This window comes from Ranitomeya variabilis, chromosome 4 (genome assembly GCF_051348905.1).
Source record: "Ranitomeya variabilis isolate aRanVar5 chromosome 4, aRanVar5.hap1, whole genome shotgun sequence".
Taxonomy (NCBI): Eukaryota; Metazoa; Chordata; class Amphibia; order Anura; family Dendrobatidae; genus Ranitomeya; species Ranitomeya variabilis.
In genome coordinates this window covers 770,751,576-770,976,334 of record NC_135235.1, presented here as the reverse complement: position 1 = coordinate 770,976,334, position 224,759 = coordinate 770,751,576, and the positions used below count along the sequence as shown (strand labels likewise).

Genomic DNA, 224,759 nt, shown 5'->3' with positions numbered 1-224,759 from the left:
TGAGGGGATTATCACCGGTTACCGGACGTCTAGTATATGGCGGCATATGATTGTGCTATCGCCTCCACACCGGGAGCTAAAAGGCCGAAATCTCGCTTATTTACCCCCTTCCAGCTCTTTTCCACTTGAGAAAAAACGGTCCGATTTACAGACAGAAAAAACGGAGGTAAATCATGCGAGTGTCATGCGATTTTTTTTATCGCAACATCCGTATGACATCCGTATTGCTGTCCGATTTTTACGCACCGGTGTCCTTTGAAAAGCCGGCAAATCAGTGCTGTGTACAGTAACATCACACTGACAGATTAGAAAAGATAGAATAGATATATACACATAGAATAGGTATATATATATATATATGTCACTGAGACACCTATATATATATTTATATTTAATGCAGCGATAGCATAAATGCCGGTAATTCAATTGTCGGCTTTTGCTATCTCCTTCCCAAACCTGACAGGATATGAGACATGGTTACATACAGTAAACCATCTCATATCCCTCATTTTATTACATATTCCTCACTACCAATGTAAGAAGTGCCTGTGTGTAAAATTTGGGGACTCTAGCTGTTAAAATAAAGGGTTAAATCATGGAAAAATTTGGATCATCTTGGAAATGGCTAACATAGCATCTTACATATTGTTCCAACGTCTGGTTGGTACGCTCAGTCTGACCATTTGTCTGGGGATGGTAAGCAGAAGAGAGACAGATATTAATATTGAGTGCAGAGCAAAACCCCTTCCAGAATCTTGAAGTGAACTGTACTCCACGGTCAGAGATGATCTCATCCGGGACCCCGTGCAGCCGGAAGACATTCTGAATAACCAAGTTTACTGTATCCTTAGCTGAGGGGAGGCCAGTGCATGGAATAAAATGAGCGGCTTTAGTCAGACGATCAACTACTACCATGATCGTTTTCATGCCCCCCGATGTAGGTAGCTCCACAATAAAGTCCATTGATATAGACCCCCAAGGTCGGGACGGAACAGGTAACGGTTGCAGGAGACCCGTAGGTGCCACACGAGGAGTCTTGTAACGAGCACATACCTCGCAAGAGAGAACATAGTCCTTGGTATCCTTCAGGCAAGTTGGCCACCAGAAGAATCGGCTCAGGAACTCTTGTGTCTTCTGTACCCCCCTGTGACCAACCAACTTGGAGTCATGTACCAACTTGAGGATCTGCAGACGGACGGCCTCAGGGACGTAGATACGTCGATCTCTGAACCACATGCCACCCTTAAAGACAAGATTAATTTCCACAGGTGGGTTGGCCAGAAATACATCACTGTCATAAGCCTCCCTGCACTTCTTCCACAAGTCCTGATCGTGGATAACTCCCATGAAATTAGCATCAGATAGAATGGTCTTGGACGGGGCTCCAGGTACGGAATCTGCAGCATGGATTCAGGATAAAGCATCAGCCTTCCCATTACGAGAACCTGGACGGTACGAAATAACAAAATTAAATTGATTTAAAAATAAATTCCTACGAGCCTGACGAGAAAGACATCTAGCGGGTCTGAGGAACTCTAAATTGCGATGGTCAGTAAGCACTACGATCTGTTGTGCAGCTCCTTGCAGATGATGCCTCCATTCTTTGAAAGCCGCAATAATAGCCAGCAATTCCTTGTCTCCCACGTCATAATTCTTCTCTGCTGAGGTTAGTCTACGGGAAAAGAAAGCACAAGGATGTAGCAGACCCTTCTCTCCAGTTATTTGGGAGAGAATAGCCCCCAAGGCATTATCAGAAGCATCCACCTCCACAATGAAAGAAAGTGTTGGATCTGGGTGTATCAACAGCGGTGCTGATGTGAAACAGATCTTAAGCTGATCAAAAGCTTCTTGAGCCTGTGATGACCACTTAAAGGGCTTTTCCTTCTTTATCAAGGAAGTAATGGGACGGACAATATCAGAAAAATTTCGAATGAAGCGTCTGTAGAAATTTGCAAAACCAATAAAACGTTGGACCTCCTTAACGTTCTTGGGTACCGGCCAGTCAAGGATAGCCTGTATCTTACCAGATTCCATGTTCAGCCCCTGGGGAGAGATGATATAACCTAAGAACTGTATCTCAGAACGATGGAACTCGCATTTCTCCGGCTTGATATACAGATGGTTCTCTTTCAGACGTCTTAAAACAGCTTTGACATGTTCTTCATGTTCCTGTAGAGAGTCAGAAAAGATTAGAATATCGTTCAAATAGATCAACACAAACTGGTCCAACAAATCTCTGAAAATGTAATTAGCAAGGTGTTGAAACGTTGCAGAGGCATTACAAAGCCCAAAGGGCATCACAAGATATTCAAAGTGTCCATACCGGCATCGGAATGCTGTCTTCCACTCATCCCCTGGACGAATACACACCAAATTATAAGCCCCACGAAGATCCAGTTTAGAGAACACCTTAGCATGGTGGACTCTTTCCAGTAATTCGGGAATCATAGGCAAAGGGTAACGATTCCGTATGGTTACCTTATTGAGCTCTCGATAGTCCACATAGAGTCTCAGGGACCCATCCTTCTTCTTTACAAAAAATATAGGTGTCCCTGCTGGTGAGGAAGAAGGACGTATGAAGCCTTTGGCCAGATTTTCATCAATATACTCCTTTGGGGTTTGAAGCTCAGGTGCCGCCAAAGGATATACGTTACCAAAAGGAATAGCTGCCCCAGGAAGCAACTCAATGGGACAGTCATAATACCTGTGTGGAGAAAGCTGATCTGCATTCTTCTTGTCACAGATGTCAGAGAACTCTTTATATGCTGAAGGTAAAGTAAATACCTGTACCGGTGGTTCCGTAGCTGTGGACTCGGGGACAGCTTCAGTTAATGCTGAGTTGCTCCTTGTTGGAAAGATAATCTCCTTGGTCTCCCAGTTGATAGTTGGATTCTGAAAACGCAACCAAGGAATGCCTAAAATCACAGGAAAATGAGAAGAAATTAATATGAAAGAGAGTTGCTCTTGATGATGTTGCTCCAACAAAATCTCAAGGGGTGCGGTCTCCTGATCCACAGTCCCGGAGATTAAAGGTGACCCATCCACTGTTTCCATGGTAATTGGAGAGGCTCTTTGCTGAATTTCAATACCATGTTCCTTGGCAAATGCGATATCCATGAAATTGCCACCTGCACCAGAGTCAATCATAGCTGAACTGGAAATTCACTGTCCTGTACACAGGATCTTAATAGGGAGACAACAGTGAGAGTTCTTTTCCTTCAGCTCCTTGGGGGGTGAAATCATAGAAAGTGAATGGAATACAGCGTTTAAAGGCAGGCTACATTCAGCGATGTCAAATTCATCATCACAGTTGTTATACTCCCCTACTGCTACTAGCACCTTGTTAGGCCGTCTAGGACACTTAGGACAATTGATCAAGAAGTGGTCAGACTGGCCGCAGTAGAAACAAAGACTTTCACGAAGGCGATGCTCCCGGCGCTCATTGATCTCGCTCCTCTGAACGGAATCAATTTTCATGGGCACCTCCTCCACCTCCCGAGATGTTTTACCTGCAGGCTCTTTGGAAGGAAGGGAAAAGTTAGAAATACGGTTATATGCAGCAAATTTCTCCTGCCTACGCTCAGTAAGGCGAATGTCAATGCGCACACAATGCTGTATAAATGTCTCTAGCTCTTGTGGTGACTCAGAGCGAGCTAGTTCATCTTTTACAATACTAGACAGACCCCTTTTAAAAATAGGCAATTGTGCATAACTGTCCCAATTGGTATCTACCGCTAATCTCCTGAATTCAGTAGCATACTCAATAACAGAACGTTTAGCCTGGAGTAAAGACAATAAAGCAGATTCAGCGGTTGCACGGCGATTAGGATCATCAAACTTTAATGCCATAGCGGCCAAGAAATCATCCAAGTTATTTAACTGTGGGTCACGACACTCAATCATCGGATTCGCCCAGGCGAGCGCTCGTGCGGTCAGCAGCATTATTACACACAATACTTTGGATCTATCATTAGGAAAACGGTAAGCATGCACATCTAAATATAGCATACATTGATTCACAAAGCCACGAAATTTGTCGCGATCACCATTAAATCTGAATGGGGGCAACTTAGGTGGGCTAGCTGGTGGCGGTTGCCCAGAGTGAAAAGTCGCTTGTGTAGCTATTTGCGTGCTTATGTCCTGAAAAGCCCATCCATACTGGGACTCTATGCCAGCAAGTTTGTTTTCCTGGGCTGCCATGCGGGTGCTTAAGTCCCGCAAAGTCTGTCCAAACACTTGTTGATTGAGTTCAAAGCTTTTAAACTTCTTTTGCAGACCTTCCACATCTTTCTGCAGTGACCTAATTATGGAAAACACCTGCTCTAGTCGTCTGCTTTCTGCAGTCATTGTTCCAGCAGTCTCCTTTTTTTTTTTTTTTAGGCTAGAGTATCCAGTAATAATTATAGGGGATAACTCAGGAGACTCTTTGCGTGGAACAAGACAACTACAGGACACAGTTTTATAAGTGGTAAAGTCTATATTATCACACAGTTATTCAAACAGATGCAGAGAGAAACTCAAGTCCACAACACTTGGTGTAAATATCAAATGCAGCTCAGCAGTCTATAGGAAACTTCAGAGGAAAATGCAATCACGCAGAAAGTCTATGAAGCACAATTATTCTTGAGGATACTTGACACGAATAATTCCTTGCTTAGTCCACAACACAGATAGATATGCTTATAAGGCAGTTCAAATAATATCTTAGCTCAACCAGGGAGGTCTGGCTAATAGTCTCAGGTTCTTTCAGAGCAGAAACAGCTTACATGTCCAGCAAATGCAGATGGAAGCAAACATGAGCAGCAGATGAAGGAGGATTACTGGAACTGGTGTATGCAGCAGGAACTCAGAGCAGAGTAGCAGGATAACCCCACAGGTTCACAGGAGCAGGTATATAGCCAGGGAGTCACCAGAAGTCAGGAGCTGGATGCAAGGCAGAATACTCTAGCACAGACTGAAGGCTGGGGTGGAGTTTTATAGCAGGAAGATACAGTGCACATGAGACCAAAACGCCATCTTGGAAAAGGGCAGGAATGCACAAAAAGGTAATAAAAAATGTTCAGAGTCCTGACAATCACCATTGTTTAGCTTATCTTGATGTTGGACTGACGGACACTGGGCAATTCTAAAAATAGCTTACATGCCTTGGGTATAAAAAGACTCAGAGATCACATCATTAGTTCTGAAGTAACACAGAGCTACCAACTGGGTTCTCTCCTTTTGAATTGCTGTATGGCCGAAAAGTACGAGAGCCGTTAGAGCTAGTAAGAGAGAGTTGGGAGGGCACTTTTCCCACAGATGAGGTTCCATTCTGGTGTATGTCCAAAAGTTTAGGGAGAAGATGAGATACCTCATGGCCTTAGCCCATGGGAATTTAGAAATTGCTCAGGAAAGGCAACGCTGGTGTTACAACCTTACTGTCAAAGTGCGAGAATTTACATGTGGACAGAAAGTTCTAGTACTAGTTCCAGTACGCAAAAACATGCTGCAAGCCATGTGGGCAAGTCCGTTCACCATCACCAGGAAATGTGGGGAGTCTGACTACACTGTAGCTTTGGTACGAGCGGGCGTTCAGTGGTATGAGCCCTCGTCCATGCAGTCTTGCTAAAGACAGCTGGGCCAGTGGACAAGAGCACCCTGTTTCTCTACAGCAACATTTCAAGTGCAAGCAGATGAGGAATGTGTGAATTTATTACTGTGGCCTGTGGGGCATTGGCTACGTATTTCCTCTTGCGTTCCTATGACTGAGGTATGGACAACTGAAAGCTTTGCTGGGACAAGGACGTGGATGTGTTTGATGATGGTGCTAGTTGAGTGTGGGCAATGACAGATTCAGCAGGAGGCATCTTCGCATGCACCGTGGACAGGGGATTGGCTTGCATGCACAATAGTGGAAGAAGCAATGGTGTCACACATAGAAACTGTTCCTGGAGCCTGTGGTTCGGCCCATAAAGATGGGTGCTTTGCTCCCATGTGCCTGATCATGCAGGCAGTGGCCAGGCTGGTAGGTTTTCTACCCCTCCTGATGCGGGCATGGCAGGTGGTGCAAATGGCCTGTTTGGGGTTATCGGCTCGGGAAGACCTAACAGTTGGACTGGCAACTTCCGTCATATTGGTGTTACGGGGAACGGTTGCCCGCTTTCTGTCTGCAACCACCACACTGCTTCTTCCTGCCTGCTATACCTCCCTCCCCGTGTGTGCTGCTGTCCTCGCTCTGCATGTCTTCCTGCCAGGTTGGGTCAGTTACTATATCATCCACCACCTCGTCTTCCACTTACGCACCCTGGTCCTCCTCCTGACTTTCTGGCAATTGTGTCTCATCATCGTCCACCTCTTGTGACACGTTCTTACTGTCGCCTTCATGTGACCGTGGCTGCTCAAATATTTGGTAATCGTTACATGGAATCTCATCTTGCCCCGCTTCAAGTGGAAAGGGTGAGAGGCCTGAATCTATAAATGGAAACGTGAACAGCTCTTCGGAGTGTCCAAGTTGTCTCTGGGCACTCAGCATGGTGGGAAGAAGGAGGATCAGGGTGAGAAATATGCGGTCCAGACTCACGGCTACTCAGACTTGACCATGTGAAGGACAGGGTGCTGGTGGTGGTGGAAAACTGACTGGAAGTATTATCCACTAGCCAACCAACAGCCTTTTCACACTGCTCTGGCTTCAATACTGCTGTCCTGCTGCGGTCCCCTGTCCAGTAATTGGGACAGGAAGGTTGAGCCAGCAAATTTGGGGGTTTGTTGTGGCCCACTCTCAGCTTGCCCATGGCCTCGACCTCTGCATGCAACATCACCATAATGTCCACTTCCCCATCCCTTGCCACGCGCCTTACCCATTTTAAATGGACTACAATATTTTCCACGTTCACTACAAATGGCTGAATTTGGAGCAAACTTATATGTGATCGGTGTATGGGAAAACCACAGTTTAAAATATCTGCCCTGTAGGTAACAAATTTTTTTAAGCAAACTGGTGTCAATAACAAGGGTAACACACAGCAAAAACAGTTCAATGGAGGCCTCAAATGCCACAATTTGTAGCCCACAGATAGATGAGGCATGTCACAGAGATAGCCCATTTTCAAATATCAGGCCTGTATTTTTTGTTGGCCAGGAAAATTGTGGCAATAAGTAGGCAATGGCACAACAACAAAAAGATTCTATAGAGCCCTGAAATGGCACAATTTTGAGCGCAATGATATACTATCCGTGTGGTGTACAAAACTCAGTTTAAAATATCTGCCCTGTTGCTAAATATTTTTTGACAGCTAAATATTTTTTGAGCAGTAAAATGGTGTCAAGAAATTGGATAAGACACTCCAAAAAATGCTACAGTACCACAAAAAATGGCAGAATTTTCTGTGCACTCAGATTCGATCGCTGGGACGGGCAAACCCGTGTAAAATAGCCGGATTTTTACGCAGAACTATGAAAAAGATCTGGCTGTAGTCTGCAGTGTCAACAAGCAAATGGAGAAAAAAAGGAGCCTATGGATTGCTTTGGAATAAAATAATCAGAATTAAGATGCAAAAAATCTATTCCTGGCCACTGATACCTGGGACTATGTATACAGTGGGGCAAAAAAGTATTTAGTCAGTCAGCAATAGTGCAAGTTCCACCACTTAAAAAGATGAGAGGCGTCTGTAATTTACATCATAGGTAGACCTCAACTACGGGAGACAAACTGAGAAAAAAAAATCCAGAAAATCACATTGTCTGTTTTTTATCATTTTATTTGCATATTATGGTGGAAAATAAGTATTTGGTCAGAAACAAACAATCAAGATTTCTGGCTCTCACAGACCTGTAACTTCTTCTTTAAGAGTCTCCTCTTTCCTCCACTCATTACCTGTAGTAATGGCACCTGTTTAAACTTGTTATCAGTATAAAAAGACACCTGTGCACACCCTCAAACAGTCTGATTCCAAACTCCACTATGGTGAAGACCAAAGAGCTGTCAAAGGACACCAGAAACAAAATCGTAGCCCTCCACCAGGCTGGGAAGACTGAATCTGCAATAGCCAACCAGCTTGGAGTGAAGAAATCAACAGTGGGAGCAATAATTAGAAAATGGAAGACATTCAAGACCACTGATAATCTCCCTCGATCTGGGGCTCCACGCAAAATCCCACCCCGTGGGGTCAGAATGATCACAAGAACGGAGAGCAAAAATCCCAGAACCACGCGGGGGGACCTAGTGAATGAACTGCAAAGAGCTGGGACCAATGTAACAAGGCCTACCATAAGTAACACACTACGCCACCATGGACTCAGATCCTGCAGTGCCAGACGTGTCCCACTGCTTAAGCCAGTACATGTCCGGGCCCGTCTGAAGTTTGCTAGAGAGCATTTGGATGATCCAGAGGAATTTTGGGAGAATGTCCTATGGTCTGATGAAACCAAACTGGAACTGTTTGGTAGAAACACAACTTGTCGTGTTTGATGGATGCAACTCAGTATTCTTTTTCCTCCAAACACCATACCTACTGTAAAGCATGGTGGTGGAAACATCATGCTTTGGGGCTGTTTCTCTGCAAAGGGGCCAGGACGACTGATCCGGGTACATGAAAGAATGAATGGGGCCATGTATCGTGAGATTTTGAGTGCAAACCTCCTTCCATCAGCAAGGGCATTGAAGATGAAACGTGGCTGGGTCTTTCAACATGACAATGATCCAAAGCACACCGCCAGGGCAACGAAGGAGTGGCTTCGTAAGAAGCATTTCAAGGTCCTGGAGTGGCCTAGCCAGTCTCCAGATCTCAACCCTATAGAAAACCTTTGGAGGGAGTTGAAAGTCCGTGTTGCCAAGCGAAAAGCCAAAAACATCACGGCTCTAGAGGAGATCTGCATGGAGGAATGGGCCAACATACCAACAACAGTGTGTGGCAACCTTGTGAAGACTTACAGAAAACGTTTGACCTCTGTCATTGCCAACAAAGGATATATTACAAAGTATTGAGATGAAATTTTGTTTCTGACCAAATACTTATTTTCCACCAGAATATGCAAATAAAATGATAAAAAAACAGACAATGTGATTTTCTGGATTTTTTTGTCTCAGTTTGTCTCCCATAGTTGAGGTCTACCTATGATGTAAATTACAGACGCCTCGCATCTTTTTAAGTGGTGGAACTTGCACTATTGCTGACTGACTAAATACTTTTTTGCCCCACTGTATATGTAATAGGCAGCAGCAGAACAGTAATGGAATGGACCCTCTTGAATCTATATACTCCATAATTAGTCCTTAGAAGGGCTGTTGGTTTAGCTGGATTTGTGGATTCTATGATGGTAGACCCACACTAACTGAAAACCCCCCACATCTGACCCTATCTCGGCAGCAGCTCTCCCTACACTGTCTGAATCCGGAGCTGAATGCGATGATCAGGGCAAGGCCAGGTCTCTTATAGACCTGATGATGCTGTGTGGCCAGCCAATCACTGTAATGCCACAACCAACATGGCTATGTGAAGCGATGGCCAGGGGACCACCACGGTGCAGGAAGACTACTGTACACAAGATGAGGTGCAAACAACAAAGGGTAGATTTATTGGAAGGCAAGGAATGAAGTGGATGAGGAAGATGCAAACGGGTATGCAAAGATAATTTACTAGAGTTATATTCTTTAGCTTGTCCATAAAATAGCATGGTGCTCCAACTGTTACAGACTCAATATATGTTACACAAGTAAATGCAAACAATAAACAAAGAATTATGCTACTCTACGTATAACCTCCCTGGCCTTTACTAAGCAGGCCACACGGCTGCCGTGTTTTGACTATGGAAGCCTACACTAGGCCCTGACATGTGCAGAAAACAAGAACAAACTCACGGTGATGTTGGGGACTCAGATCCATTCCCGGGGGGGGGGGCCCCCAGCAGTCTAGTACTGTGGTGCGCACGGCTCTCTGCCAGCTCCGTGAAACGTGGTCTTCTCCTTGCTTCTGGGTCCTGGAGGTGCTCCTGGAAACTGTAAATCCCTTTCTCGGTATCTTCGTGGCTCCTCGAACTAACACAGGACAGCCACCCTCGCTGCACCTAGAAAAGTCTGTCAAATCTCACAAGTCCACTCCGATACAGGCTGGGGGTCCTCTCTTGCAGCTATATCAGGACAAAGTTCTCTCTGCAGCAGCCTCAGCTCACACACACAGTTCAGGCTCCACCCCTGCCATCTGCACAGTCCAGTCCATTCATAATCTATTGCAGGGGAGAAGCAGAGCATTCCATCACGCCAGACAAGGGGGTGCAGTCTCTTAGAGTAACAGCATGTTCCTTACTGTTCATAACAGCACCACCCTCCTACATGCCTCCCTTGTTAATGATGGTCATCCTCGGCCATCACAGCATCAAGGTCAAAGTGTAATGAAGGAACGAGCAATGCAGAAACAGCACCTATAGAGGAGGCAACAAAGTTGTAAAAACAGACAGAGCACACTGTTCTACATATCTTACTGGTGGAACCCCTGCATTAGACCTCTGGGATCTCCGAAGCTCTTGGCTGTCAGGCAAGGCTTGACTATCTTCCAGAGGAACACTTGCTGCAGGAGTCATCGTGGGCTCTTGTCTGGTCTCGTCCTCGTGTGGCGGTACTGGTACATCCATGGGATTACCGTATCTTTGTGGCTGAGGACCTCATACGGTGACCTCCTATGCCTTCAGGTGTCAATGGTGTAGAACAGACCTCAGACCGGCAGGGTCGCAGCATATATCTGTGAAGTACTCTAGGGGCATACGCCCCACTCTCAATCTCTACCTTGTAGACAGGGTCGTCAGCATGCACTCGCTTGATTACTCTGTAAGGCTGTACTTCCCATCTCTCACTTAGTTTTCTCCTCACCTACTGTATCCTCACCCATCCCTTGTAGATTGTGAGCCCTCGCGGGCAGGGTCCTCTCTCCTCCTGTTCCAGTTGTGACTTGTATTGTTCAAGATTATTGTACTTGTTTTTATTATGTATACCCCTCCTCACATGTAAAGCGCCATGGAATAAATGGCGCTATAATAATAATAAATAATAATAATAATAATAATAGTTTTCCCTTGGGATGTTTCTCTCTGACTAATACTCGGTCTCTGGGTTGGAGCGGTAACTCTTGAGTCAGTTTGCGGCCCGTATGTTCTTTTTCTTGCAGCTGTTGACCCACCAACCGCCGTATTGTTTGTAATCGCTGCTGATGCTCTTTCACCCATGAGGTGACAGTTCGCTCCATCAGCTCCTCTGGCTATTCCAAATTCATCTCAATGATCTCTTGTCCAGCTCTTCCCAACAGCAGTAGATAGGGGTATAACCCGTGGTGGAGTGGACCCGATTTTTGTAGGTCCAGACCAACTCTGGCAGGTAGTCTGGCCAACACGCCTTCTTATCCTCCTCCAACGTTCTCAGCATTTGAATTAGGTTCAGTTGAAGCGTTCACATCCTTTACCTTGAGGGTGGTAAGGGGTGGTCCGGGACCACTCGATGCCATACATACGATACAGTTCTTCCATCACCTTTCCTTGGAAACATGCGCCTTGGTCGGAATGGATGCGCTTTGGGCACCCATACACCCGGATGAAGTCTTGACAGATGGCTCACGCTTCCGATTCCGCAGTCTGATCTCTAGTCGGGGTGAATACTGCGAACTTAGAAAAATGATCGGTCATCACGAAACAGTACTGTAGCCCCCGGGCCGAGTGTCCCACAAGGAGATAGTCGACCATCAAGACTTCTAGCGGTTCCTTAGTTTGTATGGTCTGGATGGGTGCCCTCTGTTCGGTACTCTTAATGAAGTCACATACTCGACATTGCTGGTAAACCTTCCACCACAGACTCCAACCGGGTGCACTACACATACCGCTGTAACCATTGGTAGGTCTTTGTGGGGCCGAAGTGAGCTCCAAATTCGTGGGCTTCTTTAGCTACTTCTTGAGCCATTCTTCCTGGGATGACCACCTGCCACCTTACTTCCATATCTTTTGGCTGTTGTCTCTTATGATATAGCACTGACTCTCGCACATCCAGTCTATCCCACTGGTCTAACACACTCTTCATTTCGGAGTCTAGAATGCTTCCGCTTCTGAGTAACCCACCATTTCATCTGTCTCAGCCCTTCGTCTTCATCCTGAACATGTCCCCACTCCTCATTTGTTCTCCCCAGGGACCGGGGTAATGCGCAGGCCTCTCTTCCTGACTGGGCCGCATCCACTGGGGGCTTAAACTTACAAAAGTCTGGGGTTTCCTCCTCTTCGAGTTGCTCATCGAGATCCCCCACTGGAGTCTCCACAGTCCCTCTTGACAGCCCATCAGCATTTGCGTTTTTGGTAGCAGAACGATAACGGATGGTAAAGTCAAATTTGGCTAGGCGAGCCACCCACCATTGTTCTAAGGCCCCCAATTTAGCATTCTCAAGGTGGGCCAGGGGATTATTGTCTGTTCGAACTTGAATCTTGGTACCTGTCAGGAAGCCCGCAAACTTCTCTGTCATGGCCCACACCTGGGCCAGGAGCTCTAACCGGAAGGAGCTGTAATTGTGAGGGTTTCTTTCTCTGTCTCGCAGGGACCTGCTGGCATACCCGATGACTCTCTCATGTGCATCCTGTATTTGAGAAAGTACTGCACCGAGTCTGTGAAGGCAACCATCTATGTACAACAGGAACAGTTGACCGAAATCTGCGTAGGCCAAAATCGGGGCTGAGGTAAGGGCATTCTTTATAGCCTGGAAGGCCTTGTCTTGTCTCTGGGCCCAAGGGATGTACTGGGTCTTCGGCACTCCAGCAGTCCCCCTCAGCAGCTCATTGAGTGGACCCACCACCTTCGCAAAGTCTTTAACAAACTGGCAGTAGTACCCGGCGAGCCCCAGAAAGGCCTGGAGTTCCCTCACTGTTCGAGGGACTGGCCACTTCTGGATAGCCACCACTTTTTCTGGCGAGGGTAGAACTCCATCTTGTGACACTATGTGGCCCAGGAACTCAATCTCTCTCTTGAAGAGGTGGCACTTCTTTGGTTTCACCTTCAGATTATGAGCCCGCAGTCTTCCGAGTACCTGTCCAAGCCGGGCAAGGTGTTCTTCGAATGAGGCCGAAAACACAATGATGTCATCCAGATAGATCAGGGTAGCCTCAAAATTTAAGTCTCCCAAACACTTTTCCATCAGCCATTGAAATGAGCCCTGAGCATTGGAGAGCCCGAAGGGCATCCTGATAAACTCGAACAGCCCCATAGGGAGGATGAAGGTGGTTTTCTCTTTGTCTTTCTCTGCCACGGCTACTTGCCAGTATCCGCTTGCTAGATCCAGGGTGGAGAAGTACTTAGCTTTCTGTTATGATCTGGTGGCCTAAGAGCAGCATGAGACGTACTCTGGAGAAGGTGGTACCTGTACTGACCGCAGACCCTGAACTTAACACCGCAACTAGAAGTAGCCGTGGAATGTACCTATCACTCCCTAGACAGCTCGACACAGCCGGAGGACTAATTACCCCTAGAGATAGAAAAGGGAAAACTATCTTGCCTCAGAGAAAATCCCCAAAGGATAGACAGCCCCCCACAAATATTGACTGTGAGAGGAGAGGGAAAAAACATACACAGACTGAAATCAGAATTTAGCAAAGGAAGCCACTTCTAGCTAAATAGAAAGGATAGGACAGAGTACTATGCGGTCAGTATTAAAACACTAGAAAATATCCACTACAGAAAATACAAAATCTCCACAGCTAACTAAAGATATGGAGGGTATATCTGCATCTCCAGAGATACCAGCTTGGCTAAACAAATCCCTATACAGACCAAGCTGGACAAGACAAAAACATGGAAAAGAACTGAACAATAAGGCCACAGCATGTGGACAGCAAAAAATCAAGGCCAGAACTTATCTTTGTTGAAATGAACAGCAAAGCAGGAGAGATCAGGCAGGGATGTGAATCCTCCAGGAACAATGGACAACTGGCACTGACTAAAGGGTCAGGCAAGACTAAATAGCCCAGTCAGAATTGCAGAAAGTGAACACACCTGATAAATGCTGAGATTCAGAGACAGCAGCGCTACCACTTAGAACCACCGGAGGGAGCCCAAGAGCAGAATTCACAACAGTACCCCCCCCTTGAGGAGGGGTCACCGAACCCTCACCAGAGCCCCCAGGCCGATCCGGACGACCCAAATGAAAGGCACAAACCAAATCCTCAGCATGAACATCGGAGGCAACAACCCAAGAATTATCCTCCTGGCCATAACCCTTCCATTTGACAAGATACTGAAGCTTCCGCCTCGAAAAACGAGAATCCAAAATCTTCTCAACCACATACTCCAACTCCCCATCAATCAACAGCGGGGCAGGAGGATCAACAGAGGGAACAACGGGCACCACATATTTCCGCAACAAGGATCTATGAAAAACATTATGGATGGAAAAAGAGGCTGGAAGGGCCAAACGAAAAGACACTGGATTGATAATCTCAGAAATCCCATAAGGGCCAATAAACCGAGGCTTAAACTTAGGGTAAGAAACCTTCATAGGAACATGACGGGAAGACAACCAGACCAAATCCCCAACCCGAAGCTGGGAACCAACACACCGACGACGGTTAGCAAAACGCTGAGCCCCCTCCTGAGACAACACCAAATTGTCAACAACATGAGCTCAAATTTGCTGCAACCTGTCAACTACAGAGTCCACCCCAGGACAATCAGAAGGCTCAACCTGTCCCGAAGAAAAACGAGGATGAAAACCAGAGTTACAAAAGAAGGGTGAAACCAAGGTAGCAGAACTAGCCCAATTATTAAGGGTAAACTTGGCCAATGGCAAGAAAGCCACCCAATCATCCTGATCCGCAGACACAAAGCATCTCAAATAAGTTTCCAAAGTCTGATTAGTTCGCTCGGTTTGGCCATTTGTCTGAGGATGAAATGCGGAAGAAAAAGACAAATCAATGCCCAGCCTAGCACAAAAGGCCCGCCAAAACCTAGAAACAAACTGGGAACCTCTATCGGACACAATATTCTCCGGAATGCCATGCAAACGAACCACATGCTTAAAAAACAACGGAACCAAATCAGAAGAGCAAGGCAACTTAGGCAAAGGTACCAAATGAACCATCTTAGAAAACCGGTCACAAACCACCCAGATAACTGACATCCTCTGGGAAACCGGAAGATCCGAAATAAAATCCATAGAAATATGCGTCCAAGGCCTCTCAGGGACCGGCAAAGGCAAAAGCAACCCACTAGCATGGGAACAGCAAGGCTTGGCCCGCGCACAAGTCCCACAGGACTGCACAAAAGAACGCACATCCCGTGACAAAGAAGGCCACCAAAAGGACCTACCAACCAAATCTCTGGTACCAAAAATCCCAGGATGACCAGCCAACACAAAACAATGAACCTCCGAAATCACTTTACTAGTCCATCTGTCAGGAACAAACAGTTTCCCCACTGGACAGCGGTCAGGTTTATCAGCCTGAAATTCCTGAAGAACCCGTCGTAAATCAGGGGAGATGGCAGAAAGAATCACCCCTTCCTTCAGAATGCCGACCGTCTCAAGGACCCCAGGAGAATCAGGCAAAAAGCTCCTAGAGAGGGCATCAGCCTTAACATTCTTAGAACCCGGAAGATACGAGACCACAAAATCAAAATGGGAGAAAAACAGGGACCATCGGGCCTGTCTAGGATTCAGCCGTTTGGCAGACTCGAGGTAAATCAGATTCTTATGATCGGTCAAGACCACAATACGGTGCTTGGCCCCCTCAAGCCAATGTCGCCACTCCTCAAATGCCCACTTCATAGCCAACAACTCACGATTGCCGACATCATAATTGCGTTCCGCAGGCGTAAACTTTTGAGAAAAGAAGGCACACGGTTTCATCAAGGAACCATCAGAATTCCTCTGAGACAAAACGGCCCCTGCCCCAATCTCAGAAGCGTCAACCTCAACCTGAAAAGGAAGAGAAACATCCGGCTGATGCAACACAGGGGCAGAAGTAAATCGGCATTTAAGCTCCTGAAAGGCAGAAACAGCCGCAGAGGACCAATTCGTCACATCAGAGCCTTTCTTCGTAAAATCGGTCAGGGGTTTAACCACACTGGAGAAGTTGGCAATGAAACGGCGATAAAAATTAGCAAAGCCCAAAAATTTCTGAAGGCTCTTCACGGATGTGGGCTGGATCCAATCATGAATGGCCTGAACCTTAACCGGATCCATTTCTATAGATGAGGGAGAAAAAATGAAGCCCAAAAAAGAAATCTTCTGTACTCCAAAGATGTACTTAGACCCCTTCACAAACAAGGTACTATCACGAAGGATCTGAAATACCATCCTGACTTGTTTCACATGAGACTCCCAATCATCTGAAAAAATCAAAATATCATCCAAATATACAATCATGAATTTATCAAGATAATTCCGAAATATATCATGCATGAAGGACTGAAACACAGATGGAGCATTAGAGAGTCCGAATGGCATCACAAGGTATTCAAAATGGCCTTCGGGCGTATTAAACGCAGTTTTCCATTCGTCACTCTGCTTAATACGAACAAGATTATATGCCCCTCGAAGGTCAATCTTAGTAAACCAACTAGCCCCCTTAATCCTAGCAAACAGATCAGAAAGCAAAGGCAAAGGGTATTGGAATTTGACCGTGATCTTATTCAAGAGGCGATAATCAATACAGGGTCTCAAGGAGCCATGTTTTTTGGCAACAAAAAAACAACCTGCTCCCAATGGTGAAGAAGATGGCCGAATATGCCCCTTCTCCAAGGACTCCTTAACATAGCTCCGCATGGCGGTATGTTCTGGCACAGACAGGTTGAAAAGTCAGCCCTTAGGAAACTTACAGCCTGGAATCAAGTCAGTAGCACAATCACAGTCCCTATGCGGTGGAAGGGAACTGGATTTGGGCTCATCGAATACATCCTGGAAATCTGACAAAAACTCAGGAATTTTAGAAGAGGGGGAGGAGGCAATTGACATCAAAGGAACGTCACCATGAACCCCCTGACAACCCCAACTAGTCACAGACATAGATTTCCAATCCAACACCGGATTATGCACCTGTAACCATGGGAAACCCAGCACAATAGCATCATGCAAATTATGCAACACCAGAAAACGACAATCTTCCTGATGGGCTGGCGCCATGCACATGGTCAGCTGTGTCCAAAACTGAGGTTTATTTTTAGCCAACGGTGTAGCATCAATGCCCCTCAAAGGAATAGGACTCTGCAAAGGCTGCAAGGGGAAACCACAACGTCTGGCAAATTCTAAGTCCATTAAGTTTAGAGTGGCGCCTGAATCCACAAATGCCATGACAGAAAATGACGATAATGAGCAGATCAGGGTCACAGATAACAGAAATTTAGGTTGTACAGTACTGATGGTAACAGAACTAGCGATTCTCTTGGTACGCTTAGGGCAATCAGAAATAACATGAGCAGAATCGCCGCAGTAAACACACAACCTATTCTGACGTCTGAATCCTTGTCGTTCAGCTCTAGACACAATCCTATCACACTGCATAGGCTCAGGACTCCGCTCGGAAGACAATGCCATAGTGTGCACAACTCTGCGCTCGCGCAAGCGCCGATCAATCTGAATGGCCAGAGACATAGAATCACTCAGACCAGCAGGCGTGGGGAACCCCACCATAACATCTTTAACGGATTCAGGAAGACCCTTTCTGAAAATTGCCGCCAAGGCATCCTCATTCCATCTAGTCAGTACAGACCATTTTCTAAATTTCTGGCAATATGATTCTGCCGCTTCTTGACCCTGACACAGGGCCAACAAGGTCTTCTCAGCATGATCCACTGAATTAGGTTCATCATACCATAACCCAAGCGCCTGAAAAAAGGTGTCTACATTAAGCAACGCCGGATTCCCAGGTTCCAGGGCAAATGCCCAATCCTGGGGGTCACCATGCAGCAGAGATATAACAATTTTAGCCTGCTGGATGGGATCACCAGAGGAACGGGGTTTCAGAGCAAAAAACAGTTTACAGTTATTTTTAAAGCTCAAAAATTTGGACCTGTCCCCAAAAAACAAATCAGGAGTTGGAATTCTAGGCTCTAAAACCGGAGTCTGAACGATATAATCGGAAATACCCTGTACTCTAGCAGCAAGCTGGTCCACACGAGAAGCCAATCCCTGAACATCCATACCAGCGCCGAACTCCTGAGCCACCCAGAGGTAAAGAGGGAAGAAAAAAAAAACACAACAGACTACAGAAAAAAAATTCCCTTCTTCTGAGATGCGGTTAACTCATTGTCGGCCAGTTGTACTATTATGATCTGGTGGCCTAAGAGCAGCATGAGACGTACTCTGGAGAAGGTGGTACCTGTACTGACCGCAGACCCTGAACTTAACACCGCAACTAGAAGTAGCCGTGGAATGTACCTATCACTCCCTAGACATCTCGACACAGCCGGAGGACTAATTACCCCTAGAGATAGAAAAGGGAAAACTATCTTGCCTCAGAAAAAATCCCCAAAGGATAGACAGACCCCCACAAATATTGACTGTGAAAGGAGAGGGAAAAAACATACACAGACTGAAATCAGAATTTAGCAAAGGAGGCCACTTCTAGCTAAATAGAAAGGATAGGACAGAGTACTATGCGGTCAGTATTAAAACACTAGAAAATATCCACCACAGAAAATACAAAATCTCCACAGCTAACTAAAGATATGGAGGGTATATCTGCATCTCCAGAGATACCAGCTTGGCTAAACAAATCCTTATACAGACCAAGCTGGACAAGACAAAAACATGGAAAAGAACTGAACAATAAGGCCACAGCATGTGGACAGCAAAAAATCAAGGCCAGAACTTATCTTTGTTGAAATGAACAGCAAAGCAGGAGAGATCAGGCAGGGATGTGAATCCTCCAGGAACAATGGACAACTGGCACTGACTAAAGGGTCAGGCAAGACTAAATAGCCCAGTCAGAATTGCAGAAAGTGAACACACCTGATAAATGCTGAGATTCAGAGACAGCAGCGCTACCACTTACAACCACCGGAGGGAGCCCAAGAGCAGAATTCACAACAGCTTTCCCCAACGATTCCTCGATGCGGGGCAATGGATACGAGTCTCGAACAGTGTAGGCATTAAATTTCCTCTGATCTACACAGAACCGGATGGTCCCATCCTTTTTCTTGACAAGCACCACCGGGGCTGCCCAAGGGCTCTGACTACTCTGCACCACTCCTGAATCCAGCATCTCCCTCAGTAATGTTTTCACCTGCTTAGACATCTTGGGCGGGATCTGCCGGTATCGTTCTAGAATCGGACGAGCTTCCCCGGTCAGTATCTCATGCGTGATGGCTTCAGTACAGCCGAAATCCTCGGCGTGATCGGCGAATGCAGCTTGATTTTGCCACAGCATAGTTTCTATTGCTTGCACACACTCAGGGCCCAGAGCCTTCACATTCACTTCCATTTGATCAAGGATGACCCGTCCATTCCATTCTGGGGATGGCATCTCTTTGGCCCCCGCAGCAACTGCTAGGGTCCACCCCGCACCTTCTTTCGGCGATAAAGACATCTTCTGACTCACCACTTCACCCTTATGTAGGTACACCAGGGCCAGATCTGTCCCTCGCAGCAAGGTGACCTCAGTGGGGCACACATTCAAAGCTCTTATTGGGACTGGTCCTTGCTGGATCACAGCTATCGTATGAGCTATCATTACTTCTTGGTCCACTCATCTGCCTACCACAGGCTGAACAATCACTTCCAACCTGTCAAGGTTGCGATGAGTCCCCACTGGAAGTTATACTATAGTTTTTCGATCTGGAGGCAGGATTACAGGTTCTTTACCTGGAGCCCTGATGACCCCTACCGTCTGATAATATTGCACACTCTTCTGCGTCCCACAGACGTGGATCAGTCATTGAAGAGCTTCTTGAGTAGGCTTATGTGTAGTAGCCTTCTTCCAATAACCAGGTCCCAGTTTGGTAAACATAATCTGATCGAGTTCATGTAGGATATTCATTCCCAGTACTACAGGCACATCTTCTTTGATAGGCTCAGGGACTAGCAGGATCCCTTTTCTTCCCACTTCGCGCTCACAGATTTGAATATTCATCCACATGACCCCTGTGACCAGGATCGGATGTTGGTTGGCAGCAGACAACCAGATCAATGTCTCTTTTTCTGGCTTGGCCAGGGCCTGGAAATGCTGCCTGAAATATGATTCTGGCATCGTCGTCACTTGTAACCCGGTATCTATCAAGCAATCCACTAGAACTCCCTCGAATTCAGCACGTAGGATGGGACACCCAGCAATCAAGTGGTCATTATGATATGGAGCAGCCTCTCTCCTAGCCTCCCCTGCAGAGTGCCGCACTACTGCGGGGGTTGGTAGTTGGTAGCTTCCGCTGGCCTTGAGTATAGTTCCGACAGTCTCTGGCAAGGTACCCCCATCCTCCACATTCCCAGTATTGGATGCCTCCTCCTCACCGGGGGGCACCTCGAGCCTGTCCTCGTGCCTCCAATGCCTGACGGGAGGGGGCTTGCTCCCACTGATCCCGTATCGGTCGGGCCGAATAATGGTTGCGTGAGTCGGTGGGTCAGACTGTTGTAAATCCCCCACTATTCGCTCCATCTGGGTCATTTTCTCTTGCACGTTGACAAGGGACTGCTGCAAGTCTTGCACCACCTGGACTAGCACCTCCTGAAGGTTTGGGTCCCCTCTGGTATTGGCGCCCTGGACATGCCACACCCCAGACGAGTAGCTCTCTTCTTTACTTCGGGCCACTGTTTCCGCCAGGATTTGGCGAAACGTAAGAGCTGGATCTGCCCGGACCCATTCTGAAAGTGGTCGCCTCAAGTCCCAGAATGAATTACTCCCGGAGTATCCAGTCTTTAGATCCCATGCCGCCAAATCCATCCACCTCCCTTCTATGCACCTCTGCTAACACTTCTTGCAGTGCTGTTGCATACTGAGAAATTCCTTCTTCCCGCTGCAGCCTAGAGAAAAATTTGGCACGAAGGTGCCTGGCGCTAGCAGTCTCGCTGTAGATCTCTTCCAGGAGCTTCACTTGCTCCTTCAGGGTGCTGCGGGTGAGTTCTGGTTGTAGGCAGACGTTTCTATGGGCTTCTCTCTCTACGGCAGTTAAAGCAATGACCGCTGCAAGGTCTGGGCTGATGTTATAAATCTCCAGTTGGAAAGTGGCATATTATTGCCGTCTAACTTTGGTAGCACACTAAATATGGTGCCCACAGGGAGTGTCCTTGCAGGGGTTCCACCAATGCCCACAGCATCTCCATTAACATTAGCATTCCCGCCGTAGCTGTCTGCTGCCTCTATCTTAGTGACAGTACCCTGCTCGCAGCACCATTTGAAGCGATGGTCAGGGACCACCACGTTGCAGGAAGACTACTGTACACAAGATGAGGTGCAAACAACAAAGGGTAGATTTATTGGAAGGCAAGGAATGAAGTGGATGAGGAAGATGCAAACAGGGGTATGCAATGGCAAAAGATAATTTACAAGAGTTATATTCTTTAGCTTGTCCGTAAAATAGCACGGTGCTCCAACTGTTACAGAAACAACATACGTCACACAAGTAAATGCAAACAATAAGCAAAGAATTATGCTACTCTACATATAACCTCCCTGGCCTTTACTAAGGAGGCCACACGGCTGCCGTGTTATGACTAATGAAGCCTACACTAGGCCCTGACATATGCACAAAACAGGAACAAACTCACGGTGATGTTGGGGACTCAGATCCAGTCCCGGGGGGCCCCAGCAGTCTAGTACGGTGGTGCGCATGGCTCTCTGCCAGCTCCGTTGAACGTGGTCTTCTCCTTGCTTCTGGGTCCTGGGGGTGCTCCTGGAAACTGTAAATCCTTTTCTCGGTATCTTCGTGGCTCCCCGAACTAACACAGGACAGCCACCCTCGCTGCACCCGGAAAAGTCTGTCAAGTCTCACAAGTCCACTCCAATACAGGCTGGGGGACTTCTCTTGCAGCTATATCAGACGTTGCAGTTATTTCAATGGCAGTTAGTCGCGGCAATAGTCAGGATCCCACTCTATGTATCTGTCTCTTTTGGGTATGTCTGCTGAATAAGCACTTCTTATTACTTGGATCTAGCTTTTCTATTAACCCATCTTACTACTTCATCATGTTTACATATGCCCTTACAGTGTTTGCTCCACTAATCCTCTCTCTCCTTTGCTATCCACAAACCCCAGCACCGTCTAACCAAATAATCATCTCCACTGCACTCTTATCCTCCTCTGCTGACCCGCTCCTCAACCTCAAATCTGTCCTAATAAGGCTAGTTTCACATTTGCGTCTAAATCCGCAGCGTTTAAAAAGCATCCGCAAGTGGTGGAAAAAACGCATGTAAACGCGTACAAACGCTGCGTTTTTTTGACGCATGCGTTGACGCATTCGTTTTAAAAAAAGCCGCGTTTGTACGCGTTTACATGCGTTTTTTCTGCGTTTGCGTTTTTGGTGCGCATGATGAGAAATTTCACAAGAGAAAAATAAAGATAACCAGACACCGCCAATGGGACTACAGAGGGTGTGTTGTTATGATCTGGTGGCCTAAGAGCAGCATGAGACGTACTCTGGAGAAGGTGGTACCTGTACTGACCGCAGACCCTGAACCTAACACCGCAACTAGAAGTAGCTGTGGAATGTACCTAGCGCTCCCTGGACATCTCGACACAGCCGGAGGACTAATTACCCCTAAAGATAGAAAAGGGAAAACTATCTTGCCTCAGAGAAAATTCCCAAAGGATAGGCAGCCCCCAACAAATATTGACTGTGAGATGAGAGGGAAAAAACATACACAGACTGAAATCAGAATTTAGCAAAGGAGGCCACTTCTAGCTAAATAGAAAGGATAGGACAGAGTACTATGCGGTCAGTATTAAAACACTAGAAAATATCCACTACAGAAAATACAAAAACTCCACAGCTAACTAAAGATATGGAGGGTATATCTGCATCTCCAGAGATACCAGCTTGGCTAAACAAATCCTTATACAGACCAAGCTGGACAAGACAAAAAAACCATGGAAATGAACTGAACAATAAGGCCACAGCATGTGGACAGCAAAAAATCAAGGCCAGAACTTATCTTTGTTAAAAAGAACTGCAAAGCAGGAGAGACCAGGCATAGATGTGAATCCTCCAGGAACAATGGACAACTGGCATTGACCAAAGGGTGAAGCAAGACTAAATAGCCCAGTCAAAATTGCAAAAAGTGAACACACCTGATAAATGCAGCGATTCAGAGACAGCAGCGCTACGACTTACAACCACCGGAGGGAGCCCAAGAGCAGAATTCACAACAGGGTGTGTTATGGAATCTCTATATATAGACCCTAGGGCTACTGAAATTTTTACAGTTTGCTACTGTATCCTGTGTCATGATAGATCTTTTCATGGAGAGCTTTTATTTCAACCTGGATTTCAGCTTCAAGCTGTTTCTTGCCTGTGCTTTCGCTTGGGAGCAAGACAGAAATCGCCAAAGATGGAGAAGGAGACAACGTAGGCATTTTTGGAGGCTCCCCATTATCGAACTACGTGAGAGCCGTGGAGCCTACCACACGCTCTATGCCGAGCTTAATGCCAACTCGGAGAAATTCCAGGAATACACACGAATGTCGCAAGACTCATTCCTGAATTTGTTGTCTCGTGTCCAAGGAGCCATATGGCGACAGGACACCCAGCTCTGTAAAGCTATTCCACCCGAGGAACGTCTGCTGGTTACATTAGGGTACGTTCAAAATCTAAACCAATGACAGTCCAAATTTAGTGTTTTCTGACATGTATTTTTTGGGTATTTTCCTTTCTTTCTTGAGCGTAATCACACCATAAAAAGATAGATTGTAATGGTTTTTGTGTTTGTTTTTCTTACAGATTTATGGCCACCGGAGAGAGTTTATCATCCCTCCACTTCCAATACCGGCTTGGAATATCCACCCTGTCCGGAATAGTTGCGGACACCTGCCGGGCTTTGTGGAATGTACTCCGGGAAGAGTTTATACCCCTACCCACCTTGGACATGTGGCTAGAAATTGCAGAAAAATTCTGGAGTGTGTGTGATTTCCCCAACTGTTTAGGAGCGGTGGATGGAAAGCGCATTCGCATTATCAAACCAGCCAGAACAGGATCGAAGTACTTCAATTACAAAAAATATTTTTCTGTTGTGCTCATGGCAATAGCCGATGCGAACTGTCGCTTCATCGCCGTGGACATTGGAGCTTTTGGCCATGGCAACGATTCCCAGACTTTCAAGAACTCGGATATGGGCCGCCGTGTGTATGGCAAAAATTTCAATTTTCCCCCACCACAACCTCTTCCCAACACTCAAGGACCATCGATGCCATTTGTTATGGTTGGGGATGAGGCCTTTCAGATGTGTGAAAACCTACTGAAGCCCTATTCCAGTCGGGATTTGAACCACACTAGAAGGATCTTTAACTACAGACTGACCAGGGCCCGAAGAACTGTAGAGTGTACCTTTGGCATTCTGGTCGCTAAATGGCGCATTCTTGCATCAGCCATAAATCTAAAAGTGGAAACAGTCGACGAGGTGGTCAAAGCCTGTGTGGTTCTGCATAATTATATAATGGTTAAGGAGCAACTGCACATTGAACTTGATGAACCAGTTGCACACCCACTGCCCGATTTCCAGCATCACCCGTTGCGGTCAACAGCAGCAGTTGGTCAAATGCGGGACCAATTTGCGGCCTTTTTTGATTCAGATATTGGACGTGTCTCATGGCAGGACAATGTAGTGTAAATGTCCTGTTGTAATTCGATCTGTACCAGTAATTTTCTACAATGATAATAATATTTCTCATTAATAAACTTTATAATATTTCTCATTAATAAACTTTAGTTTTGGTTGTGTTGACCGTGTCTCCTATCTTTTTCCTCTCCAAACCCAGGGTGTCCTACACTTCCAATATTTGATCTGTATGTAATATCAGTTTTTATAATCCAAAACCAGGAGTGGGTGATAAAGGCAGAAGTGCTAGTTATTATGTTAATATCATAATTTAACTCTAATGGTTCCACTCCTTGTTTTGGCTTACAAATACTGATATACAACACTGGCCACATACTGCTAGTAGTGGCAGCCATGTTGCTTTATTGGTAAGCTTGTTGACGTCATTGCGTCATGATTCTCTTCCACTGTATCCATTGGACACAAGATGAAGAGACAATCACTGTCACACAATCTATACTCATCAAGTCAGGTGTCAGAAATAATGAATTCATGATAAACATACTGTATACAGGCTCATGAATTCACTATTTCTGACACCTGTGCATGTGAGCATAGATATGTAGTGACCACCATTGTCCCTCAAGTTGTGTGTAATATAAGAAGAGAAAATGGTGGTTATACAAGGTATTTCTCTAATCAACAGGTCAGGTGTCAGAAATAAAGAGTTTTTGACACCTGACCTGTTTAGTAGAGGTCTGCACTGTATTGCCACCATTTTCTCTTCAGAGTGGCACACTAAGCACAGACCAAAAGAGATTATGGAGATACATGTAATATTTTTTGGGCCACCTCATATCTGTGTACTAAAGACACATAAAGCTGCAGTCTTTTTATTTTTAACTAGTGGAGATATGATGTGGCCCAAAAAATTAGTGTTTGGGAAGTTTCATGGCACACGGTGTGTGTTGCTGGCGGCAGAAGACACAATAAACCAAACATAATTGTGGCAAATCAAACTTTTTTTATTTTGTTAACAACCGAAAAAAATTATTTTTTACTGCGCCGGCTTGGGGTAGAGTGATGTAAACAGGGGGTGTGAAGTACTGAGGCCTGGCTAACCGTGAATGACGCAGAGGTGGCAGGAGAAGGGGCAATGAAACTAGAAGGGTCTGGAAGTTCGGGGATGGGGCTTGACACATGAGAGGCTTCAGACGCACTGGAAGGGTGAGACAAACCTGACATTACAGACACATTGGGAGGTGAAGGGGGAGGAATGCTAAGAGTCCTCGGTTTTTTAGTTTTTGGTCCTTTTTTTTTGGCTTGCCTGGTTGTGGGAGGTTTTGGTGGGCTCATATGGCGTGGCGTGGTGGTGGGTGACCTGTCAGGGTCCGGTTGCACTGTGCCAGAGTCCGTACCGCTTGTAGAGGGTGCAGCCATGCCAGAGTCCCTAGCGCTCGTAGAGGGTGCTGCCATGCCAGAGTCCCTAGCGCTCGTAGAGGGTGCAGCCATGCCAGATTCCGTAGCGCTCGTAGAGGGTGCAGCCATGCCAGAGTCCATAGCGCTCGTAGAGGGGAAGAACATGCCAGGGTCCTGCTGCATCGTGGAGGAGGCGGTACGGAAGGCCATGCCAGGGTCCTGCTGCATCGTGGAGGAGGCGGTATGGAATGCCATGACAGGGTCCTGCTGCATCGTGGAGGAGGCGGTACAGAAGGCCATGCCAGGGTCCTGCTGCATCGTGGAGGAGGCGGTACAGAATGCCATGCCAGGGTCCTGCTGCATCGTGGAGGAGGTGGTACGGAAGGCCAGGCCAGGGTCCTGCTGCATCGTGGAGGAAGTGGAGGAGGTCCAAGCAGGAGCAGCGGATGTCATGGTGGTGGCGGTGGGATGTCCAACTGCACTCGGCATGGTTGTGGTACTGTAGTGGTGTCCGCCTGTGGAAGGAATTGAGGTGGCCGTGCAGTGGGATGCAGCAGAGGTGGACAGAAAGCGTGACAGTGAAGGCACAGGTGGATATGCCCCCACTGTCTGCTGAAAATACCGACTCTGCTGCATAGCCTGCACGTAAGCAGCATTGCAGGCCTGCATGACACTCAGCTGGAGATCAGGAGTAAGGTGTTCCGACATGCCCTGCTCAATTTGATTAAAAAAATGATGTGCTGGCCTCTGGAGATTGGCTTTCACTTGATCAATGCTTTTGCTGACCTCATGCATACATGCATTTAAGAGGTTATGTGAAACATCCATTCGGTCACCCAAAGCCTTGATCACGTCGTGTAAAACCGAGCTCAAGTGCAAAAACTCGGGCATGAGTGACCAGTCCGAAGCCCTCTGCCGCTGCCTAGATGAGCCCCAAAAAAAGGGGGCAGTGGAAGAGGACTGCGAAAGGGGAAGACCTGATGGACCAGCTCCCTGGTCTCCAGTTAGTGTGGAAGGCCCACTTGCTGCTGCGCTGGTGGATGGCTGGGACGGGTCCATGGTTGTCGGATTAAGGACCGCTCCAGAACCTGGGCCGACAGTCGTGCTGTATGTGCTGTGAAAAAAAGGAAAAAGATAATTAATATAAAAAAAATTACCAGATGCAATATTCTGTGGAATTAAAAAATACAGATTATGGCAATACAATACAACCTAATGCACGTGATAAGTACTTACGTTCTCTGGGCAAGGACCGTTCTTAAAAATGCCAGAACTCGATGGTATTTGTAGCGTCTGATCCTTGCTCCTGAACCACTGGGAACACGGCTCTCTTGACGCAGGTCCTTGTTGAAGCGGTCCTTCATCGAACGCCAACGTGTTTTGACTTTGGCTACTGTTAAAAAAAAAATTGTGGTCAGAAAAAGTACTTTTGGCCATGCTCACACAACTTTGTGTGATGAGAGAAACTCCTGAGAGTTTCTTTCATCACACACAGTCGAGTGAGTACGGCCAAGGTCTCTGCTACTTCACACTGCAGTGCAATACTTACCAAATGCAGCTCGGACCCGTGTCGGGGCGTTGTCCCAGCCATCCCACATTGCTTGGGCCACCTCATTCCATAACCGCCGGATCGTGACATTGTTCGAGTGCAGTGGATCCCGGGTGTCCCACAACGGGACTCGCTCCTGGACCAGGGTGATAAGGAGGTCATTCTCGATTAGGTCATCCTCCCGTTGTGAAACCTAAAAATTAAAGAAAGTCATTAAAGTTTGCTCAATTTACATAAGGAAAAGAAAGAAAAAAGATGCTGAGAAATGGCATGAATAGGAAAGTCAACATACAAAAGGATTGCAGAAGAAAAAAGTTAAGAAATACGAATGGAAAGAAAGGAAGATTCAAGAATAATACACTGAGGACAGTCAGCCTTGTAAACGTACCTGCTGCCGTCTTTCCACCGGACCTTGACTCCGCTGCTCCTGCCCTGTCTCATCCGCAGTAGAAGAGCTCTAAAAAACAGAAAAAAACAAATTGTCATGTGTCGATGTGACAGTGAATACTTACCAATCTGACGAGGCAAGTACTCACCTCAATGACATGCTCCACTTCCAACTGTCCTGGCCGAAACTCCTCACCAGATGAAGAATCCGAAGAAGACATTCTGATGCATGTAGAAAGAAAGAAATGGCAGAAATTAGGACATGTAGAGACAGAAAATAGAAAATGAAGGCATTGGCTAGGATATACTCACATTGTTCAGGGTCTTGTTTTCCTCCAAGATGTAGCCTGTCTGTGTCCCGTCTGCTTCAGAGTCTGGTGAGAAGTGACCTGCAACTGTCCACACCCTCCCTTTTATCACCTTGATGGTGGGGGGTGGCTTATCAGTGTCTAGACATGTTTTTATCAATTGAAACGCATGCGTTCAAAAACGCAACCAAACGCATGTGCAAAAAAACGCATGCGTTTACATAGAAAGCAATGCGTTTTTTTGCTGCAATCCTTGCGCAATCGACCGCATGCATTTCCTGGCGGCAAATAGACACCTCTAGAAATTACTACATGTTGCATTTCCGCGCCAAGCCGCAAACGACGAGACGACGCATGCGTCGTCAAACGCGGCAAAACGCGAACAAAAAAAAACGCATGCGTTTTTCATGTTAAATATAGGAAAACACGACGCATGCGTTTATATGCGGTACAAACGCTGCGGCAACAAACGCAAATGTAAAACCAGCCTAAAACATAAAACAAGTCGCCCACTCTCCTTCTCCCACCTGCTCTCCGTTTCTCTGCTTCTCCTCACTGCTGGCGACATATCTCCCAACCCTGGACCCCCACAGCTCATACCTCCCATTACTACCCCCTCCTACAACTCACTATCTAATATGACCTACCACAATCTTTCCAACATGAAACCTGTGCCCCTGACGCCCACCCCCCTGCTCCTTCTCTCTGGAGCACTCTGGAATTCCCGCTCAATCGGCAATAAGCTTCATTTAATTCATGACCTTTTTCTCTCTCACAAGCTTTCCTTCCACGGCCTCACAGAAACATGGCTAACACCCTCTGACACAGCCTCCCCTGCTTCTGCGCTGTGCTACGGCAGCCTCCACTTCACCCACACCCCTCATCCCGGCAACAGACATGGTGGAGGAGTGGGTCTTCTCCTTACCTTTAACCCAATCCCAACTCTACCCTCCCTTATCCTCCCCTCTTTTGAAGTCCACTCTGTCTACTCTCCCTCCAACCTCCAAGTGGCCGTCATATACCGATCTCCGGGCCCGGCCACTGCCTTTATTGACCAATTCTCCACCTGGCTTCTTCACTTTCTCTCTATTGACATTCCCACCATCATCATGGGTGAATTAAACATCCCCACTGATACCCTTCAGATAACAGCCTCCAAACTTCTGTCCCTTACTTCATCTTTTGGACTTACTCAGTGGTCCTCCGCAGCCACCCACAGAGACGGATATACATTAGACATGGTCTTCACCCGTCTCTGCTCTCTTTCTAAATTCACCACCTCCCCTCTCCCTCTATCTGACCACCATCTTCTCACTTTCTCATCCCTGTCCTCTTCACTGGTCACCCATGTCCAGCAACATGTGCACCCCCGCAGAAACCTTGCACACCTAGACTCCCAAACGCTCTCTGACTCTATCCTACCACTGGCATCCATATCCTCACTCCATGACACAGACATTGCCACTGCTTTCTACAATGCCACTCTTGCATCAGCTATTGACACGTCGCCCCTCTCGTTCATGGCAGAGTGCAACGTATCAATAGACAACCCTGGCACAATAACACCTGTTATAGACCTGGTGGTTAGGAGCACCCGGAATGACCTGATGAGTAAACTAGTAATCGAAACAAGCTCTGGGAAAGTGGGAACTCTGCTGACCGCAAACCCTACTCCTATCACACACACTAGAAATAGCCGTGGAGCGTACCTAACTCTCCCTAGACGCCTCTTCACAGCCTAAGAGCTAACTACCCCTACAGATAGAAATAGAAGCCTAACCTTGCCTCAGAGAAATTCCCCAACGGTAAAGGCAGCCCCCACATATATTGACTGTGAGTTAAGAGGAAAGTCACAAACACAGGAATGAAACAAGTTTTAGCAAAGGAGGCCAGAATTCACTAAATAGTCAGAGGAAAGAAAAGGAAACTATGCGGTCAGCACAAAAAACTACAAAAACCACGCAGTGTATGCAAAAAGACCCCCACACCGACTCACGGTGTGGAGGTGCAACACTGCACCCCCAGAGCTTCCAGCTAGCAAGGAAATATCATGATAGCAAGCTGGACTAGAATTTAGCAGTACTAAGAAATATATTCAGGCAGCGGTAAAAACAAATGAACTAGCAGGGACTTAGCTTCTGCTGGAGTAGACAGGTCCTCAGAAAAGTCCAAGAGAGATCTGAACCAATACTGAAACATTGACAGCTGGCATGAAGTAACGATCTGAGTAGAGTTAAATAGGGAAGCCAGCATAACAATAAACGAGGGCAGCTGAGGAAGCAAACCTCAGAGACCAGCAGTTCCTCTCAAAGCCACCAGAGGGAGTCCAAGAGCAGAACTAACCAAAGTACCATTCATGACCACAGGAGGGAGTCTGTTATGATCCGGTGGTAGGATCTCAGAACTGACCAGACACATATGACCAGAATATAAGGACAAGTGTTATGATCCGGTGGTAGGATCTCCAAACTGACCTGACACATATGACCAGAATATAGGACAAGTTGTGGGGATGTGGAAACTATACTGACCGCAATCCTGATCCTATCCAAACACACTAAAGGTAGCCGTGGAGCGTTCCTGAAATCCTAGACGCCACGTTCACAGCCTGAGAAACTGACTACCCCTAGAGAGAAAGCAAAGACCTCACTTGCCTCAGAGAAATATCCCCAAAGTTTTAGATAGCCCCCCACAAATGATAACGGTGAGTTAAGGGGAAAACACAAACGTAGAGATAAAACAGGTTTAGCAAATGAGGCCCGCTAATACTAGATAGGCAGATAAAAGATAGGTGTCTGTGCGGTCAGTACAAAAACTATCAAAAGTAAACCACGCAGAGAATACAAGAACCCCCACACTGACTCACGATGTGAGGGGCGCACTCTGCACCCCAGAACTACCAGCAAGCAAAAAAATCACATAAAAGCAAGCTGGGCTGAACTCATAACACAATGAGAAACATTTTCAAGGAAATAATGAGAAACTAAACAAGCAAACTTAGCTTCTCATACCAGGAGACTGGTCACAAGGAATATTCAGGAGAGCACAGGATCAGGACTGAATACACTGACAGCAGGCGACATGTAAAGGTCCAGGTGAGTTAAATAGGCCCAGTCAAGCAGGAGATGAAACAGCTGAGCCAGCCAAGACCAGCCATATCGCTAAAGGCCACCAGAGGGAGCCCAAGAACAAACTCACACAGTACCACTCTGTTGTGAAATTGGATTTTGGGCTCCCCCGGTGGCCACTGGTGGAATTGAACTGGTGTGCATCATCCCCTCTGTTCACCTGTTTCCATCAGGATGTGGGAGTCGCTATTTAACCTTGCTCCTCTGTCACTTCCATGCCGGTCAACATTGTAATCAGAAGCCTTTCTGTGCATGTTCCTGCTGCTAGACAACTCCCAGCTAAGTTGGACTTTAGTCCTCGTTTGTTTTTGCATTTTGTTCCAGTTCACAGCTGTAGTTTCGTTTCTGTGTCTGGAAAGCTCTTGTGATCTGAAATTGCCACTCTGATGTTATGAGTTAATACTAGAGTCTTAAAGTAATTTCAGGATGGTATTTTGATAGGGTTTTCAGCTGACCATGAAAGTGCCCTTTCTGTCTTCCTGCTATCTAGTAAGCGGACCTCAATTTTGCTAAACCTATTTTCATACTACGTTTGTCATTTCATCTAAAATCACCGCCAATATATGTGGGGGCCTCTGTCTGCCTATCGGGGAAATTTCTCTAGAGGTGAGCCAGGACTATATTTTCCTCTGCCAGGATTAGTTAGTCCTCCGGCCGGCGCTGGGCGTCTAGGGATAAAAACGTAGGCAACGCTACCCGGCTACTGTTAGTTGTGCGGCAGGTTTAGTTCATGGTCAGTTTAGTTTCCATCCTTCCAAGAGCTAGTACTTATGTTTGCTGGCTATGTTCTCTTGCCATTGAGAACCATAACACACTCATGACCACAGGAGGGAGCCCGCGAATGGAATTCACAACAGTACCCCCCTTGAGGAGGGGTCACCGAACCCTCACCAGAGCTCCCAGGCCGATCAGGACGAGCCAAATGAAAGGCACGAACCAAATCGGCCGCATGGACATCGGAGGCGACAACCCAGGAATTATCCTCCTGACCATAACCCTTCCATTTCACTAAGTACTGAAGCCTCCGTCTCAAAATACGAGAATCCAAGATCTTCTCCACCACATATTCCAACTCCCCCTCGACCAAGACTGGAGCAGGAGGATCAACAGAAGGGACCACAGGCACCACATATCTCCGCAACAATGACCTATGGAACACATTATGGATGGCAAACGATGTTGGGAGGTCCAAACGAAAAGACACAGGGTTGAGGATTTCCAAAATCTTATAAGGACCGATGAAACGAGGCTTGAACTTAGGAGAGGAAACCTTCATCGGGACATAACGAGAAGACAACCATACCAAATCCCCCACACGAAGTCGGGGACCCACACAGCGACGGCGGTTAGCAAAGCGCTGAGCCTTCTCTTGGGACAAAGTAAAATTGTCCACCACATGGTTCCAAATCTGCTGCAACCTATCCACCACAGAATCCACCCCAGGACAGTCAGAAGACTCAACCTGACCCGAGGAGAAACGAGGATGAAAACCAGAATTGCAAAAGAAAGGTGAAACCAAAGTAGCAGAACTAGCCCGATTATTGAGGGCGAACTCAGCCAATGGCAAAAAGGTCACCCAATCATCCTGGTCAGCAGAAACAAAACATCTCAAATAAGTTTCCAAGGTCTGATTAGTTCGTTTGGTTTGACCATTCGTCTGAGGATGGAAGGCTGACGAGAAAGACAATTCAATGCCCATCTTAGCACAAAAGGATCGCCAAAATCTGGACACAAACTGGGATCCTCTGTCGGACACAATGTTCTCCGGAATACCATGTAAACGAACCACATTCTGAAAAAACAGTGGCACCAAATCGGAGGAGGAAGGCAACTTAGGCAAGGGTACCAAATGGACCATTTTGGAAAAACGATCACAAACCACCCAGATGACAGACATCTTCTGAGAGACAGGAAGATCCGAAATAAAATCCTTGGAGATATGCGTCCAAGGCCTCTTCGGGACAGGCAAAGGCAAAAGCAATCCACTGGCACGAGAACATGAAGGCTTGGCCCGAGCACAAATCCCACAGGACTGCACAAAGGAACGCACATCCCGCGACAAGGAAGGCCACCAAAAGGATCTCGCCACCAAATCCCTGGTACCAAAAATCCCAGGATGACCCGCCAACACTGAAGAATGAACCTCGGAAATAACTCTACTGGTCCATCTGTCTGGGACAAACAGTCTCTCCGGTGGACAACGGTCAGGTCTATTGGCCTGAAACTCCTGCAACACCCGTCGCAGATCAGGAGAGATGGCAGACAAAATCACCCCCTCTTTGAGAACACCAGTCGGTTCAGAAACTTCCGGGGAGTCAGGTACAAAACTCCTAGAAAGGGCATCAGCCTTTACGTTTTTCGAACCCGGAATATATGAAACCATGAAATTGAAACGAGAGAAAAACAGCGACCATCGAGCCTGTCTCGGATTCAACCGTTTGGCAGACTCGAGATAAGTCAAATTCTTGTGATCCGTCAAGACCACCACACGATGCTTGGCTCCCTCAAGCCAATGTCGCCACTCCTCAAATGCCCACTTCATTGCCAACAACTCACGATTACCAACATCATAATTCCGCTCGGCAGGCGAAAACTTTCTTGAAAAGAAAGCACATGGTCTCATCACAGAGCCATCAGAGCTTCTCTGCGACAAAACAACCCCTGCTCCAATCTCAGAAGCATCAACCTCGACCTGAAAGGGAAGAGAGACATCGGGCTGGCGCAAGACAGGAGCCGAAGAAAACCGACATTTCAACTCCTGAAAGTCCTCCACGGCCGCAGGAGACCAATTCGTCACATCAGAACCCTTCTTGGTCAAATCCGTCAAAGGCTTCACCACACTGGAAAAATTAGTGATGAAGCGACGGTAAAAATTAGCAAAACCCAAGAACTTCTGAAGACTCTTCACAGATGTAGGTTGAGTCCAGTCATGAATAGCCTGGACCTTGACTGGATCCATCTCAATAGTAGAAGGAGAAAAAATAAAGCCCAAAAAGGAAACCTTCTGGACTCCGAAGAGACATTTAGAGCCGTTCACAAACAAGGCATTGGCACGCAGGACCTGAAATACCATCCTGACCTGCTTCACATGAGACTCCCAATCATCAGAAAAGACCAAAATATCATCCAGGTACACAATCATAAATCTATCCAGGTACTCTCGGAAGATGTCGTGCATGAAGGACTGAAACACAGAGGGGGCATTAGAAAGCCCAAAAGGCATAACCAAGTACTCAAAATGGCCTTCGGGCGTATTAAATGCTAATTTCCATTCATCGCCCTGCTTTATGTGCACAAGATTATACGCTCCACGAAGATCTATCTTGGTGAACCAACTGGCCCCCCTAATCCGGGCAAACAGATCGGACAACAGTGGCAAGGGATACTGAAATTTGACCGTGATGTTATTTAGAAGGCGATAATCTATACAGGGTCTCAGAGAACCATCCTTCTTGGCCACAAAAAAGAACCCCGCACCCAAAGGAGATGAGGACGGGCGAATATGTCCCTTCTCCAAGGACTCCTTTATATAACTCCGCATAGCGGTATGTTCTGGTACAGACAAAATAAAAAGTCGTCCCTTAGGGAACTTACTACCAGGAATCAGATTTATGGCACAATCACAATCCCTATGAGGAGGTAGGGCACTGGATTTGGGCTCATCAAATGCATCCTGGTAGTCCGACAAAAATTCAGGGACTTCAGAAGGAGTAGAAGAAGCAATTGACACCAAAGGAGCATCGCCATGAATCCCCTGGCAACCCCAACTTGACACAGACATTGCTTTCCAATCCAGGACTGGATTATGAGCCTGCAGCCATGGCAGACCCAACACGACAACATCATGCAAATTATGTAGCACCAGAAAGCGAATTACCTCCTGATGTACAGGAGCCATGCACATGGTCAATTGAGTCCAGCACTGAGGTTTATTCTTGGCCAATGGTGTAGCATCAATTCCCTTTAGCGGGATAGGGAATTTTAAAGGCTCCAAGATAAAACCACAGCGCCTGGCAAATGACAAATCCATCAAATTCAGGGCGGCACCTGAATCCACAAAAGCCATAACTGAGTAGGATGACAGAGAGAAAATCAAAGTAACAGACAAAATGAATTTAGGTTGTACAGTACCAATGGTGACAGACTTGTTAAAACTTTTTGTGCGCTTAGAGCATGCTGAGATAACATGAGCAGAATCACCACAGTAAAAGCACAACCCATTTTGACGTCTGTAGTTTTGCCGTTCAACTCTGGTCAGAATCCTGTCGCATTGCATAGGCTCAGGTTTCTGCTCAGGAATTACTGCCAGATGGTGCACAGGTTTGCGTTCCCGCAAACGCTGATCAATCTGAATGGCCAAAGACATTGACTCATTCAGACCCGCAGGCGTGGGGAACCCCACCATAACATCTTTAAGGGCTTCAGAAAGACCCTTTCTGAAAATCGCCGCCAGGGCGCACTCATTCCATTGAGTGAGCACAGACCACTTCCTAAACTTCTGACAGTAAATCTCTGCTTCATCTTGACCCTGAGAGAGAGCCAGCAAAACCTTCTCTGCTTGATCTACCAGATTTGGTTCCTCATAAAGCAATCCAAGCGCCAGAAAAAACGCATCCACATTTAGCAATGCAGGATCTCCTGGCGCCAGAGAGAATGCCCAATCTTGAGGGTCACCACGTAACAAAGAAATGACAATTTTAACATGCTGAACAGAGTCACCAGAGGAGCGAGGTCTCAGAGAAAGGAACAACTTACAATTATTCTTAAAGTTCAAAAACCTAGATCTATCTCCGGAGAACAGTTCAGAAATTGGTATTTTAGGCTCTGACATAGGACTGCGGACTACATAATCCTGAATGCCCTGCACCCTTGCAGTGAGATGATCCACACTAGAAGACAGACTCTGAATGTCCATATCTGCAACTGAATTCAGAACCACCCAAAGATTAAGGGGAGGGGAGAAGCTAAACACAGTGCTGGAAAAAAAAAATAACCTTTAGATTTCTCTTCTCCCTCTTCTGCTGCATTAACACTTTATGGCCTGCTGTACTGTTATGATCCAGAGGTAGGAACTCCAAACTGTCCTGACACATATGACCAGAATATAGGACAAGTTCTGGGGATGTGGAAACTATACTGACCGCAATCCTGATCCTATCCACACACACTAAAGGCAGCCATGGAGCGTTCCTAAAAACCTAGACGCCTCTTCACAGCCTGAGAAACTCACTACCCCTAGACAGAAAGCAAAGACCTCACTTGCCTCAGAGAAATAACCCCAAAGTTATAGAGAGCCCCCCACAAATAATAACGGTGAGTTAAGGGGAAAACACAAACGTAGAAATGAAAACAGGTTTAGCAAATGAGGCCCGCTAGCACTAGATAGATAGAAAATAGGTAGGAGTCTGTGCGGTCAGTACAAAACTATCAAAAATAAACCATGCAGAGAATGCAAGAACCCCCACACCGACTCACGATGTGGGGGGCGCACGCTGCACCCCAGAACTAACCAGCAAGCAAAAAATCACATAAAGCAAGCTGGACTGAACTCATCATACAATGAGAAACAATTTCAAGGAAATAATGAGCAAAATGAACAAGCAAACTTAGCTTCTCCAGCAGGAGACTGGTCACAAGGAATATTCAGGAGAGCTGAGAATCAGGACTGAATACATCGACAGCAGGCGACAAGTAAAGGTCCAGGTGAATTAAATAGGCCCAGCAAAGCAGGAAATGAAACAGCTGAGTCCAGCCAAGACCAGCCATATAGCTAAAGGCCACCAGAGGGAGCCCAAGAACAAACTCACACAGTACCACTCATGACCACAGGAGGGAGCCCGAGAACGGAATTCACAACAGGAGTCCGAGAAATGGAATTCACAACAAACACCACTAAAAAGCTCCGGCAACTGTCCACAAAGCGGCATTGGAAGAAAACACATTCGCAAGACGACTTCACTGCATTCAAACAGGCAACACTCGCTTTCAAATCTGCTCTCACCTCTGCTAAACAAGCCTACTTCACAACCCTCGTATCTTCCCTATCCTACAACTGCAAACAGTTATTCAAAACCTTTAACTCCCTCCTACCCCCCCCCACTGCCCCCTCCAACCTCCCTCATCTCCGCTGAGGACTTTGCCACACACTTTAAAAATGATTGACCAAACAAGGCAAGTCTTCATTGTTCAACCACCACAACCCCTTCGTAGACCAGACCAATGCCCAAACCCCATAACCTCCCTCTCCAAGATCACTGAAGGGGGGCTTAATTGTCTCCTCTCCAAATCGCACCTCACCACCTGTGCGCATGACCCCATCCCACCTCCTCCCCAACCTCACCACCACACTTATCCCATCCCTAAGCCACCTCTTCAACCTATCACTAACTTCTGGCACCTTTCCTTCTGCTTTCAAACATGCCGCAATCACGCCTATCCTTAAAAAGCCAACCCCCGATCCAACTGCTATGTCCAGCTATCGCCCAATATTGCTGCTCCTATTCGCTTCCAAACTCCTGGAGCAGCATGACCACGCTGAACTTTCCTCCCACCTCTCATCTAACTTGCTCTTTGACAATCTACAATCTGGTTTCCGCCCCCATCACTCAACTGAGACAGCCCTGACCAAAATCACAAATGATCTACTTACAGCCAAAGCTAACGGACAATATTCTGTACTCATCCTCCTAGACCTGTCCTCTGCTTTCGACACAGTTGATCAGTGCCTCCTACTACAGATCCTCTCCTCCTTTGGCATCAAAGACCTTTCCCTATCCTGGATCTCCTCATACCTTTCCAACAGCACATTCAGTGTCTCACACTCCCACACTACCTCCTCATCCCACCCTCTCTCTGTTGGAGTCCCCTAAGGCTCTGTTCTAGGACCCCTACTCTTCTCAATCTATACACTTGGCCTGGGACAACTCATAAAGTCCCATGGATTCCAGACCACCTTTATGCTGATGACACTCAGATCTACCTTTCTGGCCCAGACTTCACCTCTCTGCTGCCTAGAATCCCAGAGTATCTATGAGCCATATCCTCCTTCTTCACCTCCCGCTTCCTCAAACTCAATGTGGACAAATCTGAACTCATCATCTTTCCTCCATCTCATATATCTTCCATACCTGACCTATCTATCACAATTAAAGACATCACGCTTTCCCCCGTACTGGAAGTCCGCTGCCACGGAGTAACCCTTGACTCTGCCCTGTCCTTCAAACCGCACATCCAAGCTTTTTCCACCTCCTGTCGCCTCCAGCTCAAAAATATCTCCAGAATCCATCCTTTCCTCAACCATCAATCTACTAAAATGCTTGTGCATGCCCTCATCATCTCCCGCCTTCACTACTGCAACATCCTTTTCTGTGGCCTCCCTGCTAACACTCTTGCACCTCTCCAGTCCATCCTTAACTCTGCTGCCCGACTAAATCATCTATCTCCTCACTACTCCTCCACTTCCCCCCTCTGCAAATCTCCTCACTGGCTCCTATTCCCTCAGCATATCCAGTTCAAATTACTAATATTAACCTACAAGGCCATCCATAACCTGTCTCCTCCATATATCTCTGAAATAATCTCCCGATATCTTCCCTCACGTAATCTCTGGTCCTCCCAAGACCTCCTTCTTTCCTCCACACTTATCAGCTCCCCACACAACCGCCTCCAAGACTTCTCCAGAATATCCCCCATCCTCTGGAATTCTTTGCCCCAACACATCTGACTATCAACCACATTCGGATCCTTCAAACGGAACCTGAAAACCCACCTCTTCAGGAAAGCCTACAGCCTGCACTGACCCTGCTGCCTCCTCACCACTACCGAAGCTACCGCCTCACCAACGCCGGAGCTCCTACAACCCTCAACCTATTGTCTCCATCCCCACCATCCTGTAGAATGTAAGCCCGCAAGGGCAGGGTCGTCACCCCTCTGTATCAGTCTGTAATTGTTAGTTTGCTTACTGAGTTATCTGTAATTTGTATGTAACCACTTCTCATGTACAGCACCATGGAATCAATGGTGCTATATAAATAAATAAATAATAATATCAGGACACAGTTCTCCTCTCTTGCAGCTATCAGCACAAAGTTCTCTCTACAGCAGCCTCAGCTCACGCACACACACAGTTCAGGCTCCACCCCTGCCATCTGCACAGTTCAGTCCATTCATATTCAGTCTATTGCAGAAGAGAAGCAGAACATTCCATCACGCTAGACAAGGGGGTGCAGTCTCCTAAAGTAATAGCGTGTTCCTTACTGTTCATAACAGCACCACCCTCATACATATGGCATTACAGTTCATGGCAGAAAATCCCTACATGTTTATTGGCTGTCTAAAGACTGCCAAACATGCAGCATAAGGACCCGAACTCCCACCGAGCAAACCCGGAAATGCTCGGTACTCACCAAGTACAGCGATGCTCGGGCGAGTAACCAGCATTACCGAGTATGCTCGCTCATAACTAGTGTAGTTCGTTCCCCCAGTTTTTTTGCTGTCTCTGGCATCCAGAGTGCTCCTTCAATGGATCCTCTATTCTGTAGCCTGAGTGATCAGCCGACGCTCTTTGTATCGCATTATTCACCTCATCAACACCTCCCTCATTTTCCCTCACTCCCATTCACTACACATTCTATCAGCTTCCACCATAGTAGCTGACCCCAATACATGCTCACTAGGTTTATGTCTCCTGTTACCAGAGCGGCCGTGATCAGGAACCAACACAGGCTCTTCGAATAGACAGCCGTCACATACAAGATTCAATCACATTCTTGTTTTGTCAGCACTTCCATTTCTCACTATGTAACACCCCAGGCTGACATTCATTCTTATTACTTATTAACCATTGGGTTACGGATTTGTCTTCTGGGTCAATGGATTCTTTTCCAATAATCCTATTTTTTCAGTCCAATGCTGATCCATCAAGTTTACTAGTGGTGCACAGCTTTACACCACTATACCTGCGACTTCAGAACCTTCCAGAACACCAGGTCACATCTCATATAGGAAACTACTGACACAACTCAATAACACCATTTATAAATGATTTATTTACTGGCAAGAACTTTCTCATTCACATCACATACATGTTTTTCCTTCTTTTAGGTGACCTCACTTCATTCATAAGTACTTTTTAATATAATTAATGTATGTAAATGTTTTTTGCTTTTTCATGAACCATAATTTATCTTTGTTTGACGGACTTTCTCATGAACTTTGACATTTCGTGCTTTGTTTGGCTTTTTTTTCTTCAAAAAGACTGCATATAAAACGTTCCAAGCTTGACATGTTCATCCGCTATTAGGTTTTGTCCTGAGGAAGAGGTCCTGCGTGACTGTGAAACGCGTTGACGTTGAAAACCTATTTGAATAAACGTTTTTAAGGTAATCTCCATATCTGATAGTCTTCATCAGCAGTGCAGGTACAGACACATTATACCCGGATCAGCTCTTCTGCTCGGTCTTTGGCCCCGTGTCCGGCAGCAGCTGATTTATGCATTGAACATGTTGCTGAGGTGCCGCTCTATCAGGTGAGTGTAATACTCCTCTATTCTCATTATATCTTGTTATCAGATAAGACCCTATTTTTCGCTTGTTTGTTCCTCAGTATCTCGACTACAAGAAATCTCTGTAACACTTTCAGGTTACTTGGTTAGAAGCCATCAAGGACTGCTTGGACCTTAACGGGGTCCATCTGAAACCCCAATGCAGAAGCCAAATGTCCTGAGAACTGGACCTGCTGTACCACAAATTGCCATTTCTACAGGTTAGCAAATAAATAGTTGTCACTTAGAACCTGGAGAACCTGTCTGACATGCTCACCATGCTCCTCCAGAGTACGTGAGGAACTCAATGTGTCATCCAGGAAAATTACCACAAATCTACCAATCAGTGAGAAAAAAATATAATTAATGACATTTTCAAAGACTGCTGGAGCATTGGTTACCCCGAATGGCAGCATCAAATGTTCAATCTGCCCCTCAGGTGTATTGAATGCGGTCTTCCATCCGTCACCATGGCGATACGTATAAGGTTATATGCCCCTCTCACGTTATGTCTGTAAAACCATTTATCTCCAGGTAATTGGCTAAACAGGTCAGGTGTAAAGGGTAAAGGATAGGGAAGATGAGCTGTGATTTTATTAATCTCTCTGAAGTCCAAGCATGGACGCCGCTCTCCATCCTATTAACAAAGAACCCCACAGCGACTGGAGAGTTGCATGGCCATATATAATAATAATAATAATTTTTATTTATATAGCGTCAACATATTCCGCAGCACTTTACAATTAAGCGGGGACATGTACAAAAAACAAATTCGGTACGAGTTAAGACAATTTAAACAGTGACATTAGGAGTGAGGTCCCTGATCGCAAGCTTACAATCTACAAGGAAATGGGGGGACACAATAGGTGAAAAGTGCTTGTTATTTCAGGTCTGGCAATTATAATAAATAGGGATTTTCATATAAAGCTGCATGATCCGGTCATCAGCCCGTGTGTTTAAGTGCAATAGTCAAGTGTCAAGTGCAGTTATCATGTGTATGGAGGGTGTGGAGACAGATGAATAGTAGGGTGCAGATTCAGAATAATATTTGGATGGAGGGAACGGGGCAAAGTTAGTTTACTGAGTAGTTGATGTGGTAGGCTTGTTTGAAGAGATGGGTTTTTAGAGCGCGCTTGAATAGCTCGGGGCTAGGTATCAGTCTGATCGTCTGGGGAAGTGCATTCCAGAGAGCTGGCGCAGCACGAGAGAAGTCTTGGAGACGGAGGTGTGAGGTTCGGATTACAGGGGATGTTAGTCTTATGTCGTTTGTAGAACGGAGGGCACGTGTAGGGTGATAGACAGAGATGAGAGAGAAGATAGAAGTCAGTGCAGAACTGTGGAGAGCTTTGTGGGTGAGAAAGATGAGTTTATACTGGACCCTGTAGCGGATGGGTAGCCAATGTAATGACTGGCACAAGATGGAGGCATCGGTGAAGCAGCTGGACAGAAATATGACTCTGGCTGCAGCATTCAAGATGGATTGGAGAGGAGAAAGTTTGGTAAGAGGGAGACCGATTAGAAGAGAGTTGCAGTAGTCCAGACGAGAATGAATAAGAGCGACAGTAAGAGTCTTAGCAGTTTCAACGGTGAGAAAAGGTCGGATTCTGGAGATGTTTTTAAGATGCAGGTGACAAGAGCGAGTGAGTGATCGGATATAGGGAATAAAGGAAAGTTCGGTGTCGAATATGACCCCAAGACAGCGGGCATGCTGCTTGGGAGTTATGGTTGAACCCTCCAGGGTAATTTCAATGTTGGGAAGAGTGAGGTTAGTAGAAGGGAGAAACACAAGAAGTTCCGTTTTGGAGAGATTTAGTTTCAGGTAGAGGGAGGACATGATGTTAGAGACAACAGACAGACAATCCTTGGTATTTTGAATTAGAGTAGGGGTGATGTCAGGGGAAGAAGTGTATAATTGGGTGTCATCAGCATAGAGATGGTACTGGAACCCAAATCTGCTGATTGTTTGTCCAATAGGGGCCGTGTAAAGAGAGAAGAGGAGGGGGCCTAGGACTGAGCCTTGTGGAACCCCGATAGTAAGGGGATGAGGAGAGGAAGAGGAGCTGGCAAAAGATACAGTGAAGGAGTGGTCAGAGAGGTAGGAGGAGAACCAGGAGAGGGCTGTGTCCTTGAGGCCTATAGAGCGGAGCATAGTGAGGAGGAGCTGGTGATCCACAGTGTCAAATGCGGCAGAGAGATCCAAGAGAATCAGCAGACAGCAATGACCTTTGGATTTAGTTGTTTTTAGATCATTAGAGACTTTAGTGAGGGCAGTTTCAGTGGAGTGTAAAGAGCGGAAACCAGATTGTAAGGGGTCAAGAAGAGAGTTATCCGAGAGATAGCGGATTAGACGGGAGTGGACCAAGCGTTCCAGGATTTTAGAGATGAAAGAAAGGTTAGAGACTGGTCTGTAGTTAGCAGTGCAGTTCTGGTCCAGGGATGGCATTTTAAGTAAAGGGGTTAAGATGGCATGTTTAAATGAGGAGGGAAAGATACCTGAAGAAAGAGAGAGGTTAAATATTTTAGTCAGGTGAGTGGTGACCACTGGTGAGGGAGACTGCAGGATATGTGAAGGAATAGGGTCACTGTTGCAGGTTGTAGGCCGAGCAGAAGCGAGGAGCTTGGAAACTTCTTATTCTGAAACAGGCTCAAAGATGTCTAGTGAGCTTGAGGTGTGGCAGTGAAGGGGATCCAGGCACTGAGGAGATTGGGCTGAGATATCCTGATGGATGTGGTTGATTTTTTCTAAGAAATAAGTGGCCAGATCCTCACCACTGAGATTGGTGATGGGGGCCTGTACTTTAGGTTTCAGGAGGGAGTTTAAGGTTTCAAAAAGTCGTTTTGGGTTGTTGGATAGTGAGGTGATGAGGGTGGAGAAGTAGGATTGTTTGGCCAGATAAAGGGCAGAGTTATAGGTTTTGAGCATGAACTTATAGTGGATGAAGTCTTCTGCTAAGAGAGATTTTCTCCACTGCCGCTCTGCACACCTTGAGCAACGCTGAAGACAGTGTGTTTGCATAGTGTGCCAGGGCTGCCGTTGTCTGTGTCGGGTCTTTCTGCGTGTAGAAGGTGCTGCTTCATCTAGGGCATTCTTCAGTGTATTATTGAAGTGTGACAATGCTAAGTCTGGACAGGAGAGGGAGGAGATGGGGGCTAGAGATGTGTGGAGATTGTCCACAAGCTGCTGGGTATTAATGGTACGTGTATTCCGATAAGTGTGGTAAGTGGGGGTGTCCTGGGTGAGGAGACAATTCTTGACAGAGAAGGAAAGAACGTTGTGGTCCGAGAGTGGGAGAGGGGCGTTAATAAAGTTGCGCAGCGAGCCGGGATGGGAGAAAACCAGGTCCAGAGTATTCCCATCCTCATGCGTAGGAGAATTAGTAAACTGTGAGAGGCCGAATGAAGAAGTTAGAGAAAGAAGATGAGAGGCAGATTGGGAGAGGGGATCATTGATGGGGATGTTAAAGTCTCCCATGATGAGGGCAGGGACGTCACAGGATAGAAAGTGAGTAAGCCAGGTGGCAAAGTGGTCTAGAAACTGGCGGGAGGAGCCTGGAGGGCGATAAACAACCGCCACTCACAAGGAGAAGGGCTTAAAGAGTCTGATGGCGTGGACTTCAATGAAAGGAAATGTGAGTGAGGGAACTGGGGGGGATGACCTGGAAAGCACATTGTGATGAAAGGAGCAAATCAACACCTCCACCCTGTCTGTTCTCAGGTCTGGTGGTATGTGAAAATTTCAGCCCACCAAATGAGAGTGCGGCAGCGGCGGTGGTGTCTGAATGCTGGATCCAGGATTCTGTAATAGCAAGAAGGTTAAGGGAATTAGAGAGGAAAAGATCGTGATATATGACCCTAAGGGCTCCTTTTCACTTGCGAGACATACGTGTGAATCTTGCAAGCTCAGGCGCCGGCACACCAGAGCGGAGCCTGCGGCTCTATGTATTCCTATGCAGCCCCACGCTCCGCTCCAGAGTGCTGGCGCCTGAGCTTGGTTTTAACATGCAAGACTCGCACGTATGTCTCGGAAGTGAAAAGGAGCCCTTAGCCGGATACAGGAAGGGGTTAAATAAGCGAGATTTCAGCATTTTAGCTCCTGGTGTGGAGTCGATAGCACAATCATATGCTGCCATATACTAGACGTCCGGTAACTGGTAATAATTCCCTCATGTGTGGGGTCTATTTGTCTCCAGAGAAATCACACGTTACATTCCACACAGAACATTGTGTAGAAAAGGCGGCGCGAGGTGATTGTGCCAGTAGTGAGGGCGAATAATGGCGGGAATGTCACTGACTGAGGAGAAGTCTCCATGTAGCGTCTTCACTCTGGATGTATTTAATCGCATGAACATATATTTAAACATCATATAAGAATAAATAAATGATAAACAGTGATTGAAAAGAACAACGGAACAGAAATCAGAGTCGGATATCGAGGTTTTCTATGTATGCAATAACATTGTCATTTCCAGTATAGAAATCCTTCTTGTCACCAGTATAAGATCTGAGGGGACATTCCTCGACAATGTGCTGAATTGTTTGATGGTCAGCTCCACAGTCACAGGCAGGAGAGTCAGATTTTCCCCACTTATGCATAAGATCTGCACAGACACCAAAGTTTGTTCTGATACGATTCAGAGTGACCCAGGTTTTCCTTGGCAGATTGAAGCCTGGTGGTGGATTTTGAAAGTGAGGAAACGCTTGAAGCTCACTGTCTACTGCACTGACCCGAAGTTCACGCCATTTCTCTTCTAAATTGATCTCATGTTCATACAGGGTAATTGCGGTTCGGATGGGTGGATGTCTTGATTTCAGTCGCTGTATTTGAACATCTTGGATATTTTGATGTATTGGGAGATTTTCATTATTCACTACTTTGGTGTATTCTTTAAGTAGGAGCTTTTGTCTTCTCAGATTTGCAGGTGCGATATTGCTCAAGACAGGTAACCAGTGGATGGGCGTAGGTCTGATAGCACGAGATATTATGCGCATAGAGTTGTTCAGCTGATTGTCGATTGCATTCACATGACAACTATTCAGCCATACTGGAGCACAATATTCTGCAGTATAGTACACCAAGACAAGGGTAGACGTTCGCAAGACAGGTGTGGAGGAACCCCAGGAGGATCCGCAGAGTTTCTGAATAAGATTATTGCGTGCTTTCAGTTTCTGTGCCGTCTTTTCCAAGTGAGATTTGAAGGTTAGGCTTCTATCAAGGATTACGCCTAAATACTTGGGATTGAACTTGTGTTTGACAAGTTGATCTTCAAAACGTACTTTGAGTTCAGTCTTAGCACTTGCATTGTGTAAATGAAAGCAACGTACTTCCGTTTTTGATGGATTGGGCTTTAGCCTCCATTGTCGAAAATACGTTCCCATTACACTAAGATCTTCTGTTAGGACCTCCACTACTTCCTCCATTGTTTTGCTCATTGTAGCAAGTGCCCAGTCATCGGCGTATCCAAATTTCTGTGATTTTGTGTCAGGAATTTCAGCTAGGTACAAAGCAAACAGGAGAGGTGCCAGCACTGATCCCTGGGCCAAACCATTGTTTAAGGTTTTCTTACAACTGGTGGAATCACCCATGATAAGTTGAAAGGTTCGATTTGCAATTCACTCTGGATCTAATTCCCTGAGGCCACTGATCACGTGACTCCTGACTCCTCCCCCCTGTGACCTCATCACAGGTCCTGTGCGCACAGAGCAGCCATATCTGTGGAGTGCGGCTCTGCAGGTGGAGGTATGTGGAGATTCCCCAGTACTGAGCGCAGCCGGGGACATTAACCCCTTCTGCACGGAGGAGACTCTTTATAAGAACCATAACGTTGTTGTTCTGTTTCCTGTAATAGATACATACGAGCCAACTATGGAGGACAGGAAGTGAGGAGCGGAGTGTTCTCCTAGTACAGGGCCCCTTTCTTGGCCCCACACAGTGTAATGTTCCCATAGTACCGCCACACCCCCACACACAGTATAATGTTCTCATAGTACCGCCATACCCCCACACACAGTATAATGTTCCCATAGTACCGCCACACCCCCACACACAGTATAATGTTCTCATAGTACCGCCATACCCCCACACAGTATAATGTTCTCATAGTACCGCCATACCCCCACACAGTATAATGTTCCTACAGTACCGCCATACCCCCACACACAGTGTAATGTTCTCATAGTACCGCCATACCCCCACACACAGTATAATGTTCTCATAGTACCACCATACTCCCACACACAGTATAATGTTCTCATAGTACCGCCATACCCCCACACACAGTATAATGTTCTCATAGTACCGCCATACCCCCACACAGTATAATGTTCTCATAGTACCGCCATACCCCCACACAGTATAATGTTCCTACAGTACCGCCATACCCCCACACACAGTGTAATGTTCTCATAGTACCACCATACTCCCACACACAGTATAATGTTCTCATAGTACCGCCATACCCCCACACACAGTATAATGTTCTCATAGTACCGCCATACCCCCCCACAGTATAATGTTCTCATAGTACCGCCATACCCGCACACACACAGTATAATTTTCCTACAGTACTTCCATCCCACCACACACAGTATAATCTTCTCATAGTACCGCCATACCCCCACACACACGGTATAATGTTCTCACTGTACCATCATCCCACCACACACAGTATAATGTTCTCATAGTACTGCCATACCCCCACACACAGTATAATGTTCTCACTGTACCGCTATACCCCCACACACAGTATAAAGTTCCCACAATAGTGGCTTCCCACAGACACAGGATAATGTTACCACAGTACTGGCATCTCTCGTAAAAAAGGTATTTTCACACTACCGCCATACCCCCACACTGTACAATGTTCTCATAGTACCGCCATACCCTGACACACAGTATAATGTTCTCATAGTACCGCCATACCCACCACACAGTATAATGTTCTCATAGTACCGCCATACCCCCAAACACAGTATAATGTTCTCATAGTACCGCCATACCCCCACACAGTATAATGTTTTCATAGTACCGCCATACCCCCACACAGTATAATGTTCTCATAGTACCACCATACCCCCACACACAGTATAATGTTCCTACAGTACCGCCATACCCCCACACAGTATAATGTTCTCACAGTACCGCCATACCCCCACACACAGTATAATGTTCTCATAGTACCGCCATATCCCCACACACAGTATAATGTTCCTACAGTACCGCCATACCCCCCAAACAGTATAATGTTCTCATAGTACCGCCATACCCCCACACACAGTATAATGTTCTCATAGTACCGCCATACCGCCACACACAGTATAATGTTCTCATAGTACCACCATACCCCCACACACAGTATAATGTTCTCATAGTACCGCCATACCCCCACACACAGTATAATGTTCTCATAGTACCGCCATACCCCCACACAGTATAATGTTCTCATAGTACCGCTATACCCCCACACACAGTATAATGTTCTCATAGTACCGCCATACCCCCGCACAGTATAATGTTCTCATAGTACCGCCATACCCCCACACAGTATAATGTTCTCATAGTACCGCCATACCCCCACACACAGTATAATGTTCTCATAGTACCGCCATACCTCCACACAGTATAATGTTCTCATAGTACCGCTATACCCCCACACACAGTATAATGTTCTCATAGTACCGCCATACCCCCACACAGTATAATGTTCTCATAGTACCGCCATGCCCCAACACACAGTATAATGTTCTCATAGTACCGCCATACCACCACACAGTATAATGTTCTCATAGTACCGCCATACCTCCACACACAGTATAATGTTCCTACAGTACCGCCATACCCCCACACACAGTATAATGTTCTCATAGTACCACCATATCCCCACACAGTATAATGTTCTCATAGTACCGCCATACCCCCACACACAGTATAATGTTCCTACAGTACCATCATCCCACCACACACAGTATTTTGTTCCCACAATAGTGGCTTCTCACAGACACAGTATAATGTCCCCACAGTACTGCCATCCCCCCACTTTCTAATGTTCCCACAGTACTGCCCCCTACATGCACAATATGGTACCATCCACCTCACTGACTACCTCCGACCACAGACAATAAATACTCACTTAGCCTCATTCTTGGTGCAAATACTAATGAACCCAGGATCCATGAGATATTTACCATACGATAGTTGGATAGGCAGGAGTGTATCATCCATAAAGGTAGCCCACTCGGTTGCTATGATGCCTATGAATTGACAGGGCTCAGTGGGGTGTAGTATTGGTCACCCTCTCCTTCCCATCATCACAATTTCAGCGATATCCACATTCCCATGACGGTGATACCGCTGAATAGATTAGTGAATCAGGGAGTCAAAAGCTCCCGTGCCCATATACTCATCACACATATCCTCCATCCCATAGCCCTGTGCCAATATACCCATCACACATCCTCCATCCCATAGCCCAGTGCCCATATACCCATCACACATCCTCCATCCCATAGTCCAGTGCCCATATACCCATCACACATCCTCCTTCCCATAGTCCAGTGCCCATATACCCATCACACATCCTCCATCCCATAGTCCAGTGCCCATATACCCATCACACATTTTCCATCCCATAGTCCAGTGCCCATATACCCATCACACATCCTCCATCCCATAGTCCAGTGCCCATATACCCATCACACATCCTCCATCCCATAGTCTAGTGGTCATAGACCCATCACACATCCTCCATCCCATAGTCCAGTGCCCATATACCCATCACACATCCTCCATCCTATAGTCCAGTGCCCATATACCCATCACACATCCTCCATCCCATAGTCCAGTGCCCATATACCCATCACACATCCTCCATCCCATAGTCCAGTGCCCATATACACATAACACATCCTCCATCCCATAGTCCAGTGCACATATACCTGTGAGGAAAATTTATATAATAAGTTTATTTTCTCTGCCAGCACACATAGGGTGGGCGTTGACCCCCCTTCACTCTGTGTTTAGCTTGTCTTGTCAATGAGTGTAGAAGAGTTTTTATTGCTTCTTGCTAGCATGCGGGGGGAGGGGCTAAAAAACCCCTCCTCTCTCTGGTTCTCTTTGCTTCATTGTGAGTTTCTGAATGTATGGTAGAAGGGGGTTTTATGACCCGGGCCATAAATTCCAGGCTCGGGGAAAGTTACTCGCCCCCTCCCACCTCTTCTAGCTGGAACTGGAAAAAATGGCTCCAAAAACCCTGGAAGTCCTTTGTTCCATTATTGTAAGATATTGGGCCAATGACTGGGGCTAAGAGAATCTTAAAAAGAGATTGCTAAAGTCCATCGGAGCTTCTATCCATCACTCTAAACATGAGCTTCTAACTCCATCAGGTAAAGAGTTTGGATTTCTCTGTAATTATGCATCACAAAAAGGACATATTTGATCTCATTAGAATGCTAACATTAATACGAGATGAATGCTGGGTTTGTTATGACTATGGCATGTTCTGGAGCAGAGATATAGGCATTAGAAAAACTTGCGTGACATTTACTAGGACTGAAGAAAAAGGAGGGCGATCTTAACTGAACCCTTTTGGTGATGTCACAGGCTGCAGCTATAAGTTTTTTGGCCAGACTCCAGCAGAGGTCTGTCTATCTGCTGGAGCCCTATGTAGTCTGACTTGAAGAGCTGTTCCTACCCAGAGTCCTAATGCACTGGGACAGATGGAAACTCCACTAGCCTGGTTGCCTGCAATGCTTTGAACACATGTAAGTGTTGATTTCTCATGTAATCCTTGTTTTTTTTATAATTACCTTGTACATATTTGCAATTGTCTCTTTTGTAACATCCTTGTAATATTTTTCTATAAACACTGCCTAAACTTTATGGGGTATAATATTTAATACTAGTTCGTTTTTCCTGCTCTAAAACGTACCCTGTCTCCTGAAGGGAATTATGCTACTGTGTTGGGTTAGCTTCGGACCCGTTTAATCAAAGCTGGTGGCAGCATACCATGCAGGCCTTTGGGTGTTGTTGTAGCGACTGCGGCGTTGATAATTATTGTTCCTGCCTGAGTGGGAGTAGTTCATTGCGTCGCTGCAGCGTGCCCAATAGCCAGTACATAGCAGGCAGCCTTTCTGGCGACTAATTACCCAAGGTGCAGTACCTAATCTGACCAGAGAGTAAGGGGGCGCCAGAGAGCTGCAAGTGTTAAGTGGAACTATAAGCGGGATATACATAAATCCCTGCAGTTTGTGGTATATTGAAGAGCAGTGGGATACCTAGAATAAGCCCCTGCTGTAAACTAAGAGGTCAATAGCCTTGTGTGTGTTTTTTCATCACATTGTGGAGTGGAGGGATAACTAAGATAAGCCCCCCTGCACATGTGATAGCCGTCTGTTGGCCTAAATTCACCCGAATCAGTGACATAGGGGTGACGGTCACGGTGTGAATCGTGACATATTGGTGGCAGCGGTCAGGAGTTCCTGACAATTTGGTGGCAGCGGTGGGATCTTAGAGCATTAGTGATTTGGTTTGAGCAATCATTCCTCTCACTAAAAACTTGCAGAAAGTTCTTGCGAGGACTCTGCGCAAATAAGTTTGGAGAACGAACTCAGTGTTTATTAGTTGTGAGACAATTGTGTACTGGTAATTATCCCCTCCCTTTCTCTTCGTTTTTCTGTCCTATCTTTTATTTGGCAACCATGGTTGTGCTGGGAGAAACCTTTTATGAGCAGCAGACCAGAGACACCCTTATTGCCTTATGCCAGTCACAGCACATTGACTTTGCAGGCAAAAACAAAGCCCAACTGGTCGCAGTTCTGGTGCAATGGGAAGCCGCTCTAGACCACTCACAGAGCCCAGAGACCACAGAAGCCAGCACCAGCGAACGTCGTGCTGCAGCAGAGGTCCAACCACTGAATGCTGGCCCTATCAGCAATCAGGGCGAATTGGACCCCCACCTGCAGGCGGCCTTGAAAGAATTCCCCACTGACGACCATGAGGGATGTCGGCAGCTGATTCAGCAATACCGGCAGGAGGCCGAGGCCCGAGCCGAGCGAGAGGCCCAAGCGGAGCGGGAGTACCAGCTGCAGATGGCCCGACTGCAAGTGCAGGGGTTGTCCCAGTCCAGCTGTGAGCCCAGCAGCACTCAGACACCGAAGCCCCGGCCCGATCACTTCCCTGTTATGGAAAAGGACGGGGACTTGGACACTTTTCTGCGGGCGTTTGAGAAAGCCTGCAGACAGTACCAGCTGCCTGCACAAGAATGGGCCTGATACCTGACACCAGGGCTGAGAGGCAAAGCTCTGGAGGCGTTTGCTGCCCTCCCTCAAGAACAAGATGGTGACTATGAGGCCATCAAGCAGGCTCTGATAGCCAAGTACCAGCTTACACCCGAGGTGTACTGTAGAAAGTTCCGAACCCTCCAACGTGGCCCACACGACAGTTACAGTGATGTGGTGCATGGACTCAGGACCCACTTTAACCAGTGGACCCAAGGACTGTCAGTGACCACCTTTGCACAGCTGCGAGACCTGATGATCAAAGACCAGTTCTTCCATCTTTGCCCAGCTGAGGTGCGACAGTTCGTGATGGACAGAGAACCCAAAGACGTGACGAAAGCAGCGCAGATTGCCGATGCCTATGAGGCCAACCGTAGATCGGAAGTGCGGAAGCCAGTCACCACCAGCTGGAGAGGGGGTAAGCCTACAACCAATGCCAGTACCCCTGCCAGCCAACACACCAGAGGTCCTGTCCCCGTCGCCAACAGCATCAGACCTACCACCGAACACCGCAAGTGTTACTTCTGCAATCGGACTGGTCATATCAGTCCCCACTGTCCAGACAAGCAGAAGAACCCTTCATCCAAGGCCCCAGGGCCTAATGCAGCAGTTCTTTTGGTGGGTGGTGTGGCTGGGAGGGTGTGTGACAACGTACAGCATGTCACCGTGGGAGGCCATGTTGCTACAGGCCTCAAAGACACCGGGGCTGAACGAACCCTCATCCGACCCGAACTGGCGGCCCCTAAAGAAATCATTCCGGGGAAAACCCTAACTGTCACTGGGATTGGGGGCATAAGCTGTCCCTTACCAATGGCCCAGGTTTATATTGATTGGGGTGCCAGGAGCGGGTTGAAGGAAGTGGGGCTGTCTGATAATTTGCCCACTGATGTTTTGTTGGGGACTGATTTGGGGAGGTTGTTTGCATACTACGTCCCTGACACCCCTCCCCAATCTACTAATGAGGGTAACGTTAACCCTGATGATGATGATGATGATGATGGGAAATCGCATGTGTTACCTGACCATGCTTTATCTTGTAATGATGCATCTGTTAACCGTTTTTTCCCTAGGATTGATGGTGAAAATGTTGTACCTGTGCCAGCTGAACCTGATAATAATTTTTCTGTACAAGTTGATGTGTCCATAGGTACAGGAGTGCTCAGCCACGTCGCTCTGCGGAGTGATACGGCTGAGGAACCCCTAGCAGGGGCAAGTGTCGGTGCTACAGAAAATGGGGAGATGCATGGGAACCGTGAGAAAGGTGATGCCATGAAATTGACCAGTGCCAACGATGAAGGTAACTGGCCCATAAGTTGCACTGCCCCTGAAGTGTTGGGGGTGGATGGGGAGGTAGAGCCCATCGCAGCGCCGGCTGATGGGTCTGTAGAAAACCCCGGGGAGACAGCTTACGTAGCTGCTGTCACCTGCAGTCAGAGTGCCCGGAACGCAGATAACTGTCTGCCTCCCGGACCCTCCTCAGTCATCAGTGTGACTGAACCAGAGGTGGACCCAGAGCAGGTCCAAGAGGGTTCCCGTGGGGAAGGGACCCTGACGTCACTTCTGGCTTCCCCTAGCCAGGAGTTTCAGGCTGCTCTGCACACAGATGCGAGCCTAGAGAGTTTGAGACAACTCGCCGAGACGCTCATCTCCGAGACTGATAAGGAGAGGGTGTTTTGGGAACGAGGAAGGTTGTACCGGGAGACAGTACCCAGAGAATCACAAAAGGAGTGGTTGAGGGAAAGACAGCTGGTCGTCCCGCAGCAATACCGGGGTGAGGTGTTACGGATTGCCCATGAGATCCCGCTAGCTGGACACTTGGGGATCAGCAAAACTAAGGCCCGGCTGTCTCAACACTTCTATTGGCCTAAGATGGGGACAGATGTGTCAAACTACTGCCGCTCCTGTGTCACCTGTCAAAGAGTGGGGAAGTCGGGGCCTCCTCTTAAGGCTCCCCTGATCCCTTTGCCAGTGATAGAGGAGCCTTTCCAGAGGATCGCGGTGGACATTGTGGGCCCGCTGGCTGTCCCCAGCAGCTCTGGAAAGCAATACATCCTTACTGTGGTAGACTACGCTACCCGGTACCCAGAGGCAGTAGCTCTGTCGTCAACTAGGGCAGATAAGGTGGCGGATGCACTGTTGGCTATCTTTTCACGTGTAGGATTTCCCAAGGAGATGCTCACTGATCAAGGGACCCAATTCATGTCTCGCCTAATGGAGGCTCTCTGTAAGAGAATGCAGGTGAAGCACCTGGTATCGAGTGCGTATCACCCACAGACCAATGGCTTGTGTGAACGCTTCAATGGTACCCTCAAACAGATGCTGCGCATGCTGGTTGAGACCCAAGGGCGCAACTGGGAGCTGTACCTCCCACACCTGCTATTCGCTTACCGAGAGGTTCCGCAGGCCTCAACGGGGTTCTCCCCCTTCGAGCTCCTGTACGGCAGGCGAGTCCAGGGACCCCTTGGGTTGGTAAGAGAATCCTGGGAAGAGGAGCCGAACCCTTCTGAAGTGTCCATAGTGGAGTATGTCATGCGCTTTCGTGACAAGATGCAGACCTTGACGCAGTTGGTGCATGACAACATGACGCAGGCTCAGGCTGACCAGAAGCACTGGTATGACCAGAATGCCCGGGAGCGGACCTACCACGTGGGTCAGAAGGTGTGGGTGCTGGTCCCCGTACCAACGGATAAGCTTCAGGCAGCCTGGGAGGGCCCGTACGTCGTCCACCAACAGCTCAACCCGGTCACCTACGTGGTCACGCTTGACCACGTGCGGGGTAGGCAAAAGGCCTTTCACGTCAATATAATGAAGGCTCATCACGAACGTGAACCTTTCGTCCTACCGGTCTGCAGCGTACCCGAAGACGGGGAGGAAGACAACCTCCTGGACATGCTGGCCCAAGCCAAGGCCAGTGGGTCCATCGAGGACGTGGAGGTAAGCGCCTTGTTAACTGAACCACAGCGGTTGCAGTTGCAAACCACACTGGAACCTGTTGTGAATTCCGCTCTTGGGCTCCCTCCGGTGGTTGTAAGTAGCACTTTTGTGAATTCTGCTCTTGAGCTCCCTCCTGTGGTTTTGAGTGGTATAGCTGCTTCTTGGATTTAGCATCAGCAGCTGCTCCCACTGATCGTCTTTCTGCTCGGCTATTTTAGTCTGGCCTTATTCCTCAATCAATGCCAGTTGTCAATTGTTCCTGCTTGGAGCCACTGCTCTTTTGGATTTCCCTGACACTCTGTCCAGTTCAGCAAAGATAAGTCCTTTTGTCCTTTTGCAGTCCACTTGTTGTGGACTTTATTGTTCAGCACATTCTATGTTTATTCGGACTCCCATGACAGCACTACGAGAGAGGGGATCCGCCCTTAAGGAACAGGAAACCTACAGATACAAAAAGGGCGGCACCTCTCCCATGCATCAGTTGGTTTCCTGTTCCTGAGGGGACTGGATCCTACAGAAGATCTCTTTATGAGGATTTCCAGGCCGGCCGGACCGATTCTGGTAGCGAGGGGGTCTCCTACCTCGGCCGGTGCGGAGTACCTGTAGTAGTCACGGTGGCCCTGGCAGGGCGGCACGGCGGTGGCTATTCAGCGTGGAGCGGTCGCCAGGGGGTGTCCTGTCTCCGGAGCTGGCGCGTGGTGAGTATGACGGTTCCCCTCCCTGTAATACTGTGGGTGCCTCTGTGGGACCGGCGGCCACTTGGTCATCCCCTTCCACGTTCTTTAAGCACTATCGGTTGGATTTGGGGTCCTCCTCTGATCTCACCTTTGGGTTAAGGGTGCTGCAGGCTATAGTCCCTCCCTAAGGTAGCTTACATCTCTGTAAATCTCTCGTAGTGCTGTCATGGGAGTCCGAATAAAGCATTAAGCTACTTACGGGTAGCGGCATTTTTCGGAGGACCATGACAGCACCCTTAGTTCCCTCCCTATTTCACGTGGGGGTTGCACTTCCTAATTTGTATATAGTATGTAGATTTCACGTATGGTGTCTAGCTTCAATTTAATAAATAATTTTTCATTTTCAAAATGTATATAATGTATGTTTGTATGCCACTAACCGCGGTAGTCCTCTCAAGGCTCTGAAATACAACTGATGCATGGGAGAGGTGCCGCCCTTTTTGTATCTGTAGGTTTCCTGTTCCTTAAGGGCGGATCCCCTCTCTCGTAGTGCTGTCATGGTCCTCCGAAAAATGCCGCTACCCGTAAGTAGCCTAATGCTTTTGCTCATTTGTCCAGCTTATCAGTATGGATCTTTTCAGCTAAGCTGGAAGCTCTGGGCTGCAGTTTTTGCCCTCCACACCTTTAGTCAGGTGTGGAGATTTTTGCATATCTCTGCGGTGGACTTTTTCTAGTTTTTATTACTGACCGCACAGTGTTTCTTTCCTTACTTTCTATCTAGCTAGAATTGGCCTCCTTTGCTAAATCTTGTTTCATACTACGTATGTCATTTCCTTCTCCTCTCACAGTCAATATTTGTGGGGGGCTGTCCTATCCTTTGGGGGTTTTCTCTGAGGCAAATAGCTTACCTGTTTCTACCTTTAGGGGTAGCTAGTTCTCCGGCTGTGAGGAGGTGTCCAGGGAGTGACAGGAACATCCCACGGCTACTGCTAGTGTTGTGTTCAGATCAGGAACTGCGGTCTGTATAGTTACCACCTGCCCAGAGCTAGTCGCATGTCGCTCCTAAATTACCAGTCCATAACAGTACAACTGGCCAAAAATGAGTTGAATGCATCTCAAAAGAAGGAAAAGAAAAAGAGTTCTGAGCCATTTTTTTTTCTTTAGTCTGTTTTGTCTTTTTCCTTCCTCTTAATCTCTGGGTGGATTTGGATGCGGACATGGATGTTCAGGGTTTGTTTTCTCGTGTGGATCAGCTTGCTGCAAGAGTTCAGAGTATCCAAGATTATGTTGTTCAGACTCCAGCCTTAGAGCCTAGAATTCCTACTCCAGATTTGTTTTACGGGGATAGGTCTAAGTTTTTGAACTTTAAAAATAACTGCAAATTGTTTTTTTTGCTCTGAAACCCCGTTCCTCTGGTGACCCCACTCAGCAAGTTAAAATAGTTATTTCTCTGCTGCGTGGTGACCCTCAGGACTGGGCATTCTCCCTTGAGTCAGGGGATCTGGCATTGCTTAATGTAGATGCATTTTTTCAATCGCTCGGATTATTGTATGACGAACCTAACTCTGTGGATCATGCAGAAAAAACCTTGTTGGCTCTGTGCCAGGGTCAGGAAGCAGCAGAATTATACTGCCAGAAATTTAGAAAATGGTCTGTGCTCACTAAATGGAATGAGGACGCTCTGGCAGCAATTTTCAGAAAGGGTCTTTCTGAAGCCCTTAAAGATGTTATGGTGGGGTTCCCCACGCCTGTTGGTCTGAGCGAATCTATGTCTCTAGCCATTCAGATCGATCGGCGCCTGCGCGAGCGCAAAGTGGTGCACCATATGGCAGCATCCTCTGAACAGAGTCCTGAGCCTATGCAATGTGATAGGATTCTGACTAGAGCGGAACAGAGGGGATACAGACGTCAGAATGGGCTGTGTTTTTACTGTGGTGATTCTGCTCATACTATCTCTGATTGCCCTAAGCGTATTAAGAGGGTCGCTAGATCTGTTACCATTAGTACTGTACAGCCTAAGTTTCTCCTGTCTGTGACCCTGATTTGCTCATTGTCATCTTTCTCTGTCATGGCATTTGTGGATTCAGGCGCTGCCCTGAACTTAATGGACTTAGAATTTGCCAGGCGCTGTGGTTTTTCTTTGCAGCCTTTGCAGAGCCCTATTCCTTTGAGGGGTATTGATGCTACACCGTTGGCCAAGAATAAACCTCAGTATTGGACTCAGCTGACTATGTGCATGGCTCCAGCACATCAGGAAGATTGTCGTTTTCTGGTGTTGCATAATTTACATGATGTTGTTGTACTGGGTTTTCCATGGTTACAAGTACACAATCCAGTGTTGGATTGGAAATCGATGTCTGTGACTAGTTGGGGTTGTCAAGGGGTACATAGTGACCTTCCTTTAATGTCAATTTTCTCTTCCCCCTCTTCTGATGTTCCTGAATTTTTGTCAGATTTCCAAGATGAGCCCAAGTCCAGTTCCCTTCCTCCACATAGGGACTGTGATTGTGCTATTGACTTGATTCCAGGCTCTAAGTTCCCTAAGGGCCGACTTTTCAACCTGTCTGTGCCAGAACATACCGCTATACGGAGCTATGTTAAGGAGTCCTTGGAGAAGGGGCATATTCGGCCGTCTTCATCACCATTGGGAGCGGGATTCTTTTTTGTTGCCAAGAAGGATGGCTCCTTGAGACCCTGTATTGATTATCGCCTTCTTAATAAGATCACGGTCAAATTCCAATACACTTTACCTTTGCTCTCTGATTTGTTTGCTCGGATTAAGGGGGCTAGTTGGTTTACCAAGATTGACCTTCGAGGGGCATATAATCTTGTTCGTATTAAACAGGGTGACGAATGGAAAACTGCATTTAATACGCCCGAAGGCCCTTTTGAATACCTGGTGATGCCTTTCGGTCTTTCTAATGCTCCTTCTGTATTTCAGTCCTTCATGCATGACATTTTCCGCAATTATCTTGATAAATTCTTGATTGTGTATTTGGATGATATTTTGATTTTTTCCAATGATTGAGAGTCTCATGTGAAGCAGGTCAGGATGGTATTCCAGATCCTTCGTGATAATGCTCTGTTTGTGAAGGGGTCTAAGTGCCTATTTGGAGTTCAGAAGGTCTCTTTTTTGGGGTTTATTTTTTCTCCTTCGTCTATAGAAATGGATCCTGTTAAGGTCCAAGCCATTCATGACTGGATGCAACCCACATCTGTGAAGAGCCTTCAGAAATTTTTGGGCTTTGCTAATTTTTATCGCCGTTTCATTGCCAACTTCTCTAGTGTGGTTAAGCCCCTGACCAATTTGACGAAGAAAGGCGCTGATGTGAAAAATTGGTCCTCTGAGGCTGTTGAGGCCTTTCAGGAGCTTAAGCGCCGATTTACTTCTGCCCCTGTCTTGCGTCAGCCGGATGTGTCTCTTCCTTTTCAGGTTGAGGTTGACGCTTCTGAGATTGGGGCAGGGGCCGTTTTGTCACAGAGGAATTCTGATGGTTCCTTGATGAAACCATGTGCCTTCTTTTCCCGAAAGTTTTCGCCTGCGGAACGCAATTATGATGTCGGCAATCGGGAGTTGTTGGCTATGAAGTGGGCATTTGAGGAGTGGCGACATTGGCTTGAGGGGGCCAAGCACCGTATTGTGGTCTTGGCCGATCATAAGAATCTGATTTACCTCGAGTCGGCCAAGCGGCTGAACCCTAGACAGGCTCGATGGTCCCTGTTTTTCTCCCGTTTCGATTTTGTGGTTTCATATCTTCCAGGATCTAAGAATGTTAAAGCGGATGCCCTCTCTAGGAGTTTTTTGCCTGATTCTCCTGGAGTTCTTGAGCCGGTTGGCATTCTTAGGGAAGGGGTGATTCTTTCTGCCATCTCCCCTGATTTACGGCGGGTGCTTCAGGAATTTCAGGCTGATAAACCTGACCGCTGTCCTGTGGGGAAGCTGTTTGTTCCTGATAGATGGACAAGTAAGGTAATTTCTGAGGTCCATTGTTCGGTGTTGGCCGGTCATCCTGGGATTTTTGGTACCAGAGATTTGGTGGCTAGGTCCTTTTGGTGGCCTTCCTTGTCGCGGGATGTGCGTTCTTTTGTGCAGTCCTGTGGGACTTGTGCCCGGGCTAAGCCTTGCTGTTCCCGCGCTAGTGGGTTGCTTTTGCCTTTGCCTGTCCCTGAGAGGCCCTGGACGCATATTTCCATGGATTTTATTTCGGATCTTCCTGTGTCCCAGAGGATGTCTGTTATCTGGGTGGTTTGTGACCGGTTCTCTAAAATGGTCCATTTGGTACCTTTGCCTAAATTGCCTTCCTCCTCTGATTTGGTTCCATTGTTTTTTCAGCATGTGGTTCGTTTGCATGGCATTCCGGAAAATATTGTGTCTGACAGAGGTTCCCAGTTTGTTTCCAGGTTTTGGCGGGCCTTTTGTGCTAGGATGGGCATTAATTTGTCTTTTTCTTCGGCGTTCCATCCTCAGACAAATGGCCAAACTGAGCGAACTAATCAAACCTTGGAAACCTATTTGAGATGCTTTGTGTCTGCTGATCAGGATGATTGGGTGGCTTTCTTGCCGTTGGCCGAGTTTGCCCTTAATAATCGGGCCAGTTCGGCTACTTTGGTTTCGCCTTTTTTTTTGTAATTTTGGTTTCCATCCTCGTTTTTCTTCAGGGCAGGTTGAGCCTTCTGATTGTCCTGGTGTAGATTCCGTGATGGACAGGTTACAGCAGATTTGGACTCATGTGGTAGACAATTTGACGTTGTCTCAGGAAAAGGCTCAGCGTTTTGCTAACCGCCGTCGGTGTGTTGGTCCTCGGCTTCGGGTGGGGGATTTAGTTTGGTTATCTTCTCGTCATGTTCCTATGAAGGTTTCTTCCCCTAAGTTCAAGCCTCGGTTTATTGGTCCTTACAAGATCTCTGAGATTATCAATCCAGCGTCTTTTCGTTTGGCCCTTCCAGCCTCTTTTGCCATCCACAATGTTTTCCATAGATCTTTGTTGCGGAGATATGTGGTACCCGTTGTTCCCTCTGTTGATCCTCCTGCCCCGGTGTTGGTTGAGGGGGAGTTGGAATATGTGGTTGAGAAAATTTTGGATTCTCGTTTTTCGAGGCAGAGGCTTCAGTATCTTGTTAAGTGGAAGGGTTATGGCCAGGAGGATAATTCTTGGGTGGTTGCCTCCGATGTCCATGCTGCCGATTTAGTTCGTGCTTTTCACTTGGCTCGTCCTGATCGGCCTGGGGGCTCTGGTGAGGGTTTGGTGACCCCTCCTCAAGGGGGTGGTAATGTTGTGAATTCCGCTCTTGGGCTCCCTCCGGTGGTTGTAAGTAGCACTTTTGTGAATTCTGCTCTTGAGCTCCCTCCTGTGGTTTAGAGTGGTATAGCTGCTTCTTGGATTTAGCATCAGCAGCTGCTCCCACTGATCGTCTTTCTGCTCGGCTATTTTAGTCTGGCCTTATTCCTCAATCAATGCCAGTTGTCAATTGTTCCTGCTTGGAGCCACTGCTCTTTTGGATTTCCCTGACACTCTGTCCAGTTCAGCAAAGATAAGTCCTTTTGTCCTTTTGCAGTCCACTTGTTGTGGACTTTATTGTTCAGCACATTCTATGTTTTGCTCATTTGTCCAGCTTATCAGTATGGATCTTTTCAGCTAAGCTGGAAGCTCTGGGCTGCAGTTTTTGCCCTCCACACCTTTAGTCAGGTGTGGAGATTTTTGCATATCTCTGCGGTGGACTTTTTCTAGTTTTTATTACTGACCGCACAGTGTTTCTTTCCTTTATCACACCCTTTGGACTGTACGAGTCCACGGTCATGCCGTTCGGCATGAAGAATGCCCCTGCCACTTTCCAGCGGATGGTCAACCTCCTGCTTCAGGGACTGGAGAAGTACGCAGTGGCATACTTGGATGACATTGCCATCTTCAGTCCCTCCTGGGAGGAACACCTGCAGCATCTCGAGGAGGTGCTCAGGCGAATTCACTGAGCAGGACTGACTATCAAGCCCGGAAAGTGCCAGATGGGCCTGAGGGAGGTTCACTACCTTGGGCACCGGGTAGGCGGAGGCACCATGAAGCCAGAGCATGGCAATGTTGATGGGTTGGCCCACCAGGGTGAACCTGCTGAGGTGTGCATGGAGGAGCACCATCAGGTCCTGCCTCCGGAGCGCACACCTGAAGGGGGAGGTGTGAGGAAAATGTATATAATAAGTTTTGTTTCTCTGCCAGCACACATAGGGTGGGCGTTGACCCCCCTTCACTCTGTGTTTAGCTTGTCTTGTCAATGAGTGTAGAAGAGTTTTTATTGCTTCTTGCAAGCATGCGGGGGGGGGGGGCTAAAAAAATCCTCCTCTCTCTGGTTCTCTTTGCTTCATTGTGAGTTTCTGAATGTATGGTAGAAGGGGGTTTTATGACCCGGGCCATAAATTCCAGGCTCGAGGAAAGTTACTCGCCCCCTCCCACCTCTTCTAGCTGGAACTGGAAAAAATGGCTCCAAAAACCCTGGAAGTCCTTTGTTCCATTATTGTAAGATATTGGGCCAATGACTGGGACTAAGAGAATCTTAAATAGAGATTGCTAAAGTCCATCGGAGCATCTATCCATCACGCTAAACATGAGCTTCTAACTCCATCAGGTAAAGAGTTTGGATTTCTCTGTAATTATGCATCACAAATAGGACATATTTGATCTCATTAGAATGCTAACGTTAATACGAGATGAATGCTGGGTTTGTTATGACTATGACATGTTCTGGAGCAGAGATATAGGCATTAGAAAAACTTGTGTGACATTTACTAGGACTGAAGAAAGAGGAGGGTGATCTTAACTCAACCCTTTTGGTGATGTCACAGGCTGCAGCTATAAGTTTTTTGGCCAGACTCCAGCAGAGGTCTGTCTGTCTGCTGGAGCCCTATGTAGTCTGATTTGAAGAGCTGTTCCTACCCAGAGTCCTAATGCACTGGGACAGATGGAAACTCCACTAGCCTGGTTGCCTGCAATGCTTTGAACACATGTAAGTGTTGATTTCTCATGTAATCCTTGTTTTTTTTATAATTACCTTGTACATATTTGCAATTGTCTCTTTTGTAACATCCTTGTAATATTTTTCTATAAAAACTGCCTAAACTTTATGGGGTATAATATTTAACACTAGTTCGTTTTTCCTGCCCTAAAACGTACCCTGTCTCCTGAAGGAAATTACGCTACTGTGTTGGGTTAGCTTCGGACCCGTTTAATCGAAGCTGGTGGCAACATACCATGCAGGCCTTTGGGTGTTGTTGTAGCGACTGCGGCATTGATAATTATTGTTCCTGCCTGAGTGGGAGTAGTTCATCGCGTCGCTGCAGCGTGCCCAATAGCCAGTACATAGCAGGCAGCCTTACTGGCGACTAATTACCCAAGGTGCAGTACCTAATCTGACCTGAGAGTAAGGGGGGCGCCAGAGAGCTGCAAGTGTTAAGTGGAACTATAAGCGGGATATACATAAATCCCTGCAGTTTGTGGTATATTGAAGAGCAGTGGGATACCTAGAATAAGCCCCTGCTGTAAACTAAGAGGTCAATAGCCTTGTGTGTGTTTTTTCATCACATTGTGGAGTGGAGGGATAACTAAGATAAGCCCCCTGCACATGTGATAGCCGTCTGTTGGCCTAAAGTCACCTGAATCAGTGACATAGGGGTGACGGTCACGGTGTGAATCGTGACATATTGGTGGCAGCGGTCAGGAGTTCCTGACAATACCCATCACACATCCTCCATCCCATAGTCATGTGCCCATATACCCATTATACATATGCTCCATCCCATAGTCCAGTGCCCATATACCCATCATACATATCCTCCATCCCATAGTCCAGTGCCCATATACCCATCACACATCCTCCATCCCATAGCCCAGTGCCCATATACCCATAACACATCCATCGCATAGTTCAGTGCCCATATACCCATCACACATCCTCCATCCCATAGTCCAGTGCCCATATACCCATCACACATCATGCATCCCATAGTCCTGTGCCCATATACCCATCATACATATCCTCCATCCCATAGTCCAGTGCCCATATACCCATCACACATCCTCCATCCCATAGTCCTGAGCCCATATGCCATCACACATCCTCCATCCCATAGACCAGTGCCCATATACCCATCACACATCCTCCATCCCATAGTCCGGTGCCCATATACCCATCACACATATCCTCCATCCCATAGTCCCGTGCCCATATACCCATAACACATCCTCCATCCCATAGTCCCGTGCTCATATACCCATCACACATCCTCCATCCCATAGTCCCGTGCCCATATACCCATCATACATCCTCTATCCCATAGTCCCGTGCTCATATACCCATCATACATCCTCCATCCCATAGTCCATTGCCATATACCCATCACACATCCTCCATCCCATAGTCCAGTGCCCATATACCCATCATACATATCCTCCGTCCCATAGTCCAGTGCCCATATACCCATCATACACATTCTCTATCCCATAGTCCAGTGCCCATATACCCATCACACATATCCTCCAACCCATAGCCCCGTGCCCATATACCCATCACACATCCTCCATCCCATAGTCCCGTGCCCATGTACCCATCATACATCCTCCATCCCATAGTCCCGTGCCCATATACCCATCATACATCCTCCATCCCATAGTCCATTGCCATATACCCATCACACATCCTCCATCCCATAGTCCCGAGCCCATATGCCATCACAAATCCTCCATCCCATAGTCCAGTGCCCATATACCCATCACACATCCTCCATCCCATAGTCCCGTGCCCATATACCCATCACACATCCTCCATCCCATAGTCCTGTGCCCAGATACCCATCATACATTCTCCATGCCATAGTCCCATGCCCGTATACCCATCACACATCCTCCATCCCATAGTCCAGTGCCCATATACCATCACACATCCTCCATCCCATAGTCCTGTGCCCATATACCCATCATACATATCCTCCATTCCATAGCCCAGTGCCCATATACCCATCACACATCCTCCATCCCATAGTCCAGTGCCCATATTCCCATCATACACATTCTCTATCCCATAGTCCAGTGCCCATATACCCATCACACATCCTCCATCTCATAGTCCCGAGCCCATATGCCATCACACATCCTCCATCCCATAGTCCAGTGCCCATATACACATCACACATCCTCCATCCCATAGTCCCGAGCTTATATGCCATCACACATCCTCCAACCCATAGTCCAGTGCTCATAGACCCATCACACACCCTCCATCCCATAGCCCACTGCCCATATACCCATCACACATCCTCCATCGCATAGTTCAGTGCCCATAAACCCATCTCACATCCTCCATCCCATAGTCCCGAGCCCATATGCCATCACACATCTTCCATCCCATAGTCCAGTGCCCATATACCCATCACACATCCTCCAACCCATAGTCCCATGCCCAGATACCCATCATACATCCTCCATGCCATAGTCCCATGCCCGTATTCCCATCACACATCCTCCATCCTATAGTCCAGTGCCCATATACCATCACACATCATCCCATAGTCCTGTGCCCATATACCCATCATACACATCCTCCATCCCATAGTCCCGTGCCCATATACCCATCACACATCCTCCATCCCATAGTCCCGTGCCCATATACCCATCACACATCCTCCATCCCATAGTCCCGTGCCCATATACCCATCACACATCCTCCATCCCATAGTCCCGAGCTGGGTGGCGCTGAGCAGGGAGTTCCTGGAGATGTGCTGTTATGTAACCTGGCAGTGCGGCTCTGTGTGCGGCCGCTGATGATGCGATTTTCTACACCGGTAACAATAGAGCACGGCAGTAATAGAGGAGGGGGATTCATTTCCGTCATGTGCTCTCTGCTCCTTTCTGGGGGGCAGACAATGGCTGGAGCTTATGTTTCCAGGGATGCGAGATGTCTCCCACCCGGTCAGTGCCTGCTGAGGTGTTGTGGAGCGGGAAAACTGCTGCTCATAGCAACCAATCACAGCTCAGCTTCTTTTAAACAGCTCTGGTGAAATGAAAGATGCTTAGGGATTGGTTGCTATGTGGAATGGGCGTGGCTTGACACACACACACAAATACACACATACATACACATACACATACACACACACACACACATACATACATACACTCAGCTTTATATATATAGATTTTTTTTCTTTATGTTGGAGGGCCCAATTCCAGCTGTTGCTGTCGGACCTGTGATTTCTATCTCCTCCACTGTGTACAGGATAATAGAGTATAATAAAGTAGTTATGGACGAGACGTAACTAACATTGTGCAGTGACGCTGCTTTCCATATAGTAATAATAAAAAATAGTAATCTTTATTTATATAGCACCAACATATTCCGCAGCGCTTTACAGTTTAACAGTATCAAACACAACAGTCATAAGTAACAATGTTAACAATACAATAATTAAAGCACAATAAGCCGCCCCTGCTCGTGAGAGCTTACAATCTACAATGAGGTGGGGAGATACAAAGTACAGGTGTGTATTTACAATGATGTATTTACAATGATGGTCCAGCCATCTTTAGGGGGTGGGGCATAGATGGAGAAAGTGAATGGGCTACACACAAACATAAAATGACTTTGATTACTGAATGTGATGGGCCGCTCTGAACAAATGTGTTTTGAGCGAGCGCTTAAAGCTATGCAAGTTGTGGATGGTCCTAATTTCTTGGGGTAGAGCATTCCAGAGGATTGGCGCAGCACGGGAGAAGTCTTGGAGTCGGGAGTGGGAGGTACGGATTACTGCAGAGGTTAGTCAGAAGTCATTTGCAGAGCGCAGCGGTCGGCTAGGTCAATAGACAGAAATGAGGGAGGAGATGTAAGGGGGTGCTGCACTGTGGAGAGCTTTGTGGGTGAGAACAAGTACTTTGAATTGTATCTTGTAATGAATGGGCAGCCAGTGTAACGAGTGGTGAAGAGCGGACGCGTCCGAGTAACGATTAGCCAGATGGATGACCCTGGCTGCTGTATTAAGGATAGACTGGAGAGTGGAAAGTCGAGTGAGGGGGAGGCCAATTAATAGAGCATTACAGTAGTCCAGACGGGAGTGGATTAGGGCGACAGTGAGGGTTTTTGTTGTCTCCATGGTGAGAAAAGGGCGGATTCTAGAGATGTTCTTTAGGTGTAAGCGGCACGAGCGGGCAAGAGATTGTATGTCGGAGGTGAAGGAGAGATCGGAGTCAAACATAACACCCAGACAGCGTGCCTACTGCCAGGGTGTTATTCTGGTGCCACACACAGAGAGGGAAATGTCAGGTTTAAGGAGGTTACTAGACGGTGGGAGCAGAAGAAGTTCAGTTTTGGAGAGGTTGAGTTTCAGATATAGAGCGGACATGATGTTGGAGACTGCGGACAGACATTCAGTGTCGTTCTATAGTACAGCGGGGGTAAGGACAGGGGATGACGTGTATAGTTGTGTGTCATCAGCATAAAGATGGTACTGAAAGCCAAATCTGCTGATGGTCTGTCCAATTGGGGCCATGTAGAGGGAGAAGAGAAGGGGGCCAAGGACTGAGCCCTGAGGTACCCCAACAGTGAGAGGAAGAGGAGATGAAGTGGAGCCAGAGAACAAAACACTGAAGGAGCGTTCAGAAAGATAGGAGGAGAACCAGGAGAGAGCAGTGTCCTTAATGCCTGGTGACTGGAGCCTAGACAGTAGGAGACGATGGTCAACAGTGTCAAAAGATGCAGAAAAGTCGAGAAGAATGAGCAGAGAGTGGTCACCGTTACATTTTGCTGTCAGAAGGTCATTGGTCACCTTGATGAGTGCAGTTTCTGTTGAATGTAGGGGGCGGAACCCGGACTGTGAAGGGTCTAGGAGGGAATGAGTGGAGAGGTAACGGGTAAGGCGGGAGTAGACTAGTTGCTCCAAGAGTTTAGAGATGAAGGGGAGATTGGAGACCGGTCTGTAGTTATCTGAGTTGCTGAAACTATGATGATTTTCACTTTAACCCTTTGTTAAACCCCTCTGATCAGTGCGATCATCCAACATACAAGCCTCTGATGGCTCCGGTGATGCCCTGTACTACTGTAGTGCCGTGTATCATCACTGCTGTCAGTGTAATACTAACGGCCCCATACACATGAGATAAGAGTTGGCTGAACGGTCATTTGGCAGACGGCCATCTCTCCCGACTCCCCCATACACACAAATATTCCAGCTTTCCTGGGGTCTCTATGAGATAGTCGCCTCCAGACTCCTCTAGTGGAGGATTATCCTCTGAAATTCAGGATGTCAGATCCTTCTCTGCCCTGAGATCATCTGTCGGGAGGCCCCCAAATACATTATATAGTCGCCCAAACCCCCCGAAATCAGTGCTTTCATGGAACTTTAGTCTACCATGTATGGAGGCGGTAAAAGGTAACTTATTGGACGCTGCCTCTGGCCTAATAGACCTTCATACATTGCAGCCCAGACCCCATTATTAGGCATGTAAGTATCGTAATAACTAGGCCACCCCATACTTTCGAGTACTTGGGGGTGGGGGGCATTCAGCCAAACTCTGTCACACCTTCTAAAGGTACCTTCACACTGAGCAACTTTCCAACGAGAACGACAGCGATCCGTGACGTTGCAGCATCCTGGATAGCTATCTCGTTGTGTTTGACACGCAGCAGCGATCTGGATCCTGCTGTGATATCGCTGGTCGGAGATAGAAGTCCAGAACTTTATTTGGTCGTCAGATCGGCATGTATCGTTGTGTTTGACAGCAAAAGCAACGATGCCAGCAATGTTTTACAATGGTAACCAGGGTAAATATCGGGTTACTAAGCGCAGGGCCGCGCTTAGTAACCCGATATTTACCCTGGTTACCATTGTAAAAGTAAAAAAAAAAAAACAGTACATACTCACATTCCAATGTCTGTTATGTCCCCCGGCGTCCACACGCTGCTGCCGAGAGCTTCCCTGCACTGACTGTCAGCGCCAGCCGTAAAGTAGAGCACAGCGGTGACGTCACCGCTGTTACTGCCGCGCTGACACATTCAGTGCAGGGAAGCTCTCGGCAGCAGCGCGTGGACGCCGGGGGACGTGACAGACATTGGAATGTGAGTATGTAGTGTTTTTTTTTTTTACTTTTACAATAGTAACCAGGGTAAATATCGGGTTACTAAGCGCGGCCCTGCGCTTAGTAACCCGATATTTACCCTGGTTACCCGGGTGCTGCAGGGGGACTTCGGCATCATTGAAGACCGTTTCAACGATGCCAAAGTCTTTCCCCTGATCGTTGGTCGCTGGAGAGAGCTGTCTGTGTGACAGCTACCCAGCGACCACACAACAACTTACCAACGATCACGGCCAGGTTGTATCGCTGGTCGTGATCGTTGGTAAGTCGTTTAGTGTAACGGTACCCTTAGATGCCATGTTTGCTTTTCACAGCAGCAAGTGGTTAAACTGCCAGGGTTTTTGTTGAAGCCTCATCTGTGCCGTCCCTGCGGTGCACATCTATGTTCTGTGCACAAAAAGATTCATTTCTTTTTAATAAATGTTTAACATGTTAAAAATTATAAAATGTGTCTTCTGCTTTTTCAATGTTTTTTTCTTTTTACAAGAATTGTTGGAGCCAATTTTCTTTAGAAACATTTCAGTATCTGTTTTTTCTGGTGTTTCTCCTGTAATATAGGAAAGCCTAAGGCCAGAAATAATCCCCATAAATCAGGAGACTTTGGGATCAGATCATTTCTGTCCGCGTTGATTGTGGAAACAAAAAATCTTTTCTAAAAGCCTCAAACTTATGTGTGTGAATCAGAGCTGAGATCTAACGTGATAGAAGGTTACAGTGCGGGGAAGACGGGAAACCTTCATATAGACGGCCGGTGGTGATGGAGTCAGTGACCGACTCTGGCCAAATATGTCTCTAGAGCCGTAGTAGAAGATGAAGATGTCGTCCTCACCATGAAGTAGTTATTTCTCATGTCGCGTGTAATGAATATCTCCTGCAGTATTGCTAATGCCGATTCCAGGGTCGGTAAATGAGACGAGAATTAGCGTTATGGAAGATGAGTCTATGAGGAACGTATTCAGCTGCCCACTCCGAGGAAGAAACTGCTTGTTGTCTGTGGCCTAAATATATAGGATTTATTAGTAGATGTAAAGAAGGAAACTAAATACTGTAAAATAATAAATCTCCTCATATGTTTCCCTTATTATCTCCAGTAATTGTATTATTACACAGGATTCTTATGATGTTACATCGGCTCATCTTCTCATTCAGGTCTCTACAATATCGGATCCTCTCAGTGAAGATCTTCTACAAAAGAGAATTTTCCTGATTTACCCATCACAGATGGATATGGACAGAGACAAGATGGCGGAGAGGATATTACACCTCACCCTAGAGATCCTCCTCCGGCTTACTGGAGAGGTGAGAGATTCTGATGACGTCACATTACATCATTCTTATCTATGGGAATAACAGATGGACAGAACTGGAGAGGTGAGGACTCTGGAAATGTCTGTAGTGAGATTTATTAATGTGTCTCTCCATTACCAGGATTACACAGTGGTGAAGAAGACCTCTAGTGATCGCTGTCAGGACCCTGTGTCTGAAGGATGGGGAAGACCCCTGAGCCCAATCACGGGGCCTCCACCTCACCTCCTGATCCATGAGGACATCAATGACCAGAAAATCCTAGAACTCACCTACAAGATGATTGAGCTGCTGACTGGAGAGGTGACACTGCTGGGAATGCTGGGACATTATACAGTAACACTATGAAGGGATCGGGGGGATGACGGTATCATTGTATGTGTCAGGTTCCTATAAGGTGTCAGGATGTCGCTGTCTATTTCTCCATGGAGGAGTGGGAGTATTTAGAAGGACACAGAGATCTGCACAAGAACGTCATAATGGAGGTTCCCCAGCCCCTCACATCTCCAGGTAATAGACAGGACTAAATACACATGGCCTATAATTATCTGTATGTAAAGAATGAATTCACTCACTGTATGTGTTTCCTCCAGATCTATCCAGTAAGAGGACAACACCAGAGAGATGTCCCTGTCCTCTTCTTCCACAGGACTGCAAGCAAGAAGATCCCAGTGCTCCACAGGACCATCAGGTAGATGGAGAGAAGGTGTCAGGAGATCTCCCCTATGATGTGTAGACGCCGGTGAAGGTCTTGTGCTCAGTCTTGTTTTATCCACCAGTATTATATGTTTTATACTTGTGTAATGAGAACGGTGGAGATGGCAGGATTAGAGCTGATCATAGATGGGACTTCTCCATCTGTCGGTGACTTTTATAATATTTGTTTCAGGGTGAAGATCTGACCCATATTAATACTACAGAGACATATGTGAGGGGGGATGAGTGGTGTAAAGAGGAGATTCCCACATATGACTATCCAGGTGAGTAGTAACCACTAAATGCAGAGAAGTCACAGATTCTTCTCATCACCGGCTGTGGATGCTTTATCGGTGGTGTAGTCCGGCCGTATTACCATGATCACCATTTTGCCTCTAGACCACAACATTCTCCTCCACCCAAAACTGTTCAAATGACTTTGGGCATTGAGAGCACTTTTCTATAGAACTTACAACCTGGTAGATCCACCTACCTCCTGGGTTTTAGGAGACGCTATTACCTGCCCAGATCTGTGAACTATAAAGCTAAATGACAGCATACGTAGAATGTGCTGACAAGATAGAAAATCACTTGAAGAAAAATATTCTGATGGGCCTGTAAGAGAAAGTGGAGGGTAATGATGCTGTTGGCTTCCTAGAACCCTGAGATCTTATCGGATGAATCTCCCTTCTCTCCCTTCTGTGCTGCTGAATGTGATCATATGGTCCCTACAAGACCAGGTCCCGTCTTTCTGGCCAAACTTCACTTTTATGATCGACAACATTAAATGTGCAGTGAGGCCAAGTGTGAATTTCTGGACAATAACAGAGTTTCCCTTTATCCTGACTTTTCACTTTGTATTAAAACCGACTAACTTCCAGGAGGATTGTGATAATCTACATAAACCCATCACACCGGTGCCATGATATATCTCTGAGCTGTGCGTGGCTGATGGCTGTAATATACATTTATTCCCGCCTGCAGGAGATGTGTTGGCTCCAGCCCTGGTTTAATGGATTCACTCCACCTCATAAATTACATTGTTTTATCCTAAGAAATTCAGATTACTGCACAATCTCTCCTGAAATGGGGAGCAATATTATTTTCTCTAATCTTCTGGTCAGGATTCATAGTAGCTCCAATGGTCCACCATACATGAATGCAACTCTGGTTTACTGTTGTGTAATCGGTATTTGTAGTTTTCAGTTAATGAGATTATCGTGCTCTGTGGGTGGGGATGTGGTGGCCTGTGGGCGGGGCTTTATATGGTGCTCTGGGGCGGGGCTTTATGTGGTGCTGTGGGTGGGGCTTTATGTGCTGCTCTGATTACATATTCATGGTAAAATAGCTGCTAGGAAACCACTGCTAAGGACAGACAACAAGCAGAAGAGACTTGTTTGGGCTAGAGAACACAAGGAATGGACATTAGACCAGTGGAAATCTGTGCTTTGGTCTAATGAGTCCAAATTTGAGATCTTTGGTTCCAACCATCGTGTATTTGTGCGATGCATCACACCTCCTCCTCCATGCTTCACGGTGGGAACCAGGCATGGAGAGTCCATCCGTTCACCTTTTCTGCGTTGCACAAAGACACGGTGGTTGGAACCAAAGAGCTCAAATTTGGACTCATCAGACCAAAGCACAGATTTCCACTGGTCTAATGTCCATTTCCTTGTGTTCTTTAGCCCAAACAAGTCTCTTCTGCTTGTTGCTGTCCTTAGTAGTGGTTTCCTAGCAGCTATTTTACCATGAAGGCCTGCTGCACAGTCTCCTCTTAACAGTTGTTGTAGAGATGTGTCTGCTGTTAGAACTCTGTGTGACATTGACCTGGTCTCTAATCTGAGCTGCTGTTAACCTGCGATTTCTGAGGCTGGTGACTCGGATAAACTTATCCTCAGAAGCAGAGGTGACTCTTGGTCTTCCTTTCCTGGGGCGGTCCTCATGTGAGCCCGTTTCTTTGTAGCGTGTGGTATAGCGACCCCTGTGGCAGCTAGGGGGCGCTGTGTGCTCCTTGAGATATGCATTGAGGCATATATATGGTGTGCAAGGACCTGTGGTGATGTCACGCTCACCTGACTAGCCATGTGACAGGTACCTGGGTGTGGTTACACCTATGTAAAGGAGGTGTGTGGAGCACATGGTGGAATGTGAGTGTTAGTGGGTAAGTTTCCATCAGGGTGGACACACTTCCGTGTGTCCTGGCAGGACACTGCAAAGTGGCCTGTGTGCTGGACGGTCCCAGGTGGGGACAGACGTCCTAGAAGCACACAGTGACCATTCCAGGCTGGAGAGCCTGCGTGCTGGACATAGCGATGACGGTTGGTGTTGGAGGCTCCGGCGAGTGGAGTCGTCCTGGAAGCACCTGGAGACCGTAGACCTGGGAGGTCTGTGTTGAGGACTTGGGACTGACCTGAAGTCAGTGTGCGTGAGAAACGTCTGATGGATACCTCTGTGTAGAAGAGGGATCCGGGAAACCTGTGCGGCACCAACAGGTAACGGGAAGGAACCGTGTGACACTGACCAGGGTCAGAGTGAGAGACATTGTGTATGGGCACCTCGGAGGTCAAAGGGTGTCCAGGAACCCGTAAAGGTTGCCAACGGGTAACGGTCTAAAAACCGTGTATAATGCTGACCGGGGTCAGAGACGAACTGTGGTAAAGATGAATATATGCAGACTGTGTTCAAACTGTTACCAAGTTCCTGTGGATGTGGTTTATATTATGTGAAATAAACCGAAAAGACTGTTTTTGATAGCAAACCGTGCCCGAGTGCTTTGATTCTGCTGCCAAGCGAGTGTCCCCCAAGACATGTAGTAGGCGCTATGCTACAAGAGCTTGATGGTTTTTGCCACTGCAATTGGGGACACTTTCAAAGTTTTCCCAATTTTTCAGACTGACTGACCTTCATTTCTTAAAGTAATGATGGCCACTCGTTTTTCTTTACTTAGCTGCTTTTTTCTTGCCATAATACAAATTCTAACAGTCTATTCAGTAGGACTATCAGCTGTGTACCCACCAGACTTCTTCACAACACAACTGATGGTCCCAACCCCATTTATAAGGCAAGAAATCACACTTATTAAACCTGACAGGGCACACCTGTGAAGGGAAAACCATTTCCGGTGACTACCTCTTGAAGCTCATCAAGAGAATGCCAAGAGTGTGCAAAGCAGTCATCAAAGCAAAAGGTGGCTACTTTGAAGAACCTAGAATATAAGACATAATTTCAGTTGTTTTACACTTTTTTGTTAAGTATATAATTCAACATGTGTTAATTCATAGTTTTGATGCCTTCAGAGTAAATGTACAATTTTCATAGTCATGAAAATACAGAAAAATCTTTGAATGAGAAGGTGTGTCCAAACTTTTGGTCTGTACTGTGTGTGTGTATATATATATATATACATATAATATATATTAGTGGCGCGGTGACCCACATTACAGCTAGGGGGGCGATGTGTTCGCTTCAGGATGCGCCTGGAGGACAAAGTCTGGCAAGATTGTAAATGGCCGGTATGTGTGTCACAGAGAAAGAAACTCTGCGCTGTCAGCCTAAAGTAATGTTGTGTTCTGTGACCTGTAGTTCCACATGGATAGTGTTTGTATAGTTGTTCTAAAGGGAGGCTGTTAGGGCTTGTTATGAGAGATGGGCGGGTCAAATGCCACACACCCACTTATGGGAATGGTTACAGGTATGTAATGTGACCAGGGTGTGGGTCACATGGTTCCTGTGTTTGGATCTGAATGGTCCAAGTTCAAGGTCCTGGAAGCCTGTGTTGGAAGTCCTGGGGATAGGATTCCTGAACAACACATGGTTGGGCTTTGGCACTGAGTGTCCTGTGTCCTGAACAGTTGGTGTTGACTGTCCTGGGATGGACTGGAGTCTTGGAAGCATCTGAGAGACCGTGGACTGTGACAGTTGGTGTTGGAAGCTCCTGACAGTGGAGTCTTCCTGGAGCACCTGGAAATACTGTGTAACTACAGAGCCTGGGACGGCTTCTGTGCTGGCGAAGCCAGGACTGACATGGAGTCAGCGTGAGGAGTGGACCTCCTGAAAGGTAACCCCTGGTTGTGGGAAAGAACTGTGTGCGTTAACAAAGGACAGTTGCTGAACTGTGCAGTCACCTGGTGACTGGAAAGAGATACAGCCTTAACTAGTAAATGTCTTGTAATGCCACATGTGATAAAGTAATGGACTATGTGTAAGCCGGTGATGTGTAATCTGGCTTACGGTGCGGTTTATGACACTTAATAAACCAAATAAGACTGATTTGTGTGAGATATCGTGCCTGAGTGCTTGAATCCTGTGCCAAGCGAGTGTCCCCCAACACACTCAGGTAGCGTATCACATATATATACACACACACACACACTCTTTTGGTATCGCCGTGTTCCGAAACGCCCGATCTATCAAAATATAAAATCAATCTGATCGGTAAACGGCATAACATACCATACATATGCATGACAATAAATACTAAACAAACATTTAAAATTGCAATATGATGTGCCATTGAGCAACCAGTAAATGATGATAATTAATCTTAAAAAAAGAAAATGATAAAATACCTATGACCAAAAAGGAACAAAATTAGGAGGCAAGACCTTCAAAAGCTTGCTACTTAATTTTTACTATGCATTTCCTAGGCACCCTACCCTACATAGAATTGTATACTACTCTCTGGGCACATGGCAGTGTTCAGAAGGGAGGGAGCACCATTTAGCTGTTTGAATGCGGATCTAGCTGGAATAGTTTGCAGACACAATATATTGGGAGCACTGTTCGTGGTCAATTTCCATTTCTCAAGGATTGCCTTGCTCATCGCCCTTTAACACCATTACATGGATCTAGACTTACACTGGGACCCCTAGGCTTGGACCATGGTGTTACCTGCTATTCTGTGGTATTAGATGACAAAAAGAATAGTCAGGTAGCTGGGTCAGAACTGGAAGGACAGAATACAGACTCAGAAGACACGAGTAGCCAGTAAACGGGCCACAGTCACAACAGTAAACAAATACACAAGCTGCAAGCTGAGCACAGAGGACTGAACCAGAGGAGAACAACACTGTTTCTGGCAGATGGCCATGTGCTTTGAGCTTTACTAAGGTGTGGTACTTTCCAATTGGCTGTAGTAGGGAGCTGTCAGGACTCTGAACATTTTTTATTACCTTTTGTGCATTACAGCCCTTTTCCAAGATGGCGTCTTCCTGTTATAAAACTCCACCCCAGCCTTCAGTCTGTGCTAGAGTATTCTGCCTTGCATCCAGCTCCTGACCCTGGTGACTCCCTGGCTATATACCTGCTCCTGTGAACCTGTGTGGTGATCCTGCTACTCTGCTCCGAGTTCCTGCTACATACACCAGTTTCCAGTAATCCTCCTTCATCTGCTGCTTGTGTTTTCTCCATCTGCATTTGTTGGACATGTAAGCTGTTGCTGCTCTGCAAAAATCTGAGACTATTACCCAGGCCTCCCTTGTTGAGATAAGACATTATTTGAACTGTCTTATAAGCATAGCTATCTGTGTTTGGACTAAACAAGGACTTATTCGTGTCAAGTATCCTCAAGAATAATAGTGCTTCATAGACTTTCTGTGTGATTGCATTTTCCTCTGAAGTTCCCTATAGACTGTTAAGCTGCGTTTAATATTTACACCAAGTGTTGTGGACTTGAGTTTCTCTCTGCACCTGTTTGAATCACTATGTGATAATATAGACTTTACCACTTATAAAACTGTGTCCTGTAGTTGTCTTGTTCCACGTAGAGTCTCCGGAGTTATCCCCTATAATCATTACAGGATACTCTAGCCAGAAAAGAGGAGACTGCTGGAACAATGACTGCAGAAAGCAGATTAGAGCAGGTGTTTTCCATAATTAGATCACTGCAGAAAGATGTGGAAGGTCTGCAAAAGAAGTTTGGAAGCATTGAACACAATCAACAAGTGTTTGGACAAACTTTGCAGGACTTAAGCACCCGCATGGCAGCCCAGGAAAACAAACTTGCTGGTATAGAGTCCCAGTATGGACAGGCTTTTCAGGACATAAGCACGCAAATAGCTGCACAAGTGACTTTACCCTCTGCGCAACTGCCACCAGCTAGCCCACCTAAGTTGCCCCCATTCAGATTTAATGGTGATCGCGACAAATTTCGTGGCTTTGTGAATCAATGTATGCTATATTTTGATGTACATGCCGACTGTTTTGCTAATGATAGATCCAAGGTATTGTTTGTAATAATGCTGCTGACCTCATGAGCGCTCGCCTGGGCGAATCTGATGATTGAATCTTGTGACCCACGGTTAAATGACTTGGATGATTTCTTGGCTGCTATGGTATTAATGTTTGATGATCCTAATCGCCGTGCAACCGCTGAATCTGCTTTATTGTGATTACGCCAGGCTAAACGTTCTGTTATTGAGTATGCTACTGAATTCAGGAGATTAGCGGTAGATACTAATTGGGACAGTTATGCACAATTGCCTATTTTTAAAAGGGGTCTGTCTAGTATTGTAAAAGATGAATTAGCACGCTCTGAGTCACCACAAGAGCTAAAAACGTTTATACAGCATTGTGTGCGCATAGACATTCGCCTTACTGAGCGTAGGCAGGAGAAGTTTGTTGCCTTTAACTGTATCTCTAACTTTTCCCTTCCTTCCAAAGAGCCTGCAGGTAAAACATCTCGGGAGGTGGAGGGGGTGCCCATGCAAATTGATTCCGTTCAGAGGCGCGAGATTAATGAGCGCCAGGAGCATCGCCTTCGTGAAAGTCCATGTTTCTACTGCAGCCAGTCTGACCACTTTCTGATCAATTGTCCTAAGTGTCCCAGACAGCCTAACGAGGTGATAGCAGCGGTAGGGGAGTATGACAACTGTGATGATGAATCTGACATCTCTGAATGTAGCCTGCCTTTTAACGCTGTATTCCATTCACTTTCTATGACTTCACCCCCCAAGGAGCTTAAGGAAAAGAACTCTCACTGTTCTCTCCCTATTAAGATCCTGTGTTCAGGACAGTGGATTTCCAGTGCAGCTATGATTGACTCTGGTGCAGGTGGCAATTTCATGGATATCACATTTGCCAAGGAACATAGTATTGAAATTCAGCAAAGAGCCTCTCCAATTACCATGGAAACAGTGGATGGGTCACCTTTAATCTCTGGGCCTGTGGATCAGGAGACCGTACCCCTTGAAATTTTGTTGGAGCCTAATCATCAGGAGCAACTTTCTTTCTTGCTAATTTCTTCTTCTCATTTTCCTGTGATTTTAGTCATTCCTTGGTTGCGTTGTTAGAACCCAATTATCAACTGGGAGACCAAGGAGATTATCTCTCCAACAAGGAGCAACTCTGCGTTAACAGAAGCTGTCCCTGAGTCCACGGCTACGGAACCACATGTACAGGTATTTTCTTTATCTCCAGCATATAAAGAGTTCTCTGACATCTGTAACAAAAAGAATGCAGATCAGCTTTCTCCACACAGGCATTATGTCTGTCCCATTGAGCTGCTTCCTGGGGCAGCTATTCCTTTTGGTAACATATACCCTTTGGTGGCACCTGACCTTCAAGCCTTAAAGGAGTATATTGATGAAAATCTAGCCAAAGGCTTCATACATCCTTCTTCCTCACCAGCAGAGGCACCTATACTTTTTGTAAAAAAGAAGGATGGGACCCTGAGACCCTGTGTTGACTATCGGGAACTCAATAAGGTAACCATACGAAACAGTTACCCTTTGCCTCTGATTCCTGAATTACTGGAAAGAGTCCGCCATGCTAAGGTGTTCTCTAAACTGGATCTTCGTGGGGCTTATAATTTGGTGCGTATTCGTCCAGGGGATGAGTGGAAGACAGCATTCAGATGCCGGTATGGACACTTTGAATATCTTGTGATGCCCTTCGGGCTTTGTAACGCCCCTGCAATGTTTCAACACCTTGCTAATGACATTTTCAGAGATTTGTTGGACCAGTTTGTGGTGGTCTATTTGGACGATATACTAATCTTTTCTGACTCTCTACAGGAACATGTCAAAACTGTTTTAAGACGTCTGAAAGAGAACCATCTGTATATTAAGCCGGAGAAATGCGAGTTCCATTGTTCTGAGATACAGTTCTTAGGTTATATCATCTCTCCCCAGGGGCTGAACATGGAATCTGGAAAAATTCAGGCTATCCTTGACTGGCCGGTACCCAAGAACGTTAAGGAGGTCCAACGTTTTATTGGTTTTGCAAATTTCTACAGATGCTTTATTCAAAATTTTTCTGATATTGTCCGTCCCATTACTTCCTTGACAAAGAAGGAAAAGCCCTTTAAGTGGTCATCACAGGCTCAAGAAGCTTTTGATCGGCTTAAGATCTGTTTCACCTCAGCACCGCTGTTGATACACCCAGATCCAACACTTACTTTCATTGTGGAGGTGGATGCTTCTGATAATGCTTTGAGGGCTATTCTCTCCCAAAGAACTGGAGAGAAGGGTCTGCTACATCCTTGTGCTTTCTTTTCCCGTAAACTAACCTCAGCAGAGAAGAATTACGACGTGGGAGAAAAGGAATTGTTGGCTATTATTGTGGCTTTCAAAGAATGGAGGCATCATCTGCAAGGAGCTGCACAACAGATCATAGTGCTAACTTACCATTGCAATTTAGAGTTCCTTAGATCTGCTAGATGTCTTTCTCCTCATCAGGCTCGTTGGAACTTATTTTTAAATCAATTTAACTTTATCTCGTACCATCCAGGTTCTCGTAATGGGAAGGCTGATGCTTTATCCCGAATCCATGCTGCGGATTCTGTACCTGGAGCCCTGTCCAAGACCATTCTATCTGATGCCAATTTCATCGGAGTTATCCACGATCAGGACTTGTGGAAGGAGTGCAGGGAGGCCTATGACGGTGATGTATTTCTGGCCAACCCACCTGTGGATATTATTCTTGTCTTTAAGGGTGGCATGTGGTTCAGAGATCGACGTATCTACGTCCCTGAGGTCATCCGTCTGCAGATCCTCAAGTTGATACATGACTCCAAGATGGCTGGTCACAGGGGGTACAGAAGACACAAGATTTCCTGAGCTGATTCTTCTGGTGGCCAACTTGCCTGAAGGACACCAAGGACTATGTTCTCTCTAGCGAGGTATGTGCTCATTACAAGACTCCTCATGTGGCACCTACGGGTCTTCTACAACCATTACCTGTTCCATCCCGCCCTTGGGGGTCTATATCAATGGACTTTATTGTGGAGCTGCCTACATCGGGGGGGCATGAACACAATCATGGTGGTAGTTGATCGCCTGACTAAAGCTGCTCCCCTCAGCTAAAGATACAGTGAACTTAGTTATACAGAATGTCGTTCGGTTGCATGGGGTTCCGGATGAGATCATCTCTGACCGTAGAATACAGTTCACTTAAAGATTCTGGAAGGGGTTTTGCTCTGCACTCAATATTAATGTCTGTCTCTCTTCTGCTTACCATCCCCAGACAAATGGTCAGACTGAGCGTACCAACCAGACGCTGGAACAATATCTAAGATGCTATGTCAGCCATCTCCAGGAAGATTGGTTGGAGTTGCTGCCGTTAGCCGAATTTTCATATAATAATTCTCAGCGCCTCCACTAAATGTACACCATTCTTTGCCAATCTGGGTTATCATCCATGTATCTTACCTAGGTCTCCAATTAATTCTCCGGTTCCGGCAGTGGAGGAAAGGCTAACTGCGATGAGGCAAAATCTGGAGGTTCTGAAGGAATCCCTGACCACAGCTCAAGAACGTTATAAGAGATCGGCTGATAGATTCTGTAAACCTGCACCCATGTTCAAGGTAGGAGATTCCGTGTGGTTAGCAACTAAGAATCTGAAGTTAAACGTTCCTTCACAAAAACTTGGACAGAAATTCATTGGCCCTTTCAAGATCAACGGTATTGTGAGCTCTGTGGCCTGCCGGCTGAAGCTGCCTAGGACTATGAACGTACACCCAGTTTTTCATGTATCTTTACTAAAGCCTGTATCTCCTAATACCTTCCAGGGACATGTTGTGCCACCTCCGCAGCCTGTGGTGATTGATGGGCAAGAACAATTTGTGGTGGAGGAAATTATTGATTCCAGGATTCGCAGGAATCGGCTCCAATATCTGATAAGATGGCAGGGATATCCCCCTGAGGAAGACTCTTGGGAACCTGTGAAAAACATCAATGCCCAACAGAAGATTTCTCGTTTTCATCAGAGATTCCCTGAAAAACCAGGTCCAGGATCGTCCTGAGGCCGCTTCTATGGAGGGAGTAATGTCAGGACTCTGAACATTTTTTATTACCTTTTGTGCATTACTGCCCTTTTCTAAGATGGCGTCTTTGGTCTCATATGCACTGTGTCTTCCTGCTGTAAAACTCCACCCCAGCCTTCAATCTGTGCTAGAGTGTTCTGCCTTGCATCCAGATCCTGACCCTAGTGACTCCCTGGCTATATACCTGCTCCTGTGAACCTGTATGGTTATCCTGCTACTCTGCTCTGAGTTCCTGCTGCATACACCAGTTTCCAGTAATCCTCCTTCATCTGCTGCTTGTGTTTTCTTCCATCTGCATTTGTTGGACATGTAAGCTGTTGCTGCTCTGCAAAAATCTGAGACTATTACCCAGGCCTTCCTGGCTGTGCTAAGTTATTATTTGAACTGCTTTATAAGCATAGCTATCTGTGTTTGGACTAAAGAAGGACTTATTTGTGTCAAGTATCCTCAAGAATGATTGTGCTTCATAGACTTTCTGTGTGATTGCATTTTCCTCTGAAGCTCCCTATAGACTGTTAAGCTGCGTTTAATATTTGCACCAAGTGTTGTGGACTTGAGTTTCTCTCTGCACCTGTTTGAATCACCGTGTGATAATATAGACTTTACCACTTATAAAACTGTGTCCTGTAGTTGTCTTGTTCCACGCAAAGAGTCTCCTGAGTTATCCCCTATAATGATTACAAGAGCAGACTACTCCAGCTGGACAGCAGGAACAGATCCCAGATGAGATTGGACACACCATATGCAGGAGCACTAATATGACTAAATGACAGAAAACCAGAATAGTCGAAATCCCCATAAAGTGATACCATTTAAAAAGGAATTCACTGAGGGTTATAATCTATACATATGTGGTCAAAATTGTTGGTTTCCCTCGTTTAATGACAGAAAAGCCAACAATGGTCACAGAAATAACTTGAATCTGACAAAAGTAATAAGAAATAAAAGATCTATGAAAATGAACAAATGAAAGTCAGACACTGCTTTTCAGCCATGCTTCCACAGACTTCTAAAAAAATAAAACTCAAAAAATAGACATGCACAGAAATGATGGTACCCCTGAAAGTAATGTGACAAAAGGGACATGTTAAATCAAGGTGTGTCCACTAACTAGCATCACGGGTGTGTACAATCTTGGAATCAGTGAGTGGCCTGTATATAGGGCTACAGATACTGTGCTGTTTGGTATCACACTCAACATGGACGAGCGGAAGCGAAGGAAAGAGTTGTCTGAGATTAGAAAGAAAATTATAGACAAACATGTTAAAGGTAAAAGTTATAAGACCATCTCCCAGCAGCTTGATGTTCCTGTGACTACAGTTGCAGATATTATTCAGAAATGTAAGATCCATGGGACTGTAGCTAACCTCCCTGGATGTGGCCGCAGGAGGAAAATTGATGGCAAATCAAGGAGACTTATAATACAAATGGTAGCAAAGAGCCCATAAAAACTTCTAAACAGATTAAAGGTGAACTTCAAGCTCAAGGAACATCATTGGCAGATCACACCATCTGTCGTTGTATGAGCCAAAGTGGACTTCATGGGAGAAGACCACGGAGGACACCATTGTTGAAAAAAAATCATAAAAAAGCCAGACTGGAATTTGCCAAACTACATGTTGACAAGCCACAAAGCTTCTGGGAGAATGTCCTATAGACAGATGAGACAAAAATTGATCTTTTTGGCAAGGCACATCAGCTCTATGTTCACAAACGGAAAAATGAAGCATATCAAGAAAAGAAAGCTGTCCCTACTGTGAAACATGGAGGAGGCTCTGTTATGTTCTGGGGCTGCTTTGTTGCATCTGGCGCAGGGTGTCTAGAATCTGTGCAGGGTACAATGAAATCAAGACTATCAAGGGATTCTAGAGAGAAATGTGCTGCCCAGTGTCAGAAAGCTTGGTCTCAGTTGCAGGTCATGGATCTTGCAACAGGATAATGACCCAAAACACACAGCTAAAAACACCCAAAAATGGCTAAGAGAGAAACATTGGACTATTCTAAAGTGGCCTTCTATGAGCCCTGACATTAATCCTATTGAACAGCTTTGGAAATAGCTGAAACATCTGGAAAAGCCAATCTTCTAACACGAGACAACTAGAGCAGTTTGCTCTTGAGAAGTGGGCCAAAATACCTGTTGAGAGGTGCAGAAGTCTATAGTTTACAGTTACAGGAATCATGTGATTGCCTCAAAAGGTTGTACAGAAAAATATTAACCCTTTCGCGCCAGAGCTTGTTTTTGCCTTCATGACCGGGCCAATTTTTTCAATTCTGACCAGTGTCACTTTATGAGGTCATAATTCTAATGCTTCAACGAATCCTGGTGATTGAGATTGTTTTCTTGTGACATATTGTACTTTGAGAGACATTCTGCATCCCATTATGACGTAATTCATTCAGAGTCTGAACCAACTGCACATAGTTTTTAGCCTTGTGATTACCCGGAAGCCATGAACCACTGTAACGAAACTGTTCCAAGCTGTTTTCTCTGTCCTGTTCAGCAGCTTGGTGAACTAATCACATTCTATGATCTTCTTGATTTGCGGTCTGACGACGATAACAGCCTTGACCTTTGCCTCAGACAGCTTTGAAAAGACACCTTGGAGGTACTTGAAAGCTGCTGACTCCTTGTCAAGAGCCGTGACAAATTGCTTGATGAGGCCTAACTTGATGTGCAGTGGTGGCTTCAGCACCTTCAGAGGTTCTATCAGCGGTTCCAACTTGACGTTGCTCTTCCCCCACAGAGAACTCGGTCCGCTGTGCCCAGTCCTTTCTGTGATAGTGTGCCTTAGTGTCACGGCTGTCCCAGAGGCAAAGGAAATTTTGTGAAACCGCCTTGAAGGCCCATCAGGAATGACACCATTTTGAAGTCTCCGATGACCTCCCATGCATTGTCGTCATACTTCAAGGCACTCTGCAACATCTTGACACTGGTATAACACTAATTGGAGAACCATGAGTCAAGAAGTTGCCAAAAACAATTAGAGCAAAAAGTACAAAGTTTATTAAAGATACATCAGTATCAAGATAAAATATTACCAATTACAATAAAGTAACAAAGTGACTAAATCCGTGGATACAGTGGTGAGCTGAGAACACCAGTACGGGACAAGAAAATCCTGGATATATAGATATGTAATACATATGCTGTCACAATGTGTGCACTAAAGACTATCTGCCAAAAATAGGCACAGAGGTATGTGACTGGGCTCCGGACGGGACCTCTACATCATCCCACATGGGTAGTTAATTGCTTTACTTATTTTGTGTGTGCTTTGGCTCCCGGCTACTTTTGTAGCATTCTTGCATTTCATGTTATTATATCTCCATATTCCTTGCTGGGCTGCCTATTTTTGGCGGATATGCTGTCACAATGTGTGCACTAAAGACTATGTATTACATATCTATATATCCAGGATTTTCTTGTCCCGTACTGGTGTTCTCAGCTCACCACTGTATCCACGGATTTAGTCACTTTGTTACTTTATTGTAATTGGTAATATTTTATCCTGATACTGATGTATCTTTAATAAACTTTGTACTTTTTGCTCTAATTGTTTTTGGCAACTTCTTGACTCATGGTTCTCCAATTAGTGTTATATCTATGTTTGAGTCGCCATTTTTTGGTAGTACAATACACGGCTGATGTTCCTTTATGTGTATCTTGACACTGGTGTAGTCCTCTTTGAGCTACAAAGAGTGAGTTATAGGGAGAGATGGGTAGTTGTTTCCGTTGTGAAACAGCACGGCTTTGAGGCTCCGGGATGAATTGTCTGTGAATAGGCGACATTCACTCGGGTTACAGGTGATACCTATACCCTCAAAAAGACCGGCCGCATTGTTGCAGAAGCACTTCTCAACAGAAGACGTTGGAAAATGTTTGACGCTTTCTTGGATCTGTAGCTTGCACGTTTTTATCCAACAAGTTCCACTGCTTGAGCCTGGATGTCAGAAGCTCAGCATTGGACTTGGTACGACAAAGGTCTCTGATTAGATTGTTGATGTCTTTCTGGTTAGGAAAGTATGGCCTTCTCTCCTCAACCGCATCTGTGAAAACGTAATCTTGATCTCCAATATCTTCCTCGCTGTCCGACTTGCTTCTTTTTCCTGAAGATGGCTGATCCCTCTTCGGGGGAGTTGGAACAGGCATCTCGGGGCAGTGTGCTACTGGGGAAATGGAAGAAGGAAGGTCTGGATAAACTATTTGAGGCGCATTCTTGCCTGTGCGACATTTGGCAGGATCCACCATGCAGAAGTAGCAGTTGCTTGTGGTCGGTTGGTTGCCGCCAAATTCGCGGGATAGGAAACTTCAAGGCTCTTTTCGCCCCTCTACCAAACTGTAACATAGCAGATGTAATTATATAAATTTAAAAGCATGAAATTTTACACATTACTTAATACATATTTTACTATAGTGCATTGACATATGTGAAAATGTTGTCAATTGCAACGTGTTAAACCGTACTAGATCTAAATCATTGAAATTCTACAAAAGAAAGCACTGCCATCTAAATGAGCATCAATTGTTCACCTTACCTTCAAGAGTTTTCTTGCAATATTCGCATATGAAATGAGGTACCCAGGACTTGTCTTGATCCCCGATAGGCATGCCGTAATATGACTTGTAGGCCTCGCACATCTTATGACATACTTTCTCGCTCTTGTCTTTATAAATTTCCCCACACGTAGCAAAATGCATCTGCTGAGCGCAAACAACCTCTTGATGCCATCCAAAAAAAAATTGCGCTTTAATTACGATTCGTTATTCTCTTACTCAGCAATAACATAAACTGAACTGTTGGTTCGAGTCACCTGTGCTTTTATACTTGTGTGACAACTATTGAACAGTCAAATAATGTGCTAGAAAGTTCTAAAAGTTTCTTGAAACTGCTAGATAATTATGGAAAAATTGTAGAAACTTCTGCACAATTCTAGAAGTTCAAGAATATTCTAGACTACTCAGTATTGAATAAGAATCGAGATTTTTACCGAAAACAGACAAATTTCAAAATGTCATTGTCCTGAGCACAGAAGTAAAGTTTTGGTGGAGCAACAACTATTTTCTATTTGTTTTTGGCATAACGTGTTAGGAAAACACACTCTCTACCCAGGAAAAAAAAAATTGTTATTCTCTACTGAGAAAGCGTAGTAGACGTACCTTTATCACACGATTAAAAGGTAGGAGTGGATCAATTATTTCTGAGACCAGGGACATTGCTGAGGAGTTTAAACATTTTTACGAAAACCTCTACAATTTAGAAGCACCTGAGGGCATGGGAGAACCGGGGGCAGCCTCGGAAACAATAGACAACTTCCTTTCCTCTTTGAGACTCCCCTCACTGTTTACAGATGATATTGCATCTTTAATGGCTCCAATCGCTCCCGAGGAGGTCTTAGAGATTCTATCTAACATTCCTAACGGGAAAGCTCTGGGCCCTGACGGCCTCCCAATCATCTACTATAAAAAGTTAATAAAATCCCTATTACCCCATTTAGTTACACTATTCAATTCGTATCTGGCAGGGCAATCCCTCCAGAAACAAGCCTTAGAAGCCTTTATCACAGTGCTGCCAAAAGAGGGTAAAGACCCCAATCTTTGTTCCAGCTACAGGCCGATATCCCTCCTCAACACAGATACGAAGCTTTGGGCAAAACTCCTAGCGACCAGATTAGGTAACATCCTCCCTAGATTGATTCGCTCGGACCAGGCGGGTTTTGTGTGAGGAAGGGAGGGCAAGGATAATTCAACTAAAGTCCTCCAATCCATAATGTATGCTAGAAAGCGGAATTTGCCACTGACTCTCCTATCTACTGATGCCGAGAAGGCTTTTGACAGAGTGAGTTGGAGATACATGGAGAAGGTCTTGTGTCGATTTGGCTTTCCTTCTCAGTTTATTACAGCAGTTTTTTCCTTGTATTCCTTTCCCTCCGCCAGGGTCCGGGTGAACGGTATCTTATCAGACGTTTTTAATATTAGTAACGGTACCAGGCAGGGTTGCCCCTTGTCCCCTTCTTTGTTTATACTGGTTATCGAAACGCTGATTCAGAGAATCAGACAGGAGGATCAGGTCAGGGGATTGCGGATAGGGAGTATGGAAGTAAAGACCTTAGCATTCGCAGATGATCTGCTTTTCCTCATCACTAATCCTTTTAAAGCATTCCCCATTATCCTCAATATACTTAATCATTTTGGTAAAATATCAAATTTTAAAATTAACAACTCTAAATCGAAGGCTCTCAATATTACCTTATCAAACTTCCAGCTATCTAACTTGCGTAAATTAACCCCCTTCTCTTGGTCTGAATCCTCTATAAAATATTTGGGTGTCTGGGTTACCAGGGACCCCATGGATTTATTTAGCTCTAATTTTTCACCCTTGCTAAAGAAATTAGACACGTTGATGAAATCGTATAACCTGCCCACTTTATCGTGGATAGGACGTATCAACGTATTTAAAGCATACCTGATGCCTATGCTACTATACTGCATGAGTATGGTCCCCATCCGTCTCCCCCTTACTTTCTTCAAAAAAATAAGGTCCTCAATATCTAAATTTATATGGAGAAGTAAACCAGCTAGAATTCCCTTCAAATTGTTATCATATCCCACTTCATGCGGTGGTTTGGGTGTCCCTGACCCTTACATTTATTACAAAGCTATACACTTAAGTGGCTGAGAATCGCACTCGGTTTCGAGAGGGGTTCACTGGACATGATAGATATGGCTCCACTGGGCAATGGGGGAATCCCATTCTTATAGTCACGTTCAAAACAATGCGCTTCGCTTGGTCTGGACGTTATAACCTTAGCAACCCTGCATATCAGACGTTCCGTTTTGAATGATTTGCCGCCAGAGTCATTTCCCTCATCACTAACTCCCATTGCAGTCATCCCTTACCTGGTCAACCCTATCTTTAAGGATTCATATAACTTATGGTCGAAACTTCCTATGGACTCTCTTACTGATTTTTATGATGGAAAAACCCTTAAAAATTATATTTGGCCTAGTAACGCTTTAACTTCTCCAAAAAATTTCCTTCAAAAACACCATACTACACGTACCCTAGCGCAATTCAGAAAACAATTCCCACACAAGTCCAACTGGTCATGGTTAGATCTCATGCTCAAAACTGGATCAGCTAGATATAAAGTATTATCGCGCATATATTCCCGACTTATTACCCCCCCCCCCCTCAATACTCTAAACCGTCTTTTATTTACTCCTGGGAATCTGAATTTAATGTTACCTTTATAGAAGATCAGATCTCCAAGATGTTGATGTTTGCCCGTGGTTTCTCCCGTTGTATCCTGTTACAGAAAAACTCTTACAAGATACTAACCAGATGGCATATGACTCCAGTCAAGCTCCACCATCTGGGTCTATCGGACTCAGACTTATGTTGGCGATACCAAGCCACCCAAGGAAATCATGGTCATATATTTTGGGAATGTTCTCTGATTAGAAATTTCTGGGGGGAATAAACTCCACGCTTAAAAAGTTAAAACGAATTAAAACCAATTTGTTGGCTTCTGAGGCCATTCTTTCGTGTCCGTCGAATAACTTCAGACCATCGAAGCATGACCTTCTCCCCTTGTTGCTAAGTGCTGCAAAGCACTTGATAACTAGTCATTGGAAGAGTGAGACCCCCCCCAACGCAAGGGGAGTGGTTTAACAAAATGGACCATATTTACAGATTAGAGGAACTTTCAAATTGGGAAACATATTCCCATGAACGTTTTGTATCTAATTGGCTCCCCTGGAAAACATTTAGATCTAATACGTCTTAATATTGTTCTTTACTTGCCATTGCTTTTTCACGATTTTCTTGCTATTGGATAGTTTGCTTTGGAGTGATATCCTCACGTGTACTTGAAATGTAATGTTTATTGTTCCCTCCCCTTTCTCCCTATTTTTCCTCCTTGACCTTACCCATCAGTCTTCCCTTTGCCCTGCCCTTCCTACCCTCCCCCCCCTTTTTCCACCCCCCCCCTCCTAACCTTCCCAAATGATGTTAATTTTGGTTGGATTAATGCCGTTAACGTGATGAGCATGATTTATTTACGCTAACATAATATGAATGTATTGTTATCAGTCTTCACTTTAAATAAAGAATTTATAAAAAAAAAAAAAATCACAACTTGTCCAGAAAACCAAAATTCAAGGAAAAATAAAATTCAGTTAAAAAATTTAAAAAAGAACAATCAAAATAATTTGATTAATTAACTTTCATTCAAAACAGTATAACAGTAAAACAGTTACCTGCCATGAAAACCATAAAGCATCAGCATTCCTTCTACACATTTCTTTTTCCATCCCATTTTCCCATTTCCACACACACATATTGCTCTTCCTATTAATTTAGTGCATTGTTATTCTTCCAATATTTGGTCATTGTCATTGAAAGTAAACACTTCTCACTTTCCATGACAAACCATGGTTTAGTTACAGAAATAGCCGCTGTGTTGGACAGGAATATGACTTATGGTCACCTGCAATGCCTTAGAAACACTCCATTTGTGCAGCAGTAAATAAACCTGCGAGTGTCTGGCTTTATGTCCACGTACGTTGGCACACTGGAATAAACTGTTAGCGGGATATATCACCTATATTTGCTTTATCCACATTTATTGCCTTAGTGTATCATATATATTGACAGTATTTATAGTGGAGAGCTCTATCTCTCATCTGACCCCTGTTAAGGCTTCCTGTTTCTGTACACTATTGTGCCGTACCAATGAATACAGTGGTCATATTACTTATTATTAGTATTTTCTTTCTACCAGGACTAAATACAATAAAGGGGTTCACCAGGGGTTTATTATTCCAAAAAAAAATAAAAAAAATAAAAATTGTTATATAGTGTAATTAAAGTTTTTTTTACATAGCTTGCCATTTTTATGGACAGTTTAAGTAGAAATGTTCAAAAATATAAAACTCAAGGATATTTTATTAAAAATAATTGTTTATCTTAGCAGATGACTTTGCCAGGAGATCAGAGGGACAGCGTGCATATTCAATTTTTAAATCTGATGATCTTGAGATCCTACAAGATACAACTGAAGTGAATGCCATTACTCCAGATATATCATCATCCATTCACAGCAAAGATCTATCATCTGATCCTAGGAAACAGGTCCCATCTTCTGATTCATTACTGACTACTAAGGAAAATCAAAGTCACAAAAGAGGCATTAAAAAACAAACTGCTCCTAAAGCAAAGAAGTCATTTTCATGTTCAGAATGTGGGAAATGTTTTAACAGCAAATCACATTTTGTTAGACACCAAAGAACTCACACAGGGGAGAAGCCTTTTTCCTGTTCAGAATGTGGGAAATGTTTTATCCAGAAATCAGATTTGGTTAATCATCATAGAACTCACACAGGGGAGAAGCCTTTTTCCTGTTCAGAATGTGGGAAATGTTTTGGAGATAAATCATATTTTGTTAGACACCAAAGAACTCACACAGGGGAGAAGCCTTTTTCCTGTTCAGAATGTGGGAAATGTTTTATCCAGAAATCAGATTTGGTTAATCACCATAGAACTCACACAGAGGAGAAGCCTTTTTCCTGTTCAGAATGTGGGAAATGTTATATCCAGAAATCAGATTTGGTTAATCATCATAGAACTCACACAGAGGAGAAGCCTTTTTCCTGTTCAGAATGTGTGAAATGTTTTAACCAGAAAGCGCTTCTTGTTAGACATCAAATAACTCACAAAGGAAAGAAGCCTTTTTCATGCTTAGAATGTGGGAAATGTTTTAACCAGAAATGGGTTCTTACTTGTCACCAAAGAACCCACACAGGGGAGAAGCCTTTTTCATGTTCAGAATGTGGGAAATGTTTTAGCAAGAAATGGGATTTTGTTTGTCACCAGAGAACCCACACAGGGGAGAAGCCTTTTTCCTGTTCAGAATGTGGGAAATGTTTTATCCAGAAATCAGATTTGGTTAATCATCATAGAACTCACACAGGGGAGAAGCCTTTTTCCTGTTCAGAATGTGGGAAATGTTTTGCAGATAAATCACATTTTGTTAGACACCAAAGAACTCACACAGGGGAGAATCCTTTTTCCTGTTCAGAATGTGGGAAATGTTTTATCCAGAAATCAGATTTGGTTAATCACCATAGAACTCACACAGGGGAGAAGCCTTTTTCCTGTTCAGAATGTGGGAAATGTTTTATCCAGAAATCAGATTTGGTTAATCATCATAGAACTCACACAGGGGAGAAGCCTTTTTCCTGTTCAGAATGTGGGAAATGTTTTGCAGATAAATCACATTTTGTTAGACACCAAAGAACTCACACAGGGGAGAATCCTTTTTCCTGTTCAGAATGTGGGAAATGTTTTATCCAGAAATCAGATTTGGTTAATCACCATAGAACTCACACAGGGGAGAAGCCTTTTTCCTGTTCAGAATGTGGGAAATGTTTTAACCAGAAAGCGATTCTTGTTAGACATCAAATAACTCACAAAGGAAAGAAGCCTTTTTCATGCTTTGAATGTGGGAAATGTTTTAACTATAAAGGTAATCTTGTTACACACCAAATAACTCACACAGGAGAGAACCATTTTTGCTGTTCAGAATGTGGGAAATGTTTTAGCAAGCAAGTGAATCTTGTTAATCACCAGAGAACTCACACAGGGGAGAAGCCTTTTTCCTGTTCAGAATGTGGGAAATGTTTTGCATATAAATCATATTTTGATAGACACCAAAGAACTCACACAGGGGAGAAGCCTTTTTCCTGTTCAGAATGTGGGAAATGTTTTATCCAGAAATCAGATTTGGTTAATCATCATAGAACTCACACAGGGGAGAAGCCTTTTTCCTGTTCGGAATGTGGGAAATGTTTTACCTGGAAATCAGATTTGGTTAATCATCACAGAACTCACACAGGGGAGAAGCCTTTTTCATTTTCTTAATGTGAGAAATATTTTACTTGGAAATCAACTGTTAATAAACATCAGAGACATCACATAGGGGAGAAGCCTTTTTTATGTTCATAATGTTGGAATAGTTTTAATCAAAATTGAATCTTCTTAAGAGAAACCCCATTTGTCATTCCTCATGTTTGCTGACAAAAGGATACAACTAAACCTTATTAATTCCAAATGTAAAACTATACCCATAATAAATGCACTACTAATTAACAGCTGTTACAATACCAAACTAGGGCAGTCCCTGTAGGAGAAAAACACAATTGTACTGTATTTTCACATACTATCTATTCCTGACACTGGAGTGGCTTATAAACTTACGAAGTATATAGTTTGAGGTCTGGGATCTGCTAATATGTGTCTGGTTTTCTCGCTGTTTTGGATAATATGATACATGACTTTAGGTTGTTTTTTTTTTTTTGTCTAGTCCTGCTTGAATATAGGTCAATGTTAAATAGTCTCCTGATGAGTCGCCTTTGGTGAGGATGATGAAACCCATAGAAATGTGTGGCTTGGAGAGTGAGTGTGTGTACGTCACCTCGCCCTATATACTGAACTGTGGGGTACATGTTTTTTCTATTAGTCACCTACTGATTAACCTTCAGGGAGTGAATTATGGGTATAGTTTAACATTTGGAATTAATAAAGTTTAGTTTTATCCTTTTGTCAGTGAATCTTCTAATCAAGTGACCATTTTTATATATAATTATGTCTGATTAGAATGTTTTTTTCTCAGTGAACTCATTCCTCAAGTTTGGCCTCATTAAAATAAAAACACTCATACTCCGCTGGCAGCCGGCTCCACTTCAGCGGTGTCGAGACTCACTGTCCCGGGGGCTTATGTGAGGTTGTTACATCACACGAGCCCTGCACCCGATCAGCGGCAGCTTCACTGTTCCTTCCTTCGGACGTATTGAACATGAACAGGAAGCCAGGGCCGCGGCTGCTATCTGACTGCCTCATGATGCTTGATTTGTCCGAAGGTGGGGACAGTGACGTCAGCGCTGATTGGGCACAGGGCTCACATGAGCTAAAAGCCTCAAAAGAGCCCCAAGAACACAAGCGCCAACACCACTGAAACGGCGCCACCATGGGAGGTTTGTATGAGGATTTTTATTTTAACAGGACCAAACATGAGGAATGAGAAGGGCTTGTCCAACTAGTTGTCAACCTTTATAAACAGCAAAAATCCCACACAGGGAAAAGCCATTATTATACCTAGAGGGTGAGAAATGAATTACAGGAAAATCGTATTTTGTTCACCTTCAAAAATAACTCAGACGGGGAGAACCTATATATATTATTGACAAATTGTACAAAACATGATGCGAGCAGTGTGCGTTCAAGGATGGAATATTATATGGGAGTTTTATAGGATAAACCAAATACCAACAGAAAGTAAACGACCCAAAACAAACATTTATCAGTAAAAATAACTCCTCTTTATTAAAGTATAACAGAATATACAATTAAAAACAAAGTTTAACCACCAGAGGTATTTTTGGTTTTGCATTTTCATTTTTTGATCACCTTCTTCCCAGAGTCATAACTTTTTATTTTTATTTTTTGTCAAAATGGCCATGTGAGAGCTTATTTTTTCTGGCACGAGTTGTACTTTTGAACAATACCATTCATTTTAACATAACGTGTACTAGAAAACAAGAATAAAAAATCATGTGCGGTGAAATTGCAAAAAAATTTCAATCCTACAGTTTTTTTTTTATTGCCACGTTCACAAAATGCTAAAACTGAGCTGCCATTATGATTCTCCAGGTCATTATGAGTTCATAGACACCAAACATGTCTAGGTTATTTTTATTGAAGTGGTGAAAAAGATTCCAAGTTTGTTAGAAACTCCTTGGGTTGGATGAAAGCTCATTCTTTTGCGTGCCGAGCTGACATTTTTAATACCATTTTGGTGCAGATACGATCTCTTGATTGCCGTTATTGCATTTTAATGCAATGCTGCGATGACCAAAAAAATAATTTTGGCGTTTTGACGTTTTTTTTCATTACGCTGTTTAGCGATCAGGTTAATTATTTTTTCATATTGATTGGGTGATTCTGAACGCAGCAATACCTAATATGTGTATGTTTTTTTAATATATAGTTTTATTTTGAATTGGGGTGAAAGGGGGTGATTTGAACTTTTATATTTTTTTTAATATTTAATTTTTTTTATTTTATTTTTTTATTTTGGCACGGTGAAGAAACAGCATTGTATTGCAATTAACTAGATGACTATTTTTTAGCAAACCAAGAATAATAGAATGTTATCTGTATGTTGGCTCTCAAATTTAAGTGTTGATTTCTGGTTGGTCAAGAAAACAGACTTTTGTTGGTGTTAGGGTACTGTCACACAGTGCAATTTTGACCGCTACGACGGTACGATTTGTGACGTTCTAGCGATATCGTTACGATATCGCAGTGTCTGACACGCAGCAGCGATCAGGGACCCTGCTGAGAATCGTACGTCGTAGCAGATCGTGTGGAACTTTCTTTCGTCGCTTGATCACCCGCTGACATCGCTGGATCGTTGTGTGTGACACCGATCCAGCGATGTGTTCGCTTGTAACCAGGGTAAACATCGGGTAACTAAGCGCAGGGCCGCGCTTAGTAACCCGATGTTTACCCTGGTTACCAGCGTAAACGTAAAAAAAACAAACAGTACATACTCACATTCCGGTGTCTGTCCTCCGGCGTCTCAGCTTCTCTGCACTGTGAGCGCCTGCCGGCCGGAAAGCGAGCACAGCGGTGACGCGGTGACGTCACCGCTCTGCTTTCCGGCTATGGTGCTTACACAGTGGAGAGAAGCAGAACGCCGGGGGACAGACACCGGAATGTAAGTATGTACTGTTTGTTTTTTTTAAGTTTACGCTGGTAACCAGGGTAAACATCGGGTTACTAAGCGCGGCCCTGCGCTTAGTAACCCGATGTTTACCCTGGTTACCCGGGGACTTCGGCATCGCTCCAGCGCCGTGATTGCAACGTGTGACCGCAGTCTACGACGCTGGAGCGATAATCATACGACGCTGCGACGTCACGGATCGTGCCGTCGTAGCGATCAAAATTGCACTGTGTGACAGTACCCTAAGCCTGGAATATTGACTTTTATTGTGCTCTTATCCTTGATCACTAGTGATGTTTGCTGATATGCTAATTATGCATTGTGTTATTGAGCCAGTTTTTTGACTTTGAAAGCAGAGAGGGAAAAACTATGCAAATAGTTTAAATAATGAAGTAATGCTACTTGATCTCGTCTCCATTCTTAAGGTACCGTCACACTAAACGATATCGCTAGCGATCCGTGACGTTGCAGCGTCCTGGCTAGCGATATCGTTTAGTTTGACACGCAGCAGCGATCAGGATCCTGCTGTGATGTCGCTGAATAAAGTTCAGAACTTTATTTGGTCGTCCGATCGCCGTGTATCGTTGTGTTTGACAGCAAAAGCAATGATACCAGCGATATTTTACACTGGTAACCAGGGTAAATATCGGGTTACTAAGCGCAGGGCCGCGCTTAGTAACCCGATGTTTACCCTGGTTACCAGTGTAAAATGTAAAAAAAAACAAACAGTACATACTTACATTCGCGTCCCCCGGCGTCCGCTTCCCACACTGACTGAGCGCCGTAAAGTGAAAGCACAGCACAGCACAGCGGTGACGTCACCGCTGTGCCCTGCTACTGCCGGCGCTCAGTCATTGCAGGAAGCGGACGCCGGGGGACGCATGTAAGTATGTACTGTTTGTTTTTTTACATTTTACGCTGGTAACCAGGGTAAACATCGGGTTACTAAGCGCGGCCCTGCGCTTAGCAACCCGATGTTTACCCTGGTTACCCGGGGACCTCGGCATCGTTGGTCGCTGGAGAGCAGTCTGTGTGACAGCTCTCCAGCGATCAAACAGCGACGCTGCAGCGATCGGCATCGTTGTCGCTATCGCTGCAGCGTCGCTTAGTGTGACGGTACCTTTACCCTTTATGTAGAAAGTGAATGAGGGACACTTGTTCAGTCTAAACATAGGTTACATGCCTCTATATAAAGAGAATGAGAGAAACAAACAGAGATTCTGCCAAGACAACCATACATCCCAAAAGGACCAGAGACAGGACAGCAGCCATTTTACATCATGGCTCCATTACGAGGAACACGGAGCTATTATTCTACAGGAAACAACCTAGGGGTTTTCAGCTTCAGTTGGAAGAATACAGATCTACTCTATTGGCCATCGCTGAACCACGGATACATTTGGAGAAGCCAGGTTGTGATCCTAGGATCAAATAGCCTTGTACCTTGTATGGACTTATTGGACTGTCATCTTCCTATGATTGTTGTTACCTCCTCTCTGTGTACGTGCCACAAGTGGAGTAACTGACCATGGAAGATGAAGCCAGGTTGTGATCCTTGGATCAACTGGCCTTGTATGGACTTAAAGGACTGTCATTTTCCTATGCTAGTCATTGCCTTCTCTCTGTGTGCGATCCACGGGTGAGGTAACGACCCCTGGAAGATCTGAAGTCACAGCTGCTATTATCCTGGCGAGTCAGCAGAAGAGTGAGACTCTGTATTGTGCACCATCTTGGGTATTTTGCTGGGACTGTTCTATGTGTTACCTGCCTGTTTTGTGGTTCAATAAAGCATTGCGACACTGTTTCACCCTCATTCTGTGTTGTCTGAGTAGCGTTTTACCAATGTTAAAAGGAATGTGGGTGTGCGGTGGGATGATCCTTGGTTTTGCAGTTTCGACTAGGCCCCCTTCCCCCCATGTCTCCACAGGCATGCTTCAATGGTCTCCATGGGAGACTAGAAGCTGTCATAACTCGATCAGCTCTGCTACATACAGGCGATGATCAGATCGCCTGTATGTAGCAGACTTGATCACTTACTATGAGTGCCGTCTACCCGGCGATGCTCATAGCAATCCATCAGTGACAGCCACAGAGTTCTGCTGGAGACCACTGGTTGTCATACCAACCCATCAGTGACCAGCGATCACGCGGCGGGGTCGATGGGCAGGATTTCTGGTGCACTTGCCGAGCACGCATTAAATGCTGCTGTCAGAGGTTGTTAAAAACAGCTGACGTGCCGGAGAAGATGTGACTCAGCGCCGAACCCCACATCAAAGGGAGGGAGTCCGACATCGACATACATTTACTCCCTATGCCAGAAAGGGGTTGAAGGGGATTGTTTTAGCAGAGACTGAAGTTGTAATCAATCATGTATACATACAAATAATTACAAAAACACAAAGCTTATAATAAATAGTATATAGTTAAGACAATAAAATATAATCTGGGTAAACCATGTGTAGATATAAAAATTCAGGCAAATGTCAAATGTAGCTCCATCTAGTGGCTATGTGCAAAAGTGCCATCATACAGTAAATTGTATCCTAAGAGAGTCACTATCAAGGTTGAAATGAGATTAAGTGCACCGTACAGTTGTGCTCAAAAGTTTACAGACCCCGGCAGAATTGTTGCTTTCTTGGCTTTTTTTGAGAGAATATGATTGATAACGCCAAACCTTTTTCTCCACTCATGGCTAGTGGATGGGTGAACGCATTTATTGTCAAACTATTGTTTTCTCTTTTTAACCCTTTCAAGCCCCTGCCCTTTTTAGTTTTTGCATTTCAGCTTTTGCTCCCCTTCTTTCCTGAGCTGTGTGAGGGCTTTTTTTGTGTGGGACGAGTTGTACTTTTGAATGACACCATTAGTTTTACCATGTCGTGTACTAGAAAACGGGAAAAAATTCCAAGTGCGGTGAAATTGCAAAAAAATGCAATTCCACAACTTTTTTTGGATTTTTTTTTTTTTTTTTACACTGTTTACCAAATGCTAAAACCGACCTGCCATTATGATTCTCCAGGTCATTACGAGATCATAGGCACCAAACATGTCTAGGTTCTCTTTTAAGTGGTTCTTTTCATCGCCCATTATTGCATTTATTGCAATGTCGAAGCGACCAAAAAATGTAATTCTGGCGTTTTTGCTTTTTTTTCTCTCTACGCCGTTTAGCGATCAGGTTAATCCTTTTTTTTGATAGATCGGGCGATCTGAGTGTGGCGATACCAATTATGTGTATGTTTGATTTTATTTTTATTGCTTTATTTTGACTGTAGCAAAAAGGACTGATTTAAACTTTTTTTTGTAAATATATTTTTTAAAACATTTATTTTTTACTTTTATTATGCTTCAATAATCTCCATGGGAGACTATAAGCTGCCATAGCCAGATCCGCTCTGCTATATAGAGGAGATGATCAGATCGCCTCTATGAAGTAGAATTACTTGTTATGAACGCCGACCACCAGGTGGCGCGCAGAGCAATCTGGCAGTGACAACCATAGAGGTCTCCAGGAGACCTCTGGTTGTCATGCCAACGAACCGAAGACCCACGATCACATGAGGGGGGTCACCGATGTGATGATTTCTGGTCCGATGGCCAAAAGCATGTGTAAAATGCCGCTGTCAGAGTTTGACAGCAGTATTTAACTAGTTAATAGCTGTGGGTGGATCGCGGTTCCACCAGTAGCTATTCTGGGCACTTGAAAAATGTTGGCACAGCCTCAGAGCCCACTTCAAAGGGAGTGAAGCGAGGTCATGAATGGGTCAAATCATGACTACCCAAAACATCCAAATGACCCTGATCAAAAGTTCACATACCCCATTTCTTAATACCGTGTATTGCCCCCTCTAGCATCAATGACAGCTTGAAGTCTTTTGTGGTAGTTGTGGATGAGGTTCTTTATTTTCTCAGATAGTAAAGCTGCCCACTCTTTTTGGCAAAAAGCCTCCAGTTCCTGTAAATTCAGTCCTAGGCTGTCTAGCATGACCTGCGCGTTTGAGATGTTCCCAGAGTGGCTCAATGTGTAACATCCCTACCGACATCACTGCATGGCTTCCCATCTCCCATCTTACCACTCCAGGTAATACTGTAAGTTCTGTCTGCTGCCGGCTCCATGCTCTGGGCCTCTATGTCCTTACTTGCTGCATACTTCCTGGCTGTATGCTTAGAGTGGCATTCCCGGCACTTCCTGTTTCTTATACAAACTGTATGCACCTTCCTATGGTGTCCCCTGCGTATTGCCAAGAAGCCTCAGGTACTTAAAGCATCCCCACCCATAGGGGGAGGCCAGACTAATGTACTTTCTCAGTTATTGTCTTGCTGCTGAGTTGCCAGGTCCTGTCTTGCTTTATCTCTTGTGTCTGCCACCCAGTGGGGCTTCGTACCCTGGCCCGTACCTGTATCCTGTGTCTCTCTTTTCCGCCTTCCAGGGGGCCTCATACCCTGGTCTGAAACCTTGTTCCTGTACCTTATCCCATACCTGACCCTGTCTGAACTAGGTCCAAACTTGTGTCCGTTTGTATCTCTGTCTGGAGTCTTCCCCATCTCGCTGTTTCCTTGTGTACACTCCTTCTGCTCTTTGTTCTGCCTCCTGCGGCTCTGCTCTTTGTTCTGCCTCCTGCGGCTCTGCTCTTTGTTCCATCTCCGGCAGCTCTGCTTTTTGTTCCGCCTCCTGCGGCTCTGCTTTTTGTTCCGCCTCCTGCGGCTCTGCTTTTTGTTCCGCCTCCTGCGGCTCTGCTCTAATGCCTCCTGCGGCTCTGCTCTTCCACCTTCTGCAGCTCTGCTCTTTGCTCCGCCTCCTCCTGCGGCTCTGCTCTTTGCTGCGTGGCTTTGCTCTTCACTCCGCACCCTGTGGTTTCTATCCCTTTAGTCTGTATTGGCTCCTACTGGTTCCTGTCCCTCCAGATTGAACTGGTTCCTACCTGCTCCCTTTTTCCCACTTGTGCCTGCCTATGTTCCTGTCCTACCCGAACCAGTTCCAGTCCCTCTAGCCATGCCCGCCTGCCTGCCAAGAGTGCCAGCCATGCCCTCCAGAGTACCAGTCATGCCTGTCTGTTCTGGTCTGCACCTGTTTTAGTACCCAGTCCCTCAGTGGGATCAGCTGCCGCAGCCAGACACTACCCTAGAGAGGTACATGGCAGCTACCTGCTGCACAAGCCTGACCGCCTTATTTTACATTTTGAAACAGCCACACCGCTAGTTTTCAGAGAGTCCAGTATTTCAGCTGATGTTATTTGTGGGTTTTTCTTTGCAACCCGAACAATTTACCTGGCAGTTGTGGATGACATTTTTGTTGGTCTACCTGATCGTGGTTTCGTTTTTACAGAGCCCCTGATTTTCCATTTGTTAATCACAGTTTGAATGCTGCTAATTGGCATTATCAATTCCTTGGATATCTTTCTGTATCCCTTTCCTGTGTTATACAGTTCAACTACCTTTTCCTGTAGATCCGTTGAGAATTCTTTTCATTTCCACATGATTCACAATCCAGAAAAGTCAGTGGCTGGATCAAAGATGCAAGAGTCTGTCTGGATCCCAGAAACACACCCAGCTTTTATGCACACACACTGATTACAAGCAAAGAATTCACAGGTGTGGATGTTGCCTTTAGCAGCCATTCAAACCCATTTGTGTCAACTTCTGTGCATGTTACACAGGTCTACAAAAAATATATTTTATAATCATCGCAGGTGACTTTATACTTGTCTGAGTCATCTTTTTGTCCTGATTTAAAAAAAGTATAGATTTTTTTCTGTAGCATGTATAGTTTCCATGGAGCAGCATCATTATTATAAAGATTTTTGTTGACGAAACTAAAGGATTAAGCTGAACATTGTCTCTACCTGGAGCATAGATGTTTCTCTGTCCCCAATCATGACGAACATAATGCTCTACTGTATTTCTACTGTCCCATAAACACGAAGTAACAATATTTTGTGAACTCTCCTTGCATTCCCATTAGCAGACCAATCACTTTCAAATCTCCACAGATATTCCATTGATGATGCTCATATTGTACAGCATCCAAAACAACTGACAGATATTTATAACTTTCCTTTAGATGACATGAGTGAGAAATAGGGATTGATGGTTTCATATTCCCATTGTGAAGCAACACTGCTTTCAAACTTTTCTGGGATGAGTCAATAAACAATCGCCAATCTGCAACAAAATACTCTTGATTCAGTTCTTCAACGAGGCCATTCACATTGTTACAGTACACCATTGGTCCATCTACTGTGAAAAATTGTGTTACTTCTGTTTCGGTAATCACACACTTTGACATCATCATGAAGAAGATTCTTCTGTTTTAACCTAGATGCAAGGAGTTCAGCTTTATCTTTGGACAATGAAAGGTCTCTGATGAGATCATTTAATTCATGTTGAGTAAAGCGTTCTGGCTGCTCCATCAGGTTCATACTCATCTTGACTTGAGGTCTCCATCTCTTTGCCAGTAGCTTCAGCTCCATAGTCTTCATATTCTACTTCATTTTCATCCAAACCAGACAACGGTGGTACAGGAACTGGCAAGGTACCATCATGTGGAACTGGCCTAATCGCAGATTCAAGTTCAGGGTAATTAATCTTATGTTTGTTCTTTGAAGAAAAGCCCTTCAGTTTGGCAAAACAAAATTAGCAGTCATTATTATGATTTTTGGGTTCTCTCCAAATCACGGGAACAGCAAATGGCATAGCCACTTTCCTCATATTCAACCAGTCACGAAGACCATTTGAACAACTTGAGCATATCAGGAGGGGCCCAGCTTTTGTCTTGATCACAAGTGGACACTTAAAGGACATCTGGTACATCTTTTTAATACCATGAGTGATTGAACGTACTTGGCCTTTTTGGTGTACAAGAACCACATACATAGCAGAATCTGTTCGGATGATTGATGCACTGTCGGGGAATTTTTCTCCTTTAAATCAGATCAAATAGTAGAGTAAGTTCAGTTCAATGGTGGTGACAAACTCAAAAAAACAATGCGATGAGCCAACCTACTATATGTAGATATTTCCCCAGAGATGACAGAGGCAGTTTGTATTTAGAACAGATTTTACTGGAGGTAATCTGGTAGATAACTATATACAGTTGTGAGGTAAACGGGTCAGCCTAGTCCTTACAGATGAACATTTGCAGACAGGCAGTTTCTCAGTGTGATATTGGCTGCTTTCAGGTTCTCTCTGTGGAGACCCTCACTCAGTTACACCTCAGTGGCTGCGCTGTTTTCTTCCCTCTGAGGTGACTTGCCCTCCCAGAAATGCAGTGAAAATCTTCTCACAATGGCGGCTGTCCGCTGCCTTCCCTTCTATCTCCCTGTGGCAGGTCTCAGATCCCTGTAGAGACCTGTCTCCTGTCAGAGTCTCACATACCAGTCCTTGCTGCCATCACCATCCTTTCCTGACTGACTCAAATCTTACTGCCTAGTAACAGTTAGCTCCTCCCCATAACATGTGACTTTCCGAGAAGCAGTCATTAGTTGACTGCACTGTCAATACTCCTTCCCATAAAACTCACTAAAACCTTTACTGATGTTGTCCCTGTAAGAAAATTCACAATTAAGACAAGCAAAGAAATGGGAATAACAGGAAAAACCACATACATTGAAAATGTAGTAAAGTAATAAAAATACTTCGATCTCAGAAACTTTGTGATAGAGCAAAACTAAGCATATTTTTGGAATCAGCACACCAAACTCCATAAAACAGACATAATACCTTTGCTGGTGATGTTTTTGTGTTGACCAGTGTAATGTATGTTCCTCATCCTGACCTCCATACAGTAATTATGTCACCCCTTTATTAAATAAGGTGCCAGATCCTGGGCCCCTTTATTTAATGTCCCCATCCTGGACCCCAATGTCCACTTTAATAAGGTCCCCATCCTGGGCTCCTTAATTCAATGTCCCCATTCTAGGCCCTTATGTCCACTTTAATAATGTCCCCTCCCTGGGCCTCTATGGCCACTACCTTGCCCAATCACAGGGGGGATTCTCCTCAACTTCTTGTGCTCCCCGACGTCCTCTTGTGGTTTCATATTTGGCGTGGTCGTTAAAATGGCTGCTGACTGCACCTGTGAAAAAGTGCTCTGCTCTGTGACAGGCCGCGCGCTGACGTCACACAGCAGTAACTTTGAAAGGCCGCCGGCCTACCAAAGGCTGCAGGAGTCATTTAACGTAACTGGTAGGGTTGAGCGAAACGGATCGGTCATTTTCATAAGTCGCCGACTTTTGGCAAAGTCGGCGTCTCATGAAACCCGACCCGATCCCAGCGTGGGGTCGGCCATGCGGTACGCGATCTTGGCGCCAAAGATGATGCCTTCCCCGCCATTTTTTCAGCCAATTAATTGTGGGCAGTGTGATGACATAGGTTCCAGCCCGGTTTCTGCGGCGTCATAGAGCCATATTACCGTTTGGGCTGCAGTGAATTCCGGAGTCAAATACAATATATGGAGAGAGAGAGAGAGAGAAAAAAAACAAAAAAAAAATCCACATTGACTTGCATTGGGTTTCGTGTTCCGGGACCGGAACCCGACTTTACAGTAGAATCGGCCGATTTCACACGATCCGACTTTCGAGAAGGTCGGGTTTCACAAAACCCAACTTGATCCTAAAAAAGCAAAAGTCGCTCAACCCTAGTAACTGGTATGTGACGTCAATGGACGGCCTGTCACAGAGCAGAGTGCCCTTTCATAGCTGCAGTTGACATGTAGGGTCAGCTCCAGGTTTTCATGGACCTCGGCAAAAGAGTATCAGTAGGCCCATTTAACACATGCCACAATTCCTGGTGCACAGATAAAAAATACAGGTATAGTGCAATATATAGGCACCACATAGTCCTCCATACAGTATTATGGTCACCACAGTCCTCCATACAGTATTGTGTTCACCACTTAGTCCTCCATACAGTATTATGGTCACCACATAGTCCTCCATACAGTATTATGGGCACCACATAGTCCTCCATATAGTATTATGGTCACCACATAGTCCTTCATACAGTATTATGGGCAACCACATAATCCTCCATACAGTATTATGGGCAATCACATTGTGATGTATTGTACACAGTCTATTTAGAGTCTTGTGCTTGGGTGTGAGGAAGACACAGGAGACACAGGTTTGGATACGACTTTCTTGCATTACTCCATACAAGTATGCCACAGAGAAAAAGGTTTTACACAATTGCAGGTACAAAGGCAGGAGACACGGCAGGTGACAAGGTAGGCCAGAGTAAACCTTAAGTTCAGCATTAAGCACAAAACAGGTTATTGTTATTATTATTTATTGTTATAGCGCCATTTATTCCATGGCGCTTTACATGTGAGGAGGGGTATACATAATAAAAACAAGTACAATATTCTTAAACAATACAAGTCATAACTGGTACAGGAGGAGAGAGGACCCTGCCCGCGAAGGCTCACAATCTACAAGTCAGAGTCTCTCTCTCTGATACTTCCCTTGTAAATGTTGATTAGCAGGCACAAGTGTCCCAGAGATCCACATAGGAGATGGCTGGAATACTAAGTCCAAGACTTCCATGAGCAGGTCACAGGCTAACTGCAGACATGATTCAGAAGCACTGATTGAACAGCAGAGGCTGCTTAAAAAGGCAAGAGGCAGAGAACAGGGTGGAAACATAGAAGCTACAAACTCCATACTGACTCAGGGCGAGGTAGCGGCGGAAGGACAAAGCAAAATGGCCGACGGAAAAACTAATTTTCAATAACCGAAAATAACATCAGAAATAGCAAAGAGACTGAGAACCTTACACACATAGTCCTCTATACAGTATTATGGGCAACCACATAGTCCACCATGCAGTATTATGGGCAACCACATAGTCCTCCAAGGAGTATTATGAGCAACCACATAGTCATCCATACAGTATTATGGGCCCCATATAATGCTCATTCATACTGTATATCACGGGCCACATATAATGCTCCTCCATACAGTATATCACGGGCTACATATAATGCTCCTCCATACAGTACATCATGGGCCCCATGTAATGCCCCTCCATACAGTATTATGGGCACCTCATAGTCCACCATACAGTATTATGGGAAACCACCTAGTCCTCCATACAGTATTATGGGCAACCACATAGTCCTCCATACTGTATTATGGGCAACCACATAGTACGCCGAACAGTATTATGGGCCCCATATAATGCTTATTCATACAGTATATCACAGGCCACATATAATGCCCCTCCATACAGTATTATGGGCAACCACGTAATCTTCCATGCAGTATTATGGGCAACCACATAGTCCGCCATACATTACAGCCATTCTGGCCCAGACACAGCCAAAGCATCTGTCGCCCGCCATTTACGCTTACAATGCTCTCTTCTGCTTCCTGGCAACGTCACCATCTCCAGATGTGCTGTCCTTAACCCAGCTACTCTCCTACCTCTGCCAAGGGGGGAGGAGAATGAAGCCCACATCTCTGACACAATGATGGAAGAGGTAGTCAACTCTGAAATGGCTCAGCATGATTGTCTCGCTCTCATGAGACAGTAAACCTCCGGTTTTGACTCAGTCACTGATGAACCTTTGCAAGATCCTGACCTGACGCTCTTCGTGGATGGATCAAGATATGCAGACCAAGAAGGCTGCTTTCACACTGGTATAGCAGTGGTCACAGAAGATACTGTGCTGCTAGCACAACCATTGCCTCCATCCGTCTCTGCACAGGAGGCAGAACTGAGGGCTTTGACAGAAGCATGCAAGATGTCTGCCCAACGCAAAGCTACAATATACTCTGACTCTCGCTACGCCCATGGCATATGTCACGACTATGGACCAATCTGGAGGGCAAGGGACTTCATCACGGCGAATGGAACGCCTGTCAGACACCACAAAGCCATACAGGAACTGATGGAGTCCTTATTGATGCCAGAAAGAGTTGCGGTGGTAAAAATTAATGCGCACACAGGAGGCACTTCAAAGGAGGCGGCGGGCAACAGACTGGCTGATGTCACCGCAAAAGAAGCAGCTTTACTACCACTGGACACAGGAAAATCTCACCTGTACTCTCTCATGGACTCAGAAGAAGAAGAAAAGAAGCAATCCTGGGAGAAGATGCTTTCCACACTTCAGAAGCAAGCACCCAAGGAAGAAAAAGACCAATGGACCCACGATGGAGCCACACAGGATGAAAGACACCTGATGATGACCAAAGGAAAACCCTGGTTAACAAGAGTCCTCTACCCTATGGTGGCCAAATGGGCCCATGGCACCACTCACCAGTCCAAGATCAAGATGCACAATCTTGTCCGCCAGTACTACCATGCCCCAGGCTTCTCTACAGTAGCCACCAACATCACAAAGGGATGTCTTGTCTGTGCCCGATGCAGTCCAGGGAAAACAGAAAATATACCCCAGAAATGCACACCTAAACCCCTATACCCTTTCCAGCGCATACAGATAGATCACATACAAATGCCGCACTCAGGGGGGTTTGAGTATGCCTTAGTAGTGATAGACATATTCTCAGGGTGGCCAGAAGCCTTTCCAGTCAAAAATCAGTCAGCAAAGACTACTGCAAAGAAGCTCCTTTCTGAGGTAGTGTGCAGATATGGTCTCTCAGAAACCATAGAGAGTGACCAAGGGCCTGCATTCACTGCCAACCTCACAAAAGAGATATGGGACGCACTCGGGACCGAGTTGGCTCTTCACACTCCGTATCACCCACAGAGCAGTGGCAAGGTCGAGAGGTTAAATGGGACACTGAAGTGTAAAATGCTGAAAGCAGCACAGGAAACAGGGAAACCATGGCATGAGAGTCTCCCTCTTGAACTATTCAGTGTCAGACACATAACTCCGCATGGCGGCATGCTCTGACACAGACAGATTGAAAAGTCGGCCCTTAGGGAACTTACAGCCAGGAATCAAGTTAATAGCACAATCACAGTCCCTATGTGGAGGAAGGGAACTGGACTTGGGCTCATCAAATACATCCTGGAAATCCGAAAAAAACTCAGGGACTTCAGAAGAGGGGGAAGAGGAAATTGACATCAAAGGAACGTCACTGTGTACCCCTTGACAACCCCAACTAGTCACAGACATAGATTTCCAATCCAGCACTGGATTATGTACCTGTAACTATGGAAAACCCAGTACAACAACATCATGCAAATTATGCAACACCAGAAAATGGCAATCTTCCTGATGTGCTGGAGCCATGCACATGGTCAGCTGAGTCCAATACTGAGGTTTATCCTTGGCCAACGGTGTAGCATCAATGCCCCTCAAAGTAATAGGGCTCTGCAAAGGCTGCAAGGAAAAACCACAGCGCCTGGCGAATTCCAAGTCCATTAAGTTCAGGGCAGCGCCTGAATCCACAAATGCCATGACAGAAAAGGACGATAATGAGCAAATCAGGGTCACAGATAAGAGAAATTTAGGCTGTACAGTACTGATGGTAACAGACCTAGCGACCCTCTTAGTACGCTTAGGGCAAACAGAAATAACATGAGCAGAATCACCACAGTAAAAACACAGCCTATTCTGACGTCTGAACTCCTGCCGTTCTGCTCTAGTCAAAATCCTATCACATTGCATAGGCTCAGGACTCTGCTCAGAGGATACCGCCATATGGTGCACAACTTTGCGCTCGCGCAGGCGCCGATCAATCTGAATGGCTAGAGACACAGATTCGCTCAAATCAGCAGGCGTGGGGAACCCCACCATAACATAACCCAGTCCTGAGGGTCACCACGCAGCAGCGAGATGACAATTTTAACCTGCTGAAAGGGATCACCAGAGGAACGGGGTTTCAAAGCAAAAAACAATTTGCAGTTATTTTTAAAGTTCAAAAACTTAGCTCTGTCTCCAAAAAACAAATCAGGAGTAGGAATTCTAGGCTCTAAAGCCGGAGTCTGAAAAACATAATCTTGGATACTCTGTACTCTTGCAGCAAGTTGATCCACACGAGAAAACAAACCCTGAACATCCATGCCAGCGCCAAAATCCTGAACCACCCAGAGATTAAGAGGAAAAAAAAGACAAAACAGACTGCAGAAAAAAAAATGGCTCAGAACTTTTTTTTCCTTCTTTTGAGATGCATTTAATTCATTTTTGGCCAGTTGTACTGTTATGAACTGGTGGTTTAGGAGCAACATGGGACAAGCTCTGGAGGAGGTGGTACCTGTACTGACCGCAGTTCCTGAGCTTAACACAACACTAGAAGTAGCCGTGGGATGTTCCTGTCACTCCCTAGACACCTCGTCACAGCCGGAGGACTAACTACCCCTAAAGATAGAAACAGGAAAGCTATCTTGCCTCAGAGAAAATCCCCAAAGGAAGACAGCCCCCCACAAATATTGACTGTGAGTGGAGAGGGAAATGACATACGCAGAATGAAACCAGAATGAAGCAAAGGAGGCCACTCTAGCTAGATAGATAGAATAGGACAGAATACTGTGCGGTCAGTATTAAAAAACTAGAAAAATCCACCACAGAGTTTACAAAAATCTCCACACCTGACTAAAGGTGTGGAGGGTAAATCTGCTTCCCAGAGCTTCCAGCTTAACTGAATAAATCCATATTGACAAGATGGACAAGAAAAAACATAGAAAGTGCAGAACGATAAAGTCCACAAAATGTGGACAGCAAAAGAACCAAGCAAGGACTTATCTTTGCTGAACTGGTCAGAACATCAGAGAAATCCAAGCAGAGATGTGAATCCAACCAGGAACCATTGACAACTGGCACTGGCTGAAGGATAGAGCCAGGCTTAAATAGCCGAGCCAGAATAGATGATCAGTGGAAGCAGCTGCTGACTGCTAAATCCAAGGAGCAGCCGTTCCACTTAAAACCACCGGAGGGAGCCCAAGAGCAGAACTCACAAAAGTGCCACTTACAACCACCGGAGGGAGCCCAAGAGCGGAATTCACAACAGCTCCTCCAGAGTGTGTGAGTAAGGCCGGGATCACACATATGCGAGATACGGCCGAGTCTCGCAGGTGAAAACCCAGCTCTGGAGCCGGCACTCCAGAGCAGAGCCTGCAGCTCCATGTATTGCTGTGCGGCTGCACGCTCCGCTAGAGTGCCGGTGCCAGAGCTGGGTTTTCACCTGCGAGACTCGGCCGTATCTCGCGTATGTGTGATCCTGGCCTAACTCAATATATCATCCAGGAAAATTACCACAAATCTACCAATCAGCGAGAAAAAATATAATTAATGACATTTTCATACACTGCCGGAGCATTGGTTACCCCGAATGGCAGCATCAAATGTTCAATCTGCCCCTCAGGTGTATTGTGTGCGGTCTTCCATCTGTCACCATGGCGATACGTATAAGGTTATATGCCCCTCTCACGTTAAGTATGTAAAACCATTTATCCCCAGGTAATTGGCTAAACAGGTCAGGTGTAAGGGGTAAAGGACAGGGAAGGTGAGCTGTGATTTTATTACTCTCTCTGAAGTCCAAGCATGGACGCCGCCCTCCGTCCTATTACCAAACCCCACAGCGACTGGAGAGGGGCATGGCCGTATATGACCCTTAGCCGACACTGGAAGGGGGTAAATAAGCGAGATTTCGGCCTTTTAGCTCCCGGTGTGGAGGCGATAGCACAATCATATGCCGCCATATACTAGACGTCCGGTAACCGGTGATAATCCCCTCATGTGTGGGGTCTATTTGTCTCCAGAGAAATCACACGTTACATTCCACACAGAACATTGTGGAGAAAAGGCGGCGCGAGGTGATTGTGCCAGTAGTGAGGGCGAATAATGGCGGGAATGTCACTGACTGAGAAGAAGTCTCCATGTAGCGTCTAAGTTAGTGATGTGTCGTTCGTGAACGAGCCGACACAAAGAGCCGGCTCCCTGCTGTGAACGATGGGAGCCGGCTCTGCAGCGTGAGTGAACCGACTCTTTTTTTTTTTTCCTTGTCTGGCGCCTGCAGCCTATCAGATTCAGCAGCTCAGTGAAGTGTGACTGTGACTCATGTGGGAGGAGCAGACAGGAGAGAGGGAGATGTGAGTCTGTGGAGAGTGTAAAGAAATGCCGGTGAGTCCAGTGATGTGATCACAAAATCAGTCCCCAGGAAGGCACAGCCGGGTGCGGTTGAAGTGTCGCTGTATTGTTCCCCTCAGCACCCGGGCATTCACCTCACACAAGTACCGCAGCTGTGCAACCTGTAGCCTCCCACCAGGCCAGGCTTGTGCTGGAGAGGTGGCCATGCTGTTAGTATCAGCTCCCTCTAATAACGGCTGCAGTTCTGTGCCATCTCCAATTATCTGACACTCTGCAGCTCTTCTTGTCTTTACACTTTTGCAACCTTTTTAATGCACCCAAAATATCTGCAAATCATGGTGATTAACCCCTTCATGTTGAAGCTATTGTTCTTTTTCTGCCACACCTTTCAGGAGCCTTTGTAAGGGCTTGGGGTTTTGTGTTTCTTTTTTTGCAGGACAAGTTTTAGTTCTGAATGAGCCCATTTTACCATATAATGTCCTGAAAAACCAGGAAAAAAAAAAGTTCACAGTCAGGTAAAATGAACGTGGGGAAGCAATTCCACCGTATAGTTTGGGGGATTTGTTTTGCGTAGTTCAGAGTGCACGGTTTCATTTGAGGTGGTCTCACACGTGGCATCACAGGAGGCTGGGGCTGCACTCGCTTCTCTGCAGCGTCTCGCCACATTGATCACCTACAGTAAGGGTACCGTCTCACAGTGGCACTTTTGTCGCTACGACGGTACGATCCGTCACGTTCCAGCGAAATCCATACGATCTCGCTGTGTCTGACACACAGCAGCGATCATGGACCCCGCTGAGAATCGTACATCTTAGCAGATCATTTGAAACTTTCTTTCGTCGCTGGATCTCCCGCTGTCATCGCTGGATCGGCATGTGTGACATCGATCCAGCGATGTGTTCGCTTGTAACCAGGGTAAACATCGGGTAACTAAGCGCAGGGCCGCGCTTAGTAACCCGATGTTTACCCTGGTTACCATTGTAAATGTAAAAAAAAACCAAACACTATATACTCACCTTCTGATGTCTGGCACATCCCCCGTCGTCTGCTTCCCGCACTGACTGAGTGCCGGCCGTAAAGTAAAAGCAGAGCACAGCGGTGACGTCACCGCTGTGCTGTGCTTTACGACCGGCACTGACACAGTCAGTGCGGGAAGCCGCCGGTGGGGGACGTGACAGACATCAGAATGTGAGTATGTAGTATTTGGTTTTTTTTTACATTTACACTGGTAACCAGGGTAAACATCGGGTTACTAAGCGCGGCCCTGCGCTTAGTAAACCGATGTTTACCCTGGTTACCCGGGGCCTTCAGCATAGTTTGTCGCTGGAGAGCGGTCTGTGTGACAGCTCTCCAGCGACCACACAACGACTTACCAACGATCACGGCCAGGTCGTATTGCTGGTCGTGATCGTTGGTAAATCGTTTAGTGTAACGGTACCCTAAGGCCAGGCCATCAATGTTAGAACAAGTTTAAAGAGATTGTCCATGACTATCTGTAATGCTACCTCAATCATATTTACTGTAACTTAACTGTTAATAAAGTTGGTATGTAACTAGGGTTGCAGTGCCATATTCTGTTTGACTTGCTGGGATTTGTAGTGCTGTGCACCACCAGCAGGAGAAGTTGATACCATGGTATAGGAGCATTTATACATTTCTGTTCCACATTGTGTTGAAATAAACTGAGTTTATTATTCCGTATGCTTTGCACAGTGTGTGTGTGTGTGTGTGTGCAGTGTATACATTGTGTATGTATACAGTGTATGTGTGTGTAGTGTGTGTACAGTGTGCGTATACAGTGTGCGTGTAAGGCTACTTTCACACTAGTGTTTGGTGCACGTCGCAATGCATTGTTTTGGAGAAAAAACCGCATCCTGCAGAATTATCTGCATGATGCGTTTTTTCTCCATAGACTTTCATTAGCGACGCATTGCGATGTATGGCCACACGTCGCATCCGTCGTGCGACGGATGCGTTGTGTTTTGGTGGACCGTCGGCACAAAAAAAGTTCCATGTAACTTTTTTTGTGCGTCACGTCCGCCATTTTCGACCGCGCCCCCTCCTCCCCGGACCTTACAGTGGGGCAGCGGATGCGTTGAAAAACTGCATCCGCTGCCCACGTTGTTCATTTCTTTCACAACGTGCGTCGGTACATCGGGCTGACGCATGGCGACGGCCCCGTACCGACGCTAGTGTGAAAGTAGCCTTAGCACAGTGCTTGCAGCACGCCTTTATTTTTATGAATTACAATCTTATACAGCACCCACATATAGCACAGCACTTACTAAGTCAGAAAGGACGTGTAGAAAAAACGGCAAATATTACACAGTAATACAGGTTAGGCCGGGTTCACATTGCGTTAGTGGCGTCTGTTAGACGGACTACGTTACACAGCGGCATAAATGCGGTGTAACGTAGTCCGTTACGGACGCCATTGACTCCAATGTCGGACGCATCAGTAGCGCACACCCACAATGGGCGAGCGCTAGGGATATGCCATCATTGAGTGACGGACCCCGAGACGCGGGCTGCAGCGTTTCCGGGTCCGTCACTGCTAGAGCATCTTCTAGCTCTATCTGCGCTATCTGCGCTAGCGCAATGTAAACGTCGGCACTTGCGTTAACAGCAGCCCGTTAGCGTATGTGCTGAGCGGGCTGCTGCTAACGCAGTGTGAACCCGGCCTTAGGACTACAACCGAGTAGCGCGGGCTCTGTTCACAAGAGCCAACAATCTGCAGAAACAGCAACGCTAAAAAACAGTGTGTCCTGCTTCACTAGATACTTACACAGGTGTATCATGAGGCTGTCACTTTACAGGCAAAGACTGGGAACGATGACAGAGTAAAATCTAGTTTTATTTAAAAAAAGAGCCGGTTCACGAGCCGAAAGAGCCGGATCACCAAAAAGAGCCGGACTGCCCATCACTAAGCGTCTTCACTGCGGATCACGTGACCCCTGACTCCTCCCCCTGTGACCTCATCACAGGTCCTGTGCGCACAGAGCAGCCATATATGTGGAGTGCGGCTCTGCAGGTGGAGGTATGTGGAGATTCCCCAGTACTGAGCGCAGCCGGGGACATTAACCCCTTCTGCACGGAGGAGACTCTTTTGGGGTTGTTGTTGCCACTTTATAAGAATCACAGAGGTGTATCTAAGGTTTGTGGCACCCGGGGCAAGAATTCATTTTGGTGCCCCCCCTCTGCCAAGGACATATGCGATTTGCACACTTGTACCCATGAGCCGCTCTCCCTAATGCTCTCTATGTTCAGTGAAAAACTGAGAGAAGCGGGAAGAGAAGCTCGTTGTCACAGGACCATACGTATGAAAATCGCATATGAGTGAAGTGTCCATGTGACGACTACTGGAACCTGCAGAGCTGAATCCTGACATCGCAGCTTCTGAATTCTCACAACTAATGCACTGCACACTTTTAGGATTCTCCCTTGCCGGTGGACGGTCATGTCAGCACAAGTATGTGATTTGTATACTTTTGGCAACATTCTGACTAGACGTGCCTGGCCTCGCTCAGTTCATTTTCATTGAGTGAGGACAGACATGTCTAGTCGGCACGTGACCGCATGTACGTAAATCACCAGCACCAGAGAATCCTGACAGTGCGCACTGTGAGAAGTCAGAAGTCTGCAGTCACAAAGAATGACTGCAGACTCATTACAAACCTGGACATCCCCTTTAATGCTCCTAACATAAATAAAAATACGAGAGTTAGTCAGTATCACAAATAACATTTACACTGTGCTCCAAATTATTATGCAAATAATATTTCCTCCTATTTTCTCTAAATTACCTACCTGAATTGCAGTCATTGTTATTTTCCAGTCATCTACTATTCTAGTATAATTGCAATGTTTTGGAACAAACTGCCTATGAAAACAGAATCTTTTTAAAAAAAATAAACACTCAAAATGCATGTTCCAAATTATTATGCACAGCAGAGTTTTCAACCTTTTTTTTTCATTTTGAACAAAAAAATGGTGAATTGTGAAGTTATAAGCATTATCAGCTTATTACAAAATGAAATCAAACAGTTTTCAAGTGAAAACTTTATTCTAGGTGATGTTACATTTGCACATAGGACCCCTTGTTCGAAAGAAGCTTCTGAACTCTCTCGTCCATGGAATTTGTCAGTTTTTGGATGGTTTCTGCTTCAATTGTTTTGCATGTGGACAGAATCCCCTCCCAGAGCTGTTGCTTAGATGTGAACTGCCTCCCGCCATCATAGACACTCCTTTTGATGATGCTCCAGAGGTTCTCAATGGGGTTGAGGTCAGGGAAAGATGGTGGCCACACCATAAGTTTGTCCTCTTCTATGCCCATAGCAGCCAGAGATGCAGATGTGTTTTTTGCAGCATGAGACGGTGCATTATCATGCATGAAAATGATCTTGCTGCGGAAAGCATGGTTCTTCCTCTTGAACCATGGCAGGAAGTGTTGTTTTAGAAACTCCACATAGATTATGGAGTTCATCTTTACCCCTTCAGGGATCATAAAGGGGCCGACAATCTTTCTCCCCATGATTCCAGCCCAAACATTACTCCACCTCCTCGTTGGCGCCTTAGCCGTGTTTTCATGGGGTGTCCATCAACCAGCCATCCTCCACTCCATCCATCTGGACCATCGAGCGTTGCACGGCACTCATCAGTGAACAAAACAGTTTGGAAGTCAGTCTTCATGTATCGTTTGGCCCACTGGAGCTGATTCTGCTTGTGTGCAGTGGATAGAGGTGGTCGACAGGATGGCTTACGCACCTCTGAACGACCCTGCATCTTGTTGTTCTGGGGACGTTGGAGGCACCAGCAGCTTCAAAAACTTGTCTGCTGCTATGACAAGGCATTTTTGCAGCTGCTCTTTTAACCTTATGCAATTGCCTGTTGGAAAGAGTCCTCAATTTTTCCTTATCAGCACGCACACGTGTGTGCTGGGAATCAGCTACATACTTCTTGATTGTGCGATGATCACGATGAAGTGTCTTGGCAATGTTGATTGTAGTCATGCCTTGACCTAAATACTCCACAATTTGTTGCTTCTCAGCAGCCGACACATCCTTTTTCTTTCCCATTTTGGCCAAAAATGTAGGCTGCTTAATAATGTGGAACAGCCTTCTTAAGTAGTCCTGCCTTTATTTGGACACACCTGCCAAACTAATATGCACAGGTATCTGCAATTGCTTTCAGTGATATAAAGAGCCCTGACACACATCACCATCAATGAGCTTAAATGACAAACAAAAAAATTCTAACCTTATCACTCCTAAACTCTTTGTGCATAATAATTTGGAACACAGTGTACATCCAGGTACCTTATAGATGACGTCGTCTCTGGAGTCGTTCTCCTTTTCTTCATCTTGTCCAGACCCCATGATGAGTTTTGTCATCCACAGCTGTCTCTGCAGACTTCCATGTTCTCCGCTCTTTTGCAGAAAATCTCCACATGATCCCCTTAAAGATACAAGTGTCATTATAATGCTCCTGAATGAAAAATTGCCCCTCACTATATTGTCTGCATAAAACATGACCCCCACACTGTCCCTCTTATGGTACATGCTCTTCACACTGACCTCTCCTTTCCATACCGGCCCCCATTTTCACACTGTCCTCTCACACTGTGTCCCCCCTATAGGGCCCAGTATTTATACCGAACCCTCTCATCACACGCCCCCTCCTTGGTATACTGTCCCCTCCTGGCTGTGCCCTTACACTGTCCCCCCATGCTACGCATGCACACATCCCAACACCCTCACTCCCCGTACTCTGTCCACATATGTTTTTCACATCGCTACTCATACTGTGTCTGCATACATTCCCCCGTTTGCTCCACAAACTGTCTGCACCCATCCCCATACTGTTTCCTCATATATGCCCCCATTCCCCCTTTGCTCTTCATTTTGTGTCCTCAAATCTCCCCACACACAATAAATCCCCCATCTCCACTCACATTAAATCCCTTCCCCACAATAAATCCCCCATCTCCACTCATTAAATCTCCCCCATCCAATAATAAATCCCCCCATCCCCACTCACATTAAATCTCCCCCCCACAATAAATCCCCCCATCTCTACTCACATTAAATCCCTTCCCCACAATAAATCCCCCCATTTCCACTCATATTAAATATCCCCCATCCAATAATAAATCCCCCCATTCTCACTCACATTAAATCCCCCCCTGCACCTTCGGTGTCTTCAGCTCCACTGGAGCACTTACCACCGATCTGCGTCTCTGTCTCTGCTCTGCCTCTGCTTTGCGGGCGAGTGACATCAGCAGCGTGATCACATGACCTGATCACACTGCAGGCGTCGCTCTGACCCGGCAGTCAGAGCTTCAATTGTACTCGCATCTAAGATGCAGTACAATTGAACACTGGGAGCCTGGTGCTGCAGCTTCTCTGTGCCGGCTGTCAGATTGACAGTCGGCACAGAGAACAGCTCACTCCCAGTGCGGGGGGCCGCAGAATGCAGCCGCCGGGGGAGACACTGCGGACCGCCGCTTTAGGCACATGTCCCGGCTGCCCCCCCCCCCTAGATATGCCACTGAAGAATCATAACGTTTTTGTTCTGTTTCGTGTAATAGATACATACGACCCGACCAAGGAGGACAGGAAGTGAGGGAACGGATTGTTCTCCTAGTACAGGGCCCCTTTCTTGGCCCCACACAGTGTGATGCCCCCATTATGCCCTGTAAGCAGGGTTCTGCCCCACAACCAGCTGCCTCGGGCACTTTACCATGAGCTGGTACCTCAGATTCTTCCCCGCACCCCTTTCCTTTGCTTGGCGCCAAATCTGTCCTGCCTTTGGGGCTCTGGCCTTTATAATATCAGTAACTGCGCCATCAAGGTCTCCTGACCAGGTGCACCCTCTAGACTCTTCCCTCCGGAAACCCTCCCTCTTCCCATTGGTGTCACATGGTCCCGTCTGGATGGCAGATAGCAGTCTGTACAAATGCAGCACAGCCCTGAGGAGTCTTTTTTATGACTCTCCTTATTACACCCCTTATGTAATATAGATGATGGCGCTCACACAGTATAGTGTTTCCACAGTACTGGCATATCTCGTAAAAAAGGTATTTTCACACTACTGCTATACCCCCACACACAGTATAATGTTCCTACAGTACCGCCATACCCCCACACACAGTATAATGTTCCTACAGTACCGCCATACCCCCACATACAGTATAATGTTCTCACAGTACCGCCATACCCCCACACACAGTATAATCTTCTCATTGTACCGCCATACCCCCTCACACAGTATAATGTTCTCATAGTACCACCATACCCCCACACACAGTATAATCTTCTTATAGTACCACCATACCCCCACACACAGTATAATGTTCCTACAGTACCGTCATACCGATGAAGTGGACGAGGGCAAGGCCGCCCATGCATATCCATGATCTGGCCCAGCAAAACTTCCACACTCAGATTCCATTTTAACAAACGTATCTTTACTGTTATACATTTTCATTAACACAGCGGAACACAATAATAGACAGTACAAAATATGCCTATTCACAGAAATAACGTGTAATAACAAACTTTCCCTCACTGTCCCTATCCACACGTTACCAGTTCCTTTACTCCAAGAGGTTATCTTCCCACGTCGCAGGCCTGTCTGTCACTGCAGGGAGACGCTCAAGCCGAGGAGAAAACAACAGAGAGTAAACAAAACTCTGTCTCTCAGGTCCAGACTGTAGTCCTTGGGGTTCAGCAGGTAGGGGTGGAATGTTCGGCCTCTCAATAGAGGACCCGCTTACAGTTCATGGGCTCCAGGATCTGTGAGGATGTCACCGCTGAGTGCTCTGCAGTGTGGGAGCTGGGAACAATCTGGATGTCAGCTTTCAAGAGAGAGAGGTCATCCAGGCAATCTTCTATATCGCATTTACAGGAGGACGCCAGCATACACAGATCTCTCTCTGCACAGAGAAGTTTCCCGGGCTCTTCTTCTTCTCCCTTCCCTTCCTGGTCACATGACATAACAGGGGGGAGTTTAGCCAATACAGTTTGTTTCTCTGTAATCACATTCGGCATAGGTTTAACTTCTGGCCACACGGGGGCAGTGTCTGTCACAGATTCTATGTCAATGATAACAGAACAGTCACAGCCGGCCAGCTCATTACACGCCCCCCCACTTGAAGGTTGGCAGTCCCTGTCAACGACTGACTCCAGGGCGGCGATGGCCGTGGAGGTTGTAGGACCAGGCTGTGAAAAGGGCCACACATATTGGTCTCTGTAGGACTGTCCCGGGGGCACTCCTGCGGTAGTCCTCGCTGTCCGCCTAACGGGTGCTAGTCTCTCTCCCCGATCAGTCACTCCACTCTCCACCCCAGTCGGTAAGTCAGTCGAGGAGGTAAGGGGGTTCAGACGTGTCAGTCAGGCGAGCAGGGGTATGGATGTCTTCCACCTCTACATCCCCGGTATCGGTGTCTCCCACAGTATTAGTGATATCCGTCTCTCTAGGCATTATAGGAGGGGAGTCAGGCTGAGAACGACAGGGGTGCAACATGTTATGGTGCAGGGTGCGGAGGCTGCCGCTGTCTTCGCCTTGTACTTGATAGACGGGACCACCAGGGTACGGGTGTCCAACTATTCGATAGACTTCGGTCTCCCACTTGGGCCGGAGTTTTCCTTGCGGTTTCTTTATACGAACTAGGACTAGTTGACTGTTATGATCCCAGTGGTAGAGGATCTCTGATATTCCGGCAAGATAACCAAAAAACATAAATACTGCTCTAGGGAGGTGGAAACTGGGCTAACCGCATACCTGATCCTAACACACAACTAGAAGCAGCCGGTGAACGTGCCTACGTTGGTTCTAGATGTCTCGAGCCAGCCGGAGAACTGACTACCCCTAGAGGGAAAATAAGACCTCACTTGCCTCCAGAGAAATTGAACCCCAAAGATATAGAAAGCCCCCAACAAATAATAACGGTGAGGCAAGAGGAAAACACAAACGTAGAGATGAACTAGATTCAGCAAAGTGAGGCCCACTAGTCTAGATAGGCAGAAAATAGATAGTGAACTATGCGGTCAGCAGAAAACCCTGCAAAAACATCCACGCTGAATATTCAAGAACCCCCACACCGACTGACGGTGCGGAGGGAGAATATCAGCCCCCTAGAGCTTCCAGCGAGCCAGAAAATCACATATTAAGCAAGCTGGACAAAAACACTGAAAAATGCAAATGATCCAAAGTATTCAAAACGGACTTAGCTTTTCTTACATGAGACAGACTGAAAGGAATCCGGAGGAGACCATATAGGACTGGATACAATGATGCCAGGCAAGAGACTGAGTCCAGAGGAGACCTAAATAGGGAACACCCGCTGCTTAATGACACAGCTGGAGCTCAGGCCTGCAACAAGACATGCCTAACACAATACCGTTAGTGACCACCAGAGGGAGCCCAGAAACACAGTTCACAACAGTACCCCCCCTTGAGGAGGGGTCACCGAACCCTCACCAAGACCCCCAGGGCGATCAGGATGAGCAGCGTGAAAGGCATGAACCAAATCAGCCGCATGAACATCAGAGGCGACAACCCAGGAATTATCCTCCTGACCATAGCCTTTCCACTTAACTAAATACTGAAGTCTCCGTCTAGAGATACGAGAATCCAAAATCTTCTCCACCACGTACTCCAACTCGCCCTCAACCAAAACCGGGGCAGGAGGCTCAACAGCAGGAACCATAGGCACCACGTACCGCCGCAACAAGGACCTATGGAACACATTATGAATAGCAAATGACGCTGGAAGGTCCAAGCGAAAAGACACCGGGTTAAGGATTTCCAAAATCTTATAAGGACCGATAAAGCGAGGCTTGAACTTAGGAGAGGAGACCTTCAAAGGAACATGCCGAGAAGACAACCAAACCAAATCCCCAACACGAAGTCGGGGACCCACACCGCGGCGGTGGTTGGCAAAACGCTGGGCCTTCTCTTGTGACAATTTCAAATTGTCCACCACATGGCTCCAAATCCGCTGCAACCTATTCACCACAGAATCAACCCCAGGACAGTCAGAAGGTTCAACCTGGCCCGAGGAGAAATGAGGATGAAAACCAGAGTTGCAGAAAAAGGGTGAAACCAAAGTGGCAGAACTAGCCCGATTATTAAGGGCAAACTCGGCCAGTGGCAAAAAGGTAACCCAGTCGTCCTGATCAGCAGAAACAAAACATCTTAAATAAGTCTCCAACGTCTGATTAGTTCGCTCGGTCTGGCCATTAGTCTGAGGATGAAAAGCCGACGAAAAAGACAAATCAATAACCATCTTAGCACAAAAGGATCGCCAGAATCTGGACACAAACTGGGATCCTCTGTCAGACACAATATTCTCAGGGATGCCGTGCAAACGAACCACATTCTGAAAGAACAAAGGAACCAAATCAGAGGAGGAAGGCAACTTAGGCAAGGGCACCAAATGGACCATTTTAGAAAAACGATCGCACACCACCCAGATGACAGACATCGAAATGTGCGTCCAAGGCCTCTTCGGGATAGGCAAGGGCAAAAGCAACCCGCTGGCACGAGAACAGCAAGGCTTAGCCCAAGCACAAATCCCACAGGACTGCACAAAAGAACGCACATCCCGCGACAAGGAAGGCCACCAAAAGGACCTAGCCACCAAATCTATGGTACCGAAAATCCCAGGATGCCCCGCCAACACCGAAGAATGAACCTCAGAAATAACTCTGCTGGTCCATCTGTCAGGGACAAACAGTCTCTCTGGTGGGCAACGATCAGGCCTATCAGCCTGAAATTTCTGCAGCACTCGTCGCAAATCTGGGGAAATGGCAGACAAAATCACTCCCTCTCTGAGAATACCAGCCGGCTCCGAGACTCCCGGAGAGTCAGGCACAAAACTCCTAGAAAGTGCATCAGCCTTCACGTTCTTCGAACCAGGCAGGTACGAGACCACAAAGTCAAAACGGGAGAAAAACAACGACCAACGAGCCTGTCTAGGATTCAGGCGCTTGGCAGACTTGAGATAAATCAGATTTTTATGATCAGTCAAGACCACCACACGATGTCTAGCTCCCTCGAGCCAATGTCGCCACTCCTCAAATGCCCACTTCATAGCCAACAACTCCCGATTACCAACATCATAGTTCCGCTCAGCAGGCGAAAATTTTCTTGAAAAGAAGGCGCATGGCTTCATCACGGAGCCATCAGAACTTTTTTGCGACAAAACGGCCCCTGCACCAATCTCAGAAGCATCAACTTCAACCTGGAAGGGAAGAGAGACATCCGGCTGGCACAAGACTGGCGCTGAAGTAAACCGACGCTTCAGCTCCCGAAAGGCCTCCACGGCCGCAGGAGACCAATTAGCAACATCAGAACCCTTCTTGGTCATATCCGTCAAAGGTTTAACCACGCTAGAAAAATTAGCGATAAAACGACGGTAAAAATTAGCAAAGCCCAAGAACTTCTGCAGGCTCTTAACAGACGTGGGCTGAGTCCAGTCATGAATGGCACGGACCTTGACTGGGTCCATCTCCACAGTAGAAGGGGAAAAAATAAAACCCAAAAAAGAAACCTCCTGTACCCCAAAGACACATTTTGAGCCCTTCACAAATAGGGCATTCTCACGCAGAACCTGAAACACCATCCTGACCTGGTTCACATGGGACTCCCAATCATCAGAAAAAAACAAAATATCATCCAGATAAATAATCATAAATTTATCCAGATATTTCCGGAAGATGTCATGCATGAAGGACTGAAACACAGGAGGAGCATTAGAGAGTCCAAAAGGCATCACCAGGTACTCAAAATGACCCTCGGGCGTATTAAATGCTGTTTTCCATTCATCTCCCTGCTTTATGCGCACAAGGTTATACGCACCACGAAGATCTATCTTGGTGAACCAACTGGCACCCTTAATCCGAGCAAACAAATCAGACAACAATGGCAAAGGATACTGAAATTTAACCGTGATCTTATTCAGAAGACGATAATCTATACAAGGTCTCAAAGACCCGTCTTTCTTGCCCACAAAAAAGAATCCTGCACCAAGAGGAGAAGAGGATGGGTGAATATGTCCCTTCTCCAAAGACTCCTTTATATAACTCCGCATCGCGGCATGCTCTGGCACAGATAAATTAAAGAGTCGTCCCTTAGGAAATTTACTACCAGGAATCAAATCTATAGCACAATCACAGTCCCTATGAGGAGGAAGGGCACTGGACCTGGGCTCATTAAATACATCCTGAAAGTCTGACAAAAACTCAGCGATCTCAGAAGGAGTAGAAGAAGCAATAGACACCAATGGAGAATCGCCATGAATCCCCTGACACCCCCAACTAGACACAGTCATAGCTTTCCAATCTAAAACTGGATTATGGGCCTGTAACCATGGCAGACCCAAAATGACAACATCATGCATTTTATGCAGTACCAGAAAATGAATCACCTCCTGATGTACAGGAGTCATGCACATGGTCACTTGCGTCCAATACTGAGGTTTATTCTCTGCCAATGGCATAGCATCAATTCCTCTAAGAGGAATAGGAATTTCCAAAGGCTCCAGGACAAAACCACAGCGCTTGGCAAACGACAAATCCATCAGACTTAAAGCAGCACCAGAATCCACAAAAGCCATAACTGTAAGAAGATAATGAACAAATTAAAGTCACAGACAAAATAAACTTAGGCTGAAAAGTACCAATGGCAACAGGATTAACAATTTTTTTTAAGCGTTTAGAGCATGCTGAGATAACATGTGTTGAATCACCACAGTAGAAACACAACCCATTTTGACGTCTATGATTTTGTCGCTCGGCTCTGGTCAGAATTCTGTCACATTGCATAGAATCAGGTGACCGTTCAGACAGCACCGCCAAAGGATTAACAGATTTGCGCTCCCGCAAACGTCGATCAATTTGAATGGCCAGAGCCATTGAATCATTCAGACCTGTAGGGATAGGAAACCCCACCATCACATCTTTAATGGCTTCAGAAAGACCATTTCTGAAATTTGCGGCCAGTGCACACTCATTCCATTGAGTAAGCACGGACCATTTCCGAAATTTTTGACAATACACCTCAGCTTCGTCCTGACCCTGAGAGATAGCCAGCAACATCTTTTCAGCCTGATTTTCAAGATTAGGCTCCTCATAAAGCAAACCAAGTGCCAGAAAAAACGCATCAACATTCACCAATGCAGGATCTCCTGGCGCCAGAGAGAAGGCCCAATCTTGAGGGTCGCCGCGCAAGAAGGAAATAACAATCTTAACTTGCTGAGCGGAATCACCAGAGGAGCGAGGTTTCAGAGACAGAAACAATTTGCAATTATTCCTAAAATTCAGGAACTTAGATCTATCTCCAAAAAACGGCTCAGGAATAGGTATTTTTGGTTCAGACATAGGGCTATGGATAACAAAATCCTGAATGCTTTGCACCCTAGCAGCAAGCTGATCCACACTAGAAGTCAGAGTCTGGACATTCATATCTGCAGCAGAGCTCCAGCCACTCAGAGTAAAAGGGGATGGAAGAAGCTAGGCAACTGCAGGAACACAAAAAAAAACCAAAAAAAAAAAACTCAGAACTTCTTTTTATTCCCGCTTCTGCGATGAAATAAACATTTTCTTTGGGCCTGGCATACTGTTATGATCCCAGTGGTAGAGGATCTCTGATATTCTGGCAAGATAACCAAAAAACATAAATACTGCTCTAGGGAGGTGGAAACTGGGCTAACCGCATACCTGATCCTAACACACAACTAGAAGCAGCCGGTGAACGTGCCTACGTTGGTTCAAGACGTCTCGAGCCAGCCGGAGAACTGACTACCCCTAGAGGGAAAATAAGACCTCACTTGCCTCCAGAGAAATTGAACCCCAAAGATATAGAAAGCCCCCAACAAATAATAACGGTGAGGCAAGAGGAAAACACAAATGTAGAGATGAACTAGATTCAGCAAAGTGAGGCCCACTAGTCTAGATAGGCAGAAAATAGATAGTGAACTATGCGGTCAGCAGAAAACCCTGCAAAAACATCCATGCTGAATATTCAAGAACCCCCACACCGACTGACGGTGCGGAGGGAGAATATCAGCCCCCTAGAGCTTCCAGCGAGCCAGAAAATCACATATTAAGCAAGCTGGACAAAAACACTGAAAAATGCAAATGATTCAAAGTATTCAAAATGGACTTAGCTTTTCTTGCATGAGACAGACTGAAAGGAATCCGGAGGAGACCATATAGGACTGGATACAATGATGCCAGGCAAGAGACTGAGTCCAGAGGAGACCTAAATAGGGAACACCCGCTGCTTAATGACACAGCTGGAGCTCAGGCCTGCAACAAGACATGCCTAACACAATACCGTTAGTGACCACCAGAGGGAGCCCAGAAACACAGTTCACAACAGTTGACCTACACTCAGTAGGTCTTCTTGTATTGGAAGTGGATCAGCGTGGACCTGGTCCTGGATCTGCTGTTCCACCAGCCGGTAGACCGTTTCCATCCTTTGACGGTGTGCTTGTAGCCAGGAAGGATAGGTACCACAGGTGTCTTCATCAGGGTTAGACAGGTGTAGCTCATGGATGCCTTTGCCTGGGCGGCTAAAAAGGAGGGTGTAAGGCGTGTATCCGGTGACAGAATGGACTTGATTGTTATAGGCCCACAGCAGTTCTGGGAGGAATCGAGGCCAGTCGGCCTTTTTGTCTTCTGCTAAGGTTCGGATCAGTTGTAAGAGGGTCCGGTTGAAACGTTCACACGCGCCATTCCCTTGTGGATGATACGGGGTGGTCCTGGACTTCTTGATTCCATACATCTGCTGAAGTTCTTCAATGACTCGCCCTTCGAAACACGCCCCCTGATCAGAGTGCAGCCGTTCCGGACACCCATAGACCCGAACGAAGTGCTGACAGATGGCCTGTGCAGCTGATTCGGCAGTCTGATCTTTGGTAGCAACAGCGACGGCGAATTTCGTGAAGTGGTCCACCATCACCAGACAGTACTGGTAGCCACTATTCGCCGTTCCGATCAACAGATAGTCCACCATCAACAATTCGAGGGGACTGGATGTGCTAATAGTCTGGACGGGTGCACGCTGTTCCGTAGACTTGTGGAGTTCACATGTACGACATCTTAGGCAGACGTTTTCAACCAGCTTACGGAGTCCTGGGCAAAAAATGAATTGCTGGGTCCACCGGAGGGTCTTGTCTATGCCGAAGTGGCCGTTCCTTCTGTGGGCTTCAGCCACCATCTCATGGGCTAGCTGCACCGGGACGACAATCTGCAAACATTCTTCCAGCATATGGTATAAAAGGGCCCTGCGATACAAGACTCCATCCTTCACGATCAGCCGATCCCTGTTGTGGATTCTGTTTGTGGGCTCCCTCTGGTGGTTACTGCTGGTACTGGGTGACTTTGGTGGGTTGCGGCCTTTGGTTTCCACCTGTCCATCAGAGGCTGGGTGTTTCCTATTTTACCTGGCCTTTCTGTCATTTCCTTGCCGGCTATCAATGTATTCAGATGTGCTCAGTTTTGTTCCTGCCTACCTGCTCCCAGATCTTTCAGGATAAGCTAAGTGCTGATTTTCAGTTGTTTGGTTTTTTGTCCAGCTTGCTTATTATGTCTCTATGCTAGCTGGTAGCTCTAGTGGACTGAGGTTCTCCCCATGTGCCATGAGTTGGCACATGGGTTCTTGTAATCTCAGGATGGTTTTTTGATTAGGGTTTTTTGCTGACCGCTCAGACCCCTTTTGTATCGTTCTGCTTTCTAGTTTACAGCGGGCCTCTATTTGCTAAACCTATATATATCATCTCTATGTGTGTGCCTTCTTCTCATTTCACCGTCAATACATGTGGGGGGCAACTATACCTTTTGGGGTTCGTTCCTCTGGAGGCAAGTGAGGTCTTTATTTTCTCTGCAGTACTAGTTAGCTCTTAGGCTGGTGCGTGGCATCTAGAACCAACGTAGGCACGCTCCCTGGCTATCTCTAGTTGCGTTTGTTAGGCGTAGGGCAGCGGTCAGCCCAGGTTCCATCACCCTAGAGCTCGTCCGTTATATATTTGTACCTTGCTTGTCCTGTGCTATCCCTAGCCATTGGGATTCATGACAGTATAGCCGGCCCGCAAAGTGTTAATTGTTTGGGCTGAAGCAGGAGAATAAGAAGTGTTTAAGGGAAATTTTTTTTTTTTTTTTTCCCTTCAGAGTTTTGCTGCCTAGCCCTTAATTGCTGTCTAGCTGCTTCTTACCTCCTCTTAACCCTTGAATGGCTCTGATCTTAGCTGTTTAACATGGATGTCCAGAGTTTGGCTTCCAGCCTGAGTAATCTCGCGGCAAAAGTTCAAAACATACAGGATTTTGTTGTTCACACTCCCATGTCTGAACCTAGAATTCCTATTCCAGAGTTCTTCTCTGGAGATAGATCTACCTTCCTGAATTTCAGGAACAATTGTAAATTGTTTCTTTCTTTAAAATCTCGCTCCTCTGGAGACCCTGCTCAACAGGTCAGGATTGTAATATCTTTCCTGCGGGGCGACCCTCAGAATTGGGCATTTGCATTGGCACCAGGGGATCCTGCATTGCTCAGTGTGGATGCGTTTTTTCTGGCATTGGGATTGCTCTATGAGGAACCCAACCTGGAGATTCAGGCTGAAAAGGCTTTGTTAGCCCTCTCTCAGGGGCATGATGAAGCGGAAATATATTGTCAAAAATTTCGGAAATGGTCGGTGCTTACTCAGTGGAATGAGTGCGCCCTGGCTGCAAACTTCAGAAATGGTCTTTCTGAGGCCATTAAGGATATTATGGTGGGGTTCCCTACGCCTACAGGTCTGAATGAGTCTATGGCTATGGCCATACAGATTGATCGGCGTTTGCGGGAGCGCAAACCCGTGCACCAGTTGGCGGTGTCTTCTGAACAGGCACCTGAGACTATGCAATGTGATAGAATTCAGTCCAGAAGTGAACGGCAAAATTATAGGCGGAAAAATGGATTGTGTTTTTATTGTGGTGATTCAGCTCATGTTATATCAGCATGCTCTAAACGCACAAAAAAGCTTGATAAATCTTTTGCCATTGGTACTCTGCAGCCTAAGTTCATTTTGTCTGTGACTCTGATTTTTTCACTGTCTTCCATTTCCGTTGAGGCCTATGTGGATTCGGGCGCTGCCCTGAGTCTTATGGATTGGTCATTTGCTAAACGCTGCGGTTTTAGTCTGGAGCCTCTGGAAGTTCCTATTCCTCTGAAGGGAATTGACTCTACACCATTGGCTATGAATAAACCGCAGTATTGGACACAAGTGACCATGCGCATGACTCCCGTTCATCAGGAGGTGATTCGCTTCCTTGTACTGTATAATTTACATGATGTACTAGTGCTGGGGCTGCCATGGTTACAAACTCATAATCCTGTCCTGGACTGCAAAACAATGTCTGTGTTAAGCTGGGGATGTCAGGGGGTCCATGATCATGCACCTCCGATTTCAATCGCTTCATCTACTCCTTCTGAGATCCCTGAGTTTTTGTCTGACTATAGGGATGTTTTTGAGGAGCCTAAGCTCAATTCGCTCCCTCCTCATAGAGATTGTGACTGTGCTATAGAATTGATTCCTGGCAGTAAGTTCCCTAAGGGTCGTTTATTTAATCTGTCACTGCCAGAGCATACTGCTATGCGGAATTATATTAAGGAGTCCTTGGAAAAGGGACATATTTGTCCATCTTCGTCCCCTCTGGGAGCAGGTTTTTTTTTCGTGGCAAAAAAAGATGGTTCCCTGAGGCCTTGTATAGATTATCGCCTTCTGAATAAGATTACAGTCAAATATCAGTATCCATTGCCATTATTGACTGACTTGTTTGCTCGCATTAAGGGGGCTAGGTGGTTCACTAAGATAGATCTTCGCGGTGCGTATAATCTGGTGCGGATAAAACAAGGTGATGAGTGGAAAACCGCATTTAATACGCCTGAGGGCCATTTTGAGTATTTGGTAATGCCTTTTGGACTCTCCAATGCTCCGTCAGTCTTTCAGTCCTTTATGCACAATATTTTCCGTGAATATCTGGATAAGTTTATGATTGTGTATTTGGATGATATTTTGGTGTTTTCTGATGACTGGGAGTCTCATGTTCTACAGGTCAGGAAGGTGTTTCAGGTTCTGCGGGCCAATTCTCTGTTTGTGAAGGGCTCAAAGTGTCTCTTCGGAGTCCAGAAGATTTCTTTTTTGGGGTACATTTTTTCTCCTTCTACTATTGAGATGGATCCCGTCAAGGTTCAGGCAATTTGTGACTGGACACAACCTACATCTGTTAAGAGCCTACAGAAGTTCTTGGGGTTTGCTAATTTTTATCGTCGGTTCATTGCAAATTTTTCCAGTATTGTTAAACCTTTGACTGATTTGACTAAAAAGGGTGCTGATGTTGCTAATTGGTCTCCTGCGGCTGTGGGGGCCTTTCAGGAACTTAAGCGCCGGTTTTCTTCTGCTCCTGTGTTGTGTCAACCAGATGTTTCACTTCCTTTTCAGGTTGAGGTTGATGCTTCCGAGATTGGAGCGGGGGCGGTTTTGTCACAGAGAAGTTCTGATGGCTCGGTGATGAAGCCATGTGCATTCTTCTCTAGAAAATTCTCGCCCGCCGAGCGCAATTATGATGTGGGTAATCGGGAGCTTTTGGCCATGAAGTGGGCATTTGAGGAGTGGCGTCATTGGCTTGAGGGTGCTAAACATCGTGTGGTGGTCTTGACTGATCACAAGAATCTCATTTACCTTGAGTCTGCCAGGCGTTTGAATCCTAGACAGGCTCGTTGGTCGTTGTTTTTTTCTCGTTTCAATTTCGTGGTTTCATACCTGCCAGGTTCAAAGAATGTGAAGGCAGATGCTCTTTCCAGGAGTTTTGTGCCTGACTCTCCTGGAGATTCTGGGCCTACTGGTATCCTTAGGGATGGGGTAATATTGTCCGCCGTATCCCCAGACTTGCGACGTGCATTGCAGGAGTTTCAGGTGGATAAACCGGATCGTTGTCCACCAGAAAGACTGTTTGTTCCGGATGATTGGACCAGTAGAGTCATCTCCGAGGTCCATTCTTCTGTGTTGGCTGGTCATCCTGGAATATTTGGTACTAGAGACTTGGTGGCCAGGTCTTTTTGGTGGCCTTCCTTGTCTAGGGATGTGCGTACCTTTGTGCAGTCTTGTGAAGTGTGTGCTCGAGCTAAGCCTTGCTGTTCTCGGGCCAGTGGGTTGTTGTTATCCTTGCCCATTCCGAAGAGGCCTTGGACGCACATTTCCATGGATTTTATTTCTGATCTCCCGGTTTCACAGAAAATGTCCGTTATCTGGGTTGTGTGTGACCGCTTTTCTAAGATGGTTCATTTGGTGCCCTTGCCTAAGTTGCTTTCCTCCTCTGAGTTGGTCCCTTTATTTTTTCAGAACGTGGTTCGTTTGCATGGGATTCCGGAGAATATCGTTTCTGACAGGGGATCCCAGTTTGTGTCTAGATTTTGGCGGACATTTTGTGCCAAGATGGGCATTGATTTGTCTTTCTCATCTGCATTCCATCCTCAGACGAATGGCCAGACGGAGCGAACTAATCAGACCTTGGAAACTTATTTGAGGTGTTTTGTTTCTGCTGACCAAGATGACTGGGTTGCTTTTTTGCCACTGGCCGAATTTGCTCTTAATAATCGGGCTGGTTCTGCCACGTTGGTCTCTCCTTTTTTTTGTAATTCGGGGTTTCATCCTCGTTTTTCCTCTGGTCAGGTGGAGTCTTCGGATTGTCCTGGAGTGGACGTGGTGGTGGACAGGCTACATCAAATTTGGAATCAGGTGGTGGACAATTTGAAGTTATCTCAGGAGAAGACTCAGCAGTTTGCTAATCGCCGTCGCCGCGTGGGTCCCCGACTTCTTGTTGGGGATTTGGTGTGGTTGTCTTCTCGTTTTGTCCCTATGAAGGTCTCTTCTCCTAAGTTCAAGCCTCGGTTCATCGGTCCTTATAGGATCTCGGAGATTCTTAACCCTGTATCTTTTCGTTTGGATCTCCCAGCATCGTTTGCTATTCATAATGTGTTCCATCGGTCGTTGTTGCGGAGGTATGAGGTGCCCGTTGTTCCTTCGGTTGAGCCTCCTGCTCCGGTGCTGGTGGAGGGAGAATTGGAGTATGTTGTTGAGAAGATCTTGGATTCTCGTGTTTCCAGACGCAAACTCCAGTATTTGGTTAAGTGGAAGGGTTATGGTCAGGAGGATAATTCCTGGGTGGTCGCCTCCGATGTTCATGCGACTGATTTGGTCCGCGCCTTCCATAGAGCTCACCCTGATCGCCCTGGGGGTTCTCGTGAGGGTTCGGTGACCCCTCCTCAAGGGGGGGGTACTGTTGTGGATTCTGTTTGTGGGCTCCCTCTGGTGGTTACTGCTGGTACTGGGTGACTTTGGTGGGTTGCGGCCTTTGGTTTCCACCTGTCCATCAGAGGCTGGGTGTTTCCTATTTTACCTGGCCTTTCTGTCATTTCCTTGCCGGCTATCAATGTATTCAGATGTGCTCAGTTTTGTTCCTGCCTACCTGCTCCCAGATCTTTCAGGATAAGCTAAGTGCTGATTTTCAGTTGTTTGGTTTTTTGTCCAGCTTGCTTATTATGTCTCTATGCTAGCTGGTAGCTCTAGTGGACTGAGGTTCTCCCCATGTGCCATGAGTTGGCACATGGGTTCTTGTAATCTCAGGATGGTTTTTTGATTAGGGTTTTTTGCTGACCGCTCAGACCCCTTTTGTATCGTTCTGCTTTCTAGTTTACAGCGGGCCTCTATTTGCTAAACCTATATATATCATCTCTATGTGTGTGCCTTCCTCTCATTTCACCGTCAATACATGTGGGGGGCAACTATACCTTTTGGGGTTCGTTCCTCTGGAGGCAAGTGAGGTCTTTATTTTCTCTGCAGTACTAGTTAGCTCTTAGGCTGGTGCGTGGCGTCTAGAACCAACGTAGGCACGCTCCCTGGCTATCTCTAGTTGCGTTTGTCAGGCGTAGGGCAGCGGTCAGCCCAGGTTCCATCACCCTAGAGCTCGTCCGTTATATATTTGTACCTTGCTTGTCCTGTGCTATCCCTAGCCATTGGGATTCATGACAGATCCCATTGGGCAAGTAGGGCAGAGGCCCTGGTTGATAGTCGGGCTCTTACTTCGGAGGGTGGTTTCTCTTGTGTCTTCACATACTGTTTCAGTAAGACGTGTTCAGGGTCTCGATCTTGAAGCTTGGCCCATTCTTGTTGGGACAGGGGGGACCCCACTACGGCTTCGATGCTGCCTACAGCATACTGGCGGCTATCTTCTATTTGTTTAGCTAGCCGGGCAAAGTCGGGCAGTTCATCTTCCTTCAACTCTTCATCCCGGTTCCCCACTGGCGGGGATGAGGTCACTCTGGAAAGGTTGTCAGCATTCTGATTCTCCTTCCCCGCTCTGTATTTAATTTTGTATTGGAATCTAGAGAGCCTTGCCATCCAGCGCTGTTCCATTGCCCCTAGTTTGACATTTTCTAGGTGGGCAAGAGGATTGTTGTCTGTCACGACCAGCACCTCCGCTCCTGTCAGGTAGCCAGCAAATTTCTCTGTCATAGCCCAGGTCAGGGCCAGGAGTTCCAGGCGGAAAGAGCTGTAGTTGACAGGGTTCTTTTCGGTGTCACGGAGGGATCTACTGGCATAGGCTATTACGCGTTCCTTGTTATCTTGGACTTGGGAGAGGACCGCCCCGAGACCTTGAAGGCTGGCGTCGGTGTATAACTGGAATGGCAAGGTGTAGTCTGCAAATGCCAGAATAGGGGGTGATGTCAGAGCAGCTTGAAGCACCCGGAAGGATCTTTCTTGGTCGGGCCCCCAGCTGATGCGTCGTCCTCTGGGACTGTTCGCGGTCCCTCGGAGGGTCTCATGCAGTGGTTCCGCAAGCCGGGCAAAGTCCTTGACAAATCGGCGGTAATAGCCCGCTAGCCCCAGGAAAGCCTGGACCTCTTTGATGGTAGTTGGTTGTGGCCACTCTCGGACAGCTGCTATCTTCTCTGGAGAGGGTTGGACACCTTCGGCCGAGATCCGGTGTCCCAGGTAATCGATCTCCTGCTGGAATAGACGGCACTTGCTGGGCTTCAACTTCAAGCCGTGTTTCTTCAAGCGCTGGAACACCTTGCCAAGCTTGTGAAGATGATCCTCAAAGGTGACGGAGTATACCACTATGTCATCAAGGTATATCAGCATGAATTCGAAGTTGAAATCTCCCAGACAGCGTTCCATCAGTCTCTGAAAGGTCCCTGGTGCGTTACTCAAGCCGAATGGCATCCGGTCAAACTCGTACAGGCCCATAGGAAGGATGAAGGCGGTCTTTTCTCTGTCTTTCTCACTCATGGGGACCTGCCAATATCCACTGGCCAAGTCTAGAGACGAAAAATATTTGGCCTTTTTCAGGGCGGTCAGTGACTCTTCGATCCGGGGGAGTGGATAGGAGTCCCGGATCGTGCAAGCGTTCAGCCGACGGTAGTCTACGCAAAATCTCAGGGATCCATCTTTCTTTTTGACTATCACCATGTGTGCAGCCCATGGGCTCTGGCTCTACCGCACCACTCCGGCATGTAGCATAGATTCTAAGAGGCTTTTCACCTCCTGGTATTGTTGAGGTGGTATTTGTCGGTACCTCTCGCGAATAGGAGCAGCATCGCCCGTGGGAATCTCGTGTTGGATACTAGTGGTGTACCCGAAGTCGGTGTCATGCTTTGCAAAGGAGTCTTGGTGTTCTCGCAGTAGTTTCTCCACTTGAGACACTTCCTGTTTGGTGTACTGGGACGGGTCCAGTTGCACTTTTTCCAGTAGTTTTCGCCCAATGTCTTCATCATCTGCTTGAGCATTTATGGCTGAGACAGTTACCGTCTGGCCATCTTCTGTAGATGGGGTGAATTGTAATGGTCCCATGGGGTTCACTTCTGTGGGTAGAGCATATACTCAGGCAAGTTGCGTGCCAGCCTCGAGAGCTACACCTACGTCTGCGGTGTTGTTTAGCCTGATAGGGACTCTTCCGTTCCTCACGACGGCTAGGGTGCGGGCGACCAGTGGGTTTAGCTTACCCCCACTTGGAGCCCTCGGCTCGATTAACACTTCAACTCCTTCAAGTTGTCGGTTGGTGTTAAGAGGCAGGGAAATGACTGTCTCTTTTTCAGCGGGCAAAGTAATCCGAGTACAGCGGGGCACTTTAATGGCTGCTAGGGGTAGTTGTTCCTTTGCCATCTGTTGAAGTCCAACGGTCCGGATTAGGCGCTGGAACGCCAGACGAGTCGGTTTATGTTTGGTAACTTTCTGCCAGTACTTGGGCCCTTTTCTTGTCAACAGCATAAGATCCAGGTCTTTCAAGATATTCATTCCGATTATTACTGGGGTCTCGGAGCTGAAGCCTTCCTTGACAATGACGATTCCTCGTTTCCCTAGGTCTTGTCCACAGGCCTTCGTATCCATCCAGGCGACTCCGGTTACTGGAATGGGTAGGTTATTAGCCGCAATTATCTTAATGGTGGTATCTGGATCACAAGCAGTTCTTGGTTTGAGGTACTTTTCGTAAAACTGTTCAGAGATCGTGGTCACTTGCGACCCAGTATCCATCAATCCTTGCACAGCAATTCCCTCCAGAATAACTTCAAGTATAGAACTACTCGAGGCAAGAGTACTCCGTTGCTGGTTCTGTTTTTCTACACCCCGTTCTCTGTCCCCCCCTGCTGCTCGAACCTCAGCTGCAGGGGTGTCTAGTTTAACGGCGGCCATTGTGGTGAGACCTGGCGTGGTGGCTCTGCTTGTGGATGTAGCCGATATTCTGTTCGTCGTGGTAACTGATGGTTTGTTCGTTGAGGACAACGATTCGCCCTGTGGCGAGGGTCACCACATGACCAACACGGTCCCGCGGGACGGCTAGGTCGTATCCGCTGGTCTCTCTGTCGTTCTAGTGTTAACTGTGACACCTGTTGCTGTAAATCTGCTACCATCTGTTTCAGCTCCTCGGTGTCACTGTTGGGCTGGTTACTGTTTAATATGGATCTGCACGCAGCGCTCTGAGTCCCCACATCCATGACGGGTCCCCTAGAACGTTCTATGGCTTCCTGCTTGACTTCAGCGAAGGTGAGAGCCGGCGTCATCCGAATCAAGTCCTGTAGCGTACGTTAAGATACTGGTCTCTCAGCCCTATAACGAATTGGTCTCTCAGTACCAGGTCACGAGGAGCCATAGTAGCCAGTTGTTCCCCTTTTGCACAGACTTGTTCAAGGAGTACCTGAAGGGCATCTGCATATTGGGGAATGTCTTCCCATTCAAGCTGTGTCCGTCTAAAGAACAGGTATCGCAGTGTTCCCTGGTACGTAGTAGGTCCATAGGCCTTTTCTAGCACCCGCACCAAATCCTCCAACACACGCTGCCCCCTGACCATCTCCAGTCTGACTGTCATCCATGCCTCCCCCTCTAGCGTCAGTACCGCCATTTCTGCCAAGGTCTTAGGGTCAATATTATACATTTCTCCCAGTATCCGCACTTGTTCCGCCCACTCTGGTACGGGGTAGTTTCGCCCGCCAAATTTCCTGACCTGGTTCACAATGGACACCGGCAGCGGTTTCTGACTGTATACTGGGCCTGGGTGGGAATCTTGCTGGGCACAGATCCTGCCGACTACGCCAGATGAAGTGGACGAGGGCAAGGCCGCCCATGCATATCCATGATCTGGCCCAGCAAAACTTCCACACTCAGATTCCATTTTAACAAACGTATCTTTACTGTTATACATTTTCATTAACACAGCGGAACACAATAATAGACAGTACAAAATATGTCTATTCACAGAAATAACGTGTAATAACAAACTTTCCCTCACTGTCCCTATCCACACGTTACCAGTTCCTTTGCTCCAGGAGGTTATCTTCCCACGTCACAGGCCTGTCTGTCACTGCAGGGAGACGCTCCAGCCGAGGAGAAAACAACAGGGAGTAAACAAAACTCTGTCTCTCAGGTCCAGACTGTAATCCTTGGGGTTCAGCAGGTAGGGCTGGAATGTTCGGCCTCTCAACAGAGGACCCGCTTACAGTTCATGGGCTCCAGGATCTGTGAGGATGTCACCGCTGGGTGCTCCGCAGTGTGGGAGCTGGGAACAATCTGGATGTCAGCTTTCAAGAGAGAGAGGTCATCCAGGCAATCTTCTATATCGCATTTACAGGAGGACGCCAGATCACACACAGATCTCTCTCTGCACAGAGAAGTTTCCCGGGCTCTTCTTCTTCTCCCTTCCCTTCCTTGTCACATGACAAAACAGGGGGGAGTTTAGCCAATACAGTTTGTTTCTCTGTAATCACATTCGGCATAGGTTTAACTTCTGGCCACACGGGGGCAGTGTCTGTCACAGATTCTATGTCAATGATAACAGAACAGTCACAGCCGGCCAGCTCATTACACCCCCACACACAGTATAATGTTCCTACAGTACCACCATACCCCACACACAGTATAATGTTCCTACAGTACCTCCATCCCACCACACACAGTATAATGTTCTCATAGTACCGCTATACCCCCACACACAGTATAATGTTCTCATAGTACCGCCATACCCCCACACACACACAGTATAATGTTCCTACAGTACCTCCATCCCACCACACACAGTATAATCTTCTCATAGTACCGCCATACCCCCACACACAGTATAATCTTCTCATAGTACCGCCATACCCCCACACACAATATAATGTTCTCATAGTACCGCCATACCCCCACACACAGTATAATGTTCTCATAGTACCACCATACCCCCTCACACAGTATAATCTTCTCATAGTACCACCATACCCCCACATACAGTATAATGTTCCTACAGTACCGCCATACCCCCACACACAGTATAATGTTCTCATAGTACCGCCATACCCCCACACACAGTATAATGTTCTCACAGTACCGCCATACCCCCACACACAGTATAATGTTCCTACAGTAACGCCATACCCCCACACAGTATAATGTTCTCACAGTACCGCTATACCCCCACACACAGTATAATGTTCCTACAGTACCGCCATACCCCCACACACAGTATAATGTTCCTACAGTGCCGCCGTACCCCCACATACAGTATAATGTTCTCACAGTACCGCCATACCCCCACACACAGTATAATCTTCTCATTGTACCGCCATACCCCCTCACACAGTATAATGTTCTCATAGTACCACCATACCCCCACACACAGTATAATCTTCTTATAGTACCGCCATACCCCCACACACAGTATAATGTTCCTACAGTACCGTCATACCCCCACACACAGTATAATGTTCCTACAGTACCACCATACCCCACACACAGTATAATATTCCTACAGTACCTCCATCCCACCACACACAGTATAATGTTCTCATAGTACCGCTATACCCCCACACACAGTATAATGTTCTCATAGTACTGCCATACCCCCACACACAGTATAATCTTCTCATAGTACCGCCATACCCCCACACACAATATAATGTTTTCATAGTACCGCCATACCCCCACACACAGTATAATGTTCTCATAGTACCACCATACCCCCTCACACAGTATAATCTTCTCATAGTACCGCCATACCCCCACACACAGTATAATGTTCTCATAGTACCACCATACCCCCTCACACAGTATAATCTTCTCATAGTACCACCATACCCCCACATACAGTATAATGTTCCTACAGTACCTCCATCCCACCACACAGTATACATATCAAAAGAAGAACATGGAAGCATCATGGCCGTAAAATTACAAAATTTTATTAGAATAGTTAAAAATAGTACATACAATACTAAACGTGAAAAAATGGGGAAAACTATACAGAAAACGCCAACCACCACATAGGCAAAGGTAAGATCTCTTTTGATGTCAAAAGAATCAAGATTAGTACCGTATATACTCGAGTATAAGCCGACCCGAGTATAAGCCGACCCCCCTAATTTTGCCACAAAAAACTGGGAAAACTTATTGACTCGAGTATAAGCCTAGGGTGGAAAATACAGCAGCTACCGGTGAATTTCAAAATTAAAAATAGATACTCCATACCGTTCATTATGGCCCCATAGATGCTCCACATAAAGCTGTGCCATATATAATGTTCTGCACAGTTCATTATGGCCCCATAGACGCTCCACATAAAGGTGCCCCATATATAATGTTCTGCACAGTTCATTATGGCCCCATAGATGCACCACATAAAGCTGTACCATATACAATGCTCTGCACCGTTCAGTATAGCCCCATAGATGCTCCATAGAAAGCTGTGCCATATATAATGCTCTGCACCGTTGCCCCATAGATGCTCCACATAACTCTGTGCCATATATACAATGCTCTGCACCGTTGCCCCATAGATGCTCCACATAAATCTGTGCCTTATATATAATGCTCTGCACCGTTGTCCCATAGATGCTCCACATAAAGCTGTGCCTTATATATAATGCTCTGCACCGTTCATTATTGCCCCATAGCTGTGCCATATAGTGCTCTGCACCGTTCATTATTGCCCCATAGCTGTGCCATATAGTGCTCTGCACCGTTCATTATTGCCCCATAGCTGTGCCATATAGTGCTCTGCACCGTTCATTATTGCCCCATAGATGTGCCATATAGTGCTCTGCACCGTTCAGTATTGCCCCATAGCTGTGCCATATAGTGCTCTGCACCATTCATTATTGCCCCATAGCTGTGCCATATAGTGCTCTGCACCGTTCATTATTGCCCCATAGCTGTGCCATATAGTGCTCTGCACCGTTCATTATTGCCCCATAGCTGTGCCATATAGTGCTCTGCACCGTTCATTATTGCCCCATAGCTGTGCCATATAGTGCTCTGCACCGTTCATTATTGCCCCATAGCTGTGCCATATAGTGCTCTGCACCGTTCAGTATCGCCCCATAGCTCTGCCATATAGTGCTCTGCACCATTCATAATTGCCCCATAGATGTGCCATAGAAAGCTGTGCTGCTGCTGCAATAAAAATAATAAAACACATACTCACCTCTCTTGCAGCTCCTCAGCGTCCCGTCCCGGCGTCTCTCCGCACTGACTGTTCAGGCAGAGGGCGGCGCGCACACTATATGGGTCATCGCGCCCTCTGACCTGAACAGTCAGAACAAGAGGACGCGAAGACGGAGCGGCGCCCGGCGTGTGGAACGTGGACAGGTGAATATGTAATACTTACCTGCTCCCGGCGTCCTGCTCCTTCTCCCGGACAGCTGGTCTCCAGGTGCCGCAGCCTCTTCCTCTGTCAGCGGTCACTGGCACCGCTGATTAGATGAATGAATTATGCGGCTCCACCCCTATGGGGGGTGGAGCAGCCTATTCATTTCTCTAATGAGCGGTCCCACGTGACCGCTGAACAGGGGACGAGCTGCGGCACCCGAAGACCGTGGGACGGGCAGGGGGAGCGCCAGGAGCGCCGGGACTAGGTGAGTATGCCTCAGCGCCCTCTCCCCCTCACCCGCCGACCCCACCGCCGACCGTGACTCGAGTATAAGCCGAGAGGGGCAATTTCAGCCCAAAAATTTGGGCTGAAAATCTCGGCTTATACTCGAGTATATACGGTAAATTACTATAATAAATATATGCCAATATAGATAGAATATAATTAGCAAAAAATCAAAAAAATAAGATTCTTAAGCTGCATGACCAGTGCCATGAAATATTAACTATATGCATAGATGTAAGCAGTGGAACATAAATGTACGTATAAGAATCCATATGTTCACCAAAAAAGAATACATATATCCTAAAGGCATGGTATGTTATTGCCCATAGTAAAGCAAGTAAAAAGGCTTGTGAATAAAGAGAAAGGGGCAACCAACCCTGTATAGATTAATGAAAAAACCTTGTGGTTTAACCCTGTGATACAATAAATAGATGATCCATTAGGTATCTTAAATAGCCTATTTATGGGACAAAATTTTTGCCTAAGGTAGCATTCAATAGATGGCATATGTAATGATTACCTGCATGCGGTGGCAGTGGCGATGATATTCTCATAGTACCGCCATACCCCCACACACAGTATAATGTTCTCACAGTACCACCATACCCCCACACACAGTATAATCTTCTCATAGTACTGCCATACCCCCCACACAGTATAATGTTCTCATATTACCACCATACCCCCCACACAGTATAATGTTCTCATAGTACCACCATACCCCCACACACAGTATAATGTTCTCATAGTACCGCCATACCCCCACACACAGTATAATCTTCTCATAGTACTGCCATACCCCCCACACAGTATAATGTTCTCATAGTACCACCATACCCCCCACACAGTATAATCTTCTCATAGTACTGCCATACCCCCCACACAGTATAATGTTCTCATAGTACTGCCATACCCCCACACACAGTATAATCTTCTCATAGTACTGCCATACCCCCCACACAGTATAATGTTCTCATAGTACCACCATACCCCCCACACAGTATAATCTTCTCATAGTACTGCCATACCCCCCACACAGTATAATGTTCTCACAGTACCACCATACCCCCACACACAGTATAATCTTCTCATAGTACTGCCATACCCCCCACACAGTATAATGTTCTCATAGTACCACCATACCCCCCACACAGTATAATGTTCTCATAGTACCGCCATACCCCCACACACAGTATAAAGTTCCCACAGTACCTTCATCCCACCACATACAATATTTTGTTCCCACAATAGTGGCTTCCCACAGACAGAGGATAATGTCCCCACAGGACTGGCATCCCCCTCACACACAGTATAATGTCCCCACAGTACTGCCATCCCCCCACTTTCTAATGTTCCCACAGTACTGCCCCCTACATGCACAATATGGTACCATCCACCTCACTGACTACCTCCGACCACTGACAATTAATAAATACTCACTTAGCCTCATTCTTGGTGCAGATACTAATGAACCCAGGATCTATGAGATATTTACCATACAATAGTTGGATAGGCAGGAGTGTATCATCCATAAAGGTAGCCCACTCGGTTGCTATGATGCCTATGAAGTGACAGGGCTCGGTGGGGTGTGGTATTGGTCACCCTCTTTTTCCCTTCATCTCAATTTCAGTGATATCCACGCTCCAATGACGGTGATACCGCTGAATAGATTAGTGAATCAGGGAGTGGAAAGCTCCTCATCCACCATTCAGCCTTCACTTCTGAGTCTGAGACTCCGTGCACTGCAGGCACAATGACGTCACTGCATCACACCTGTAGTACGGAGCCTCAGTACTCACACCGCACAGACCAGAGCAGCGCTCCTCAGGAACCGGGTTGGCTGAGTAGTGTGTGTGTTTATATCAGGAATTGTGGGGGCATCATATTAAGAGAAGAGCTGTTGGGACTCTCATACTGAATGTGTGGCTGGTAGGGGCCATTATACTGGGGTTGTGGTGGACTGTAAATGTCTCCATACTGAGTGGGGTTTTATTTTGTGTAGCAGGTTGTGGTGGTCATAATTAGAGATGAGCGAATATGTTTGGAAAACGATCGCCAAACATAAATTCGGCACAAATATGGTACATTCGGATTCATGATCGGTAAGTATTTTTCTTAAGATCGGAAAAAGTCAGTAACATTCGGTAAAAGACATAATAGAAGCCGGCAATACATGTGCCATGTTTAGTAAAATCACAGCCACCAATGTGGGAGACTGGGGTTCAAATCCTGGCTCTGCCCTGTTGGACATAATATACCAGTATTGGTCCATAACACTATGGTGCCTACCTCAATAAACATGAGAGAGTCAGGAACAAAGAGAGTCATGCCGGCTCAGACGTCACCTGGATTAACAAGGTCCGCGTCAGATGTCGAGGAACCAGGACAATCTGATGGGCTACAGGACCAAACCATACATGGACAGGGCAAGAGAACCTGGATCTGGTGAAATGATACTATAACAGCAGACCAAATGGGAGAGGATATATGAAGCGTATGAGGAAACTCTGGATGGATACAAGACCTGCATGTCCACTAACTGAGAAACAACTAGTCACCCAACGTTTCAATATCATAAAGAGAAAGCTATTATCACACCTTAAGATGGATCAACTGCACTGTAGATCCACCCCACATGAAGATCTGGAAGAAACACATGCAACCCCCTGAAGATCCTGATCCAACCCTGCAACTTTAGAGTACTGCAGCTGGTCTGAAACAGAAGATCTTAGATAAACTAAATACCATCAATACCAGAGATCGACTGCCAAGGCTCAGCAAAATAAGCCCAACAAACAGTATGCTAGAGAAAGCCAATAGAGCAGCTCTTGCATCAGTACCTACCACCACCATAACTCAGACTAATAACCTGATCTATGCTACTGCCTCAGCAATCATGGAAATGCTTGGCTGTACAACCAGCAAGAACAACAGACGTACATGCTCCACTTGGAAAAGAAGACTGTAGGCAAAGATCAAGGTGCCACGAAGGGAATCAGCCAACTATCAGAAATATAGTAGTGTGTGAAGATCAAGAATAAGACCAAGCTGGACAAGTACAAAGGCCTTACCCCAACTGAAGAGACTGCTAAACAAAGGCTCACAGCACTTGCTGCATTCCACCACCCAGCTTGGCTAACACAAGGAAGAATAGTGCTGATCATGAAGGATCCTCACACAGGAACAGTTCCATCCAACTACCACCCAATAACCTGCCTTACAACAACATGAAAACTTCTGTCAGGCATCATAGCCACCAAGCTACAGAACCATATAAACCAGTACATGAATCCAGCTCAGAAAGGCATTGGGACTGACACCAGAGGCTCTAAGCACCAGCTCCTAGTAGATCGAGCAGTCACTCAAGACTCAAGATCCGGACAGACCAATCTCAGCAAAGCCTGGATTGACTTCAGGAAAGCCTATGACTCAATGCCACACACATGGATCTGTGAATGCTTGGCTCTGTACAATGTCAACAGGAAATTAAGAACCTTCCTCAGAAACTCACTGGGGCTTTGGAGAACAACATTGGAATTCAACTCAAGACAACTAGCACAAGAGACCATCAAATGCGGCATATAACAAGGTGGTGCACTGTCCCCATTGCTGTTCTGCATAGGCTTGAACCCCCTCAGTCAGATAATTAGAGTCTGGCTATGAATACAAGTTCAAGAGTGGAAGCCCCATCAGTCACCTCCTCTACATGGATGACATCAAGCTGTATGAGAAAAACGAACGAGACCTCAATTACTGATCCACGTGACAAGAATCTACAGTGAAGACATCGGGATGTCCTTCATACTGGAGAAGTTCGGCTGGTTTGTAATAAAGAGAGACAAGGTAGTCAAGACTGATGGAGTGGAATTACCAGTAGGGCACATAGCAGATCTACAGACATGCTACAAGTACCTCGGCATTCCACAGGGATATAGTAACCATGATGAGGAGGCAGGGAAAGCAGCAACATCCAAATACCATCAAATGGTAAGACAGGTCCTGAAGAGCCAGGTCAATGGGAAGAATAAAATCTGTGCCATCAATACACATGCCCTGCTAGTTATCAGATACCCTGCTGGCATAGTGTGCTGGCCAAAAGAAGAGATGGAAGCTGCAGATGTGAAAACACAAAAGCTCCTCACAATGCATGGAGGTCTCTACCCTAAGTCTAACACCCAAAGATTGTATACCAACAGAAAGGAGGGTGGTCAAGGCTTGATAAGCATCCAGGCCACCATCACGGATGAAACAAGGAGCATCCAGGAATACAACAGAAAAATGGCACCAAAATATGAGATGCTGAGAGAAAGCCTAAGGCAGCAACAACAACAGGTCTGGAAGGAAGAACAGGAACATGAACGGCCATGGCAAGACAAGCCACTGCATGGGATGTACCATCGACAGATAATGGAGGTGGCTGACATGGAGAAATCCTACCAATGGCTGGAGAAAGCTGGACTCTGAGACAGCACAGAGGCACTAATCATAGTAGCACAAGAGCAAGTACTAAATACCACATCCATAGAAGCAGGAATCTACCACACAACACAAGACCCAAGGTGCAAAGAAACTTCAGAAACCATCTAACGCATAGTGGCAGGATGCAAAATGCAAGCAGGAACAGCATATACTGAACGCCACAACCAAGTAGCTGGAGTTGTATACAGGAACATCTGCACAGCATATGGGCTAATTCCCCCTAAGTCCACATGGGAGACCCCAGAAAAAGTGGTGGACAATGAAAGGGCTAAAGCAATGATAATATATGTGGCAGTGCCAAGTGACAGCAACATTAGAAAGAAGGAATATGAGAAGCTGGAGAAATACCAGAGCCTCAAAGGAGAACTCGAGAAGATGTGGAAGGTGAAGGCAACAGTGATTCCAGTGGTGATAGGAGCACTTCGGAGCAGTGACCCCTAAGTTGGAAGAATGGCTACAACAGATCCCAGGAGCAACATCTGAGGTCTCTGTCAAGAAAAACGCAATGCTGGGAACAACTAAGATCCTGCGCAACAACACTCAAACTCCAAGGCCTCTGGTAGAGGACCCGAGAATGAGGGCAATAAAGGCCACCTCCATTGGGGGTGAGAAGGAAGTTTTTTTATAGATTTCAGTGACCGTGTATAAATATATTATATAGAAAAAGAAAAGTCTGTAATTCTGAAGCCGCGGTAGTGTAAAATCACTGCTGGAGCCGACAGGATAGAGGACATGGATTACATACAGTAAATACAAATAGAATAGGTAGATATATAGATGTCAGTGACAAATACAATTAGTACAGTGTGTGCAACTTACTGTACATGTATTTAATTAATAAACGATAATTTTTCTGAAAAAAATGGTATGGGCTCTGTGAGATCCCCGCTAGCACCGTGAGGAAGTCGCACGGTGCAGAGGCGAGTTCACGGGAGAATTTCACAGCGGTGAATTTCAACTCGCCTCTGCACTGTGCGACTTTCTCATGGTGCTAGCGGGGATCTCACTGAGGTCACCGCAGTTCAGCTCGGATGGGAACACAGCCTCAGTGATGTCACCGCGAGTCACTGACGCTGTGTTCCCAGCAGATCATTCACCAGTGGTTCTCAGCCTGTCACATATTGGCACCGTCCAGATTGAAAACTATTTCTCCCCCAGATATGGATTATGGCATGGGACAGAACCACAGACAGGTATGGTATGTTGTTGTTTTTTTATTTTAGTTTTAGTACAGGAGATCGAGGGCTTTGGTGGAATTAGGCAAGGTTGTAAGTATGGCTTAACTGAGATTATTAAAAGAGTCTGTGTCATTTTTTTCAATTCACTTTATTCTTGCTGTGTCTTTATTTACCATATAACTATAGGATTAGTAATGGATAGGTGTCTTACTCTCCATTATGCAAATTGCCTCTTCGGAGAAAAAGAGGACTTAACTCTATAGCGCCACCTGTTGGAAGTAGCGATCCTACAAGTCACAATCAACCCTCTAACGAGTCGTGCAATATGACTTAGGATAAAAGCCAAATCAGTATCTCAATTCACAGACACGGTGTTTCGGGCTGATGGCCCTCGTCAGTGCAAAGCATGAGAACTGATTTGGCTAGGTGAGAGGCTCTGGACATGGGGTCTAAGGGGTATCGTTTCTCCTTATGGAGAGTGACATACCATCTCTGGCTTGTCAAGGTAAGGAGGCTTATTTGCCGTACAATGCTCCTCTGGGAATTTAAATATGCAAATTGCCTCTTCTAATAATAATAATAATCTTTATTTATATAGCGCCAACATATTCCGCAGCACTTTACAATTAAGCGGGGACTTATACAGACAAATTCAATACAAGTGACATACCATCTCTGGCTTGTCTCTATTACTAAGCCATGGGCTTGATGTCACCTGACAATACAAAGGTGACATCAACTACACAAATTTGAACCCCACTTGCCTTCGCTACAGGGCAAGTGGAAAGAGCCGAGCTAAGCACCAGATTTGGCTCATCTAATAGATGTGCCTTTTCTGGGCAGCTGCGGTCTGCTATTTTTAGGCTGGGGGGGTCAATATCCATGGCCCCTTACCAGCCTGAGAATACCAGCCCCCAGCTGTCAGCTTTAGAAAGGCTGGTGGTCACAAAATGGGTGGACCCCATGCCATTTTTTAAAATTATCTAAATAATTTAAAAAAGAGCATGTTGACCCCTTTATGCTTGATAACCAACCTTGCTGAAGCTGTTAGCTGAGGGTTGCAGACCCCAGCTGTGAGTTTTGCCTGGCTGATTATCAAAAATAGGGGGAACCCATACCTTTTTTTTTTAATTTATTTACAGTACAAGAGGAGCTGCAGAATACCCCCCATCATCTGCTCCTGCTCTCACGGGTATGTTCACACTGGGCGTTTTTGCTGCGTTTTTATATGCTAATTTTCATCTGCTTTTTCTTTTACCAGCAAAGTCTATGAGATTTCAGAAATCTCATACACATTGTTTTTTTGTCATCAGGATTTTGTGCTTTGCTGCGTGCTTTTGACATAGAGCATGTCACTTCTTTCAGAGTTTTTGCAGCATTTTTCACCCATTGACTTGAATGGATGGTGAAAAAAACGCTGCAAATACGCAGGTGGACCTTTTTTTGTAGTGTATTTGCTGCAGAAAAGTCAAGGACAGCCGGATGTGACGTCACACTCGGCTCTGCTACCTCTAGATGGCAGGCTGCATGATGCGTCCATACAGCCTGTCATTGAGCAGAGTGGACCCAAACCCCATTCATTTGAATGGGGGGCTCGACAATACAGTGTTTGACACGCTGTCATATGCATGACAGCGCAGCAAACACCGCTTCTTAACGGCGGTGAAACCATCCCTGCCGGTCAGAGAGCCGCAGTTCCCCCACTGTCAAAAGACAGCGTAAGTGCTCAGCTGTGATGGGAGGTATACAGGATACCTCCGGTCACTGGTGTCCACTGATGGGACAACTGCTCCCATCATCCGACACCTGCTGCTGCTAATACCAGTGAGAGCAGGATCGGATGATAGGAGTATTCATCAGCTGCTTCTGTGCGGTAAATACATAATTTTAAAAAAAACTGTCTGGGTTCCCCCTATTTTTGATAACCAGCCAGGCAAAACTCACAGCTGGGGGCTGCAACCCTCAACTGTCAGCTTCAGCAAGGCTGGTTATCAAGAATAGAGTGGTCCCCACACTGTATTTTTTTAATAATTCTCCCGGTGAACTCGCCTCTGCATGACTTTCTCACGGTGCTCACATACCAAAAAATTACCGCACACTCAGAATTTATATGATGCAAAAGTGTTCAACAAGTTTATTGCCATAACAAAAAAGGTTGCCACAGGGTAATATGAGAAGTACGTGTGGATAGAAACCCAACGTTTCGACCAACCAGGGTCTTATTCATGGGGTTACTTGGTTTCCTGATGTGCATATATAAGTGGCAAAAGAGGAGGGCAGGAGGACAATCCCTTTATTATAGATCCTGTCACTTGGTGTAAGGCGTTGAGAGGACGTAAAACTCCTAATTAGTAGTAGACATCCAGGGGGGTGGCCGTCACGTCCGTGATGGGCCTGTGGTGTCCTGGATACCATACAAGAGCGGCTCTCCCGTGCCTAGTTTGATGTAGTGTGCTGTGATGAGGGGACATGGTGGGTTTATCCTGGATATCCTGCAAGCGCGGCACACCCATGCCAAGCTCGATATGGTGTTCTGGGATGAAGGGGGATGGCGAGTTTATGTGCCCCCAAGAGTATCGCTGCACCAGAAGTGCTGGACCTGTGGTGTCCTGGATCCCCTGTAAGAGCGGCGCTCCTATGCCTTGCTCGATGTGGTGTGCCAACGGGGTTTCTCCCCGAGGTCACCGCAATTCAGCCCAGCTGGGAACGGAGCATCAGTGATGTCACCGCTAGACACTGAGGCTGCGCTCGCAGCAGCTCATTCACCAGTGGTTCTCAGCCTCTACGGTCACATCTTGGCACCGTCCAGGTTGGAAACTCTTTCTCCCCCAGACATGGATTACAGCGTGGGGCAGAACGATGGAGAGGTGAGGGATATTGTTGTTTTATTGTTTTTGGTTTATTACAGGAGATTGCGGGCTTCGGTTGAATTAGGCGAGGTCGTAAGTATGGTTTAATTGAGATTATTAAAGGAGTCTGTGTTATTCTTTCAATTAAAGGACTTTTTTCTGGGTGTCTATGTTTTCTTACAATGTGACTATGGGGTTAGTAATGGGGGCGTCTTATTGGTGCCTCTCCATTACTAACTTCGAGGCTTGATGTCACCGGACAATACAAAGGTGTCACCAACCCCTCCAGCTGTATATGGAGACATGAGTAAAGCAGGCTCAATCCAGGTATAGTGATAATAAACCCATTGGACACTCCCAGTGTGTAACAATATTACTCCAAGGACAAGTATGGAGATATACTTGTGAATCAAGTTGGGATCTCCCCTCTAGCACTCTGCATATGCTATAATAAATCTATAGATTTTTATGAAAAATACATATCCTATAATACAGCCAAATGGTAATACGGCATTGGATATAAATATTTGTTATTGCCACAGTACCGTTTAACCACACTACCGGGGATATCCCCCACCCGTGTCACATGTATCAGCACATCATATAGCTCATATAGCAATAAATAGATAAATAATTATACTCACTGGGAATGTCCGAGCCTACTGGCTCCCTACGCGTGTCGCTACTCCTGGTAGCTTTGTCAGGAGCTACCAGGAGTAGCGACACGTGTAGGGAGCCAGCAGGCTCGGACATTCCCAGTGAGTATAATTATTTATCTATTTATTGCTATACGAGCTACTGTATATGATGTGCTGATACATGTGACACGCGTGGGGGATATCCCCGATAGTGTGGTTTAACGGTACTGTGGCAATAACAAATATTTATATCCAATGCCGTATTACCATTTGGCTGTATTATAGGATATGAATTTTTCATAAAAATCTATAGATTTATTATAGCATATGCAGAGTGCTAGAGGGGAGATCCCAACTTGAGTCACAAGTATATCTCCATACTTGTCCTTAGAGTAATATTGTTACACACTGGGAGTGTCCAATGGGTTTATTATCACTATACCTGGATTGAGCCTGCTTTACTCATGTCTCCATATACAGGGGACATCGATTATGCATGTTTGGGTGTTAATTCACATGCTTTTAAATGTTTTTATGTCTTGTTTTTGCACTTGTTTGTCTTAATAAAGCATTGTTTATAAATTATCATATGGGTTGTGTGTGCACTGTTCTTGCGCCGCTTTCTTTTTCTTCTTTCTGTATAGGCATGGTTTTGGTGCATGAGTAGCACCCCCCTATTCATATCTTTAATCTCACATTAGTGGTGCCCGCTCAACTTTTGTGTTTTCCAACCCCTCCAGCTATTACCCCACTTACCACCGCTAAAGGGCAAGTGGGAAGAGAGAGGGTAAGTGCCAGAATTGGTGCATCTTAGAGATGTGCCTTTTCCGGGGTGGCTAAGAGCTGATGTTTCTAGCCTGGGAGGGCCAGTATCCATGGCCCCTTCTTCGGCTATTAATATCAACCCGCAGCTGTCTGCATAGCCTTTGCTGGTTATTAAATATAGGGGGATCCTATATCACATTTTTGGGGGGGTCCCCCATTATAATAGCCACTAAAGGCTAAGTATACAGTTGTGAGCTGATAATAATAGCCTGGGATGCTCCATGGGTATTACACCCTTCCTAGGCTATAAACATAATATTAAAAACATTATAAACATATAAACAAACTTCTGTGTGTGAATCAGAGCTGAGATCTAACGTGATAGAAGATTACAGTGCGGGGAAGACGGGAAACCTTCATATAGACGGCCGGTGGTGATGGAGTCAGTGACCGACTCTGGCCACATATGTCTCTAGAGCCGTAGTAGTAGATGAAGATGTCGTCCTCACCATGAAGTAGTTATTTCTCATGTCGCGTGTAATGAATATCTCCTGCAGTATTGCTAATGCCAATTCCAGGGTCGGTAAATGAGGCGAAAATTAGCGTTATGGAAGATGAGTCTATGAGGAACGTATTCAGCTGCCGACTCCGAGGAAGAAACTGCTTGTTGTCTGTGGCCTAAATATATAGGTTTTATTAGTAGATGTAAAGAAGGAAACTAAATACTGTAAAATAATAAATCTCCTGATATGTTTCCCTTATTATCTCCAGTAATCGTATTATTACAGGATTCTTATGATGTTACATCGGCTCATCTTCTCATTCAGGTCTCTACAATATCGGATCCTCTCAGTGAAGATCTTCTACAAAAGAGAATTTTCCTGATTTACCCATCACAGATGGATATGGACAGAGACAAGATGGCGGAGAGGATATTACACCTCACCCTAGAGATCCTCTTCCGGCTTACTGGAGAGGTGAGAGATTCTGATGATGTCACATTACATCATTCTTATCTATGGGAATATCAGATGGACAGAACTGGAGAGGTGAGGACTCTGGAAATGTCTGTAGTGAGATTTATTAATGTGTCTCTCCATTACCAGGATTACACAGTGGTGAAGAAGACCTCTGGTGAGCGCTGTCAGGACCCTGTGTCTGAGGGATGGGGAAGACCCCTGAGCCCAATCACGGGGCCTCCACCTCACCCCCTGATCCATGAGGACATCAATGACCAGAAGATCCTAGAACTCACCTACAAGATGATTGAGCTGCTGACTGGAGAGGTGACACCGCTGGGAATGCTGGGACATTATACAGTAACACTATGAAGGGATCGGGGGATGACGGTATCATTGTATGTGTCAGGTTCCTATAAGGTGCCAGGATGTCGCTGTCTATTTCTCCATGGAGGAGTGGGAGTATTTAGAAGGACACAGAGATCTGTACAAGAATGTCATAATGGAGGTTCCCCAGCCCCTCACATCTCCAGGTAATAGACAGGACTAAATACACACGGCCTATAATTATCTGTATGTAAAGAATGAATTCACCCCCTGTATGTGTTTCCTCCAGATCTATCCAGTAAGAGGACAACACCAGAGAGATGTCCCCGTCCTCTTCTTCCACAGGACTGCAAGCAAGAAGATCCCAGTGCTCCTCAGGATCATCAGGTAGATGGAGAGAAGGTGTCAGGAGATCTCCTCTATGATGTGTAGACGCCGGTGAAGGTCTTGTGCTCAGTCTTGTTTTATCCACCAGTATTATATGTTTTATACTTGTGTAGTGAGAACGGTGGAGATGGCAGGATTAGAGCTGATCATAGATGGGACTTCTCCATCTGTCGGTGACTTTTATAATATTTGTTTCAGGGTGAAGATCTGACCCATATTAATACTAGAGAGACATATGTGAGGGGGGATGAGTGGTGTAAAGAGGAGATTCCCACATATGGCTACCCAGGTGAGTAGTAACCACTAAATGCAGAGAAGTCACAGATTCTTCTCATCACCGGCTGTGGCTGCTTTATCGGTGGTGTAGTCCGGCCGTATTACCATGATCACCATTTTGCCTCTAGACCACAACATTTTCCTCCGCCCAAAACTGTTCTAATGACTTTGGTCACTGAAAGCCCTTTTCTATAGAACTTACAACCCGGTAGATCCAACTACCCCCTGGGTTTAGGAGACGCTGTTACCTGCCCAGATCTGTGAACTATAAAGCCAAATGACAGCGTACGTAGAATGTGCTGACAAGATAGAAAATCACTTGAAGAAAAATATTATGATGGGCCTGTAAGAGAAAGCGGAGGGTAATGATGCTGTTGGCTTCCTAGAACCCTGAGATCTTATCGGATGAATCTCCCTTCTCTCCCTTCTGTGCTGCTGAATGTGATCATATGGTCCCTACAAGACCAGGTCCAGTCTTTCTGGCCAAACTTCACTTTTATGATCGACAACATTAAATGTGCAGTGAGGCCAAGTGTGAATTTCTGGACAATAACAGAGTTTCCCTTTATCCGGACTTTTCACTTTGTATTAAAACCGACTAACTTCCAGGAGGATTGTGATAATCTACATAAACCCATCACACCGGTGCCATGATATATCTCTGAGCTGTGCGTGGCTGATGGCTGTAATATACATTTATTCCCGCCTGCAGGAGATGTGTTGGCTCCAGCCCTGGTTTCATGGATTCACTCCACCTCATAAATTACATTGTTTTATCCTAAGAAATTTATATTACTGCACAATCTCTCCTGAAATGGGGAGCAATATTATTTCCTCTAATCTTCTGGTCAGGATTCATAGTAGCTCCAATGGTCCACCATAAATGAATGCAGCTCTGGTTTACTGTTGTGTCATCTGTATTTGTAGTTTTCAGTTATTGAGATCCTCGTGCTCTGTGGGCGGGGCTTTATGTGGTGCTCTGGGGCGGGGCTGTGGGCGGGGCATTATGTGGTGCTCTGATTACATATTCATCTGTGTTGGCTTATGATAGGTCGCTGATCCCTCACTGACCTGCCCCCATTTTTACATAATGCATATAATAGTGGCGATATTGTTGATAATGCCTATAATATTGTGGCTATTGGGAGGCTTAGAAAAAAAATTACATCCAGCAAAATGACACCAGCAGCGCCTGTCCAGTAGCATCTATCTCTCATAGATGCTACTGGACAGGCGCCGCCATCGCCGGTGACGTTTTGCTGGATGTAATTTATTTTTTCCAAGCCTCCCAATAGCCACAATATTATAGGCATTATCAACAATATCGCCACTATTATATGCATTATGTAAAAATGGGGGCAGGTCAGTGAGGGATCAGCGACCTGTCATAAGCCAATACAGATGAATATGTAATTAGAGCCCCACATAAAGCCCCGCCCACAGCCCCGCCCCAGAGCACGAGAATTTTATTAACTGAAAACTACAAATACAGATTAACCCATTTCTGACCTCGGACAGGATAGTACGTCCGATGTCAGCTCCCCTGATTTGATGCAGGGCTCCGTGGTGAGCCCGCATCAAAGCCGGGAGATGTCAGTTGTTTTGAACAGCTGACATGTGCCCGTAATAGTGGCGGGTGAAATCAAGATTCACCCGCCGCTATTAACTAGTTAAATGCCGCTGTCAAATGCAGACAGCGGCATTTAACCGGCGCTTCCGGCCAGGCAGCCGGAAATGACGGCATCGCCGACCCCCGTCACATGATCGAAGGTCGGCGATGCTTCTCCATTGTAACCATAGAGGTCCGTGAGACCTCTATGGTTACTGATCCTCGGCAGCTGTGAGCGCCACCCTGTGGTCGGCGCTCACAACACACCTGCATTTCTGCTACATAGCAGCAAACATCAGATCGCTGCTATGTAGCAGAGGCAATTGTGTTGTGCCTGCTTCTAGTGTCCTATGGAGGCTATAGAAGCATGGCAAAAGTTAAAAAAAAAAAGTAAAAAAAAGTGAAATAAATAAAAAAAATATAAAAGTTTAAATCACCCCCCTTTCGCCCCATTCGAAATAAATCAATAAAAAAATAATCAAACCTACACGTATTTGGTATCGCCGCGTTACGAATCGCCCGATCTATCAGTGAAAAAAGCATTAACCTGATCGCTAAACGGCGTAACGAGAAAAAAATTCAACACGCCAGAATTACGTTTTTTTCTTTAAAAGCCCAGCCCTAAAAATAAAGACCAGAGACTATTTGGACAGACAATGAGCGTGTGTCTCTCTGATTATTGCTTCATTGCGTAGGTACCTAAAAGACAGAACACCTGAGTAGGTTGGAAATCCCCTCTCTAACACAAGGCACACAGAGAGCTTCTGTGTGAAGGACACAAAAACAGTGGCACTGAGAAAAAGCAGGCTGGGCAAGCAGAGGTCATAAATATCCACCTCAATAGACTTCAATGCAATAGTAAAAAAGTGCATAGTGCAAATAAGGTGCAAACATTATACCAATTATCCGAAAATGTAGAGGGCTTAATATGGCTTAATGTGGGAGAGTATACATCACTGTAAATAAACCCATGAGACAAATATCACTGCCCTAGGGAAAAAAGCGACACTCAAACAAAGTACTACTTACCCATGTCGCCTGTCAGCGTGTGTCCAAGGCAGCTCCGACTCGCGTTTCGCGTGGGCGTCTTCAGGAGGCTGCCTCCTGAATGTGCATTGGAGCAGCCTTGGACAAACGCTGACAGGTGACATGGGTAGGCAGGACTTTGAGTGTCGCTTTTATCCCTAGGGTAGTGATATTTGGCTAATTGGTTTATTTAGAGTGATGTATACTCTCCCACATTAAGCCCTCTACTTTTTCAGATAATTGGTATAATGATTGCACCTTATTTGCAAGGTCCGACGCTGACGCTAGTGTGAAAGTAGCCTAAGCGTGAACTTCAAGCTCAAGGAACATCAGTGTCAGATCGCACCATCCGTCATTGTATGAGCCAAAGTGGACTTCATGGGAGACAACCAAGGAGGACACCATTGTTGAAAAAAAAAATCATAAAAAAGTTAGACTGGAATTTGCCAAGCTACACATTGACAAGCCACAAAGCTTCTGAGCGAAAGTCCTATGGACAGATGTGACAAAAATGGAACTTTTTGGGCAAGGCACATCAGCTCTATGTTCACAGACAGAAAAATGAAGCATGTCAAGAAAAGAACACTGTCCCTACTGTGAAACATGGAGGAGTCTCTGTTATGTTCTGGGGCTGCTTTGCTGCATCTGGCACAGTGTGTCTAGTATCTGTGCAGGGTACAATGAAATCTCAAGACTATCAAAGGATTCAAGAGAGAAATCTGCTGCCCAGTGTCAGAAAGCTTGGTCTCAGTCACAGGTCATGGGTCTTGCCACAGGATTATGACCCAAAACACACAGCTAAAAACACCCAAGAATGGTTAAGAGGGAAACATTGGACTATTCTGAAGTGGCCTTCTGTGAGCCCTGATCTAAATCCTATTGAGCATCTTTATCCTTTGCTAGGTGAAGAGAATGGGGCATCAGACTGCGCTGCTCGCCTGTCAGGATAATGTACCAGAGAAGTCCAAGTAGATGTAGTAGAGAATTGACTTTATTTCTACGCGTTTCATGGTGTTCACGCCACTTCCTCAGGACAGTCTATACACATACAGGGTCTTGTATTTATAGCAAAAGAAGGCACATGGAGACGCCACAGGAGACAAAAAACACCACACCCAGTGGGCGGGGAATCCGACTTAAACACATATTCAAACACATATGTACGTCATAAAACACACGAAACAATCATAAAATATAATTGAGTATAGCACTTAAAACCATTGCTCATACATGTAAAAATCTAAATACAAAATTACACATTAAAAAGAGTAGTTAAGCAAACGAATACCTTTTGCAAGCTGGGGGAGTGCTAGAACCTACGGTGGTAAAACATTTATTCATTGTCAGGACCCTGCTACTGATGTATTAAGCCGTGGGTGGATTTGATTGGATTGTTTTGTTTGGTGGTGGTTTCACAAGAGTCTGTGAAACCAAAGAGATAACAGTGGAAAACAAAACAAAAAAACTCCCAAAAAATCCCTGAGAATATATATTTTTTCTTTTTTTTTCTCTCTTTTCCCCTCTCCTTTCTAAAAAAATGAATAAAAACAAACGTTATAACGTGCAGAGGAATAATGAGGTTCTACAGGAGAACAGAGCAGAATCCATAGAAATATCCAAATCAATTGAACAAATCAGTTGTTTTGTTGCGTCCATGGGGATTTATATTGTTCAGCTTGTGAATCCAGAAGATCTCTTTTCTGTTAAGAGGATTATCAAGGGGGACATGGTCAATAGGGATCACCCTGAAGGAGATCCTTTTGTTGTGATATATTGCATAATGCCTGGAAAGGCCATGCTGTAAAACTCCTTCTTTTATATTCTACCTGTGTGAGTTTATTCTTTTATGCAGCCGTTGCGTTGTCCTGCCCACATATCATTTCTTACATTCGCATATAATGACATAGATGACAAAACTGGATTGGCAAGTCACATGGGATTTGATTTGAAACTCATCTGAATTTCCGCTGTCTGATGAATGATCATCTTGGGAGGCCACATCTATAGGAGCCTTGTCTGGGCTTTTTTGTAGAGGGACTGAGATCCTCTTTCTTTTTTAGCCGGCTGGGGGCCAACATGTTTTTCAATGTTGGGGCCCTTCGATATCAGGGGATTGCTGGGAAGAAGCTTCCCCAATATGGGATCATTAAGAAGTATGCCCCAATGATTTTTCAGAACCAAACGAATTCTCTTGTTCTGGGCTGAAAAAGTAGTAATAAAATTGAAACTATACTTAGTATCAGCTGCTGATTTTTTTGTTTTTATATTATTAGAGATTAAGTCTATCTGTTCTATTTTTTTGCTTTCAGAGAAGGCTCTATGGATCAATTTTTTTGGGTAACTTCTTTCAAGAAATCTATGTGATAAAACTTTTGATTGGCTAATGAAATCTATGTCCATACTGCAGTTCCTCTTGATTCTTTTGTATTGGTTGAGTGGAATATTCCTCAACCATTTGGTGTAGTGTCCACTTTGATAATGGACATAACTGTTCGCATCCACAGGTTTAAAGTAGGTTCTTGTATGAATTTTTATATTGTCGTGAAAAAAAGTAAGGTCAAGGAAGTCACCTGTGTCAGGGTTTACTACGGTGGAGATTAATCTCACGAGACAGAAGAGGGAGCGTCCTCTCAAACATCACCACTTATCACAAATGAAATAGTAACAGATGGAAATAAGGTTGCAATTGACGATACTGATGGGTGAAGCTCTCTGGTGCCTTTTTCACCCAGGGCTTCCTTCCAGAACAATGTCATCACGAAGTACCTCTCAGTAAAATCAGTAAAATGAAAAAACACCCCAGAGGGAAAAGAGGGGGTGGAAAACAAACAAAAAAGGGAGGCCATCCCTGATATAAAAGTTGTACCAACAAATTTTTTATGGGGCCTATTTTGTATGGATCTTATGAGGCCATAATGAACTGCATGGAGCATTATATCGGTCTCCTGATTCAATATGGATATTCAAAAACACTTAACCTACTGATGTCTCAATTCATTTTACTTTTATTGGTATGTATTTTTTTTTTTGACATTTACCGGTAGCTGCTGCATTTTCCACCTTAGGCTTATACTCGAGTCAATAAGTTTTCCCAGTTTTTTTGCAAAATTAGGGGGGTCGGCTTATACTCGGGTCGGCTTATACTCGAGTATATAGGGTACTTATTTTTCAGCCCAGAACAAGAGAATTCATCTGGTTCTGAAAAAACATTGGGGCATACTTCTCAATGATCCCATATTGGGGAAGCTTCTTCCCAGCAATCCCCTGATAACGTTTGTAAGGGCCCCAACACTGAAAAACATGTTGGCCCCCAGCCGGCTAAAAGAGGATCTCAATCCCTCTACAAAAAAGCCCAGACAAGGCTCCTATAGATGTGGCCTCCCGAGATGCCTATGCTGCCCCAGGATCATTCATGATGCAAAAACTTTTTCATCAGACAGCGGAAATTCAGATGAGTTTCAAATCAAATCCCATGTGACTTGCCAATCCAGTTTTGTCATCTATGTCATTATTTGCGAATGTAAGAAATGATATGTGGGCAGGACAACGCAACGGCTGCATAAAAGAATAAACTCGCACAGGTAGAATATAAAAGAAGGAGTTTTACAGCATGGCCTTTCCAGGCATTATGCAATATATCACAACAAAAGGATCTCCTTCAGGGTGATCCCTATTGACCATGTCCCCCTTGATAATCCTAATCGAGTCCAGACTCTCAACAGAAAAGAGATCTTCTGGATTCACAAGCTGAACACTATAAATCCCCATGGACTCAACGAAACAACTGATTTGTTCAATTGATCTGGATATTTCTATGGATTCTGCTCTGCTCCCCTGTAGAACCTCATTATTCCTCTGCACGTTATAACGTTTGTTTTTATTTATTTTTTTTTAGAAAGGAGAGGGGAAAAGAAAGAAAAAAAAAAAAAGAAAAAAAAATATATTCTCAGGGATTTTTTGGGAGTTTTTTTGTTTTGTTTCGTTTTTATTTTCCACTGTTATCTCTTTGATTTCACAGACTCTTGTGAAACCACCACCAAACAAAACAATCCAATCAAATCCACCCACGGCTAAATGGCTCAAAACATCAGTAGCAGGGTCCTGACAAAGAATAAATGTTTTAACACCGTATGTTCTAGCACTCCCCCAGCTTGCAAAAGTTATTCATAATAATAATAATAATAATAATCTTTATTTATATAGCGCCAACATATTCCGCAGCGCTTTACAGTTTAACAGTTTCAAACACAACAGTCATAGGTAACAATGTTAACAATACAGCAATAAAGCAAAATAATCCGCCCCTGCTCGTGAGAGCTTACAATCTACAATGAGGTGGGGAGATACAAAGTACAGGTGTGTATTTACAATGATGGTCCAGCCATCTTCAGGGGTGGGGGGTAGATGGAGATAGTGAATGGGCTACACACACACACAAACATAAAATGACTGATTAGGGAACGTGATAGGCCGCTCTGAACAAATGAGTTTTGAGTGAGCGCCTAAAGCTATGCAAGTTGTGGACGGTCCTAATATCTTGGGGTAGAGCATTCCAGAGGATTGGCGCAGCACGGGAGAAGTCTTGGAGTCGGGAGTGGTAGGTACGGATTAGTGCAGAGGTTAGTCGGTAGTCATTTGCAGAGCGCAGCGGTCGGCTAGGCTGATAGACAGAAATGAGGGAGGAGATGTAAGGGGGTGCCGCACTGTGGAGAGCTGGGTGAGAACAAGTACTTTGAATTGTATCCTGTAATGAATGGGCAGCCAGTGTAATGACTGGCGAAGAGCGGACACGTCCGAGTAACGATTAGCCAGATGGACGACCCTGGCTGCTTCATTAAGGATAGACTGGAGAGGGGAAAGTCGCGTGAGGGGGAGGCCAATTAAAAGAGAGTTGCAGTAGTCCAGGCGGGAGTGGATTAGGGCGACAGTGAGAGTTTTTGTTGTCTCCATGGTGAGAATAGGGCGGATTCTAGAGATGTTCTTTAGGTGTAAGCGGCACGAGCGGGCAAGAGATTGTATGTGGGAGGTGAAGGAGAGATCGGAGTCAAACATGACACCCAGACAGCGTGCCTGCTGCCGGGGTGTTATTATGGTGCCACCCACGGAGAGGGAAATGTCAGATTTAGGGAGGTTAGTAGAAGGCGGGAGCAGAAGAAGTTCAGTTTTGGAGAGGTTGAGCTTCAGATAGAGAGCGGACATGATATTAGAGACTGCAGACAGACAGTCAGTGGCGTTCTGTAGTACAGCGGGGGTAAGGTCAGGGGCTGACGTGTATAGTTGTGTGTCATCAGCGTAAAGATGGTACTGAAAGCCAAATCTGCTGATGGTCTGTCCAATTGGGGCCGTGTAGAGGGACAAGAGAAGGGGGCCAAGGACTGAGCCCTGAGGTACCCCGACAGTGAGAGGAAGAGGAGATGAAGTGGAGCCGGAGAACAGAACACTGAAGGAGCGGTCAGAAAGATAGGAAGAGAACCAGGAGAGAGCAGTGTCCTTGATGCCTAGTGACTGGAGCCTAGAGAGTAGGAGAGGGTGGTCAACAGTGTCGAAAGCTGCAGAAAGATCGAGGAGAATGAGCAGAGAGTGGTCATCATTACATTTTGCTGTCAGAAGGTCATTGGTCACCTTGATGAGTGCAGTTTCTGTTGAATGTAGGGGGCGGAACCCGGACTGTGAAGGGTCTAGGAGGGAATGAGTGGAGAGGTAACGGGTAAGGCGGGAGTAGTCTAGGCGCTCCAGGAGTTTTGAGATGAAGGGGAGATTGGAGACCGGTCTGTAGTTGTTTGCGCATGATGGGTCAAGGGTGGGTTTTTTTAGTAATGGAGTAATGATAGAGTGTTTGAAGGAGGAGGGGAAAATGCCAGAGGAGAGGGAGAGATTAAAGATTGTAGTTAGGTGAGTTGTGACGACTGGAGAGAGAGACTGGATGAGGTGTGAGGGAATGGGGTCGGTGGTGCATGTAGTCGGACGAGAAGAGGAGAGGAGCTTGGAGACTTCTTCTTCTGTGATGGGATCGAATGTGGAGAGTGAGCCAGGGGAGATGCAGGGAGGAATGGGAGTCATTGCACTTGGTGTCTGGGAGCGGATTTCCTGACGGATATTGTCTATTTTCTCTATAAAGTGGGAGGCCAGGTCATCAGCACAAATGTCTGTGATAGGGTCTTGTGCTTTTGGCCTGAGGAGGGAGTGAAATGTGTCAAAAAGTTTCTTGGGGTTGTTGGATAGTGATGAGATCAGGGTGGTGAAGTAGGTCTGTTTGGCAAGGTGAAGGGCAGAGTTATAGGTCCTTAACATAAATTTGAAGTGTATGAAGTCTCCTGGTGTGCGAGTTTTCCTCCATAAGCGTTCAGCACACCTGGAGCATCGCTGGAGAAATCGGGTTTGCGATGTGAGCCAGGGCTGTTTCACTCTGTGTTTGGAGGTTCTGAGGGTGAGGGGAGCTACTTGGTCTAGGGTGCTTCTAAGAGTGTCATTGTAGTGATGTACAGCCAGATCAGGACAGGAACAAGAGGAGACTGGGGACAGTGATGAGTGTAAGGAGTCTGAAAGTGTGTGAGGATTAATAGCATGTAGATTTCTGAATGTGTGGTAGGTAGGAGAGTGCTGGGGTGGGCGAGGAATTGTGAGTGTGAAGGAGAGAATGTTGTGGTCAGAGAGGGGAAGTGGTGAGTTATCTAGGTGGGAGAGTGAACAGAGCCGGACAAAGACCAGGTCCAGGGTGTTACCGTCTTTGTGTGTTTCAGAGGTTGAGAGCTGTGAGAGGCTGAGAGAAGTGGTTAGTGATAGAAGCTGGGATGCAGATGTGGAAGTGGGGCTGTTAATGGGAATGTTGAAGTCTCCCAGGATAAGGGTTGGTAATTCTGAGGACATGAAGTGCGGCAGCCAGGCTGAGAAGTCGTCCAGGAAGTGGGTAGGTGAGCCTGGGGGCCGGTATATGACCGCTACTCTGAGGGAGAGGGGACAGAAGAGCCTGATGGTGTGGACCTCAAAAGAAGGGAATGAAAGTGAAGGAACTGGGGCTATAACCTGGAACGTGCATTGGGGGGACAAGAGTATGCCGACTCCACCACCAGGTCTGTTAGTGGGTCTTGGGGAATGGGAAAATTGTAAGCCACCATGGGAAATGGCAGCAGGGGAGGCAGTGTCAGAGTCTTGGATCCAGGTTTCAGTGAGGGCCAACAGATTGAGAGAGTTGTTCAGAAAGTAGTTGTGCAGGAAAGGGAGCTTGTTACATACAGACCGTGGATTCCAAAGGGCACAATTGAAAGGGAGAGGTGAGGGAGTGCAAGTAATATTAATAAGGTTAGTATGGTTTTGATATGAGGTAGGGTAGCAGTTGAGGTTGGGGGATGGGGGACCGGGGTTAGGGGATATGTCCCCCGAAATCAGTAGGAGTAACAAGATAAAAAGCAAGTAGTTTTTTGAAATGTTTGAAGTTTTTTTGTGCAGTGTGTTTGGGTAAGATGGGCTGAGGTTTTTCAGGAAGGTGAGAAGTGCATGGGAGCTGTACATGGGAGAGGGAAGGAGTGAGGAGCTGATGTGTATGAGTCGTGGTGGAGGGGGGATTGGGCGGTGAATGTGCATTGCAAGGGAGCATAGGAGGATGGGAATAAAGCACCTTGATTCATTTGCTTAACTACTCTTTTTAATGTGTTTTTTTATATTTAGATTTTTACATGTATGAGCAATGGTTTTAAGTGCTATACTCAATTATATTTTATGATTGTTTTGTGTGTCTTATGATGTACATATGTGTTTGAATATGTGTTTAAGTCAGATTCCCCGCCCACTGGGTGCGGTGTTTTTTTGAAATAAGGCGTCTCCATGTGCCTTCTTTTCCTATAAATACAAGACCCTGTATGTGTATGTATATAGCAAATATAGGTAAACTGACTGAACAGCGATCTAGTCTGAACTGGTGCATAACCAAAAAAGACTTACATAGCAAATAGATTAATGGCTGCACTCAACTGTACTAAAGCAAGGAAATGTGCCATACATGAAATGTGAATAGCATACTGGCTTGTGAAATCTATGAAAAAACACATGAGATGCTTAGCACAAAATTTGGCCAAAAAATGTGAGCCCATCCACCATCGTCAATGTAATCTCATGGATCGGATGGGTCCCTGACCTGTCTACCTAGTGTAAACACTTACCTCTGGCTAATAACATGGTAAAGCCTGCATTCATAGGAAGGTCGGAACCAACTGTGTTTGGATGTAATTAAAATCACAGCATGGTGAAGGGTGGGGCACATTCCCTTGCTTTAGTACAGTTGAGTGCAGCCATTGATCTATTTGCTATGCAAGTCTTTTTTGGTTATGCACCAGTTCAGACTATATTGCTGTTCAGTCAGTTTTCCTATATTTGCTATGTACTATTTTTTCTCACTTGAACGCCCCGCCCTTCACCATGCTGTGATTTTCATTACATCCAAACACAGTTGGTTCCGACCTTCCTATGAATGCAGGCTTTACCATGTTATTAGCCATAGGTAAGTGTTCACACTAGGCAGACAGGTCAGGGACCCATCCGATCCATGAGATTACCTTGAAGATGGCGGATGCACTCACATTTTTTGGTCAAATTTTGTGCTAAGCATATCATGTGTTTTTTCATAGATTTCACAAGCCATTATGCTATTCACATTTAATGTATCGCACATTCCCTTGCTTTAGTACAGTTGAGTGCAGCCATTGATCTATTGCTGTGTATGTGTATAGACTGCCCTGAGGAAGTGGTGTGATCACCACGAAACGTGTAGAAATAAAGACTATTCTCTATTACATCTACTTGGACTTCTCTAGTACATTATCCTGACAGGCGAGCAGCGCAGTCTGATGCCCCACTCTCTTCACCTAGCAAAGGATCATCACATCGGGGCTTGCAGCAGCTGCCAATGCTAAGTGCAGTGGTTGTGTCTCACACAACCATAATAGGTGAGTGAATTTATATTATCTCTCACGAATATAACCTTTATCTCGGATAAGACCCTATGTGCGCTCTATATTCCTTCTAGCTACATTGAACATCTTTAGAAAGAGCTAAAGCATGGCGTCTGGAAAACGCACCTTTCAAACATGGGACAACTGGAGCAGTTTGCTCTTGGGGAGTGGCCAAAATACCTGTCGAGAGGTGCAGAAGTCTCATTGACAGTTACAGGAATCGATTGATTGCAGTGATTGCCTCAAAAGGTTTTGCTGGAATTGTTTGTGAGTCACATTGTCAGAGCCCCGGATGTGTCTAGTGGAAACCCCCCAAAAGTGACCCCATTTTGGAAACTAGACCCCCCAATGAACTTATCTAGATGTGTGGTGGGCTCTTTCAACCCCCAAGTACTTCACAGAAGTTAATTACCTAGAGCCGTGAAAGTAAAAATTCATACTTTTTCCACAAAAAATGATCTTTTCGCCCTAAATTTTTTTTTTTCAAAGAGGTAACAGGAGAAATTGGACTCCCAAAGTTGTTGTGCAATTTGTCATGAGTAGTGTTGAGCGATACCTTCCAATATGCAAAGGTATCGGTATCGGATTGGATCGGCCGATATCCAAAAAATATCGGATATCGCCGAGACGATACCCGATACCAATGCATATCAATGGGACACAAAATATCGGAATGGTTCCCAGGGTCTGAAGGAGAGGAAACTCTCCTTCAGGCCCTGGGATCCATATTCATGTATAAAATAAAGAATAATAAAAAAAAATATTGATATACTCACCCCTCCGACGGCCCTGGCTCTCACCGGTCCAAGCGTCTGCCTCCGTTCCTAAGAATGCAGGGAGTGAAGGACCTTCGATGACGTCGCGGCTTGTGATTGGTCGCGTGACCGCTCATGTGACCGCTCACGTGACCAATCACAAGCCGCGACGTCATCAAAGGTCCTTCACTCCCTGCGTTCTTAGGAACGGAGGCACCGCTAAGAGCCAGGGGCCGTCTGAGGGTGAATATATCAATATTTTTTATTTTTTTTATTTATTTTTTACATGAATATGGATCTTAGGGCCTGAAGGAGAGTCTCCTCTCCTCCAGACCCTGGGAACCAAACGCACGGCACACTTCCGATTCCGATTTCTGATATCGCAAAAATATCGGAACTCGGTATCGGAATTCCGATACAGCAAATATCGGCCGATACCCGATATTTGCAGTATCGGAATGCTCAACACTAGTCATGAGTATGCTGACACCCCATATTGGGGGGTAAACCACTGTTTGCGCGCATGGCAGAGCTCAGAAGGGAAGGAGCGCCATATTGGAGATCATATTTTGCTGGAGTTGTTTGTGGGTGACACGTCACATTGTCAGAGCCCCTGAGGTGCCAGAACAGCATAAGCCCCAAAAAGTGACTGCATTTTACAAAATACTTCCATGAATGAATTCTTCTAGTGGTGCAGTGAGCATACTGACACCACAGCTGGTCCATAGAAAATTATACCATTGGGCAGTGAAGAAAAAATAATTACATTTTTACCACTAAAATGTTGTTTTAACCCCAGATTTTAAATTGGAAAATAGGTAGATAGGTAAATGGTCACTACACCCATAGATGAATTCCCAGAGGGGTGTCATTTCCATTTCCCAGAGGGGTGTCATTTCCAAAATGGGGTCACTTCAGGGGGGGATTCTGCTGTTATGGCACTTCGCAGAGCCGCTAAGCGCCAGAACAACAGAATCCCCCTGAAGTGACCCCATTTTGGAAAGGACACCCCTCTGGTTATTCATCTGTGGATATAGTGACCATTTTTACTACATGGATGATTTCCAGAAACACGTAGTGGAAGTTTTAGAGCAAAAATTACAAAAATGTCATTGTAGTGCCCAATATATTGTCCACACTTACCCCCGGAAATTAAGTCAGCTCTACTCAGATGTGTCTGTCAGTAAATAAACCAAATGCTTGAATGTCAAAACAGTCTAAAAATGTGGTTCTGTGTGGAAGATTTTAAATCAGTCATGGAGGCATAAGGCTGGAAATGATGGGCATTGTGGGCAATAATGGCGGGTATCATGCCTCATTCCTCTCTTGGAACATACACAACATCTTCTCTGGGGGTTCTTGTTTTAGTTGCTGGAATAAGTGCAATAAAATGTCGCTCAGTGAGTTCTGACCTCTTAAGATTCTAAAGGATTGGCGGGGACAACATTTCAAAAAACAAGATTTTCAATGGCCTTTTCCCGATAATAAAGGAAAGTATCTGCATTTCCAGCTTTTTTGTATAACACAAAATAATTATATGAGGCCACCTGAAACAAATAAGACTAACATTTTATACCAGGTATATGATTTTCTTTATATCTGGTATGGCAGTAGAACTTGATCTGCAAGGTCCACACCCCCCATATGTTTGTTGTAGTCAATGGCAGACACAGGTTTTGGAGTAGTGGATCCCTGTTGGTCTGCAGTGGCCCTTGTGGCATCTGTGTGGATTGAGCTCAGGATAAAAATATCTTTTTTTATCCTTATAGTTAAGGGTAAGCAGCTCTCTATTGCGTAAAGCCCGTGACTGCCCCTTTCGGAACTTTTCATTGACCAATGATTGTGGAAACCCCGGACGGTTTTGCGAATGGTCACACAAGCCTCCATGTTATGTTCAACCAGACTCTTAAATAGGGGTATGCTGGTGTAGTAGTTGTCAACATACAGATTGTAACCTTTTTGTAAAAATGTAGTTATCAGCTCCCAAACGATTTTTCCAGATGTCCAGAAATAAGTAGGGCATCCTGGTGGGATTAGTCGGCTATCTTTCCCCTCATAAATGCGAAAAGCCGATGTGTATCCTGTTGAACTGTTGCACATTTAATAGAGCTTTATTCTGAACCTTGCCCTCTTAGAAGGAATAAATTGCTTGAGGTGCAGTCTTCCTTTGAATTTTACAAGGGACTCATCAATGGAAATGTTTAATATTGGGGTGTAAAGCTTTAAGAACTTTCCTGTCAAGTCTTCGATGATGGGTCTGATTTTGAATAGTCTGTCATGTTCTGGGGCATCACTGGGCAGGCATCGACTGTTGTCCTTAATATGCCAAAATCTCATAAGCATTTCATAATGGGTCCTAGGAAGAATGGCAGGAAATATTGGGGTAGCTTGAACAGGGCAGTTGGACCAATAGGACAAAATGCTCGTTTTTTGTTTTTTTTAACAAGCCCCATAGCGTATGTATGTCTTAAAACTGTTTTAATTTCTAGGACATTAGTTGGTGTCCACAAATTTGACCTAGCATAATAGGATCGTGGATTCTGGCTGATGAATTGGGACACATATAAATTTGTTTGTGGGATAATATGCTCTAGCAAGCTATCTGTCAGAAACAAATTAAAAACTGGTCCAAAAGTTTCCACCTCCACATTTATACCAGGAATGGCATTAAAATTAGGGATGACTGGAGTAGCCGAATCCGAAGCTTCCCATCTGGGAAATGCTACATCAAGAGGCAAAGCCCCTTGGACATTGGTGTGCGCCAAATCACGGGCACTAGGGACATCGCTAGTACTGGGCATTGTTCCCTGAGTTGGAGACATTTCTCCAGAAGCGCTATTTGTCCTTCTTGTTGTACTGCTCCTTGTGTGTGAGGATGGACCAGAATCACTGCTCATTTCTGAGCTATCACTGTCGCTGCTACTAAAGCCCTCGAAATCCACATCGCCATCGGTCACTGCACTTTATTCGCTGTGAGAACATAAAAGTGCATAAGCCTCCTCTGCACTATAATACTGACGAGCCATTTTACTCGGTTTTTTTTTCTGGAAATAGAAAACTCTGACGTGACTAACTGACGTGACTGAGGTGACCAAATTATTGGGGAGATAATTGGGAAAAGCCTAATTCTTTAGCCTAACGCTAACTTTATAATAAACTGTAACTCTAAATTTTGCCTAGCAGTAACCCTAACTTTAGCCTAACAGTAACTCTAACTTTAGCCTAGCAGTATCCATTGTTGTGAATTCTGCTCTTGGGCTCCCTCCGGTGGTTATAAGTGGTAGCGCTGCTGTCTTCAATCACAGCATTTCATCAGGTGTGTCCACTTAATGCAATCCACTGGGCTATTTAGTTTGCGTCACCCTTTAGTCAGTGCCAGTTGTCCATGGTTCCTGGAGGATTCACATCTCTGTCTGGTCTCTCCTGCTTTGCTGTTCACTGCAACAAAGATAAGTTCTGGCTTTGTTTTTGCAGTCCACATGCTGTGGGCCTTATAGTTCAGTGCATTTCTATGTTTTTTCTTGTCCAGCTTGGTCTGTATAAGGACTTGCTCATCCAAGCTGGTATCTCTGGAGATACAGATATACCCTCCATACCTTTAGTTAGATGTGGAGATTTTGTATTTTCTGTGGTGGATATTTTCTAGTATTTTAATACTGACCGCATAGTACTCTGTCCTATCCTTTCTATCTAGCTAGAATGGCCTCCTTTGCTAAATCCTGATTTCAGTCTGTGTATGTTAATTCCCTCTCCTCTCACAGTCAATATTTGTGGGGGGCTGTCTATCCTTTGGGGATTTTCTCTGAGGCAAGATAGTTTTTCCGTTTCTTTCTCTAGGGGTATTTAGTCCTCCGGCTGTGATGAGGTGTCTAGGGAGTGACAGGAACTGTTATGATCCTTAGTGGCTGAGGATCACAGAATGGACGAGCTAAGTAACTGAACATAGAACGAGCTCTAGGGAGGTGGTAACTGAACTGACCGCAAATCCTGATCCTAACCAAACACACTAAAGGTAGCCGGTGAACGTGCCTAAATTACTAGATGTCTCGACGCAGCCTGAGAAACTAGCTACCCCTAGAGAGAAGAAAGTAAGACCTCACTTGCCTCAGAGAAACAACCCCAAAGATATAGTAAGCCCCCAACAGATAATAACGGTGAGGTAAGGGGAAAACACAAACGTAGAAATGAAAACAGATTCAGCAAATGAGGCCCACTAATACTAGAAAGCAGAAGACAGATAGGAAACTGTGCGGTCAGTAGAAAACCCTATACAAAAAATCAACGCTGAGAATACAAGAACCCCCACACCAACTAACGGTGTGAGTGGAGCAACTCAGCCCCCTAGAGCTACCAGCAAGCGAGGAAATCACATATTAGCAAGCTGGACAAGAACAGGTAATAAACCAAGAAACATATTGAACACTGAAGATCAAAAAATGAGCAACAGAAACTTAGCTTCTCATGAAGAGACTGAAGTCAGGAGGAATCAGAAGCGCACTGAAAACATTGACAGCAGGCAAGGACTGAAGGTCCAGGCGAGCTAAATAGGAAACCAACTAGCAGATTGTTATGACCCCAATGGCAGGGGGTCTCAAAGACAAATAGCGAAGTCTGCAAACATAAAACCCAGCTCATAGGGCAGTGGTAACTGGGCTGACCATATACCTGAACCTAGCACACAAATAACAGCAGCCGGGGAACGTACCTACATTGATTCTAGACGTCTCGCGCCAGCCGGAGAACTAACTAACCCTAGCAGGGAAAAGAAAGACCTTTCTTGCCTCCAGAGGAAATACCCCAAAAAGTTGGATACAAGCCCCCAACAAATAATAACGGTGAGGTAAGAAGAAAAGACAAACGCAAGAAATGAACTAGGTTTTTAGCAAAGAGAGGCCCACTAACTAATAGCAGAATATAGGAAGATGACTTATATGGTCAGCAAAAACCCTCACAAAAACTCCACGCGGAATATTCAAGAACCCCCGAACTGTCTAACGGCACGGGGGGAGAACATCCGCCCCCTAGAGCTTCCAGCAGTATCAGGAATCACATTTAGTACAAGCTGGACAAAAATAAGAGCACAGTAAATAACCAAAAACAAGAAAGCAGGACTTAGCTGAATTTTGCAAAGAACCAGGACCAGCAGAAAGGAGCAAACAGAAGGATCTGATTACAACGATGCCAGGCACCAGACTGAAAATCCAGGAAGTTCAAATAGCGACACCCCTGGACTAACGAGGCCAGGTGGGTACCAAGCAAGGGAAGGAATATCAAAGTGTCATATCACTAGTGACCACAAGAGGGAGCCAAAAAGTCTAATTCACAACAGTACCCCCCCCTTAAGGAGGGGTCACCGAACCCTCACCAAGACCACCAGGGCGATCAGGATGAGCAGCGTGAAAGGCACGAACCAAATCGGCCGCATGCACATCAGAGGCGACCACCCAGGAATTATCCTCCTGACCATAGCCCTTCCACTTGACCAGATACTGAAGCCTCCGCCTGGAGAGACGAGAATCCAAGATCTTTTCCACCACGTACTCCAACTCGCCCCCAACCAACACCGGAGCAGGAGGCTCAACAGAAGGAACCACAGGCACAACGTACCGCCGCAACAAAGACCTATGGAACACGTTGTGAATGGCAAACGACACAGGAAGTTCCAAGCGAAAGGACACTGGATTAAGAATTTCCAAAATCTTATAAGGACCGATGAAGCGAGGCTTAAATGTAGGAGAGGAGACCTTCATAGGAACAAACCGAGAAGACAGCCACACCAAATCCCCAACACGAAGTCGGGGACCCACACCGCGGCGGCGGTTGGCAAAACGCTGAGCCTTCTGTGACAACTTCAAGTTGTCCACTGTTATGACCCCAATGGCAGGGGGTCTCAAAGACAAATAGCGAAGTCTGCAAACATAAAACCCAGCTCATAGGGCAGTGGTAACTGGGCTGACCATATACCTGAACCTAGCACACAAATAACAGCAGCCGGGGAACGTACCTACGTTGATTCTAGACGTCTCGCGCCAGCCGGAGAACTAACTAACCCTAGCAGGGAAAAGAAAGACCTTTCTTGCCTCCAGAGGAAATACCCCAAAAAGTTGGATACAAGCCCCCAACAAATAATAACGGTGAGGTAAGAAGAAAAGACAAACGCAAGAAATGAACTAGGTTTTTAGCAAAGAGAGGCCCACTAACTAATAGCAGAATATAGGAAGATGACTTATATGGTCAGCAAAAACCCTCACAAAAACTCCACGCGGAATATTCAAGAACCCCGAACCATCTAACGTCACGGGGGGAGAACATCCGCCCCCTAGAGCTTCCAGCAGTATCAGGAATCACATTTAGTACAAGCTGGACAAAAATAAGAGCACAGTAAATAACCAAAAACAAGAAAGCAGAACTTAGCTTAATTTTGCAAAGAACCAGGACCAGCAGAAAGGAGCAAACAGAAGGATCTGATTACAACGATGCCAGGTGTTGTGATTTTGCTTTTTGCTCCCTCTAGTGGTCATTAGTGATTTGACTCTGGAGCTTCTGTCTTTTCCTATATCCTCACCTGGGCCGTTAGTTCAGGGGCGTTGCTATATAAGCTCCCTGGACCTTCAGTTCAATGCCTGGCATCGTTGAAATCAGAGCTAATCTGTTGTGCTCTTGTCCTATGATCCTGGTTCCTGTATTTCAAGCTAAGTCTTCTTCTTTGCTTTTTGCTTTTGTTTTGTTTGGTATTTTTGTCCAGCTTGTTCCAATCTGTATCCTGACCTTTGCTGGAAGCTCTAGGGGGCTGGTGTTCTCCCCCCGGACCGTTAGACGGTTCGGGGGTTCTTGAATCTCCAGCGTGGATTTTTATAGGGTTTTTGTTGACCAGATAAGTTATCTTGCTATATTCTGCTATTAGTAAGCTGGCCTCTCTTTGCTGAACCTGGTTCATTTCTGTGTTTGTCATTTCCTCTTACCTCACCGTTATTATTTGTGGGGGGCTTGTATCTTGCTTTGGGGTCCCTTTCTCTGGAGGCAAGAGAGGTCTTTGTTTTCTTCTCCTAGGGGTAGTTAGATTCTCCGGCTGGCGCGAGTCATCTAGCGATCCGTAGGCATGATCCCCGGCTACTTCTAGTGTTGGCGTTAGGAGTAGCTATTTGGTCAACCCAGTTACCACAGCCCTATGAGCTGGATTTTTGAATCTCGCAGACTTACACGTTCCTCTGAGACCCTGTCCACTGGGGTCATAACAGTATGCCAGGCCAGTATTAAATGTTTAATGCATTGCAGAAGTGGGATTATAAGAAAGAAAATTTTGAGGTTTTTTTTTTCCCTCTCTCATTTTTTTTTTTTTTTTTTTTTTCTTTTCCCCTTTACCTCAGAGTGGCTTAAAGCTTGCTGCAGACATGAATGTCCAGACCTTGATTACAAGTGTGGACCAGCTTGCCGCTCGTGTGCAGGGTATACAAGATTATGTTACCAGAAATCCTAGGTCTGAACCCAAGATTCCGATTCCTGAACTGTTTTCAGGAGACCGATTTAAGTTTAGGAATTTCAGGAATAATTGTAAATTGTTTTTGTCCCTGAAACCTTGTTCGTCTGGAGACTCTGCTCAACAAGTAAAAATTGTTATTTCATTCTTACGGGGTGACCCTCAAGATTGGGCTTTTTCGTTGGCGCCAGGAGATCCGGCATTGGCTGATATTGATGCGTTTTTTCTGGCGCTCGGTTTACTTTATGAGGAACCCAATCTTGAGATTCAGGCAGAGAAAGCCTTGCTGGCTATGTCTCAGGGCCAGGACGAGGCTGAGGTGTATTGCCAAAAATTTCGGAAATGGTCCGTGCTGACACATTGGAACGAGTGTGCACTGGCCGCTAATTTTAGAAATGGCCTTTCTGAGGCCATTAAGAATGTTATGGTGGGTTTTCCCATTCCCACAGGTCTGAATGATACCATGTCCCTGGCTATTCAAATTGACCGGCGGTTGCGGGAGCGCAAAACCGCAAATTCCCTCATGTTGTTGTCTGAACAGACACCTGATGTGATGCAATGTGATAGAAAAACCGCAAATTCCCTCATGGTGTTGTCTGAACGGACACCTGATTTGATGCAATGTGATAGAATCCTGACTAGAAATGAGAGGAAAATTCATAGACGCCGGAATGGCTTTTGCTACTACAGTGGTGATTCTACACATGTTATCTCAGCATGCTCTAAACGTATATCTAAGGTTGTTAGTCCTGTCACCGTTGGTAATTTGCATCCTAAGTTTATTCTGTCTGTAACTTTGATTTGCTCACTGTCATCTTATCCTGTCATGGCGTTTGTAGATTCAGGTGCTGCCCTGAGTCTTATGGATCTCTCATTTGCTAAGCGCTGTGGTTTTATTCTTGAACCATTAGAAAATCCTATCCCTCTTAGGGGTATTGATGCTACGCCATTAGCAGAAAATAAACCGCAGTATTGGACACAGGTTACCATGTGCATGACTCCTGAACACCGCGAGGTGATACGTTTTCTCGTTCTACATAAAATGCATGATTTGGTTGTTTTGGGGCTGCCATGGTTACAGACCCATAATCCAGTCCTTGACTGGAAGGCTATGTCAGTGTCTAGTTGGGGCTGTCGTGGTATTCATGAGGATTCCCTGCCTGTGTCTATTGCTTCTTCTACGCCTTCGGAAGTTCCGGAGTATTTGTCTGATTATCAGGATGTCTTTAGCGAGTCCAGGTCCAGTGCATTGCCTCCTCATAGGGAATGTGACTGTGCAATAGATTTGATTCCAGGCAGTAAATTTCCTAAGGGAAGACTGTTTAATCTGTCGATACCTGAACATACCGCTATGCGTTCATATATCAAGGAGTCTCTGGAGAAAGGACACATCCGTCCGTCTTCTTCCCCTCTTGGTGCGGGATTCTTTTTTGTGGCTAAAAAGGACGGATCTTTGAGGCCTTGTATTGACTATCGGCTTTTAAATAAGATCACTGTCAAATTTCAGTATCCTTTGCCGCTGTTGTCTGACTTGTTTGCCCAGATTAAAGGTGCCAAGTGGTTCACCAAGATAGACCTTCGTGGTGCGTACAACCTTGTGCGCATTAAGCAAGGGGATGAATGGAAAACCGCATTCAATACGCCCGAAGGTCATTTTGAGTACTTGGTGATGCCTTTTGGGCTCTCTAATGCCCCTTCAGTTTTTCAGTCCTTTATGCATGACATTTTCCGGAACTATCTGGATAAATTTTTGATCGTTTATCTGGATGATATTCTGGTTTTTTCTGATAATTGGGACTCGCATGTGGAGCAGGTCAGGATGGTCTTTAAAATTTTGCGTGAAAATTCTTTGTTTGTCAAGGGCTCAAAGTGTCTTTTTGGTGTACAGAAGGTTCCCTTTTTGGGGTTCATTTTTTCCCCTTCTGCTGTGGAGATGGACCCAGTCAAGGTCCGAGCTATTCTTGATTGGACTCAGCCCTCGTCAGTTAAGAGTCTTCAGAAGTTCTTGGGTTTCGCTAACTTCTACCGTCGTTTTATCGCTAACTTTTCTAGCATTGTGAAACCTTTGACGGATATGACCAAGAAGGGCTCCGATGTGGTTAATTGGGCTCCTGCTGCCGTGGAGGCTTTCCAGGAGTTGAAACGTCGGTTTACTTCGGCGCCTGTTTTGTGCCAGCCTGATGTCTCGCTTCCCTTTCAGGTTGAGGTGGATGCTTCAGAGATTGGAGCAGGGGCCGTTTTGTCGCAGAGAGGCCCTGGTTGCTCTGTTATGAGACCTTGCGCCTTTTTCTCTAGGAAGTTTTCGCCTGCGGAGCGAAATTATGATGTGGGCAATCGGGAGTTGTTGGCCATGAAATGGGCATTTGAGGAGTGGCGTCATTGGCTCGAGGGTGCTAAGCATCGTGTGGTGGTCTTGACTGATCACAAAAATCTGATGTATCTCGAGTCTGCTAAACGCCTGAATCCTAGACAGGCCCGCTGGTCATTGTTTTTCTCCCGTTTTGACTTTGTTGTCTCGTATTTACCAGGTTCAAAAAATGTGAAGGCCGATGCTCTTTCCAGGAGCTTTGTGCCTGATGCTCCTGGAGTCGCTGAACCTGTTGGTATTCTTAAGGATGGTATTATCTTGTCAGCTATTTCTCCAGATCTGCGACGTGTGTTGCAGAGATTTCAGGCTGATAGGCCTGATTCTTGTCCACCTGACAGACTGTTTGTGCCTGATAAGTGGACCAGCAGAGTCATTTCCGAGGTTCATTCCTCGGTGTTGGCAGGTCACCCAGGAATTTTTGGCACCAGAGATCTGGTGGCCAGATCCTTTTGGTGGCCTTCCTTGTCTAGGGATGTGCGGTCATTTGTACAGTCCTGTGGGACTTGTGCTCGAGCTAAGCCTTGCTGTTCTCGTGCCAGCGGGTTGCTCTTGCCCTTGCCTGTCCCTAAGAGACCTTGGACACATATCTCCATGGATTTCATTTCTGATCTTCCGGTGTCTCAAGGCATGTCTGTTATCTGGGTGATATGTGATCGCTTCTCCAAGATGGTCCATTTGGTTCCTTTGCCTAAGCTGCCTTCCTCTTCCGATCTGGTTCCTGTGTTTTTCCAGAACGTGGTTCGTTTGCACGGCATCCCTGAGAATATTGTGTCAGACAGAGGATCCCAGTTCGTTTCCAAATTCTGGCGATCCTTTTGTAGTAGGATGGGCATTGACTTGTCGTTTTCGTCTGCTTTCCATCCTCAGACTAATGGACAGACGGAGCGAACTAATCAGACTTTGGAGGCTTATTTGAGGTGTTTTGTCTCTGCTGATCAGGACGATTGGGTGACCTTCTTGCCGTTGGCTGAGTTTGCCCTTAATAATCGGGCTAGTTCCGCCACCTTGGTTTCGCCGTTTTTCTGCAACTCTGGTTTCCACCCTCGTTTTTCTTCGGGTCATGTGGAACCTTCTGACTGCCCTGGGGTGGATTCTGTGGTGGATAGGTTGCAGCGGATCTGGAATCTTGTGGTGGACAACTTGAAGTTGTCACAGGAGAGGGCTCAGCACTTTGCCAACCGCCGCCGCGGTGTGGGTCCCCGACTACGTGTTGGGGATTTGGTGTGGCTTTCTTCCCGCTTTGTTCCTATGAAGGTTTCCTCTCTCAAATTTAAACCTCGTTTTATTGGTCCTTACAAGATATTGGAAATCCTTAATCCTGTATCCTTTCGCCTGGATCTTCCTGTGTCGTTTGCTATCCACAACGTGTTTCATAGGTCCTTGTTGCGGCGGTACGTTGTGCCTGTGGTTCCTTCTGCTGAGCCTCCTGCTCCGGTGTTGGTTGAGGGCGAGTTGGAGTACGTGGTGGAGAAGATCTTGGATTCTCGTCTCTCCAGGCGGAGGCTTCAGTACCTGGTCAAGTGGAAGGGCTATGGTCAGGAAGATAATTCCTGGGTGGTCGCCTCTGATGTTCATGCGGCCGATTTAGTTCGTGCCTTTCACGCCGCTCGTCCTGATCGCCCTGGTGGTCGTGGTGAGGGTTCGGTGACCCCTCACTAAGGGGGGGGTACTGTTGTGATTTTGCTTTTTGCTCCCTCTAGTGGTCATTAGTGATTTGACTCTGGAGCTTCTGTCTTTTCCTATATCCTCACCTGGGCCGTTAGTTCAGGGGCGTTGCTATATAAGCTCCCTGGACCTTCAGTTCAATGCCTGGCATCGTTGAAATCAGAGCTAATCTGTTGTGCTCTTGTCCTATGATCCTGGTTCCTGTATTTCAAGCTAAGTCTTCTTCTTTGCTTTTTGCTTTTGTTTTGTTTGGTATTTTTGTCCAGCTTGTTCCAATCTGTATCCTGACCTTTGCTGGAAGCTCTAGGGGGCTGGTGTTCTCCCCCCGGACCGTTAGACGGTTCGGGGGTTCTTGAATCTCCAGCGTGGATTTTTATAGGGTTTTTGTTGACCAGATAAGTTATCTTGCTATATTCTGCTATTAGTAAGCTGGCCTCTCTTTGCTGAACCTGGTTCATTTCTGTGTTTGTCATTTCCTCTTACCTCACCGTTATTATTTGTGGGGGGCTTGTATCTTGCTTTGGGGTCCCTTTCTCTGGAGGCAAGAGAGGTCTTTGTTTTCTTCTCCTAGGGGTAGTTAGATTCTCCGGCTGGCGCGAGTCATCTAGCGATCCGTAGGCATGATCCCCGGCTACTTCTAGTGTTGGCGTTAGGAGTAGCTATTTGGTCAACCCAGTTACCACAGCCCTATGAGCTGGATTTTTGAATCTCGCAGACTTACACGTTCCTCTGAGACCCTGTCCACTGGGGTCATAACAGCCAGGCACCAGACTGAAAATCCAGGAAGTTCAAATAGCGACACCCCTGGACTAACGAGGCCAGGTGGGTACCAAGCAAGGGAAGGAATATCAAAGTGTCATATCACTAGTGACCACAAGAGGGAGCCAAAAAGTCTAATTCACAACAGCAGATAACGAGACAGCTGATACCAGCCACAAACCTGCAAAATGACAAAACGATCCACCAGAGGGAGCCCAAAGATAGAACTCACACAGTACCACTTGTGACCACAAGAGGGAGCCCAAAAACAGAGTTCACAACAGTACCCCCCCTTGAGGAGGGGTCACCGAACCCTCATCAAAACCCCCAGGGCAATCAGGATGAGCAACATGGAAGGCATGAACCAAATCGGCCGCATGAACATCAGAGGCGACAACCCAGGAATTATCCTCCTGACCATAGCCCTTCCACTTAACCAAATACTGAAGCCTCCGTCTCGAAATACGAGAATCCAAGATCTTCTCCACCACGTACTCCAATTCGCCCTCAACCAGCACCGGAGCAGGAGGCTCAACAGAAGGAACCACAGGCACCACATACCTCCGCAACAAAGACCTATGGAACACATTGTGAATGGCAAACGACGCCGGGAGGTCCAAACGAAATGACACAGGGTTAAGGATTTCCAAAATCTTATAAGGACCGATGAAACGAGGCTTGAATTTAGGAGAGGAGACCTTCTTAGGAACATACCGAGAAGACAGCCATACCAAATCCCCAACACGAAGTCGGGGACCCACACCACGACGGCGGTTGGCAAAGCGCTGAGCCTTCTCTTGTGACAACTTCAAATTGTCCACCACATGATTCCAAATCTGCTGCAACCTATCCACCACAGAATCCACCCCAGGACAGTCAGACGGCTCCACCTGACCAAAGGAAAAACGAGGATGAAAGCCAGAATTACAAAAAAAAAGGGCAAAACCAAAGTAGCCAAACTAGCCCGATTATTAAGGGCAAACTCGGCCAATAGTAAAAAAGTAACCCAATCATCCTGATCAGCAGAAACAAAACATCTCAAATAAGTTTCCAAGGTCTGATTAGTTCGCTCGGTCTGGCCGTTCGTCTGAGGATGGAAGGCAGATGAAAAAGACAAATCAATGCCCATCTTAGCACAAAAGCTCCGCCAAAATCTGGACACAAACTGGGATCCTCTGTCAGACACAATATTTTCAGGGATGCCGTGCAGGCGAACCACATTCTGAAAAAATAGAGGAACCAAATCGGAGGAGGAAGGCAACTTAGGCAAGGGCACCAAATGGACCATTTTAGAAAAACGATCACACACCACCCAAATGACAGACATTCTCTGAGAGACTGGAAGATCCGAAATAAAATCCATGGAAATGTGCGTCCAAGTCCTCTTCGGGACAGGCAAAGGCAAAAGCAAACCGCTGGCACGAGAACAGCAAGGCTTAGCCCGAGCACAAATCCCACAGGACTGCACAAAGGAACGCACATCCCGCGACAAGGAAGGCCACCAGAAGGATCTAGCCACCAAATCTCTGGTACCAAAAATCCCAGGATGACCTGTCAACACCGAAGAATGAATCTCGGAAATAACTCTGTTGGTCCATCTATCTGGGACAAACAGTCTCTCTGGTGGGCAACGGTCAGGTCTATCCGCCTGAAATTCCTGCAGCACTCGTCGCAAATCTGGGGAAATGGCAGACAAAATCACTCCCTCTCTGAGGATACCTGCCGGCTCTGAAACTCCTGGAGAGTCAGGCACAAAACTCCTAGAAAGAGCATCAGCCTTCACGTTCTTCGAACCAGGCAGGTACGAGACCACGAAATCGAAACGTGAGAAAAACAACGACCAATGAGCCTGTCTAGGATTCAGCCGTTTGGCAGACTCGAGATAAATCAGATTTTTGTGATCAGTCAAGACCACCACACGATGCTTAGCTCCCTCGAGCCAATGTCGCCACTCCTCAAATGCCCACTTCATAGCCAACAACTCCCGATTACCAACATCATAATTCCGCTCGGCAGGCGAAAATTTCCTTGAAAAGAAAGCACAAGGCTTCATGACCGAGCAATCCGAGCTTCTCTGCGACAAAACAGCCCCTGCTCCAATCTCAGAAGCATCAACCTCGACCTGAAAAGGAAGAGAGATATCAGGCTGACATAAAACTGGAGCCGAAGAAAACCGGCGCTTCAGCTCCTGAAAGGCTTCCACGGCCGCAGGAGACCAATTAGTCACATCAGAACCTTTCTTGGTCAAATCCGTCAAGGGTTTAACCACGCCAGAAAAATTAGCAATGAAGTGACGGTAAAAATTAGCAAAACCCAAGAACTTCTGAAGACTCTTAACAGATGTAGGCAGAGTCCAGTCATGAATAGCCTGGACCTTGACTGGGTCCATCTCAATAGTAGAAGGAGAAAAAATAAAACCCAAAAACGAAACCTTCTGGACTCCGAAGAGACATTTTGAGCCCTTCACAAATAAGGCATTAGCACGCAGGACCTGAAAAACCATCCTGACCTGCTTCACATGGGACTCCCAATCCTCAGAAAAGACCAAAATGTCATCCAGATACACAATCATAAATTTATCCAGATATTCTCGGAAGATGTCATGCATGAAGGACTGAAACACAGAAGGAGCATTAGAGAGTCCAAAAGGCATCACCAAGTACTCAAAATGGCCTTCGGGCGTATTAAATGCTGTTTTCCATTCATCCCCCTGCTTGATACGCACAAGGTTATACGCACCACGAAGATCTATCTTGGTGAACCAACTGGACCCCTTAATCCAAGCAAACAGATCAGACAATAATGGCAAAGGATACTGAAATTTGACCGTGATTTTATTTAGAAGACGATAATCTATACAAGGTCTCAGAGAACCATCCTTCTTGGCCACAAAAAAAAAGAATCTTGCACCAAGAGGGGATGAGGATGGCCGAATATGTCCCTTCTCCAAAGACTCTTTTACAGTATATAACTCCGCATAGCGGCATGTTCTGGTACAGACAAATTAAAAAGTCGTCCCTCAGGGAACTTACTACCAGGAATCAAATTTATAGCACAATCACAACCCCTATGAGGAGGCAGGGCACCGGATCTGGGCTCATCAAATACATCCTGGTAGTCCGACAAAAACTCAGGGAGCTCAGAAGGAGTGGAAGAAGCAATTGACACCAAAGGAGCATCGCCATGAATCCCCTGGCAACCCCAACTAGACACAGACATAGCTTTCCAATCCAAAACTGGATTATGAGGCTGCAGCCATGGCAGACCCAAAACGACAACATCATGCAACTATGCAGCACAAGAAAGCGAATCACCTCCTGATGTACAGGAGTCATGCACATGGTCACCTGAGTCCAATACTGAGGTTTATTCTCAGCCAGTGGCGTAGCATCAATTCCCCTCAGTGGAATAGGGAATTCCAAAGGCTCCAGGACCAAACCACAGCGCCTGGCAAATGACAAATCCATCAGGTTCAGAGCAGCACCTGAGTCCACAAAAGCCATAACCGAGTAGGATGACAAAGAACAAATTAAAGTAACAGACAAAATGAATTTAGGCTGTATAGTACCAATGGTGACAGATTCAGCGGTTTTTTTTAAGCGCTTAGAGCATGCTGAGATAACATGAGTTGAATCACCACAGTAAAAGCACAACCCATTTTGACATCTATGACTTTGCCGCTCAATTCTGGTCAGAATTCTGTCACATTGCTTAGACTCAGGTCTCTGCTCAGAAAACACTGCCAGATGGTGCTCAGATTTGCGCTCCCGCAAACGCCGATCAATCTGAATGGCCGAAGCCATTGAGTCACTCAGACTAGCAGGCGTGGGGAACCCCACCATAACATTCTTAATGGCTTCAGAAAGACCCTCTCTGAAATTTGCAGCCAGAGCACACTCATTCCATTGAGTAAGCACCGACCATTTCCTAAATTTCTGACAATACACCTCTGCTTCATCCTGTCCCTGACAGAGGGCCAGCAAAGCCTTTTCTGCCTGATTCTCAAGATTAGGCTCCTCATAAAGCAGTCCAAGCGCCAGAAAAAATGCATCCACATTTAGCAATGCAGGATCTCCTGGCGCCAGGGAGAAAGCCCAATCTTGAGGGTCGCTGTTGTGATTTTGCTTTTTGCTCCCTCTAGTGGTCATTAGTGATTTGACTCTGGAGCTTCTGTCTTTTCCTATATCCTCACCTGGGCTGTTAGTTCAGGGCGTTGCTATATAAGCTCCCTGGACCTTCAGTTCAATGCCTGGCATCGTTGAAATCAGAGCTAATCTGTTGTGCTCTTGTCCTATGATCCTGGTTCCTGTATTTCAAGCTAAGTCTTCTTCCTTGCTTTTTGCTTTTGTTTTGTTTGGTATTTTTGTCCAGCTTGTTCCAATCTGTATCCTGACCTTTGCTGGAAGCTCTAGGGGGCTGGTGTTCTCCCCCCGGACCGTTAGACGGTTCGGGGGTTCTTGAATCTCCAGCGTGGATTTTTATAGGGTTTTTGTTGACCAGATAAGTTATCTTGCTATATTCTGCTATTAGTAAGCTGGCCTCTCTTGCTGAACCTGGTTCATTTCTGTGTTTGTCATTTCCTCTTACCTCACCGTTATTATTTGTGGGGGGCTTGTATCTTGCTTTGGGGTCCCTTTCTCTGGAGGCAAGAGAGGTCTTTGTTTTCTTCTCCTAGGGGTAGTTAGATTCTCCGGCTGGCGCGAGTCATCTAGCGATCCGTAGGCATGATCCCCGGCTACTTCTAGTGTTGGCGTTAGGAGTAGCTATTTGGTCAACCCAGTTACCACAGCCCTATGAGCTGGATTTTTGAATCTCGCAGACTTACACGTTCCTCTGAGACCCTGTCCACTGGGGTCATAACAGTATGCCAGGCCAGTATTAAATGTTTAATGCATTGCAGAAGTGGGATTATAAGAAAGAAAATTTTGAGTTTTTTTTTTCCCTCTCTCATTTTTTTTTTTTTCTTTTCCCCTTTACCTCAGAGTGGCTTAAGCTTGCTGCAGACATGAATGTCCAGACCTTGATTACAAGTGTGGACCAGCTTGCCGCTCATGTGCAGGGTATACAAGATTATGTTACCAGAAATCCTAGGTCTGAACCCAAGATTCCGATTCCTGAACTGTTTTCAGGAGACCGATTTAAGTTTAGGAATTTCAGGAATAATTGTAAATTTTTTTTGTCCCTGAAACCTTGTTCGTCTGGAGACTCTGCTCAACAAGTAAAAATTGTTATTTCATTCTTACGGGGTGACCCTCAAGATTGGGCTTTTTCGTTGGCGCCAGGAGATCCGGCATTGGCTGATATTGATGCGTTTTTTCTCGGTTTACTTTATGAGGAACCCAATCTTGAGATTCAGGCAGAGAAAGCCTTGCTGGCTATGTCTCAGGGCCAGGACGAGGCTGAGGTGTATTGCCAAAAATTTCGGAAATGGTCCGTGCTGACACATTGGAACGAGTGTGCACTGGCCGCTAATTTTAGAAATGGCCTTTCTGAGGCCATTAAGAATGTTATGGTGGGTTTTCCCATTCCCACAGGTCTGAATGATACCATGTCCCTGGCTATTCAAATTGACCGGCGGTTGCGGGAGCGCAAAACCGCAAATTCCCTCATGTTGTTGTCTGAACAGACACCTGATGTGATGCAATGTGATAGAAAAACCGCAAATTCCCTCATGGTGTTGTCTGAACGGACACCTGATTTGATGCAATGTGATAGAATCCTGACTAGAAATGAGAGGAAAATTCATAGACGCCGGAATGGCTTGTGCTACTACTGTGGTGATTCTACACATGTTATCTCAGCATGCTCTAAACGTATATCTAAGGTTGTTAGTCCTGTCACCGTTGGTAATTTGCATCCTAAGTTTATTCTGTCTGTAACTTTGATTTGCTCACTGTCATCTTATCCTGTCATGGCGTTTGTAGATTCAGGTGCTGCCCTGAGTCTTATGGATCTCTCATTTGCTAAGCGCTGTGGTTTTATTCTTGAACCATTAGAAAATCCTATCCCTCTTAGGGGTATTGATGCTACGCCATTGGCAGAAAATAAGCCGCAGTATTGGACACAGGTTACCATGTGCATGACTCCTGAACACCGCGAGGTGATACGTTTTCTCGTTCTACATAAAATGCATGATTTGGTTGTTTTGGGGCTGCCATGGTTACAGACCCATAATCCAGTCCTTGACTGGAAGGCTATGTCAGTGTCTAGTTGGGGCTGTCGTGGTATTCATGAGGATTCCCTGCCTGTGTCTATTGCTTCTTCTACGCCTTCGGAAGTTCCGGAGTATTTGTCTGATTATCAGGATGTCTTTAGCGAGTCCAGGTCCAGTGCATTGCCTCCTCATAGGGAATGTGCAATAGATTTGATTCCAGGCAGTAAATTTCCTAAGGGAAGACTGTTTAATCTGTCGATACCTGAACATACCGCTATGCGTTCATATATCAAGGAGTCTCTGGAGAAAGGACACATCCGTCCGTCTTCTTCCCCTCTTGGTGCGGGATTCTTTTTTGTGGCTAAAAAGGACGGATCTTTGAGGCCTTGTATTGACTATCGGCTTTTAAATAAGATCACTGTCAAATTTCAGTATCCTTTGCCGCTGTTGTCTGACTTGTTTGCCCGGATTAAAGGTGCCAAGTGGTTTACCAAGATAGACCTTCGTGGTGCGTACAACCTTGTGCGCATTAAGCAAGGGGATGAATGGAAAACCGCATTCAATACGCCCGAAGGTCATTTTGAGTACTTGGTGATGCCTTTTGGGCTCTCTAATGCCCCTTCAGTTTTTCAGTCCTTTATGCATGACATTTTCCGGAACTATCTGGATAAATTTTTGATCGTTTATCTGGATGATATTCTGGTTTTTTCTGATAATTGGGACTCGCATGTGGAGCAGGTCAGGATGGTCTTTAAAATTTTGCGTGAAAATTCTTTGTTTGTCAAGGGCTCAAAGTGTCTTTTTGGTGTACAGAAGGTTCCCTTTTTGGGGTTCATTTTTTCCCCTTCTGCTGTGGAGATGGACCCAGTCAAGGTCCGAGCTATTCTTGATTGGACTCAGCCCTCGTCAGTTAAGAGTCTTCAGAAGTTCTTGGGTTTCGCTAACTTCTACCGTCGTTTTATCGCTAACTTTTCTAGCATTGTGAAACCTTTGACGGATATGACCAAGAAGGGCTCTGATGTGGTTAATTGGGCTCCTGCTGCCGTGGAGGCTTTCCAGGAGTTGAAACGTCGGTTTACTTCGGCGCCTGTTTTGTGCCAGCCTGATGTCTCGCTTCCCTTTCAGGTTGAGGTGGATGCTTCAGAGATTGGAGCAGGGGCCGTTTTGTCGCAGAGAGGCCCTGGTTGCTCTGTTATGAGACCTTGCGCCTTTTTCTCTAGGAAGTTTTCGCCTGCGGAGCGAAATTATGATGTGGGCAATCGGGAGTTGTTGGCCATGAAATGGGCATTTGAGGAGTGGCGTCATTGGCTCGAGGGTGCTAAGCATCGTGTGGTGGTCTTGACTGATCACAAAAATCTGATGTATCTCGAGTCTGCTAAACGCCTGAATCCTAGACAGGCCCGCTGGTCATTGTTTTTCTCCCGTTTTGACTTTGTTGTCTCGTATTTACCAGGTTCAAAAAATATGAAGGCCGATGCTCTTTCCAGGAGCTTTGTGCCTGATGCTCCTGGAGTCGCTGAACCTGTTGGTATTCTTAAGGATGGTATTATCTTGTCAGCTATTTCTCCAGATCTGCGACGTGTGTTGCAGAGATTTCAGGCTGATAGGCCTGATTCTTGTCCACCTGACAGACTGTTTGTGCCTGATAAGTGGACCAGCAGAGTCATTTCCGAGGTTCATTCCTCGGTGTTGGCAGGTCACCCAGGAATTTTTGGCACCAGAGATCTGGTGGCCAGATCCTTTTGGTGGCCTTCCTTGTCTAGGGATGTGCGGTCATTTGTACAGTCCTGTGGGACTTGTGCTCGAGCTAAGCCTTGCTGTTCTCGTGCCAGCGGGTTGCTCTTGCCCTTGCCTGTCCCTAAGAGACCTTGGACACATATCTCTATGGATTTCATTTCTGATCTTCCGGTGTCTCAAGGCATGTCTGTTATCTGGGTGATATGTGATCGCTTCTCCAAGATGGTCCATTTGGTTCCTTTGCCTAAGCTGCCTTCCTCTTCCGATCTGGTTCCTGTGTTTTTCCAGAACGTGGTTCGTTTGCACGGCATCCCTGAGAATATTATGTCAGACAGAGGATCCCAGTTCGTTTCCAGATTCTGGCGATCCTTTTGTAGTAGGATGGGCATTGACTTGTCGTTTTCGTCTGCTTTCCATCCTCAGACTAATGGACAGACGGAGCGAACTAATCAGACTTTGGAGGCTTATTTGAGGTGTTTTGTCTCTGCTGATCAGGACGATTGGGTGACCTTCTTGCCGTTGGCTGAGTTTGCCCTTAATAATCGGGCTAGTTCCGCCACCTTGGTTTCGCCGTTTTTCTGCAACTCTGGTTTCCACCCTCGTTTTTCTTCGGGTCATGTGGAACCTTCTGACTGCCCTGGGGTGGATTCTGTGGTGGATAGGTTGCAGCGGATCTGGAATCTTGTGGTGGACAACTTGAAGTTGTCACAGGAGAGGGCTCAGCGCTTTGCCAACCGCCGCCGCGGTGTGGGTCCCCGACTACGTGTTGGGGATTTGGTGTGGCTTTCTTCCCGCTTTGTTCCTATGAAGGTTTCCTCTCTCAAATTTAAACCTCGTTTTATTGGTCCTTACAAGATATTGGAAATCCTTAATCCTGTATCCTTTCGCCTGGATCTTCCTGTGTCGTTTGCTATCCACAACGTGTTTCATAGGTCCTTGTTGCGGCGGTACGTTGTGCCTGTGGTTCCTTCTGCTGAGCCTCCTGCTCCGGTGTTGGTTGAGGGCGAGTTGGAGTACGTGGTGGAGAAGATCTTGGATTCTCGTCTCTCCAGGCGGAGGCTTCAGTACCTGGTCAAGTGGAAGGGCTATGGTCAGGAAGATAATTCCTGGGTGGTCGCCTCTGATGTTCATGCGGCCGATTTAGTTCGTGCCTTTCACGCCGCTCGTCCTGATCGCCCTGGTGGTCATGGTGAGGGTTCGGTGACCCCTCACTAAGGGGGGGGTACTGTTGTGATTTTGCTTTTTGCTCCCTCTAGTGGTCATTAGTGATTTGACTCTGGAGCTTCTGTCTTTTCCTATATCCTCACCTGGGCCGTTAGTTCAGGGGCGTTGCTATATAAGCTCCCTGGACCTTCAGTTCAATGCCTGGCATCGTTGAAATCAGAGCTAATCTGTTGTGCTCTTGTCCTATGATCCTGGTTCCTGTATTTCAAGCTAAGTCTTCTTCCTTGCTTTTTGCTTTTGTTTTGTTTGGTATTTTTGTCCAGCTTGTTCCAATCTGTATCCTGACCTTTGCTGGAAGCTCTAGGGGGCTGGTGTTCTCCCCCCGGACCGTTAGACGGTTCGGGGTTTCTTGAATCTCCAGCGTGGATTTTTATAGGGTTTTTGTTGACCAGATAAGTTATCTTGCTATATTCTGCTATTAGTAAGCTGGCCTCTCTTTGCTGAACCTGGTTCATTTCTGTGTTTGTCATTTCCTCTTACCTCACCGTTATTATTTGTGGGGGGCTTGTATCTTGCTTTGGGGTCCCTTTCTCTGGAGGCAAGAGAGGTCTTTGTTTTCTTCTCCTAGGGGTAGTTAGATTCTCCGGCTGGCGCGAGTCATCTAGCGATCCGTAGGCATGATCCCCGGCTACTTCTAGTGTTGGCGTTAGGAGTAGCTATTTGGTCAACCCAGTTACCACAGCCCTATGAGCTGGATTTTTGAATCTCGCAGACTTACACGTTCCTCTGAGACCCTGTCCACTGGGGTCATAACAGGTCGCCACGTAACAAGGAGATAACAATTTTAACTTGCTGAGTGGAATCACCAGAGGAACGAGGTCTCAAGGAAAGAAACAACCTACAACTATTCTTAAAATTCAGAAACCTAGATCTATCTCCAGAAAACAACTCAGGAATAGGTATTTTTGGCTCTAACATAGGACTGTGAACAACAAAATCCTGAATGCTTTGCACTCTTGCAGCAAGATGATCCACACTAGAAGTCAGACTCTGAATATTCATGTCTGCAGCTGAAGTCAAAGCCACCCAGAGATTAAGGGGATGAGAGAAGCTGGACAGACTGCAGCAAAGGGAGAAGAAAAATAAAATTGCATTCAGGACTTCTCTTGTTATGACCCCAATGGCGAGGGTCTCAGAGGAACGTGGAAATCTGCAGAATACAAAAATCCAGCTCATAGGGCAGTGGTAACTGGGTTGACCATATATCTACTCCTAACGCCAACACTAGAAGTAGCCGGGGATCATTCCTACGTTGATTCTAGATGACACGCGCCAGCCGGAGAATCTAGCTACCCCTAGTAGAGGAAAACAAAGACCTTTCTTGCCTCCAGAGAAGGGGACCCCAAAGCTGGATAGAAGCCCCCCACAAATAATGACGGTGAGGTAAGAGGAAATGACAAACACAGAAATGAACCAGGTTTAGCACAGAGAGGCCCGCTTACTGATAGCAGAATAAAGAAAGGTAACTTATATGGTCAACAAAAACCCTATTAAAATCCACACTGGAAATTCAAGAACCCCCGAACCGTCTAACGGTCCGGGGGGAGAACACCAGCCCCCCTAGAGCTTCCAGCAAAGGTCAGGATATAGATTAGGAACAAGCTGGACAAAAATACAAAACCAAAACAAATAGCAAAAAGCAAAAGGCAGACTTAGCTGATATAACTGGAACCAGGATCAGTAGACAAGAGCACAGCAGACTAGCTCTGATAACTACGTTGCCAGGCATTGAACTGAAGGTCCAGGGAGCTTATATAGCAACACCCCTAAGTAACGACCCAGGTGCGGATAAAAGGAATGACAGAAAAACCAGAGTCAAAAAACTAGTAACCACTAGAGGGAGCAAAAAGCAAATTCACAACAGTACCCCCCCCTTAGTGAGGGGTCAACGAACCCTCACCACGACCACCAGGGCGATCAGGATGAGCGGCATGAAAGGCACGAACTAAATCGGCCGCATGAACATCAGAGGCGACCACCCAGGAATTATCCTCCTGACCATAGCCCTTCCACTTGACCAGGTACTGAAGCCTCCGCCTGGAGAGGCGAGAATCCAAGATCTTCTCCACCACGTACTCCAACTCGCCCTCAACCAACACCGGAGCAGGAGGCTCAGCAGAAGGAACTACAGGCACAATGTACCGCCGCAACAAGGACCTATGAAATACATTGTGAATAGCAAACGACACAGGAAGATCCAGACGAAAAGATACAGGATTAAGGATTTCCAATATCTTGTAAGGCCCAATAAAACGAGGTTTAAATTTGGGAGAGGAGACCTTCATAGGAACAAAGCGGGAAGAAAGCCATACCAAATCCCCAACGCGTAGTCGGGGACCCACACCGCGGCGGCGGTTGGCAAAGCGCTGAGCCTTCTCCTGTGACAACTTCAAGTTGTCCACCACATGATTCCAGATCTGCTGCAACCTATCCACCACAGAATCCACCCCAGGACAGTCAGAAGGCTCCACATGACCCGAAGAAAAGCGAGGATGGAAACCAGAGTTGCAGAAAAAAGGCGAAACCAAGGTGGCGGAACTAGCCCGATTATTAAGGGCAAACTCAGCCAACGGCAAGAATGTCACCCAATCGTCCTGATCAGCAGAGACAAAACACCTCAAATAAGCCTCCAAAGTCTGATTGGTTCGCTCCGTCTGTCCATTAGTCTGAGGATGGAAAGCAGACGAAAACGACAAATCAATGCCCATCCTACTACAAAAGGATCGCCAGAACCTGGAAACGAACTGGGATCCTCTGTCTGACACAATATTCTCAGGGATGCCGTGCAAACGAACCACGTTCTGGAAAAACACAGGAACCAGATCGGAAGAGGAAGGCAGCTTAGGCAAAGGAACCAAATGGACCATCTTGGAGAAGCGATCACATATCACCCAGATAACAGACATGCCCTGAGATAGCGGAAGATCAGAAATGAAATCCATGGAGATATGTGTCCAAGGTCTCTTCGGGACAGGCAAGGGCAAGAGCAAACCGCTGGCACGAGAACAGCAAGGCTTAGCTCGAGCACAAGTCCCACAGGACTGCACAACTGACCGCACATCCCTTGACAAGGAAGGCCACCAAAAGGACCTGGCCACCAGATCTCTGGTGCCAAAAATTCCCGGGTGACCTGCCAACACCGAGGAATGAACCTCGGAAATGACTCTGCTGGTCCACTTATCCGGGACAAACAGTCTGTCAGGTGGACAAGACTCAGGCCTATCAGCCTGAAATCTCTGCAACACACGTCGCAGATCCGGAGAAATAGCTGACAAGATAACTCCATCTTTAAGAATACCAACAGGATCAGCGACTCCAGGAGCATCAGGCACAAAGCTCCTAGAAAGAGCATCGGCCTTCACATTCTTTGAACCTGGTAAATACGGGACAACAAAATCAAAGCGGGAGAAAAACAATGACCAGCGGGCCTGTCTCGGATTAAGGCGTTTAGCAGACTCGAGATACATCAGATTTTTGTGATCAGTCAAGACCACCACACGATGCTTAGCACCCTCGAGCCAATGACGCCACTCCTCAAATGCCCATTTCATGGCCAACAACTCCCGATTGCCCACATCATAATTTCGCTCGGCAGGCGAAAACTTCCTAGAGAAAAAGGCACAAGGTTTCATAACAGAGCAACCAGGGCCTCTCTGCGACAAAACGGCCCCTGCCCCAATCTCCGAAGCATCCACCTCAACCTGAAAGGGAAGTGAGACGTCAGGCTGGCACAAAACAGGCGCCGAAGTAAACCGGCGTTTCAACTCCTGGAAAGCCTCCACGGCAGCAGGAGCCCAGTTAGCTACATCGGAGCCCTTCTTGGTCATATCCGTCAAAGGTTTCACAATGCTAGAAAAATTAGCGATAAAACGACGGTAGAAGTTAGCGAAGCCCAAGAACTTCTGAAGACTCTTAACTGACGAGGGCTGAGTCCAATCAAGAATAGCTCGGACCTTGACTGGGTCCATCTCCACAGCAGAAGGGGGAAAAATGAACCCCAAAAAGGGAACCTTCTGTACACCAAAGAGACACTTTGAGCCCTTGACAAACAAAGAATTTTCACGCAAAATTTTAAAGACCAACCTGACCTGCTCCACATGCGAATCCCAATTATCAGAAAAAACCAAAATATCATCCAGATAAACAATCAAAAATTTATCCAGATACTTCCGGAAAATGTCATGCATAAAGGACTGAAAAACTGAAGGCGCATTGGAGAGCCCAAAAGGCATCACCAAGTACTCAAAATGACCTTCGGGCGTATTGAATGCGGTTTTCCATTCATCACCTTGCTTAATGCGCACAAGGTTGTACGCACCACGAAGGTCTATCTTGGTGAACCACTTGGCACCCTTAATCCGGGCAAACAAGTCAGACAACAGCGGTAAAGGATACTGAAATTTGACAGTGATCTTATTTAAAAGCCGATAATCAATACAAGGTCTCAAAGATCCGTCCTTTTTTGCCACAAAAAAGAATCCCGCACCAAGAGGGGAAGAAGACGGACGAATATGTCCTTTCTCCAGAGACTCCTTGATATATGAACGCATAGCGGTATGTTCAGGTACCGACAGATTAAACAGTCTTCCCTTAGGAAATTTACTGCCTGGGATCAAATCTATAGCACAGTCACAGTCCCTATGAGGAGGCAGTGCACTGGACTCAGACTCACTGAAGACATCCTGATAATCAGACAAATACTCCGGAACTTCCGAAGGCGTAGAAGAAGCAATAGACACAGGCAGGGAATCCCCATGAATACCACGACAGCCCCAACTTGAGACTGACATAGCCTTCCAGTCCAGGACTGGATTATGGGTCTGTAACCATGGCAGCCCTAAAACAACCAAATCATGCATTTTATGTAAAACCAGGAAACGTATCACCTCGCGGTGTTCAGGAGTCATGCACATGGTAACCTGTGTCCAATACTGCGGTTTATTTGCTGCCAATGGTGTAGCATCAATACCCCTAAGAGGAATAGGATTTTCTAATGGTTCAAGAGTAAAACCACAGCGCTTAGCAAATGAGAGATCCATGAGACTCAGGGCAGCACCTGAATCTACAAACGCCATGACAGGATAAGATGACAGTGAGCAAATCAAAGTTACAGACAGAATAAATTTAGGTTGCAAATTACCAACGGTGACAGGAGTAACAACCTTAGCTATACGTTTAGAGCATGCTGAGATAACATGTGTAGAATCACCACAGTTGTAGCACAAGCCATTCCGGCGTCTATGAATTTTCCGCTCATTTCTAGTCAGGATTCTATCACATTGCATTAAATCAGGTGTCTGTTCAGACAACACCATGAGGGAATTTGCGGTTTTTCTATCACATTGCACCAAATTAGGTGTCTGTTCAGACAACACCATGAGGGAATTTGCGGTTTTGCGCTCCCGCAACCGCCGGTCAATTTGAATAGCCAGTGCCATAGTGTCATTCAGACCTGTGGGAATGGGAAAACCCACCATAACATTCTTAATGGCTTCAGAAAGGCCATTTCTAAAATTAGCTGCCAGTGCACACTCGTTCCAATGTGTCAGCACGGACCATTTCCGAAATTTTTGGCAATACACTTCAGCCTCGTCCTGCCCCTGAGACATAGCCAGCAAGGCCTTTTCTGCCTGAATCTCAAGATTGGGTTCCTCATAAAGTAAACCGAGCGCCAGAAAAAACGCATCAAGATCAGCCAATGCCGGATCTCCTGGCGCTAGCGAAAAAGCCCAATCCTGAGGGTCGCCCCGTAAGAACGAAATCACAATTTTTACTGGCTGAGCAGAATCTCCAGATGAACAGGGTCTCAGGGACAAAAACAATTTACAATTATTCACGAAATTCCTAAACTTAAACCTGTCTCCGGAAAACAGTTCAGGAATCGGTATTTTAGGTTCTGACCTAGGATTTCTGATAACATAGTCTTGTATGCCCTGCACACGAGTAGCCAGCTGGTCCACACTTGTAATCAAGGTCTGGACATTCATGTCTGCAGCAAGCATAGCCACTCTGAGGTAAAGGGGAAGAAGAAAAAAAAAAAAAAACTCAGAATCTTCTTTCTTATAATCCCTCTTCTGCAATGCATTAAACATTTAATACTGGCCTGGCAAACTGTTATGACCCCAATGGCGAGGGTCTCAGAGGAACGTGGAAATCTGCAGAATACAAAAATCCAGCTCATAGGGCAGTGGTAACTGGGTTGACCATATATCTACTCCTAACGCCAACACTAGAAGTAGCCGGGGATCATTCCTACGTTGATTCTAGATGACACGCGCCAGCCGGAGAATCTAGCTACCCCTAGTAGAGGAAAACAAAGACCTTTCTTGCCTCCAGAGAAGGGGACCCCAAAGCTGGATAGAAGCCCCCCACAAATAATGACGGTGAGGTAAGAGGAAATGACAAACACAGAAATGAACCAGGTTTAGCACAGAGAGGCCCGCTTACTGATAGCAGAATAAAGAAAGGTAACTTATATGGTCAACAAAAACCCTATTAAAATCCACACTGGAAATTCAAGAACCCCCGAACCGTCTAACGGTCCGGGGGGAGAACACCAGCCCCCCTAGAGCTTCCAGCAAAGGTCAGGATATAGATTAGGAACAAGCTGGACAAAAATACAAAACCAAAACAAATAGCAAAAAGCAAAAGGCAGACTTAGCTGATATAACTGGAACCAGGATCAGTAGACAAGAGCACAGCAGACTAGCTCTGATAACTACGTTGCCAGGCATTGAACTGAAGGTCCAGGGAGCTTATATAGCAACACCCCTAAGTAACGACCCAGGTGCGGATAAAAGGAATGACAGAAAAACCAGAGTCAAAAAACTAGTAACCACTAGAGGGAGCAAAAAGCAAATTCACAACATTCTCTTATCCCACTTCTGCGATGCATTAAACACTTTTTGGCCTGCTGTACTGTTAAGATCCTTAGTGGCTGAGGATCACAGAATAGACAAGCTAAGTAACTGAACATAGAACGAGCTCTAGGGAGGTGGTAACTGAACTGACCGCAAATCCTGATCCTAACCAAACACACTAAAGGTAGCCGGTGAACGTGCCTAAATTACTAGACGTCTCAACGCAGCCTGAGAAACTAGCTACCCCTAGAGAGAAGAAAGTAAGACCTTACTTGCCTCAGAGAAACAACCCCAAAGATATAGTAAGCCCCCAACAGATAATAACGGTGAGGTAAGGGGGAAACACAAATGTAGAAATGAAAATAGATTCAGCAAATGAGGCCCACTAATACTAGAAAGCAGAAGACAGATAGGAAACTGTGTGGTCAGAAGAAAACCCTATACAAAAAATCCACGCTGAGAATACAAGAACCCCCACACCAACTAACGGTGTGAGGGGAGCAACTCAGCCCCCTAGAGCTACCAGCAAGGAAATCACATATTAGCAAGCTGGACAAGAACAGGTAATAAACCAAGAAACATATTGAACACTGAAGATCAAAAAATGAGCAACAGAAACTTAGCTTCTCATGAAGAGACTGAAGTCAGGAGGAATCAGAAGCGCACTGAAAACATTGACAGCAGGCAAGGACTGAAGGTCCAGGTGAGCTAAATAGGAAACCAACTAGCAGATAACGAGACAGCTGATACCAGCCACAAACCTGCAAAATGACAAAACGATCCACCAGAGGGAGCCCAAAGATAGAACTCACACAGTACCACTTGTGACCACAAGAGGGAGCCCAAAAACAGAGTTCACAACAAGGAACATCCCACGGCTACTTCTAGTTGCGGTGTTAAGTTCAGGGTCCGCGGTCAGTACAGGTACCACCTTCTCCAGAGTACGTCTCATGCTGCTCCTAGGCCACCAGATCATAACAATCCATAACAGTAACCCTAACTGTAGTCCCAACACTAACCCTAATTATAGCACTAGCCCTAACCTGCCTTATCTGTTTTTTTTTTACTTTATAACAAGATCGCTGACTGACACAGCTGTTACCAGCAGCACTTGTAACACTGTTTCTCCTCTAATCTCTCACTGACAGGAGATCTGAGGAGAAACAGCGTTCTTATGAGGCAGATCGCCTGGGAAAGTTCATTGCTACAACAAGCATTCCTAGTGATTTGTCTCATTGACTGGTGTGATGCTGATGTCATCAGGACCTGAACCAGTCAGGTCTCGATGAGGTTGGGGGTCACAGGATGCGTTGTGCACTGGAATCCCCTCTTTATAAGGTATGTGGGGGTCCTGATGAGCACAAAACCGCCGACATAGACAAACGTCGGCACTGCCCAAAGTCCTGCTAGTGCCGACGATTATCTACTGTTGGCGGTCACGAAGCGGTTAAGTTAAAGATACCATCATTTCTGTCAAGGCCTATTTCGTTTTATTTTTTTTTTTAATTCTATGGAAGCATGTTTGAAAAGCAATGTCTGACTTTCATGTGTTCATTTTCATAGATTTTTTATTTATTATTAATTTTGTCAGGTTCAAGTTATTTCTGTGACCATTGTGTGTTTTTCTGTCATTAAATGAGGGGTACCAACAATTTTGACCATGTGTGCAGGTGGAATGAATATTTTGACTCCACTGCCACTTTACAGAAATTTACATGCAGTGGATGTTGGAGAGTGAAAATTACACATTTGCCATTTTATTACTCAGCACATAATGCCCAGATTGTGCTCCAGGAGACACACACCGTAAATTAAGTGGATTCTTCTCACTATAATATTGCTAAATACAGGAATCCTAAATGTTGTTTGAGCACACTGCAAGACTCAGAAGTGAGAACGGATTTTGCTGGATTGGTTTATAGAAACTCTGTTGCTTTTCAACAGCCTTTGAGCCACTAATAGTGTGGGAGCCTCTGTTTTTCTATTGACAGATTATGGACCTGAGTGGGGACTTGTTTTTTGTGAGATGAGAATTCGTATTATTTTCGCCTACATAACATTGATTAGTTTCTTTTTATTCAATATTTGGGAGGCAGTTGAATACCACACACTACTGGTTCATCCAACAAGGTTTTCTATTAGATTGTGAACTGTCATTGTCTTGGTAAATAAAGTTTTTTTTACATAGCTTGCCATTTTATGGACAGTTTAAGTATAAATGTTCAAAAATGTAAAACTCACGGATATTTTATTTAAAAAAAATTGTTTTTTATCTTAGCAGATGACTGTACCAGGAGATCAGAGGGACAGCCGACATCTTCAATTTTTAAATCTGATGATCTTCAGATCCTACAAGATACAACTGAAGTGAATGCCATTACTTCAGATATATCATCATCCCTTCACAGCAAAGATCTGTCATCTGATCCTATGAAACCGGTCCCATCTTCTGATTCAGTACTGACTACTAAGGAAAATCCAAGTCACAAAAGAGCTCCTAAAGCAAAGAAGTCATTTTCATGTTCAGAATGTGGGAAATGTTTTAACAAGAAAGGGAATTTTGTTAGACACCATAGAACTCACACAGGGGAGAAGCCTTTTTCATGTTCAGAATGTGGGAAATGTTTTATCCAGAAATCAGTTTTGGTTAGACACCATATAACTCATACAGGGGAGAAGCCTTTTTCATGTTTAGAATGTGGGAAATGTTTTACATGCAAAAAGCATCTTGTTAGACACCAAATAACTCACACAGGGGAGAAGCCTTTTTCATGTTCAGAATGTGAGAAATGTTTTAAATGGAAATCAGATTTGGTTCATCATCATAGAACTCACACAGGGGAGAAGCCTTTTTCATGTTCTGAATGTGGAAATTTTTTTAAATGTAAATCAGATTTGGTTCATCACAATAGAACTCACACAGGGGAGAAGCCTTTTTCCTGTTCAGAATGTGGGAAATGTTTTAAAGGGAAATTGCTTCTTGTTAGGCACCAGAGAACTCACACAGGGGAGAAGCCTTTTTCCTGTTCAGAATGTGGGAAATGTTTTAACCAGAAAGAGAGTCTTGTTAGACACCAAAGAACTCACACAGGAGAGAAGCCTTTTCTATGTTCAGAATGTGGGAAATGTTTTACCGACCAAGGGAATCGTGACGAACACCGAAGATCTCACAACACAGGATAGAAGCCTTTTTCATGTTCAGAATGTGGGAAATGTTTTAACAACAAATTCAATTTTGTTAGACACCAAAGAACTCACACAGGAGAGAAGCCTTTTTTTGTGTTCAGAATGTGGGAGATGTTTTTGCCAGAAATGATATTTGGTTAGTCACCAAATAACTGACACAGTTAAAGCGCTTCTTGTTAGTCACCAGGGAACTCACACAGAGGAGAAGCCTTTTACATTTTCTTAATGTGAGAAATACTTTACTTGGAAATCAACTGTTAATAAACATCAGAGACGACACATAGTGGAGAAGCCTTTTTTATGTTCATAATGTTGAAATAGTTTTAACCAAAATTGGGTCTTCTTAAATGGGTTGTCTCTTGTCATTCCTCATGTTTGCTGAAAAAAAAAGGATACAACTGAATTTTATTAATTCCAAATGTAAAACTATACCCATAATTCACCCCCTGAAGGTTATTCAGTAGGTGACTAATAGAAAAAAACATGTACCCTACAGTTCAGTATAGGGTCATTCCATATCAAGTGATCCAAATATGAATATTTTTTTTTTTACCTCACTGCTTTAGATTTTTTTTTATTTTTTGTTTTTATGAAGTACACCTTTAGTTAATTACAAATTAAAAGTTTTGATTTTTTTTCTTCATCGGTTAATTTTTTACAGATTTCTAAAGTTTGTAAAAAGTGCGGATTTTGGCCTGGTATAGCTTTACATTTTTTATCATATCTCGGGCTAGAATTAAGATAAAGAGGTGGGAGAAGCATAATTTTTCTCAGAACGGTACCGGCTTTCATTTGATATGTCACAAGACTATGTTTCTTTATATTTTGTTTTGGAGAAATCAAATTCAAAAATTTGATGCGCAATTGTGAAAAAAATTTGATGCGCATGTGTGTTACTTGTGTTCTTGTTTATATTTGTACAGGGATTCAACTTGGGACCTATCAAATTCTTTTTTTTTTTCTTTTTTTTAAAGCCTTGAATCATCTGATTTTAGGTTTGTCAGTTTCTTCCTTTTTTCTTTTCAAATTACAACTTATTGCATTCAACATTTATATGCAACAATAAAAAAACACAAAAAAACAAATACCGAAGTGCCAGAATAAATACATCTTATTCATCATAACACAACTTGTTCAATGCATTCAGGTTGAAAATGCTGAGCAGGAAAAAAGAAAAAAGGTGATCATAGCCTCAAGTGTGGTTTTCTAAATACAGTCTGATCCTAATTATATGTTAAAAACCAGATTAAAAGAACCAATATTTTTACGACCTATTTATACATGGAACAATGTTTTTTCTATTATATCACTAAACATGTCATTTGTGAAGTGTTTAAGAAGAATAGTACAGTAGTTAAATCCTTGTTCTATAAAATATGAACTAATCAGACAATTAATAGTAGGTTTTTACACTGGCCTTTTATCATCAATGTGTCCCTTCTAGTGGGTGAAATGTCATCTTGTCCATAAGCGCTTACTAGCAATGGCCGTTTCCTTTTGTGTCAGAGTATGTCCGGCCGGTCATGGTGCTCGGCTCCACCTGACTTAATATCGGATTTTTGTAACTTTTACAATGTCTGGTTTTCTTGGATACGCAAAGGACGTCGCTGGACCAGAAGGTGCAAAAAGTCCTTTCTACGTCTTCAATTTCACAATCTTTGGAGAGTATAGTGGTCGCCACCAGCGCCGATCATATTCACAGGTCACATCACCAGTTGTGTCATCCATGGCCAATCTTGTGCCGCCTTCTACCATGTCATGGACGTCACTGTCTTTATTTCCACTACATGGGATGACAGTCCGGTATTGCTGAGTCCCTGTGATGGGTTCTGCTTCCTGTAACCGATGTTTTCACAAACTCTCCTCCTCTTCGTAGTCCTGGTTCGTACAACACATGAACTGGATGTTAAGAGTATTTTTCTCTCTACATTTGAGGAGTTTCCTGGGTGTTAAGATTAGGTGTGAATATGGCCTCTGGAGGCTCGAGCTGCCGGCCGGTCATCTGCTCTGCAGTCACCGTCTACCCCTGGTCATTCTCAGCCCTAACAAAGCTTCTCCTCTGTCCCCTCCTGCTTCTAAGCTGTAACATAATAAAATAATACAGTAATATCTAACAATCATGGATTATTTGGTAAATCTAGACCCCACACTGTTAGACCACAGGCTGAACAGATCTGAATTCAAGATTTTCGAACTGACACTGTAAAAGTTTTATTTTTTCAAATATGATCCCATCACGATCCCACCTTGCATTTTGGTACAGATATGTCTAGGAGCACAGCAGGCACATGTGCAGTTTTTGACATTTTGAAATTAAACGTTTTATTTTCGGAAATGCGTTTTAAAATTTTGCGTTTCCGTTCGCATGGGTAAAATATTAACAAAGATACTCTTGTGACATATCTGGTGAAAGCCTGTACAGTTCTGAGTAGAATGGTGTTTATTTTATTTCTCTATCTTTTTCTAGCCTGAGTTATGAGGAGAAATGTAAAGGCAGGCAACACCGAAATTCGCAGTCTTTCCGAACTTTGAAAATCAGTAATAAAAAAAAAATCTAGAATTTTTTTTCTTTCACATTTTGCATTCTCTGACACACTATTACCAAATAACAAAATCTCAAAAGAATTAAAAATATAGAGGTAAAAATCATTGGTTCACTTGACATGGAATGACCCTATATAGGGTGAGGTGAGGTGACATATACACACTCACTCTCCAAACCTCTCATTTCTACTGGTTTCATCTTCCTCACCAAAGGCGACTCATCAGGAGACTATTTAATATTGACCTATATTCAAGCGAGACTAGACAAAAAAAACCTAAAGTCATGTATCATGTTATCCGAAACAGTCAGAAAACTAGGCACATATTGGCAGATCCCAGACCTCACACTATATACTTCGTAAGTTTATAATCCACTGCAGTGTCAGGAATAGATAGTATGTGACAATACAGTATAAGGCCGGCCTCACACTAGCGAGTTTTACGGACGTATGAGCGCATAAACTACGTCCATAAAATTCGCATTACACACGGCCCAATGATTCCCTATGTCCCAGCTCCTATCTGCCGTATATTACGGATCCGTAGTATACGGTCTTATACGGCCGTAGAAAATCACAGCATGCTGCGTTTGTCAGCGTATTGCGCAAAAAAATCGCCAATGAAAGTCTATGGGGGCGAGAAAAATACGGATTCCACACGGACCAGCAGTGTGACTTGCGAGAAATACGCAGCGGTGTTAGTGAAAAGTCGGTAATTCAATTGCCGGCTTTTCATTTCTCCTTCACAAACCCAACATGATATGAGACATGGTTTATAGGGTTGAGCGACTTTCATTTTTTTAAGATCGAGTAGGGTTTTGGGAAACCCGATTTTGTCCAGAGTCGAGTCGAGTGCAGTCGGCCGATTATCGCTAAAAGTCGGGGATCGACCGAAACACGAAACCCAATGCAAGTCAATGGGGAAGCATAGTCGGCAGTGAGTGGAGGCCAGGAAAACACCTACAGTGCCCATTTTAATGCCAAAAACATCCATTCTTGTTTCTGAAGCTTGCCAATCTTAATTAACTGTATAATAATAGTTGGGCATAGGGAATTGGGGGAAAGTTGTGGGGGGAGTAGGGCTGGCTCAAGTTTTTCGTGGGCCCAGGAAATGCGGACTACGTCACGGCGGTGTTGCAGGGAAAGGTAAGTATTTAAAAGTTGCAAGTGCTGTGATCCTGAGCAAGCAGGGGGGGGCCCACTCGTTCGCATTGCCACTGGCACAGGGCCCCTCAAAGTACGGCGGTGTGTTTGCATGGCGGGGGCGCCTCCCACCAGCAGCGACACTTTTGCGTACTCTGAGGGGCCCTGTGCCAGTGACGTCGCCAACGAGTATGCCCCCCCACCTGATGAAGGAACCTGCACTTTCATCTGCACCTTCCTCTTTGTCCCTGTGTAAGGTGGTATAACATGCGGGAAGGGGAACCTTACTTTCAGCAGGGACAGATTCTGGCTGTGTAGAGTACAAGGGGAATGTAGTGGTCTAGGTCAATGTACCAGCAGACTCATTTAGCAGTGGCTGGGCAATGGGCAGGATGAGGAGGAAACAGATATAGGGCCAAAGAATAAAGTAGGCTACATGCAGTTCAAAATTGGTAACAGGACTAAACAGGCGGCATTGCTTTGTTCAGTGGAGTAGCAAACCCAAGAGCAGCAGACACTGTTTCAAGGGCCTAACCACACTAGTAGGCCAAATGCAGTTTAATATCTGATAGTATAGGGCGAAAGCCAGAATGTGGAAGCTCAGCTTTGTTCAGTTGAGGACAACACCAGGGAGGGGCAGACACCTTTAGTAGGCCGGAAAAGCCTATTGCATTTTTTAAAATGGTAATTTGGAGCAGAAGGTTGAAGCTCAGCTTTATTTAGTTGAGGGCAACACCAGGGAGGGGCAGAAGCCGTTAGTAGGCCCTAACCACCATTTTTTTTTTTAAAACCACTTAATGAGAGCCGGAAGGTTGAAGCTCAGCTTTATTTAGTTGAGGACAACACCAGGCAGGGGCACACAGACAGACACCTTTAGTAGGCCGGAAAAGCCTATTGCATTTTTCAAAATGGTAATTTGGAGCAGAAGGTTGAAGCTCAGCTTTATTTAGTTGAGGGCAACACCAGGCAGGGGCACACAGACAGACACCTTTAGTAGGCCGGAAAAGCCTATTGCATTTTTCAAAATGGTAATTTGGAGCAGAAGGTTGAAGCTCAGCTTTATTTAGTTGAGGGCAACACCAGGGAGGGGCAGAAGCCGTTAGTAGGCCCTAACCACCATTTTTTTTTTTAAAACCACTTAATGAGAGCCGGAAGGTTGAAGCTCAGCTTTATTTAGTTGAGGACAACACCAGGCAGGGGCACACAGACAGACACCTTTAGTAGGCCGGAAAAGCCTATTGCATTTTTCAAAATGGTAATTTGGAGCAGAAGGTTGAAGCTCAGCTTTATTTAGTTGAGGGCAACACCAGGCAGGGGCACACAGACAGACACCTTTAGTAGGCCGGAAAAGCCTATTGCATTTTTCAAAATGGTAATTTGGAGCAGAAGGTTGAAGCTCAGCTTTATTTAGTTGAGGGCAACACCAGGGAGGGGCAGAAGCCGTTAGTAGGCCCTAACCACCATTTTTTTTTTTTAAAACCACTTAATGAGAGCCGGAAGGTTGAAGCTCAGCTTTATTTAGTTGAGGACAACACCAGGGAGGGGCAGAAGCCGTTAGTAGGCCCTAACCACCATTTTTTTTTTTAAAACCACTTAATGAGAGCCGGAAGGTTGAAGCTCAGCTTTATTTAGTTGAGGACAACACCAGGCAGGGGCACACAGACAGACACCTTTAGTAGGCCGGAAAAGCCTATTGCATTTTTCAAAATGGTAATTTGGAGCAGAAGGTTGAAGCTCAGCTTTATTTAGTTGAGGGCGACACCAGGGAGGGGCAGAAGCCGTTAGTAGGCCCTAACCACCATTTTTTTTTTTAAAACCACTTAATGAGAGCCGGAAGGTTGAAGCTCAGCTTTATTTAGTTGAGGACAACACCAGGCAGGGGCACACAGACAGACACCTTTAGTAGGCCGGAAAAGCCTATTGCATTTTTCAAAATGGTAATTTGGAGCAGAAGGTTGAAGCTCAGCTTTATTTAGTTGAGGGCAACACCAGGCAGGGGCACACAGACAGACACCTTTAGTAGGCCGGAAAAGCCTATTGCATTTTTTAAAATGGTAATTTGGAGCAGAAGGTTGAAGCTCAGCTTTATTTAGTTGAGGGCGACACCAGGGAGGGGCAGAAGCCGTTAGTAGGCCCTAACCACCATTTTTTTTTTTAAAACCACTTAATGAGAGCCGGAAGGTTGAAGCTCAGCTTTATTTAGTTGAGGACAACACCAGGCAGGGGCACACAGACAGACACCTTTAGTAGGCCGGAAAAGCCTATTGCATTTTTCAAAATGGTAATTTGGAGCAGAAGGTTGAAGCTCAGCTTTATTTAGTTGAGGGCAACACCAGGGAGGGGCAGAAGCCGTTAGTAGGCCCTAACCACCATTTTATTTTTTAAAACCACTTAATGAGAGCCGGAAGGTTGAAGCTCAGCTTTATTTAGTTGAGGACAACACCAGGCAGGGGCACACAGACAGACACCTTTAGTAGGCCGGAAAAGCCTATTGCATTTTTCAAAATGGTAATTTGGAGCAGAAGGTTGAAGCTCAGCTTTATTTAGTTGAGGGCAACACCAGGGAGGGGCAGAAGCCGTTAGTAGGCCCTAACCACCATTTTTTTTTTTAAACCACTTAATGAGAGCCGGAAGGTTGAAGCTCAGCTTTATTTAGTTGAGGACAACACCAGGCAGGGGCACACAGACAGACACCTTTAGTAGGCCGGAAAAGCCTATTGCATTTTTCAAAATGGTAATTTGGAGCAGAAGGTTGAAGCTCAGCTTTATTTAGTTGAGGGCAACACCAGGCAGGGGCACACAGACAGACACCTTTAGTAGGCCGGAAAAGCCTATTGCATTTTTTAAAATGGTAATTTGGAGCAGAAGGTTGAAGCTCAGCTTTATTTAGTTGAGGACAACACCAGGCAGGGGCACACAGACAGACACCTTTAGTAGGCCGGAAAAGCCTATTGCATTTTTCAAAATGGTAATTTGGAGCAGAAGGTTGAAGCTCAGCTTTATTTAGTTGAGGGCAACACCAGGGAGGGGCAGAAGCCGTTAGTAGGCCCTAACCACCATTTTTTTTTTTAAAACCACTTAATGAGAGCCGGAAGGTTGAAGCTCAGCTTTATTTAGTTGAGGACAACACCAGGGAGGGGCAGAAGCCGTTAGTAGGCCCTAACCACCATTTTTTTTTTTAAAACCACTTAATGAGAGCCGGAAGGTTGAAGCTCAGCTTTATTTAGTTGAGGACAACACCAGGCAGGGGCACACAGACAGACACCTTTAGTAGGCCGGAAAAGCCTATTGCATTTTTCAAAATGGTAATTTGGAGCAGAAGGTTGAAGCTCAGCTTTATTTAGTTGAGGGCAACACCAGGGAGGGGCAGAAGCCGTTAGTAGGCCCTAACCAAAGTTGAAGGCCAAATGCAGTTTAATTTCTGATACTATAGGCCGAAAGCCAGAAGGTGGAAGCTCCGATTTAGACAGTGGAGGACAATTTGAATTAGGGACTGCAGACAGACTTAGTAGGCTGTCCCCTGTGGACCATGCATCCACCACATTAACCCATTGCGCCGTAATGGACACGTAATCTTCCGTGGCCATGCCTACAGGTCCATGCGTCTGTTGTCAGGTGCACCTTTGTACTCACAGATTGCCAGAGTGCATGGACAATGCGGTCTTCTACATGCTGGTGGAGGGTTGGGATGGCTTTTCTCGCAAAAGAAGTGTCGACTGGTTAGCTTGTAGCGTGGTACAGCGTAGTCCATCATGGCCTTATTAATAGTAAATAAAATATATAACTAGGCTCTATGAACTTTTAAATAGGTTCCAGGGGTACACGGGCAGCATTGGTGTGGTCAGTGGAGGAGTATTGCAAGTAGGGACCGCAGACAGGCTATCAAAGGCCTAACATAACAAACAATAGGCTCATGGCAGTTTTACAGCGGTTACATGGATACACGGGCAGGCAGCTTGGTGGTCAGTGGAGGAGTATTTAAAGTAGGGACCGCAGACAGGCTTCAAAGGCCTAACATAAGAAAATGGGCTGGCTGTAGGCACTTTATAATTGGTTCCAGGGGTACACGGGCAGCAGTGGTCTGGTCAGTGGAGGACTAGTGGAAGGAGGGACCGCAGACAGGCTTCAAAGGCCTAAAATAACAAACAATAGGCTCATGGCAGTTTTACAGCGGTTACATGGATACACGGGCAGGCAGCTTGGTGGTGGTGAGTGGAGGAGTATTTAAAGTAGGGACCGCAGACAGGCTATCAAAGGCCTAAAATAACAAACAATAGGCTCATGGCAGCTTTACAGCGGTTACATGGATACACAGGCAGCTTGGTGGTGAGTGGAGGAGTAGTGCAAGGAGTGTCTGTCCCAGTACTCCCAAAATATAAATAGATGTTAATGTCTCGCAAAACAACCACAACAAAAAAAAAGGTGGCATACTTAGGTACAGGGGTGGGCTCATCTACTGAGTTTCTGACATAGTAATTTGGCAGTAACTATTTAATGGTGCCAATATAGGACACAGACACAGACTACTTTAAGTTGCATCATAGATGTCTACAAATTTGTATTGTCAGTGCCAGACATTGAATGATGTCAGCGAATAGACTAAAGATTGGTGGAGCTGTGCGACATAATTTTGGACGTGGTAGAGCACATTTTGAGCTGGGGTAGGGGGGAACTCTCTTGAGGCCGGCGGGACCGCCCCAGGGCCCCTCATGTTACAACGGTGTGTCTGACGTTGGGTGCGCACCACCACCGCCAGAGACACTACATTGTACTATGAGGGACCCAGTAGCAATGCCGTCAACCAAAAGCGAGCACACCCACCTCTTCAGACAAACAGCAGTCTCACGGGTGCTTGCGCCAAGTCGCGATACCACGGCCCCGTGTGGGGAGTTTTGCCATTTAGGGAGGTGTAAACATGTCGTATGCTGTACAATCAGCTGCAGCAAATTAGACATTAGAAAAGTAATTCACAGGCAAGAGCTTTTCATAGGAAAGCTAGGTGTCGGCCGGGCAAGGTGGGGCAAAAGATTTCGAAATCCAGTTGTGGTTCATTTTAATGAATGTTAGATCGTCAACATTTTGGGTAGCCAGACGAGTCCTTTTTTCGGTTAATATTGAACCTGCAGCACTGAATACTCTTTCTGATAGGACACTTGCTGCCGGGCAAGCAAGCTCCTGCAATGCATATTCTGCCAATTCTGGCCAGGTGTCTAATTTGGAGGCCCAGTAATCAAATGGGAATGACGGTTGAGGGAGAACATCGATAAGGGATGAAAAATAGTTAGTAACCATACTGGACAAATGTTGTCTCCTGTCACTTTCAATTGATGCAGCAGTACCTGTCCTGTCTGCGGTCATAGCAAAATCACTCCACAACCTGGTCAGAAAACCCCTCTGTCCAACGCCACTTCTGATGTGTGCACCCCTAACACTCCTAGTCTGCTGCCCCCTGGAGCTCGTGTGAGAACGATCACGTGCGCTGTGTGCTGGGAATGCCTGAAGCAAACGGTCAACAAGAGTTGATTGTTTGGTTGCTAATATTAGTTCCAAGTTCTCATGTGGCATAATATTTTGCAATTTGCCTTTATAGCGTGGATCAAGGAGGCAGGCCAACCAGTAATCGTCATCGTTCATCATTTTCGTAATGCGTGTGTCCCTTTTTAGGATACGTAAGGCATAATCCGCCATGTGGGCCAAAGTTCCAGTTGTCAAATCTCCGGTTGTGATTGGTTGAGGGGCAGTTGCAGGCAAATCTACGTCACTTGTGTCCCTCAAAAAACCAGAACCCGGCCGTGACACGCAACCAATTTCCTGTGCCCCCGGGAAAGGTTCGGCATTAAAAATATACTCATCCCCATCATCCTCCTCGTCCTCCACCTCCTCTTCGCCCGCTACCTCGTCCTGTACACTGCCCTGACCAGACAATGGCTGACTGTCATCAAGGCTTTCCTCTTCCTCTGGTGCAGACGCCTGCTCCTTTATGTGCGTCAAACTTTGCATCAGCAGACGCATTAGGGGGATGCTCATGCTTATTACGGCGTTGTCTGCACTAACCAGCCGTGTGCATTCCTCAAAACACTGAAGGACTTGACACATGTCTTGTATCTTAGACCACTGCACACCTGACAACTCCATGTCTGCCATCCTACTGCCTGCCCGTGTATCCTCCCACAAATAAATAACAGCACGCCTCTGTTCGCACAGTCTCTGAAGCATGTGCAGTGTTGAGTTCCACCTTGTTGCAACGTCTATGATTAGGCGATGCTGGGGAAGGTTCAAAGACCGCTGATAGGTCTGCATACGGCTGGCGTGTACAGGCGAACGTCGGATATGTGAGCAAAGTGCACGCACTTTGAGGAGCAGGTCGGAGAACCCAGGATAAGTTTTCAATAAGCACTGCACCACCAGGTTTAAGGTGTGAGCCAGGCAAGGAATGTGTTTCAGTTGGGAAAGGGAGATGGCAGCCATGAAATTCCTTCCGTTATCACTCACTACCTTGCCTGCCTCAAGATCTACTGTGCCCAGCCACGACTGTGTTTCTTGTTGCAAGAACTCGGACAGAACTTCCGCGGTGTGTCTGTTGTCGCCCAAGCACTTCATAGCCAATACAGCCTGCTGACGCTTGGCAGTAGCTGGCCCATAATGGGACAACTGGTGTGCAACAGTGTCATCTGCCGATGGAGTGGTTGGCAGACTGCGTTCTGTGGAAGAGCTGTAGCTTCTGCAGGAGGACGAGGAGGAGGAGGAGGAGGGGGTGCGAACGCCTACAGCCAACTGTTTCCTAGACCGTGGGCTAGGCACAACTGTCCCTAAATTGATGTCGCCTGTGGACCCTGCATCCACCACATTCACCCAGTGTGCCGTGATGGACACATAACGTCCCTGGCCATGCCTACTGGTCCATGCATCTGTAGTCAGGTGCACCTTTGTACTCACAGATTGCCTGAGTGCATGGACGATGCGCTGTTTAACATGCTGGTGCAGGGCTGGGATGGCTTTTCTGGAAAAAAAGTGTCGACTGGGTAGCTCGTATCGTGGTTCAGCGTACTCCATCAGGGCTTTGAAAGCTTCGCTTTCAACTAACCGGTAGGGCATCATCTCTAACGAGATTAGTCTAGCTATGTGGGCGTTAAAACCCTGTGTACGCGGATGCGAGGATAAGTACTTCCTTTTTCTAACCAGAGTCTCATGTAGGGTGAGCTGGACTGGAGAGCTGGAGATCGTGGAACTTTCGGGTGTGCCGGTGTACATGGCAGACTGAGAGACGGTTGGAGACGGTATTGTTTCCGCCGGTGCCCTAGATGCAATATTTCCTCCTACAAAACTGGTGATTCCCTGACCCTGACTGCTTTTGGCTGGCAAAGAAACCTGCACAGATACTGCCGGTGGTGCGGAAAATGGTGGCCTTACAGTGACGGAAGGGATGTTGCGTTGCTGACTAGCTTCATTGGCCGAGGGTGCTACAACCTTGAGGGACGTTTGGTAGTTAGTCCAGGCTTGAAAATGCATGGTGGTTAAGTGTCTATGCATGCAACTAGTATTTAGACTTTTCAGATTCTGACCTCTGCTTAAGCTAGTTGAACATTTTTGACAGATGACTTTGCGCTGATCAGTTGGATGTTGTTTAAAAAAATGCCAGACTGCACTCTTCCTAGACTCGGATCCCTTTTCAGGGATTGCAGACTGAGCTTTAACCGGATGGCAACGCTGTGCTCCAACAGGTTTTGGCTTTGACACGCGTTTTGGGCCAGATACGGGCCCGGCAGATGGAACCTGTTGCGATGTTGATGCCTGCTGCGGCCCCTCCTCCACCTCCGCTTCTGAACTACTGCCGCCTGCACCCTGTTCCCCCAATGGCTGCCAATCGGGGTCAATAACTGGGTCATCTATTACCTCCTCTTCGAGCTCGTGTGCAACTTCGTCTGTGTCACTGTGTCGGTCGGTGGTATAGCGTTCGTGGCGGGGCAACATAGTCTCATCAGGGTCTGATTGTGGATCTGTACCCTGAGAGGGCAATGTGGTGGTCTGAGTCAAAGGAGCAGCATAGTACTCTGGCTGTGGCTGTGCATCAGTGCACTCCATGTCAGAATCTACTTGTAATGGGCATGGCCTGTTAAATGTTTCACTTTCTAAGCCAGGGACGGTATGTGTAAAGAGCTCCATGGAGTGACCCGTTGTGTCGCCTGCTGCATCCTTCTCTCTTGTTGTAGTTTTTGCTGAGGAGGACAAGGAAGCGACTTGTCCCTGACCGTGAACATCCACAAGCGACGCGCTGCTTTTACATTTACCAGTTTCGGAAGAGGAGGCAAAAGAGCTAGAGGCTGAGTCTGCAATGTAAGCCAAAACTTGCTGTTGCTGCTCCGCCTTTAAAAGCGGTTTTCCTACTCCCAGAAAAGAGAGCGTTCGAGGCCTTGTGTAGCCTGACGACGAAACTGGCTCCACAGCTCCAGACTTAGGTGGAATATTTTTATCCCCACGACCACCTGATGCTCCACTACCACTACCATCATTACCAGCTGACAATGAACGCCCACGACGACCTCTTGCACCAGACTTCCTCATTGTTTTAAAATCTTAACCAAAGTAACTTTATTTGTTGCTGTCAAACAACTTACACGGTGAGCTATAACTTCAGTATGATTTCAATATCCCTTAACAGGTTGGTGAGACCACAAGGAAAATCAGGCACAATGTTACACACTCTGTTTTCTGTGGCACAAAATCACAGAGATGACACACACGCAGGACTGTCACTCAAGCACTAATGTCAATATTAATCTCCCACCTAATTTATGTATTATTTTTTTTCAGGGAGACTTTAGAAACCAAATAATAAGAAAAAAAATAAATAAATAAATAGGCTTTCTATAGCCCACTGAATGAGAGATAGCACACACAGCAGTGGCACACAAGCCCTGACTGAGGCCAATATTTTTCTCCCACTGATTGATGTAGTGTTTTTGTGTTGAGGTAGATTTTAGAACACAAATCAAGGAAAAAAAAAAAAAAAGCTTTCTATGGCCCACTGAATGAGAGAGGTGGCACACCCAGGAGTCAAGACTGGCACACAAGCTGAAAGGGCAATATTACTCTCCCACTGTTTTTTGTATGTTTTTTTTTTTTTTTCAGGGAGACTTTAGAAACCAAATAATATTAAAAAAAAACAAAAAAAAAATAGCCTTTCTATGGCCCACTGAATGAGAGAGAGAGGTGGCACACCCAGGAGTCAAGACTGGCACACAAGCTGAAAGGGCAATATTACTCTCCCACTGTTTTTTTATGTATTTTTTGTTTTTTAAGGGAGACTTTAGAAACCCAATAATATTTAAAAAAATAAATAAATAGGCTTTCTATGGCCCACTGAATGAAAGGGAGAGAGGTGGCACACCCAGGAGTCAAGACTGGCACACAAGCTGAAAGGGCAATATTACTCTCCCACTGTTTTTTGTATGTTTTTTTTTTTTTTTTCAGGGAGACTTTAGAAACCAAATAATATTAAAAAAACCAAAAAAAAAATAGCCTTTCTATGGCCCACTGAATGAGAGAGAGAGGTGGCACACCCAGGAGTCAAGACTGGCACACAAGCTGAAAGGGCAATATTACTCTCCCACTGTTTTTTTATGTATTTTTTGTTTTTTAAGGGAGACTTTAGAAACCCAATAATATTTAAAAAAATAAATAAATAGGCTTTCTATGGCCCACTGAATGAGAGGGAGAGAGGTGGCACACCCAGGAGTCAAGACTGGCACACAAGCTGAAAGGGCAATATTACTCTCCCACTGTTTTTTTAGGTTTTTTTTTTTTTTTCAGGGAGACTTTAGAAACCAAATAATATTAAAAAAAAAAAAAAAAAAATAGGCTTGCTATAGCCCACTGAATGAGAGATAGCACACACAGCAGTGGCACACAAGCCCTGACTGAGGCCAATATTTTTCTCCCACTGATTGATGTAGTGTTTTCGTGTTGAGGAAGAATTTAGAACACAAATCACGGAAAAAATAAATAGGCTTTCTATGGCCCACTGAATGAAAGGGAGAGAGGTGGCACACCCAGGAGTCAAGACTGGCACACAAGCTGAAAGGGCAATATTACTCTCCCACTGTTTTTTTATGTATTTTTTGTTTTTTAAGGGAGACTTTAGAAACCCAATAATATTTAAAAAAAAAAATAAATAGGCTTTCTATGGCCCACTGAATGAGAGGGAGAGAGGTGGCACACCCAGGAGTCAAGACTGGCACACAAGCTGAAAGGGCAATATTACTCTCCCACTGTTTTTTTAGGTTTTTTTTTTTTTTTCAGGGAGACTTTAGAAACCAAATAATATTAAAAAAAAAAAAAAAAAAAAAAAAATAGCCTTTCTATGGCCCACTGAATGAGAGATAGCACACACAGCAGTGGCACACAAGCCCTGACTGAGGCCAATATTTTTCTCCCACTGATTGATGTAGTGTTTTTGTGTTGAGGTAGAATTTAGAACACAAATCACGGAAAAAATAAATAGGCTTTCTATGGCCCACTCAGTGAGAGATGGCACACACAGGGATGGCACTGTAGCAGAAATGCCAATCTTAATCTCCCACAAAAAAAACAAAAAAAAAACAGGGACTGTCCTACAATTACTATCTCCCTGCAGTAATCTAAGCCAGGTATGGCAGGCAGCAATAGGAGTGGACTGATGCACAAATTAAATAAAAAGTGTGGACAAACAAAAAAGATAGCTGTGCAGAAAGGAAGGAACAAGAGGATATGTGCTTTGAAAAAAGCAGTTGGTTTCCACAGTGGCGTACACACAGCAATACAGCTATCACGGAGCCTTCTAGGGCAGCCCAATGAGCTACAGCGCTGAGGGAAAAAAAAAAAAAAATAGCTTCCACAGTCCCTGCACACCGAAGGTGGTGTTGGACAGTGGAAATCGCTGCAGCACAAGCGGTTTGGTGGTTAGTGGACCCTGCCTAACGCTCTCCCTGCTTCTGACGAAGCGGCAGCAACCTGTCCCTAAGCTCAGATCAGCAGCAGTAAGATGGCGGTCGGCGGGAACGCCCCTTTATAGCCCCTGTGACGCCGCAGACAGCAAGCCAATCACTGCAATGCCCTTCTCTAAGATGGTGGGGACCAGGATCTATGTCATCACGCTGCCCACACTCTGCGTTCACCTTCATTGGCTGAGAAATGGCGCTTTTCGCGTCATTGAAACGCGACTTTGGCGCGAAAGTCGCGTACCGCATGGCCGACAAGCACAGGGGTCGGATCGGGTTTCATGAGACGCCGACTTAGCCAAAAGTCGGCGACTTTTGAAAATGATCGACCCGTTTCGCTCAACCCTAATGGTTTACATACAGTAAACCATCTCATATCCCCTTTTTTTTGCACATTCCACACTACTAATGTTAGTAGTGTGTATGTGCAAAATGTGGGCGCTGTAGCTGCTAAAATAAAGGGTTAAATGGCGGAAAAAATTGGCGTGGGCTCCCGCACAATTTTCTCCGCCAGAGTGGTAAAGCCAGTGACTGAGGGCAGATATTAATAGCCTAGAGAGGGTCCATGGTTATTGCCCCCCCCCGTGGCTAAAAACATCTGCCCCCAGCCACCCCAGAAAAGGCACATCTGGAAGATGCGCCTATTCTGGCACTTGGCCACTCTTCCCACTCCCATGTAGTGGTGGGATATGGGGTAATGAAGGGTTAATGTCACCTTGCTAATGTAAGGTGACATTAAGCCAGATTAATAATGGAGAGGCGTCAATTATGTCACCTATCCATTATTAATCCAATTGTCTGAAAGGGTTAAAAAACACACACACATTATTAAAAAGTATTTTAATGAAATAAACACACCAGTTGTTTTAATATTTTATTGTTCTCTCAATCCAGCAGAACACCCTCGCTTGGCAAAATAAAAAACCCACAATATACATACCTTCGGATGACCTGTCACGTCCCACGAGGTAATCCATCTGAAGGGGTTAACTCAATATACAGGCAGGAGCTGCGCTAAAGCACTCGCTCGTGCCTGTAACCCCGGGGAATGAATGAAAGCTGGGTGATCTGTACTCACATTGAGTTGCGGTGAGGCGCACTCTGGTGGATGAACTCATATGAACTCGAGCGTGGGAACTTTTCCAAGGCTCCAGTTCATGAGTTCATCCACCAGAGGGTGCCTCACCACAACTCAATGTGAGTACAGATCACCCAGCTTTCATTAATTCCCCGGGGGTTACAGGCACGAGCGAGTGCTTTAGCGCAGCTCCTGCCTGTAAATTGAGTTAACCCCTTCAGATGGATTACCTTGTGGGACGTGACAGGTCATCCGAAGGTATGTATATTGTGGGTTTATTATTTTGCCAAGCGAGGGTGTTCTGCTGGATTGAGAGAGCAATAAAATATTAAAACAACCGGGGTGTTTATTTCATTAAAATACTTTTTAATCATGTGTGTGTGTGTTTTTTTAACCCTTTCAGACAATTGGATTAATAATAGATAGGTGTCATAATTGACGCCTCTCCATTATTAATCTGGCTTAATGTCACCTTACAATAGCAAGGTGACATTAACCCTTCATTACCCCATATCCCACCGCTACACGGGAGTGGGAAGAGAGTGGCCAAGTGCCAGAATAGGCGCATCTTCCAGACGTGCCTTTTCTGGGGTGGCTGGGGGCAGATGTTTTTAGCCACGGGGGGGCCAATAACCATGGACCCTCTCCTGGCTATTAATATCTGCCCTCAGTCACTGGCTTTACCACTCTGGCGGAGAAAATTGCGCGGGAGCCCACGTCAATTTTTTCCGCCATTTAACCCTTTATTTTAGCAGCTACAGTGCCCACATTTTGCACATACACACTACTAACATTAGTAGTGTGGAATATGCCAAAAAAAGGGGATATGAGATGGTTTACTGTATGTAAACCATGCCTCATATCCTGTCGGGTTTGGGAAGGAGAAATGAGAAGCCGGCAATTGAATTACCGGCTTCTCTGATATCTCGCGCTGAATGAAATCTAAATACAGAATATACAGTTATATGAAAAAGTTTGGGCAACCCTATTAATCTTAAGCTTAATGTTTTATAAAAATTGTTTTTTTTGCAACAGCTATTTCAGTTTCATATATCTAATAACTGTTGGACACAGTAATGTTTCTGCCTTGAAATGAGGTTTATTGTACTAACAGAAAATGTGCAATCTGCATTCAAACAAAATTTGACAGGTGCATAAGTATGGGCACCCTTATCATTTTCTTGTTTTAAATACTCCTACCTACTTTTTTACTGACTTACTAAAGCACTTTTTTGGGTTTTGTAACCTCATTGAGCTTTGAACTTCACAGCCAGGTGTATGCAATCATGAGAAAAGCTACTTAAAGTGGCCACTTGCAAGTTGTTCTCCTGTTTGAATCTCCTCTGAAGAGTGGCATCATGGGCTCCTCAAAACAACTGTCAAATGATCTGAAAACAAAGATTATTCAACATAGCTGTTCAGGGGAAGGATACAAAAAGCTGTCTCAGAGATTTAACCTGTCAATTTCCACTGTGAGGAACATAGTAAAAAAATGGAAGAACACAGGTACAGTTCTTGTTAAGGCCAGACGTGGCAGGCCAAGAAAAACATCAGAAAGGCAGAGAAGAAGAATGGTGAGATCAGTCAAGGACAATCCTCAGACCACCTCCAGAGAGCTGCAGCATCAACTTGCTGCAGATGGTGTCACTGTGCATGTGTCAACTATACAACGCACTGTGTTTTTTTGCCACCATGCATAATGCCTTTTTGTATGACCAAACAACTCAATCTTGGTTTCATCAGTCCACAGGACCTTCTTCCAAAAAGAAATTGACTTCTCCAAATGTGCTTTTGCATACCTCAGCTGACTCTGTTTGTGGCGTGCTTGCAGAAACGGCTTCTTTCGCATCACTCTCCCATACAGCTTATCCTTGTTCAAAGTGCGTTGTATAGTTGACCGATGCACAGTGACACCATCTGCAGCAAGTTGATGCTGCAACTCTCTGGAGGTGGTCTGAAGATTGTCCTTGACTGATCTCACCATTCTTCTTCTCTGCCTTTCTGATGTTTTTCTTGGCCTGCCACTTCTGACCTTAACAAGAACTGTACCTGTGTTCTTCCATTTCCTTACTATGTTCCTCACAGTGGAAATTGACAGGTTAAATCTCTGAGACAGCTTTTTGTATCCTTCCCCTGAACAACTATGTTGAATAATCTTTGTTTTCAGATCATTTGACAGTTGTTTTGAGGAGCCCATGATGCCACTCGTCAGAGGACATTCAAACAGGAGAACAACTTGCAAGTGGCCACTTTAAGTAGCTTTTCTCATGATTGCATACACCTGGCTATGACGTTCAAAGCTCAATGAGGTTACAAAACCAAAAAAAGTGCTTTAGTAAGTCAGTAAAAAGTAGGTAGGAGTATTTAAAACAAGAAAATGATAAGGGTGCCCATACTTATGCACCTGTCAAATTTTGTTTGAATGCAGATTGCACATTTTCTGTTAGTACAATAAACCTCATTTCAAGGCAGAAACATTACTGTGTCCAACAGTTATTAGATATATGAAACTGAAATAGCTGTTGCAAAAAAAACAATTTTTATAAAGCATTAAGCTTAAGATTAATAGGGGTGCCCAAACTTTTTCATATAACTGTATATATATGTGTCTCAATGACATATATATATATATATATATATATACTGTATATATGTTTTACCGAACATTTGAGCACATAAATCCATTAGATGTCGGTTTTGCAAGCCTGCGAGAAAATATCGCAGTACAGATGCCATACGGATTACATACGGAGGATGCCATGCGCAAAATATGCTGACACACCCTGCCTACGGATGACATACGGAACACTATTTTGGGGACATTTCTGCGTATTACGGCCGTAAAAAATGGACCGTATTTTTATACGCTGAGTGTGAGGCCGGCCTAACTCTTGTGTTTTTCCTCCTATAGGGACTGCACTAGTTTGGTATTGTAACAGCTGTTAATTAGTAGTGCAGACAAGTTGTCCTAGACCCCGCTCAGGGTAGGTTAGTATTATGGTTGGGTTTTTTTATGTTTTCTGATGGGGCCAATCATACCAGAATAGGGATGGTGCCCTGCATACTAGGATAGAAATGAGGGGGTCATGTGTATCAGGATATGGATGAGGAATCCATGCATACCAGGCTAGGGATGAGGGGACCATATATGTTAGGGCTAGCGGAACGCACCGAGTATAGGAAGGAAACAAGAAGGTGCATTCGCAGCCCAGGGTCCACTGTGCAGAGATATCTGCTGCAAAGTAATTGGCGGCACTATATGGCGGTATAAGCGAACTCTGTTACTTCACAGAATCGCAAATATATGAAAATGCTGTGCCCTTTTAACCTCACAGAGGATCACAGCTACCTAACTGAGCAAAGCAAAGAGTGGTCATGCAGTCAGCATAGCACACAAGCAACTCCTCACCGGAGGTGCCGGTATTCTAGGGGCTTATTTCAGCCGAGCCCTGGATCCAAGCATACAAAACTCCTCACCGGAGGTTCCGGTATTGTAGGGGCTTATTTCAGCCAACCCTGACCAAATGCAGACATGACCACCAAGTAGCAAAGCTCATAACATAGGTTGATACTAGCGCATGGCCGTGCGGCCATGCAAACCTTTTATAGCTACAGACAAGGACCTTCCTAGTGGTCCAATAGGAGCTGCTACAGGGCCTGAGCGTGTGACCCCCTGACCTCCAATGAGAGGTTCTCCCGTGTGCATGCTCAGTTTGTGCAAAGCAGGACTTAGTCCCAGAAAAGCCTGCTCGCCGCTGACCAGTGCTGGCTACAAAAGCAGAGCCTGGAAAGGCAGCAGTAACCCTTTGCACAGTATTAGGCCGGCCTCACACTAGGGTGTTTTACAGACGTAAGAGAGGTGATGAAAATACGGATTGCATACAGTACAATGCTTTTCTATGCCCCAGCTCCTATCACATGTATTTTATTTATCCATATTATACGTGTTGTGAATTCCGCTCTTGGGCTCCCTCCGGTGGTTGTAAGTGGCACTTTTGTGAGTTCTGCTCTTGGGCTCCCTCCGGTGGTTTTGAGTGGAACTGCTGCTCCTTGGATTTAGCAGTCAGCAGCTGCTTCCACTGATCGTCTTTCTGGCTCAGCTATTTATCCTGGCTCTATCCTTCAGCCTGGGCCAGTTGTCAATGGTTCCTGGTTGGATTCACATCTCTGCTTGGATTTCCCTGATATTCTGACCAGTTCAGCAAAGATAAGTCCTTGTTTGTTCTTTTGCTGTCCACATATTGTGGTCTTAATCGTTCAGCTCTTTCTATGTTTTTTCTTGTCCAGCTTGTCAATATGGATTTATTCAGTTAAGCTGGAAGCTCTGGGAAGCAGATTTACCCTCCACACCTTTAGTCAGGTGTGGAGATTTTTGTAAACTCTGTGGTGGATTTTTCTAATTTTTTATACTGACCGCACAGTATTCTGTCCTGTTCTATCTATCTAGCTAGACTGGCCTCCTTTGCTACATTCTGATTTCATTCTGCGTATGTCATTTCCCTCCACTCACAGTCAATATTTGTGGGGGGCTGCCTTTCCTTTGGGGATTTTCTCTGAGGCAAGATAGCTTTCCTGTTTCCATCTTTAGGGGTAGTTAGCCTCCGGCTGTGACGAGGTGTGTAGGGAGTGACAGGAACATCCCACGGCTACTTCTAGTGTTGTGATAAACTCAGGAACTGCGGTTAGTACAGGTACCACCTCCTCCAGAGCTCGTCCCATGTTGCTCCTAAACCACCAGTTCATAACAGTACAACTGGCCAAAAATGAATTAAATGCATCTCAAAAGAAGGAAAAAAAAGTTCTTTGCCATTTTTTTTTTGCAGTCTGTTTTGTCTTTTTTTTCCTCTTAATCTCTGGGTGGTTCAGGATTTTGGCGCTGGCATAGATGTTCAGGGTTTGTTTTCTCGTGTGGATCAACTTGCTGCAAGAGTACAGAGTATCCAAGATTATGTTGTCCAGACTCCGGCTTTAGAGCCTAAAATTCCTACTCCTGATTTGTTTTTTGGGGACAGATCTAAGTTTTTGAACTTTAAAAATAACTGCAAATTGTTTTTTGCTTTGAAACCCCGTTCCTCTGGTGATCCCATTCAGCAGGTTAAAATTGTCATCTCTCTGCTGCGTGGTGACCCTCAGGACTGGGCATTCTCCCTTGAATCAGGAAATTCAGCATTGCTTAATGTAGACGCATTTTTTCAAGTGCACGGATTATTGTATGACGAACCTAATTCTGTGGATCATGCAGAAAAAACCTTGTTGGCCCTATGTCAGGGTCAGGAATCGGCAGAATTATACTGCCAGAAATTTAGAAAATGGTCTGTGCTCACTAAATGGAATGAGGATGCTCTGGCAGCAATTTTCAGAAAGAGTCTTTCTGAAGCCCTTAAACATGTTATGGTGGTGTTCCCTACACCCGCTGGTTTGAGCGAATCTATGTCTCTAGCCATTCAGATTGATCGACGCCTGCGCGAGCGCAAAGTTGTGCACCGTATGGCAGTGTCCTCTGAGCGGAGTCCTGAGCCTATGCAATGTGATAGGATTTTGACTAGAGCAGAACGGCAGGGATTCAGACGTCAGAATAAGCTGTGTTTTTACTGTGGTGATTCTGCTCATGTTATTTCTGATTGCCCTAAGCGTACTAAGAGGGTCGCTAGGTCTGTTACCATCAGTACTGTACAGCCTAAATTTCTCTTATCTGTGACCCTGATTTGCTCATTATCGTCCTTTTCTGTCATGGCATTTGTGGATTCAGGCGCTGCCCTGAACTTAATGGACTTGGAATTCGCCAGGCGCTGTGGTTTTTCCTTGCAGCCTTTGCAGAGCCCTATTCCTTTGAGGGGCATTGATGCTACACCATTGGCCAAGAATAAACCTCAGTATTGGACTCAGCTGACCATGTGTATGGCTCCAGCACATCAGGAAGATTGCCGTTTTCTGGTGTTGCATAACTTGCATGATGTTGTTGTACTGGGTTTTCCATGGTTACAGGTACATAATCCGATGCTGGATTGGAAATCTATGTCTGTGACTAGTTGGGGTTGTCAAGGGGTACATTGTGACGTTCCTTTGATGTCAATTTCCTCTTCCCCCTCTTCTGAAGTCCCTGAGTTTTTGTCGGATTTCCAGGATGTATTTGATGAGCCCAAGTCCAGTTCCCTTCCTCCACATAGGGACTGTGATTGTGCTATTAACTTGATTCCTGGCTGTAAGTTCCCTAAGGGCCGACTTTTCAATCTGTCTGTGCCAGAGCATGCCGACATGCGGAGTTATGTCAAGGAGTCTTTGGAAAAGGGGCATATTCGGCCGTCTTCGTCACCATTGGGAGCGGGATTCTTTTTTATTGCCAAGAAGGATGGCTCCTTGAGACCCTGTATTGATTATCGCCTTCTTAATAAGATCACGGTCAAATTCCAATACCCTTTACCTTTGCTTTCTGATTTGTTTGCTCGGATTAAGGGGGCTAGTTGGTTTACTAAGATTGACCTTCGAGGGGCATATAATCTTGTTCGTATTAAACAGGGTGACGAATGGAAAACTGCATTTAATATGCCCGAAGGCCATTTTGAATACCTTGTGATGCCTTTCGGGCTTTCTAATGCTCCTTCTGTATTTCAGTCCTTCATGCATGATATTTTCCGCAATTATCTTGATAAATTCATGATTGTGTATTTGGATGATATTTTGATTTTTTCCGATGATTGGGAGTCTCATGTGAAGCAGGTCAGGATGGTATTCCAGATCCTTCGTGATAATGCTTTATTTGTGAAGGGGTCTAAGTGCCTATTTGGAGTTCAGAAGGTCTCTTTTTTGGGTTTTATTTTTTTCTCCCTCGTCTATAGAAATGGATCCTGTTAAGGTCCAAGCCATTCATGACTGGATTCAACCCACATCGATGAAGAGCCTTCAGAAATTTTTGGGCTTTGCTAATTTTTATCGCCGTTTCATTGCCAACTTTTCCAGTGTGGTTAAGCCCCTTACCGATTTGACGAAGAAAGCCACTGATGTGACGAATTGGTCCTCTGCGGCGGTTGAGGCCTTTCAGGAGCTTAAACGCTGATTTACTTCTGCCCCTGTGTTGCGTCAGCCGGATGTTTCTCTTCCTTTTCAGGTTGAGGTTGACGCTTCTGAGATTGGGGCAGGGGCCGTTTTGTCTAAGAGGAATTCTGATGGTTCTTTGATGAAACCGTGTGCCTTTTTTTCCAGAAAGTTTTCGCCTGCGGAGCGCAATTATGACGTTGGCAATCGGGAGTTGTTGGCTATGAAGTGGGCATTTGAGGAGTGGCGACATTGGCTTGAGGGAGCCAAGCACTGCGTTGTGGTCTTGACCGATCATAAGAATCTGATTTACCTAGAGTTGGCCAAGCGGCTGAACCCTAGACAGGCTCGATGGTCCCTGTTTTTCTCCCGTTTTGATTTTGTGGTCTCGTATCTTTCGGGATATAAGAATGTTAAGGCTGATGCCCTCTCTAGGAGTTTTTTGCCTGATTCTCCTGGAGTCCTTGAGCCGGTTGGCATTCTTAAGGAAGGGGTGATTATTTCTGCCATCTCCCCTGATTTGCGGCGGGTGCTTCAGGAATTTCAGGCTGATAAACCTGACCGCTGTCCAGTGGGGAAGCTGTTTGTTCCTGATAGATGGACTAGTAAGGTAATTTCTGAGGTTCATTCTTCAGTGTTGGCTGGTCATCCTGGGATTTTTGGTACCAGAGATTTGGTTGCTAGGTCCTTTTGGTGGCCTTCCTTGTCGCGGGATGTGCGTTCTTTTGTGCAGTCCTGTGGGACTTGTGCCCGGGCCAAGCCTTGCTGTTCCCGCGCTAGTGGGTTGCTTTTGCCTTTGCCTGTCCCTGAGAGGCCCTGGACGCATATTTCCATGGATTTTATTTCAGATCTTCCTGTTTCCCAGAAGATGTCTGTTATCTGGGTGGTTTGTGACCGGTTCTCTAAAATGGTCCATTTGGTACCTTTGCCTAAATTGCCTTCCTCCTCTGATTTGGTTCCATTGTTTTTTCAGCATGTGGTTCGTTTGCATGGCATTCTGGAGAATATTGTGTCTGACAGAGGTTCCCAGTTTGTTTCTAGGTTTTGGCGGGCCTTTTGTGCTAGGATGGGCATTGATTTGTCTTTTTCTTCAGCGTTCCATCCTCAGACAAATGGCCAAACTGAGCGAACTAATCAGACCTTGGAAACCTAGTTGAGATGCTTTGTGTCTGCTGATCAGGATGATTGGGTGGCTTTCTTGCCGTTGGCCGAGTTTGCCCTTAATAATCGGGCTAGTTCGGCAACTTTGGTTTCGCCTTTCTTTTGTAATTTTGGTTTTCATCCTCGTTTTTATTTGGGGCAGGTTGAGCCTTCTGATTGTCCTGGTGTGGATTCTGTGGTGGACAGGTTACAGCAGATTTGGACTCATGTGGTAGACAATTTGACGTTGTCTCAGGAAAAGGCTCAACGTTTTGCTAACCGCCGTCGGTGTGTTGGTCCCCGACTTCGGGTGGGGGATTTAGTCTGGTTATCTTCTCGTCATGTTCCTATGAAGGTTTCTTCCCCTAAGTTCAAGCCTCGGTTTATAGGTCCTTATAAGTTTTCTGAGATTATCAATCCGGTGTCTTTTCGTTTGGCCCTTCCAGCCTCTTTTGCCATCCATAATGTTTTCCATAGATCTTTGTTGCGGAGATATGTGGTGCCCGTTGTTCCCTCGGTTGACCCTCCTGCCCCGGGGTTGGTTGAGGGGGAGTTGGAATATTTGGTGGAGAAAATTTTGGATTCTCGTTTTTCAAGGCGGAGGCTTCAGTATCTTGTCAAGTGGAAGGGTTATGGCCAGGAGGATAATTCTTGGGTTGTTGCATCCGATGTCCATGCCACCGATTTGGTTCGTGCCTTTCACTTGGCTCACCCTGATCGGCCTGGGGGCTCTGGTGTGGGTTCGGTGACCCATCCTCAAGGGGGGGTACTGTTGTGAATTCCGCTCTTGGGCTCCCTCCGGTGGTTGTAAGTGGCACTTTTGTGAGTTCTGCTCTTGGGCTCCCTCCGGTGGTTTTGAGTGGAATTGCTGCTCCTTGGATTTAGCAGTCAGCAGCTGCTTCCACTGATCGTCTTTCTGGCTCGGCTATTTATCCTGGCTCTATCCTTCAGGCTGGGCCAGTTGTCAATGGTTCCTGGTTGGATTCACATCTCTGCTTGGATTTCCCTGATATTCTGACCAGTTCAGCAAAGATAAGGCCTTGCTTGTTCTTTTGCTGTCCACATATTGTGGACTTAATCGTTCAGCTCTTTCTATGTTTTTTCTTGTCCAGCTTGTCAATATGGATTTATTCAGTTGAGCTGGAAGCTCTGGGAAGCAGATTTACCCTCCACACCTTTAGTTAGGTGTGGAGATTTTTGTAAACTCTGTGGTGGATTTTTCTAGTTTTTTTATACTGACCGCACAGTATTCTGTCTTGTTCTATCTATCTAGCTAGACTGGCCTCCTTTGCTACATTCTGATTTCATTCTGCGTATGTCATTTCCCTCTCCACTCACAGTCAATATTTGTGGGGGGCTGCCTTTCCTTTGGGGATTTTCTCTGAGGCAAGATAGCTTTCCTGTTTCCATCTTTAGGGGTAGTTAGTCCTCCGGCTGTGACGAGGTGTCTAGGGAGTGACAGGAACATCCCACGGCTACTTCTAGTGTTGTGATAAGCCCAGGAACTGCGGTCAGTACAGGTACCACCTCCTCCAGAGCTCGTCCTATGTTGCTCCTAAACCACCAGTTCATAACATATACGGTGTTCTACGGCCGTAGAAAAACGCAGCATGCTGCGTTTGTCACCGTATTGCGCAAAAAAATAAGCCAATGAAAGTCTACGGGGGCCAGAAAAATACGGATTACACACGGACCAGCAGTGTGACTTGCGAGAAATATGCAGCGGTGTTCTAGAGAAAAGCCGGTAATTCAGTGCGGTGTACAGTAAAATCATACTGACAGGTTAGAATAGAATAGCTAAAATAAATGTCTACACATAGTATAGGGATATATATATATATATATATATATATATATATGTCAGTGAGACACATATATGTATATATATTAATATTTCGTACAGCGCTAGATAGCTTAAAAGCCGGTAATTCAGTTGCCGGCTTTTGCTATCTCCTTCCCAAACCCGACATGATATGAGACATGGTTTACGTACTGTAAACCATCTCATATCCTTTTTTTTTTTGCATATTCCACACTACTAATGTTAGTAGTGTGTATGTGCAAAATTTGGGCGCTCTAGCTATTAAATTAAAGAGTTAAATCTCGGAAAAAATTGGCGTGGGCTCCCGTGCAATTTTCTCCGCCAGAATGGTAAAGCCAGTGACTGAGGGCAGATATTAATAGCTGCAGAGGGTCCATGGTTATTGCCCCCCTGGCTAAAAACATCTGCCCCCAGCCACCCCAGAAAAGGCACATCTGGAAGATTCGCCTATTCTGGCACTTGGCCACTCTCTTCCCATTCCCGTGTAGCGGTGGGATATGGGGTAATGAAGGGTTAATGTCACCTTGCTATTGTAAGGTGACATTAAGCCAGATTAATAATGGAGAGGCGTCAATTATGACACCTATCCATTATTAATCCAATAGTATGAAATGGTTAAAAAACACACACATTATTACAAAGTATTTTAATTAAATAAATACACAGGTTTTTGTAATATTTTATTATACTGGTAATCCACCTGAAGACCCTCGTTCTGTAAAAAAGGTAAAATAAAAAAACAACAATATCCCATACCTTCCGTCGTTCTGTCACGTCCAACGATGTAAATCCATCTGAAGGGGTTAACTAATTTTACAAGCAGAAGCTCTGCCAGTGCAGCTGTGCTCCTGCCTGTAAAACCCCGGGGAATGAATGGAATGTAGGTCAATGACCTGTAGTTACCTTCAGTCGCGGTGATGCGCCCTGTGCTGGATGTACTCATATGAACTCGAGCCTGGGAACTTTTCAGAATATTTTCCCAGGCTCGAGTTCATATGAAGACATCCAGCAGAGGGCACATCACCACAACTCGGGGTAACTACAGGTCATTCACCTACATTCCATTCATTACCCGGGGTTTTACAGGCAGGGGCGGCTGCATAAGCAGGCTTCTACTTGTAAAATTAGTTAACCCCTTCAGATGGATTTACATTGTTGGACGTGACAGAACGACGGAAGGTATGGGATATTATTGTTTTTTTATTTTACCTTTTTTACAGAACGAGGGTCTTCAGGTGGATTACCAGTATAATAAAATATTACAACAACCTGTGTATTTACTTCATTAAAATACTTTGTAATAATGTGTGTGTGTTTTTTAACCATGTCATACTATTGGATTAATAATGGATGGGTGTCATAATTGACGCCTCTCCATTTTTAATCTGGCTTAATGTCACCTTACAATAGCAAGGTGACATTAACCCTTCATTACCCCATATCCCACCGCTACACGGGAATGGGAAGAGAGTGGCCAAGTGCCAGAATAGGGGTATCTTCCAGATGTGCCTTTTCTTGGGTGGCTGGTGGCAGATGTTTTTAGCCAGGTGGGGGCCAATAACCATGGACCCTCTCTAGGCTATTAATATCTGCCCTCAGTCACTGGCTTTACCATTCTGGCGGTGAAAATTGTGCGGAAGCCCACGCCAATCTTTTTCACAATTTAACCCTTTAATTTAATAGCTACAGTGCCCAAATTTTGCACATACACACTACTAACATTAGTAGTGTGGAATATGCAAAAAAAAAAGGGATATGAGATGGTTTACTGTATGTAACCATGTCTCATATCCTGTCGGGTTTGTGAAGGAAATAGGAAAAGCCGGCAATTGAATTACCGGCTTTTAAGCTATCTAGCGCTGTATGACATATTAATACATATACATATATGAGTCTCACTGACAGTATATATGTTTTTACGATTTTTTTGAGCACATGGATCCATTGTACACTCACTGGCCACTTTATTAGGTACACCTGTCCAACTTCTTGTTAACACTTAATTTCTAATCAGCCAATCACATGGCGGCAACTCAGTGCATTTAGGCATGTAGACATGGTCAAGACAATCTCCTGCAGTTCAAACCGAGCATCAGTATGGGGAAGAAAGGTGATTTGAGTGCCTTTGAACGTGGCATGGTTGTTGGTGCCAGAAGGGCTGGTCTGAGTATTTCAGAAACTGCTGATCTACTGGGATTTTCACGCACAACCATCTCTAGGGTTTACAGAGAATGGTCCGAAAAAGAAAAAAAATCCAGTGAGCGGCAGTTCTGTGGGCGGAAATGCCTTGTTGATGCCAGAGGTCAGAGGAGAATGGGCAGACTGGTTCGAGCTGATAGAAAGGCAACAGTGACTCAAATCGCCACCCGTTACAACCAAGGTAGGCCTAAGAGCATCTCTGAACGCACAGTGCGTCGAACTTTGAGGCAGATGGGCTACAGCAGCAGAAGACCACACCGGGTACCACTCCTTTCAGCTAAGAACAGGAAACTGAGGCTACAATTTGTACAAGCTCATCGAAATTGGACAGTAGAAGATTGGAAAAACGTTGCTTGGTCTGATGAGTCTCGATTTCTGCTGCGACATTCGGATGGTAGGGTCAGAATTTGGCGTAAACAACATGAAAGCATGGATCCATCCTGCCTTGTATGGAGCATCTTTGGGATGTGCAGCCGACAAATCTGCGGCAACTGTGTGATGCCATCATGTCAATATGGACCAAAATCTCTGAGGAATGCTTCCAGCACCTTGTTGAATCTATGCCACGAAGAATTGAGGCAGTTCTGAAGGCAAAAGGGGGTCCAACCCGTTACTAGCATGGTGTACCTAATAAAGTGGCCGGTGAGTGTATGTCCGTATGTCGGTTTTGCAAGCCTGCAAGAAAATCTCGCAGTACAGATGCCATACGGATTACATACGGAGGATGCCATGTGCAAAATACGCTGACACACCCTGCCTACGGATGACATACGGATCACTATTTTGGGGACTTTCTGCATATTACGGCCTTAAATAATGGACCGTATTTTTATACGCTGAGTGTGAGGCCGGCCTTAGGCTGAGCGAGACGCTGGGACCGATGTCTCCGCTGAGCAGGCTCCACTGCGGCTGATGCAGAATGGGAGACCGTAGCAAACATGGCTCGAGATTCCCCCTGTGTAGCGGCGGGAACTCGACTCCTAACAATATATGCCAGGATAGGGGATATTAAGTACAGAATTGACCACATGTTTTGCTTCTATTTTTTTGGTCTAATTTCCTCCTCTAAAACATATGTGCATCTTATAGTCCCAAAAATACAGTATATATATCTTTTTTTATTTTTTTCTCAGTGAGCTCATTCCTCATGTTTGGCCTCATTAAAATAAAAACACTCATACTCCGCTGGCGTGCCGGCTCCATTTCAGCGGTGTCGAGACTCGCTGTCCCGGGGCTTATGTGAGGTTGTTACATCATACGAGTCCTGCACCCGATCAGTGGCAGCTTCACTGCTCCTTCCTTCGAACGTATTGAACATGAACAGGAAGCCAGGGCCATGGCTGCTCTCTGACTGCCTCATGATGCTTAATTTGTCCGAAGGTGGGGACAGTGACGTCAGCGCTTATTGGGCACAGGGCTCACATGACGCAACAAACTCAAAAGAGACCCAAGAATCCAAGCGCCAACACCAGTGAAACGGCGCCACCATGGGAGGTTTTCTATGAGGATTTTTATTTCTCTATCGCCTCATTGGGGGACACAGGATCCATGGGTGCATGCTGCTGCCACTAGGAGGCTGACACTATGCACAAAAAAAAGTTAGCTCCTCCTCTGCAGTGTACACCCCACCGACTGGCATTATGAACTTCAGTTTAGCTTAGTGTCAGTAGGAGGTGGACATGGGTCTTTTATTAGACCCATATCTACCTCAATGTTAGTTTTTTCTTCCAGGTTTTTTTTCGGAGGGATACAGTGTGAATAGTCACAACTGTAATCCCACAATATGGACTATGAGTACGGCGTGTACTGCCACCCCATATCCTCATAGATCCGACAGCAGGACCAAGACCCCTAGCACACAAGCGTGCTCAGAAGCCCGGTCCTAGCTCCGTCCCCCACCCACTCGCTCACCAGAGCCTGTCGGTTGGAGGAGACAAGAACATCCATCACCAGCTCCATGGACGTCTGACACCTTTTTCGGTTTAAGATTGGTAACGGACGGCGTGGGCAGCGGCCTTGCTGGCAGCCTCGCTTCCCCTTCTTGATCTGGGGGGCCGCTCTGTCATTCTGGTCCGGCGCGGTGACTTTTACAGTCGCCGCTCTGCCTTTTATTCTGGTGGCCACTCTGTCTCCTGCTTCCTTCTACCGGCGGGCACGTTCCTCTGTTTTCCAGCGCGGCGGCCTCTACAGGCAGCCACGCTGCTTTCTTCCTCCAGCGGGCACGTTTCTCTGTTTCCCAGCGCGGCGGCCTTGCCAGGCCACCGTGCTGATTCCTTCCTGCGGGCCGCAGCTGATCGTTCAGCATAGAGACCCTCTCCGGCACTCGCCGGCCTCTAAATTAGGCCCCGGCTTCTTCCCAAGCCTACTTCCGGTCGCGGCTCCGCCCTCTTCCCCCCTTTCTCTCGGGCAGGCTTTTCTCCCACCCGACTTTGAGCCCGCCCACCGGCGCCATCTTGGAGCTCCTGAACAGGGGATTCAGCTCCACCTACCACTCCCTTGCCGCGGCAATACTTTTTCGGCGCCACGAACACTCCGCCCACCACCAAGTAGCACGTCTCACTGGCATCCTCCTGCATCCCTTCAGGCCCGCACTATGCTCCGGTCACGAGTGTGCCCCAATAGCCTTCCCTGACTGTGTTCCTGAGGATCATCATCCAAGCCGTGCAGCCTTCCTTCTGGACACCGATTAGTCTGCCGTGAGTAGCTCTGCAATTGCAGACTAACACTCTCCTCTGC

General features: G+C 45.7%; 2 protein-coding genes across 2 annotated transcripts; both read left to right on the top strand.

Moving 5' to 3' along the window:
• The first annotated feature begins 46,684 nt into the window (after nucleotides 1-46,684).
• On the top strand, nucleotides 46,685-93,117 carry LOC143766942 (uncharacterized). Its single transcript, XM_077254958.1, has 7 exons — nucleotides 46,685-46,738; nucleotides 70,139-70,288; nucleotides 70,418-70,597; nucleotides 70,681-70,804; nucleotides 70,888-70,985; nucleotides 71,184-71,274; nucleotides 90,228-93,117. Exons 2-7 carry the CDS (start codon nucleotides 70,211-70,213, stop codon nucleotides 92,171-92,173), a joined length of 2,517 nt encoding a protein of 838 aa, XP_077111073.1. The 5' UTR covers nucleotides 46,685-46,738; nucleotides 70,139-70,210; the 3' UTR covers nucleotides 92,174-93,117.
• Nucleotides 93,118-113,034: 19,917 nt separating this feature from the next.
• Nucleotides 113,035-195,148, top strand: LOC143766944 (oocyte zinc finger protein XlCOF8.4-like). The gene is made up of 7 exons (XM_077254960.1): nucleotides 113,035-113,059; nucleotides 149,204-149,353; nucleotides 149,483-149,662; nucleotides 149,745-149,868; nucleotides 149,952-150,049; nucleotides 150,248-150,338; nucleotides 193,186-195,148. The coding sequence occupies exons 2-7, from the start codon at nucleotides 149,276-149,278 to the stop codon at nucleotides 194,085-194,087; spliced, it is 1,473 nt and encodes a 490-aa protein (XP_077111075.1). The 5' UTR covers nucleotides 113,035-113,059; nucleotides 149,204-149,275; the 3' UTR covers nucleotides 194,088-195,148.
• Nucleotides 195,149-224,759: the final 29,611 nt, after the last annotated feature.

What these genes read in the sequence shown, in the direction of transcription:
- LOC143766944 (XM_077254960.1), top strand. Translation starts at nt 149,276, where the DNA reads ATGGATATGGACAGAGACAAGATGGCGGAGAGGATATTACACCTCACC. An exon ending in TCTTCCGGCTTACTGGAGAG is followed by an intron (nt 149,354 to 149,482) that starts GTGAGAGATTCT and finishes CTCCATTACCAG; the next exon opens with GATTACACAGTGGTGAAGAA. An exon ending in GTGCTCCTCAGGATCATCAG is followed by an intron (nt 150,050 to 150,247) that starts GTAGATGGAGAG and finishes TATTTGTTTCAG; the next exon opens with GGTGAAGATCTGACCCATAT.
- LOC143766942 (XM_077254958.1), top strand. Translation starts at nt 70,211, where the DNA reads ATGGATATGGACAGAGACAAGATGGCGGAGAGGATATTACACCTCACC. An exon ending in TTGAGCTGCTGACTGGAGAG is followed by an intron (nt 70,598 to 70,680) that starts GTGACACTGCTG and finishes TGTATGTGTCAG; the next exon opens with GTTCCTATAAGGTGTCAGGA. An exon ending in TCCCACATATGACTATCCAG is followed by an intron (nt 71,275 to 90,227) that starts GTGAGTAGTAAC and finishes TTATCTTAGCAG; the next exon opens with ATGACTTTGCCAGGAGATCA.